General features: G+C 56.2%; 20 protein-coding genes, 2 non-coding genes and 2 pseudogenes across 41 annotated transcripts in view; 13 read left to right on the plus strand and 11 right to left on the minus strand.

Moving 5' to 3' along the window:
* The window catches only part of LOC101798111 (hemoglobin subunit rho), a 2,221-nt gene extending 1,575 nt beyond the window's left edge, over window positions 1–646 (minus strand). Inside the window, exon 1 of the mRNA XM_021279646.4 lies at window positions 12–646. Coding sequence (XP_021135321.3) covers window positions 12–268 — 257 coding nt within the window. The 5' untranslated portion in view covers window positions 269–646. The remainder of the gene's footprint in view (window positions 1–11) is intronic.
* An 11,210-nt stretch (window positions 647–11,856) lies between these two features.
* Window positions 11,857–12,750, plus strand: LOC101798648 (olfactory receptor 51L1). Its single transcript, XM_021279647.4, has one exon. It carries the CDS (start codon window positions 11,857–11,859, stop codon window positions 12,748–12,750), a length of 894 nt encoding a protein of 297 aa, XP_021135322.3.
* A 5,664-nt stretch (window positions 12,751–18,414) lies between these two features.
* Window positions 18,415–20,472, plus strand: LOC101797960 (olfactory receptor 52B2). The gene is made up of 2 exons (XM_021271587.4): window positions 18,415–18,576; window positions 18,983–20,472. The coding sequence occupies exon 2, from the start codon at window positions 19,020–19,022 to the stop codon at window positions 19,968–19,970; it is 951 nt and encodes a 316-aa protein (XP_021127262.3). The 5' UTR covers window positions 18,415–18,576; window positions 18,983–19,019; the 3' UTR covers window positions 19,971–20,472.
* A 21,877-nt stretch (window positions 20,473–42,349) lies between these two features.
* Window positions 42,350–46,507, plus strand: LOC101798615 (folate receptor gamma). 2 transcript variants are annotated; one of them, XM_005018439.6, is made up of 5 exons: window positions 42,350–42,580; window positions 43,362–43,620; window positions 44,244–44,432; window positions 45,324–45,459; window positions 45,738–46,507. In XM_005018439.6, exons 2-5 carry the CDS (start codon window positions 43,483–43,485, stop codon window positions 46,094–46,096), a joined length of 822 nt encoding a protein of 273 aa, XP_005018496.2. In that variant the 5' UTR covers window positions 42,350–42,580; window positions 43,362–43,482; the 3' UTR covers window positions 46,097–46,507. The 2 variants fall into 2 exon arrangements, with proteins under 2 accessions (XP_005018496.2, XP_012953867.3); XM_013098413.5 differs by lacking the exon at window positions 42,350–42,580 and adding an exon at window positions 42,626–42,757.
* A 13,235-nt stretch (window positions 46,508–59,742) lies between these two features.
* LOC101802977 (olfactory receptor 52B2) lies at window positions 59,743–65,379 on the plus strand. The gene is made up of 3 exons (XM_027465669.3): window positions 59,743–60,249; window positions 63,765–63,990; window positions 64,161–65,379. Exons 2-3 carry the CDS (start codon window positions 63,985–63,987, stop codon window positions 65,127–65,129), a joined length of 975 nt encoding a protein of 324 aa, XP_027321470.2. The 5' UTR covers window positions 59,743–60,249; window positions 63,765–63,984; the 3' UTR covers window positions 65,130–65,379.
* Window positions 65,380–70,577: 5,198 nt separating this feature from the next.
* Window positions 70,578–74,908, plus strand: LOC119716924 (olfactory receptor 52B2-like). Its single transcript, XM_038178952.2, has 3 exons — window positions 70,578–70,727; window positions 73,196–73,421; window positions 73,592–74,908. The coding sequence occupies exons 2-3, from the start codon at window positions 73,416–73,418 to the stop codon at window positions 74,558–74,560; spliced, it is 975 nt and encodes a 324-aa protein (XP_038034880.1). The 5' UTR covers window positions 70,578–70,727; window positions 73,196–73,415; the 3' UTR covers window positions 74,561–74,908.
* A 6,950-nt stretch (window positions 74,909–81,858) lies between these two features.
* On the plus strand, window positions 81,859–83,330 carry LOC101800534 (olfactory receptor 51Q1-like; annotated as a pseudogene).
* Window positions 83,331–97,413: 14,083 nt separating this feature from the next.
* Window positions 97,414–99,966, minus strand: LOC113844789 (olfactory receptor 52B2-like). Of its 2 annotated transcripts, XM_072033080.1 has the most exons (3): window positions 99,855–99,966; window positions 99,140–99,379; window positions 97,414–98,969 (listed from the first exon to the last, which is right to left on the minus strand). In XM_072033080.1, the coding sequence occupies exons 2-3, from the start codon at window positions 99,143–99,145 to the stop codon at window positions 98,001–98,003; spliced, it is 975 nt and encodes a 324-aa protein (XP_071889181.1). In that variant the 5' UTR covers window positions 99,146–99,379; window positions 99,855–99,966; the 3' UTR covers window positions 97,414–98,000. The 2 variants fall into 2 exon arrangements, with proteins under 2 accessions (XP_071889181.1, XP_038028862.2); XM_038172934.2 differs by lacking the exon at window positions 99,855–99,966 and having other exon boundaries at window positions 99,140–99,760.
* A 6,048-nt stretch (window positions 99,967–106,014) lies between these two features.
* On the minus strand, window positions 106,015–108,188 carry LOC101798708 (ubiquilin-1). Its single transcript, XM_072033015.1, has one exon. It carries the CDS (start codon window positions 107,861–107,863, stop codon window positions 106,103–106,105), a length of 1,761 nt encoding a protein of 586 aa, XP_071889116.1. The 5' UTR covers window positions 107,864–108,188; the 3' UTR covers window positions 106,015–106,102.
* Window positions 108,189–112,269: 4,081 nt separating this feature from the next.
* On the minus strand, window positions 112,270–113,497 carry LOC101798525 (olfactory receptor 52B2-like; annotated as a pseudogene).
* A 3,724-nt stretch (window positions 113,498–117,221) lies between these two features.
* On the minus strand, window positions 117,222–123,026 carry LOC101798339 (olfactory receptor 52B2). The gene is made up of 2 exons (XM_038178953.2): window positions 122,838–123,026; window positions 117,222–121,163 (listed from the first exon to the last, which is right to left on the minus strand). Exon 2 carries the CDS (start codon window positions 121,124–121,126, stop codon window positions 120,152–120,154), a length of 975 nt encoding a protein of 324 aa, XP_038034881.2. The 5' UTR covers window positions 121,127–121,163; window positions 122,838–123,026; the 3' UTR covers window positions 117,222–120,151.
* A 27,659-nt stretch (window positions 123,027–150,685) lies between these two features.
* RPS11 (ribosomal protein S11) lies at window positions 150,686–153,336 on the plus strand. Its single transcript, XM_027465714.3, has 5 exons — window positions 150,686–150,826; window positions 151,110–151,241; window positions 151,467–151,542; window positions 152,221–152,350; window positions 153,171–153,336. Exons 1-5 carry the CDS (start codon window positions 150,812–150,814, stop codon window positions 153,292–153,294), a joined length of 477 nt encoding a protein of 158 aa, XP_027321515.1. The 5' UTR covers window positions 150,686–150,811; the 3' UTR covers window positions 153,295–153,336.
* On the plus strand, window positions 151,678–151,769 carry LOC113842472 (small nucleolar RNA SNORD35). The gene has a single exon (XR_003495007.1). It is a non-coding gene; the product is annotated as a small nucleolar RNA SNORD35 (small nucleolar RNA).
* LOC113842471 (small nucleolar RNA SNORD35) lies at window positions 152,563–152,655 on the plus strand. Its single transcript, XR_003495006.2, has one exon. It is a non-coding gene; the product is annotated as a small nucleolar RNA SNORD35 (small nucleolar RNA).
* Window positions 153,337–165,827: 12,491 nt separating the features above from the next.
* On the minus strand, window positions 165,828–174,199 carry FHIP1B (FHF complex subunit HOOK interacting protein 1B). 3 transcript variants are annotated; one of them, XM_072033021.1, is made up of 13 exons: window positions 174,083–174,199; window positions 173,623–173,663; window positions 170,693–170,987; window positions 170,021–170,623; window positions 169,766–169,924; window positions 169,611–169,697; window positions 169,342–169,509; window positions 169,188–169,267; window positions 168,798–168,967; window positions 167,684–168,706; window positions 167,431–167,609; window positions 166,811–166,973; window positions 165,828–166,509 (listed from the first exon to the last, which is right to left on the minus strand). In XM_072033021.1, the coding sequence occupies exons 3-13, from the start codon at window positions 170,828–170,830 to the stop codon at window positions 166,214–166,216; spliced, it is 3,066 nt and encodes a 1,021-aa protein (XP_071889122.1). In that variant the 5' UTR covers window positions 170,831–170,987; window positions 173,623–173,663; window positions 174,083–174,199; the 3' UTR covers window positions 165,828–166,213. The 3 variants fall into 3 exon arrangements, with proteins under 3 accessions (XP_071889122.1, XP_071889121.1, XP_038034884.2); XM_072033020.1 differs by lacking the exons at window positions 173,623–173,663; window positions 174,083–174,199 and adding an exon at window positions 171,550–172,612 and having other exon boundaries at window positions 166,811–167,025; XM_038178956.2 differs by lacking the exons at window positions 173,623–173,663; window positions 174,083–174,199 and adding an exon at window positions 171,550–172,607.
* Window positions 174,200–174,335: 136 nt separating this feature from the next.
* On the plus strand, window positions 174,336–177,864 carry CNGA4 (cyclic nucleotide gated channel subunit alpha 4). Of its 2 annotated transcripts, none has more exons than XM_038178965.2 (5): window positions 174,336–174,708; window positions 174,950–175,063; window positions 175,164–175,270; window positions 175,756–176,751; window positions 176,826–177,864. In XM_038178965.2, exons 1-5 carry the CDS (start codon window positions 174,635–174,637, stop codon window positions 177,689–177,691), a joined length of 2,157 nt encoding a protein of 718 aa, XP_038034893.1. In that variant the 5' UTR covers window positions 174,336–174,634; the 3' UTR covers window positions 177,692–177,864. The 2 variants fall into 2 exon arrangements, with proteins under 2 accessions (XP_038034893.1, XP_038034895.1); XM_038178967.2 differs by having other exon boundaries at window positions 174,953–175,063.
* Window positions 177,865–179,008: 1,144 nt separating this feature from the next.
* Window positions 179,009–181,805, plus strand: CCKBR (cholecystokinin B receptor). Its single transcript, XM_027465747.3, has 5 exons — window positions 179,009–179,309; window positions 179,939–180,190; window positions 180,260–180,524; window positions 180,627–180,754; window positions 180,979–181,805. Exons 1-5 carry the CDS (start codon window positions 179,147–179,149, stop codon window positions 181,491–181,493), a joined length of 1,323 nt encoding a protein of 440 aa, XP_027321548.1. The 5' UTR covers window positions 179,009–179,146; the 3' UTR covers window positions 181,494–181,805.
* An 859-nt stretch (window positions 181,806–182,664) lies between these two features.
* SMPD1 (sphingomyelin phosphodiesterase 1) lies at window positions 182,665–186,051 on the plus strand. The gene is made up of 6 exons (XM_038179012.2): window positions 182,665–182,883; window positions 183,598–184,361; window positions 184,659–184,830; window positions 184,914–184,990; window positions 185,232–185,377; window positions 185,472–186,051. Exons 1-6 carry the CDS (start codon window positions 182,680–182,682, stop codon window positions 185,879–185,881), a joined length of 1,773 nt encoding a protein of 590 aa, XP_038034940.2. The 5' UTR covers window positions 182,665–182,679; the 3' UTR covers window positions 185,882–186,051.
* An 87-nt stretch (window positions 186,052–186,138) lies between these two features.
* On the minus strand, window positions 186,139–192,247 carry APBB1 (amyloid beta precursor protein binding family B member 1). 6 transcript variants are annotated; one of them, XM_072033017.1, is made up of 15 exons: window positions 192,169–192,247; window positions 191,732–191,790; window positions 190,972–191,604; window positions 189,537–189,715; window positions 189,409–189,465; window positions 189,255–189,340; window positions 189,101–189,137; window positions 188,733–188,870; window positions 188,475–188,632; window positions 187,822–187,936; window positions 187,611–187,695; window positions 187,281–187,364; window positions 187,057–187,172; window positions 186,792–186,968; window positions 186,139–186,726 (listed from the first exon to the last, which is right to left on the minus strand). In XM_072033017.1, the coding sequence occupies exons 3-15, from the start codon at window positions 191,594–191,596 to the stop codon at window positions 186,559–186,561; spliced, it is 2,025 nt and encodes a 674-aa protein (XP_071889118.1). In that variant the 5' UTR covers window positions 191,597–191,604; window positions 191,732–191,790; window positions 192,169–192,247; the 3' UTR covers window positions 186,139–186,558. The 6 variants fall into 6 exon arrangements, with proteins under 6 accessions (XP_071889118.1, XP_071889117.1, XP_038034916.2 ...); XM_072033016.1 differs by having other exon boundaries at window positions 191,732–191,806; window positions 192,169–192,200; XM_038178988.2 differs by lacking the exon at window positions 192,169–192,247 and having other exon boundaries at window positions 187,834–187,936; window positions 191,732–192,094.
* A 4,423-nt stretch (window positions 192,248–196,670) lies between these two features.
* On the minus strand, window positions 196,671–200,331 carry HPX (hemopexin). The gene is made up of 10 exons (XM_038179017.2): window positions 200,192–200,331; window positions 199,949–200,019; window positions 199,683–199,763; window positions 199,107–199,261; window positions 198,695–198,848; window positions 198,354–198,566; window positions 197,934–198,041; window positions 197,511–197,641; window positions 197,055–197,199; window positions 196,671–196,949 (listed from the first exon to the last, which is right to left on the minus strand). The coding sequence occupies exons 1-10, from the start codon at window positions 200,254–200,256 to the stop codon at window positions 196,723–196,725; spliced, it is 1,350 nt and encodes a 449-aa protein (XP_038034945.2). The 5' UTR covers window positions 200,257–200,331; the 3' UTR covers window positions 196,671–196,722.
* A 558-nt stretch (window positions 200,332–200,889) lies between these two features.
* TRIM3 (tripartite motif containing 3) lies at window positions 200,890–209,074 on the minus strand. Of its 7 annotated transcripts, none has more exons than XM_072033027.1 (12): window positions 208,918–209,074; window positions 207,093–207,255; window positions 204,888–205,125; window positions 204,671–204,822; window positions 204,402–204,582; window positions 203,580–204,303; window positions 203,404–203,507; window positions 203,168–203,335; window positions 202,921–203,101; window positions 202,157–202,227; window positions 201,899–202,039; window positions 200,890–201,366 (listed from the first exon to the last, which is right to left on the minus strand). In XM_072033027.1, the coding sequence occupies exons 2-12, from the start codon at window positions 207,221–207,223 to the stop codon at window positions 201,214–201,216; spliced, it is 2,244 nt and encodes a 747-aa protein (XP_071889128.1). In that variant the 5' UTR covers window positions 207,224–207,255; window positions 208,918–209,074; the 3' UTR covers window positions 200,890–201,213. The 7 variants fall into 7 exon arrangements, with proteins under 7 accessions (XP_071889128.1, XP_071889131.1, XP_071889127.1 ...); XM_072033030.1 differs by lacking the exon at window positions 208,918–209,074 and adding an exon at window positions 208,191–208,349 and having other exon boundaries at window positions 202,933–203,101; XM_072033026.1 differs by lacking the exon at window positions 208,918–209,074 and adding an exon at window positions 208,191–208,349.
* A 1,679-nt stretch (window positions 209,075–210,753) lies between these two features.
* Window positions 210,754–214,246, minus strand: LOC119717197 (FH2 domain-containing protein 1-like). The gene is made up of 10 exons (XM_072033032.1): window positions 213,918–214,246; window positions 213,777–213,838; window positions 213,393–213,495; window positions 213,246–213,331; window positions 213,073–213,173; window positions 212,936–213,006; window positions 212,754–212,861; window positions 211,748–211,818; window positions 211,347–211,623; window positions 210,754–211,258 (listed from the first exon to the last, which is right to left on the minus strand). Exons 1-10 carry the CDS (start codon window positions 214,173–214,175, stop codon window positions 210,863–210,865), a joined length of 1,533 nt encoding a protein of 510 aa, XP_071889133.1. The 5' UTR covers window positions 214,176–214,246; the 3' UTR covers window positions 210,754–210,862.
* A 556-nt stretch (window positions 214,247–214,802) lies between these two features.
* Window positions 214,803–221,259, minus strand: ARFIP2 (ARF interacting protein 2). 4 transcript variants are annotated; one of them, XM_072033033.1, is made up of 9 exons: window positions 221,131–221,259; window positions 220,475–220,582; window positions 220,253–220,361; window positions 218,758–218,853; window positions 217,889–218,004; window positions 217,554–217,775; window positions 217,030–217,187; window positions 216,767–216,941; window positions 214,803–216,422 (listed from the first exon to the last, which is right to left on the minus strand). In XM_072033033.1, exons 2-9 carry the CDS (start codon window positions 220,571–220,573, stop codon window positions 216,267–216,269), a joined length of 1,131 nt encoding a protein of 376 aa, XP_071889134.1. In that variant the 5' UTR covers window positions 220,574–220,582; window positions 221,131–221,259; the 3' UTR covers window positions 214,803–216,266. The 4 variants fall into 4 exon arrangements, with proteins under 4 accessions (XP_071889134.1, XP_027321833.1, XP_027321841.1 ...); XM_027466032.3 differs by having other exon boundaries at window positions 218,758–218,868; XM_027466047.3 differs by having other exon boundaries at window positions 216,279–216,422; window positions 216,825–216,941; window positions 218,758–218,868.
* On the plus strand, window positions 221,211–222,400 carry TIMM10B (translocase of inner mitochondrial membrane 10B). Its single transcript, XM_027466062.3, has 3 exons — window positions 221,211–221,366; window positions 221,507–221,602; window positions 221,687–222,400. The coding sequence occupies exons 1-3, from the start codon at window positions 221,328–221,330 to the stop codon at window positions 221,981–221,983; spliced, it is 432 nt and encodes a 143-aa protein (XP_027321863.2). The 5' UTR covers window positions 221,211–221,327; the 3' UTR covers window positions 221,984–222,400.
* Window positions 222,401–239,339: the final 16,939 nt, after the last annotated feature.

A 239,339-nucleotide genomic window follows, 5' to 3' on the forward strand; every position in this document is an offset into this window, starting at 1 on the left:
GCTGAACCTACCTGGCCAGAGCCTCAGCTCCACATTCCTCCACGTTGACCTTGCCCCAGAGGCCGGTGATGAGCTGCTTCTCCTCGGCTGACCAGTGCACCATGGTGTCGGGCGGAGGGTAGCGTGTGGCTGCAGGAGGACACGGACCTTGTAGCGGAGCTGCAGACCCCTGGGTGCTTTTATCCGCTGCCCGCAGCCCCTCCCCGCCCCGTGCTGTGGGGCCATTGGCTGGGGATGGGTGGGGGTCCGCCAGCAGAGCCCTGTCCATGGGGTGGTCAGTCTGCAGCGAGGTGTGGCCTTCAAGGGAAAAGCCCTGAGACTCAACAGGCAGGCTCGGGGCATAGCAGCCCTTATCTCCCTTTCCTCCCTTCTACCAGCTGACCCCTGTGCAAGGTGCTTTACACTGCCTTCATGCCTGCAGCACCCGAATTTGGCCCCTCTGCAGCATCTACAGGCTCTCTAAACCTGAGGGATGTTTCTCTGCCATGGCAGGTGGCCTGGTTCATGAAGCTGGGCGCTGCACAGGCCTTTCTGCACAGCAACACCTTCCCAAGGATGCTGAGGGCTGTTGCCCTTGACTGCAGCTCTGCAGCTCTGTGTGCACAGACCTTCAGAGGAGCTGCTGCCCATTTATTAAATCGAGCACCTTTCATCAGGAGGAAGTGTGGAAAACGTCAGGCTGCCAGCCCAGAGCCTCACCCCTGAACTGGGAGCCCAAGTGCCCAGGGCATGTGGCCATGACTGGTGTGAGCCCCAGGGAGAGGTTGCACCTCTCCACTGCCTCGGGCTGCAGGACTGCAGTGGGGTGCTGGAGCTGGCAGGCACTGCCTGGGGCAGCTTCCTCTGCTCTTCTAATGGTCATACTGCACTAATGAGCCAGGCACTTCCCTGTCCTCTCCCTTCTGTGAAATTAAATTATTATTCCTTGTACAAGAATAGCAGGACCAGCCGTGTTACAGCCAGACCAGCAACATCCCCTTCCATCATTTCAGAGCCTGACAAAAGGCTTCTGCTTGGCTCTGGGTTTCACTCTCCACGTTAAATGAGTTTTTGTTTTTCCTGAATGGAAGGACATGTTAAGCCCTTGGGCAAAACTGTGCTCCCATGCACAGGCATGCAAAGCCAGGATGCAGGAGGTGTGAAGTGTCCTGGCAAGCCTGTGGGACTTGGGTCTGTCTGCAGGCAGTGTAGGAGGTTTCATCCAGACCTCTGCCCCATTCCAGTTACAAACCCTTTGACATGAACAGAGCTGCACAGGGCAGTGGCACAAGCACGGGCATCTCACTGTGCTCCAGCTGGGGTGGTCCAGGGATGTGGTCACATTTCAGACCCTTGCTTCAGCGTCCCAGGAGGCACTTTTTTTTTTTTTTTTTTAATTTTTTTTTTAGTTTTTCATTTGGTTGGTTGTTTGTTGTTTGGGTTTTTAATTTCTGAATCCTGGGCAAGGCCCATAGGCCCCTTTCAGCTGCAAGGGAGTCACCGGGGAGCTCTGATAGCACAATGTGGAGCGGAGGCTGCTCAGTGCAGATAAATGTATCATACAGGTGGCCAGCACTTGCTGTAGTTTCTGACCTAAAGAACAGACAGAGTCACACACCCGTGTTCGTGAGGAGATCTGACGACTTCAGAAGTTGTCAGTTTTTATTAAGGCAAGACTCACAGCATTAAATCAAATATATGCAGCCCTAAATTCATACAGATATTCACATCATGTGAGTCGGTGCATACAGCAGAGCAAAGAGCTGGCCAAAACAGCTGTACGTGCAGCTGGGTGAGGACAATACATGGCCTAGCATGGACTTTTCATTAATCAATTCTCTCATCCTATAGCCTACATTTGGTGGAAAACCCACGTTGAAGATAAAATCCAAGCTACATCTGGGTCTATTATTAGCAGTGCATTTGCCTCCTCGGTGATGGGAGTCTCATTTTCAGCTCTGTGAAGATGAACTTTAAAAGACAGAAGATAATGATGCTTTGCTGCTGCATTTGAACCAGCAGAATGACAAAGCTCAGGGAGGGCTGGCAGATAGGCATGTGAAGCTGGGAGAAGCAGAACAACATCAAACACAGAGGCTTGGAGGAGAATATTAACTGAAGTATTGCTGCTAGCAAGAATCTGTGGTTTAAAAATGCTGATTTTTTGTGGTTTAAAAATGCATGATGGACTCCATGGAAAAGCAGGCAGAGATATGGCTTACAGTGAGAAACCTCAGGTTCTGATCCCACACCATGGACTGTTTTGAGTGTTTTTTGAGACCACTCAGGTCTGGTTTTTGCTGGTGCAGTTGCAGGAGCAGGAACAGGTGTTCACGAGATGCTTAACAGTGGTCCCAAAGAGCCAAGGGGAGGGGAAGGGTAGCAGAGTAAACAGGAAAAAGTGGCTGAAATGTTCCATCTGTTGCTCTGAGGCAAGCTCATTTGGCACCACTCTTCTGTATTGATCCCTTTTAATAGCTGGTTTTATACCTACAGCAATTCCTTATACTCTTTACATCCTGTAAGATGGGCACTCAAAAAATGAGTAACAGCAGGAGAATCAGACAGCTAATAAGGTTAGGAGCATACTGGGGACTTCTGGGTGTGGAGAGTCCATAACAGCAACCACCCTTTACAGCCAGTCTGAGCTGTAAATTCACATATGGGCTGCTGCCTGCTCCTGCCCCACTGGCATTTTGGCTGTGTCCAGTCTAGCCCTGGTGCCTCATTTTAACTTGCACCCCCACCACTCTGCTAATGCTGATACCCTCTGAAGAGCTGCTCCAGGGACAAAAGCAGGCTTCAGGTTACTGTCCAGGTGGACCCTGAATGTGGAACCAGAGCACAGCTTTACAAGATTGTCACAGACCCCGAGGAACAAGCAGGACTCCTGCTCTAGACCCTTTCAGGACAGAATGACAGATTTGGGAAAATGCAGTGCAGCAGCAGGCTGGTCTGAATCACCATAATTTATACACCTTGCCCTGGCTGGGACAGTGTGGTTACTGGCCTGAACATGAAAGCCAAGAATCTCTGATGGTGTCATTTCTTTCCTCAGGAGGGAAGGGAAACAGAAAAGACCCCAGGCAGAAGAGACGTGGGCACGCCACGGTGGAGAGTCAGCGCATATCAGAGTTTTACAGCAAGTAGGCAGTGAGCTTGATCTTATTACCGCAAGGAGAGTTTTCTAATTTAGCTTTGGCTCATTGCCCTAAGCACTCTGCCTTCAACCCAAAGTCATTTCAAATGGCTTCTGTGCTGTAGCAATAAACTAGGGGGAAACATAACTGCAGGTTAAATGAGTGCTGCTCTGTCCCAGAGTCAGCCCCTAGGCACAGCAGATTCAGTCTGTGACCAGACTGAGAGGGCAGGGAGCAGAATGACGAGACCTGCATGAGACCCTGGACACCTGCAGCGAGTGCATGGCTGGCACTGGGCAGGCAGGGTGCTGCAGTAGCGCTGATTCTGTGCCACGCACCTTTTATTAGCCCATTTTTTCCAGCTGCAGAGGTCAGGAACACAAAAAATCTGCATTGCAGGTCATTAATAAGCTATTGGCTGCACCAGTGAAAGAAACAACAGGAAAACATCGGTTCTGTCTGTCCACCTCTCGTTCCTGGTAGGAGGCTAGCAAAATTCACTTGGGGGTCAGAGAGAGCCACTCATCCCCTAACATGGATATCTCATTTCAGGAGCCAGGCTTAACCCTTCGTGCCCTTTAGCCCTGGTTCCAAGAGGAGCGGAGCACCCATTTGCCTGCTTGGGCCACTGTTCAGGTAGTCCAGCATCAGGCACTCACAGCCTGAACTTCGTGCCATATAATGACCTACTTACTATCCAGACACGGTCCTCAGCATTTCAGCTGGCTTACAGCCTTTTACTGTGTTTCTTTAATATTGTCAGAAGTCTTGTGGCTTTGAAATGTGTGTCTTAGAGACACTGTGCAGTCTGGGGCTAGTCACAACAGGAATACACAGAGGACCTCCAGGGCACCACAGGAGAGGGGACCTGACCATATTCATATATCGCTGTCCCTATATCCCTGTAAAGGGATTCAGCAGGCTCTGCTCAGCTCGAAAGCCAGTCCAGTGTCATGGGCTACAGGCGGTTCAGAGCAGAGTGAGGTGAAGGGATGTGAGGCACAAAGTCAGGCATAAAAGCCAGGACACTCAGGGAAAAGCTAATGATTTAATTAAACAGCTTCTGAGTTATCCCTCAATGCAAGAACTCGGGCAAAAGCAATACAGAAATTGGCACAAACAGCTTTTTTATTCATGGCAAGATGTCTCCAGGGCAGTATCCCTTAAGGCAGTGTTTTCCCTGCCTATAACTGGTTCAGTTATTTGCTCTTATCCCTGTTCCTCACTGGGGCTTTCATTTGCTCAACTCAAGACAGACACAGGCTCCTGGCCAAAGGTTCCAGCCTCTGGCCTCCTACCAGAGCCTGTGCACTGGGCTGGAGCAAACAGAGCCCAGGGGACACCGGGGGGACAGTTCGGGAGAGGGGCGCGTTACAAGGGCCAACACAGCGCTTCCCCGAGTGCAGTGGGACAGGGCTCAGGAGCCAGACAGGGGTTTCCATGACCAGGTTGGTGAGGTGTCTCCATCACAGCACTGTGCCTGTTTTGTACCACAGCTACCCCGCTTCTCCCAGCATGGGCTCTGCTGTGCTCAGGCCGCTGCCGCATCCCGGAGGCCTGCAGCACAGGAGGCACCTATCGGCCGCTTCACACCCCGCTGCCCTGCTCTGACGGCCCCTCTATCGCCCACCGGCAGCTCCCGGCCTCCCACACCCTGCGGCCCTGTACCAGATAGCTCCTCGCCGCCCTGGCTGCATTGCAAGATAAACGTCAGCACCCGGCTGTGCTCAGGGAGCCAGCTTTCTGCCCCTGCATTTAGCTGAGGGGGGCCGCGCTATGGCCCCCCCACACCTCTGCACACCTCTGCACACACCGGCTGCTGCCATTCCCCAGCCACGCTGGTGTGCAGCCACCATATCCATGGGGAAACTACAATTTCCTCTCATTTTGTTCTCTTAGTGGAGGTGAGAGGTGGTACAGAATGGGATTTCAGTCTTTTCATCACCAGTGCCCAAATGCAACATTCACAGCAGTGCAAAGTGAGTACAGTTACAGCTGATCAGGAGCTGAGCCCCCCAACCCTGCTCCTTGAGCAAGGTGGGGGTCCCTGATGGTGATCCTCAGGGCCCTGTACATTGCCAGAGCAGAACTGAGCACTGGAGGGAGGGAGGGAAGGTGGAGAACCAGGCCCACAGAAAAGATCCCTTCTGGGGTCTTTTGCCCATTTCAGGTGAAATAAATGATTGTGATGCCACAGAATAAGCACTGCCAGTAATTATAGTGCCCTGGCCAGGAAACCAGCAATGCAAAAAAGTCCTCAAGTGTTACATGCTCACACACTAAAATCCTTCAGTGCAAACATGTTCCAGTCTCTTGCTGGTAACCCAGCCAAACTGTGGCTCATATCCCAAAGCCTTAATCTTCAGTGGCATTCCATGTCCTGGAGTGCCTGGAGTTTGGGGGCTGCCTTCCACTGGGAAGGTGCTGGGCTGCATCGAGCTGGGCAGTGCAGGAGGGCACAGATGCAGCGTGGAGATCACACACCTGCACACACACCTGAACCTGAGTGCTCAGGGTAAGGGCACATGGCCCTGCTTTCCCTGCAGCCACTGCCATCCCTTCTTCCAAGGAACAGCTCAGCTCCGAGGAACCTGGCCAGTGCCCCAGCACTGGGCCTGCTGTGGCTCTGCCTGGTTCTGCCCACCACTGCTTCAGAAAATCTGCCTTAACCAAAGACCCCAGCCAAAAAAGAGCCCCTTGCATAGAATCGTGGAATTATTGAATCATCAAGGTTGTAAAAGTTCACCAAGTCTGACCATCAGCCTGACCTACCAATTGCCACCACTAGGCCATATCCCTCAGCGTTACCTCCACACATTCCTTAAATACCTCCAGGAATGAGGACTCCACCACCACCCTGGGCAGCCCACTCCAGTGCTTTGCCACCCTCCCCATGAAGAAATTCTCCCTCATGTCCAGTCTCCCCTGGTGCAACTGGAGACTGGTGCATGACTTGAGCCCTTTCTCTCAGGGTGTTTGGGGCTGAGCTGAGCCAAGGCAAGGGAACAGCCCACAGACCCTGGATCAACCCAGCCCTGAGGGACACTTGATTCTGAGGCTGCCTTCAGACATCCATCCGGGCAGAGAGGCAGCTCTGAAACCAGCACCGCTTCCAGGCACCCAGATGGGCTCTTGCTGGCATTCCCACAGTCAAGTCCAGTTGCTGCAGAAGGATGTTTTAGTGATTTCCATGGCACTGCTGCAGCTCTCCAGCCGTCAGTGGAGCACAGCGAGCTTGCACCACAGCGGTGCTGAGTCACGGCCGCCCGTCCCAGCCCAGCCACCCGTGGCTGCGTGGGGGTGATAATGCTGCTGGTGCAAACAGAGCCCGGCCGGGCAGAGATAAGGCAGTCCTTGGCTCCCCTTTGTGCTGTGTCAGACTTCTGACGCAGCAGAAAATATTTTTGCTGAGGCAGTGTGGCAGCCAGCTGAAAAATATTTAGTGCTTTTTTTTTCTCTTTTCTTAGTAGAGCCGGCAGACCGTGTGGCCCCTGATTACCTGGCAAGGGCTGCCTGCGTGCCCCTGTGGCAGCAGGGCTTCTCGACTGCCCTCCAGCTCAGGGGCAGGCACAGGTGATCTGTACTCCTAAGGGGACGGTGGGACGTGTCCTGATGGGCAGCCTCTTTTCTCCATCCTCTGCCTGTGTGTTGAGGAGGGGACTGAAATTTGCCACCACTTTTGAAACCTCTTCTATCGCCAAAGCAGAGGGGAGCACAAAACCTCGCTGCCTCACCCAGAGAAAGTCTTTTGGGAATTCAGGGTGCCCCCTGGTTCCCTGTGCTGGCAGAGCTCGGGTCCAGCCCTGCCCAGCACACCATCTCCTGGTGGATGGTGTTCAACTGTGGGAAAACCGAGGCTGGGCAGCTGCTCACTCCAAGTGTCCCAAAATGCTCCATGCAGGGTGAGATCCCCTTCAGGAAAGGAATCCCAGGCTGAGTGCTGCAGTCCCACGCCTGCCTCCAACAAAAGGGCTACAGCACAACACCATACTTCCTAAGCAGGCTTTCATTAGTGCTCAGGCTGGAAAGTAGTTTCAGACCCACTCCACAGCAGTGCAATGCCCTTGGGACTGTGCTAAGCATGTCTTCGTGCAGGGGGGTGCTGAGCTGGCCACACACAGGCCCTAATGCTGGCCTCTTTCGCTGGGTTTGAGGAGCTTTGGGTAAGTGTGGTTCAGGGCAATTCCCAGCACAGAACATTTGCATGCAGAAGCTTTAGGCTGTCCAGAATGAACTCCTGCATATCGTAATGCACAAAGATCACCAGGGAGCTCCAGGAGCTGCTGTTTTACACAAGCCACTTCCAAACAGGCACGGAGCCAGCATTTGAAGGCACCACTGCTGCCCTGGGACATGCCTGTTGGTCCATGTCTAAAAGGCAGCATTTGTTGGGCAAGCCCTGCAGCACGGGGCAGAAGGGGATCAGACCTCGGGGCTGATGTGGGGAGCAGCCTGGGCAGCAGCTTTGTTTTCTGAATGCCTTCAGCAGCCTACTGCTATGATGAAGAGCATCTCAGCTGTAAGCCACAGAGCCCTGCAAATGAAAGTAAACCCTGTTCTTCAGGCAGGGAAACTGAGGTATGGCTTTAAGGAAGAAGGGAATGGACCTGCTGCAGGGTCCATCCTTGCATGCAACAAGGCAGCACCAACCGGGGAGCAAGGGCAAAGCCTGGCAGGGAGCTCAGTGCTGCCTTTGCACACAGCAGCCCACCTGGCTGGGGTGAGTTTTGCTCCTGAGCTGCCCTTGGTGAAAAATGCTGCACCTTGGGCATGGCTGTGCGGCAGGGTGCAGGGCTCACAGCTGAGCAAAGCAGTGAAGATGTCACCTCCCTGCCCGGACAAATGCCTTGTTCTGTGCTATTGCTGGCACAGCATGAGGCTGTTCTGCTCCAGCGAACCTCCCTCCCCAATTTAGTAAATATCCCTGCCAGCAACACCCTGCTCTGCCTCCCCAGCCTCTGATCCCCATGGGGAGGACAGCCTCCCCTCGTCTCCATCACAGAATCATAGAATGGCCTGGGATGGAAGGGACCTCAAAGATCATCCAGTTCCAACCCCCCTGCCATGGGCAGGGATGCCACCCACCAGATCAGGTTGCCCAGGGCCTCATCCAACCTGGTCTTGAACACCTCCAGGGATGGGGCATCAAGAGCAAGACTACAGCTTCTGGGCACAGGCTGGGACCAAGTCCATTCACATGCCCTTTTGGGCCTGAGACTTGTCTTTGTGGCTGCTGTAACAAACCTCCACTGGAACAATGGCAACAGTCTACGTCTTTAAGTTAACATTGCCCCAACACAGTTCCTCCTTGCAGTAAAAATACCTTCACCACATCCCTGTGCACCATATTTTTCCATTTCACTGTTTTACCAGCAGGGAAGACAGGCCACAAAATGTACAGTAATAAATATAACTTTAGATACTGAACTCTGACCGTCTCCCTCCACTCTGAGGCTCTTGAGCTACAATGCTCAGCACTAAACATTCAGTTTCTTCCTCTCACCAAAAATAGGCCATGGAAGCATTTTGTTCGTATTTCCTTTAGTCAGGTGAGATCCTCCCAGGGTGTCTATTTTATTATTATGCTGTTTTCAAAACACTTCATTCACCAGTGCACCAAGTGTTTCAGTAAAACCCATTCCAAGATTAAGGAAGCCCCCCATGACCCTCGTGCTTCTCGCAAGATCCTTTTTGAGTGCTGACAGGAGATTTAAATCACGCCTTGACATGCTGCTGACCTTCTGAATTAAAGTATAATTGCAACACTGCAATTACAAGATAAGGGTACAGCAAGGGGCCTGTGCAAAGAAGACCCAAGGAGAGCTGATGGGGTGCAGGTGGATGTCCTGGAGCATCTCTTCTGGCCCAGTGTGTTACACAGGCACATGCTCACCCCGAGGATCATCTCAGTGCCTACTGTGAGAATGGGCTTGAAGGATTAACAAGCCCACTTGCCCTGCTTTTACATTCTTCTCTAGGCATTCACCTAAGGCCACTTTTGGGGACAGGACACAGGGCCACATAGTCCTGGTCTGTTCCAGAGGCCTGTTCCAGGGCTGCCTTCAAACCCACAGAACTGCAGTGGGGCTGGGAACAACTCTGGGGTCTCACCCGCCTGCCACCCTGCCGCAGAGCTCAGCTCTTTGGGGAGGGGAGGACAGCAGGAGGAGGTTGCCTCTGCCGGGGTCTCCAGGGTTTATTCCCTGTCACAACGGTGTGGTGCAGAGCTGCGCGGTGTGCTGGGGTGGGCCTGATGCTGTGGGGGTTAATGCATCTGCTCCGAGTGCTGAGCAACAATCCCACTGCTCCAGGCCAGCCCTCTCCTGCAGCGGGGATCGCTTGGGATCTGCTATAAATTCTCAGCCGCAGCAAGCCCTGATGTCAGGAACAGGCTGCTGCATCACAGCGGTGCCGGTGGGAAGCTCGGGCTGGTCACAAGCGAGGCAGGTGAGTGGGCTCCTGACCACACTGAAGATTGCACTGTGCCACCCTCCAGGACTCAGCCGGCCCCAGCTCCTCGCAGCAGGGGTCTGGGCCTGCTGCAGCCGCAGGCTCCCCGTCACCCTCCCATGGCCAGCTCATTTCAGCTGCCCGAGGTGGGTGCTGCTCCACGGAGCTGTGCTCTTCCCCACTGCAGAGAGATGGGAAAGCTCTCAGAGACACAAACTCTCATTTTCCTCTGCCTGTGAAGGGGAATAGGTATCCCTGCATCTGCTTGGTGCCACTTTCTGTGCGCAGCCCCTTTTCCTCTCACAGCATCGTGAGGACACTTGGTCTCAGTGAAATCCCGAGGTGCACGTGGGGGATCGGTCATTTTGTGGAGTCCATCAAGCTGTACCTGTTAAAATGAGCCATCACTGAGACAACCATCAGGATTCGCTCTTACTTTTCCCTTCCGTAGTGCTCGGGCTCTTTCTGACAGGCTGTGACATGCGGGAGCTTTGTGTGGACCCGATCTCAAGCCCAAGAGGGCCTTGCATTCCTTGGAGGGGCCCCGAGGGCTCCCCTCTCGTCTCCCCACCAGCCCACCCCAGCTCACACTCTGCCAGCTCAGCACAGCTCCTGGCTCCACGGCAGTGGTGGTGGCGTGCTGCTGTCCTGCAGAAAGAGGGGATGAGACAGGGAAGTTCCCCAGGTTTTGGTGCAAGCAGCTGATGCAGCGTTGATCCAGCCTGCTGTGTGTGAAGCGCTGCTGGAGCTGTAGGTGAAGAGATGGGGCACAGCCGAAATTTGGGGCAATTACACAACACCTCTGACAGATCCTGTGCTCTCAGGGTAGAGACTGAGCTGGGAATTACCACTGCTTTAACTGCTCCTGACAGATGCTTGTGTCTGAAGATAACCTTGTCCTGTAACTCCTCCTCCTTCCCCTCCACACAATGCGGAGGTGATCTTTGATAAGCATCTCTGAAGGACCAGAGGGAACTCCCACACACTGAAGTCTGCATCTTCGTGTAAGCCCAGGTCAAGCTACAGAACTCACTCCGTCCTTACAGTTACTCAGGGATGCTGGTTGGGGCATCAAACTGTGTGCTGAGGCAGGAAGGGCAAAGAGAGGTCCTCGGGAACAGAGGATTTCAGCAGAGTGGAAATAGTTCTGCAATTTTCTGAACAGATAGGTGGATCTAGGAATTTTCAAATGTAATGGTTTCACAAGGTGGATATAGGTATTTATAAATGTAATGGTTTCACAGGTGCTCACATTGTTTCAAACGCTTTCCTAGACTTACAGGTGGATGTTTCAGGTAAGGTGACATGGACCTCCATAACGGAGCTCACTCAGCTGTCAAAACCAGGCATTTCCAGAGCAGTTTCTTAAAAAAAAATCCAATGCATTATTTCATTCCCACAGGCCTCCACAGAACATCCTTGTAGGAGAGAAGGGTGGAAAGACCTCTCTGGAAGGTGCTAAAGATGCAGTTTGGCGTGGGGCTGTGGGAAGCTCAGTGACTCTCAGTGATGTGTGCTGAGAGCGTGCTACAGCCCCAAACCATGCCAGGGTGCGTGGGAGCCCTGTGGTGGGTGATCCTTCAAAGGCAGCTGAGGACCAGAGCCAGACATGCAGAGCAAGCCTGGGACTCCAGACACCAGTCCTTGAGTACCATCCCCATCCCTCCTGGCAGCATGAGACACCGCCTTCCCTCATTAGAAAACATCCCTTAGAAAATGTTCTGTAAAAGCAATGCCATTTCTCCTCCCTGTGTTTCTGGTGGGAGGATATTCAGAGACATCCCACCATAATACAGCTTCCTTGCAACTTCCAGTTTACTTCTATCTGTGCCCAATTTTCACATGTTGCTTTGTGAGTAATTACTGTATTTCAGCTTAGGCAGATCTGTTTTCCCTCCAAGGGTTTGTACTTGGCCTCTGTTTTGCTGTGTTTTGTGTTGTGTTTTGTTAAAAGGACCAAGCTCTACTGATCTTTGTTTCTAAGAAAGCTGCTATATTTGCACAAGCAGTTCGGCATCTCACCCATTGTCTTTCACTGGAAATTCCCAGCAAAAGCACAAAAATCAAGACCAGGATTCACCACAGCCCTCTAATCACAATGACACTTCCCTTCCTCAGCTAGTATTTGCACAGTCACTCAGTCACTCATGGACCTTTTTTTTTTTTTTTTTTTTTTTGATGGGATGAGATGGAGCATCCCTGTTTCATCCCACCTGGGGCCAACAGCAGCCAGACCAGCACTCTAACATTCTTTCTGGGTGGTTTTCCAGCATGGGAATCCAGTCGGATGTGGTCTGCTGTTCTCCTCTGCTCTGTGTACCTCCTGGTGCTGCTGGGGAACTGGACTGTCCTTGCCATAATAAAGGCAGAGCAGAGTCTCCATGCACCCATGTATCTACTCCTTGCCATGCTAGCTGTGGCTGACCTGGGCTTGTCCACATCTGTGTTCCCAACCATGCTGAGGATGCTGTGGTTGGAGGGCAGAGAGATCAGCTCCAGCACCTGCTTTTCCCAAATGTTCTTCATTCACAGCTTCACAGATATCGAATCTGCCACCATTCTGGCATTGGCCTTTGATCGTTACATGGCCATCTGCCACCCCCTACGATATTCCTCCATCCTCACCAACTCAGTGATCACCAAGATATGTGTGGCAATTGTCATAAGAACCATCCTCTTCCAGTTCCCACTCCCGATCCTACTGACCCAGCTGTGCTTCTCCAGGGCCAGCAAGCTCACCCATCCCTACTGCTTGCATCCAGATATCATCAAACATGCAGACTCTGACACAAAGATCAACAGTGCCTGTGGCCTTTTTGTGCTACTCTCCACACTGGGTTTGGACTTACTCTTTGTGCTGCTGTCCTACCTTCTGATCCTTAAGACTGTCCTGAACCTTGCAACTTGGAGAGAGCGTCTGAAAGCCCTCAACAACTGCATCTCCCATGTCTGTGCTGTCCTGCTCTTCTTTATCCCCATGATCTGCCTCTCCATGATGCACCGGTTTGGCAAACACATGTCTCCCCAGGTCTACACTTTCACAGCCAACCTCCATTTCCTTGCTCCACCCATCCTGAATCCCATCGTTTACAGCATGAAAACCAAAGTGATCCAGAGACGGATACTGAGGATGCTCTGCCAGCGAGGGGTCCACAAGTCCAGGGCTGCCATTTTCCAGTAAAGCCAATATGATGGCTACTGCCAGCTGTCTTATGTAAAGTTCAACCCCCAGGAAGACCAGCTGGGAGAGGGGAACACGCCAAGCACTTCTGCCAATGTAAGGATAGGGGGAAGGTAAAAGGTATATGGAAAGAGAAGGATAGGTGCAATGCATTACCTGCAATGCAAGACCATAAGGATATCTGGTTAAAGGTTTCTCAGCATATAAACAGAGGCAAACTACATCCAGATTCACAAACACCAAACCTCAGAGACAATACCACAGACCACAATGTTGAGGTCAGGGACTGAGGGGCCACTGGAGGAGCCAGGAGGAAAAAGGTTCAAGCAGAACTGCTGAGAAAGCAGAAAGAAAGTCATCATGGGTCCCCTGGAAAGAGCGGACGGTGGGGGACAGTTGAGGGGGCTTGGGGGATTGTGTAAAACTTTATAGGGGACAACTTAGGGAGCTTGTGGGAAAGGTGAGATATTTTATGCAGTGCTCAGGAGAAGGGCCAAAGGTGAGGAAAAGGAGGGATCCAGGGAGGAACCGGGATGGGAAGGTGGAGGGGTTGGTAAAGGGGCTGATCAACTGTAAGCAAGTTGCTAATCAATACACCCTCCAGGCCATGCGCCTGGCCACCACAGCCTGTCTTGTCTTCTTTCCTGTGACTTTACTGTCTGTGTGCGGGGGAATTTGTGTGGGACTTGGCGACAAACAACAAGATGGACTAACTGGTGAGCAGGAGGAGACTGGGGACTGGAAAGACTGAGGGCTGGAGCTGGAGAGTGGGCAAATGGGGTCTAGGGTCTGGACTTGGATCTGGATGGGCTTCTGGTCTGCTCCAGAGTTTGAGGTATCCACATGCACAAGGGTGACTGTGAATAAAGCAGGCAAGGGTCAGATCCTGTCCTGCCCAGCCATCCAAGGGGACTGGGACTGGGTAATGCTGGTCACGTCTGCCTGAGCACTGCTGGAGCACCAGGGCAGGCACCGCTCTCTGGTGGTCCTTTTGGCCACCTGGCACCATGCATGGGCGCGGGAATGTCAATGCTGGGGACTGGCCATTAGGACTTGATCCATTTTTGTGAGATGGAGGAAGAGGATGGGCAGGAGCAGGAGGTTGGGGCTGGCAGGGTCACTGGGTTGGGCAGCTGCCCACGGAGTGGCCAGGCCCACGGAGGGGCTGATTGTAGAAGTGCCCCCAGGTCTGCTGGAGTCATTTCTCCCTGCAGGAGGAACGCTTTCTGTGCAGCACTGACCTCTGGACTCAAACATTAAGCAAAAGTTTTGTCTTGTCTTCTCTGTAAAACACGAGTACTTTCCTCGCTAGGTTTGTTTTGTTCTGCCTGGAACATTTTGCCTGGGTTAGACTGCAGCACCAAGTTTGACATGATTGTCATTCTTTGATTAAGCTGTGCTAATTAGTATGCTGGGGTTTCCATAAGGCTCTGCAGCACAACGCCTTCCTCAGGCTGGCTCATTTAGACCTCAGAGATGGATTTCTTCCCACTTCAGCTAATGGCTAGCACTCTTTCAAAGGAGCAGTTCTCTTCCAGCTGACCCAGAGGTGCAGGCACTGTATAAACTGACTACATTTGGAAGGACATTTTAAACCAATTTCAGCATTTAAGAACTGTTTTAATTTATTCTGTTGGTCTTTGTCATGGACTGCGCACACAGCACTGTAACAACTATGATCAATACGTCCTCGGGAGACACTGCCAGCTACAAAAATACTAAAAATCAGTAGTTCCAGCACATCCTGCCGTGCTTGGCTGATGTCTATAAAACTGTGAGGACGTGTAAAAGCACCCCCTACATACACCGAGGTGATAAGCCCCCCCCCAGAAGACCTCAGGGGGCAGCAATTCTGCGACTTCCAGTACCAAAGTTTTGGGGAGCTCTGCTGGGCGCCCCAATCGGGCCCCGGTGCTGCAGGGCAGAGCCCCCCTCCCGGGCAGACCCCGCTGCCCCCTCCCGGCCCCGCTCCCCCCGCACAGCCCCGCAGCCCCCGGGGGGCCTTCGGCGAGCTCCAGCACAGCGAGATGCGGCCGGGGGCACGCAGCGCCCCGAGCTCCGGCAGCCCCCTGCGGAGGGAGCCCCCGCCTCGGGCTCGGAGCCCCCCCGGGCAGCTGCTGGTGGCCGAGCCCCGGGGTCGGGCAGGGCTCGGGGCTCGCCCCCGCGGTAGGGGGGTGGCAGCGGGACCCCAGCCCCCAGCCCCCAGCCCCCGGCCCGGGGCAGCGCTCACCGGGAGCGGCCCCGCGGCGGGCGGTGCGCGGAGCTCGGCTTCCCCCTGCTGGGCGCGGGGATGGGAGCGGGGGGAGAGGGGGAACAGGGGGGCGGGGGGGGGGGGAGAAGGGGGAGAGGGGTGAATGGGGGAGATGGGGGGGACGGGGGACGAGGATGGGGAGAGGGGTGAGGAGGGGGATGGGGAGATGGGGATGGGGAGATTGGGAAGGGACGAATGGGGGGGAGAAGGGATGGGGAGGGGAGTTTGGGAGCGGGGATGGGGAGAGGGATGGGGAGGGGGATGGAGGGGGGATGGGGGGAATGGGGAGAGGGGATGGGAAGTGGAGGGGGGGAGAGGAGTGAGTAAGGGGAATGGGGGGGAGGAAGATGAGAAGGGGGATGGGGAGCGGGAAAGGGAATGGAGAGAGGGATTGGGGGGGTGGAAGGGAGATGGCAAGAGAAGATGGGGATAGAGTATGGGGAGGGGGATGGGGAGAGGGATTGGGAAGGGTTGGAGAGGGGGATGGAGTGACGGAAGGGGGAGAGGGAAAGGGGATGAGGAGCAGGGTTAGGGAGAGTGATGGGGAGGGGATGGGAAGAGGGACAGGGAGAGGGATGGGGAGAGGGGCTGCCACCGTGCTGAGCTCCTCTAGTGGGGAGGGGACGTGTGTGTGGCAGGGGCTATCTCTGTTTTGCAGACCACAAACCAGACAGCAAGTCCATGGGGTCTCACAGGCTGTCCCATGCCAGACTAACCCTGTAGGCTTCATGTCCTATGCCAGAAACTTTGCAGAAAGTTTTTTCTCCTTTTCTTCTTCCTTTTCTCATTTTCTTCTTTTTTTCTGAAGCAGGGATGAAGCGTAATGTAAGTGAGGTCTCCATGAGAGGGTCCTCGCCTGAGCGGCTTCCTGAAGTGGAGATCCAGTGAAGCCATCATCAGTTAAAGGATGCTTGTGCACAGAGACCTGACCCCACCCCACAAATACAGCTGCTGCACTCAGAACCTGTCCATGTCTTGAATATGATACTTTTAGGCTGAAAATCCAAAAACTGAGGAACTTGAAACCCGTGCCTGCTTTTCAGGCCTGAGCTGTAGCTCATCACCAGTGTGGGAGAGGAGATGGGAACCCCGGAAAGCTGCTGGGCAATGCCACAAACAGCCCTGTTTGGGACTGTTCTAGGTCCCTGTGGGAAGGGTGAGAGAGAATTGAGCCAAAATAGCCCCTCACCCCTACACTGAGATCTGTGTGCCACTGGGTGGGTGGGGTACCCATGTCACGCATGGGTCAGACAATCCCAGCTTCAACAACACAATATTGACTTGCAGGTATTAAAAATCAGCGGTAGCCTGCCTAGGCCACATGTGTGTCAGGTGGATCAAGGGGGCTGTTGGACCTTATTTCATTAAAACCATGAATTCTTGCACTAGAGTCACTGTGAGCCAGGGGTTGTGTGCTACAGTATATGTGTTGGGGCTGGGTAGCCATAAGGCATGAACATGCTAGCAGCTGGAGACAGAGAATTTTTGCAAATATTCCAGTTTTGGGAGCTTGAAAATCTAATTTTGAAATGTGATGTCAGGTCACAATTTTCCTGACTCAAAGAATAAAAAAAGAAAGTATATGGGTAAAGATGATCTGTCTGTTTTTATTTCAGCAACTAAATCTAGATTTACTGCTTAATTTAAGGTACCCACATTTGATTTTTTTCATACTTTTATTAGTTTCCATTCCACCATGACCTGTTTCTGCTCACCCACCTGTTTCCCATTCCCACTCTTTGTTAATATTATATTTTCTTTTTATGTCCTCAGAGAGAATCCTCACAAAGCCAGTGTTGAGCACTCAGACCAGGAATTGCAATGCAAGCCTGTTGCAGAGAGCAGACACATTTACTGTATTAATCACCCTGGTGCTTGAAGCAGCAGCGCTCAGATGCCCACGCAGGCAGGCAGAGGAAGGCTAAAGGCAGTGAGCACAGCAGATCCTGCAACGTCTCTGCAGGGCTGGCTGGAAGACGTCAGCATCACTCATCTGTGTGTCTTCAGCTACCTCATCCCATCCCAGTCCCTCCAGGAAGGAGCCGATGCAGTGCTCTGATGGCTTTGTCCCATCTGTAGTGGCAACGGAAGGTAACGTCTGCCCAGGCAGTCCACATTAAAGGAGTTCCAGTCAAAATCCCCTTCATTTGGTGTGCTTTCCAACACGTTTGCTCAAGCAGCACGAACCAGAGCTCTGCCCCCGCCCAGCTGCATGTGAGCCCCATGGGGATGCACAGGAGTGCTCAAACATCGTGGGGATGCACAGGAGTGCTCAAACATCGCCGCCTCCCTGCTCTGCTCCGCAGGCAGCCCGAGAGGTCCAGAGGCAATGCCCTCGTTCCTGGCTGTCACGGAGCTGGTGAGTTGTTTGCAGCAGCTGCTGCTTGGTAGGTTGCTGTAGATGAGGTGCCTGATTTGAGCCAGAACGTGAAAAGCTCCCCCAGATCACTCCGAGCTGCAGATTTAGGCTCTGAGATGAGAAGCAGAATTGACCCTGCAGGTTTGTTAATAGATAGAAAATAAAAGATAGATAACCGGACCACCCCATGGTCCTATGAGCTGAGCAGTGGCTGCCTGCAGTGCCTGCCTGACATCCTAGCCCTCACCAGAACCAGCTTGGCACGGAGCAGGCACAACCTGGCCCTACAGCTGATAGTTTGCCTGATGTCCCCCTGCTGCCTGCTGTGTTTAACTCCCAACAAGAGGACCGGGATGTGCATTCAGAGAAGCAGAGCAGTACCAGCAAGGGCCCATGCGATGGTCAGCAGCCAGCTGACTGCCAGGGAAGCAGCCAGAGACCTAGTGCTGACTGCCTGTTGTCCAGGAAGCATTCACGACTCTAAATTTTGACTTAATTTGGATGATGCTGCCCTCACTGGTGGCTTTGTCATTTCCATGCATATACTGCAAACCATCTTCTACATCTGGCTGAGCAACTTGCAGGGAAGGTGGGAGCACAGAAAAGTCCCAGGGTAACACCCAGGAGAAAAGTTCCAGGAGTGCAGAGAGGACTCTGCACACACAAGCCCTGTACAATTTGATCACTGGAGGATTTGGGCTCATTCAGGGCACTCCTGGTGGCAGGTGGGGCAGCGCGGGGCAGGATGCACCAGGGCAGCATTGCTGGGGCTCAGGGGCTGCGTTTCACCCTGCAGCAGAGTGAATGCCTCTCCACCCGGTTATGCATTGGGCAATCCTTGGCCACTGACATGAGCAAACTCCGAGGATCCTGAGCATCTCTGTGCAAACTCCATGCCAGGGTGGCACAGCTTTTCTGTCTCTCAGTGCCGTGCTCTGCCTTAGACCTTTGCTTCTGAATTTGCTTTAAAATTCAGCAGCTGCTCTGCCTCCCGAGCACACAGCCATTCCCTGAGACCACGTCCTGTGTGTGGGGCTGATCTTCCACTCCGCTTTGTTCTGCGCAGGTTGTTGGATCATCCTTTCACACTGATGTGAGGCAGCAATCAGTAAACAGCCTGGTTGCCCTGGGTGCTGTGAGAGCCATCCCTGCCTTGCAGAGATCATCGTCTGCTGTCACACAAAATGTGGAGTGAATGAGCGTGGAGAGAGGTGAGGTAGGTAGTGAAAGAAATAGCATATTGTGTAAAATCAGTGTCAGCCAGTCCCAGCTTGTCATGTGCCTCATGCTTTTGGGTGCTACAGAACACAAGCACAAGAAATAACAGCAACTAGAGCCAGGGGGCTGGATTCCTGGGTGCCTGACCAAGCTTTTGCATTGACTTGTGACTTTTTGTGAGCACCTCTGCTGCATTTCAGCACCTGAGTCTATGAAACACTTGTTAATTTAATTTGTTGCTTGCTTTGGGGTCAGTATCTCAAGCACACTTCCCTAGTGCATGGGGGGAGTGATTTTTAACCCACTTCAGAATCCAGAAAAATAAAGTGCTCCAGAGAAATCCGAGCACGTTTTTTACATTTTATGAATGGTGCTTCCCACCCTCCCCCTGTTTCTGCTTACAGAGAAGGGAGCCCGAACTGACTCAGGCATCCTCCCACCATGGTGGCCACCAACCAAACCAGCTTGCATCCTGCCTCCTTCCTCCTGCTGGGCATGGCAGGCCTGGAGGACCTGCAGACCTGGCTCTCCATCCCCTTCTGCCTGATGTACATTGCCACGCTCCTTGGCAACTTTGTCCTCTTATTTGTCATTGTGACGGAGCGAAGCCTCCATGAGCCGATGTACCTCTTCCTGGCCATGTTAGCGGTGACAGATCTCATATTGTCTTCCTCCACAGTGCCCAAAGCCCTGAGCATATTCTGGTCCCTTTCCAATAAGATGTCTTTCCACGCCTGCCTTACCCAGATGTTCTTCACACACTTCAGCTTCATTGCGGAGTCAACCGTTCTGCTGGCCATGGCGTTTGACCGGTACGTTGCGATCTGCAATCCCCTGCGATACGCCACGGTGTTCACGCACTCAGCGATAGCCAAGATAGGGGTGGCTGCAATAGCCAGGAGCTTTTGTGTGATGTTCCCAACAATATTCCTCCTTCAGAGGCTGCTGTACTGCGGACACAGCATCATGCCCCACACTTACTGCGAGCACATGGGCATCGCCCGGCTGGCCTGCAGCGACATCTCCGTGAACGTCTGGTACGGCTTTGCCACCACCCTCCTGTGCCCAGGACTGGACGTTGTGCTCATTGGGGTGTCATACAGCCTCATTCTCAGGGCTGTCTTCAGGCTCTCCTCCAAGGATGCCCAGGTGAAGGCAGTTGGCACCTGCAGCTCTCATGCCTGTGTTATATTGATGTTCTACACGCCAGCATTTTTCTCATTTTTCACTCTTCGGTTTGGCCACAATGTCCCCCACCATGTTCACATCCTGTTGGCCAATCTCTACGTGCTCCTACCACCCATGCTAAACCCCATTGTCTACTCAGTGACAAACAAATTAATCAGAGAAAAGGTGTCCCAGATACTCTTTAGGACTGGGCAATTGCAATGAGAAGGATGTTATTCCCCCAAAAGGAAGAGAAATTGTCTCTACCAGGGAAGCAGAGTGCATGTGTGTGAAATAACACGGCTTCTTCCTTTTTTAGACTCAGCACAACACCATTACTGATCAATTTTCCTGCTTATGAGATGCTTCCTCAGAATAAATCCCATCACCACTACAAAAGGAGAAATTAGTTCTGAACGATATACCAAAATTTTGTCTTATGTAATCTGGTGTTATCCCATAAACTCAGAGCTTTATCGGGGGTTTGGTTGCAGCAATTCACAAGGCCAGGAGAAGCAGCTGGAACAGAGGTGGCTTCTGTGTGTCCATCCACCTCTGCCTTTGGTGTCCAAGGTGGCCAGATGAAGGAAATCCCACTGCACAACCAGAGCCTAAGGAATTCCTGCATGCAATTAGGAAACCATGGATCTTCAAGGACTGGTCTTGATCATGTATGTCTTGTCCTTATTACCATCTCTGGTGGTACACAATAAATTCATGGATTAACGATGCGTGCATTACTAAGGAAAGGAAGCCCCCCATTTCTCCCTGCTCATGCACTGTCAGCCCACCCTGTGCCTGGGCACACAGGGCTCATGGTGCAGCCATACACTTCTAGGTTTGTACATGAAACCCTGGGAAGACCTGTGGCCAGTGCATCCTTGTGGCAGGTGTCACAGCTCATCCAGCCTGTTTGAGATGATGCAATCAGCAGGAATCCCACCTTGAGAAGCTCGCTTGTTAGCTCCTCTGCAGACCAACAGACCTGGGTTTTAGAACTGTGTCTTTCTTGGTAGCCTGCACATGCTTTTTCTGTCTCATCTTTAACTTTCCTTTGTATCCACCAAGAATAACTGTTCTTACTGATAACCCTTTTCAGGTCTTTGTGATTACTCTGTTCCCCAATTAATTGATACAAAGGGATGATATTCACAGCATCACATTCATGAATATATCCAGTACTCTGTTTTTACCATTTCATAAAATCCCAGAATCATTAGGGTTGGAAAAGCCCTCCAGGACCATCTGCTCCAACCACCCCCTACCACCAATGTCCCCACCAAACCCTGTCCCCAGGCACCACGTCCAACCTCTCCTTGAACACCCCCAGGGACGGGGACTCCCCCACCTCCCTGGGCAACCCGTCCCAAGGCCTGACCGCTCTTGCTGAGCAGAAATGTCTCCTCATTTCCAACCTGAGCCTCCCCTGGCACAACTCGAGGCCATTCCCTCTGCTCCTGGCCCTGCTTCCCTGTGAGCAGAGGCTCCAGGGCCTCGATGTCCTTCTGGGAGTGAGGGGCCCAAAGCTGAACCCAGCACTCGAGGGGCGGCCTCAGCAGAGCAGAGCACGGGGGATGATCACCTCCCTGGCCCTGCTGGCCCCACTGCTCCTGACACAACCAGGATGCCGTTGGCCTTCTTGGCCACCTGGGCACACTGCTGGCTCATGTTCAGGTGAGCGTTAATCAGCACCCCCAGATCCTTTTCCTCTGCACAGCTTTCCAGCCACTCTGCCCCAAGCCTGTAGCGCTGCATGGGGTTTTGTACTGGGTCTGGCCAAAGTGCAGGACCCGGCACTGAGCCATGTTGAACCTCATCCCTTGGCCTCTGCCCATCGACCCATCCTGTCCAGGTCTGTCTGCAGGGCCTCCCTATCCTTTGGTAGATCAACACTTCCCCCCAACTTGGTGCCATCTGCAAACTTACAGAGTGTGCACTCAATTCCCTCATCCAAATCATCAATAAAGGTAAAGAGGATGGACCCCAACACCAACCACTGGGAACACCACCAGTGACTGGTCACCAGCTGCATTTCACTCCATTCACCACCACTCTCTGGGCCCAGCCTCCCAGCCAGTTAACCCAGTAAGGAATGTACCTGTCTGAGGCATGGGCTGCCAGCTTCTCTTCTTTAAACTTTATTGAAGCACTTACTCCTTTTTTTTTTTTTTTCCTTAACCAAGGAAAGCAGAGAGAACATAACTCTCTATTAGACATCATTTAAAGAGGCAAATCAATAGAAGAAATTACATTTGGTTAAAATATTCATGCAGTTATATCACTCAGTGTCAAATGCATTTCTTCCAATTAATAGTATCTCCTGTGCAATGCGGGAAGCCACATCTTTTGCACAGTTAAGCAACCTGATCTGGTGGGAGGTGTCCCTGCCCATGGCAGGGGGGTTAGAATGAGATTTTCTTTAAGGTCCCTTCCAACCCAAACCATGCAGTGATTCTATGATTCTATGACCTGACCATAAAGATGGCATACATTTAAGCCACAAGGCATGGCCAGCAGCACATCAGATTTGGTGATGGAGAAGGTGTGGAAGAAACACTTCTCGCTGAGGCACACACCCAGGGGGATGGCTCGGTAATAAAACCCGCGTGTCCCAGGCTCCAACCCCACAGCCTGGGGGCTGCACCGGGCTGGCTCCGTCCTGCAGCACTGCGGGACATGAGCTGGATCCAGGGCTCAGATGTGGTCTCACCTGTGCCAAGCTGGGGGAGCTGCTGCCGGGGCCCTGCCAGATGCAGCCCTGTCAGCACTGCCCCAGCACCGACCGCCTTCACGGCAAGGTGACCCCAACCCCTTCCCCAAAGGCCTTCTTTCTGTCCTGAGCCAGACAGTCCTCAACTAAAACAAAACCACCAGGTAACACGTCTGTGGGCCAAATCCAGTCAGAACCAAGGCTATCTATGGCAACAGCCCACTACTGCATCCTGGACCACTGCTTTAATTTGTGCTGATTGTAATTAATAGTAACAACTGACTGCTATGGCTCAGCTGTGTATTTGAGATCTGTGGGATCTAATTTGTAAGGAAGCTTGTATTTCATGATCCTTGAATTATCCTGATTTCAGTAAAGTTATCAATGCACAACCATTTTATATTTATATTCCTAATATTTCAGCTCTCCCCAGTAGCTTTGATACCCACTGAAAGCCTCTTCTCCAGGATCTGGAATCAGTGTAAGGCACAGCTAGCAACCCTCTCACAGAAATACCTTCTCTTCTTCTGCTGGGAGTCCCTCTTTTTCATATGGTAAAGCATTGTTTGTTGTTTTTTTGTTTGGTTTGGTTTGGTTTTGGTTTATATTTTTCTCTCTTTTTTTTTTTTGGGGGGGGGGGGGGGGAATTTCTCCCCCAGATTCTTCTGCCAGGTTTGATTGTCTCATTTGCCATCAACTTTGAAAGCCTTTCTGGCAGAAGTGTGATACCCAGACTTTCCAGAGAGATAGACACATTGATAGCCATTCATAAAATACCTAGCATTTCTAGTAGAACTCAGAAAATTAATACAGTCAGCTCCTGTATTTCTCATCAAATCATACAGCTTACTCCTTAGGTGGAGTTAGAACTAAATACTTGGAATTCCATTTATCTTACAAACTATGAGAAAGTAAAAATGGAAAAGCTCAGGAGGCCGGAGTGGAGACTAAATTACATCTTTTGTGGCAGTGATCATCCGCAGATGAGACTTTACCAAGCCAGGACAGCGCAGGCCAATTGAACACACTGTACAGGCAATGCTGCTCTGGATGCATCCCAGCACAATGTCCTTCTTCTCTGTATCGTGACTCTGGTGTCTTCTGTTTCATTTATAAACACCACTATCAACACTGTAGACTTTCCTGCTTTTCCCATCCTGACTGTGGATTTTATTCCTTTTTTTTTTTTTTTCAGGCCATTCCTCCAATTTTTCAAAATTACCCAGGGCACTAATATTTCTTCTTTTTGTGCTTCTGGCAAAGCTGTGGATTTAATAAATATCATCTTTACTGTGCTGCCCACACTGACATCAGGCTCAGAAGGCTCATTTAGACTTGCATTTCATCCACAAAAGAAACAAGAAACAGGATTTGAAATGTCCCTATCATGGTTCAAGCTCAGCAATAGTCACTGAGTCATTTATGAAAATACGATGTGATACATGTATGTATGCTAATTCATCTCCATAATTAAGATAGATGATCTTTTTTCCTGTGTGAACTATGTTACCTTACCACAGAAACAAAATGATCTGATTGATAAGATTTGTACTTGACAAATTTGTAAAAGCTCCTGTTCGTCTACTTTACTCACACAAAGCTATCACTTGATCATTTGTTTATGTACAAATTTTGTAGGGATTGTGGCTAAAATTTACCCTAGAGTTTAAACACAAGAATATGAATATCTCAGGGAGCTCCTAACCCACAAATTGCTGGAGGTTGGAAGGTTTTGGCACAGTGCATGAAGCCAAACAGCTCAAGGACCGGTCCTTTGTTCCCATGCCGAGCAGCAGAGCCCAGCCTCCTCCTCACTGCTCAGCCATGCGAGACCCCGGACGGTGACCACCAGCACCACCTCCAGCATCTTCTGGGCTGGGTGGCCCCAGCAAAGCTGTTCCTGGACAGCCCTGGCAGTTCAGTGCCTTCCAAACGCGGCTCCAGCCCCAGCCCATGCCCAAGCAGTTTGCTCCTGTGGCCTCTGCCTGTGCTGGCCCCTTCTTACACTTTTCCTGCTGGCTGTGATCAGGTCAAGGCACTCAGCCTGCTGGAAGTATTTTTTTTGGTGCCCCAAAGGGCTGTTCTCTTTGGAACATTCAGTACTCATTTTCTTCCAGTTTAAAGATATTTATTTTCTCTGCCTTTTCCGGGCTTCAGATATTTCCTCCTCCCTTGCCATAGTATCTGAATGGCAGCAAAGAGGTAAAATGGCTTTCTTTAGTAATACTTGAGGCTGAGATTAGATCAGTCATCAATCTCAGTATATTACTGCAAAATGGAAATAAGACCATTGCCTTTATTGGAGTTTCTCTGAATTTGCACTAGTTTCACTGAAAAATATCAGGTTCTGAACCCAAATGAGGGAGGACTTTGTGTCACTTCAGGTCCCACCGTGCCTGAGTGACAGCTTGCCCCCAACTCTGTAAGTCCTTAAGGAACTAAAAGAAGTTTCAAGTACAAAATATTAGTTTCCTATTGATGACCAAAACAAAGAACCCAAAAAAATAATACCCATCAGCAGAGTGGTTTTAAAGCAAACATCTGGATGGATGAATACCTTGACAGATGCTTTCTCATGTGAATAATGGGGCGTCTGCTGTGGCCAGTGCAGCAGAATCAAAGCCTTCTGTTTGCCATGCCCTAAAGATCCTTAGACTTGTTTTATATGAGAAGTGTATGGAGTCCTGAGCAAGGATTTATCATGTGGCCCTGCAGTCCCTGTAGTGACATCCTCAGCCAGGAGTCTCAGCTGATATTTATCACTTTAAACTGCAAATTGCCTTTAATGTTGCGCATGCAGGGAAGCACTCCCTGCTTATTAATTCAGTTTAGAGTGATCTTTGCCTGGTTCTTTCTCAGTGCTTAATTTTTTCTTAATCTCATTGATTGCAAAAGACAGAAGTGGATGACTCCACCTTACAATGAATTGGCAGTGGAGAACGAGGACATTGCAGCTGAATGGGGGAGGCTGTGGCAAGCCAGGCATGCCCCCACTTAAGCAGAATGACAGATCCTTATACACTTATGCATCTTGCTGTTGTAAATGTCCCGTCTTCACACTGCCAATAACACAATAAATCCAACCAGTGCAGATTTCAGACCTTCTAAGCCTTTTATGTACATTTATGGAAACGCAGCACTCAGAGCAGCAGCTAAAATTCTGTTCTTTATGGTATTTACAGGCACAGCCCTTCTGCTGGACCTTGAAGCACCACCAGAGGGGCCAGGTTCCACTCAGAGCCACAGATAAAAACCATCTGGTGCTGCAGCTCATGGCAAACAAACCACACCTATGTGCTTATCAGGGGCTGCTTCGCTGTGTGCCTCTGCTCTGTCCTGCTGTGCCCCCTCCGTCCCCTTGGGGACGGCTGCCAGCCTCCCTCCTGCTGTCTCTTGGAGGGTGCTGGTCCCACAGCTCCTCTGCTGCAGGAGCCCCCATGGCACTGGAAGGAGGCAGAGGTCTCCCATTGCCCCACCACCTCTCCTCAGCCTCCTGCCCAGCAGTGCAGTGCTCACCTTGGCCATGCCGTGCTGACAGCCTGTGATGGGTACAGCAGTGTCCTGACTGCAGCCAGCCCCTGTTTCTGCCTGTCTTTGTGCAGCCTGCACTGAGAAGAGCAGAGGTAGAGAACTCGGTGCTGCACATCCATGGGGCAGAGAATGAACGGGTCTCGCAGCACAGCAGATTTCCCCAGGCCCTGCTCATCCCTGCCTTCCTTTGCTGAAGCTGAGGGGCAGTGGAGCAGGTGGACTCGCTCCTTTTTGTGCTTGTTGGGGCGTGGAGAGAAGACAAGGCAGAACCTGCCCAGCAAGAGACAAATGTTCCAAACAAATGGAAAACCTCCAGATCCAACACTTGTCCCGGTGACTGAGCGGAGGGATGTCCTCTGCAGTGCTTCTGTGCATGGCACCATGGCCATGCCAGTGACTGGAAACCCAGTGTGGTCAGCGTGGAGAAGGAGCCAGGTTACATGTGAGGTTCCGGCCATGGGGCTGCACGGTCACATCTGGCTGCATGTGCAGCTCACTTGGACGCCTTGCTGGGTGAAAACCCAGTGTGGTAGCTTCTGATTTAGGCAGCTGCTGAGCTGAAAACTTCTCCTACAGCTCCTGCCTTCTGGATGGCTGCTGAAGACACAACAGCTCTCCTGCACAGGCAATGCACATCACTCCCCCACGGCTGTGAGCCCAGCTCTGGTCTCCACCAAAAGCCCTCCGCAGCACCAAAGGTGAACAGAAAAAGCTGTAATAGGTCAGAGCTGGATGCACTGGGGAGGACACACCATGGCACCCTGGGAGGGCTCCTTGGCTGCTCCTGGGATGTGTCACACATGTCACATGTGTGCACTGGAGGGGACAGAGCCCTGTGGCAGCCAGGTGCCTACCCCACTGTCCCAAAGGCAAACACAGGAAAGCACATGAAACCTCACCCTACCCTAGAGTTAGACTCCAAGGCAACCAGCAAAACACCCTAAAATGCAAACCCCTGATTTCACCGAATGCTAAAAATGTGCATTAAACAGAAATGTGAGATACATGCCATAAATCTGAGAGATGTTCTTCTCAGGCTATATTTAGCCATGAAGATTGCTACCTTTCAGACTCAGAGAACAGCTTGCGAGTTAGAAAGATTTTTATAGTTTCTCTGACTGTAAGAACATCTAATAAAAGACAGCATCTCTCACCGTAAACTACATTTGTCTGACATATTTGCAGCTACATACTTACAGTATTTGCATATTTATAATTACAATTTTACCGCTCTAACCTCCGTTAGCTCTACCCTCAGTGTTTTGGCAGGCTGCATGGTTTGACCGCCAGCCGCTGTGCCCAGAGGCTCCGGTGTCCCCAGAGCCCTCCTGGGGGACACGTGCCACATGTGGCCAGGGGCTGCTCTGTGCAGGAGGATGGTCAGCCAGCATTTTGCTTCATGCTTGTTGTTGCAGAAGGGTTTGGTGGGCATCGAGCATAAAGCACACTGACTGGTGCTCAGGAAGGAGTCAGAGGCATTTCACATTTATCACGTTTGTGCCTGGATCACAGCCCGGCTCCCACTGAGGCTCAGGGGTATGAGCCCTGTGTGGCTGAATCCCCACCCCTTGCCTTGCTGCTTTCTGCAGACCTTGGTTTTGCTTCTCCTTTGAGATGAGGCCCAGCCCTGTGTTGGCACAGTGTGCACAGGGCTAGGTGCAGGGAGAGGCACCATGCAGGGGATGGCAGAGTCCCATCCCCATCTTCTGAGCTTTTCTGTGGGATCCTGCATTGCTCAGGTGGGAACTGCCAGGAAGGGAGGCGAAGTGTTCCCCCTGTGCTGGCCCAGGCTCTGCATGCCTGGCTGAATGTATGTCAGCTGTGGTGAGCTGGGCAGGACTGTAACAGGCCTGGAGGAGAGGAGTTTCAAATCTTGTTTTGCATTCTGTCCTGAAATGCAGGGTGTTCACTTTGCTTTAAAATGCTGTGCAGAAAAATAACGTTAATTAGGATACAGGCTTTCCGTGGTGCATATGTTTTCTAAAATGGCTAAGAATATCTAGCATAATGAGTTAGAGCTATTCCAAAAATTAAGTATTTGTGTAAAAAGCCAGTATGTCTGTAGGAGTCTGCAGTCAGGGCACGTGTCGTGGCGGAAGCATTTCCAGCAGGCAGTGATGCTTTGCCTGAGTGAATGGTTTTTCAGTAAAGCGTCATGAAAAAGGCATATGTTAATGTTGCACAGCTGTTTAGGCATGGTTTTGATAGGTGAATGAAGTGTAGCAATCCGGGGTCTCTCCTGGAACGCAGACCTGTGACATGGCATGGTCCCTGGCAGCAGTGATGTGCTCACCTCCTCTTGTGCCTGGCTCCCAGGAGCAATGGTCTCTGTCTCTGGTTCAAACTTGGGACTGCAGACTGGGAAAGCAGGGACCCCCCGAGTCTCAGTGGGGTGTTGAAGCCACAGCAACACTCAGGAGTGTTTAACACACAGCTTTAACACGCAGGTTTCCATTGCTCTTCACACGAGGTCTGAGAAGTTTTTACACCTACAGCCTGTGCACATCTGTGCGTATGATGATATTTCGATGTTGCCTGTTGGCAAATTTGCAGATGAAACCAAACTGAGTGGTACAGTCAATACATCAGAAAGAAGGGATGCCATCCAAAGGGACCTGGACAAGGTAGAGAAGTAGACCTGTGTGAACATTAAGTGTGAACTTAATGGGGTTCAACAAGGCCAAGTGCAGGGTGCTGCGCCTGGGTAAGGGAAATCCCAGACATGAACACAGACTGGGAGAAGAACTCATTGAGAGCAGCCCTGCAGAGAAGGACTTGGGGGCTCTGGGGGACAAAAAGCTCAGCATGAGCCAGCAGTGTGTGCCTGCAACCCAGAAGAGCAACTGCATCCTGGGCTGCACCAACAGAGGGGTGGCAGCAGGGGAAGGAGGGGATTGTGCCCCTCTGCTCTGCCCTGGTGAGGTCCCACCAGGAGCCTTGTCCCCCAGCACAAGAAGGATGTCATCGTGTTAGAGGAGATCCAGAAGAGGGCCACAAAGATGAGCTGGAGCACCTCTCCTATGAAAGAAGGTTGAGAGAGCTGGCGATGTTCAGCCTACAGAAGAGAAGGCTCCAGGGTGACCTCATTGCAGCCTTTCAGTATTTAAAGGGGGCTTATAAAAAAGATGGAGAGCGACTTCTTACTCGGGCAAGTAATGACAGGACAAGGGGGAATGGTTTTAAACTAAAAGAGGAGAGATTTAGATTAGATATTAAGAGGAAATTCATCACTCAGAGGGTGGTGAGGCACTGGCACAGGTTACCCACAGAAGCTGTGGATTCCCCATCCCTGGAGGTGTTCAAAGGCAACCCTGGGCAACCTGATCTGGTGGGTGGTGTCCCTGCCCATGCAGGGGGGTTGGAACTAGATGGTCTTTAAGGTCCTTTCCAACCCAAGCTATTCGATGATTCCATAATTCTATGAAATCTCAAACAGTTTTTGGATTTAAGGTAAAGCAAGGTATGTTTTTTTAATTGTGGCTATGATTCACTGCTGGACAAAGTGACCATAGAGAGTGGCGAGCTCTGTCTCTGAAGGTGCTTCATCCTGACTTTCTAAAACCTTTCTGTGCCACAAAGTAATTCGTATGGAGCATAGAGGCATGAGGGAAACTTTAAAGCTAAGGTAACAGATGACTTCAGACCCATAGTCTCAGCTGTCTAAATCTGCCTCCTGCTAGCTGGAAAGAAAAAGTGTATCAAATACCGACCTAAGGAAATGGAAATAGGGGAAGTTGCCGAAAAATGCCTGTCCTGGACACCCAGGTCTTCCCTGCTAGCACCTCCACTCAAGCAGTTTTCCTGAACTTGGAGAATCAGTTGCCTGAATTTTGAATTGGATGCATTATTGATAGGAAAAGCCTCCTGACTGCATTCAGTGAATTTTAGAGATGTTGATACTGTTTGGCATCTGGCTGCACACAAACTGCAATGGTGTGTCTGCTGCAGTTATTAAATATACATGATGATAAATAGAGTTGCCTCTTTTATTCAGAAATTTAATGTTTTTACAAGTCCTTCCTTCCAATTTTTATGTATCTAAACAGAAGCCCATAGGTAGACATTGTTTTGGCATGCAATATTTTGCCAGAAACATCCTTAACTACGGAATTAGTGCTTGAGTCCCTCCTGTAAAACAAACAGTGACACAGAATGACTTACCAGCTTGCTGTCTTTCAGACCTTTCAGACAACCACATTTCTCTTTCCCTGTTTTTGTTTATTTGTTTGTTTTTTGTCTGTTTCTCCTTCCTGGACCACCACAGATTTCCACTGAGATGCCCCAGTGACCATTCTCAGTGTTCTCCACAATATTCCCAATCATTTTCACTCCATCTCTCGAACACCTTGGTGTTTTGCTTCCTGTTTTTCCCATCACTAAACTCTCCAAATAGATTGCTACTCAACCCAACCCCAATAAAAGCGCTTTCTTACCCTAAGTATTTGCTGTTGTTTCAGGACATGGCACCAGCTATGAACAGAAACCTTTCCTCTTGGTGTGTCCACTTCCTTTGCTTGCTAGTGCTCTCAGGAGTTCTTTATACTTGCTTCTCTTTCTAGGCCCCTCAGCAGACTAAACTCTTAAGAACTGGATTTTCCCAGGTGATGGAGCTGCCTTTGAACCACAGTCATTAAATAATTATTTCATTGGGTATCTATGGATAATACATGAATCAAGATATAAGCATACAAGTGAAGTGGCACAGAAGTCCAGCACTGATATTCATTTAGCTGAAAATGTACAGTTTAAAGTGTGATTTTCTTGTTATCTAGTGCCTTTTTTTAAATTATTATTTTTTAATACCATCTCAGTCACATAGGCCAGGAAGAGAAGCAATTGGCAGCAGTAGTATCTAATATCTGTACCTTTGCTGTATGTTGAAGTGCAGACCAGATAAATTTAAATAGTATTGGAGGTATAGAATGAAAAGAAAATACCTGTTACCAAAAGCCTCAAATCTAAAGACAAGTCAGGAGAGAGAAATGAGGAGACAAAAAAATAAATAAATATTAATGGTATGGCCATCATGAGAGGTTGCAGGAGCTGTTTGTATGTATCACTGCATACCAGGCAAACAAGAGGCTGCATTGCAAATTATGGATTTCATGAGCAGAATCAGCTGGAAAATGGAAGGGGGTTGAGATTATTTAAATTTCCTTTCTCATGTTGCTCTTTTTATCAAAATCATCTGGAACAGATGAAACCTCACATGCAGTAAACCAGCAAGACAAATACCAACTAAACATGCATGACTATTGTACTGTCATTGAAATTGGCTTATGACTGATTGTGCAGCCTTTAAAGTGCTTAACTAAAGAACAAGGTAAGCCTGTAATTAGTGAACCAAAGACACAAACTAGAAATGATCCAGTATCACAACTCTGTGAAATCTATGCAAACAGATTTATGTTATGTGCTCTGCCTCTCACAATGCTGCAGTATAAACTGCAATTTAAAGGAGAGCTTGAAAGTACAGGAGCATATCATAAGACATCACCACTGCATTCAGCTATGGCAAGAATAAGTACCATATATGCATGAGCCCATTAACTTCTTTAATTAACATTAGTATAATAAATACCAACACATAATGTTACAATTACTATAAACATTATTAATTTTAGGAAAAGGAAGTATAATTCACAATTGCCCGATAACGGATGAATTTGCAGTGCTGCCAGGTAGTTAGACTCCATCCCAACTGCTGCAGCCCTGCTCCAGGATGAGATGCCATTTCACGCCAGCTGTCTCTCCCTGCTCTTTTCTCCTGCTTCCCATCCAGTGCATGCTTTGGTGCCTGCCTGGCTTCAAGGACCTGAACTCAGCTGAAGAGCTACATCTCCAAGTGCCACTGCATCACACGCTCATCACTCGCCTGACACTGCCAGGGGATGTCCTCCACGTCTTCATGGTGACTGCCCAAGCTTTACAACAGGCTCTTGGAGAAAGAGCTGCCGGGAGAGCTGCATTGGTTTTGTAAATGCATTGTGCACCTAGAGTAATAAACCCCAGCAAGACTATGTGCTCTCTTTAATCCATGGAGAATTTTCTAAATACCTGGCAGGCACACAAAATTTCTAATCCAAATGTCATTTAAACAGCAATAAAGCATAGCAAAATGCAGCAATATGAATCTGAATAATTCATACTAGTCACTATGTTCTGATTTTATGCTGAGCAGGTAAATCTGATTTAATATGTGGTGGATTTGCCGTTGTGGTGAGGAATTGGATTGACTAAAGCCTACTGGGGCCTTCAGGAGAAAGAGGTTTCTGAAAACAGAGCCCATGTTAGCATATGAGAAGTTTTAGCTGTTGAAGGCAGAAAGTTTCACCATTCTTAGCCATAGTTCTGCATCATCCAGGGCTGGTTACAATGTGTTAACAAAAGACTCCAGCCTGTGGTCTCTTACCTGAGCTGAGCTCTGAGCTCTATTCCTTGCAATGCTGCAGAGCACAGTAAGAGTCTGTAAACCAGGGACAGCATCTGTATGGTAATCCTTCTGTAATACTCCTTGCTGAGCAGCCCCATGGTTACTGTTCAGAAGGATTTAAGAGAAAACAAAACAAAACAAAACAAAACAAAACAAGCTGAGTGCTAGGAGTGGACAGGAATCAGCATCAGGGAACTACCCTTACTCTGCAGCATGAATCTAACATTCACTCAGATCCTGTGTACTTCAGGTTCCTTCACCTTGACAAGGGCACACATAACTGGGAGGATTTAGGGAGGGCATCATGCACAATCAGAGGACTGGACCAGCTTTGTACCAGCAGGACTGAGTGGTCCAGGACTCCCCAGTCAGGAAAAGACCATGCCTGGGGAGGCCACGTTTGTAAAATCATATAATGGTTAAGGCTAGAGGCACCTCTGTGTCCATCTTTTTCCATCTCCAACAAACTGCCAAATGCCAGCTGTAAGGTTGTTCTGCTGTGCCTGCACTGAGCTGCAGCTACAGCTACAACCCCTCCATGAAACACACGTGTCCTGCGCTGCCTGTCCTGTGTGCATGCTGGCATGGCACCTGTGGCAGTGTGCAGAGCTCGTATCTGCTTGCACAGTGCCCTGCAGTGGCTGCATGGACCTTCCCTGTGCTTCCCCAGGCTGCCCTGGGGACTGGGCTGGCAGCAGGGGCTGCAGACTGGCTGGCTCTGAAAGTGCTGAGCCTCCGTGGTGCCTGTCACTGGGAGTAAGATTGACCAGAGTGTGCAGAAACAGTGTGCAGAACCACAGCGTGGCTGAGGCTGCTTGGAGGCACCCCTGGGTGCTGCTGCTCACCCCCTGCCCCAGCAGGGCCCCGCGGAGCCGCTCGCCCAGCCCCACGTCCCGGCAGCTGCTGGAGCCCCCGCGGAGGAGCCCCCAGCCCCTCTCTGGGCACCCACCCGGCACAGCAGTGCTGCCTGGGGCCCAGAGGGCACCTCCCAGGCTCCAGGCTGGGCCCGGGGCCTCTGCTCCTGGCCCTGGGCACCCCTGGCGAGAGCCTGCCCCGGAGCCAGGCCCAGCTCTCGCAGCCTCTCCTCACGGCAGAGGTGCTTCAGGCCCTCCCGCACCTCGGGGCCCTGCTGGGCTCTCGCCACCAGCTCCAGGCTTCTCTGGCCCCGGGAGCACCCCAGGGGCGGCCTACCCAGCGTGGAGCAGAGCAGAAGGATCACATCCTTTGACCTGCTGCTGACATACTTTGCCTAATGCAGCCAAGAATACCATTGGCCTTCTTAGCAGCAAGGGCACATCACTGGCTCATGTTCAAAAAATAAAGGCAATCATGCAGGAAGCACACAGGGATGGGCTGCTCACCGCCTTTCCTCATACAAAAATCATCCTTGTTTCCCGTGGTCTCCAACTGACCTAGACTGGGGATGTTCCTCAATGCGGGTCGGTTACCCTGGCTATGTCAACATGGCTTGGTGGGGACAGATTATTCTCACTTCATGAGGTTGTTCTCCCCCTATCTCTGATCAATTATTTACTTTCGAATGGACACAGACCATAATAGCAACTGAAAGCTGCACCCAGTCAGAGCAGAATGGACACCAGGTGACACTTGAAACACCTTGGGCAACTGTGGTTATACTTTTTCCTGTGGTTTGACACTAGTTCTGGCTTCCTTTTGATCATATGCATCCCCATTTTGGTCAAAATCACTCATTTTTCCACTAGCTGTCCAAGGCAATAATGGATTCATGTGCTCTTGTCCATTAGGAATCACTGGCTGCAAGAATGCCCCTTCACTCTGGAAGCTGACCCACAGGACAGCGCTAGTGTTGGTAAAGATCACAGAATCATAGAATGTCTCAGGTCGGAAGGGATCATCAAATCCAACTCCAGGCACCACACAGGTCTACCCAAAAATTCAGACCATATGACTAACAGCACAGTCCAAATGCTTCTTAAAATCCACCAGGCCTGGTGCCGTGACTATGTCCCTGGGGAGCTTGTTCCAGTGTGCGACCACCCTCTCAGTGAAGAACCTCTTCCTGATATTCAGCCTGAACATCCTGTGTCACAGCTTGACTCCATTCCCTTGGGTCCTATCACTGGTCACTAAAGAGAACAGATCAGCTCCTGCTGCTCCACTCCCCCTCATGAAGAAGCTGTAGACGGCAATGAGGTCTCCCCTCAGCCTCCTCTTTTCCAGGCTGAACAGACCAAGTGACCTCAGCCGCTCCTGGTACGTCTTCCCCTCTAGGCCCTTCCCCATCTTTGTAGCAATAAGAGATAAGATAAGATAAGATAAGATAAGATAGAGATAAGATTAAGATGGGATTAAGATGAGATAAGATAAAATAAACCATGTTGGATGGGGTTTTGAGCAACCTAACTTAGTGGGAGGTGTCCCTGCCTAATGCAGGGGGTTGGAACTAGATGATCTTTAAGGTCCCTTCCAACCCAAACCATTCTATGGAACACACAACACCGCTGCCCTTGTGGAAGGGTGTCCAAGAAGTTTTCACGTGTCTCCATGCTTGCATAGTTTCATAACTGCAATAGCGTAATCAGCCGTAAAGTAGCTGTTCATTGGTACTGCCTTGGTAACTGTTGTCACAATCAGTTATGTGTCAGGGAATTTAAAAAGGGATTAGACAAATTAATGAACAAGGGTCCGTAAACACATATTCCAGTGACTGTGCAGGGACATGACCTCTATGATCACTAGTACAACAAAGCAGTTGGGACACTATAAGGTAATGGCCTGTGGGAGCTGCCCAGGCTCAGGCACCCTTGGAGAAGATTTACTGCTGGCACTGAGGAGCAGGGAGCAGCCCCACAGTCCAAACCCATGGGACAGCTTTCACCTTCTTTTTCTTTTCCAACCTAGAAATTCTGTGATTCTGTGATTCTGATTCTTGCAGCAGAGAGGGGAGGCACTCACCAGCACAACACAAGGGCTCCGTGCTTCTGTTTCTGCTAGTGATCACACTCTGATCTTCTACATGTGCCTCCCAAGTGTTCTGATCCCTGCAGATGTCTCTGGGGAACTGCAATTTGGTAGCTGCTCAGCAGGGAGGGAGCAGAAGCACTGCCATGAGCTGTCACAATGCCAGCAGCAATCTCAGAGAGAACACAAGGCAAGGAGTGATGGCCTTGCTCTTCCACCACGTAAGCCCAATGGTGCTGACCTGCCATGGCTCAAGTACAGGTGGTATAGGAGGCTGAAGGTGAAAGCTGCCTCTAAGCAGAAGAAACACTGGAGCTGAGAGCAGCAGAAGAGATACACACAAAGACCAAATGAGAAATTACAGAATTTGTTGCCGGCATTCAGGGATGATCTTGAGGGACTCAAACCTCACTTGTCCAATTTAAGCTCGCTCCCATGTTGCAGCATCTTCCTGCACAGCAAGAAGGCTTGCACCTGGGGAGTTTTGTGTGGTACAGAGAATGAGCACTGGGAAAAGGCACAGGGAGGCCCCTGATGAGAATCCATGTGCATCCAGATGAGCTCATGCAAATGCACTGCAAGAGAGTTGAAATACAGAAATTAGTAATTAGGTGAACTTGGGGGTTTTCCTCAGCCTTTCATCTGAGCTGCCTCCTTCTTCATGTCGTGTGCACGTGAGCCCATGAGTTTATTTTCCCAACCTGTGTTCAGAGGTCAATTTTAATCTTGTTTTGTGGCTCCCAGAGAGACTCTTCCCTTGTCATGGGTCTGAGATAACTGTGTCTATAACCACTGTGGCAGGTCCCTGAGGTTTTTGAGACATTCCAGTGTCAGGTAGTAACTGAAATGTTTCAGAAAGATCACTCTGTCCGTGGCTCTGTCTTCATTCACATATCTCTAATATCATTTTCCTTTTTTTTTTTTCTTTTCTTTTTTTTTTTTTTTTAATCCTTCCTTGCTTTCTGTTCTGTTTTTCTTCTTTCTTGGCTCACACATAACTTCAATATGTGTATCATCTTCATTTAGGGATATTAAAGCACTTTATCAAAAAGAAGCAGCTTCTATTCCTAACTTTGCAGAAAGCAGAACATGTGAGTGAAATACTGAAATAAATAATTGATTGTTGTTGCAGAGCAACAGCAGAAAAAATAAAAATAAAAATAGCATTTCCAGTCTCTCTACCTTCATCTACCACCTCTCCACCAACACCTCCTTTCCCCAAGGTACCTGAGTGTCCAGCATGCTTTCGAATAGCAGAGATAACATCTTTTCTCTGAGCTATCCACCTGGAGAGACCAGACCTGCCTTGCTTATTCTCTCTGAGCAACACTCACAACCTCCATTGACCTGCACAGCTTAACAAGCCCTGGTATGTAGTGGACAGGAGAGTTGGGCCAAGAAAACTTCCTTCCTGTTTCAAACCAGAGCAGTCCAAGAGTTGTGTCATGCAATCTCTGTTTTCCATTTTAGCAACCACCTTGTAAATCCTAAATTTTTTAGACAACAAAAAATTTGATGGATGGAACAAGCAAGTATTTGAAATGAGAAGTCTGAAGTAACAATATCTGTCCAATGTAAAATATATCTCTTCCTTATCCCGTTCCTTTTATGTTCATCGAGATATCCCCTGCTTACAGTATTTTATGGGGTATTTTTAACAATTTTTGCAGAGAAAGGAAGAAAAGATTAGATGTTCCCTCAGGGCCCCTAGGGTTGTCTGCTCTTCTTGTAGCCAAGTGCTGATTCATTTCTGAAGGACTCCGGCTCCAGTGTGAGGTGGTCAAACACGGGTGTCTCTGTGAGATGTCTCCTTGTGCTGGTGGTGGGTGTCCCTCTGCAAGGTCCCCATCTGCACCGGGCATCCCAGACCCCAGAAGCTGGTGGCAATCCAGGGCTCAGCTCAGTTGCTGTCCCCATGGTACTGAGTCCAAGTGGAGATGCCCTCAGTTTCCATCTGTGGCACAAGTCCTGCACACTGCCCTGTAGCCCTGTGCCATGCATGGGCTTTGTATGGAATTTACAAGGTCTCAGGAGTGAGGCTGGTCAGGTTTTCTCTCTCCGAGTTTGTTTGGTTTTTTTGGTTTTTTTTTTTAGTTTAAGCAATAACGGCAACCAGTATGCTGACCAAGTGACTATGACTTTTTTTTGCTTGCTGTTATATGGTACACCCAGTTTCAGCTTTATGCAGATAGTAACAACAAATAGCTATTCTGTGCTGAATGAGATATTTATGGCTAACATAATGCTGTAGTGCTGAGAAATACAGATCTGGCATAATGTCAGGGGCCTTGAGAAGTGGGGACAGAGGATGCAATGTAGGAGAGTGCAGGCATGGAATGATAAAAGCTTGGGTACAGGCTGGCACTGGGAGTCCCTTGGCTACAAGTAACTGGAGGAGACCTTTAGATCATCTAGATCCACCCCCCACCATGGGCAGGGACACCACCCACCAGATCAGGTTGTCCAGGGCCTCATCCAACCTGGTCTTGAACACCTCCAGGGATGGGGCACCCACAGCTTCTCTGGGCAACCTGTGCCAGTGCCTCACCACCCTCTCAGTGAAGAATTTCCTCCTAACATCTAATCTAAATCTCTCCTCTTTTAGTTTAAAACTATTGCCCCTTGTCCTATCATTATCTGATTGAGCAAAAAGTTGCTTTCCATCTTTTTTATAAGTCCACTTTAGGTATTTAAAAGCTGCAATGAGGGGTCACCCTTGAGCCTTCTCTTCTCCAGATGAACATCCCCAGCTCTCAGCCTTTCTTCGTAGGAGAAGTGCTCCAGTCCTCTGATCATCTTCATTGCCTTCTCTCACTTTTTTTTTTTTTTTAAATAGCTAGATCAGGATGGTGATTCTTGTATTAGACTCTTTAGATTTCAATTATACTAACAATAAGTTCTTCACTTTATACATCAAGCGGGCTTCCATTTTGCCAATAAATATGACTCTGAGCGTAATAACACCCACAGCCCTTTGTAGCAGCAGCTGCAGAAAGCCATGTGGGCCACCACCAGGCATCTCCGATGACACCTGTGGTCTCCAGTGGCACTAAGAACCAACGTGCAAGCAGGTGCCTCAAGCTCCTGTCCAACACAGGCCCTGAATCACCCAGAACACACCTTAAAGTGTTTACTCAGCAGCTGCTCACCCAAATCTGATCCAGAGAAAAAGCATCCAGAGCAACTCTATCTCAGACTGGAGATAGGTTGCATCAGACCAGTCAGCTGGATGGAGCAAATGCAGGTACCCCACTCACCCATGAAGTGAACAGATATGTCTAGGACCACAGTGAGAGGGAATTTCCCAATTTTCTACACTGCCAGGTGTACAAGTACCCCCTGCTAGGAGAGTGTGGAATAATTGCCAGAGGTAACTTAGAAATTAAACTTATATTCATATTTTAAAGAAAAGGTACAGCACTGAAGAAGCTTCCAAGGCGGAGTGTAGCTGCCTTCTGCAGAAGTTCCCTAGGCCTCCAACCTTAGCTGTTGACCACACCAGGGGAGCTTGGTGTGCTGAGTCTAAGAGGAAGTGTACAAGGGGTGGAGTGGAATGGAGACAGCAAAACAAAACTAACATTCACGTTTTAAAGAAAATAATTGCAATGAAGAGGCTTTCAGGGTCGGGCGTAGCTGCATTACCTGAGCGTTTCCTAGGCTTCCAACCTTAGATGCTGTCGTGCTGGGGGAACCTGGTGTGCTAGCTCTAAGGAACAGCACGGAGCGTAGAGTGGAGTGGAGACACCACAGCTAGGCTCTGTACCAGGTGGGTACTCGATTGTTCTTGTGCACACCGAGACCGATAAGCTGCACTTTTTGCTACCATGAGCCAATGACCTGCCATGCTTTGACAAATGCTGTACCCTAGTGTACTTTTGTTCATCATAATATCATTATAATAGCAAAACACACCTCCATCCCAAAAGCTACCCGCCTCCAAGGTGCAACCACAACTCACTGAGCATGCGCTCTGAATTTCTCGGAGCCTATTACTTTAAATGGAGACGGGAGAACTTTTTACCAATCATAGCTAAGATATGCTTGACTAGAGTCACTCAAGCTCCACCTAAAAGATAGAAAATAATATAAATTGGCCTAAGAGAGAGGGAATGTTAGGGAAGATACCACTGTCAGAGGAGATACCATCCTGAGGGAATACAACATCCTGAGGACCTCCTGACTCCAGGGATCAGTTGATGGGCTGAGCCTCTCTTCCCCCCCATTGGGACACCTTTGGGTGAGATTTGAACACTTGGTTATATCGTGTGTCTCCACGGACTCAGGAATCTCTATAGAGTCTTTGTGCCTTTTAACACGTTAATTTCCAGGCTGCGCACCTGTAACACCTGTATTTCATGCATGCTAGCTTGCTTTTGCAGACAGTCACTATCGCCGGCAATCCAAAGAACCTGTGCACCTGTTGCTAATAAATCGCACTTGATTGCATTGTTCCTAGTCGTGACAGCCCTCATTAAACGTGACTAGAGTAAGGGTGGCTATACGTTATTGGTGAATCCGTGACCGTGGTAGTTCAGTGCTCTGAATCCAACCAGACCCCTAATGGTTAACGAGTTATTGGTGAATCCGACCGGACCCCTATCAGTTAATGCGCTATTGGTGAATCTGTGATTGTGATAGTTCAGTACCTGGAATCTGACCAGGCCCATAACAGTTAATCAGCTACACCCCTTAATGCGACAACCTTTAAAAGCAAGGGGAGAAAATTTAGCACCAATCGTAACAAAGGTATGTATGACTAGAGTCATTCAAGCTCCATCTGATAGACAAAAAGTGATATAAATTAGCTTAAGGGAGATAGGACGTTAGGGAAGATATCATTGCAAAAGATAAGATACCATCTCAAAAGATACCTTCTGACTTCCAGGATCAGTCAACAGGCTGAGCATCTTTTCCCACCCCTTTGGGATGCCTTTGGGTAAGATTCAGACACGTGGTTATACCAAGTGCCTCCCCAGGAAACTCAGACATCTATAGAGTTGCTTTATACCTTTTAACACGTTTGTAGCCAGGCAGTGTTACTCATACTTCTGGTAATAGCACATGCTTTGCAGACTGATTTTATCTCCAGCATTCCAAAGAACCTGTGGATCTGTTGCTTTAATAAATTGCGCTACTCATTAATCTAGCCGTGGTAGTTCTCAAGGAATGAGACCAAACTCTTTTGGGTGTGGCCATAGTAGTTCACGGAACATGACTAAACTGAGGATGTATTACATTATTTGTGTATCCATAATCATGATAGTTCAGTATGCTGACTGTGATCGGACTTACAATGACTACTTGGGCATCACCCCAATTATTTTAACCTTTAATGCAACAGGCTGTGCAGACATTCACGCTGGACACATTGATGGGCCTTCTGGGGAGCCCTCGGGAACTGTGCAACCATGAGCGTGGTATATGTGGGAAAAGGTTGCAGAAAATGTGACAAAGAATTGCAACAACAGGCAACAGGTACATGAATAAATTCCATATATGTAAAGTATTAGTATGGCTCTTCTAGCATGCAGGAAAGCATCCCTAATTTATTGCAGGTCTTCAAAGGATAGGAAAGTATTCTGGCTGGGGCAGATCCAAGCAATTGACTCTGCCTGGGTTCCCAAGAGCTTTGCATTCATCCAACAAGAAGCCATGAGATGAGAATGAGGTCCCACACACTAGTGAATAACTGAATTGGAAAGTAAAGGCACATGGCTGTCTTTACAGTGAGCCCCTGCAGGAGTCTGTACTGGGACTTCTGCTTTTCAGCTGATTCTATCTGGGACAACAGCAAGGTGACCATGTTTGCTGATGAGATTGTTCCTTTGAGAACAGGAGGGCCAGCTGAGAAAATCTGCAGAAGACCCTCGTAGGACTGAGCCTCTGAACAATAAAACAACACATTAAAAATATATATATAAAAAAAAAAAAAAATCAGTTCAGACAAACATAAAGAGATGCACCTGGGGAAAAAAATAAAATCCACAGAAAGCTTCACATAGAAAATGACAGGCTCGTGGCTAACAATTATCTCTCAGGAACAAGCTGTCACAGTTACGATAGTTTTACAACAACACAGTTCAGTGATCAGCAGTGTCCAAAAACAAACCAGATATTAGAAATTCCTAGGCAAGGAACAGAAAACAAGGCAAGCAGAGCGCTGTGCATCTGAAATACTGCTGCAGTCCTGGTGCCTTGGGGAGCAGAAACACTTGCTATGAGAGATGAGTGAGCAGACTGTGGCTGTGGTTTGAAAAGAGACAACTGAGGAGTCTTGACAGAAGTGGTAAAGGCACGAAAGAGATGAGTGTGGGACGATTGCTCATTGTCACCTCCAATATGACAGCTAAAAGTGTGAGAAATGGAAATATCACAGGGCTTGTTCAGAAGGAATGCATAGAGGTCATTATTCATACAACATGTCACTAGACTACGGAAATCACCAAAACAGGGTCTTGTGGAGTTCAAAGTGTTCATGAATTTCATGAATTAAATTTAAGAAGATGCGCTCCTTAGGCAAGTGCATTCATCACCAAAAAGCCAGTCCTGTGATTGAAGAAAAGAGCAAAACAGCCCTAAAACCTGTGCTGTCCCAGCAGGAAGATCCCACGTGTTTGTAGAGGGTGGACACTTCCCTTCTTGTGACCAGATCTTCACTCGCAGTTTAGTTACTGTTTTCAGGTTTTTGCAACAAGGTGCACTGTTTCCCTTCATCAGCTGGCATCTATTCTTTGTGTTAGGAGTTATTATTAGTTCCTCTGAGAAAACAGAGCTTATCCTGTTTTTGTGATGAGAATTACCACTTCTGTATTTATTCTTGGTGCATCCTGGATCTGCACTTCCTTGCTTGTTTTATCTTATGCAATGGTGTACAGCAAATTAAAACTGCCTGCTGTAAGGCAAGTAGAGGAAAAAGGACTTGTTATGAATGGCTAAGGCTGATAAGAGACCTGTCCTTCAAAATAAGCAGCCAGATTGTTTCCCAGGCCAGACAGCATTGCCTGTGAAAGGGGCTGGGCAAGCTGGTTGTCACACCAACAAAACTGCTTCTACGGTAGCGAATGCTGGCAGAAGTTAAAGCTCGTTATGCATATTAAGAAAGTAATTTCAAGTGCCAGCACCTGTGTTAGAAGGCATTGCTATTAAATCTGACCCCAGGAAGCTCCTGCAGTGAGTGTTTTTAGGGTCTTACTGAGAACTTAAAGGCTGCCTGGACTGGTAAGGTTGTTTTCTATGATTTATTATTTTTTTTGGGTGTGGGGAGGGAAGAGGGAGTTAAGTTTATGCACATAAGTATGATGCAAGTTAGCTATGTTTTAGCTCTCAGGTTTATGTGTATGCTTTCTCAGTTTTGTAATTGTTATCTTCTATGTCACTTCGTGTTCATTTAATGCTGTAAGTAGTTTGCCTTTCTCCTGTGCTCTGCAAAAAACTTTATGGAAGGTGGTTGGTTTGGACCTTTGCCCTGTTTTCACAAGGGCTGTAAAACAGTGCTGTTTCTGCAGTAAGCTACTATAAGAGTCCTATTAACCTCTGGGTGGGTGGAGGAGGCTAAGGTATGGTAACATGAAATTAGAGACCCACAACTCTGAGATCAGACTTAACAGACATGAGACAAAGACCCAGATGAAGATAAAGCAAAGAAAAACTCTTTTTCTGTACTCTTGGAAGCAAGGTGGGTCTCCTGTAGCTCACTGTCCATATGCATTTAAATATAACTTCTAAACTACTAGCTGAAAAGATCCCTTAACGAGCTATGTCTATTTCTTAATAAACGCTCAGGATCTGAAAGCTCTGCTCTGAAACGGTGTGGCTTAATGAAGTGAGAGGGTCTCATATAGCATCCTCTTTCTGGTCAGGGTGTTTTGTGGAATGCTTGAGGTTAAGTACAAAACAGTCCTTGGTGCTAGATGTGGCTGACCTTCCAGCCGTGCCTGGGGGAGCTGCACTTATGTCCTTGGTGCTGTGAGCTGCTGGCAGTCTGCTTGTCTGTCCTCAGGAGCAGCTGGCCTGTGCAGCACGTCAACTACTGCTGCTTGTGGCAGACCCCTTCCTGCGCTGTCCCTGTCCCGCACAGCTCTGGCCTCCCATCCCCTGGCCTGAACGGGGTGGCTGTGGAGATGAGAGCAGGGCAGGTGCTGCTCGTGCTGTTGGCTGCCTCAGCAGTGATGCCTGCAAAGGACCCGTTGCTGAATGTCTGTATGGATGCCAAACACCACAAAACCAAGCCTGGCCCAGAAGGGACGTTGCATGGCCAGGTATGATGCTGCTGTTGATGTTAGGTGGGGTTGTCTGGGTCTGGGACCCCTGTAACTACCTGCCTAGGTGATATGGGCTCGCTTGTGCTTTGGGCTTAGTGACCACCCACCTGAAGAGGGTGGCCTGTGCTGGGTAGGAGGCTTGTTTGATGCTTCCCTCCAGAAAATGGTGAGGGGAGGGGCAGTGCTGTGAGGAATTGTCATCTGTTACCCCTGTTTCACTAGGGGGTATCCTTTCCAAAGCCTAGGTACCTAAGATAAGAACAGATAATGGATGGCACGGAAAGATGCTCTCTTTTGCTCCCTTTATCAATGCTAGAGCCTGTTCTTACTGTGCGGCTCTGGCAGATCTTGGTAGGGATGAGACTAAGAGCAAGCCAGGGCACAGAAGGCAGCAGTTCTTCTGTTCTTATGCCTGGCACCAATTCCTGGTGAGGATCTGACCCTCAGGGTCCTCCTCATATTCTTCCTCTAACTCCATCTTGTTGCAGCCCTAAGCTCTTCAGCCTAAAGCGTCCAGGGGCTGGCTGGAGAAGAGAAACTGCTATTGCTAGTGATGGGTTTCTGCCTCCTTGGGCTCCCTCAAGACATCCCCAGCTGGTCTATCTCCTGTTCTGTTGCAGTGTGCTCCCTGGAAGGACAATGCCTGCTGCACAGCCAACACGAGTTCAGAAGCCCACAGGGACCAGTCTTACCTGTACAACTTCAACTGGAACCATTGTGGGGTGATGCCACCCAAGTGCAAACGCCACTTCATCCAGGACACGTGCTTGTATGAGTGCTCACCCAACCTGGGGCCCTGGATTGACCAGGTAAAGTTAAATCCCTTGTGATGAATGCAACAGGGTTATATGTTATATCGTGGCCCTCTGTATGGTATGGTGTGGCATGTATGGGTGTGTGCTCCTCAGGGACACCTTCACCTTTCCTACTGGGTTTGGACAGGCTGATGGAAGAACTGCCTGTTGTCAAGGTGTGCTGGGTCTGGCTGGGATGTTAATTTTCCCTGCAGCAGCCCAAGCAGTGCTGTGCTCTGCACTTGGAGCTGGAACAGCAGTGGGATCACACCAGGGTTGTGTCTGCTGCTGAGCAGTGCTGGCACAGCATCGGGCCTCTCTCTAACCCTCCTAGGGGGTAGGCAAACACTGAGAAAGAAACATCCCCAGGGCAGCTGACCTAAACCAACCAAAGGGATGTTCCATACCATGTGGTGTCACATTCAGCAATAAAAGGTGGGAACAGGAAGAAGAGGGGAGGGGTGGGCTCTTGCTGGGAAACTGTTGGTCCTCCTCCCGAATGCCAGCTCCATGTGTTGAGGCCTTGCTTCAAGGATGTGGTCAAGCATCACTCATTTCTGGGAAGTAGAGAGTAATTTCTTTCCTCTGCACTTCCACATAGCCTTTGTTTTTGTTTTCCCCTTTTCCTTTTTTTTTTTTTAGTTAATATTTTTTCCTTTAATTAAATTATCCTTATCTCAACCCATGAGTTCTTTACTTCTTCCCCTCCTCATCTAAGGAGGGGGAGTGAGAGAGCGGTTGTGGTGTTTGGCTGCCTAGCACAGTAAAACCACCACACAAGGCATGTCTCCTTTGGGGCTGAAATTCTTCTAAGATCAGCTCTGGACCCTAGAGGAAGGTCCTGCAGATCCTGCTCCTTAGCTTTCGAGGACCACCACCAGTGTGTATGGTCCTGTTCCCTTGCAGGTTGACAGCAGCTGGCGTCGGGAGAGGATTCTCCATGTGCCACTCTGCAAAGAGGACTGTGAGGAGTGGTGGGAGGACTGCAAGGACTACGTCACATGCAAAGACAACTGGCACAAGGGCTGGAACTGGGCGACAGGTCAGTGGCTCTGTGGGGAAAACCTTTCCTCCTCCCTGCAGGCAAGACCCTGGGATTGTCCCTGCTCCTGCCTGGTGCTTGGAGCCAAGATCCTCCCTGGTCTCATCTTCCTGTGGAGCTGCAGACCAGAAGGTGGCCAAGCCACCACCCATCACTGCTGTGATGCAGTGATCAGCTATGGGCAGGCTGAAATAGGTGGCCTCCTCTCCCACATGGAAGGAAAGAGATGAATGCTAGCTCAAGCTGTTTTTTTTTTTTATTTTTGGTACTGTCTTCAGGAACAAACCGCTGTCCTTGGGGCTCCATATGCAGGCCCTTCAGCGAAGTCTTCCCTGAACCAAAAGACCTGTGTGAGAAGATCTGGTCCAACTCCTACAAATACACCACAGAGCGTCGGGGCAGCGGACGCTGCATCCAGATGTGGTTTGACCCTGCCAAGGGGAACCCCAATGTGGTTGTGGCGAAGTACTATGCCTGGAAGAAGAGATCCTCTCCTGTGGGAATGGAGAATGTGACTCCTGAGGCTGGTAAAGCTGTGTGTGCACTGCCGCGGCCTGTCCTGGTCCTGCTGCCTCTGGCCCTGGTGTTGCTCCCTGAGGGAGCCAGGTGTGGGCCCCCTGCATGGGGGTCCCTGTGACAGCTCCCCAAAAGTGTGTGGCTTTCCTTGCTCTGAAGGAATGGGCTCCTGCAGCAGAAGCTGGTGTGGGTGGCACCTAGGTCTGGTCAAACTGGTGATGTGCCCCAGCATGTGCTCAGCATGAATTGTTGGACCTTGACAACTGCTGCTGCTTTCAGCTGCCGATGAAGGCAGTTATTTCTGTTATTTCTCCACAGTCCTAGGGAGAGCATTACCAGGCATCCTTCCTCTCATGCAGGAGCTCCTTCACATCTGTTCTCATGCTGTACTTGCCGTCTCCTGTCCACAGGACAGGTGCTGATGGCTGTGCTCTGTATTGGCAGCATTTGTTCAGGGTCTTCAGCTGAGCTCTAGTGTTTGGTCCTTTCTTGATTCCCTGAGGTGTTGGTAATAAAAATATATTGCTCTGAATCAGCCTTTCTGTACAGAGGTTAAGTCCTGCAGAAGAGACAGAAGCACTCTGGGGGTGGAATGAGGCTGCTGGACTGGGTGGTGGCAGTGAGGTCTAAAAGTGAAACCTGCCTGGGGGTAGGAAAGCTGTAGTCTTGTCTCCTGGCCTGGGGCAGCTCAGCTGCTGGGCTCTGCTCCGTCTCCCTGGGGGAGGTGTGGAGATACTTGTGGTCTGCAGCAGGTACACTAGGCATGATGGAAGCATTTATGTCTCCCCCATAGTCACAATCACTCTCATGTTTATTCCCCTTCCACCTGAGCCAGGCCCTTGAAGCTGGGTGCAGGAATTGCCTGACATTCTGGGTATGGATTGCCAGAGCCAAATTGCTGTTACAGCCTGGTGAATAGTACCTGCTTTTTCAGCAAGTACCTCTGTGGAACATCTTAGAACAGCCCTCATCATGTAGCTGTCTACAGCTTGTGTGTTGGAAGCTCCCTCTCCTGTACAGCTGTAGAAAAAGTCACGTTGGCTGGTACAGCTTGCATCCCCTGCATCGAGCCTGGCTTTGGCTCCATGTCTGGGTTGCTTCTGGCCTTCTCTCCCCTGGAGGTGGCAGTTCCTAGCTTCCCACAACGGATTTGCAGACTGCATAAGTAGCTCTGTGAAAGCTCACTGCTGTGCTTTGAGGTGGGAACAGTCCTTTGGAAGGAAAAAAATAGTAGCAACTCTTTAAAAAGGAATAGTGAGGAGAAGGGTAAGGAAGGAAACACATACAGCAGCTTAGGTTAGGCAAAATTCACAGGTGTCTTGTCTGCAGAGCTTTATTTGATTTAAGGGGTCTTTACATCAAAATATATCTTTCCAGAAGGCTTTCCTCTCTTAAAAAAATATTTTAATGATACAGTCTTTGCAGCTGGTTACTTACTGCTTGCTTTTACATGAAACAGAAGCACTTTTTTCTCTTTTCCCCCACTTCAACTTTTTCAGACTAGCCTAGGACCCTGGCTTGAGAAATGCCAGAAGATGTTTTTGGCCTGTATGCGGATTATGAGGTTTGCACAGTCTGACCAAGCTATGGATGGGGAAGAGGAAGCACCGGGACCTACTTTCTGTGACAGTGGCCCCCGTGAAGGGAGGGGGGGAATAAAACGTCTTAGACACGAGCAGGTTTGCTTTCCAAAGAAAATCTTATTTGGGCAGCTCCCTCCTATCCTCAGGGTTCTTGTCCACGCAAATTCTAGTCAAAACCTGTGTGTCAGAAAACCACTGGGTACCTGTCTCCCACCAGTGTACTGGAATCCCCTTCAGGGATGGTGTGGACTCTGGAGGGTGGTCTGACCTTGCTGTTCCCAGCCATGTGCACTTCTATCCTTTGACAGTTTCTCTGGGCTCAGCTGCAAGTTGGCTGCAGTGTCACATCTCTGCTTTATGAGAAGCTTTGTTGGAGACACTTCCTCACTGGGCATTTTATCAGTTCTGTTGGTACTGTTCCTGTGCCTGACAATGGCAAGATAATTTTGCCTGCTGCATGGTATTTTGGCAAGTTGGTCTGCAACTAGTTAGGGGGTTCTGTCTGTTCTTCTCTGTCCCCCCCCCCCCCCCCCCTCCTCTGTATCTTACATCTTGCTGGGATAGGGTCTTGTTGCTGTGACTGCTGACAGCAGGAATTTCTTTTCTTGCTTTCCAGGGTAGGCTACTCCCCTTCATTTTTACTGTGTGAGGTGTAGGGAAGGGCTCTTCATTTAAACCTTCCTGTAGTGATGTACTGCAGAGCATCCATGCCGTCATGAAACAGCAGCGGTTTGCAAGCCCTTGTTAATCTTAACAGACATTGCTGGGATGGAAAATGGCTGTAACTTGCTCTCCATCCCATTTTCTTTTCCTTGTGCCAGTTGTGAGGAACTGCATAATCCTGTCTGCTGCCAGGACTGATCTGAGCCTCTACAAGCTCATGTACAAATTCTTATGTTCAAGAATTTTTTTGTTGCCATCAGTTTGGGGTTTGTCCCTGTCTCACAATACTAGATGTGAGTATTTGGTAGTTTGAAGCAACCAGATTTTCTTTTTGTCCTCAAGCATCAGAATCATGAATTAGGGGAGGATCTATGTAACGCTTCTTCTGCAACCACATGAATTTGGATCAGTCCTACATCCTTTGGGCATGCTGAGAAACAAGACAGGCTCTGCAGTGCCAGAGACAGGTGGTTTTCTGTGCTGGAAGGTATGCAGCTCTCTGAAAGGATGGGATAATGGTGGGAGACCTTGCAGGGAAGGGAATGGTTTAGCCGAGCAGGCTGGGCATTACAAAAATAACCTGGTCCAACTGCCTGACCTCTTCAGGACTGATCAAAAGTTAAGCTACTATGTTGGTTTTACCCTGCTGAATTCCATCACGCTGCTTTCTTACTCCTCTTCCTCAAAGGAAAAGAGGGGGGAAAATACAATGGAAAAAGACTAATCCACCATCTTTGCCCCCAAACAGTGCAGGGGAACAGGGAATGGGGGTTGCAGTCAGTCCATAACACTTCAACATCTGCTTCTCCTTAGTCTTTACTCTAATCATAGAACACCTTGAATTGGAAGGGACTTTAAAGCTCATCTAGTTCCAACCCCCCCGATATGCACAAGGATTGCTTACACCAGCCCAGGCTGCCTGAAACCCCATCCAACCTGGTCTCGAACACCTCCAGGGATGAGGCACCCACAACTTCTCTGGGCAGCCTGTTCCAGTGCCTCACCACCCTCAGAGTAAAGGATTTTTTTTTTTTTTTTTTTGTATCTAACCTAAATCTATCCTCTTTCAAAGCCATTCCCCCTTTTCCTATCACTATTTGCCCACATAAAATGTCTCTCTCACTGTTCCAGTACAGAGACATTCCCTCAGGATGCCGTCCTTCCTGAATGGAGCCTGTGGGGGCTGCCCACAGGCAGCAGCTCCTCTGGAACTGCTTCCACACGGCTCCGTCCCACGGGGTCCATCCCCCAGTCCCAAACTGCTCCAGCACGGGGCCCCCACGCATGGGCGGCAGCTCCCCCCAGACCCCATCCACCTGCTCCACCAGGGGCTCCTCCACCCATGGGGGGGCTGCAGCGTGGAGATCTGCTCCATGTGGGACCCATGGGTGCAGGGGGACAGCCTGCTCCACCAGGGGCCTCTCCACAGGCTGCAGGGGAACTTGTGCTGCGTGCCTGGAGCACCTCCTGCTGCGCTGACCTGGGGAGCTGCAGGGCTGCTTCTCTCAGTTACTCACTCCTCTCCCCTGGCTGCTGTTGCACAGCATTTTTTTTAGCTGATCTTATATATGTTATCACAGAAGTGGCACCAGCATCTCTCAATGGCTCGGCTCTGGCCAATAGTGGGTCTTTTGGCACCATCTGGAACTGTCTTTTCTCTGACATGGGTCAGCTGCTGGGTTCTTCTCACCTTGCCACATAAACCCAACACAGTTATTGAGAACACTGCCTGAACATCTTTTGAACACTGACAGGAATGGGGCATCAACCATCTTTCTAGGAAGCTTGTTCTGCAGTTTGACCACATGTACTGAGGGTTGACAATTTTCAGCAATTTCTTCCAGATCAGACTGGTTTTCATCCCAGAGATGATGGGGTTTTGTGCAGGTGGAAGCTACATGCACAACTGGGCAAGAAGCACATGAGCAGGATGGTGAGTGCTGTGCCAAAGTGATGGGTGGAGCAGAAGGTGACTGGTTTGCAGAAGATTGCTGTAAGCCAGGCCAAAGGCATTTAAGCAACGTTTTGGGGGTGCTGCTGGAGCTGAGGCTGGGACCAGAGGTGGGTGGCTTGGAGGGGATGTTGCACTGTCTCATCTGGCTGGGCCCCACGAGGGTCACCAGGGGCTGTGGTGCCAGGCAGGACTGACCACAGCATGATGCAGAAGGGGACAGGGAACAGGTCTGGGCCTCTGCAAGCAGAACACCACTCGATCTCCCACAAAATATCTTCCTCATCCTGGCACTATTTGCCCTTTTGACCAGGGTTTATGGCTTTACCTGAACAAAAGTTCTATAGGTGTGAACAGAAACATTAAATTTCCCATGGAATCAGTGGTGATTATTTGAGGAAAAGAAGCAGTGACGCTTTGTAGGACCATAACTTTTTAAATATATTTATTCTGTAGGGTTTTTTATTTGCTTTGCTTGTTCATTTGTCTGTTTTTCTAGTTGAAATTTCTAGACTTCAGCAAGGTGAACTGGACAAAACTGAGAGCTCATGTGGAAAATGTCTAGGAGACTATTTCTCAGGCAGATATGCTGTTCCTTAGAGATGCAATATAAAGAACATTTTTCCAAACTCCAGTGATAGAATGAATAAGCAAGAAGAACATTAAAAATCACCATCTAAATCACTACCTTTGTAGTGATTCCTAGTTTAAAAATTAACAAACTCATACACTCTTTTTTTTAACTAGCAATGATTTATAGAAAGACCTAGCAAGAGCATGCAAAGCATAAAGGCAGAGAGACAAAAAGTAATTTGGATTTAGTTACAGATCAACGTTAAGAGTTGCTTTGTTATTCAAATACTGGGGAAACGAATGATTAATTATATGGACATGCATGACTTTCATAAGGTGATTGTGGAACGTATCTGCCCTGGAGCCAAAGGAGCAGGGGATCAAGGCAGGCAGAGCTCTTTTTCCAGCCTCGAGGCAGGCAAGGGAGCTGCCAGGGCCCAGCAGCCTTCGTGGGGGAGGCTGATGAGGCATAGTGGAGCTCATTCACACAGGCATGGTGAGAAGAAAGGGTGCTCTCACTGCTGTTTTCCAGTGGTGGTTGTAACTTGCTCGTGAAGAGCCCAGCCATGGTATCCACCCGGTAGAAAGCCATGGCCTCTGTGTCCCTTGCAGCCTCTCCAGCCACAGCTACTGATGTGGCTGCCCAGACAGAGGTCTCGGGGAAACAGGTCCCTGCTTGACATTGCAGATGATGCCCTCCCCTTCTGGCCCTGCCTTCCCAGGTGCCCTTACACAACAGGTTTGAGGCCCTGGAGCTTGAGAGACTGGTAGCTGAGGAAGAGGTGGAAAGTCTACCCAGGAGGATGCCTAGGGCGAGGAGGTCGACTCCACGCCTCAGGACTGCCTCCACCAAGAAAGAAAGAAGGGTAATTGTTGTGGGAGACTCTCTTCTCAGGGGAACAGAGGGCCCTATTTGTCGGCCTGACCATACCCGTAGGGAAGTCTGCTGCCTCCCTAGGGCCAGGGTCAGGGACGTTGCCAGAGAGCTTCCCAACCTGGTTCGCCCCTCTGACTATCATCCTCTTTTGATAGTCCAGGCGGGCAGTGACGACATTGAAGAGAGAAGCCTCAAGGCTATCAAATGTGACTTTAGGGGCTGTGGCAATTAGCGGAGGGAGTGGGAGTACAAGTGGTGTTTTCATCTATCCCTACGGTGGGAGGGAGGGGTACAGACAGGACACAAAAAGCCCACCTGACAAACACATGGCTCAGAGGCTGGTGCCAGCACAGAAATCTTGTTTTTTTTTTGACCATGGGGTGCTTTACTCGGCACCCAGCCCAATGGCCGTAGACAAGTTCCTACCTCTAAGGGGAAAAAGGATCCTGGGCCAGGAGCTGGCGGGGCTCATTGATAGGGCTTTAAACTAGGTATGAAGGGGGATGGGGCTGAAGCAAGGATTGTTGGGGCTGTGCCAGGGGGAACAATGGCAAGGCCGGGGGATAAGGCAATGGCCCAGCTGAAGTGCATCTACATTAATGCATGTGGCATGGGTAACAAACAGGAGGAGCTGGAAGCCATCGTGCAGCAGGCAGGCTACGACTTGGCTGCCATCACGGAGACGTGGTGGGACCAGTCTCATGACTGGAGTGCTGCGATGTCTGGCTATAAGCTCTTCAGAAGGGACAGGCAGCACAGAAGGGGTGGTGGTGTGGCTCTCTATATTAGAGAATCTTTCGATGTTGTGGAACTCAAGGCTGGGAATGACAAGGTCGAGTCCCTGTGGGTTAGGATCAGCAGAAAGGCCAACAAGACTAGCATCCTGCTCAGGGTCTATTATAGACCGCCGAACCAGGATGAGGAGACGGATGAGGAGTTCTACAGGCAGCTGACAGAAGTTGCGAAATTGTCAGCGCTTGTACTCGTGGGGGACTTCAACTTCCCTGACATATCCTGGAAGCACAACACAGCCCAGAGAAAGCAGTCTAGGAGGTTTCTGGAGAGCATTTCAGGAACACAGCTGGTTAGTGAGCCTACCAGGGCCAGGAAGGGGACCAGTAAAACCGCTGTATTGGACTTCCAGAGGGCTGACTTTGAGTTGCTCAGGACACTGGTTGGTAGAGTCCCTTGGGAGGCGGTTCTGAAGGGCAGAGGGGTCCAGGAGGGCTGGGCGCTCTTCAAGAGGGAAATCTTCATGGCGCAGGAACAGTCTGTCCCCACGTGCCCAAAGATGAGCCAGCGTGGAAGAAGACCAGCCTGGCTCAACAGAGAATTGCAACTTGAGCTTAGGAGAAAAAAGAGGGTTTATAATCTTTGGAAAAAAGGGCAGGCCACTGAGGAGGACTATAAGGATGTTGCAAGGCTGTGCAGGGACAAAATTAGAAAGGCCAAAGCTCATCTGGAGCTCAATCTGGCTACTGCTGTTAAAGACAACAAAAAATCTTTTTACAAATACATCAATGCAAAACAGAGGACTAAGGAGAATCTCCAGCCTTTACTGGATGCGGGGGTAAACCTTGTTACAAAAGATGAGGAAAAGGTGGAGGTCTTAATGCCTTCTTTGCCTCAGTCTTTACCAGCAATACTGGTTGTTCTCTGGATACCCAGTACCCTGAGCTGGTGGAAGGGGATGGGGAGCAGAATGTGGCCCTCACTTTCCATGAGGAAATGGTTGGCGACCTGCTACAGCACTTGGATGTGCGCAAGTTGATGGGGCCAGATGGGATCCACCCGAGGGTACTGAGAGAACCGGCGGAGGAGCTGGCCAAGCTACTTTCCATCATTTATCAGCAGTCCTGGCTATCAGGGGAGGTCCCAGCTGACTGGCGGCTAGCAAACGTGACGCCCATCTACAAGAAGGGCCAGAGGGCAGACCCGGGAAACTACAGGCCTGTCAGTTTGACCTCAGTACCAGGGAAGCTCATGGAGCAGATCCTCTTGGGAGTCATCACGCAGCACTTGCAGGGCAAGCAGGCGATCAGGCCCAGTCAGCATGGGTTTATGAAAGGCAGATCCTGCTTGACAAACCTGATCTCCTTCTATGACAAAGTGACACGCTGGGTGGATGAGGGAAAGGCTGTGGATGTGGTCTACCTTGACTTCAACAAGGCTTTTGACACCGTCTCCCACAGCATTCTCCTCAAGAAACTGGCTGCTCTTGGCTTGGACTGGCGCACGCTTCGTTGGGTTAGAAACTGGCTGGATAGCCGGGCCCAAAGAGTTGTGGTAGATGGAGTCAAGTCCAGTTGGAGGCCGGTCACTACTGGCATTCCCCAGGGCTCGGTGCTGGCGCCGGTCCTCTTTAATATCTTCATCAATGATCTGGATGAGGGCGTCAAGTGCACCGTCAGTAAGTTCGCAGATGACACCAAGTTAGGTGCATGTGTCGATCTGCTCGAGGGTAGGAAAGCTCTGCAGGAGGTTCTGGATAGGCTACACCGATGGGCTGAGGCCAACTGCATGAAGTTCAACAAGGCCAAGTGCCGGGTCCTGCACCTGGGGCGCAATAACCCCAAGCAGAGCTACAGGCTGGGAGATGAGTGGTTGGAGAGCTGCCAGGCAGAGAAGGACCTGGGAGTGATGGTGGACAGTCGGCTGAATATGAGCCAGCAGTGTGCTCAGGTGGCCAAGAAGGCCAACGGCATCCTGGCTTGTATCAGAAACAGTGTGACCAGCAGGGCTAGGGAGGTGATCGTCCCCCTGTACTCGGCTCTGGTGAGGCCGCACCTCGAGTACTGTGTTCAGTTTTGGGCCCCTCGCTACAAGAAGGACATCGAGTGCTTGAGCGGGTCCAGAGAAGGGCAACCAAGCTGGTGAGGGGCCTGGAGAACAAGTCCTACGAGGAGCGGCTGAGGGAGCTGGGCTTGTTCAGCCTGGAGAAAAGGAGGCTCAGGGGTGACCTTATCGCTCTCTACAGGCACCTTAAAGGAGGCTGTAGCGAGGTGGGGTTGGCCTGTTCTCCCACGTGCCTGGTGACAGGACGAGGGGGAATGGGCTTAAGTTGTGCCAGGGGAGGTTTAGGTTAGATGTTAGGAAGAACTTCTTTACCGAAAGGGTTGTGAGGCATTGGAACGGGCTGCCCGTGGTGGAGTCACCATCCCTGGAGGTCTTTAAAAGATGTTTAGATGTAGAGCTCAGTGATATGGGTTAGTGGAGGACTTGTTACTGAGTTAGTCACAGGTTGGACTAGATGATCTTGGAGGTCTCTTCCAACCTAGACTATTCTGTGATTAAATCTGCCTTGACTAATTATGCTTTTGACTCATTTCACATAATATATTCAGCAATGAGAAAAGGGAGAATAATCTCAGTGAAACTACTACAAAATGAGGGCAGAACTCTGGGGGGGGGGGGGGGGGGGGAGTCAAAGTCAAGTTTTTCTTGAATGCCTCCAGGGACGGTGACTCTACCACTTTCCTGGGTGACCCATTCTAACACCTGACTACTCTTACTGAGAAAAAATGTCTTCTAATTTCCAACGTAAACCTCCCCTGGTGAGGGGAGGTGATGCTGAGATTTTATTTTAGTGTGTTTCTTTTTTTTTTTTTTAATTTTATTTCTAAATAGAAATAGGGCAGGTAGTATATCTACAAGAAAACTTTGGGAAATACCAAAGATGACAAGAAATATCAGAGTTGGGAAGCAAGCATTAGTCAGCAATGTCATGGGCTTTAAAAATAAACATGAAAACAAAATCCAAAGTGAACACCATGCCAGAAAGAATGAATACGAGTTTTGCACCCAGATCACATGGAGTAACCTGCCCTTTTCAGCCCCAAAAGTGCATTTGGGGCACCTTATGTAAGGAATCGTGAAGACCTGCTAGTAAAAGTAGAGCATAAAATAATCAAAAGGGCACCGAACATAAACTGTGAGGGCTCCTTTTATGTACAAGACCTTTTTGAGAGATATGAAGGTGCCATCCAGCAGCGTTAGAACAGATTAACTTAATATCCTTCTGGGATGGTTTGGGTAAGCTGCTGTCTTTTAGTGTGGCAGGTGGACTACAAAATCTCTTGTGGTTCCTTCCATTCCTACTTCTTGTGTTTCTATCTAAACTTTCACATCAAACATATTTTGTATCAATGTCCTGCACACCTCGTTTGTTATAAATGTATTTTGATATTCCTTATGTGTGCATAGAATGTCTTTTGTCTAGTGATGTAATGATCTTTACTAACCAATAATATGAGGTTTGAACTCATTGGTATTATTTTAGTAATAATAAATACTGGGATTTTGGCAAAGACCTACCATCATTCTTGGCCTTCCTGTATTTTCATCAAAAAATTGTAGTGTAGACTACATTTCTCAGGTACTAAAAATAAAGGTATATTTATTTTTCTTGAACATTCTGTTTTGAAGCCAGGTGTTGGGTCCTACAAGGCTCAGGTCTGAGGATCACCCTGACTGTAAGCAGAAGTGTTCTTGCTGTGCACCTCCTTGGAGCTTGGATGCACACAGAGGATGTTACTGTGAAGGTCACGTCTCTCCTGGTCCCTGGAGCTACGAGGACCCCTGGAAGCTCAAATGGTAAGGCAGAAATGGGTGGTAGTCACGTGTGATCAGAGGCTGTTATTTAAATCAGCACATTTCATAGAAAGAAGGCCCTTCTGAAAGCTTGTCCTCCAACTACATCCTTTTGGCTCATAAAAGAAATTAGCTCTCTTCTCAAATAAAAGGCAGGGTCAGCAAGCTAACATCTGATAAAAACACATTTTTCAGAAAATGCGTCATTAATGGTTGTTGTTTGCTGGAGGTAAAAATGGCCTGGCATTAAAGTGATTAGCTTTTCAAAAAAATAAGTGACCATTTTATAATACTTAATACTTTGCTCCCAATAGCAAAACTGTGTCCTTCTGATGAATGAAGATGAAATAATTACTGATGTGGAAGCTATCTTTTTCTAATGCGTGAGTCACCTTGATCTGGTCAGGGGCACTGTGGAGGTCAGCAATAAATTTCTGTGGGGACCTGTAAGGGTTTACTTCCCAGAACCTGGGTAATTATGGGATAAGTTGTATAATAAAACCCAACATCATGCTGACCGTTTGGAAATGGATCATCCTTCAGCTGTATATTGTGCCTGGAAGGAGAGGCAAAAACACTTAAGCATTCAATTTGAAATATGGTCGAAAGCAGGTTTTCTGTACTCAAGGAAATTTTTCAGAAAACTGACCTCACTATCTTAGACATGATCTCACTATCTAGTGCTTCTTCTATTTTTCTCATCAGATTGGTTTGCTTCAGTACTGCTTGTTTCTTGATGGCTGTAATGCCTAGCAGGGAAAGTTTCCCCTGGTTCTGGCAACCAGCATTGGCAGCCCGCAGTCTGTCTGCCACAGCCGATTATGCTGAGTGCTCAGGTTATTGCATATGACCCAAATCTCAGTATTCCATATGCAAAACAATTGGGCTTCATTGCTCCGGGAGGAGCAATACGGTCTGTAACTGCCATGTTCGCTTTGGGTCACAGAACAATCTTGAAGGGCAAAATGCATTAATTCCAGCCCAGTGAAAGTGAAGGTCTCAATTTTTAGAATGGGAATGTGGTTAGAAAGATAAACCTGGGAACAACGCCAATATGCTCTCTTTTTGAGACTTTTTTTCTCTTGCACCACGTGCCATCTCGTATTCCCCTGGAAGTTTCCCTTGTCCGGGGATGCTGAGAGTCCAACCCAGCTGTGCTCAGCTTCTGACTTCTAGAGTGGCTCTTCCTCTGGCTTACTGTGGGGACTAACTTACACAGTGGCAGCTGAATGCACCTTCAGCAGGCCCTAAAACTTACCAGCTTGAAAAAACAGCTGAAAACAGGAACAAACACGGCCGTAGTAGATAAATCCACCAACATCTATGAACTGGACTTGGGATGAGACAGACAGCTTGGGAGGTTTCTGCACCACAGGCTGGCAGCTGCTGTACTCTCATTTTCCTGGCAACAAACTATACTAGAAATAATAAAAGAAACCAAGATTTTGGGAAAAAAATCACTTGTTCAGGGCCAAATACCTCAAGCTTCTAAAAGATGGCCATCTAGTTGCATATAGGTAACTTCCTTATCCAGGGGAGAGTCAGACACTGGCAGGAGCTTATCAGGTCAATGCTATGCATCGTAAGATGGGACAAAAAAACACCTTGGTGATGCCTATTTCTCCCCCATAACTATGAAAGGAGGCAGCTAGCCCCCATGCCAAAAAAGTGATGTGCATGATGCTGTGTCTTTAATAGAGAGACATTATTTATTCAAAAGAACCCATATAAGATGTTAATACCCTTCCGGCTTTGGTCAGAAGAAAATAATTTAATTTGAAATAGTTCCTAAATATGATGGATATGTTTTAAAAAAAAAAAAAAACAGATCTGCACCACCACACCCATGTCCTGAATCACCCCATCTCTGCTGCGAGATGGCTGCCACAAGGAGGTGACCTGGAGCTGCACCTGCTGGACATGCTTCAGATGTTCAGTGGGGTGTCCAGCAGAGACCCCATCCTGGCCACTGCCATCCCATTCTCAAAGCCACCCCATCTACCTCTGCTCCATCATCTTGAAGACGGGTTTGTCACCGGTGTCTGCATGTTCACTATCTGGATCACAGATCCAGACTAGATTGTCCGTGCAGCCTGGAAATCACCTCGGCTCACCTGAGATCCTTGGTGTCCAGTGGCTGAGCTACTGCCTGGGCACCACCACCTCTGTGGGTCTCCACTGGATTCAGCGCAGGCACCGTGTACTCCTAGGCACCACAGCTGGGTTTCTTGCCAACCTCTCAGCTGGGAAGCAACTCTACTGAAGTAGAGTTGTCCACTAGGCCTGGGGTCTTAGTGGACATCAAGTTGAACATGGGCCAGTGATGTGCCTTTGCTGCTAAGAATGCCAACAGTATTCTTGGTGGCATTAGGCAAAGTATGTCAACAGCAGGTTGAAGGATGGGATCTTTCTGCTCTGCTCCATGGTGGGGAGACCGCCCCTGGGGTGCTCCTGGGGCCAGAGAGGCCTGCATTAGGGAGGGTACAGGAGGAGTGCAGGTTCTGGAGAGAGACAGCGCTGAACTACATCTCCCCAGAGCTGAACTGAAGCCCCCATTAGCTGCTTGGCAGGCATCAGACCTTGTCCCGGATCCTTGTCCCGGATTTAGAGTTGTTGCAGATGGTCTAGACAGAGTGTCTGCAAACCCCAGCTGCAGCCCGAGTATTTACCAGGTTTGTAGATCACACATCAAGCGTTTTCCTTCATTGCTCTTGCAAATGCCTTCTTTTATGATCATGTAAGGAATGTTTCAGCAATTTGTGTCAATAGAGGGCTTGAAGGGTAAACCTTGAATCTCTGATATCTGAGGGGGGTTCAGAACAACTGCAAACTATTGTGACTATTGCATGGGACACTATGCAAGTCTCTGATATCCAGTCAAGAGATTAAGGAGAAGGGGAAAGCTAAAGGACGACTAAAAGACAAAGCTTGCATGGGACACTGCGCAAGTCTTTGACATCCAGCCAAGATGGACAAAGGAGAAGGACAAGGACAAAGCCTGGGAGGAAGACTACGAGCCTTCAGCACGAGAGACCCCTAGAGGGACTATCGGAGACTGATACACATGTGCCAGAGGGTTTGGATTCCAGGAACTAATTATAATAACCATGCCTCTTCTAGAAGTAGTAATGAATGTGTATTAGCCTAGGAGCATAAAAACCAGCCACCTGATGTAACGTGTGTGCGTGTTGGAGGAGCCAAGACTCCCCACGTACCCAGAGCTGTTTACTTCTCTTTTATTCACCCCATAAATAAATCTCATATGGCTAAATTGACTCAGAATTTATAACAATCAGTTTCTGCTAATATTGGTTTCCTATTAATAAAGGGACCCCAGCATTCTTCCTTTACAAAATGTCCCATGAGGGGTTTTCTACCCATTTCTTTTTCCTCCTCCTCCCATTCCATGGCTCTGCAGCCAGTAACAAATTTAGACTTTGTGTTTTATCCCTGCTTGCTATTTTGCATCTTGTTTCTCCTTTCTCCTCTCTTCACCTTTCCAGACGTGGTTGGAGGATCGGTCTGGGGAGACAGGCTGGGTGCTTGATCGGCTGTGGCTGGAAAATGTCCTCCCTGTGGCTGACCCCATGCTGATGGTGCCGGTGCCAGCAGCTGTGCCTCGTCTGACCTGCCCTGATAAAGCCAATCCCTGCAGCAGCAGCTGCCTCTGGTGGTGGCTGGCAGGCTGTGTGTCTGCTGCTGGGCTTTAGCTCTTCCCTCCCTCCAGAAGCCAGTCTCAGCTTTGGCCACAGGGGTGTGATTGATGCCAGGGGCTGGTGGCCACTGGCTTGCTGGGGTCCCTGTGCAGCAGCTGTGGCCTGAGGTGTGCTGCCTAATGAGGCCAAGAATCTGCAAATTTCCTTGGTGGTAAATGCTGCCACTGCTGCTTTGGGACCGTGCTGCTGGGAAATGTCTCTGCTTTGGGCCATGCTCATGGAGTCAGGTGGAACATCTGCTAAGGTCTTGTGAAGCTGAACACACACAGAGCTTGTGTGGCCTGTCCTGGGCTGTTCATCCATGGCTGATGATGGAGTGAGGTAGGTGCAGGTGGGGGAACCTGAAATGTGAAAGTCTGATGTGAAATGTGCGTCCAGCCTCCTCCTGCAGCCTGTAGAGATGCTGGCACAGCTCCGTGTTCAACTGGAGGAGCCCAACACCACCTGAGATGCCCTTGGGCATCTGAGACCAGCACATGGGGCTGGTAGCTGTGACATGGGAATCACAAGACACCTGTGTCCCTCTGGATGAGTGACTGGAGATGAGGCAGGGCAGAACAGAGCATCTCAGAAGGTGAATTAAGGATGGATAAACACTTATACACAACAGGCTGTTGGAACAAGCATTCCATTAAAATGCTCATGTTTCAAATTCAAGCATTTTTAGGGTTTCAGTTACAATAAAGTGCTGATTTACAATTTCAAACACATTTTTTCTTTGTTTTCTTAAAACTACTTTGGTAAACCTGGAAGGAACTCATGGCACATGAAGATGTCACCAAATGCAATGGTTTGTTTGTTTGTTTTTCCCCAACAAAAATGTCCCCCTGGTATTGCTCAGCTTCTGAGTGGGATGTCTGGTGTGAGCTGGGAGGTGCTGGAGGACTGTGATCCCTTGTAGTCTGCGTGGCATGGAGCATAGGAACCATCTGTGCTTGCAGGGCAGCAAGGACTCCACCATTGCTTCTGCATCTCTCCTTGTTCTCAGAGGCAGCCAGGCTGATAAACATCAGCTCTCTGCCTTGTTAGCAAGCTGGTCCTCATCCCGAGACCCGGGCTTCTTTAAAGGTGCCTGGGCACCAGAAGATACGGGCGGTAGGGTTTGTGACACGAGGTGGCACCAGCACTGAAGGAGCTCATGCAGCCCACTCCCAGATCTGCTCCTGTCCCCCCCGCAGTGACCATGCTCTGGTTGCTGGCCCCTCTGGAGCCAAAATCTAACTCCAGGTGTGGGTGTGCTGCTGGGTGTGTGACATTCACAGCTGCCCCTGCCTGTTGGCTTCTTTGTACTGAAATGATTCATCCTGCAGAAAAGAGTTCCTACAGACTAATGCACTGCTCACCCTGTGCGTGGTGAAGTTCCTGAGGGTCTGCCCTGACCTAGGAGGTGGGGCAGAGTCCAGTCACTCGTGCACGCAATGCTCCCCGGCTTGTCCTCCCGCATCCCAGACAGGAATGCAGCCCACGACTGTCTCATTGCTTTATGGAACTTCTCCAAATTCCTTTATTGCCATAACCAACGAGGGCATTATGTATCGTGCCCAATATTCTATTCAAAAAGCAGGATGCTATTTATAAATATATGTTAAACTATTTGCAGAAGCAACTGCCCCCACTTTGTATGTCTGGCTGCTTTGGAGGAGTTACAGCACTCTTTTAGAACTCATCGTGCCTGCTTTTGCACAGACTGCGCCTTGCTGCTGCCTGCAGGGACATTGTGAGTCCAGCCAGGGCCCTGGGGACAGGCTGTGCAAATGGCACAGGTATAATTGTGCAGGTGCCGGTCTGGGCGCTGGGGACCTGTGTGCACTGAGCCATGTGCTTGTAATGCGCGTGGTGCATGAGGGACCTGGGGAAGATCCCTGTGCTGCTGGTGGCTGCAGCGCACCTTTGGCGTGACGCAGTGGGTGCAGTGCCTCCACCCGGGCCCCGTGCAGCCGCTACAAGGGCTCCACGCTGCAGCCCTGCCTGGCCGCTGCCACGGACCCGTGCTGCTGCGGGGTCGAGGATCTGGTGAGCTGCTTGCGCTGCATGCTTGGGGCCGGGGGATCGCTAGGACAGAGGAGCCACATCCCCAGTGTGCAATAAGCTGGTGAAGCACCTTCCAGCATTTGGACAGCCAGATCAGCTGCTCTTAAACTGCGATAGCATGATTTTGAAAGTGGGGCCGAGGTGGCAGGGCAGGAGCAAGCCTCATGCAGGGTGTTATCTGTGGGGCACCACAGTGTGCTCTGACCTGGGGCAGCACTGAGCGTCTCCCTGCTACAGGAGAGCTGTGGATGTGCTCAGGCCAGGAGGGAAAACACTTGTGTTATCTTCATTCTCTCACCTGGGGACAGCAAGTCACTAGCAGACTGTTTTCCCCTGCCCAGTTCTGTGTCCCCGGCTCCCTTCCAAAGGCTGTCATATTGTGAAGGCTGCCACTGGGGTGGGGGCTCCATCCACTGCCCCTCCACAGCTCTGTGAAGCTGCTGCTGTGGTGTAACTGGGCAGGCAGCTCATCACCTTGTAGCTGTCTGCTCTCCTCTGCAGTGAAGCACTGCTCTGCTTAAGCACTGCTCAGCAACAACTGAAGCATTGGTGTGTTATCAGCACTGTTCTCATCCTAAATCCCAAACACAGTACGAACAGTGACGCTGAAGAAAATTAACTCTATCCCAGATGAAACTAGGACAGCTGTGTCCTTGATCAGAGCCCTTGCTTCTGCCACAATGACAAGAGATCAGACCTCTTTGTAATCCTCAGGCAGCTCTGTGGGAATGTCAATATTTCAAGTTACTGCGTTTAGTTAAGCTAAAAAGATTTTTAGGAATAAAAGGCTCCAAGGAACTGCCTGGAGGTAGTTGTAGAAGACATCCTTTGTGCTGTACTTGTGTTAGTGCAGCTCCACGGCGGTGACTAGGCTAGGAAGGGTCTGCTGCTGAGAGGTCCCTCTGGCACAGAGCTGCTGGCTGCGCTGTGATCCCAACCTGCAGATGCAACGGGCCCTTGTTTGTCTGCAGTTCAACATCCGGAGCTTGGCAAGAGCTGACTGGCTTTTGGTATAACAGCACAGAGTATACATGCTATTTGCATTCGTAGTGTTTTCCATCTGTTAACATGCCACATCTATTTTTATTTCATACAATATTTACAATGAATTGCTTTACTTCATTTACAGCATTAGATAGTTTTTTATCTTCACTGTTTTTTAAAGACTGTCCACTGTTATGTTGTTTCTATGGAGCAGGTTCCTTGGACGTGAAACTGTCTGCCTCTCTGAGCATAAGCTGGGAACCAACTCCGTCTTTAAAAATGCAATTGCTTTCTCATCCATGGAGTCAGTATTTCGGTATGCAATAACCTCACAGGTTTGAAGTTTTGCAAGTAGGTTTGAAGTACTTGCAATACTTCATCTTGTAGCAGTACGGGCAATTCCTATTTTGAGTTTTGGTATTTAAGAGCTGACTGACTATTGCAGAAGCTGCTGAAAAACAGAGGCATCTCAGTCTAACTTGTGCGAGTCTGGGGGTGACCCAGCCTCCTCCGCACCCGCTGCAGGGCAGTGGTGCAGCCCTGTCCTTGGCTGCTGGGGGAACTCCAGCTCAGGGTCTTCCCCTGACAAAAGAGTCTTTCCCAGTGCCCGGCTAGATTTTATTTCCACTCGACTTGCACTGACAGTGAGGTGCAGAGTGAGCCAAACCAGAAGCTTTTCAGTCCTAAAGCCAATGGGAAAGGGAAACAGAAATCTGGAGATGAGGATGGCGAATGAGCAGCCAGCTTCAATCCTAGAGCTAATTTTGTCTTAAACTCATGTGAGTCCATGTACCTGAAGCTCCCAATTATCCCCTCTGCAGGTCCCGATGCCCCCTGCAAGCACTTGACCTTCCTCTTGTGTTGCATGACTTACTTCGTCTACTCCAGACTGATAGTCCATCGATTTAAGGTATTTGTGCAGCATGGGTTGATTCTGTCTCCATTCAGCCTGGTCTACTTGGAAGAAAAATACACTTGTATCATCTTAAAATCAAGAGAAGAGAAAATCTGGACACTGCCACTTACACATAGTAGGAGTACATGAGTGTAAGTACGTGCTGCAATACGTTGCAGACCACAGGTCTTCATAAGTGGGGTTGATACCTGCAGCTGTGGCTGTTAGCTGATCAGCAGAGGTGATGCTGGCATTTGATAGTGATGAAAGAGCTTGAGCATGTGAAATAACATTCTGCAGTGCTTTCTGTCTTTGCTTTCAGGTGCAGCTTATGCCACCATTCAACCTTACCAGCTCGACTCCAGCAACTTTCATCTTGGCTGGCATCCCGGGCATGGAGAAGTCACACATCTGGATCTCGATCCCCTTCTGCTCTATGTATCTGGCTGCCCTGCTGGGAAACGGTGCCCTGCTCTTTGTTGTGAGCACAGAACAAAGCCTCCACCAGCCCATGTACCTCCTCTTGTCCATGCTGGCTGTCACTGACCTGATGCTGTCAACCACGACTGTGCCCAAGATGCTGGCTCTGTTCTGGTTCAGTGCGGGGGAGATCTCCTTCGGCGCCTGCCTGACCCAGGTGTTCTTCCTGCACTTCGCTTCCTCAGCAGAGTCTATGATCCTGATGGCCATGGCCTTTGACCGGTTTGTGGCCATCTGCTACCCCCTGCGCTATGCGGCTGTGCTGACACAGTCAGCTATTGCCAAAACAGGGCTGGTGATTCTGTTGAGAAGTTTTTGCATCATTTTCCCGTGTGTATTCCTGCTGAAGCGGCTGCCCTTCTGCGGGCACAACGTCATCCCGCACACCTACTGCGAGCACATGGGCATCGCCCGGCTGGCCTGCGCTGACATCTCCGTCAATATTGTGTATGGCCTTGCCATGCCTGTCGCAGCAGCAGTGCTAGACGTTGTGCTCATTGCTGTCTCCTACATCCTAATTCTTCAGGCATTATTCAGACTCCCATCCAGAACTGCCCGCTGCAAGGCTTTCAATACCTGTGTCTCTCATGTTTGTGTTATATTTCTTTTCTATATCCCTGTTTTTTTCACTGTTTTAACGCACCGCTTTGGTCAGGAAATCCCACACCATGTCCACATTCTGCTGGCCAACCTGTACATGCTCTTCCCTCCCCTGCTGAACCCCATCGTGTATGGGGTGCGGATGCGACAGGTAAAAGAGAAGTTCATGAAAGTGTTTCTCTGCTCCTCAGTTCATTTTCTGCAAGAATAACAGCAAGATGTCACTATGAGAAAGTAATGAATACCTCAGTGGGACTTGAAGCCCACCCAAATCCTCCCTCTTGGCAACCACAAATGTCGAGCACAAGTGACAGAAATGTCACTTGTGACAGAAATGTCACTTGTGGGGAATCCTCAACAAGCTGAAGGCAGGCAGCTTTTGCTGTAGTGTGGTGGTGAGATCCTTATCTCAGCTGTCTGCTCTGGAGTCAAGGGACAAGGTGTGTAATAAATTGTTCGAATCACAACTGCCTAATGGACTTTATTACAGGAATTGCTTTCTTATTAAAATTCACAGAAATGGAAGTCTCCCAAAGATAAAACACTGAAATAAATGCAAGTACTGCATTTATTTGCAATAAATAAATAAGTAAATAAATAAATAAATAAATAAATGCAAGTACTGCATGGAGCTGCACTTGCAGCCCAGAGAGCCAACAGTATCCTGGCCATATCAAAAGAAGTATGGCAGCAGAGTGAGGGAGGTGATTCTCCCCCTCTGCTCTGCTCTCCTCAGACCCCACCTGCAGTACTGTGTTCAGCTCAGGGGCTCCCAGCACAAGAAAGACATGGATGTATTACAGCAAGTCCAGAGGAGGGCCACAAAGATGATCAAGGTGCTGGAGCACCTTTCCTACAAAGACAGGCTGAGGGAGTTGGACTTGTTCAGCCTGGAGAAGGGACGGCTCCAGGGAGACCTTACAGTGGCCTTCCAATACCTAAAGGGGGCTGCAGGAAAGCTGGGGAGGGGCTCTTTGTCAGTGAGTGTGGTCTTTTCCAACCTTCATGATGCTATGATTCTATGTGCTGATTGAAAGTGGTGAGCAGTAGTATCCAAGCTGCTTTAGGGAGGGTACAGGAGGAGTGCAGGTTCTGGAGAGAGACAGCGCTGAACTACATCTCCCCAGAGCTGAACTGAAGCCCCCATTAGCTGCTTGGCAGGCATCAGACCTTGTCCCGGATTTAGAGTTGTTGCAGATGGTCTAGACACAGTGTCTGCAAACCCCAGCTTCAGCCCGAGTATCTACTAGGTTTGTAGATCACACATGGAGCGTTTTCCTCCATTGCTCTTGCAAATGCCTTCTTTTATGATCAGTTTCTGCTAATATTGGTTTCCTATTAATAAAGGCATGGCATTTATTGCTTTTATGTAATAAGCCTTCTCTTTTATTTGAGAACACTTATTTATTTATTTATTTATTTATTTCCCCAGCACCTGTGGCACATAAGCTATTGTTTTCTATTACACCAATACAAGGACTGCTCTGGACAATTCAGTTTGGCTTCACCCTCAGGGTGCCTGTCAGAGACATCATAGCATGAGTCCCAGCAGTGTGGTGTGTCCAGATCAGGCCGTTTGCAGAGCTCTTAGTAAACCTGCTTAGCCCTAGCACTGCAGGCAGTGGGGTTTGACACTGCCTGGATGTTTGGGTAGGTGTTGGCCATGAGGGGGAACCTGAGGAGAATGGTATCTACCAGATCAATGTAGCACAGACAAACTGACCACCAGGATGAGTTGGGAGAAGCCATAACATAATCTTGTTTCCTGTGCTTGTTTGCTACTTGTCTCCTTACAGCTTGGACTCCAGTTAGTGTGTGCACAACCCTTACCACTTCAGGGATCTGGTCTTGGTTGGGACCAGGAAGACCAGTGACAGAGGATCTGACCCCTCTGCTCTGCTCCGCTCTGGGGAGGCCGCCCCTGGGGTGCTCCCGGGGCCAGAGAGGCCTGGAGCTGGTGGCGAGAACCCAGCAGGGCCGCAAGGTCTGGAGGGCCTGGAGCACCTCTGCCGTGAGGAGAGGCTGCGAGAGCTGGGCCTGGCTCCGGGGCAGGCTCTCGCCAGGGGTGCCCAGGGCCAGGAGCAGAGGCCCCGGGCCCAGCCTGGAGCCCGGGAGGTGCCCTCTGGGCCCCAGGCAGCACTGCTGTGCCGGGCGGGTGCCCAGAGAGGGGCTGGGGGCTCCTCCGCGGGGGCTCCAGCAGCCGCCGGGACGTGGGGCTGGGCGAGCGGCTCTGTAGGGACCTGCTGGGGCAGGGGGCGAGTGGCAGCACCCAGGGGTGCCTCCAAGCAGCCTCAGCCACGCTGTGGTTCTGCACACCGTATTTCTGCACACTCTGGTCAATCTTACTCCCAGTGACAGGCACCACGGAGGCTCAGCACTTTCAGAGCCAGCCAGTCTGCAGTCCCTGCTGCCAGCCCAGTCCCCGGGGCAGCCTGGGGAAGCACAGGGAAGGTCCATGCAGCCACTGCAGTGCACCGTGCAAGCAGATACGAGCTGTGCGCACTGCCACAGGTGCCATAGAATCATAGAATCATAGAATATCCTGAGTTGGAAGGGACCCTTAAGGATCGTCAAGTCCAACTCTTGACACCGCACAGGTCTACCCAAAAGTTCAGACCATGTGACTAAGTGCACAGTCCAATCTCTTCTTAAATTCAGTCAGGCTCGGTGCAGTGACCACTTCCCTGGGGAGCCTGTTCCAGTGTGCAACCACCCTCTCTGTGAAGAACCCCCTCCTGATGTCAAGCCGAAGTTTCCCCTGCCTCAGCTTAACCCTGTTCTCGCGGGTCCTGTCGCTGGTGTTAATGGAGAAAAGGTCTCCTGCCTCTCGACACCCCCTTACGAGGAAGTTGTAGACTGCGATGAGGTCTCCCCTCAGCCTCCTCTTCTCCAGGCTGAACAGGCCCAGTGCCCTCAGCCGTTCCTTGTACGTCTTCCCCTCCAGGCCTTTCACCATCTTCGTAGCCCTCCTCTGGACACTCTCCAACAGTTTCATTTTCTTTTTTATACTGTGGTGCCCAGAACTGCACACAGTACTCGCAGTGAGGCCTCACCAGCGCAGAGTAGAGCGGGACAATCACCTCCCTCGACCTACTAGCGATGCCGTGCTTGATGCACCCCAGGACACGGTTGGCCCTCCTGGCTGCCAGGGCACACTGCTGGCTCATATTCTGCTTGCTGTCTACCACGACCCCCACATCCCTCTCTTCTAGGCTGCTCTCCAGCGTCTCATTGCCCAGTCTGTACGTGCAGCCAGGGTTTCCCCTTCCCAGGTGCAGGACCCGGCACTTGCTCTTATTGAACTTCATGCGGTTGGTGATTGCCCAGCTCTCCAACCTATCCAGATCCCTCTGCAAGGCCTTTCCACCCTCAACAGAGTCCACAACTCCTCCAAGTTTGGTGTCATCAGCAAACTTGCTCAAAATACCTTCTATTCCTACATCCAGATCATTTATAAAAATATTGAAAAGTACCGGCCCTAAAATGGAGCCTTGAGGGACCCCACTGGTGACCGCCCGCCAGCCTGATGCAGGCCCATTCACCATAACCCTTTGGGCCCTGCCCGTTAGCCAATTGCTCACCCATCGTATGATGTTTTTATTTAGCTGTATGGTGGACATTTTGTCCAGTAGGATCCTATGGGAAACCGTGTCAAAAGCCTTGCTGAAGTCCAAAAAAATCACATCAGCTGGTTTCCCTTGGTCCACCATATGGGTGATCTTATCATAAAAGGAAATCAGGTTAGTTAGGCAGGACCTACCCTTCACAAACCCATGCTGGCTGGGACCAATGACTGCTTTGTCCCCCAGGTGCGCCTCAATAAGTTCGAGAACCATCTTCTCCATGATTTTACCAGGCACTGACGTGAGACTGACAGGCCTGTAATTGCTAGGGTCTTCTTTCTGACCCTTCTTGAAAATCGGCACAACATTTGCCAGCTTCCAGTCTACCAGGACCTCTCCAGATTCCCAGGATCGTTGAAAAATAATTGAGAGAGGTTCCACGATGACGTCTGCCAGCTCTTTCAGCACCCAGGGATGAATCCCATCTGGACCCATGGACTTGTAGGGATCCAGGTGGAGTAGCAAATCCCGCACACGTTCAGGGTCAGTTGGGAGTTTGTCATCCCCACAGTCCCGGTCCTACAGCTCAGGGCACCCTGGGTCCTGAAGCCCATCATCGGCATTGAAGACAGAGGCAAAGAAGGCGTTAAGCGTCTCTGCTTTGCCTATGTCATGCAATGGTTTGTTTGTTTGTTTTTCCCCAACAAAAATGTCTCCCTGGTATTGCTCAGCTTCTGAGTGGGATGTCTGCTGTGAGCTGGGAGGTGCTGGAGGACTGTGATCCCTTGCAGTCTGCGTGGCAGGGAGCATAGGAACCATCTGTGCTTGCAGGACAGCAAGGACTCCACCATTGCTTCTGCATCTCTCCTTGTTCTCAGAGGCAGCCAGGCTGATAAACATCAGCTCTCTGCCTTGTTAGCAAGCTGGTCCTCATCCCGAGACCCGGGCTTCTGTAAAGGTGCCTGGGCACCAGAAGATACGGGAGGTAGGGTTTGTGACACGAGGTGGCACCAGCACTGAAGGAGCTCATGCAGCCCACTCCCAGATCTGCTCCTGTCCCCCCCGCAGTGACCATGCTCTGGTTGCCGGCCCCTCTGGAGCCAAAATCTAACTCCAGGTGTGGGTGTGCTGCTGGGTCTGTGACATTCACAGCTGCCCCTGCCTGTTGGCTTCTTTGTACTGAAATGATTCATCCTGCAGAAAAGAGTTCCTACAGACAATGCACTGCTCACCCTGTGCGTGGCGAAGTTCCTGAGGGTCTGCCCTGACCTAGGAGGTGGGGCAGAGTCCAGTCACTCGTGCAAGCAACACTCCCCAGCTTGTCCTCCTGCATCCCAGACAGGAGTGCAGCCCACGACTGTCTCATTGCTTTATGGAACTTCTCCAAATTCCTTTATTGCCATAACCAATGACGGCATTACGTATCGTGCCCAATATTCTATTCAAAAAGCAGGATGCTATTTATAAATATATGTTAAACTATTTGCAGAAGCAACTGCCCCCACTTTGTATGTCTGGCTGCTTTGGGGAAGTTACAGCACTCTTTTAGAACTCATCGTGCCTGCTTTTGCACAGACTGCGCCTTGCTGCTGCCTGCAGGGACATTGTGAGTCCAGCCAGGGCCCTGGGGACAGGCTGTGCAAATGGCACAGGTATAATTGTGCAGGTGCCGGTATGGGCGCTGGGGACCTGTGTGCACTGAGCGATGTGCTTGTAATGCGTGTGGTACATGAGGGACCTGGGGAAGATCCCTGTGCTGCTGGTGGCTGCAGCGCACCTTTGGCGTGACGCAGTGGGTGCAGTGCCTCCACACGGGCCCCGTGCAGCCGCTACAAGGGCTCCACGCTGCAGCCCTGCCTGGCCGCTGCCACGGACCCGTGCTGCTGCGGGGTCGAGGATCTGGTGAGCTGCTTGTGCTGCATGCTTGGGGCCGGGGGATCGCTAGGACAGAGGAGCCACATCCCCAGTGTGCAATAAGCTGGTGAAGCACCTTCCAGCATTGGCTATCCAGATCGGCTGCTCTTAAGCTGTGTCCTGGTTTCAGTTAGAACAGAATTTTCTTCCTAGTAGCTGGTGGAATGCTGTGTTTTGGCTTAGGATGAGAAGAGTGCTAATAACACCCCGATGTTTATTTGTTGCAGAGCAGTGCTTACACCAAGCCAAGGACATCTCAGTTTCTTGCTCTGTCCTGCCAACGGGCAGGCTGGGGGTGCAGTAAGAGCTGGGAGGAGACAGACCCAGGACAGGTAACCCAAACTAGCCAAAGGGGTATTCCATCCCATCTGGGGTCATGCTAAACAATATATAGGGGTGGCTAGCCAGGGCAGGGGGCCGGACTGCTCGGGGTTAGGCTGAGCATCGGTCAGCGGGTGGTGAGCAATTGCATTGTGCATCACTTGTTTGTACATATTATTAGTAGTAGTACTGTTATCATCATTGTATTATTATTATTATTATTATTATTATTATTGTTATTATTGTTATTATTGTTATTATTGTTATTATTGTTATTATTGTTATTGTTATTATTATTATTATTATTATTATTATTATTATTATTATTATTATTATTATTATTATTATTATTATCCTGTCTTATTAAACTGTCTTTATGTCAACTCACGGGCTTCACTTTCCATTTCTCTCCCCCGTCCCAGAGAGGGAGGGGGAGGGGGAGTGAACGGCTGCTTGGTGTTTAGCTGCCGGCCGGGTTAAACCACGAAACTGCGATAGCATGATTTTGAAAGTGGGGCTGAGGTGGCGGGGCAGGAGCAAGCCCCATGCAGGGTGATGTCCGTGGGGCACCACAGTGTGCACCGACCTGGGGCAGCACTGAGCGTCTCCCTGCCACGGGAGAGCTGTGGATGTGCTCAGGCCAGGAGGGAAAACACTTGTGTTATCTTCATTCTCTCACCTGGGGACAGCAAGTCACTAGCAGACTGTTTTCCCCTGCCCAGTTCTGTGTCCCCGGCTCCCTTCCAAAGGCTGTCGTATTCTGAAGGCTGCCCCTGGGGTGGGGGCTCCATCTGCCCCTCTGCAGCTCTGTGAAGCTGCTGCTGTGGTGTAACTGGGCAGGCAGCTCATCACCTTGTAGCTGTCTGCTCTCCTCTGCAGTGGCTGGGGGAGGGACTCAAAAAACGGTCAAAGTGCGAGAACTCGTGGGTTGAGTTATGAACGGTTTAATAAGAAGGAGAAGGAAATAATAAAGCCAAGAATAAGCAAAGCACGCGATGCACAATGCAATTGCTCAGCACCCACTGAACCACGACCAGTGGCTGCCCCCCACCTCGGCCAACCCCACAGTTTTATATTGCCATGTGATGCCACGTGGCATGGGATATCCCTTTGGCCAGCTGGGCTCAGCTTTCCTAGTTCTGTCCTCTTCCAGCTCCCTGTGCACCGCCAGCCCCCTCACTGCCAGGCACTGTGAGAAGCACAGAAGTGCTTGGCTCTGCTTAAGCACTGCTCAGCAACAACTGAAGCATTGGTGTGTTATCAGCGCTGTTCTCATCCTAAATCCAAAACACAGTACGAACAGTGACTCTGAAGAAAATTAACTCTATCCCAGATGAAACTAGGACAGCTGTGTCCTTGATCAGAGCCCTTGCTTCTGCCACAATGACAAGAGATCAGACCTCTTTGTAATCCTCAGGCAGCTCTGTGGGAATGTCAATATTTCAAGATACTGCGTTTAGTTAAGCTAAAAAGATTTTTAGGAATAAAAGGCTCCAAGGAACTGCCTGGAGGTAGTTGTAGAAGACATCCTTTGTGCTGTACTTGTGTTAGTGCAGCTCCACGGCGGTGACTAGGCTAGGAAGGGTCTGCTGCTGAGAGGTCCCTCTGGCACAGAGCTGCTGGCTGCGCTGTGACCCCAACCTGCAGATGCAACGGGCCCTTGTTTGTCTGCAGTTCAACATCCAGAGCTTGGCAAGAGCTGACTGGCTTTTGGTATAACAGCACAGTATACATGCTATTTGCATTCGTAGTGTTTTCCATCTGTTAACATGCCACATCTATTTTTATTTCATACAATACTTATAATGAATTGCTTTACTTTGTTTACAGCATTAGATAGTTTTTTATCTTCACTGTTTTTTAAAGACTGTCCACTGTTATGTTGTTTCTATGGAGCAGGTTCCTTGGACATGAAACTGTGTGCCTCTCTGGAACCAACTCCATCTTTAAAAATGCAATTGCTTTCTCATCCATGGAGTCAGTATTTCGGTATGCAGTAACCTCACAGTTATGGTTTGAAGTACTTGCAATACTTCATCTTGTTGCAGTACGGGCAATTCCTATTTTGAGTTTTGGTATTTAAGAGCTGACTGACTATTGCAGAAGCTGCTGAAAAACAGAGGCATCTCAGTCTAACTTGTGCGAGTCTGGGGGTGACCCAGCCTCCTTCGCACCCGCTGCAGGGCAGTGGTGCAGCCCTGTCCTTGGCTGCTGGGGGAACTCCAGCTCAGGGTCTTCCCCTGACAAAAGAGTCTTTCCCAGTGCCCAGTTAGATTTTATTTCCACTCGACTTGCACTGACAGTGAGGTGCAGAGTGAGCCAAACCAGAAGCTTTTCAGTCCTAAAGCCAATGGGAAAGGGAGACAGAAGTCTGCAGATGAGGATGGAGAACGAGCAGCCAACTTCAATCCTAGAGCTAATTTTGTCTTAAACTCATGTGAATCCATGTACCTGAAGCTCCCAATTATCCCCTCTGCAGGTCCCGATGCCCCCTGCAAGCACTTGACCTTCCTCTTGTGTTGCATGACTTACTCCGTCTACTCCAGACTGATAGTCCATCGATTTAAGGTATTTGTGCAGCATGGGTTGATTCGGTCTCCATTCAGCCTGGTCTACTTGGAAGAAAAATACACTTGTATCATCTTAAAATCAAGAGAAGAGAAAATCTGGACACTGCCACTTACACATAGTAGGAGTACATGAGTGTAAGTACGTGCTGCAATACGTTGCAGACCACAGGCCTTCATAATTGGGGCTGATACCTGCAGCTGTGGCTGTTAGCTGATCAGCAGAGGTGATGCTGGCATTTGATAGTGGTGAAAGAGCTTGAGCATGTGAAATAACATCCTGCAGTGCTTTCTGTCTTTGCTTTCAGGTGCAGCTTATGCCACCATTCAACCTTACCAGCTCGACTCCAGCAACTTTCATCTTGGCTGGCATCCCGGGCATGGAGAAGTCACACATCTGGATCTCGATCCCCTTCTGCTCTATGTATCTGGCTGCCCTGCTGGGAAACGGTGCCCTGCTCTTTGTTGTGAGCACAGAACGAAGCCTCCACCAGCCCATGTACCTCCTCTTGTCCATGCTGGCTGTCACTGACCTGATGCTGTCAACCACGACTGTGCCCAAGATGCTGGCTCTGTTCTGGTTCAGTGCGGGGGAGATCTCCTTCGGCGCTTGCCTGACCCAGGTGTTCTTCCTGCACTTCAGTTTCTCGGCAGAGTCTGTGATCCTGGTGGCCATGGCCTTTGATCGGTTTGTGGCCATCTGCTACCCTCTGCGCTATGCGGCTGTGCTGACACAGTCAGCTATTGTCAAAACAGGGCTGGTGGCTCTCTTGAGAAGTTTTTGCATCATTTTCCCGTGTGTATTCCTGCTGAAGCGGCTGCCCTTCTGCGGGCACAACGTCATCCCGCACACCTACTGCGAGCACATGGGCATCGCCCGGCTGGCCTGCGCCGACATCTCCGTCAATATTGTGTATGGCCTTGCAGTGCCTTTCGCAGCAATAGTGCTAGACGTTGTGCTCATTGCTGTCTCCTACGTCCTAATTCTTCAGGCATTATTCAGACTCCCTTCCAGAACTGCCCGCTGCAAGGCTTTCAATACCTGTGTCTCTCATGTTTGTGTTATATTTCTTTTCTATATTCCTGCTTTTTTCTCTATTTTAACGCACCGCTTTGGTCAGGAAATCCCGCACCATGTCCACATTCTGCTGGCCAACCTGTACATTCTCTTCCCTCCCCTGCTGAACCCCATCGTGTATGGGGTGCGGATGCGACAGATAAAAGAGAAGTTCATGAAAGTGTTTCTCTGCTCCTCAGTTCATTTTCTGCAAGGATAACGGAAAGGTGTCATTATGAGAAAGTAATGAATACCTCAGTGGGACTTGAAGCCCACCCAAATCCTCCCTCTTGGCAACCACAAATGTTGAACACAATGCATCCCCGCACCGCTTTCCCCAACAGTTTATAGAAAACGCAAGAAAAAGACAAAAGACAGGCTCTCCAGCAGGCTGCAGAGAGAGAAGGAACAAAGAAGGGAGAACCCAGCCCAGCAATGTCACTTGTGGGGAATCCTCAACAAGCTGAAGGCAGGCAGCTTTTGCTGTGGTGTGGTGGTGAAATCCTTATCTCAGCTGTCTGCTCTGGAGTCAAGGGACAAGGTGTGTAATAAATTGTTCGAATCACAACTGCCTAATGGACTTTATTACAGGAATTGCTTTCTTATTAAAATTCACAGAAATGGAAGTCTCCCAAAGACAAAACACTGAAATAAATGCAAGTACTGCAGGTTAGCATGGAGCTGCACTTGCAGCCCAGAGAGCCAACAGTATCCTGGCCATATCAAAAGAAGCATGGCAGCAGAGTGAGGGAGGTGATTCTCCCCCTCTGCTCTGCTCTCGTCAGACCCCACCTGCAGTACTGTGTTCAGCTCAGGGACTCCCAGCACAAGAAAGACATGGACGTATTACAGCAAGTCCAGAGGAGGGCCACAAAGATGATCAAGGTGCTGGAGCACCTTTCCTACAAAGACAGGCTGAGGGAGTTGGACTTGTTCAGCCTGGAGAAGGGACGGCTCCAGGGAGTCCTTACAGTGGCCTTCCAATACCTAAAGGGGGCTGCAGGAAAGCTGGGGAGGGACTCTTTGTCAGTGAGTGTGGTCTTTTCCAACCTTCATGATACTACGAGTCTATGTGCTGATTGAAAGTGGTGAGCAGTAGTATCCAAGCTGCTTTAGGGAGGGTACAGGAGGAGTGCAGGTTCTGGAGAGAGACAGAGCTGAACTACATCTCCCCAGAGCTGAACTGAAGCCCCCATTAGCTGCTTGGCAGGCATCAGACCTTGTCCCTGATTTAGAGTTGTTGCAGATGGTCTAGACACAGTGTCTGCAAACCCCAGCTTCAGCCCGAGTATTTACTAGGTTTGTAGATCACACATGGAGCGTTTTCCTCCATTGCTCTTGCAAATGCCTTCTTTTATGATCAGTTTCTGCTAATATTGGTTTCCTATTAATAAAGGCATGGCATTTATTGCTTTTATGTAATAAGTCTTCTCTTTTATTTGAGAACACTTTTTTTTTTTTTTTTTCCCAGCACCTGTGGCACATAAGCTATTGTTTTCTATTACACCAATACAAGGACTGCTCTGGACAATTCAGTTTGGCTTCACCCTCAGGGTGCCTGTCAGAGACATCATAGCATGAGTCCCAGCAGTGTGGTGTGTCCAGATCAGGCTGTTTGCAGAGCTCTTAGTAAACCTGCTTAGCCCTAGCACTGCAGGCAGTGGGGTTTGACACTGCCTGGACGTTTGGGTAGGTGTTGGCCATGAGGGGGAACCTGAGGAGAATGGTATCTACCAGATCCATGTAGCACAGACAAACTGACCACCAGGATGAGTTGGGAGAAGCCATAACATAGTCTGGTTTCCTGTGCTTGTTTGCTACTTGTCTCCATACAGCTTGGACTCCAGTCAGTGTGTGCACAACCCTTACCACTTCAGGGATCTGGTCTTGGTTGGGACCAGGAAAACTAGTGACAGAGGATCCGACCCCTCTGCTCTCCTCCGCTCTGGGGAGGCCGCCCCGGGGTGCTCCCGGGGCCAGAGAGGCCTGGAGCTGGTGGAGAGAGCCCAGCAGGGCCCCGAGGTCTGGAGGGCCTGGAGCACTTCTGCCGTGAAGAGAGGCTGCAAGAGCTGGGCCTGGCTCCGGGGGAGGCTCTCGCCAGGGGTGCCCAGGGCCAGGAGCAGAGGCCCCGGACCCAGCCTGGAGCCCGGGAGGTGCCCTCTGGGCCCCAGGCAGCACTGCTGTGCCGGGCGGGTGCCGGAGCCCTGGCACAGGCTGCCCAGAGAGGGGCTGGGGGCTCCTCCGCGGGGGCTCCAGCAGCCGCCGGGACGTGGGGCTGGGCGAGCGGCTCCACGGGGCCCTGCTGGGGCAAGGGGTGAGTGGCAGCACCCAGGGGTTCCCCCAGCCTCAGCCACGCTGTGGTTCTGCACACTGTTTCTGCACACTCTGGTCAATCTTACTCTCAGTGACAGGCACCACGGAGGCTCAGCACTTCCAGAGCCAGCCAGTCTGCAGCCCCTGCTGCCAGTCCAGTCCCCAGGGCAGCCTGAAGAAGCACAGGGAAGGTCCACGCAGCCACTGCAGGGCACCGTGCAAGCAGATACGAGCTCTGCACACTGCCACAGGTGCCATGCCAGCATGCACACAGGACAGGCAGCGCAGGACACGTGTGCTGCATGGAGGGGCTGTAGCTGTAGCTGCAGCTCAGTGTGGACACAGCACAACAACCTTACAGCTGGTATTTGGCAGTTTGTGATGGCACGTGGCTCAGTGCAGGCAGAGGGTGCCTCCCGAGATGCTAGGAGCACATGGGCATCTGGCACCTGCAAGTGGTGCTGTGTCAGGGCTGGACATGCAGCAGTGCCTGAGCTGTCTCGTGCATCCCAAGTCAGGGGTGTCTCTGCAGAAGTTGCTTTCAGGCAGAACAGTGTGAAGCAAGGATGAGAGGGCTCAGGGGAAAATAAATATTGTGTTTGTTGTTTTTTTATATCTAGTCTCAGTCATAAATTTCCCTCATTCTCTTCACAATGGTCAAGTTGTTTTCTTCATGCAGGTCATCACAAAGACAGGCTTAACCCAAACACACCGCTTGCTCACATCATGCTACTCTGGAAGTGCAGCAGCCCCTTAATTTTGTTTTATATTTATACCCATGCTGTTGAGACCAGGCCGGCAGCTCACCACCTACACTTCTGAGACCAAGGCCAGCCCTGCCAGCAGGGATTTCTCCAGGTGTGTTTGCTTCTTGCCTGCCTCCAGCACAGTGGCAGATTTCAGGGCAGACGCCAGAAAGCAGCAGTGATGGGTAACCGCTGGAAGAAGCTGGTGAAAACATGAGGAACATGCAGCATTCTTCAGCTTTTGAGTTGCATAGAATTTGACTGAATGACTTTTTGGAAGATGCTTTGGAGAAAAACAAGCTGCTGGGTTCAATACAGGCCACGGTAGCTGTCAGAGAGCATATGAGCGAATGATCAGTCTAGAAAGGATTCTAGCATACACAAAATGTTGTTTCTGCCTGTTTCCCTGTATGCCTGTAAGCCAGAGTTCACTCAAGCACAATTCTGAAAGAACTCTTCATGAGGGCAGGGATCATACAGCTGGCTTTGAGCCGTGAAGGGAACGCTCAAGAAAATATTTCAGGAACATACATTAAGTCTTTTCAGAAATTTCTCCCATATCTGACTATTTTTCATCCCAGAAATTATTTCTGTCAGTGCAGGTGCTGTGCCACACTGATGGGGACGACATGCACAGTGGTGCTGGGACAGAAAGCACGAGGGTGGCAGCTCTCTCGCTGTGACCCTCAGCTCCCATTGCACACCTTGGCACAGCCTTCAGCCTGGAGCTCACACCCTGGCTGCTGCTGTGGGGCTGCTGCCAGCGCTCTGGCCTGGATCCTGCTGCCAGCTCTGGTGCACAGCCAGTGTGTGGCTGCAAGTCAGCCCCTTCTGTGTCCCCTCTCCTCGGTCTCCACCCTCCCCTTTGCCCACCCGTGCCGCTTCCCCTCAGTCTGTTTTGCATTGTCCCGTAGGACCCCCAGGTGTCCCAATTCCCTATGTCCACCACTTCCTTCCTCTTTCTAGCTACAAAGGTCAGTCTGATCCTCTCCAAAGTTGTGCTTGGAGGTTTTAAACAGTTAGCAACTGAAGTTTGCCTTTGCTCGTCCCCATTACCTGTCAGGTTTGTTTCTGTCTTTTTGTTTTGGTTTGTTTTTGTTTTCTCCTTTCCCTGTTACTTACTATTCCCTCTGAGCTGAAAAGGTCTTGATCTGACAGCCTTCAGCCACAGATGCTGTCACCTTCCACATACTCTTATGGGCATTAGAGGGACTTTGGAAAGAGCCAACAAAATAAACAAAAGCAAGGTTAAAATAATCAAAATAAACAATGAATAAACAAACCAAGGTCAAGGTTAAAATAACCATGCAAGGAAGAATGGTGCAAGAGAGGGCTCTCCAGTCTGGAAGGGAGGTGACTGGAGGCTTGGGGAAGGGCTCTGTAGAATCAGGAGCATCTTGAAGAGGACATTTGGGTCTAATTGTTTGCTGTCTATTTCAATACAAGAGCTAAGAAGCATTAAATAAAATAGCAGGTGGCAAATTTAAAACCAATTACAGGAGGTGTTTTTCACTCAACAGGATTAAGCTTTGGAACATTTTGTCAGAGTGAACTGCAAACTCCAAAACTCTGCAGGGGCTCAACCGAGCAATAAGGCAAAGTCACATTAAAAAAAAAAAAAAAAAAAAAAAATCCATTAAGGGATACTCAACACAAAATGCTGCTCTCAGTTCAGGATGTGCTAAAGCCTCAGACTGATGGAGGTTCACAGAGCAATGCTTCCCCCTACACCCACCCTCCCCACCCTGTGCTTGCCATGTGCTGGTCCTGCCCCAAACACTGCCCAGGTCACAGCATCAGCCGCACCGCTGAGCTCCCCAAAGGAGCACTGAGCTCCCCCAGCTCTTCTTCACCCCCTGCAGACAACTGGCCTTCCACCCCAGCCAAGGACAGCAAGAGCCCAGAGCTTACAGGGGGTCCAGCCCCGTGGAGGACCACCAAGCATGTGACAAGGAGACAGGACACCAGGCTGGGGGGATCCGTGGAGCTTGAAAGGTGGGCGGCCTGGGGTGGGCGATGCAGGCTCCCAGCCACTGCATCCTCCCAGCTGGTCTGTGGTAGCCCCAGTGAGAAAGGTGCTCAGACCCTGTGAAGTGTCATTTAGAATGCCATTTATCAGAGCCATCGCAGTGAGATGACCCTGTACATGATCTAACATCCCTTCTGGTGCTGGGAATCCTGAGCGGAGCAGCATCAAGTGCACCTCTGGTCAGCCCACAGCACACCATGCAGATCCCTTCTGAGGAAGGGTTACCCCATTTTGGACTTCACAGTTGTTACAGGAAAATACATTCCCAAAAACAGAGCTTCAGCAAGGAGGCCTCAATGCAGCAGAAAGAAAGTGTGAGGAAAGCCCTGGGGACGGTGGAGCCTGAGGACACACAGAAGCAAAGAGGAGACACATAAAGCGTTTGTATGCACCTGTACCACTCTTGCAGCTGGTGCACAGCTGGCTTGCAGGTGACTGGAGCAGATAAACACATCGGTCTCAGCTAGCCACAGCACATGAATGAGCTTTAATGCCATGGCCATGGACATCTAGGAGCTGGTGGGACTGGTCCTGGCTCTGCCCACCCCAGGTTGCCCACCCCACTCCCGCACAATGGTTCTAGCAGGTCCTGGACCTGCTACTTGGTGTCACCCAGCAGACAGCAGCAATCTTTCCATACATGCAGAGGCGAAGCCAGGACTCAGGGGCTTATTTACACCGAACACTGCCTTGGGTTGCAAGAAAACAACCCAGAGAAGGAAGTTTCTGATGAGAGTCTGCACAGCTCCTTGCACAGGGGGCACTTGATCCCTAATCCTTGTGGACGTTGCTGCCAGGCTGAATTTGATTCAGCTAGAACTGAAGGCAGGTTTGGCTCTGATTCCCTATTGTTTCTGCCTGTTCCCCCAAGTACTTTCATTTGATGTCCCTGGGGGCAGTTCAGAGACCTCATAAGCAGCTCTTTGTAGGCTGAGCCTGGCTCAGGCTTCCTCGCTGCTGTCAAAACTGAGCCTCAGCAGCAGACCTGGGTGAGTTTCTGAAATATGAAGGGCAGGAGCATTGCCATGAGGTTTGCTCAAATGGCACTTACGGAGCCTGGCTGTGATGCTTAGAGGTGTAGCTGCATGGTACTCAAGGGTAAAGTTAGGAAATAGTGTTTAATCTCTTTTCTTTGTTCTAATTAATATGTTAATTCATGTGGGCTTTTTTCCCATAGTTACAGAAGAGTTAGAAAATATTAGATCAGAAAGGTTCACAGTGGTGCTTTCTTCTGTCATACTGCATCGCCTCACAGAAGAATTTCATACCAAATTTACTCATCAAGCCCATCATGTGGGCTTCAGATTAAGCATGCATCTCAGAAGAATTTCTGTTCCTAGCTTTACAATTCCAAAAGATGAAGGATTCATCAATGTCCATTTTTATTTTCAGATTTTGCTAACTAGCATTATCTCATTTCAGTCCAATTTCCGTGTAACTTCAGTTTCCAGTTTCCAGGTCACGTTGTGCTTGTGGGTTATATTGAAGAGTCATCTCTGTCGACCATGCACAGACTGGTGGACAATTTTTAGATTAATTCAGCTTTTCTTTTACCCATCACACATTCTAAACTAAATAATTCCTTCAGTGAAAGATTTGTTTCACCAGAGAATAAGAAAAAAACACTTTTTTTTTTTTAATATAGCCGTGCAAGGTTTGTTTCATGTCAGTGCTATTCCTGAAGTTTCAGGGCCTCAAAGTCCCTAGAAAGATCTCTCATTTGCAGTAGTGACTTTTTACGCAGGGACTCAAGGATTTCTGTTCAGAAGACATTCAGCAGCACGCATTGCATCTCTGGTTCCCTGCCTTGCACACAAGCACTGGCTGCCCTGTCCAGGCTATTCCCATGTTTATAATCTGGGACACTCTGCACAGGCACAAGATTTATTCCTGCTCATCTCTTTCTCTGAAAACTCCTTTTCTGGGCTGATACCTCAGGTAAAATTGGTATTGAATTTATATTTTAAATTTTCTGAAGTCATTATTAATTTCTTATTTGTTAGATGAACAATTACAAGCTTTGTTGGATAACTAGTCATATTTCCATTTGGAAAGAAAAAAAAAAAAATCAAACATCCTGGATACTGTAATTCACCTCCCAAGACAAAATCTGTTACAGCAGGTAGGAAAGTCTAGCTCACTGCTGGATGAACACGTGATTTATTCAATATTTATGACTTTAAATCAACCATAGTTAAAAAAATAATAATAATAAAAATAGAAAATAGAAAATAAAAATAATGTTGGGAACTTCTAACATATTGAGATGGATGATAAATTTCCAAATTGCTTGATGCTTTGGTGTAAATTTATCTCTCTTTTATTGATATTTTATTCCATAGCCATAAAAGAAAAGGGAAAAAATAATCAGCAGCACATTTATTAATCACTGCTATGAACATGGGTGATTTATGAAATTACATCATTTACATGTATAACTACAGGTATGTGTGTTTTCTGGTCAGTGGGCAGTACACCCTGAGCAAGGTGGTCTAGTGGTAGGTGGTGGGGAGGTTGGGATTAGATGATCTTTAAGGTCCCTTCCAACCCAAAGGTTTTTTGGAGGGTTTCTTATTTCAATGCAGAGGCTCCCAGGCCCATCATGTGGTCATCCAGCAGCTCCAACACGTGCTGTTCTGCATTCATCCTGACAGACATCCCACTTCTGGAGGCTGCTTGTGTCTGGCTCTCCATCCCTTCACTTGCCTTTACGTCGCATCCCTTTTGGGAACTGCACCATCCTCTGTCATCAGCACTGATCCGAGCCTCCACAAGCCCAGGTACTGTTTCCTGGCCATGCTGGTCATCTCTGATTTGGGTTTGTCTCTGCTTCCTGTCATGAGTATTTTCTGGGTCAACTACAGGAAAACCAGTTTGGATGCTTATTTTGTTCAGGGTTACTTCATTCATTCCTTCTCATTCTTAGAGTCCTTATTGCTCCTGGCCATAGCCTTTGATCACCGTGTGGGCATCTGCTACCCATTGAGATACTCCTCAATCCTCACCATTGCCAGGATCAGCAGGGTTGGGCTGGCTGCCCTCTGCAGGTGTCTGTTAGGAGTGCTGTCATCAATCTTCGTGCTGAGAAGGTTGTCCTGCCGATCCCACGTGTGCTCCCATGCCTACTGTCTGCGTCAGGACCTGATCAAGCTGGTGTGTGCAGATATCACATTCAATAGGTTATAGGTTATTCAATATGGGTATAGCCGTGGTAATCCTCAAAATTGTACTAGATCCATTGCTTATTGTTTCATCACATATTATGATTTGTAAGAAAATTTTGAGCATCGCATCCCAGAGAGAGCATCTCAAGGCATCTCAAGGCATCTCAAGGCTTTGAACAATTGATTGTCCCATATCCTGGCTGTCCTGATCCTGCACATCCCCATGGTTGGCTTGTCCATGGTTCACCATTTTGGCAAACACGCTTAGCTTAGGGATATGGTTTAGTGGGGACTGTTAGTGTTAGCTCAGAGGTTGGACTAGATGATCTTGAGGTCTCTTCCAACCTAGAAAATCTGTGATTCTGTGATACTGTGATTCTCCTCTTGTTCATGTCCTCATGGCCAATATCTACCTTCTGGTCCCCCCTTTGCTAAGCCCCATCATCTACAGCATAAAAACTAAACAGATACGTCAAGGTCATCAAGGTCTTCATGTCAAGAAAGAGTTTCTCCATCACAGCACATAAAGTGCCTTCACTAACTGCTCCCCATAAACTAGTGCGATGAAGTAATTATGCTGCATAGTCCATTTTTACCCCTTGACAGTATACTTCCAGGTGAAGATAGAAGCAATTAATAATCATACTGAATTCATTAGCTATGTAACTTTAAAACATAGTCCATGATCTTTTATTCTATGATTTATCATAATATTCTCTCTACTCCATGGTGTGTTGTATTTCCACTGCACACTGAAGATGCTCACGCTCTAGAAAAACATAAATATGAAAGACTTTTTTTTTTTTTTTTCTCTTGGACACAGAGGTGGTAACATAACTTACTCAAGGGTTTCTAATGAGTACTGTAATCAAGAATTAAACCCCAGTCTAGGAAATAATTCAACATCTGGTTAAACCTAAGTACCAGTTATGGAGCCTTTGGGAACCAAGTAAAGCACAAGTCTTAAATGCTTCTGTACCCTACCTAAATGTGGGTGACAGCAAGTCTTGGATGGATATTTGCCCACTCTTCTTTCATGGATGCTCAAGTCTACCTTGGGGACTATAGTCTTACCTGCCAAGCAGCTCCTAGGTAACCTCATCAGTAATACCATATAAGGTCAGGATGACTTACATAATGTTATCAGAAATATCAAATTTGGATAGCGATGTAGCAGAAATGAAGCCAGTAGAGAAAAAGTAATTAGAGGCATGTTGTTTATCTGAGAGAAGACTGGAGTGGAGAAAGATAGAGTCAAAGGTCATGAAAAGGAGGGTCAAAAATAGTAAAAGAGAGAAAAACACATGCAAATGATGTGTCTGGGGCTGTCCAGGCTAACCACTGGACAATCCTGCACTTGATCCCTGTATCTGGAGAAGAACCGAAGGACAAAAAACATTCCACGAGAGTCACAGCTGTTCCTGTGCTCAGGCAGCCTTGGGGAGACAGGCAGATTTCCCCAGCTAACGGAGAAAAGCCTGGTGAATGGCTCAGGGCAGCCTGGTGCCACCCCATCAGCATCTACCCAACACTTCCTAACAGAGTGGCTGCCAAATGGCTTGCTTTAATGGTACACCACAGATACTCTCAAATCATGAAGCTGTGATGACTGTTACAAAGCCATACAGATGTGCACTCACTCTCCCCACCCTCCTGTCTCCGTGTTTCACATGCACTTCAGCAGGAAGGAATATTGTGCAGTGGACTTTGAGTAGCTGGTTCTGCAAAGAATGTCCTACCTAGTAAAATTTATAATGCCCATGGTGTTATAAATTATTTTAATGACCTATCTAATACCTTTGGTTACTTTATGCAAGGAAATAAGTCATTTGAGGAATTAAGAGCCTCTGAGAACTCATCAGTGGTGGTGGGTACATGAGAAGTGTTGTATTGAAGCAGTTATTGATCTTGATTGTTCAGAATAAAAAGTTAAAATGGAAAACAAAATTTTTATGATTTATACCTATAATATCCTTAAAAGTAAACATGCTTCCAGTCTGATGAACAAGCACTGGGTATATCCAGCATACTATAGTCAAAGTATGCAACAGCCCAAATTTACCCTACACTTGAAACCTAATAAAGAGCTTCTTTTGGAAAGCTGTGCCTACTCATTAGTACACGTGGGAATTGGGATGATGGTGCCACGGGTCCCTGAAGCAGACAGACTCCCTGCAGGTCAGTGGCAGTATGAGGGGTCATATTTGTGAGGTTCTGAATGAGGGGTTGGCTCCATACACATTTTGTTGAGAACTGTTTTCCTTTATTTCTTCTTCCCCAGTATGTTAAATGTGCCTGCGCAAACAAATTTATAGACTCCAGTGAAATGGCTCAAAATCTTAATGTCTGCTTAGATCAAGATTCTCAGGCCCTTGTCCCATGGAGTTTTTAAAATTTCCAGTGACTTATGTTCTGCCCTCCATGAGGAAGAATTTTTTCTTTGTTGTCCAGGTGAATTCTCCCCTACTTCAACTTTCACCCACAGCTTCTTGTGTTTTCATCTCTGATGAAACTGGCTCTATTTTTTCTGTAATCTCTTCCAAGTATTAGAAGACATAATTAGAAACTGCTTTTGCCTTCTCTTCTCCTGGCTACACAAACCCAGTTGCTTCAGCCTTTCTTTGTATGTCATGAGCTCCAGCCACCAGACCATCCAAGTAGTCTCACCTGGATTTGCCCCAGTTCAGCAATGTTACTTTTGCTTTTATAGAAGGATCCATAACTGGCCAAAGTACTCCAGGTGCAGTCACCCACTTGCTGATTAAAGGGAAAAATCTCTTCCTTGACATGGTGTTTTCACTCTCAGGAATGCTGCCCAATATGTAATTGTCTAACTTGCTGCAAGGGCACACTGAGGGCTCACGTCCCACCTGCGTGCTGTCCACCAGACCCTTTCTGAAAAATTGCTCTCCAGCCATTCAGTCCCAGACAGTACTGATGTAAGGGCTGTCCTGTCCCACGTGCAGGAATTTGCATTTTTTGTTGAACCTCAACCATTCTGTGATTCTGTACCCTCATGAGCATTTCCAGGTGAGCTTTCTCACTGTGTTGACAGTGACCAACCCTGCAAAGTGGTAAGAGCTCAGACCTGATTCAGTAGCAAATGAATGCCCCCACCAGAGGTTGGTGAGTGCCTAGGCACGTCAGACTACCTGCCCAGCTCATGTCTCTTTCTGCACATGTCCAGGTAATGAACTCTGAACTGCAGCAACATCAAATCCTGCAAGGCTCAGTGTGCCCCGGGGCGGGGAGATGCTGAGACGGGCTGTGACTCCAGCAGCTCCTCTCTGAGGAGTGTTATTTCAGGCACACAGACAAGCATATATGCCTTAGTCATGATGACTCATACTTGATACAGAATCAGAAGTGAGCAAATCTTAATTCTGGAAGAAATGATTCATTAGCATAGGACTTTTATTTATTGCTGTCTTCATGTTGCCTAAGAGGAATGCAACAGGCGCTATTCCAGCCTGTATTTGCTCTCTTACTTGCACCTGGACAGGGGAGGTTAAATGAGCTCTCTTGCCTAGTATCCAGGAGATTGAAAGGCTTGGCTCCTAAAGTCCATTAAATACTCCTGAAAATCTCTGCCTAAAATGTGAAAGCCACAACCCTGCTAATTGTTAAGCTTCATCCTCAAAGGGGAAACCTCTCAAAGAATACTTCAAGCCTTTCTCTAGTTCTTGCATCCATTTCAGCTAAGCTGGTGTTGAAATTAATAAAAGCCATCTGTCTCCTTCCCTTTTACAAGCAAAGCTGCAGTCCTCTTGCATGGTCATGATTTAAGAAGAAGAAAAAAAGGGAAGGGAAGGGAAGGGAAGGGAAGGGAAGGGAAGGGAAGGGAAGGGAAGGGAAGGGAAGGGAAGGGAAGGGAAGGGAAGGGAAGGGAAGGGAAGGGAAGGGAAGGGAAGGGAAGGGAAGGGAAGGGAAGGGAAGGGAAGGGAAGGGAAGGGAAGGGAAGGGAAGGGAAGGGAAGGGAAGGGAAGGGAAGGGAAGGGAAGGGAAGGGAAGGGAAGGGAAGGGAAGGGAAGGGAAGGGAAGGGAAGGGAAGGGAAGGGAAGGGAAGGGAAGGGAAGGGAAGGGAAAAACATCAGTATATATAAAGGCTTGTGATCTACACTCACCATACCCATCCTTTTGCTGGGGATCTCCTTTGGAAACAAACCCAGAGACCTGAGCTCATAGCCTGAATAAGAGGCTTGAGATGGATCAATTCCATTTAAATCTGTTTCCCAGGATTTTACCATCTTCCTCCTTTTCAAATGGCAGGTTGACCTGTGTCTGTGTTTTGTTTTCAGAGAGCAGCTTATCCAGCTCCTGCTTATCATGGCAGCCCTCAGCATCAACGTCTCCCAGCCTGCCGTGTTGCATGTCTCAGGGTGGAGCAGTGTGCAGTGAATTCACAGCAGTGAATTTAGATAGTGCCTTCTTTTATACATACCTGGGTTCATGAACAGATGAACTACAAATTAAAAGTGCAGGCATTACTGGTGTTTTAGGGTGAATTAACATTATGGTACTCAGACTGAAGCATTCCTCTTTGATCCAATGCTGAAGACACACCTCAGTGCTTTTTTGAAAACCAGCCCATATGAAGAATTTTCACGATGAGTACTGAAGCGATGGGACTTCAAACATTTCTAGTCACTTTTGAACATTTAGGCCATTATATGACCACAGAGAACATTAAAACCCAGCAATAATAACAAACTCTAGGGCTTCAGGAGATGAACTTTGTACTTTCTGTTCTTTGCCTGATGCAGGGGCTGGTAAGTTCAAATGCGTAGCTGCTGTATGCTCGCATACCTTCAGTTTTCCCACGTGTAATATATCAGGATTAGCTCACACAGTCAATTGTTTTAAAATATTTAATACAAGTGATGAGTCAGCAGCTTGCCGTTTCATTCTCGTTAAAATAGCACCGGTGGGATTTCTGCCACCTTGAGGAGCAGAACCACCTCCCACCGCACTGGTGTCCCCATTAGGACCAGGAGGTATGGCTATAGGCTTCACTGAGCCCAGGAGGGTGGTAAACCAAAACCACAGGTCTCATTTCCTTGCCTAACCAGGGCAGAAGCTGCTCTGCACTGGGGCTAGCCCTCATCCTTGTCGCTGAAACCAGGAGCCTGCTCTTGTAGCCTGGAGAAGACAACTCCTTGGACGTGGTGTGTCCTGTCCTGGGTGTCCCTTCTTTCCTCAGCGAGGTGTGCGGGCTCATCCCAGGAGTGCTGCATTCCCCTGCAATGCCAGGGTGCTGCCCAGCACTACTCCTGTACACAACCCAGTGCAGAGAGCCGTGCGGGCACAGCTGGCTTTGGTGCCTATGCTTTGTTCCTGCATTGCTGGTGAGCTGTGGAGGCTGTATGGAGACAAAGTTGTATACATCCTGCAGTCACTGCACCATCTATAGGGTAAGCCTATGGTACAAGGATGCTGAAAGGTTAAGATGTGCTCTGGGACCAGAGTCAGAGTGTGGGTTTTACATGTGGAAACTTGAGCTCTCCTGGAGCCCCCATCCAACTCCAGCGCCCAGGGTGTTGTTGCAAGGATGTGGTATGAACACGTAACAGGCATCTGAGGGCCAGGATTCCTCTCTTGCATACTGACTGTAACAGTCAAACCACCCTTGAGACAGGGAGCTTAATTTTCTGGCACTTTTAATTCCAGCTTTCAACAGGAGTTAGGAGCACTCCAGCTGTGAGGTGGTTTTGCTTTGTTTCTAAAGCTTATAATCAGGACATTAAAAAAAAGTAAAAATAGGATGGGCTTACCTTTCATCAGGAATGCTTTTTCACAGGCCAAACTGAAGGGGGTGCCTTGCCATCATTCCTCAGGGAGGGTTTGTTTGAATCTACCTCTCCTCCCCCCTTCTCAGCTCCTTAGTGTCTGCCAGGTGAACTGGCCTGGGGAAATGCAATGCAGCCTGGAAGAGCCAACTGGCCTCTGCAGTCCCCCTAGGCAGAGAAAACAGACTGATGTGTAGCTGGGGCACAGACTGCCCAGTACAAGACTTTCTCACCCAAGCCATTACAATTAAGGTCACACTCCACTGTCTTTCCCCCTCCCTGCTCACAACAGCCATGCTGCTGGGCTGTCTTCAGGGCCACGAGGCTCTATCAGGATGAGGAAGGTACAAGACAGCTATTGATCATCCCTGCATTTTTCTTTCAGGCTGAATGGCTGCTGGACCAGAGGATGATGAGCAATGATAGTAAGTGGGTCCTTCCCAGGCTGTAGTACCGTGCCTGAGAACAGGGAGGGTTAATGTCCCTGCTGTACTGAGAGAAATGAGCTGCTCAGACAGCACCACGGGCTCCACAGACCGCAGGGTGCCGGGTAGGAGCCAGGCCAGGCTCTGCAGGAGAAGGGCAGGGGTGTGGGTGTGCAGGGGTTGGGAGCAGAGGGCTGGGGTCCTGGTGTGCAGGGGCAGCAGGAAGCTGGGTGAGTCACGGGCTCGTGTCCTAACTGGGGGATAGGCGGTGACTCTGGTCCTGCTTGGGCATTTAGAGGGTGCAAGTGCTCTGCCAGGGGAGATGGGGCTGATGCTGCCGCTGCTGATGGAGCTGAGTGAGCTCACTGGGGTGTCAGAGCAGTGAGCAGAGTGTCCCAGCCAGCTCAGCGGTGTTCACATCACGCACACATGCAATTTCCTCACCATCCCTGCTGAAACCTGGGGCATGCTCCATCCCCAAGGATGCGTGGCTGAACCTCCCACAGGCGCAAAATACTGCTGCCACTGCATTCCCGGGGAGCCAGGCTCTCAGCCCACACTCCTGAGAGCAAAGGCATTTTCCTTCATTTTGTGTAAAACCAGAGTACACACTGACTCCAAGAGTTAATGACTGCTGTGTTTCCTTACCAGTGACAGTGTGGAGGCTGTCCACCTCTGGGGTCACCTCCTCTGCTGCCCCCTCTTCACCATTCCCACTTCCACTGCGGAGAACTTCACCTTTCTGCATCAGAAAAGACCAACATCTCCATCAACCTCTCTGCTCCATTTTTCCTTCAACAGCCTTGGAGTCTCACTCTCCACACTGCCTATGGGTGTCAGCACCTTCAGTTTGGCTCCTGAGAAGACAGCTTCAGCTGAAGTCAGCCCACCCCGGGGCACATGGGGGACCTCACTGCTCCGTGGTTTGGTATCAGATCTCTAAGTGGGCTTCCAGTAAACCCCAGTGTCTGAGCAGCCTGCAAATATCTCTTGGTCTTGGACTCAGCCATTAGACAATTATCCATGTTTCTTTCTATATTGCAGGGATCATTTGGTTTTAATGTGCATTTTACCACTACTTTATACGCTTGAATTCTGGCAGATGTGAAATACTACAGCTGCCTTGTACATCAAATCAATGTAAACACGATGAGAATATGGCAAGAGAAGATGAATGTTAGTACATTATTAAACAATATTTCCTGTATGATGTTTGGAGGCAAAACCTATTTCTTTATTTATTTTTATTACATTACCTGAGAGGCTGCACTTAAAAATTCAGAGCGGCGTACTACCCATGAAATTGATATCCGTTACACACCATTTTCTCCTGCCCAGTGGAATGAATTTCCCATTTTGTTGCCCAAGACGTTGGCTCACATGACTCTGTGATGCCAACTTTTATGTCTTACCTTTACACAGTGGAAATAAAATGTGTTTAAAAAGAGAAAAGAAGAAAAAGTTAAAAGTATTGTTATGTTGCCTGTTAGGTCATAGATCTGAAGGAAAAATTGGCTTTTTGAACCAATTCTTTTTTTGATTTCGTCTTCTGAAAACAAGCAGCCTAAAAACAGAGTTTAAAGTAACCCAAAATATTTGATTTCACTTGCAATGATAAGAAACTGCAGCATCATACATAATGTAGACAAAAGAACATCATCTCCTACAAAGGCAGGTGATTTCAGCCTTCTTTCCTTGATAGCTCAATAGAGGCTGCAAAGAGGTGAACTGCGGCACAGTGCACACAAACACGCTCTATATAAGCATCTTTTGTGAATGGTTTGGGGCTTACAACTGTGACCTATGGTCTCTCATCCAGTCTTCACACTGAGTGAGGTGGTTCTTGCTTTTGCATTTGGCATGCACAATGTCCCGCCTTCCTGAACAGCAGGGAAACGGTCCCTGCACACCTCAGACTCACTTACACCCTGGCATCAGCTTATATTAATTGACCATGGTGCATAGAAAATAAGCAAAGTCTGTGGTCCATCAGCAATCCAGAGAAAGAAAAACATCCTTTTATGTTTGTGAGGAAATATTCAAAATCTACAGGATACCACTGTGAGAGGAAAGTCAAACGCTGATGCTGCTGAGCCAGCCTGCACGCTGCAGGTGCCCGGCTCCTCCAAAAGCACAGGACCAAAGGTAGCTGTTGCAACTCATGAACAGTTTTTATAAATAAACAACTTTTTTTTTTTTTTTTTCTTCTTCATTAAGTCAGCTTCAGTCTGCTAGAGATACAGAGTCTAACAGCTTATGATAGCAAAGGCCTAAATCAGCCTTCTTGTGCAATGAAGTGCTGCAGGAGCCAGGCACCAAGGAAGGCTGCTCAGCCTGGACCACCTACCTGCAGTGCCAAGCCAGCTGGCTTGCACGTGCACTAACAAAATGTCATCTCCCTGGTGTCTGAGCTGCTGAACCTTGCTCTTCAGCTGGTTCAATGCACTGGCAATCAGCTTTCCATGGTAGATCATAGAAACATAGAATCATTAAGGTTGGAAAAAACCTTGAAGATCACCTGTTCCAGCCATCCCCCTACCACCAATGTCACCCACTAAACCACATCCCCAAGCACCACGTCCAACCTCTCCTTGAACACTCCCAGGGACGGGGACTCCACCACCTCCCTGGGCAACCCGTCCCAAGGCCTGACCGCTCTTGCTGAGCAGAAATGTCTCCTCATTGCCAACCTGAGCCTCCCCTGGCACAACTTGAGGCCATTCCCTCTGGTCCTATCACTGTTCACATTCACTGTGATGCCTGTACCAAACACACACAGAGCACTGCACCAACACTCAGCAGTGATCCCAGGGGGCACCGTGCCTCCCCACAGCTACTCCACCATGCTTCACCTGTGTCAATAGCGAGCTTCCAAGCTGTACAGTGACGGGTGCCACTGTTCCAACTGCAGCCAAATGCGGACAGCCAAGTCCATTGCACTTTCCCTGCCAGCTCTTAGTAATCAAACAATATACCATGGTCTTGCTTGCAATTAATTTCTCCAACAGTCTTTGAGTCAAGAGCTGGGTAACCTAAGGACTAAATGGCTCTATACCTGGCATCAGGTTCTGAAAACTGCAATATTTTTTCCAATCAATTGCATGCACAGAATTCCTATTCCATATGGCACATCAGGAGACAGTCTGACCTTTTCAGTGTCCTTTAGCACATGGTAAACTGGCCGGCCTCAAGGTTATATTTGATATTGTGCAGCTGAGATTGTGAACAGAGAGGTAAAGAAGCGGACCCAGAAGCATACACATGAATCAAATTACTCTCTTACTTGCATACAAAGCAGCAGGCAACTCATTGAAAAGCAGACGTTTCCACCCATGGCAAGCTAAGTGATATTGAGGCAGGCTAAGATTGCTGATAGAAATTGTACTGAGCATTTAGTCCCCCTAAAATGAGGAAAGCTTAATTTGCAATAGGTTAATTCATTCATGTACCAGGCAACATCTCCCATCTGCAGGTAGATTTGTGCACATGGACAAAAGGGACTTCCCTCTCCAGACCTGTCACTATGTCTTTTGCAAGCAAGCATTTTTTTTTTTTTTTTTTTTTTAGCCACTTCAGTTTAAGCCTTGCAGCCTCTTGCATGGCACCACAGGGTCCTGAGCCCTTGTATTTTGTGCTTGCCCTTGCTCCCTCCATTCATGTTACCTTGTATGCTGACCTTTTTGTCCTTCTGTTGCCAAACCCCATCATTTACAACAATAAAATAATGGAAATTCATAAGGAAATCATCAGGATAATATCCCAAAACAACATCTGGGCTTGTCCCTGACCAGCCTCAATCAGCTGCAGCCCCTCTGGAGGGGCTGTGAACCCCAGGAGCTAGACTCAGATATCTGATCAGTGGTGAAAGATGCTCTCTTCTGGGTGTTCTGGAGGCATCAGCAGTGGTTTGCAGACCCGCATGGTCTCCACCTGGTTCCTGTGAGGTTTTCTCACTTTCTGATTTCAGTGAGCCTATCTACCCATGTTCCCTGTGCCAAAGACCCCAGTCCTCCCCTCCCCACCCAGAGGCTTTGTGCTTCCTTGTGACCCAAGCCCCAGTGGCTTCACAGTGAAGCACTCTGCTCCCTCCCCTCCTCTGAGTACTGGCACTACCACAGTCGTCAGTGTTTCCAATGCTCCCATCTCCTTCTCCAGGTGTCAGCATGCACTGCCTGCTGGCTTACACCACCCTGTGTAGCCTTTTGATGCAAACACTTGAATCTTTGTGGTTTAGGTCTGGTTATACCCAGTCCCATCACCATCAGCGGAGAGGGATTCCCACCTGGCACAACAATGACTAAGGCTGATTTCTGCAAGAGAGCCTACAAGGGGGCAGCTGTCTCAGGGGAAGGCTTGCCCAAGGCTCATGCACAAGTGCTGCCTGGTGCAATGTGTACCCCCAAGGCATGGCACAAGTGCCACATGCAGGCACGTCCACTGCCTTTGGACAGCACCGCTAGGCTGAGCCCTGGGCTTTCTGTCCTCTTCCTGTGTCTCTCAGCTTTTCCTCATAAAAGTCTAAGTTCATCCCACAGTGGCAGGTCCATTTCTGTCTGCAGAGTGCAGGTGATATGTGTGCAAGGTCACGATTCTCTCCCTCCTAGACCAAATGTCCATGGTAAGTCTTGTGGTGACCTGGGGTGGGCAAGGAGAATGCAATGGGAGCAGGCTGTGGTGTGTTGTGGTCCTTCCCAGGCTGTGCCCAGAGAAGAGAGACGTTGGCTTTCCAGTGCAGTAGGAAGGTCCAGCAGAATGTGGTGTGATCTGGTGGGACTGTGACACTGACTTGAGCACCTGAGTTGCTCACCACCTCTGGCAATACATCTTTAGGATAGGTGTAGCCTGAGTCTTTCAGCTCTAAGATGAAACTAATGGAGATAAAACAAAATCATACTCTTCACCTTATAAGCACTTCCATTTGCAGCATTGTTTTCAGAGCAGCCTTGTGTTGACATTGCCTGCCCCATGTCTGCCCTGGACCATGAGCTAGACCAGAGGCAGGCACTGCCAGCTCAGCCTGTGCAATTCCCACAGCCCAGGCAGGCAGATTCAGATCTGGCTGTGTCTGGACGCAGCGTGACAGATGTAAATTGAAACACGTCTACAGTTTGGTAACTACTATAGAAAGTGATTACAAACTGAGGAGAAATAAGGCTTAATGTATGTTAGTGCTGGCTCAGGACCTGTTCCAATTTAGCAGGTGTCTGAGCAGGCAAGATTGCTCACCCATGCAACTCACTGGCATTTCTGGAGGTGTTGATAGAGTTGCAAATTAAGGCCCAGTGCTTGATTTCACCTGAGTTTTGACCTCTATTAATTCAAACTGCTAGAACAGTATTGATGGAAAAGGGTTTGCATTGTTTTGCTGAAGCAACACAAAGTCCCTGGTGACATGGGCTTAGTGGAGTCCCACTGCTAGGATCCTGCCAGGCCATGAATGTCCTTTTGCTCATGCTGAAAGTGCAGGGGACGATTCCTCCAGAACAAAGAAATGTTCAGGAGGAATCGTCCCTTCCAATTCCTTTGCTGCTTGGCCAGTGGCACAGCTGTGTCAGTGCCGCAGGTCTACCACCTGAATTTAAAGGGCTTTTTTGATCAGCAAGGTGCTGCTTATTCACTTCTGCAGCTGGCCAGTAGAATCGCTCCTTTATCATTTCTACAGAAGCCGTGTTCAGGGCACCATGTACATTCCTAAAATAAACCCACTGAGAAATATTAGCCCAGATTTGACCCATGCAAGGAGATTTTTGTGCTTTGCATAAAGATGAGAGACATGCCGAATTTTCAGTGCCCAAATTAGTGGTTTGACCTAATGCAAATTAAACACTGGAAACAAAAGCCAAACTTAGACTAGTTTTCTTACATCAACACTATATGGAATCACTCATTTCTGGCAAAAAGAAAGGCAGCATCTCTGTTTTATGAGGGAATCAGTGACAACACTATAAAAATGTAGTTTGCTGAGTGCTGTAGCACCAGTTCCCTTTTCCCTGGCAGCTTCTGTACCTGTGCTAGATCATCCTCATGGCAGGTCTGGAAGGAGCCAAGTGAGACTTGATCAGATTTGAAACTGAGACAGTTTTTTGTTGTTGTTGTTGTTTGTTTGTTTTTTATTATTATTATTTGTTGAAATCTGGGAAACACAGTACAGCAAAGAATGTCAGTATCTGCATGAATCAGAAAGAGAGGTATCAAGTGCTAAAACAAAAGTCTGGGGGCAGTTTTTATTATAAGAGATCAGGCTTAAGGCACAGCAGCTGCTGGACTTAGATGGTTTCTCAAGGGCTTGTTTACACTGACTGTTCCTGATTCTGTAAAACCTTTCAGAATTTATTTTTTTTTTTTTTTTAAAAAAAGCATTTCTGTGTAGTGAAGCAGGAACTGGGCAACAGAACAGGTGCAGTTTAAAGGCTTCTTTTGAGGACCTAAGTCAATCTGTATCAGCTGTGTTTTTTGTGTTTTATATTTTGTATGTGTCCTTTGAATCACACTTCCCTGATGCATTCTGCGGGTGTCAGAGACAAATACATCACAAGATCACAGTGTGGCCGAGGCTGGGGGAACCCCTGGGTGCTGCCACTCACCCCCTGCCCCAGCAAGGCCCCGCGGAGCCGCTCGCCCAGCCCCACGTCCCGGCAGCTGCTGGAGCCCCCGCGGAGGAGCCCCCAGCCCCTCTCTGGGCACCCGCCCGGCACAGCAGTGCTGCCTGGGGCCCAGAGGGCACCTCCCGGGCTCCAGGCTGGGCCCGGGGCCTCTGCTCCTGGCCTTGGGCACCCCTGGCGAGAGCCTGCCCCAGAGCCAGGCCCAGCTCTCGCAGCCTCTCCTCACGGCAGAGGTGCTCCAGGCCCTCCCGCACCTCGGGGCCCTGCTGGGCTCTCGCCACCAGCTCCAGGCCTCTCTGGCCCCGGGAGCACCCCGGGGCGGCCTCCCCAGCGCGGAGCAGAGCAGAGGGGTCGGATCCTCTGTCACTGGTCTTCCTGATCCCAACCAAGACCAGATCCCTGAAGTGGTAAGGGTTGTGCACACACTAACTGCAGTCCAAGCTGTAAGGAGACAAGTAGCAAACAAGCACAGGAAACCAGACTATGTTATGGTTTCTCCCAACTCATCCTGGTGGTCAGTTTGTCTGTGCTACATGGATCTGGTAGATACCGTTCTCCTCAGGTTCCCCCTCATGGCCAACACCTACCCAAACGTCCAGGCAGTGTCAAACCCCACTGCCTGCAGTGCTAGGGCTAAGCAGGTTTACTAAGAGCTCTGCAAACAGCCTGATCTGGACACACCACACTGCTGGGACTCATGCTATGATGTCTCTGACAGGCACCCTGAGGGTGAAGCCAAACTGAATTGTCCAGAGCAGTCCTTGTATTGGTGTAATAGAAAACAATATCTTATGAGCCACAGGTGCTGGAAAAATAAATACATAAATAAATAAGTGTTCTCAAATAAAAGAGAAGGCTTATTACATAAAAGCAATAGATGCCATGCCTGTATTAATAGGAAACCAGTATTAGCAGAAACTGATCATAAAAGAAGGCATTTGCAAGAGCAATGGAGGAAAATGCTCAATGTGTGATCTACAAACCTAGTAAATACTCGGGCTGAAGCTGGGGTTTGCAGACACTCTGTCTAGACCATCTGCAACAACTCTAAATCCGGGACAAGGATCCGGGACAAGGTCTGATGCCTGCCAAGCAGCTAATGGGGGCTTCAGTTCAGCTCTGGGGAGATGTAGTTCAGCGCTGTCTCTCTCCAGAACCTGCACTCCTCCCTAAAGCAGCTTAGATACTACTGCTCACCACTTTCAATCAGCACATAGAATCATAGCATCATGAAGGTTGGAAAAGACCACACTCACTGACAAAGAGCCCCCCCCCAGCTTTCCTGCAGCCCCCTTTAGGTATTGGAAGGCCACTGTAAGGTCTCCCTGGAGCCGTCCCTTCTCCAGGCTGAACAAGTCCAACTCCCTCAGCCTGTCTTTGTAGGAAAGGTGCTCCAGCACCTTGATCATCTTTGTGGCCCTCCTCTGGACTTGCTGTAATATGTCCATGTCTTTCTTGTGCTGGGAGCCCCTGAGCTGAACACAGTACTGCAGGTGGGGTCTGAGGAGAGCAGAGCAGAGGGGGAGAATCACCTCCCTCACTCTGCTGCCATGCTTCTTTTGATATGGCCAGGATACTGTTGGCTCTCTGGGCTGCAAGTGCAGCTCCATGCAGTACTTGCATTTATTTATTTATTTATTTATTTATTGCAAATAAATGCAGTACTTGCATTTATTTCAGTGTTTTATCTTTGGGAGACTTCCATTTCTGTGAATTTTAATAAGAAAGTGTCGTGGTTTAACCCGGCTGGCAGCTAAACACCACGCAGCCGTTCGCTCACCCTCCCCCCTCCCTCTCTGGGACGGGGGAGAGAAATGGAGAGTGAAGCCCGTGAGTTGAGATAAAGACAGTTTAATAAGACAGGAAAATAATAATAACAAAAATAATAATAACAATAATAATAATAATGATACAATGGTGATAATACGAAAGTAATAGTATGTACAAACAAGTGATGCACAATGCAATTGCTCACCACCCGCTGACCGATGCCCAGCCTAACCCCGAGCAGTCCGGCCCCCTCCCCCCGGCTAGCCACCCCTATATATTGTTTAGCATGACGTCAGATGGTATGGAATACCCCTTTGGCTAGTTTGGGTCACCTGTCCTGGGTCTGTCCCCTCCCAGCTCTTACTGCACCCCCAGCCTGCCCGTTGGCAGGACAGAGCAAAAGGCTGAGATGTCCTTGGCTTAGTATAAGCACTGCTCTGCAACAATTAAAGCATCGGGGTGTTATCAGCACTCTTCTCATCCTAAGCCAAAACACAGCATTCCACCAGCTACTAGGAAGAAAATTAATTCTGTGCTAACTGAAACCAGGACAGAAAGCAATTCCTGTAATAAAGTCCATTAGGCAGTTGTGATTAGAACAATTTATTACACACCTTGTCCCTTGACTCCAGAGCAGACAGCTGAGATAAGGATCTCACCACCACACTACAGCAAAAGCTGCCTGCCTTCAGCTTGTTGAGGATTCCCCACAAGTGACATTTCTGTCACTTGTGCTCGACATTTGTGGTTGCCAAGAGGGAGGATTTGGGTGGGCTTCAAGTCCCACTGAGGTATTCATTACTTTCTCATAGTGACATCTTGCTGTTATTCTTGCAGAAAATGAACTGAGGAGCAGAGAAACACTTTCATGAACTTCTCTTTTACCTGTCGCATCCGCACCCCATACACGATGGGGTTCAGCAGGGGAGGGAAGAGAATGTACAGGTTGGCCAGCAGAATGTGGACATGGTGTGGGATTTCCTGACCAAAGCGGTGCGTTAAAACAGTGAAAAAAACAGGGATATAGAAAAGAAATGTAACACAAACATGAGAGACACAGGTATTGAAAGCCTTGCAGCGGGCAGTTCTGGAAGGGAGTCTGAATAATGCCTGAAGAATTAGGATGTAGGAGACAGCAATGAGCACAACGTCTAGCACTCCTGCTGCGACAGGCATGGCAAGGCCATACACAATATTGACGGAGATGTCGGCGCAGGCCAGCCGGGCGATGCCCATGTGCTCGCAGTAGGTGTGCGGGATGACGTTGTGCCCGCAGAAGGGCAGCCGCTTCAGCAGGAATACACACGGGAAAATGATGCAAAAACTTCTCAACAGAATCACCAGCCCTGTTTTGGCAATAGCTGACTGTGTCAGCACAGCCGCATAGCGCAGGGGGTAGCAGATGGCCACAAACCGGTCAAAGGCCATGGCCAGCAGGATCATAGACTCTGCTGAGGAAGCGAAGTGCAGGAAGAACACCTGGGTCAGGCAGGCGCTGAAGGAGATCTCCCCCGCACTGAACCAGAACAGAGCCAGCATCTTGGGCACAGTCGTGGTTGACAGCATCAGGTCAGTGACAGCCAGCATGGACAAGAGGAGGTACATGGGCTGGTGGAGGCTTCGTTCTGTGCTCACAATAAAGAGCAGGGCACCGTTTCCCAGCAGGGCAGCCAGATACATAGAGCAGAAGGGGATCGAGATCCAGATGTGTGACTTCTCCATGCCCGGGATGCCAGCCAAGATGAAAGTTGCTGGAGTCGAGCTGGTAAGGTTGAATGGTGGCATAAGCTGCACCTGAAAGCAAAGACAGAAAGCACTGCAGAATGTTATTTCACATGCTCAAGCTCTTTCACCACTATCAAATGCCAGCATCACCTCTGCTGATCAGCTAACAGCCACAGCTGCAGGTATCAGCCCCAATTATGAAGGCCTGTGGTCTGCAACGTATTGCAGCACGTACTTACACTCATGTACTCCTACTATGTGTAAGTGGCAGTGTCCAGATTTTCTCTTCTCTTGATTTTAAGATGATACAAGTGTATTTTTCTTCCAAGTAGACCAGGCTGAATGGAGACCGAATCAACCCATGCTGCACAAATACCTTAAACTGATGGACTATCAGTCTGGAGTAGACGGAGTAAGTCATAAGAAGAGGAAGGTCAAGTGCTTGCAGGGATGCATGAGATATTCTGGGCCATCGGGACCTGCAGAGGGGATAATTGGGAGCTTCAGGTACATGGACACACATGAGTTTAAGACAAAATTAACTCTAGGATTGAAGTTGGCTGCTCGTTCTCCATCCTCATCTGCAGACTTCTGTCTCCCTTTCCCTTTGTTTTTAGGACTGAAAAGCTTCTGGTTTGGCTCACTCTGCACCTCACTGTCAGTGCAAGTCGAGTGGAAATAAAATCTAACTGGGCACTGGGAAAGACTCTTTTGTCAGGGGAAGACCCTGAGCTGGAGTTCCCCCAGCAGCCAAGGACAGGGCTGCACCACTGCCCTGCAGCGGGTGCGAAGGAGGCTGGGTCACCCCCAGACTCGCACAAGTTAGACTGAGATGCCTCTGTTTTTCAGCAGCTTCTGCAATAGTCAGTCAGCTCTTAAATACCAAAACTCAAAATAGGAATCAACTGTAGCACAACTGAGATGAACAAGTATTGCAAGTACTTCAAACCGTACCTGTGAGGTTACTGCGTACCGAAATACTGACTCCATGGATGAGAAAGCAATTGCATTTTTAAAGATGGAGTTGGTTCCCAGAGAGGCAGACAGTTTCATGTCCAAGGAACCTGCTCCATAGAAACAACATAACAGTGGACAGTCTTTAAAAAACAGTGAAGATAAAAAACTATCTAATGCTGTAAACAAAGTAAAGCAATTCATTGTAAATATTGTATGAAATAAAAATAGATGTGGCACGTTAACAGATGGAAAACACTACTCATGCAAATAGCATGTATACTCTGTGCTGTTATACCAAAAGCCAGTCAGCTCTTGCCAAGCTCCGGATGTTGAACTGCAGACAAACAAGGGCCCGTTGCATCTGCAGGTTGGGATCACAGCGCAGCCAGCAGCTCTGTGCCAGAGGGACCTCTCAGCAGCAGACCCTTCCTAGCCTAGTCACCGCCGTGGAGCTGCACTAACACAAGTACAGCACAAAGGATATCTTCTACAACTACCTCCAGGCAGTTCCTTGGAGCCTTTTATTCCTAAAAATCTTTTTAGCTTAACTAAACGCAGTATCTTGAAATATTGACATTCCCACAGAGCTGCCTGAGGATTACAAAGAGGTCTGATCTCTTGTCATTGTGGCAGAAGCAAGGGCTCTGATCAAGGACACAGCTGTCCTAGTTTCATCTGGGATAGAGTTAATTTTCTTCAGAGTCACTGTTCGTACTGTGTTTGGGATTTAGGATGAGAACAGTGCTGATAACACACCAATGCTTCAGTTGTTGCTGAGCAGTGCTTAAGCAGAGCCAAGCACTTCTGTGCTTCTCACAGTGCCTGGCAGTGAGGGGGCTGGCGGTGCACAGGGAGCTGGAAGAGGACAGAACTAGGAAAGCTGAGCCCAGCTGGCCAAAGAGATATCCCATGCCACGTGGCATCACATGGCAATATAAAACTGTGGGGTTGGCCGAGGTGGGGGGCAGCCACTGGTCGTGGTTCAGCGGGTGCTGAGCAATTGCATTGTGCATCGCGTGCTTTGCTTATTCTTGGCTTTATTATTTCCTTCTCCTTCTTATTAAACCGTTCATAACTCAACCCACGAGTTCTCGCACTTTGACCGTTTTTTGAGTCCCTCCCCCAGCCACTGCAGAGGAGAGCAGACAGCTACAAGGTGATGAGCTGCCTGCCCAGTTAACACCACAGCAGCAGCTTCACAGAGCTGTGGAGGGGGACTGGATGGAGCCCTCACCCAGGGGCAGCCTTCAGAATACGACAGCCTTTGGAAGGGAGCCGGGGACACAGAACTGGGCAGGGGAAAACAGTCTGCTAGTGACTTGCTGTCCCCAGGTGAGAGAATGAAGATAACACAAGTGTTTTCCCTCCTGGCCTGAGCACATCCACAGCTCTCCCATGGCAGGGAGACGCTCAGTGCTGCGCCAGGTCGGTGCACACTGTGGTGCCCCACAGATAACACCCTGCATGGGGCTTGCTCCTGCCCCGCCACCTCAGCCCCACTTTCAAAATCATGCTATCGCAGTTTCGTGGTTTAACCCGGCCGGCAGCTAAACACCACGCAGCCGTTCACTCCCCCTCCCCCTCTGGGACGGGGGAGAGAAATGGAAAGTGAAGCCCGTGAGTTGAGATAAAGACAGTTTAATAAGACAGGATAATAATAATAATAATAATAATAATACAATGATGATAATAGTACTACTACTAATAATATGTACAAACAAGTGATGCACAATGCAATTGCTCACCACCCGCTGACCGATGCTCAGCCTAACCCCGAGCAGTCCGGCCCCCTGCCCTGGCTAGCCACCCCTATCTACTGTTTAGCATGACCCCAGATGGGATGGAATACCCCTTTGGCTAGTTTGGGTCACCTGTCCTGGGTCTGTCCCCTCCCAGCTCTTACTGCACCCCCAGCCTGCCCGTTGGCAGGACAGAGCAAGAAACTGAGATGTCCTTGGCTTGGTGTAAGCACTGCTCTGCAACAAATAAACATCGGGGTGTTATTAGCACTCTTCTCATCCTAAGCCAAAACACAGCATTCCACCAGCTACTAGGAAGAAAATTCTGTTCTAACTGAAACCAGGACACAGCTTAAGAGCAGCCGATCTGGATAGCCAATGCTGGAAGGTGCTTCACCAGCTTATTGCACACTGGGGATGTGGCTTCTCTGTCCTAGCGATCCCCCGGCCCCAAGCATGCAGCACAAGCAGCTCACCAGATCCTCGACCCCGCAGCAGCACGGGTCCGTGGCAGCGGCCAGGCAGGGCTGCAGCGTGGAGCCCTTGTAGCGGCTGCACGGGGCCCGTGTGGAGGCACTGCACCCACTGCGTCACGCCAAAGGTGCGCTGCAGCCACCAGCAGCACAGGGATCTTCCCCAGGTCCCTCATGCACCACGCGCATTACAAGCACATGGCTCAGTGCACACAGGTCCCCAGCGCCCAGACCGGCACCTGCACAATTATACCTGTGCCATTTGCACAGCCTGTCCCCAGGGCCCTGGCTGGACTCACAATGTCCCTGCAGGCAGCAGCAAGGCGCAGTCTGTGCAAAAGCAGGCACGATGAGTTCTAAAAGAGTGCTGTAACTTCCCCAAAGCAGCCAGACATACAAAGTGGGGGCAGTTGCTTCTGCAAATAGTTTAACATATATTTATAAATAGCATCCTGCTTTTTGAATAGATTATTGGGCACGATACATAATGCCCTCGTTGGTTATGGCAATAAAGGAATTTGGAGAAGTTCCATAAAGCAATGAGACAGTCGTGGGCTGCACTCCTGTCTGGGATGCAGGAGGACAAGCTGGGGAGCGTTGCTTGCACGAGTGACTGGACTCTGCCCCCCCTCCTAGGTCAGTGCAGACCCTCAGGAACTTCACCACGCACAGGGTGAGCAGTGCATTAGTCTGTAGGAACTGTTTTCTGCAGGATGAATCATTTCAGTACAAAGAAGCCAACAGGCAGGGGCAGCTGTGAATGTCACACACCCAGCAGCACACCCACACCTGGAGTTACATTTTGGCTCCAGAGGGGCCAGCAACCAGAGCATGGTCACTGCAGGGGGGACAGGAGCAGATCTGGGAGTGGGCTGCAGGAGCCCCTTCAGTGCTGGTGCCACCTCGTGTCACAAACCCTACCGCCCGTATCTTCTGGTGCCCAGGCTCCTTTAAAGAAGCCCGGGTCTCGGGATGAGGACCAGCTTGCTAACAAGGCAGAGAGCTGATGTTTATCAGCCTGGCTGCCTCTGAGAACAAGGAGAGATGCAGAAGCAATGGTGGAGTCCTTGCAGCCCTGCAAGCACAGATGGTTCCTATGCTCCATGCCACGCAGACTACAAGGGATCACAGTCCTCCAGCACCTCCCAGCTCACACCAGACATCCCACTCAGAAGCTGAGCAATACCAGGGGGACATTTTTGTTGGGGAAAAACAAACAAACAAACCATTGCATTTGGTGACATCTTCATGTGCCATGCGTTCCTTCCAGGTTTACCAAAGTAGTGATAAGAAAACAAAGAAAAAATGTTTTTGAAAAGGTAAATCAGCACTTTATTGTAACTGAAACCCTAAAAATGCTTGAATTTGAAACATGAGCATTTTAATGGAATGCTTGTTCCAACAGCCTGTTGTGTATAAGTGTTTATCCATCCTTAATTCACCTTCTGAGATGCTCTGTTCTGCCCTGCCTCATCTCCAGTCACTCACCCAGAGGGACACAGGTGTCTTGTGATTCCCATGTCACAGCTACCAGCCCCATGTGCTGGTCTCAGATGCCCAAGGGCATCTCAGGTGGTGTTGGGCCCCTCCAGTTGAACACGGAGCTGTGCCAACATCTCTACAGGCTGCAGGAGGAGGCTGGACGCACACTTCACATCAGACTTTCACATTTCAGGTTCCCCCACCTGCACCTACCTCACTCCATCATCAGCCATGGATGAACAGCCCAGGACAGGCCACACAAGCTCTGTGTGTGTGTGTTCAGCTTCACGAGACCTTAGCAGATGTTCCACCTGACTCCATGAGCATGGCCCAAAGCAGAGACATTTCCCAGCAGCACCGTCCCAAAGCAGCAGCAGCATTTACCACCAAGGAAATTTGCAGATTCTTGACCTCATTAAGCAGCACACCTCAGGCCACAGCTGCTGCACAGGGACCCCAGCAAGCCGGTGGCCACCAGCCCCTGGCATCAATCACACCCCTGTGGCCAAAGCTGAGACTGGCTTCTTGAGGGAGGGAAGAGCTGAAGCCCACCAGCAGACACACAGCCTGCCAGCCACCCCCAGAGGCAGCTGCTGCTGCAGGGATTGGCTTTATCAGGGCAGGTCAGATGAGGCACAGCTGCTGGCACCGGCACCATCAGCATGGGGTCTGCCACAGGGAGGACATTTTCCAGCCACAGCCGATCAAGCACCCAGCCTGTCTCCCCAGACCGATCCTCCAACCACGTCTGGAAAGGTGAAGAGAGGAGGAAGGAGAAACAAGATGCAAAATAGCAAGCAGGGATAAAACACAAAGTCTAAGTTTGTTACTGGCTGCAGAGTCATGGAATGGGAGGAGGAGGAAAAAGAAATGGGTAGAAAACTCCTCATGGGACATTTTATAAAGGAAGGGTGCTGGGAGAGAAAAATTTGCAAAGGAAATGAGTGGGAAACCTGGAGCCAGAGGAAGAAGACTCAGTGCTTGGATGCAAGGGCAAAGAAGGGAAGGGTAGGAGCAGGAGGGTAGGGAAGGGATAGGACTGGAGCAGAACTGGGCAGAGGTGCTGAAGGGCAGGGTCTGGGCTGATCCTGACCCTGCTCACCCAGGGCAGGGCTGGGAGAAGGGCAGAAGCTCCAGAAGAGCACAGCCCCAGCAGCTCCATCTCCTAACACTACAGTTCTGAGTCATTATAGGCAGGTCTGCAGCATCAAACCTCAAACCTCCCAATCAGTTATCATGGTTTGTGTTATAAAGACAAGGCTTTAACAAACATTATGCCTCAGGCTCACACACAGCAAAGCAAAAGGGACAAGACTTACAAAGAGACAGCCCTGATCCCAAGGAATGGTTTGCAGAAGATATCTTAATCCCTGGTGCCGTGGGTGATGCTGGGGAAAGCACAAAGCGTTTGGGATTTGTTAATCAGAGAAACTCTTATCTAGTGCATGAAACTAAAAACTGCAATGATAGGTGGGTAGAAACCAGCTGTCAACATATTCAGGATGAAAAGCTAGGTTATAACCATCATGGATAGTTGCCATAACCCTCACCATACCCCTTGGACTTCACTCCCAGAGGAGCAGCAGTGGCAGAAATGACAGATTGACTTTCAAAACAGTTTACTTGGCAGAGGAAAAGCTGATGCCTACAGTGGCAGGAATGAGGCTGGGTGGCTCAGATACTCCCTGCCTCTCTCCTTTAGGGCCTTTACAAAAGAACAAACAAACAAACAGCTTTCAAAGTGCCACCATTTCTTTTGGAGTCCATATGAGAGCCATGCTTATGTATGATCTGGTCTTCAGCATTAGTGCAACAAAGCTGGTGAAAGGTCTAGAGAACAAGTCTTACGAGGCATGGCTGAGGGAAGCGGGGTTATTTCATCTAGAGAAAAGGAGGCTCAGGGGAGACCTTATCACTCTCTACAACTACCTCAAAGGAGGTTGTAGTGGAGTGGGGATCAGTCTCTTCTCCCAAGCAGCAAGCAATAGGATAAGAGGAAATGGCCTGTAGTTGCACCAGGGGACCTTTAGGAAAAAAATATTCACTGCATGGGTTGTGGAAGAGGCTGCCCAGGGAAGTGTTTGAGTCACCATCCCTGGAGGTCTTCAAAAGACACGTAGATGTGGTGCTTAGGGACATGGTTTAGTGGTTGACCTGGCAGTGCTAGGTTAACACTTGATGGTCTTAGAGGTCTTTTCCAACCTGAATGATTCTACAATACTATGATCCCCAGAGCTCAGTTCCTAGCCTGTAAAAATGTATATTTTCCCTCCCTGGTGTCTTTTTCTGGTATGTTTTTCACCTGCATATACATCTGGACTCTATCTGCAAATGGGTAGCACCACATTCAGGCAGGGCCTTCACTGTGTCACAGCACAGAACCCCTCATTTCTGAATGCAGGACATCCTTGCAGCTAAGAGGGAATTAATTCTCATAGACTGAAGAATGCTACAGCACACAGCTTCTTATTATGCACCCTGCTACCTTTAGTGTACGATGAGACTGAAACACAATCATCAACAAACAAGGTTCATCATTTGGACGAAGCAGTTACGGTGTCTTGTTTGATGATGGTGCTTTTGCCAGTATCTCAGCTGCTGCATTGATCTCACCTTCTGCATCAATCAGAGCCTGCAAGTTTGCACGTTGGTCCTGGAAGCCCATGGCATGGAGCTGCTGCATTTGTCTCTCATACCTGACCTGTGGTGCTTGCTCGTCCATCTCAATCTGGTCTTCTTCTTCACCCTGTTCTGACACCAAACTTAGGTCATCATCAGACTCATTGCTTTGTGTCGACTCGTCCATGCTTTCCAGATCCAGCTCCACATGTGAGTCCCCCAAACTCAACATGAAATCCGGTGCCTCTGTGGTGAGGATCTGTAATCCCAGCTGGACCTGCAGCAATGCCTGCAGCGCCCTGGGGTTTCTCAGCAAGGACGAAATCTCAGCGTTCTCCATCTCTGGCGGTAGCTGCTGTGCACTTTGATCTTGAGGTAGAGAGTTTTCATCTCTTGATGTGTGATCGCTATTCAGCAGCATTTGTGCTGGACCGCTGGGGTTTGTTAACGCATCCTCCAGGTTTTGCATGAGTTCTGCGTTTCCTGTTAGCTGCTGCACCATGCTCTCGGCCCTCCCTGAGTTGGAGACCACCACACCTGCTGCAGGACCCAAACTCAGCACAATAAGACTCTCGTCTGTGCCGTTTGCCAGTTGTCCATCGCAGTCACATACACTGGCTCTGTTGGACCGCGGAGCCCATGGGTTGGGCAATGGCCTCCGGTTTTCAGTCCGGGCTGGTAGCTGGGCCCCGTTCAGGGACAGGTTACTGTCTGGTGGAGCAAACAAGTTGTTGCCTATCTGTGCCTGCACAGCATCCAGGATGGGCTCCTCAACTTCCCTGTAGAGCTGCTCCAGAGCACTGTACCCACCAGGGATGCTTTCGAGGTTGTTCATGGCCAGATCGTGGTTCCTTACCATCTCTTGCATTACAGCAGGGCTGCTGTGGGCCTCTAATATTTCCCTTATCGTGTGTGGGTTGGTGAGAATGTGACCAATCTCGGGATTTTGCTCAGCCAGCTGCTGCACCTGAGGGTTGGACATGATGATGTCCCTGACAAGGCTGGCATTGGCAAGGGTGTTCTGCACAAAGGTGCTCTGCGCCACCTCGCTTATCAAGCCATGCACAAACACATCTTGTCCTTCAATGCTGCTCACCAAGTCCGACACATCTATTGAGTCCAGGCCTAGGATATTTACACCTGTCACCCCAAGGAGGAACCCCTGCAAAAACGTGTTGTTGTTGATGGTGTTCATATCCAGCCCTGAACTGAGGATCCTAGCCATGAGTTCTTTCATGGTCTGCACCACTATTTCCTGGCCAGACATCAACAGCTCAGACAAATCCTGATAGCTCAGGCCTGGGTTTTGCAGATCAGCTATGCTTTCCAAGAAGAACAAATTGGAATTACTGCGGCTGGGAGGCTGCATCAGGGTGGTTGCAGCTCCTTGATCTGGCAGGCCCTCCTGTGGTCTCTTTTGGGACCTGATGACAAGGTGGATGCTGACCCCATTGTGGACTCCATACTGGCTCAGAGTATCTTGATCTTTGAGGACTTTTCCAGCAAATATCAGCACCAGGAGATCAGGGGGAGTTTTAAAACGCTGGCCAATGTCTTCCTTAAACTCCTGGATGGTGCTGCTCTGAGCAACCTCAAACTGCTCCTTCTGTTTGAGGGTTTTTACAGTCACTTTGATGATATTTGAGGAGTCCGTGGTGACAAGAGGCTGACTATCCCCTTTGCTTTCAGACATGGTGGCTTTGAGATTGGGGCTGTGCTTCAGTCTGTCAGAAAGCAGAGGCACTGGCAGAAGGTGGGAAGCAACGGGGGGCAATGGCTGCCGGCTGAAACAAGGGGTGGCAGTGGTGCCTGCTGTGGTGACAGCTGCCAGGGGGGAGCAGTGACACGGGGACAAGGACCACCTCTCCCCACCGTGCGCCCAGAGTGCACATACCAGCCAGATGTTGCACAGCTGCTCCCCGTGCTCAGTGCCCCAGGGGTCGCCCCATCTTCCTTGTCCCGTCCCCTCGGCCACGCAGCCCGGCCACACTGCCAGCCCCGTGTTGTGACATCACGCTGGTGTCAGAGAGACCAGCAGGGCACGGGCAGGGGGCACCTCCCCTGGAGACGAGCTTGGGCACCCTCGGCTCTGCCATGCACATACAACCGGGTCTCAGGGACACAGGGAGACTGCAACACAGGAAAATCTGGGCTGAGGGGACTCCAAGACCACTTCCACCACTTCAGTGCACCGGCCAGGTGCAGGCTGGCCCCACCAGCCCTGCTGTGATGCTGCCAGCACTGCTGAGCACCCCTCCCACCAGCTTTGCTCCAGGGACACGCTGGTGCCTGCCAGCCTTTGGGTCCCCTCGAGGCTTTGCTGCCAGCCCTGCATGCACACCCATGCCAGCACTGTCCCCCCACAGACTCCTGGCAGTGCCACCTCCATGCCAGCCACCCCTCTGAGTACAGCTGTCTGAGCAGGGCACGTCCCCCTTCCTCAGCCCGAGCCCGGGGCATCCTCCCCTCTTCAGCCAGGAAATGCCACCACCACCAAGTGCACCTCACTCAGCTGTGAAAGCCAATGCTTGCTTCAAAACAAAGCCAAAAGGAGGTAAATTTCTCCTTTCGTCCCATTCTTTATTTCCTGCTTATGTGGTGCTTGGAAAAACTTCTCACTGTTCCCAGGCTGCTGCTCAGTTTCTTCATCAGCAAACTTCAGCGACTAAACTTCATGGTGCCAATATAAAACTCCAGGTGCATATCAGAACTACAGCTTCACTTGTTCAGTCTTTTTTTCATAGCCTTTAGGTTATTTGATGTTGACATCAACTTTATAAATTACAAAAGTATTCTTTTGACCAAAAAATAAAAAATTTGAAAGTCATCCATTTGTAGAGCTTGTTTCACACCCGAAGGACACTGACCATGTCACCTGGTAACTCCCTGAAGGATGCGGTGTGGTTTCTGCTTCTGGACAGAGTGCCAGGTGAAGAGCACACCCAGAGCCCCAGCTCACTTGCTTGCAGTAACAGAGTTCCTCTGCAGTTACTTGTTTGACCAGACTGTGCTGGCACCAGCTCTATCACTCCACTGGCACCCTTTTCCTCCTGTTTGCCACCACACAGAGCAGCTCCGTGCTGAAAGGCTCCCACAGCTCACCCCTGCTGCACCCCCGGGAGCAGCCGGGCAGTCTCACAGCTGGGATATTCTTCCCTACCCACATCCCAGATTTATCCTAAATGCCAATAATGTGCCTATGTAGTGCCTCTCCGCTAATAAATCAGGAGATAAGTAAATCTGGGATGGAACTTAGAAGGAAGGACTTTTCCAGCCACTCTTCCACTTCCCTCCCCATCAAGGAGGGCCATTAACCTAAGCAGCTTTGGTTCTTCCTGGAATTTGATTTCTGGAGCTTGCTGGGCTTGGAGGCTGTCCCAGGAACTGCCTGTGGTTTTACTGCATGTTAGAAGCTGTTGCTCCTCCTCAGACATTGTTCATACTAGGGGGAGGGGGGAAAGGGAGGGTATTTTCTTGACCCAGAATTGGTGCTTGCAGCTTGTGCAGAGCTTCTGGTGCCCCCCAGGGCCCACAGACAGCACGAACTATGGAACTGACTGCTGCTTCTACCACAGGGAGCTGCAGACCTTGCTTATCTGTGACCAAGCCTGAGAGGTCTTTGTGTTAGAGACTGTTGCCAGTCCTTCTGAGTTCTAGGTTTGCTGGAAAAAAAAAAAAAAAAAAAAAAAAAAAAAAGTCATCCTCTGTGTGATTTGTTGCTGCTGTGCATTCTCAGTGGAGAGCACAAATGGTGCCGCCTGCTGGGACCCCCCCAGCAGCAAGGCCATCACCCTCCTTGTGGGGATGAGTAGCCATGGGGGGACACCGTGACCTGGTGGGACACGCTCCAGAAACCTCCTGCCAGGGCCATCTCTGCTCCTGCCCAGGGCAGTGCTCGAGCAGCAGCCTGGCCCCAGTGGGTGAGCGGTGCTGCTGCAGGCACCTCCGTCAGGGCCCACGGTGCTGCTGCTGGTTTGGGCTGGTGGGGCTCAGGGGAGCGCAGCTTTGTACCAAATAACTTCCATTCTCCACATGGGCATATTATCTGGATCAGGATAGTCACTGTTGGAAAGACTACTGTTGTTCTCAGGAGCTTCTCACAGCAGTTAATAATTCTCCCTATTCAAAATAATGCTCTTACTTTTAATCAGAATATGTCTGGCTTCATTTTCCACTCATTCAAATTCATCAAGGGCATTACAGCGATCCTCAGCATCAGATGGTTTCTCCCGGGGCTGCCATTCTGCAATGAAGATGCCTCTACATCTCTTCAGGAATTAATGTTTTGCTCCCATTACAGATCAAGTATTTTCTCCAGCACTCACACAACATGTCTGGCTTGCCCCCCTGCCCTCCAGACATCTCTGCTGTCTCTCAAGTCGTGACCCCAGAGCAGCAGGCAGGACCACAGCACCACTCGCACCACGAACCACTCCAGCCCCTCGCTGAGTGCGCAGCCCACCTTCACCTGCTCCTCCCCAGGCAGCCAATTCAAGGCTGAAGCAATCTGCGGGTTCGTGTGAGCCACAGGCAGGTGAGCCAGGCTAGAATTCACCTGCTTGTCCTCCACCAAGCCCAGCAATGGGGATGTGGGGGGAAATTCATGTAAACAGGTCACTAATCAGAAGTGCTTTGTTCCCTGAGCTTGTGCTGTGCAGGCAGCATCCCTGCAGCGCCCCAGCCATCGGAGCAGAGCTCTGGGTCCAGCCCTTGCCCTGCTCTGCACCCCATCAGTGTCTGATCAGCCTCTGATCATCGCTGAGGCTGCTCTCCTGCATTGGTCAGGCAGCAGTTTGGCTCCTGTGGGTTTTGGGATGAAATGCCTCCCCCCAGGCTCGCGGGCGCTGAGCACCTACACAGCTGGTACAGGTGGGCACACGTGGGTCTGCTCAGCGGGCTCAGAGGAGTTGGCTGTGACACCCAGCAGTTCCTAGGGCCGAAGGTTTATTTCTCACAGCCTGTAACTCCACTGGGGTCACCCCACCTTGTCTTTCTCAACACAGCCCTGTGAGATGCCCTGCTTTCATACTCCTTGCACTGAACCAACTCTCAGATGTTACTGCTGCAGAACAAAGCTGCTCAAAGTGCTGTTTTCTCCCAGTGGTCCCCGCCTCATTTTGTCCCCATCTTTATCGCAGAGCCCCTCTGCAGCTGTTGCACGGGGACTGGGCAGTGCTGGATGTGCTGGGAAGGAGTGGGTCCCTCCAGGACGCCCCCACAGCCCCAGCCTCCCTGTTCCCTCCCCACCACGAGGAGGGGGCTGCAGCACGCATGCACGGCCCTTCCCAGCCTCCCAACAGGTTTCAGAAATGAGCTGCTGGGCACTGGCAGAATGACGTGAGAACAGACTGAGAGGAACAGGGGCCTTCATCACCACCATCACCCCTACACGGCTGTGGGAGCACCTTGGGACTCAGCCTGTCGGCCAAGCGTCACCCAAAGAGCCCCCACCAAAGCTCTCTTTCCCTCAGCCCCCTGCGTTTCCCCAGAGGGGAAGGGGCTGCAGCCCCTGCTCTGCACCTGGCTCCTCCTGAGCATGACTTTGCATCCACCTCGATTGACTTGGCTGTGTAACAGCCTCTCCTTTGTCAACAGTATGGCTGTGTTGGACTTTGCATCATCTAAAAACCTCATTAGCAATGATTTTATGCTTGTTTCTACACAACTGATAAAATCATACCTAGTATCAGACCTGGTGTCCAATCCCTGCTGAATCTCCCCAGAAATATATGGAAAACAAGCTCTCAGTGAGGAACTATCACTGCATCAAGACCTTGCAGTTAGCCAAACTCCATTAACAACTTCTTTATTTATAAGTAGGCATATCATTTGTTTCTTTGACTATCTGTTTGTTATAATGAGTTATTTATCTGAATGTTGTGGGGAAAAAAATACAGTGTTATTTAGCCCTCAGGTAACTTTATCACCCAAATACGGAAGTCATCAGAAAATGAAATGAGATGATTCTATGGAAACTGAGCACCAGAAATAAGTACTGATTGCCACTGATTGCATTCTTGCCTTTTCGCACTGTATTGATCAAGTCTCATATTCACTTTTCCATTACTTTATTTGGAGCTGATGTCAAACTGAGCAGTGTCAAATTCCTCCGATCATCCCATTTCTCCTTTTTAGTACTGGAACATGGCAGAAGGAGTTGCTTTTCTTCTGTTTTTCTGAGCCTGGCATCAGCCGAGGAAGCCTTGCAGCCTGGTGGCTCCTCCACCAGCCCCTCTGGAGTGCCTGCCCACATGTTGCCTGGACCTGACCCCAGCTTCCAAAGGCCATGGACAGGATGAATGCAGCTGAAAATGAAAATAGTGACAGGCAGAGCCTGCCTTGCAAAGTGCACCGTGAGGAGTTGTGAAGGTGTTGCTGGCGGTGCCAGTGAACAGCTGCGCCCCCCTGCATGAGACCCCCAGGCTGAGGAGGTGAGCCACGCGCTCCTGGATCGACCACGTCCTCACCCCATACACAATGGGATTGAGTATGGGCAGCACCACCACGTAGAGGTTGGCCAGCAGGTTGAGGACATGTCGGGGGACCTGGTGGCCGAAGTGGTGCGCTAGGAAGGAGAAGAAGGCCGGCATGTAAAACATGGTGATGACACAGAGGTGGGAGCCGCAGGTGTGCGGGGCCTTGGGGGAGGCACCTGGGGCAGGCAGCCCCCAGAGGGACTTGAGGGACCGCGTAGGACACGGCGATGGAGACGGCGCCCAAGCTGGCCGAGAGGAAGCTGGCGGCCTCCCCGTACCAGATGTTGACGGAGATGTCGGCGCAGGCCAGGCAGGCCACGCCAATGTGCTCACAGTAGGTGTGCGGCGTGATGCTGTGCCTGCAGCAGGGCAGCCGCTTGAGGAGGAAGATGGCAGGGGACATGATGCAGAAGCTCCTGGCCAAGGCCACCACACCGACCTTCACCACCACAGAGCGTGTCAGGATGGCCAAGTACTGCGGCGGGTCACAGATGGTGATGTAGCGATCGAAGGCCGTCACCAGCAAGACGGCCAACTCTGTCACAAAAACAAAATAGATGGAGAACATCTGTGCCAGGCAGCTGTTGAAGGAGATACAGGTGGAGAGAGACCAGAGGACACCGAGGGTTTTGGGTGCAGTGGCAGGGGACAGCAGCAGGTCGCACGCTGCATGCACAGGAACATGCACATGGGCTGGTGGCAGCCCTGCTCCTTCACCATGGTGACGAGCAGGACGGTGTTCCCAGGAGGGCAGCAGACCAGGATGGAGATCCAGGTGTGAGACTTCTCCATCCCGGGTATCCCCAGATGAAACATGCAGGGTGGGACCCTGACAGGTTCGTCACCAGCATGACTCAGTGCAATGCTTCACTGCCTGTCATCGCTGTGTAATTATAGGAGTAAAGGCTCTGAGAGCAGCTAAGCGGTGCCCAGGATGCAAACAGGAGCAGAGCTCGTGGTTATCACTGCTCAGGGCTCAGACACTTACCTTCTGAACCATATTTTGTCTAGAAGTGCTAAATGCTGGGCAGTTTGGTCCACCAGGGTTTCCCTCCGTTGTCCAAGTCCCCTCACTGGAGCTTGGCAGCCTCATTTCTGCTCTTTGAGCCTTTGAAGTCAGGAGTCTTCTGCCTCCAACTGCCTGCAGCTGCTGGGAACTAGAGCAAAATAAGCAGAAGATCTGTTCCTGAGTCATCAGTCACAGGGATGCCTCTCTGGGAGACATTTTTGGATATGACCATAATTTATGTTGTAACTGAAAAATCTTCAGGGTTGGAAATATTTTTAGGAGAATTCCCTACTCTCCTATGACTGCCACAAACAAGGCATGTGCAGTGTCCACCCTGCTCAGGGATCCTGGTTGAAGAGCACCCAGCTTCAGGGAGTCAGAGCAGCTTGGAACCTACAGATGAAATCAGGGCACAAGGAACCTGGATCAGTCCTGTCCTTGGCTGCCCGTACAAAAGCTGTCTGTAATGCATCCTCTGCACACAAGGCACATGAAAGGCAGTGGAGAGCCCTTTCCATCCCAAATTCTCTGCTTTATGGGAGAGCCCCAGACTGCAGTGCCTGCTCAGCCAGGTATCTGGAGAAATCCTCATCCAATAAACAAAGATGCAATTAAAAGCCACCAGCAGCAGGGCATTATCGAAGTGCCCAGGGTCTGAAAGGATTTTACAGCACCACGAGGAGTACGGAGCTGTGTGTCAGGGGCTTCTACCTCTTGTCTTATGCCCACAGAGCACAAACCAGGGCTCTGAGCAGCTGTTGGTTTGCAGGGTGCTGTTGAGCCAGCACCATGAACAAAGGGTGATGAACCACCTGGCACTGGGGACTGCTATTTTAGAGGCTATGGAAAATTTACAGGTGAACTTCTGCAGTAGCTCCAAGCCAGTGCTCTTCAGGTGTTAGGTGGTCACCAGTCAGACCCCACGCAGTCCTGCAGTGGTTATACTGCGTCCAGCAATGGAAGTTGTGCTCCTAGCTCCATCCCAAAAGCACTGGGGTTGTCACCAACTCGTTGTCCCCAAGTAGTGCTAATTGGGTGGGGACTGCACAAGCCCTGCAGACCTCTGGATTATCCCCAGAGCAGCCTTGGTGAATCAGCTGAAGCATCACTGCCCTCCTCCCACCCCTCCACCCCCAACCATATCACAGAATCACAGAATTTCTAGGTTGGAAGAGACCTCAAGATCATTGAGTCCAACCTCTGACCTAACGCTAACAGTCCCCACTAAACCATATCCCTAAGCTCTACATCTAAAAGTCTTTTAAAAATGTATTTTAAAAACGTCTTTTTAAAAACCATGGCAGCATGTGCAAAATCACTGCCTGCTCCTGGCTCCTGAAAGCTTCCCAGGGCCATAGGATCACAGAAACATAGAATCATTATGGTTGGTCCAACTGTCCCCCAAGCACCCATATCACCCACTAAACCCTGTCCCCAAGCACCACGTCCAACCTCTCCTTGAACACCCACAGGGACGGGGACTCCCCCACCTCCCTGGGCAACCCGTCCCAAGGCCTGGCTGCTCTTGCTGAGCAGAAATGTCTCTTTGTGCATGCTGTGTGATTCCACCCAAGATGACCGGTTCCATCACCCTCCCTGGCACCGAGGACAGGCTGAGACCTCAGTGGCCACGGAGGTGCCAGCAGGGGCAAACCAGGTCCTGTCCACCAGGTGTGAGTTTGGAAGTCATCGCCACACCTGGACCGAAAGTGCTTGGTGAGCAGGTCCTGTTTCAGCTTTTTGTGGGACACGATGGAGAATTCGGGACCTCAGAGGTGGAGATCTGCAAACATTGCTGCTGCAAACTTTTTTAGCTGATTTTGTCCTCATTTCCAATGTTTCCGCACTTCCAAGGAGAGCAATGGGCTTACTGGACTGATGTTTCTGCTCCAGAAACCTGCAGAGAGACCCTGAGCAGACTGGGCACTGGGGTCAGAGGAACAGCCGCCTCACGCTGCCCAGGACCCCTGGGGACCAGCAGGGACTTCCCATACATCAGAGCAAACTGATGAAGGCAGGACAGCTTACAAGGATGTGCCATGTATTGCCTGCCAGTTATGAAGTGTACTGGGGATTTTTATTAATTAACATTTGCTAAGACATTATGATGATGGAGGAGAGGTGCAGTAAAACCGTTAAGCTTTGCCACCATAATTTATTACCCACAGCGGTCTGCAGATGAAGGACAATTAATAAAGCACCATTGTAGGAGGCAGCAAAAGGAACGGAAATGTGGTACTTGAACAGAGAACACTTCAGGCTTTGTTCGTGCTGAATGCTGTGCTTATCTCGGCCTCAGTTCGGTGAAGCACTCAAATGCAGCCGAAGAGCATTCTCCATAAAAACGTATGCTTAGAGCTTGACTCAGCACAGACCTGAAGCCTGGTCCCACTGCGGGCTGTGCTTGATTCCCCTGAGCATGGAAGCGTGGTGAGCCTGCCCACACGCTCACTGCGGACTGGGACTGGTGACCCCATTCACCTCCCCTTACGTCCCGAAGTTTCTGAGATTCCATTTACATTGTAGGTGTGCTGCAGCTACAAACAAATTCAGCCAAAATCCCTTCCTCCTCCTCAGGAAAGGGTCCTTGCAGTCCCAACATGCCTACAAACAGCCCACATCAACTGAGCTAAATACCAAAACAAACCAAAACAACAACAAAATAGGTCTGTCGAGAGAAATTAAATTCAAAGTGCAGAAGTTCTGGCTTCACAGTTCCTGTGAGTTATTAAGCTAACATTTTAACCATGTTAGGAATATAAATCTTCCTGATCAACGGGCTAATATCCCATTATGCATGCCCTTTGGACATTAATTGCTGAGCTGGTGATTCATTGACTCAGGGACATTTTCCCATGCAGGCTGCTCCCTGACCCAGCCACCACATCCATCCAGGGCGCAGAGCAGTGCCAGGGCTGGGAGCTCCAAACTGGGTCCTCACCCGCATTAAGCTGTTCCTGGAAAGCCAGAGAAGCAGAAGGGTACAAGGAGTGAACTCGCCTGGTACACACAAAGCCCACCTCTACCTAGCTGACTACTAAATCCAGGTGAAAATGCGGGTACCTGCAGGAATGCCTGCCCCTGAGAGGTTCCCCTGAGCACTGCAGGACCACGCGCTGGAGCGGTCCAAGTGTCAGCGGGTCCTGAGATCGGTGATGTTCTGGTCACTGGGGTGCCGAGACGCAGCATGTGGGCCAGCAGTCACCCATTGCTGTGGATCCCTATGCATTTTCTGTTACTCGTACTTGGTTTGGAAGCTCTTTGAAGCAGGTCTATCGCTTTGCGTCTCATCTGTGCAGCACCTGCCCAAGGCAGTGCCACCTCCTCCCCAACTCCAGGCTGTTGGTGATGGCATGAGGCTCCTCCTGGGCATTTATAAAGGGTCCCTTCACAGCACCACTGCCAGGTATGCTCTGAGCATGCACGCTTGTTGTGCTTAGCATGTACATTTGTTGTGCTTAGCGTGTGCTTAAGTTCCTCAATGATGGAAGGCAAGAAAAGGGAAGCAGTGAAGAAGGCAGCAGAAATATCCACATGAGTCGAACCACATAACCAAGACACCAAGGTACAGAATTGTCTTTTAATATTGACAAATTTGGGTGGCAGATCAACTGCTTCTCGAGCTGCTTAGAAAGGTTTCAGGAGAAAACTGCAGCAGAGGGTTGCTTTGTCAACCAGTTCTTGTTTCCAGGTAGGAAAGCAGAGCTGGAGGAAACCCCTGATTCAGCAAACACGTCTCTTGCTGTCATGAGCTTTCCAGCACCTCACCACAGCCTCCAGTCTGCTGTAACCCCTGCGATTGCCCCAAAGACCCTAAAGCATCTCATTTAAGCCCAAATGTATTCATGTTCTGCCTATGCCAGTTTGCACTCCTGACACATTGCCTTTGAGACAGCTCTGTCTCCTATTAGAAATCGTGTGGGCTGCTCTGTGCAAATATTCTTTCTTTTTGCTGAGAGAGACACAGATGTATTTTGAGGACATTAAAGAAGCTCAGCAATACAAGCAGCTGTTTAACCAGCTCCGTTATCATCACTGAGAGCAAACAGCTCTTAGTGAACGCTTTCATTTCCATTGTGCCTGTCACAGGGTTCCCCAGTTTGATTAAATCAATTTTGCCTGTCACAGGGTTCCCCAACTTGATGAAATCAAAGAATACCCCAAAAAATAATGCTGACAGAGTAAAACACTTTTTTTTTTTGTTTAAAATTCTGAAATTGTGATTCTTTCCCTCTCTTTTGGAGCTCCAGTAATGCTACTGGGATGCCCAGAGCAGAGCAGGGTTTGGGTGGCTGCAGCCCTGCCATCTCCTACATCCTTCAGCCATGAGCCAGCCGGGTCCTGCAGAGCTTTCTTGCTCCTGCTCTCAGCCCTGGGTGCTGGCTTGTGCCAGGCCAGCCCCAGCCACTGGCTCCTGGCCCCTTGTGTGGGGCACAAGATTTTGTGGGGCACATAGACAAGGTGAGCTCTCCAAGAGAGATGCCTCCAGCGTCCAGGCATGCGGCCACCTCTGGGGCAGCTTCCCCAGGTCTGGAGTGGCTTTGCAGCACGGTCAGGCTGTGGGCTTGGGATGCGCCCACTGCCCTTTTGGTCAGGGATAAAAGGATGTTCTGCAGAAACATGGGATGGTCTGGTCCTCTGACACGAGTACACCAGACACTTCTTCAGGTCCTACAGCTGACACAGGGCCAGAGCATGCTGGATCCTGGCACTGCTGTGGGAGCCGGACTGCAGAGTGTGAGCCTTCAGACATTACCGAATTACCCAATTACTGCATTTAAACGACTTTGGCAGCTTCCCAGCTGGGGAAGGTTGTCCCTGGCCAGACTCAGGAAGCCCCTGAGCTCAACAGCAGCACTAAAAAGCGTCCAGACTCCACTGCCTCTGAGTGATGTGTACGAGACACGGAGTAGAAAATAGGTGCAATGTGGAAAGGAGAACCAAGTGTTTATCTCAACTTCCCACCCGGTAAAACACGAAGGAAAGCATGAAGGAAAGGTCTCCAAGCTCTGGTACATCCCCTCCTCCTCCTCCTCACCCCAGCGATGCTAATGTGTTACGGCAGTTTTGGCATTTAACGGCTGAGCCAGCACGGCCACCAGGGCCCTGCCATGAGGCTGACACAGAGGCTGTCCCATCCTGGCTGGACTGTGGCTGCTGCTGTCGGAGTCACCATGGTCCTGCACTTCATCACGACACGACAAAAGCCCACCCTGAAAGTGGTGCAGAGCACGCTGACCTTTCAGCAGGAGACCTGAATTTCCAGCAAGCTTCCCCCCAAGGTCTGCTGTGCTGCCTCCGCTCCCTTCTGCCCATGGGACCTTCAGCAGTGCCCATGCTCACGGCACCGGGACGAGAGCTTCTCCTCTGATGCTGCCACATGAGATTCACCGCAGGGGAAGCAGCGGATGAGTTTGCCCTGAAAGCCTGCATTGTCTTTGCTGAGGAAGGAAGAGGTAAGGAAAAGGGCTCTCCTTGCTGATCAGACTGATAACGAAATTACACTCTGATTGTAGACAGGTGTACAGAACTGCCCTGCTGCTCCTCCACCAAGATCCGGTGCTCACTCTGTGTCTTTGCATCAAGGCAGATCGCCACTGGCTTCAGGTAAAACAAGGTATTACTGACAGCCTTAGGTAGACCTTGGGTAACAAGGCATTATTGATACAACTGGTACATACACCAATGTGAGGAACAACAAAAAGTTCAGCAAAGCTCTTTTGGTGTTCAAGGATAAATTGAACATACTGCAACAACGTGGTGGGTCCTCAGACTGCAGGACGGGCAGGAAAGGATCTCGAAGTGTGCTGTACCTCACTCTGGGCTCTGCACAGTGCAATGTTTTTGTAAAGAGAGAAATGCTCCTATGGGATGTGTGGGGTGTGGGAGACCACTGTCTCTCTGCAGTCCATACTAGAGCCTTGAATCCAGTTTTGGACATTATGGTTTAATGGATGTTTCCTTTAAACACAATAGAGCCCATCCAGACCTCTCAGGGCTCTCAGCGTGTAAACACGTTCAGTAGTGGGAGGTCCTGGGGCAATGCAAGCTGTGCCTGTGAGGACAGGAGGGCAGATCGTTATCCGCCACGGCAAGCAGCGCTGTGACCACCCTGTGCTGGGTGGCTTCCCAGGCTCCGCTCTGATGAGCAGCGAGGTGCTCACGGTCTAGGCACTAACAAGTGAAGGAGCAAACAGAAATGAAGCTGTGGGACAGCAAACAAAACAAGGCAACGGTAAATGAGCAAGCACGAGTCTTGATGCTCCTCGCCTGACCTGTTTGCCCCAGTCTCTGCCAGATGAAGCACTCAGGGACAGCTTCTTTAGGAGAAACCAATAGCAATGGACAGCCTGATGAGCCAAGCTCCTGTTTCCAGAAACCCCATCACCCTCCGCTTCTCCAGAACCTCTTAGGCAAGTCTGTTCCTCCAGGGTGAGAAGAGCTCCTGGCCCTGCAGCCCAGGCCCCATCCTGTGCCCCCCTTCCCTCTGCCATGCTCAGCAGAGGCCCCCCCGGCTGGGGCAGGGGCACTGCCCGGCGGGGCAGAGGAGGCGGACCACGCGCTCCCGGATCGGCCGCGTCCTCACCCCGTACACGATGGGGTTGAGCATCGGTGGGACCACCACGTAGAGGTTGGCCAGGAGGATGTGGACGTGCCCCGGGATGTGGTGGCCGAAGCGGTGCGTGAGGAAGGAGAAGAAGGCGGGCATGTAGAACATGAGGATCACACAGAGGTGGGAGCCGCAGGTGCTCAGGGTTTTGAGACGGGCCTCTGGGGATGGCAGCCGGAAAATAGCCCTGAGGATGAGCACGTACGAGACAGCGATGAGCACGACATCCAGGCCGGAGGAGAGAAGCGCCGTCGTCAGCCCGTACCAGACGTTGGCTCTTATATCGGCGCAGGCCAGGCGGGCGATGCCCATGTGCTCGCAGTAGGTGTGGGGCATGATGTTGTGCCCGCAGTAGGGCAGCCGCTTCAGCAGGAAGATGGGTGGGAACATGATGCAGAAGCCCCGGACCACGGCAGTCACCGCTATCTTCCCAATCACTGAGGGCGTTAACGTGGACGAGTACCGCAGGGGGTCGCACACAGCAACGTAGCGGTCGAATGCCATGGCCAGCAGGACAGACGACTCCACAATGAAGCTGAAGTGGGTGAAGAACATCTGGGTAATGCAGGCATCGAACGAAATTTCTCTGGCACTGAACCAGAAGATTGCCAGCATCTTGGGCACTGTCGTGGTCGAAAGCATGAGGTCAGAAACAGCCAGCATCGCGAGGAATAGGTACATGGGCTCGTGGAGGCTCCTCTCCGTGATGATGACGAAGAGGAGGACGGAGTTGCTGAACACTGCAGTGATGTACATCAGACAGAAGGGGACAGAGATCCAGATGTGGGACTCCTCCATGCCTGGGATGCCTGTCAGGACGAAGGTGATGGGATCAAAGCTGCTTTCGTTGAGCTCATACATGGTGCTGCTGTGCCCACTGTCAGTATGATTCTGCTATCTACAAGAAAGACAACAGGATAAATGCCTGGCAAGCCAGCCCATGCCCACCTCCAGGCATGTTAAAAACTGCATGCAATGTCCTAATTGCAACTGAGCTGTTCATGAGGCCAGGGCCTCGCTTGGTGCATTTTGCTGTATGGAGGGATCTATTCGTTCTTCCCCATCAACCTCATGAACTGTGTCTGCAAGAAAAACATCTCTGTCCCGCCTCTTGCACTGTGCAACAGGCCAGGTCCTATCTATCTCTGCTTTATGCACTATTACAAAAAGACTTGTAAAGTTGCTGTTATTTGCCCAGTCACAGCCTGTGGGCTATGCTCAGATTCGTTGTAGTGTGTGTTCCTTCAGGCAGACAAAATAACAGTGTCTTGATCTGTTCAGATCAGTGGGTAGTTCATTTCTGAGAACTCCTTGTAGAAAATGTTAAAACTGGAATAAAAACTGTGCTCGCTCCAACATGGTTACGTGTCTTGGGTGTGACTGACATACAGCTATCACCTCTCAAACTTCTGCTGGACTTGTTTCTTCCTGAATTTCCAACATAGAAGCATGTTTGTCTATTTGCAAATGATGCAAAGTGCTTTGTTTTTAACAAGGGTACCTTCTGCTCATCCCACAGGAATTACAGAGCCAAAAACTGCAGATGAGGCCCTGGGCAACCTGATCTAAAGGACAGCATCCTCATGGCAGGCAGGTTGGAACTAGATGATTGTTAAGGTCCCTTCCAACCCAAACCATGCTGTGATTCTATGAAAACTGATTTGATTTGGACCAAAGCTAAACCTTCCATCTTCAGACACACTTACAGAGGGTTTTGTTTTTATTCCAACTGTGGGTATCTGAGTGCATGACATGTTGGTGTTTCTCAGCATTTTCATGAGGAAGTTGTCCTCTGAGCCAGAAGTCCAATGAAAACATCAGTCAGTAGAGACCTCTAGCACGTCATGAATATTTAGACAACTACTTCTTCCATTACTAAAGTCATGTAGAATCATAGAATCATATAATGGTTTGGATTGGAAGGGATCTTAAAGATCATCTAATTCCAACCCCCTGCCATGGACAGGGACACTTCCCACTAGATCAGGTTGCTCAAATCCTCATCCAACCTGGCCTTGAGCACTTCCAGGGATGAGGCATCCACAGCTTCTCTGGGCAACCTGCTCCAGTGCCTCACCACTCTCATGGCAAAGAGTTTCTTCCTTAAGTCTAATCTAAACCTACCCTTTTTTAGTTTAGTTTAAACTAACCCCCCTCGTCTTATCACTATGTTCCCTGACAAAAAGTCCCATCCCAGCTCTCCAGTAGCTCCCTTTAGGTATTAGAAAGTTGTTAAAAGGTCTCCCTGGAGCCTTCTCTTCTCCAGGCAGAACAACCCCAACTCCCTCAGCTTATCCTTGTAGGAGAAGTGCTCCAGCCCCTTGATCATCTTTGTGGCCTCCTCTGGACTCGTTCTAATACATCCATGTCCTTCTAGTGCAGGGGTCCCCAGAACTGAACACAGTAATAACTCAACAGAGACAGATAAAGGTAGGATAGATCTAGAATAGTAAATTAAATGAGCCTGGGAACATTCCTGGGCACCTGCTGGTGCCCGAATGCATATGGTCAAAGCAGTTCAGCAAGCCCTTACGCCTCCCCTTTCAGTGGTATGGAAACAGATTTCTCTCACCTGCCAATTCACTGCCTCTGGTTCTTGCCAAACAGGGATGCGGTGTCCCAGGTGCCGATGTGAGCACAAAACAACTCACCCCAGCAGCCCCAGCACAACTGGGGAGCTCAGCCCCAACAGGTACGGGGCAGCAGGGACCTTCCCCATCCTGAGCCACAGCAGGAGCATCAGCCTGGCAGCTTGTGGGCATTTAAACTGCAAGTGCATTAAAGATTAACCACAGGTAACGCTCTTGAGGTGAGTCAAAACATTTCCTGCTTCTCCGTCATTTGCATTGTGAGTGTTTCCATGCTCTCCCTGCCCAGGCACAGGCTGTGTTGCAGGCTGACAGCAGAGCTGGCTGCGTGCCTGCAGCCAGGGCGCTGGTGCCCAGGTCATGTTGTGTCCCCCATGGAGCAGCCACCGTCTTGTTGTGCTGGTGAAACCTCCCAAAATAGGCTCTGAGCTCTGCTTCCCATGCCCCGTGCCTCTGTGGGAGGGGTTCCTCCCTCAGGCTCCAGCCCTTGGTCAATGATCTACAAAGCCTGAGAGTGGCCGCAAGCACCAAGCTGGCTTGATTGCATTGCAAAACAGCAAAGGATGCAGAGCTTTCTGCCCAGCTTGAACTGCTGGACTGAACTGGCACCAACTGGAAACCCAGATACACCAGGACTGCATCATTTATAATACACCGTAACTGCAAAGTCATTTTTAAGTACATGATGGTTGCAAAGAAGGAGCTGGAACAACAGTTCTGTTCAAAGGATGCAAAATAATAATAATAATAAAAGATTATTTTAAAGTCAGATATTGCCTGCAACCAACATGTCCAAGATCCATCAATGCTGCAGAAAAATGGGCCTGAACTCATAGGACTCTATGAACTGATTATTTCTTTCCACCCAGAACCAAAGCAAAATGAGTAATTGTATTTTTTTGGATGAGACCAAGGAGTGTGAATTCTTGGCCTGCAGTGGAGCATCCATCATTTAGCAGTGTCTTGCTCCGTTTCACTGCTGTGGTGTCTCAGGCTCAGAACAAAAGGTAACCGGGCAGGAGCTGCGCACCTCATCCACCCGGAGAACACCCGGCAAGCTCTGTGCGCTGTGCACGCCGTCAGTAACGCCACGCTCAGTCCTGCCGAGTTGCTGCTGGCGTTTGCTAAGGAAGAGGGGTCTGCTCCTGGAGCACTGCAGCAATTCCCAGTTTGGGCAGGGGCTTCCAGGACCACCAGGGCTGGGAGGGGTCAGCCCCACCAGGCAGGGCTGTGCTGCCGCCGGCTGCTGCTGGCCCCTGGGTGTAGGGACGGGGGCACCGAGCACCTCCTGCCATGTCCCAGCTGCTGCCCTGCTCTAAGCAGGACCTCAGAGTGTGGCACCTGAGGATGTCCCAAGGAGACCCCATTTCTGCAGAATGCTCCAAGGCTCCTGAACAGCTCAGTGTCCAGGAGGGCTTGTGCCAGCAATGTGCCCGTTCCCGCTGGCTGCTCTGGTAACGCTGATCACTCTCCCATCAGACCATGCCTTGCACCTTGGCACCTGCACGTGCAGGAGGTCTTCCAAGCACACATGGCAGGTTCACCTTACCAAGGAGCAACAAGCAGCTGGTGAGGTGCACGGTCTGGGGACAATGCTCCCACAGAGCACAGGTGATGCTGCTGCCTCTCTGGGATGTGCCAGTCTGGGATTATCCCCTCATCCCTCCCGTGCCCGGGTCCAGGCAAAGTCCCTGCTTACTGCTTCACTGCGGATGGAGCCTGGGCAGCCTGAGACCCTGCACATCCTGAGACATGGGGATGGAGGTGACATCGGAGCCTCTGCAGCTCCTCTGGGGCACAGAGCTTTGCAGAGGCCATCAGCTGGCATCATGCTGGGGGAATCAAGGCCCTTCCAGCCTTGCCAGGGCTGAGCAGAGCAGGGCTGTGTGCCCAGCTTCCTTCCCAAGACCTTGGCATCACGAAGCAAGTTTCACCTTAAAAGCCCTTTATCTTTGGTGGGATCTTCCAGAGCAGGAAATGAATATATCCTGCTTATCACACTTCGTCTGAAAGGCTTTATTGCCAGAGAAGACAACACTTGAGCAGATCCCTGCATGGACATTGACCCACCCCATCCCTTCAGGACCCTTTGCCCCCTCCAGGCACCTCTCCTCCCCAGCCAGGTAATGCCTCCCCATGGCTTTGGGGTGGAGGGGAGGCCCTGGGCTCCTGGGAGGGCAGTAGCAGGTCACAACAAACACAGTACTCATGGAGATTTTCAAAGGGAGACATGCCCAGAATTAGAAAAAATGCTTTTGTCTCTCTTCGTATGCACTGTGCATTTCAACATGCACCACTCAGATTCCCCTCACTCCTCATTTTAGGAAGGAATCTGCATTATGCCAAGCCAACCATGCCACAAGTTGGGTTTCCTCCAGGGTGGGTATCAGTCTCTTCTACAGCCAGGAACAACAGCTGCCATTCCAGAGCCACCATTTCCCAGTGGAGAGCAAGCACCAGGGTGCCACAGTCAGAGGGACGTGCTGCTCCTGCACCACGAACAGGCGAGCTCTGCCTCTCCTGCCCTCAGATACATCCATTCACCAGCCACCTGCTCTACCGACGCTGCTTCCCCATGCTCAGTGCCAGCAGCTGCAGCACAGCAAGTGGCCGGGAGTCCTGGAATAGCCCCCACCTGCCCAGCCGTGCTGCATCCCACTCCCTTGTGGGCACTGGAAAGGTGCCCAGCACCGGGGCAGGGGGCCCCGGGTGCAGCCTGGAGCCCGGGAGGTGCCCTCTGGGCCCCAGGCAGCACTGCTGTGCCGGGCGGGTGCCGGAGCCCTGGCACAGGCTGCCCAGAGAGGGGCTGGGGGCTCCTCCGCGGGGGCTCCAGCAGCCACTGGGACATGGGGCTGGGCGAGCGGCTCCGCGGGGCCCTGCTGGGGCAGGGGGTGAGCAGCAGCACCCAGGGGTGCCTCCAAGCACTCTGGGATCCTCTGGGGCTGCTCCTGGGACAATGCTCCCTGTCCCAGAATCCAGCACTGTGGGGACAGGGGATGGGGCAAGGGCCCAGGAACAGGGTCAGGGCCCTGGAGCAGATGGTGCCCTGAGGGTGAGCACACAGGGGAGGCTCCATGTCCCCTGCTGTCCCTGCATGGATCATGCACAGGGACATCTGTGGGGCCCCCTGGGTCTGGGCCACAAGGGGCTGGACCAAGAGCAGGGCTGAAGAGCTGCTCTGTGAGTGCTGCAGCCTCTGCAGCCAGCACCGTGTGTACCAATCTGGAGAAACGCTGAGTGCTCAGGAGAGTGGACTCTAGAGGTCTCTGTGAGGTAAGAAATGCTGCAGAGCCAGCAGCCCATGGAGACCCACGGCCCACGTTCAGGGACAGACCCTGCTGCAGTGGGACCATGGCAGCCAAGGCTCCAGCCGCGATGCAGTGCTGTGGTGGGGGACAAGAAGAGGGGGTGAGGGGGCTCCACAGCCTGCCATGACTTGGGGACACCAGCCCCCAGGACATGATCGGTTTCCAAGGCACATGCATCCTGGTGCAGCCCTGCTTGGACCCTCGTACTGTTCGCTGGGGTACCTCCGGTGTGCAGAACACGTTGCAGCGAGCTCTGACTCATCAGGCTTGGGAAGCAGCCTGCGAGCACTGCCACAGCTCCTCGGCTTCCAGCCTGGCTGCTCTGTCCTGTTCCCCGATGGCATGGCACAACCTCACACATGGGCACGTTGACCAGTGAAGATCAGCACGTGGCTTGGGCCCCAGAGGGTTCAGACCTCTCCTGGGGGCTGCCTCTGATGCACTGGAGCATCTCTGCAGCCCCCCGGTTTTCACCCTGGACTGTGGACAGCCCAGGGGCACAGCACCTACCAGAAGGCCCCGATCTACTGCTCCGAACCCCCCCCCCTTCACACCCTCCCACCTTCACTGCAGCTTTGCCCTGCAGCAGGGCTGTGGGGACAGGAGCAAGGCTGGCAGCTTGAGAGCAAGGAGGACGAGGAGGACAGACAGGCTCGGCACAGTCCATGTTCCCTGCCCTCGCTCAGCAGCCTCACCTGCTCACTTTCCCAGGCAGGGCTCAGCTGGTTCCCACCAGCTACACTAACACAGCCCATTGTTTGGAAGGATTTTTAATTATTACTATTTATTGCACAGTCTTTTTTCCTCCCAGCACCTGCAGATCACAAGGCAGGGACAGCAGGCGTGTGACGCTTTCCTTCCCACTCCACGGTGTGCCATGAGCCCAGAAATCACAACACTGCCCTGGGTGAGACTTGGTCCCTCTGCTGTGGCACAGCCCCAGCTAAGGAGAACCCCACTGGGCTGATGCTGGTGCTTTTGATGTTTCTTTTACACATTTTCTCTATAGGGAGGGGAATCATTCACACCTGAAAAGATGCTCAGGAGGAGCCCTGTCTCCTGCTCCAACACCAAAGCTGGGCTTTACTGCTCTGGGGAGCAACGCTGAAATCCTCACTCAGAGCTTTCCCAAACGCATGGTGTTTGTTTTATGTTTGCCTTTTCAGCTACAGAAACTCCCTGAGTGACCACTAGTATGTATTTAACCTTTAAGTGTTTTCTCCATGGAAGAAGAGCACAGTAAGCGAGGGGAGGCAGAACATGATGCTCACAGCTCATAATAGCTCAGCAGCAAACACTGCACATCCTTGAGGTCAAGAGAACAAAGATGCAGAGAAACAACAGCACCGGTGCTCCAGAGATGCTATTTTTGCTTTCAGGATCATCTTCCCGATGAGAGTTTTGCCTGCACGAGGTGGAGAGCACGCAGCGAGAGCGAGCGGATGCTGGGTTGGAGGGCAGGGCTGTAACCAGAAGTTCAGTCTGTTCTGACCTCGGCACTCACAAACTGCCATGGCACATTTATCACCACCCTTACCACGAGCTGCAAAGGTACAAAACAGCAGTTGTGCACTATCGAAAGCAGCCAGCTGATGACATGAAGCTTTTATTCATGCAGCACCAGCAAAGCATCACGCAGCGGCACCGTCCCTCACCTGCATGGGTGCTGTGGCCATGGCTGCATCTGCCTCTTCCTCCCCTCCTGCCATTAGTCTCACTCTTGCCCATGCCTGCAGATAACTCTGTCCTCCTCCCAGCGGGGCCCAACCCAGCCAGGAGCCACAGAGAGCTGGGGGCAAGGCTGAGCTGCTGGACCCCGTCCCCAGGCAGCACCGAGGCTGCCTCCTGCAGGCTTTACTGGCAGCCGCTGTGTGAGCAGCCCCCGGGCAGGGGATCAGAGCAGGACAGCTCTGCAGGGGTCCCCCATGGCAGCAGGCACCAAACTGCCCTCCTGCTGTCAGAGCTGCAGCCCTGCCCCAGCCCCAGCCTGGGGCCAGCAGAGGAGGAGCCCCCAGCCCCTCTCTGGGCAGCCTGTGCCAGGGCTCCGGCACCCGCCCGGCACAGCAGTGCTGCCTGGGGCCCAGAGGGCACCTCCTGGGCTCCAGGCTGGGCCCGGGGCCTCTGCTCCTGGCCCTGGGCACCCCTGGCGAGAGCCTCCCCCGGAGCCAGGCCCAGCTCTCGCAGCCTCTCCTCACGGCAGAGGTGCTCCAGGCCCTCCAGACCTCGGGGCCCTGCTGGGCTCCTGTCCAGCCTCAAGTCCCCGGCAGGCACAGTCACAGCCTTTTATTCACATCCATGAAAGGTGAGCAGTGCTCAGCCTGCTCCTTTCCCATCCAAGCCCATCCCAACCTGCTGCATTCCCTTGCTTGCCTCCTTGGTGGTTTCTTTCTGACAGTGGCCACATAGAGGACAGGGCTGCTACCACAGACATCATCCCTCGGGGCTCCTGAGCCTGGGAATCAGACCCCAGCACTCCCATGCCCCACAAGGAAAGCCACAGCACTGAAAATGGGGTGTCAGAGTAAGAGTCGTGCTGGGGCACGCCGGTGCCATGTACATCAGTGCTGCTGTGTCCCCGAGCCATCCCACGCACCGCTGTCCCACCACGGGCTGCAGCAGCGTAGCTGTGCCTGCAGAGCCAGGGTGCGGTGGTGGCCACTCGTAATGTGCCACGAGGACACAGGTAACCCAGGTAGCTCCAGGCGAATGGTGACAGCTTGCGTCACGCTGAGACCGGAGGGCACTGGGTACACATCCCGAGCCACCTGGATGATTCCTTTCCCCTCCAGTGACTGGATGGGGACAAAAGCACAGAGGAGGGAGAAACTGCCTTCCGGAGCACTGCAAGCAGCATGCTGTGTTCACAGTGCCAATGTTTGTCCAGTGCTGCACGAAACAAGCAGGGTAAACACGGCCTGGGGATCATTTCTGAACACTACCAAGAAAGGCTCCTAATGGATCACCCTCACGCAGGACAAACCTGATTGTATCTCAGACCTGAGCAATAACTAATGATGCTCAGATAACACAGCCCAGATGGCTGCTTGGGTAAGAAATACTGGAAAGAAGATGGGCATCGGAAATCATCTGCTTGCTGATCCTGTTCCACTTCAAGGCATTTCCACTGTCAGGGACACAAGAAGCTGAGGAGGACCCAGCTGGAAAGCAGCGCTGCGCTGGGAGCGGTGCTACACGGTGCCTGCCGTGGTGACAAGCAGCCAGGTCACTTGCTGAAGCACAAACCTGACAGAGGACATCTCGGGCTGCAAGAAGCTCAGCACAAAGCAGCACAAGCCCAAAGGTGGGTGGGCGGCTCCCGGGCCCTGCACGGACCTTGCCATTCAGTGGTGGCAGCACCAAAGTCACTGGGCATCAGCTGCAGCACAGACACCTGGCATGCTGTAGGAGCAGAGCGGGCACTCACCAACCCTGGCTTCCACTACCCAAACCACTGCCGGCAATATCCCCCAGAGTAAAACCCAAGGTCCTCAGGAGAGACAGGGCACAAAGGGGAAAGGTGCTGCAAGGGCCCTGATAGCCTTGGTGGAAGAGTTTGTGTTGCATCAAGCTGGGAGCTTTGCACAGGAGCAGTAGGATCCCCCTTGCCCTGAGTCACAGCGAAGTCGTGGAGGCAAGGCAAGCACCAGGACCTTCCAGCAGATATAGGGCCCTGCAGAGCAGAGCAGCAGGAGGCAGGGGGTGGCCGTGCCCAGGCTGGGAGTCCTGATGCATGAATTCCCCTTCCCAAAGCCACCAGCACAGCCCTGGCCCCCACACCACAGGCAGGCAGTTGGTGTGACACCAGCACAGCAGCACAGCAGGTCTCTGCAGAACCAAGGGTCTGGGGGAGGCTTCCCATGTCCTGGTTTGCGGTGCATCCCATCATGAGCAGCTCCCACATTATAATATTAAGGGTTTATTTTCTCACCAAAAGATACAAACTTAATAACGACCAAATATGTATCCCAGGTTAGGAAGCCATTATTTTTAGCAGCATCCTTATCACTGCTGATCTATCCCACAGCAGAGCTGAAGCTCAGTAAAAGCACACAGGCACTGACATCTTCAGAAGCAGCAGGAATTTCTTGCCTCCATGACATCAGCAGCTGAAATCTCTGGCTGTGGTTCATGGCTTTGTCTCTGTCTCTCACTCTTTGCCATCTTATCTGGTAGTACAGTGGTTTGAGTCCTTTGTTAGGGAAAAAAATGTCCCTGCCACACAGTTAATTTTAGCAACCCATTTTCCATTGTCATTGCCTGAGCTGATTCCAGCACAACAGCACAAACATCCCTCAGCAATGATGTTCTGGAGCCCCCCTGACGCTGGGTGCATGCCCCGCTCACTCTCCAGGCTAGAGCCTTGCCCGTGCCATGCAGCGCCCACGCAGGCTCAGCCTTGCAGCTCAGCTGTGGTCACAGCTTTGGTCGGGTCCCGCAGTGTGACCGAGGCTCTGGAACACTGCACCTCCAGCCAGGGCTGTTGGTGCAGTCACTTCCAGCTCCTGCATCACCCAAATGTTACCCAAGCAGAGTCAGCCCGCACACAAGGGTCATAGGTTGCGTGGTGTGCAGGGTGTACACATCACTGTGTGACCAATCTGTGTGTTTTAACTCTGTGAGAGCACAGGGGAAAAAACTACATGGGCAATGGCCAGAAGAACATGTGTGAATGCTGTGCCCAGCAAAGCACTGGGTGAAAGAGGAGAAAATTACCTGGAGATGGGCACCCAGGGGACTGGGGGACCCTGAGAGCAGGCACAGGAGGCAATAGGTGCCCACTGGAGTGGGGAGGCTAAGGGTATGAAGGCATGACAGATAACAGGTTATCAGGAAGTGCAGTGATACACCTGCAGCCAAAAGGGACAGAAATTGAGATGAGACTGCTCCATGCCTGGGACGCCAACAAGGACGAGCATCCCTGGTCTGGAGCCTGTGTGACTGGCAGCTGCCACGGGGGGCTTTGATCTTCTGTTTTTAAACACCTAAGAAAATAAAGCACAGCATAAGAAACAACAGATCCCAGCAGGACTTAGCACTCGCTGGGGTGAGTCCCTGTCTCCGCTGAACTTGATTTTTAGCATTCACAGCAGAAACCCAGCATGATGTAAATGTCAAGAGAGCCTGTGCAGAGCTGGCTGGACCCTGGGCTGACTCCATACAACAGATTTGCTGCCCCACGGTCCCCATATGGAGGAGGGCAAAGGAGGCTGAAAGCTGCCGGATCCATTCCAGGTCACTGGTGGGAGAAAACAAAAAATCTGAGGGTTGGGCTTCCTGTTTGACCAAGTGAATTAATGCCAGGACAAGTGCAGTAGGGAAGGACCAGGCTGCAGGGGCCAGCACCCACCCCCAGGTCCCAGGGCACCAAAGGACCAAGGCCAGATGGGGCAGGGAGCAGAGAGAACTTGAGCCAGGTCTGGTCAAGCCTGGGCAGAGGAAAGAGGAGAGAAAAAAGAGGAGAAATACAGGAGAGACACAGGGATGCTCAAACTGCAGCTCGCCACAGGGCAGGCTGTGAGTGAGCCATGGGGCCACTATACGGATGGGGACATCTCATCAGGCTGCAGGTCCCGGGACGGGAAGGAGGAGCTGCTGCAGGTGATGCTGGGGGCTCTGCAGCGGCAATGTCTTAGACCTGAGCAGGGCTGCCATCCCCTCCTGCCCATCCCTGGAGGATGCTTAGAGCCAAGGGAGAGACACAGGGCTCTTCTCTTCTGGTGCTTCCAGATACAGGTGATTAAACGCAGATCTGACAGTTAACAGTATGGGTGCTGGAAGCAAATCCACCTGGCCAAGGAAGCAGAGGGGAGTGCAGAGAGGAGAAAACCTCCGAGCTACAAATAATAATCCTGAAATAGTAACTGCTTCCCACGTGGAGGAAGGGCAATGTGCTGTGGGTGGGAGCTGGCAGAATTTGTGGGTGCATGGAATAAAGAGAGGTTTGCCTTTGCTCTCATCATAATGGGTGTATCTGCCTGTCTTGAGGCCGTGGCTGTCCTCCAGCCATCCCACGGAACAGCCAGCACAGCCCTCCTGGGCGAGGTGGGAGGCCATCAAACTGTGGGAACTTCTCACAAATCTCGTGACATCTGGCATTTTTTATTATGTGACAGTCATGGTTACGTTAATATGCAAGACATCAGAGTGTTTAGACCTTGTGGCTGATGATAAAAACATTTTTTCTTTGTCCTTCTGCTTTTAATCTCAACCACGTATTTGGCTTGCAGTTTAAGCTGTGCTCCCTACCCCAGCATTTTCTGGGATGTGGATTTTTTGGCTCCTGGCTCATGCTAAGCCTCCACCTGCCTCAGCCCGACCAAGCAGTCCTTCTTGCTCAGGCAGGTCGCCACCCAGGTTCTCTGTCTCATGCACAGCAGGCTCCCAGACATGACACTCAACGGGGAAAAAGCGTGAGGTGGAGCCAGCGTCCAGGTGCTGCAGTGGTGCAGGTTTGCGGAGCTGAGCCCTCGCCCCGACGGCTGCCCACAGACCAAGCCCCCCATCCCTGGGCACGGTGCCTGGGGCAGCGTACTGGGAGGGGAGAAGCAGCAGAGCTCCAAAAGCAGAGCCTTCATCTGGCCAGCTCAGGCACCAACACCAGGAGTCCATTGCTGTGGCCAGCTGCTGACACCCCCAGGGTATGCAGAGCTCATGGGATTGCTCCTCCATCGCCTCCCCTTCCCCAGCACACTGGGAGCCAGCAAGGACCAGTCTGCAGATGGGGCTCGGGTGTGAATCAAGCTCAGGTGTATGCAGTGGTCCCAACGTAGTCCCAAAGGTAACACCTTGCCCTGGGTCCTCAGCAGCTCTCTTAAAACACAGTCCTGTGGCTGATTCGGTAGACCCAGTGTGTCTGCCAATATGCCAAAAATCTGCTTGAATCTGCCCCAGCTGTGTCCCAAAAAGGGACCCAAGCCCTTCCCTTCCAGCAGAGGGCTGGGAGCTGAGACACTCACACATTTTGGATAAATGAGGCAAACCAGCACCTTCCAAATCATCCCGGAGCCCAGGCTGACACACGAGAGGGCAGCAGGCCCCGATGTGGGTGACGAGGTGTTTGCCTGCAGGAGGGAGGCCAAGGGCAGGGGGCAGCCCAAAACCTCCCACAGGGGGCTCCCCATTGCTCTGGTGGCTGTCAGAGGGCTGCCCCCCTGCGCTTTGCTTTCTGCTTTCACTGCACCTTCCAGGAGCTGGGCTCCGTGACCCTGCTGGGTCCCCTCCAGCTCGGGATATTCTGTGATCAGCACAGTGCGTGGGGCCATAAATATCTACACCTGAATCCACAGAAAGTGGATGGTGTGGCAACACGACAGCCCCACAGGGGAAGCCTCGTGGTATGCAGCCGTGTGTGAACTGCTGCCCTGGCAGGTGGCGAATTACCTGCAGCAGATATTTCCACAGCGTACATGAGAAGAGTTTTGTAAAACTGCACACATGTGACTCGTGCTGAACACGAAGCCCTGCTCTCTGCTGGGTGCAGACCGAGGGCAGCAGCATACGGGGCTGCATCCCCCCACAGCATCCCTTGAGCCAAGGGGGGCTGCAGCCCCCTTCCTTCTGAGGTTTGTTTTTCAAAAACCTGTCCTTATTTCTGCCTGGGCAACACAGAAATCTCAGCTTGACTCAGGGCAGATGCAGAGCAGCCAGAAGGAGACGCGTGCCTCTGTAATTATTACTTACAAGATGAATGTATTTGGTGAGCCCCTCCGTGAGACACAGCACCGCCGCAATGACGGTTCGGCAGAAGTCATTTTCCAGGCACACCTGCGTGGTGCAGAGATGCTCCCATGAGCTGGAGGGTGCCTGCTGGCAGTCCTGACAGCACCCTCCCCAGCACACAGCAGGTCACAGTGGTGGGCTTGGTGAAATTAGAGCCATAATTTCATGTTTTAAGGGGGCTGCAGCACCCAGCCTGCTGCTGGGACTGTGCCTGTGGGCTCCTTGCTCCGCCTCTGCCCACGGCAAATCCTCCCCAAAGCCCTCAGCAGCCTCTGGTTCTCCCTGGCTGCCTCTTTGCACCAGTGTGAACACAGGCACTGTGAGGGCAGCGCTTTAAAGAGGAATTTTAAGAGCCAAACCTTCTCATTAGTTAATTCAGCATGTTTAAACTGGCTTGTTCAAGCACAATGTTAACTTGTGTTCTGTTTCAAATGGCACTCTTGGTTTGCTCTAAGAGTTAAAAATGTCACCAGTTTTTGGTGCTTTTGGTGTAATTACTTCTGGTGCTTGCTGTAAACACCACTTGTTTTCATTTTCATTGCAATTTTTTTGCACTTCTTTAAGCAGCTTAATCACAGCACATTATTGTTCTGGGGTTTGTTTTTATTTTTGCATTTTCTGCTGATATCTGATTTTTCCTCTTAACACATACTGTTCTTCTCCTACTTCATTATCTGCTAATTTACAGTCAGCCTGAGTAGCTCAGGGTGGCGCAGAGGAGGAACAATCCTGGGAACTGCAGAGGGATCCTGCAGGACAGCAGGTTTCACGACTGCAGATGAGAGCCAGTCTGCATAAGCACAACGTGATGCATGTGAGGAAGAACAGCCCCAAATTCACGTGCAAAACCAATCTCGGGCACCAGTCCCTGCTGGAGATGCTGTGTGTGCATCCAGGCATGGGGCAGGGTCACCAGGGCATGGGTCCCATCTGGAGCTGGATGCAGCCCCACAGAGCAGGGACATGGGGTGTGCATAGTCAGACAGGCATGCAGTCATCACTGCTGCCTGGGAACCCCAAAACTGGGGGCTGGGGCAGTGCAAGAGGCAGCAGGGGAACCCCCGTCAGATACCGGGGAGAGCATCTTCCTCATGCAGGGGCTGAGCAGAAAGCCCTGCTTTCTGTGGCTGCGCCCCGGTGCCCTGGCACAGCCAGGCAGCCTGCAGGGAGCAAACCTGCAGGGAATGGAGAGCCCGTGACACAGCGAGGGCCGTGCTCTGCTCCGGCACCCTGCCCGCAGGGAGCGTATCGGCTGCGATGGGCTCAGGAGGTGCCTGGAGCGGACAGAAGCCTGGGGAAGCTCCTGGGAGGGGAGTGCAGGGGAGCTGCTGGCTTCTGCTCCCCAGCAGCCGATGGCAGGACGCAGGAACAGCACTGAGCTGCACCACGGGAGGGTTGGACAGGGCACTAGGACATTTTCCTCTACTGTGAGGACAGAAGCACCAGAACAGGCTGCTAGCAAGGTCGTTGGTGTCCCAAGCCTGTCACTGCTCAAGAGGCATTTGGACAACGCCAGCATTAGTGCTTTAACTTTTGGTTAGCCCTGAAGTGGTCAGGCAGGCGGACTAAGCGTCTCTGCAGGTCTCTTCCAGTTCTAATCCTAAAAAGCCTAAAGCTGCACGTGCCTGCCCTGTTCATGATCCTTCCTCAGGGGCCATGCCTGGTGGATTGCAGGGCTAGAGAGACCTTTGGCGTGAAACTCCACGTTCAGCCTTACCATCTGACAGCATGAGAAGTGGGAGAGTTCTCAGGACCCTCTGTGAGCGTTGTCCCCACGCAGGAACCACGCCGAGTCTCTGTGCTCCAGCAGTGGCAGTGCAGGGACACCAGCAGCAGCAACACCTCTGCCACGGGCACACGGGGTGGCAGAGCTGAGCGGGCACTGCCAGGCAGCACCCTCACGGGGCAGGAGCTGTGACTGCAGCACAGCGGCTCAGAGAGCCCGCAGCAGCGTGGGGGTGCCCCTGCACATCCCCTCTCCCCGTGTCATTTGCAGGATGGGCTGCATGTGGGAGGCTGATGGACAAACCCGTCCAGGACCTGACCCTATGCTGTCTTGAGCTGTCCCCAAGAGAAGATGCATATTGTCCCCAAGGGTGATGGACATTGTCCCAGGAGATGATGGCTATGGCCCCAGGAGATAATGGACATCGTCCCAGGAGATGATGGACATTGTCCCCAGAGGTGATGGATATTGTCCCAGGAGATTATGGATATGGCCCCAAGAGATGATGGACATTGCCCTAGGAAATGATGAATAATGTCCTTCACCTGTCTTAGGAAACATTTAGCAGCTCCCATGATGGGACCTGAAGGGCTCTAAAACTGCAGGCTCCCAGCCTGTTTGGCTTTCACCCCACCTGGCAGCCTGAGGTGCTTCAGTTCCCTATGAAGGGCAGGGATGGGGACTGGGATGGGGACTGGGACGGGGACGGGGACGGGGACGGGGACGGGGACGGGAACGGGGATGGGATGGGGATGGGGATGGGGATGGGGATGGGGATGGGATGGGGATGGGGATGGGGATGGGGATGGGGATGGGGATGGGGATGGGGATGGGGATGGGGATGGGGATGGGGATGGGGATGGGGATGGGGATGGGGATGGGGATGGGGAGGGGAGGCCACCATGGCCCTGTTACTCTTGTGCTCATGCTTCCCGTCCCCAGTGGAGGGGACACTTGGTGGCTCCAGGTCTTTCAGCAATTCAATATTCTGCAAAGTTGAAAGTGTCATAATTTGCATTATGCCTGAAATTTCTAATAGCCAGTGGAAATTTAATCATGTAATAATCAGGCTGTTAAGCTTCATATTCCAATAAGTGCTGAGGTTGTTATCTCCCAATTACTGCAGCAAATTTTAATTAGTCCAGAAGGTATTATCTAAAAATCCATTCACAGAGAAAGCTGTGTCCCAGACAGCGAGAGGCCTGGGGCGGTGTCGGGGCACTGGGATTGCTCAGCCCTGGTGCTGAACCAGGACCCTCCTGCAGCTCTGTCCCAGCAGCGGCAGCTCTGTGACAGCCCCGTCTGTCTGTCCGTCTGTCTGTCTGTCTGTCTGTCTGCACTGCTCTCTGGGTGCAGGGAGGCACAGCTCAGGGCTGGCCACAGAGAGCGTGGCAGTTCCAAGGTTCCCGGCGGGGTTCACTCTGTAGGACTTGCAATAAGAGCTAAATAAGTGACCTCACCCACGGTTTGTTTTGCTCCCATCCCGATGAAAACAGAATCTCCCAGTTGCTGTGCAGCTGCCCAGGCACAGCACCCTCGCTCTGCTCATAAACAACCCCGTGAGAAGGTTTCCACGTGCCAGTGACCGGAGCGGTGGCTGCTACCACAGCCAGCACCCACACCCGACCCCAGCTCCTGCAGCCACCGCTGGGTAGGGATGGGGAGAGGCGAGCCCAGAAACTCTCCAGTGCCCCGAGCCACTGCAAGCCATGCTGAGTGCCACGCTGAGCCCACCCCGAGCCCACCCCCAGTCAGCACCACGGTGCTTGTGGGTTGTCCTCTCTGAGGCATCTTGGTAGGGAAATTTTGGCATATGAGCACATACTTTGGGGGCAAATCAGGTATTAAATAATGTACCTGCTGGCGCAGGCTGGTCATTTCCACAGTGCGTGTTCATGTGTCGCTCCCACCCTGCCCTGCCCTGCTCCCTACCAGCAGTGGCAGTGAGACCCCCCCAGGTGTTTCCCCTCCCTGGGACACCACCAGGGCGCAGACCCGCAGTGCTCTCAGCACCCACTGCCCACCGCAGCAGGCAGCATGCCAGGGGCTTGCAGACCCCAGGCCAAACACAGAAGAGCAGGGGGCAGCGGGAGGGGAGCCACAATGGTTCAGGAGCGTGGCGGAGCAGCAGCACCATCAGGGGAGATGGCTGCGGCTTGGGGAGCACAGAAACAGAGAGTCCTCGAGTGAAGGATGGGAACGGATGAAAATGAAGTAGAGCGACACTTGATGGAAGTGCAGAGAAGAGAACCAAAACAGCAACACGCTCACACCAACAGCGCTGCTATGGGGCTGGGAAACGCACGCCGAAATGCCTGGCCCTGGCTGAACGCACCGGGGTAATGAGCATCCTGGAAACCTGGTGGAAAAAAAGACAGCCACAAGGATGCTGACACCAAGCAGTGTGCAGCAAGGGAAAGGAGCTCTTGCTGGCAGCACAGCACTGCCCCATGTCCCAGAGAGCACCCGACCAAACTGAGTTAATTCATTGAATTCCTCCCTGAGCACGGCCGGGGCAGGGCACGAGGCAGAGCCACAAGCGAGGGGTGGTCCCAGCCCCGGAGCTGATGGGGCCCCCAGAGGGAAGGCAGACAGGTTATTTGTGTTTCTTGCTGACCACCAACCCCAAAGTGACCAGCAGGCATTTTACAGAGGACGGCATTGCTGCTTCTCCAGTTTTCCCAGAAGAAAGCCCCAGGACGTGGCACTGTGATGGAAGAGGTGCTCCTGGCCCTAGGACCAGGCCAAAACACGGCGAGACCCTCGTGGCGCTCTGCTGGGCTCACCAGCTCACCCCTCGTTTGTGCCAGCCCCACAGTCACATCCTCGTGCTGACACCGCAGGGAAAGGGAAAGGGAAAGGCTCCCCTGCACGGCACATGCTGTGTTATGTTTCAGTACCGAGCCTCATCCAACACTGGACAACCCATTCATTACCCTCAGTCACTTATGCTCCTGCCATTTTTCTGCCTTGATAAATGTTTCATTGTGTTGTCTGCAAAGTGGTTTCGTCACATCTCATGGGCTTTTTAATTAGCGCTGTTCCTCCACCAGCAGTATTTTCTTGGTAAAAAGCAGGAACTGTACTCAATGAATTTAAACTGACTGATAACATCATTTTGACCTTTTCAGCTGCTGCTTTTCAAAATTCATATTTAGCCTGCTCTCTTTGAAGAAAGATGTTGCAACAGACACCGGGGCAAGCACAGCCGTCCTGCCTCACCGTGGTAGGGAAGGTCACAGAACAACAATTCAATCACAAACACTTCAAACATGTTCTGGGCGGAGGCTCTGTGCTGACAACCTTGGCAGGAGGGTATTTGTCACGACAAAAGTGCATCCATCAGTGCAGCACCACAAGAAAGCACATTTTTAATAATTTATTAAATAATTATTAATCTTTTAAAATGCACTTGGTACATGTGCATAGTTCCTCCTAGAGAGCAGAAAAGAGGAAAAACATCGTGGATAAATGGCACAAACAAGGGGCTGAGCCAGGCTGGCTGATGAAATGCCCTTTTGTTACCCCCAAGAGCCACAAATGCAAAGTCTGCTTGGGCTTCTGGCAGCAGCCGGCCACTGCCGGCCGTGCTGGGGCTATTGCATTATCACAGCCGCTCTCACACCTTCATGTCAGACCTGTTACCTTGATGTCTGTTCTGGTACGACTTTGCACCTTCTGGTGCTGCTTGCATGAAACATCTCCCTTGAATTCTCTCTACTTCACATTGCTGCGGGAGATGGAGGAAATGTTGCCTCGGCGGCAGCGTCACCTGGAGCCTGACTGCTGCTTTGGAGCTGTCCCGTGAGGGTGCTGGTGAGGGTGTGTGTTGTCATCTGTATCGCTCAACCTCCCACCAAACCTTCCCACATAGACCAAAGGAAATTGGGATGGGATGGGATGGGATGGGATGGGATGGCATAGGGATGGCATGGCATGGCATGGCATGGCATGGCATGGCATGGCATGGAACAGTTCAGCTGGAAGGAACCTCCAGAGACCATCTAGCCCAACTCCCTGACCACTTCAGGGCTAACCAAAAATTAAAGCATATTACTGAGGGCATTGTCCAAATGTCTCAAGCACTGACAGGCTTGGGGCACCTCTCTAAGAAAAACTGAGCCCCAAGGCCTAAAGCAAGTGATGGCTGCACAAAATCCAGGCTGCAGCCTTCTCCCCCAACTCCACTTGGAGGCTGAGGCTGGCTCTTGACACCAGGCACAGCACAGCCCGCTGTGGTGGGGACAGGGACACGATGGCACTGGGCAGGGGAGCAGCAACACAGGAGCAGCCCCGTGGCCGGCGCTGTGCCCAGGTGGCAGCACTGCCCTGCAGCCAGCGCTGCTTTCCCTCACCTCTGGTGCTCAGGTGCCGCAGGGTGACTGTGGGGCTGCAACACCTGTGGGACCACACGAACGCCCCGGCCACCTCGGTGTGCACAGAGGGACACACGGGTGCGACCAGAGGGGAAGTTCCAAGGCACAACCCAGCAGGAAAGTGATCTCTGCTCTGTGGCCATCGTGCACATCACTGAGTCTTTGAAACGCAGCCTCATTAATCCCGTTTGGGTTTGATGTAGGTGGTGCTGGAAATAAAGAAATAAGTCACTGCCTTGTGCTGATGAAACTTTTAGTCCCTGAGATATGAGCTACAGGGCTTCACTGGTGGTCCAGGGCTCTTTGTCCCCGAACCCCTCTTTGAGCACTTTTGCATCTAGCACATGGGCAGCACGAGTGCTCACACTGCGGTTAACAGCTCAGCACGGGGGGGTTCGTCCCAGCGCTGCCTCTGGAGAACACCAACCTGCACAAAGATGGGTGCCGAAAGCGAGACCTTGGCCAAACGCACCCTGACACAGAGGCACGGACAGAACTGCAGCCCCCATGGAGCCGGGTGGGTGCTGGGAGCCACCAGAGGAAGCGTCCTGGTGCTTGCAGCAGGTGGAGGGAGCTCGCTGGGGGGGCACCGTGGCTGCAGGAGGCTGAGCGCTCAGGGGCCGCAGTCTCATGGGGCTGTGCCTGGGATGGGGCCGCAGGGACCAGCGCTGCCATCCACGTTTATTGAATCATGCCTGCTGCCAGAGGAAATGCCTTTCATTACTCTGCCGTTTATTGCTCTGATCTGTGCTTTCTGTTTGACTCTTCAGCTGTGGTTTAATTTCTCTTCTGGTACAAGCTCTGCTTTTAAAGCCAAGTAAACATCAATAGATGTGCAGTGTGTTTGCTGCCCCTAGAGCTGATAGAAACCCCTCAGACATCACACCTCTGTACGTATACATCTGTGGATATACCCTGACACTCAGCAGCACAACCACTGCCATCCCCCCATGTCCCACGCCGAGCCCACCCAGCCAGCACTGCCTGGGACCGGGGACGCTGGCAGCAGCAGCTCAGAAAGCACCGGTGTCCCCATGCCCCTGGCAGCACACAGGGATGCTGCGTTTCAGCCAGGTCCTGTCCTGTGATGGGTGCTGCACGTGGTGGCATCAGGAGGAGCGTGGGCAGCCACGGAGAGGCACAGGCATGTGCACAGAAAGGAGGCAGGAACAAGGAAGGGGCCTTTAAAAAATGCCAATTTCTCCTCTCCAAGTGTTGTATTGGCAGTTCTGGGCTCTGCCCCCCCAAAGGCTACACGCACAGCCTGTCCATGCAACAGGAAGGGGGATGGAGGCACGTGGAGGCCCCACCACTGTTGGGGTGGCAGCTCCATGCTGGGCAGCCTGAAGGGCTTATGTGGGATTATGCTGCAGCAAAGGGATGTCAGGGAGGAGGGTTGGAGACCACAGAGCATGGTCAGTCTGAAGGCAAGTAAATTCATTTTCCATAGCACGACAGCTGAAATGAAGAGAGCAGCAAGTGGCAGAGAGGGAAAGAGGAGCTGAAATAAGTGCAGTGTGGGGTAATTTAGTTTCCAGACGAGATAATTTATTCCAAAATTTATCTGAACATCCCTGACCTTGGGAAAGTTGGACGTAGACAGAAAAGTGATCAAGTGCACCCTAAAACTGAAGCCATTAATGAGATTGCCACTCTCCCATGCCTGGGGTGGCACAGATACCATTTGCTCCACACTATGCCCTCAGCCACCAGCTTCTCCTGGGCTCTGCCCGTGCCAGGCAGGGTGCCCAGGAACCACACAGAGCCTCCTGCCGCGTGCCGACCACAGCGAAGTGTCTTTGGCCAGGGATCTCCCGGGTGATGATCGGCTGCTGCCACCACACCGGGCAGTGCAGGCTTCCAGGTCGTGTTCCCCCATCCCCAGAGCCCCAGCTACGGACTTTAGAGAGCAAAGAGCCCAGTCCCCACCTCCAGAAGCATTTTTTGTCACTTGTCCTGGACACTGCAGACTCTGTAAATTTCAGCACGAGCAGGAAAGCACAGAGCCTTGGCAAAGCTCCCAAGTGCAGCAGCCCCATGTCCCAGCCACACAGGGGAAGCAGCAGGGGCTTGGCCAGCGCAGCAGGGCAGAGCCAGCACAGCTTTGGGGTGTTAGGAGCGAGCGCTGTCACATGGGGGCTGCTCGCCCTAACATTGCTGGTGCTCCATGCTCGGCAGGAGAGGCGAGGAGCAAGCAGGGCGCAGACACAAGTCAGCCTCCCACCTCCTGTATGGCACCTGTCTCTGATAAGAATTATAATTGGGTTGTTACAAACGGGCTTGTTGGGATTACTCGCAAGAGCAGCACATCAGCCAGATAAATCTGCTTAAGGAAAGCACAGAAGTAAAGGCGAAGGACTAATTGCTCTGGCGAATAAAAGCTCTGGGTAATCTTCCAAGGACAAAATGATCAAGGCATTTCCACATGGGAGGTGATGGCAGCCTCCCTGGCAGCCAGTGGGGCTCTGGGCACTGCCAGATGCTGGCATCACACCTGGGTGGCTGGGAAGAGTGAGGACAAACTGGTCCCAGGGGCTGGTGCCACCCCCGCCCATCACAGCAGCCGCCCTGGGGTCTCCCCCCAGTGACCCCCTGCCACACTCGGCACTTGCCACGAGAGGTGGCCTCAGGGCCACCACAACAGCACTGCAGTGGGAAAGCCTGAGGCAGGTCCAGGAACAGGGGGAAAATGGGCTACAAAATATGAAGGGGGGATAGGGAGGATGGAGATGGGTCTTCATCAAGGAACGGCCTTTCGAAGAAGTTTGCATTGAGCAATTTGGTAGAGCAAGGGGAAAATTGGGTGAAGGACAGCTGACCAGGCAGTGGAGAAAGCGAGGAAGAGCAGGGCCAGCAGAGGAAGACCTGCAGAGGTTTCTCTGCAAGTTTCCCATCCACTGTGCCCCACTGGATGGCAAGTCCATCCGCTCCCACCCTGCTCCAGCAGGGCCACCCACAGCAGGCCACTCTGCACCACATCCAGGCAGCTTTCGGAGACCTCCAAGCACAGGGACTGCAGGACCTCTCTGGGCAAACTAGGGTGACCAAAGTTTTCATGAAAAATGTTAAGGTGTCAATATAACATTATTTCACATTCCAAAATCCATGACGACGTGGACAAGCACTCGATACAGCACATCCAGACTCACAGTGACTGAAGAGTTGATTTGCATAGCAGAAGGAGCAATGGGGGACAAAATAATTATATCATAAGCTACCACAGATAAATCTCATCAATAGTAGCATAGTCACCGAGAAGCCAGACTGTCCCAGTGCCACCCCTGCTCAATCACTGCAAATCCCCGTGTCCCCTCCAAGGATGTACGGCTCCATCTATTCTGCTGCTTGCATTCATCTGCTGAGAAAAGGAGAAGCACTGTATTTGGGGACCCTCCAAGCAGAACATAATCCTGCATATAAGTGTGTAGATAGAAGCCAAGTTGTGCACTGGAAAGAATCTGAGAGCCTGAACTTTAGAACAGAAAAAGTTAATTCCCCTTACATTTGTATTCGGTGCTCATCCATGGCATTCTCTCCTCTGCAATAACCGACTTCAGACATCGAGCCTGTCTGTGCCCTCCTTGCAGACACACATTAAGAGAGAACAATAAATGTGCAATATGGTGTTTCTGTACCTGGGTACAGGGTAAATTGAAATAACTTTTGAACAAAGCTTTATTTATGAACTTGAAATTGGATTATCAAGTTGTTGGCATATAGTGCAGCGGCGCTTCTTTTTCAAGACATTCAAGAAATTTCCAGACAGACGCAATCCCTTCCTCTGAAGATCTCCAGACAGTCCCTAATTTCCTAAACCTTCCCGATAAACGTATCTGCCTGCATGCGTTCGTGCTAATGTTAACAGTCCAGCAGACTAACAGATCATGACTGTGGAGCTTCAGCACCACGGGCAACAACCCGCAGGCTCTGTTCTCTTGGTTAAAAGCCGCTACGAGACTTCCAGGAGAACATCAGTGGGAAGTCGGGTGGATTTTGTTTCGGGGGCATGCTGACACAGGAGCTCACGCAGCAGACCAGCTGCGAGGGAGTATGAAAGCTGATGGTGAGAGCCAAGTGCTGGGATGACAGAGCCCCTGTGGTGACCCCATCCCGAGGGTGCCTGCAGGGCATGAGGGGAGAGCAGCTTGGCAGGGAGCCTGGAAAAGGCCCCTGTGAGCACCAGCCAGCCGGGGGGGGGCTGGGACACCTCTGCCGTGAGGAGAGGCTGCGAGAGCTGGGCCTGGCTCCGGGGGAGGCTCTCGCCAGGGGTGCCCAGGGCCAGGAGCAGAGGCCCCGGGCCCAGCCTGGAGCCCAGGAGGTGCCCTCTGGGCCCCAGGCAGCACTGCTGTGCCGGGCGGGTGCTGGAGCCCTGGCACAGTCTGCCCAGAGAGGGGCTGGGGGCTCCTCCGCGGGGGCTCCAGCAGCAGCCGGGACGTGGGGCTGGGCGAGCGGCTCCGTAGGGCCCTGCTGGGGCAGGGGGCGAGCGGCAGCACCCGGGGGTCACACCCAGGGGTTCTGTGATCTTGCCACAGCAGCCAGGGCTGAGGCAGGTATTCCTGTGGCGTGAAGACACAAGAAATCCTCCACAAAGCCTGAAGCATCTTGGCTGGAGGGGAAGGCTGTGTGCAGGAGGCTTTGTCTGGCTGCTGTCCCCCAAAGACAGGGTCTACGTCCATGTGAGCCAGGAAGCAGTCCCGGTGCCCTCCTCCCCAGGGGACAGCTCTGCACCACATCCGAGTGCAGGGGCTGCAAGAGTGGGGGACCTCCCCACCCGTGTTTTTGACAGAGCTTTACAAAGCCCACAGCCACAGCTGGGCTGTAGTTTTGTGTAAGTAACCTATAAACCTGTTTTGCTGATTGTTCAGTTGCTGTTGCCCTACTTAACTGCATCTTTGTGCCGAGGCTGCAAATCATTTGAAGAATGCATTTGTGCCTTCTTCCTGCAGGACTAAGCACGTTGTGGAGAAAGTGCCGCTACAAATTAATTTTTAAATCTGCTAGATTTCAAAATCTCAGATGATAATGTCTAGAGGAAGGAGTTTGAGTCTACCCAAGGTCCAGATACACACTTCAGGCAAATAAAACTAGGATGGGACAATAAATGATGTGCATTATGGCACGAGCTCTGGCCTTCTCACCCTGCTCAGGTGCATTATGTGAGCTACTGGCCCCTGCAGATGTGCTAGAGCTGACTGCTTTTGAGCCTTTGGCAATATTTTAGGTTTGGAATATTTGAACAAGCCTCAGGGTTTAAGCTAAGGTCATACAAATACCATTAATTTCACTAGGTCTTCAGTGTGACAACCTGTAACTTCCCAACAAACCTTGTCACACAGACCTGCAGGAGCACAGCCACGCACTTACACTAAGAGCAAAGTGCTTCAACAGACAAGGAGGGTGTGGGTTCCCACATACAGAGACCACAAGCAACGGTGCAGAAGGCTCTCCAGTTTCTCAGGAGGTCCCTACTGGGGGTCTCTTTTCTCATGTGACAAGTGATGGGACATGAGGAAGCTTCCTCAAGTTGTGCCAGGGGAAATTTAGGTTGGATGTCAGGAAGAATTTCTTCATGGAGAGAGTGGGCATGCATTGGAAGGGGCTGCCCAGAGAGGTGGTGGAGTCCCCATCCCTGGAGGTACTGAGGGGATGTGTGGATGTGGCACTGAGGGACATGGGCTGGTGGTGGGACTTAACAGGGCAGGGTGACAGTCACAAAGGAAACTTCAATGTCTTTTCCTACAGTGGGTCTGTGCTTCCGTGATTGTACCAGCAACCACGTGTCAGCCGCTGTAACTGGCAGGAAGGCTCCCCCATGCTGCTGGCTAGCCAAGGCAGCACCAGACCTGAGGCATCTCTGAGCCCGTGGCCACCCTCAGGCGATTTCCCTGCTCTGAGCCAGGGTGGTTGGAAAGGGGCAAGCGCAGGAGAACAGCGCCTGCACCACCCGGGGAGCTTTTCTCTTGTCTTTGGCTCTGCACTGCCTCACCCAGGATGTGATGTGCTCCTCAACACAGCATGCCATCAATGCCAGCCATCCCCTTCAAGGGGTGCAGGAGCTCCTGGGCTCACAGGAAGACAGGAAAGGGAGGGAGGCTTCGGGCAGCACTCGCGTCCCCCCCACCCACCCAGTGCCCGCTCAGTGCTGGGGGTCTGCTCAAGCACAGAGCTGTGCCAGGAGCATGTGAAGCTGCTGCTTTGCAAACCCTCATCATCAGGGCTGCTAACAAAATGCAAGACCTAATGAGACGTTAACAGGAGGGACGGCAGGAAGATAACAGGCAAAATGTTTAATGGGCTACTGCTTTAGAGCACTTTAAGCCTTAACTTTGTGCTTGGTCAAGCACAATTTGCCGCTGGTAAAATCTACGCTGGCTGTTCCCGACTGCCTCCCCTCGCTTTGCCTGTTTGGATACAGGGATCACGAGAGGACACGCTCCGTGCTCTTGCCAGTGACTGGGCTGTGGCTGAGCGCTCCACAGTCCTCTGCCTTCTCCTGCCTTTCCTTCTGAAGGGCTGGAGCCGTGCTAGCCATTTCCCAGTTATCAGAGAAACCCTTGGGTCACACCCGTGTTTCAGAGAGGGACAGGAGCCTTGGAATCACACTGAACTGTAGACCCAGGAAAAAAAAAAAAAAACTGTTCAAGAGCTGAGCTGCAGGGCAGGGTGGGGAAAGGGGGTGTCAAGGGGGTGTCATTGCCACCATGACCGAGCCCTCACTGCTGAGAACGCAGGTCTTGGCATCATCCCTGCCCTGCTGGGACCCAGCACGTGCAGCACGGGTGGGCTGGGTCCACATGGGGTGTGCCCGAGGGGCAGCAGGACCAAAGCACCCGAGCTGCCCAGGACAGAGTTCAACGGGTGCCCATACTGTTGGTGAGGTCCCTGATAGCCTGCCCCTAAGCCCATCGAGTCCTCAGCCTGGGAATCCTGGTGGGGGGCACTGGGCCCTTCCCCTGCCTGGCAGCACTCACACCATCGGAGCCGCGAGCTCAGAGAGGCTCCCTGGCAGAGGGTGCTGCCCCCAGCACACAGCCCTGCCCCGCAGGGTTTGGAGCTACGATGCTGATCAGAGGCTGCAGCACCTCCCCTGTGGAGAAAGGCTGAGAGAGCTGGGGCTGCCCAGCCTGGAGAAGAGAAGGCTCCGGGGTGACCTCATGACATCCTTTCAATACTTAAATGGGGCTTATAAAAAAGGTGGAGAGTGACTTTTTGCTCAGGGAGACAATGGCAGGACAAGGAATAAATGTCCTGTCACTAAGACCAATGAATGGTCTTAAACTAAAATAAGGGGAGATTTAGATTAGATGTTAGGAGGACTCCCTGCCTGGAACAAGGAGCTGGCCAAGGGGACTGCGCAGGTCATGCCAGATGAGCACCAAATAAGCACCAACGGCCTGACAAAGGTCTAAATGGGACACGTGTGACACCGTAACAAAGAGGATTGGCAGAACTGAATTCAAATAAAACGTGATAATCACACAGTGCTATCGATGTTTGGTGCTTCGGAGTGTTCAGCGCGTGGATGAAGTGATCGCCCAAGGAATGTCACCAGGAGAGACACTATCAGGGATGGTAGTGATAGGACAAGGGGTAACTGCTTTAAAGTAAAAGAGGGTAGGTTTTGGTTAGATGTTAGGAGGAAATCCTTCCCCCTGAGGGCGCTGAGGCCCTGGCCCAGGCTGCCCCCAGGAGCTGGGGGTGCCCCATCACTGGCAGTGCCCAAGGCCAGGCTGGGGGGGGCTGGGGGCAGGGGACCCTGGGCTGGCAGCAAGGGGCCCTGAACATACGGGGTTGGAACTAGATGATCTCGAAGGTCCCTTCCAACCCAAACCATTCTGTGATTGTATGATTTAATCAAGTGTAAAAAGGAACCGAATTGAATTCATTTCAGTTGGACCCCAGCGTGCACCAACCCCCAGCACAGCACCCTCACCATCTGCAGCACTGCTGGGCTGAGAACCCCGACCAACACACCCAGGCACAGCACAGGGAAGCTCTGCCCCGCAGCAGAGCCCGAGGGCTGTGGCCGTGGGACCCTTGGGACCAGTGAGACCAGTGGGACATTTGGGACTGGTGTCCCGGGCAGCCAGAGCCCTTGGCAGGGGGCAGTGTGGTGGGAAGCACAGCAATATAAATGGACTTCAAGGTACCCCAAAGGCCAAACCTGCATGCTGGGAGAGGATCTGGCTGCCCCAAACACAGCATTTTCAGTGGCTATTGGTCTGTTGCAAACAACCAGCAGGAAAACAGTTCCATAATCTGTCTCACAACCTAACACTGCAGGTCATACAACAAGCACAATTTTGTTTCCTTCCTGTGTCATTTCAAAGCACCTCAGATCTTCCCTTCCAGCTGCCAGAAGACACCTGCTGCTAACTCATCCCTGGTGCTCTCAGCCCAGCTTCTGGACCTGGTGAAGCATCCTCTAGTTTTCTCCATAATGGCAGTAAGGATTTTCTGTATTTCCTTATGCCAAAGGCTCTGTGGTCTCTTGTGCAGCCAGACAATGCCCAGAGGTGTCGTGGTTTAACCCGGCCGGCAGCTAAACACCACGCAGCCGTTCGCTCACCCTCCCCCCTCCCTCTCTGGGACGGGGGAGAGAAATGGAAAGTGAAGCCCATGAGTTGAGATAAAGACAGTTTAATAAGACAGGAAAATAATAATAACAAAATAATAATAAAATAATAACAATAATAATACAATGGTGATAATAGGAAAGTAATAATAGTATGTACAAACAAGTGATGCACAATGCAATTGCTCACCACTCGCTGACCGATGCCCAGCCTAACCCCGAGCAGTCCGGCCCCCTCCCCCCAGCTAGCCACCCCTATATATTGTTTAGCATGACGTCAGATGGTATGGAATACCCCTTTGGCTAGTTTGGGTCACCTGTCCTGGGTCTGTCCCCTCCCAGCTCTTACTGCACCCCCAGCCTGCCCGTTGGCAGGACAAAGCAAAAGGCTGAAATGTCCTTGGCTTAGTATAAGCACTGCTCTGCAACAATTAAAGCATCGGGGTGTTATCAGCACTCTTCTCATCCTAAGCCAAAACACAGCATTCCACCAGCTACTAGGAAGAAAATTAATTCTGTGCTAACTGAAACCAGGACAAGAGGAAAAAGTCCTTTCTGGCCAGACAGTGTCTGTGCTCTGCTGTTTCCTCAGCCCCTACGCAATATTCTGAAGATGTTTCCAGCCGAGGGCCATTGAAAGGAACGTTTAGCCCTATCCTGAAATTCCCTTTTTATTGCTTTGCATCAATGGAGCTCAGCAGTGTGACACCACCAGCTTCATCCCTGGTCTTGAGACAGCTCTGCCCATGTGGACCCAGCTCTTCTTGGCCTGCTGCTGCAGCCACTGCACCCAGGGGCCAGCTACTCCCCACTGGCAGCGGGCTGATCTGAATGCTGCAAGACACCCACAGGTTTGCCCATCTAAAGAAGAAAAAAAAAAAAAAGGGGGGGGGGGGGGCTATCATCTTTTATTCCCCTACTCTTTACAATTCTTGATGAGTTAAAGGCAGTATATGACTCAGTTTCATTTTCAGTGTCATACAGGTGAGTTATGCAATGCTATATTCTTTATTTATTCATCAGCTTAAGGGTAATTAGTGGAGACAGTAATTAATGGTAATTTTCAGGAGAATTTAGTTACATATCTCCATTTCACGTTGCTTTCCCCCTGAGAGTTTGAAGACTTTGAAGACAATCCATATAAAAACCCTTGTGGTCTCCCTGCCATCCATTCAGACCACGATACCGCAGCGGCTCCAGGGCAAGAGCCCACCCAGACCCTTATGTAGCCGCAGGAAGATCCACGGCCCACTGACCAAAACTCAGAAACGTTCCTGTCCCCTGCCATGTGCCAGGGCGTGAAATCCTGCTCGCAGTGCAGGCAGGCTGGGAGCAGCACATCCCTTTGCCAGGCACCGCGAGCCAGGGGCCTACCTGGCCCCGCGCCACAGCTCCGTGGAGCACGGGGAACAGAAAGCACTTGTGACACCTCTGAACGTGCCCCGCTGCTGAGGCCTTTCAGCCCCAGAGACCTCCTGCGCTGGTGCTGATGCAGATTTAGGAAACACAAACGGATTTTAGCCCTGTGACCTTGCCCAGCCCCCCCACCAGTCCCATGTGTTCAGCAGCAGCAGCCCCTGAGCGAGGAGCTCCACTTGCTCTCCAGCTGCCTTTCGTTCTGAACCTCACTCCTGCTGGGCTCCGGCTCATGCCTTATTTCTAGTGCTGGAAGGGGCACCGGGAGAGTCAGACATCCACAGAAATTACCTCCGCCTTGCTGAAGTGGCTTTGCCTTCAGCGACCAAAGCTCCCCGTGCACTCAGCCCCTGACGAGGCGGTGAGGGTGAGGAACAGGATAAAAAGCCATTATCCTCTCCTTCAACTGATTGTGTGACGTGCTGTAAACAGGGTACCACACGGGATTGGTTTAAAATAACTTTATTTGCATCACAATAATATCACACTGCTGGTTTTATACAAAAGCTGAGCTTTTTTACATAAAGCTAAGGTAGATTCAGTGTTTCCTGAGGCGCCCCACTGCATGCCGGGAAACCAGGACTGCTGACAATTCAGATTTCGGTGCAACCCTGGTAAAATTATTCACAGGTTCTCACAGGGACCTTGACGAAGCACAAATAAATAAAAATAATTCCACCCCCCCCCTCACCCTCCCCCCCCCCCACCACAGCGGGCCCCGCGCCGCGCGGCGCTGCCCCGCCCCCACCCCGTGACGCCACTTCCGGCGCTGGCCCCGCCCCGCCGGATAAGCGGCGCCGCGCGGAGCCCCGGGCCCTTTTCCGCCGCGCGGCTCAAGATGGCGGACACGCAGGTGGGGCCGCGCCGCCACGGGGCCTGCACCCGGCCTGCACCCGGCCTCCTGCGGGCTGGGGGCTGGGGGCTGCCATCCGGCATGGGCCGGGCCGGACGGGGCGGGGGGGTGGCTGCGGAGGCGGCAGGAGGCCTGCGGGCGGGCAGGGGGCCCCGGGGTGCTGGGGGGAGCCCCCGCTACCAGCCAGGAGCCGGGCCCCGGGGCGGGGGTGGGGTCCCAGCGAGGTCCCGGGGGGGTTCTCTACGCCCAGAGCCCTTCGTGATGCCCTCCTGTCCCCCCGCAGACGGAGAGGGCCTACCAGAAGCAGCCCACGATCTTCCAGAACAAGAAGCGGGTGCTGCTGGGCGAGGGCGGCAAGGAGAAGCTCCCCCGCTACTACAAGAACATCGGCCTCGGCTTCAAGACTCCCAAGGAGGTAAGGCCCGGCCTCCCCGCAGCGCCTGGGCCCGCAGCGCTGCCTCAGCCCCGCTCCTGGGCTCGTGGCCTGGGCAGCCGTGCCCTGAAAGCTGTGGGGGGCCTGCTGTGGGGCTGTGTGGGTCTGCTCGTGGGCTGGGGTCGTTATGGATCCTCCCCACCGTCACTGAGCCCCAGCACTGCCTGGACTGTGTGACCCAACACTGATAACTGATTCTTTTTGCAGGCTATTGAGGGCACGTACATTGATAAGAAGTGCCCCTTCACTGGTAATGTCTCCATCCGTGGCCGAATCCTCTCAGGTGAGTCGTGAAGCTCGTTGAGGAGTAATGCTGTGAACACAGCCATGTTACCCACTGCTGTGGTGAGCATACGAAGCCCATGACTTCTGAGCGTCAATACGGAGCTGCTGGGAAGCTCAGCTGTGGTCCTTGAGCTGCACATGATGCCATTCTCACGATGGTCTTCCAAGCCTCATGGTGAAGGGGCTTTGACGACGATGCCCTTGTGGCTTTGCTGATGCCTGCAGCAAGGACCTGTTGCTGGTGCTAACCCTTCCAGCTGCACCCTGCTGCAGTGTTGATGTTGATACAATGCAGCAGCAGATAGTGCAGGGAGCAATGGTGCTAGGAAGCGTACCAGACTGCTTTAGAAAGTCACCAAAAACACAAAAAAATCATGTAATTCATAATACAAACTTGGAGGCTGTAGCTTGATAGGTGAGAAGAAAAGCTTTTCATCCTGGTAGAATGAGGGTTTTAGAGCATCTCCCAAAGGATGCTTTATAACTTACTGAGGTAGGGCAGGAGAAATTACCAGAATTGTCGGGCACTGCCGTCAGGTGCTGCTCCTCGCTGCTGATGTTGGATAGCTTGTCTGAAAGTCTGTTCTCCATTAGTTACGTGCAGATCCCCAGCTGACTTACTAACAGTCGGTGTGTCCTTGCTTATGCTCATTGTCACCTTCCCTCCTGCCCCCAGGCGTGGTTACCAAGATGAAGATGCAGCGCACCATTGTCATCCGCCGGGACTACTTGCACTACATCCGCAAGTACAACCGCTTTGAGAAGCGCCACAAGAACATGTCTGTGCACCTCTCCCCCTGCTTCAGGTGTGTGCAGGCCCCGCGGTGCAGCAGTGTTTGTGCAGAGTGCTGACCCACGCAAAGCAGGGGTACAGAAGTGCCATGTGCTCAGGGGCCTGATAGTCCTGTATCCAGTGTGCGTGCTGCCGCACCTAGCTGCTGCCTAAAAACAGAAGGGGGCTGCGCATCAGTGGGGCAAGTGCAGTTCTGTTGCTGCTTCTGACCTGGAACGTGTTTGCTGGTGGTGATGTCTGAACTCACGATGGTCTTCAGAGCCCCTGCTGGTGAAGGAGGCTGCTGACAATGCCAGTGGCAATTGCTGAACCATCAGACACGTTCTGGTCAGTCTGCCTGTTGCCTTCTGAAGCCATGCACCCTTACAGCTTTATAGTTTTTGAAAAAGGGCAAAACATTTGGGACTGAAGTTTACAAAGTAAATGCTGAGGCCAATGAGGACAGGTTCAAAGCATTTTTGCCTGCAGTTTGCTTCCTAAGCTCATCCATGGAGCACAGGGTTTCCAGGGAAACCTGGGTGAGATGAATGCCAGTACAGGTGAGTCGGGTTGAGTGCTTCAAGCCTGTGACCCGAGGGGAAACTCCTGATGGCTGAAGGGTTTCCCTTCAGGTGCTTGGTGCTCATCCTGCTTTTGTGAAAACCTTGCATTTGGTCTTGTCTTGAGTTGGTGCTCATGTGGAGTGCCAGGCCTGAGGCAGCTCAGGGGGTGAGTGCTGCTTTCTTAGCACACGTCTTTGCAGCGCTTCTGGCATCACATAATGGAGATGTCTGTGCTAATCAGGTGTGAATGCAGGAAATTCACCCCCTGCAATGCTGGTGGTGTCTTTGCAGGGATGTCCAGATCGGGGACATCGTCACTGTCGGAGAGTGCCGTCCCCTCAGCAAGACTGTCCGCTTCAACGTCCTCAAGGTCACAAAGGCTGCTGGCACCAAGAAGCAATTCCAGAAGTTTTAAAACCAGCGTAATCAGGAAAAATAAAGCTTTTATAAAAGTCTACCCTGTGTGTATGATGTGAAATTAATAGTACAGGAATGCAACAGCACATGTGAACTCCTCAGACCCCAAAAGTGAGCTGTTCTTGAGGAAATGTGAGGGTGTTAGAGATGCTGCTCTGATATTCCAGGTTCCCTGTTTAGGAGAGGTGAAGGTTTGGCACAAGTGAAGGTCGGGGAATGCTTGTTGTGCCTTTGTCAGTAAGTGGGGATGGTGACGTTTGTTTTTTTTGTGGAACTGATACAATCTGGCTAGTCCTAGCGAGCGAGTGGTCCTCAGTCGGTAGTGTGTGGCCAGCTCTCAGCCTGCCCTGAAGAGCACTGCCTTTTGCTGTCCCTGGCTTTGTGTTACAGGGCAGGCTGAGCAAAACTCAATGTTAAATGTGTGAGGAAACTGCCCAGTAAAGAGGAAGGGACATTCTCTGCCTGCTGTCAGTCACATTTTGCAGAGTTCTGACCCCAGTTCTAAGCTGATCCTGGTTGTGCTGTTTCACCTTCCCTGGCGTAGCTGCAGGAGGTAATAGATTGCAGATTACATAATAATTTGGTTTAGAGTGTAAACTCTTTGATAACAAAGGTGGTTGTGAATGTAAAGATCGTTTCTCAGCTTAAATGTGTGTTTAAAGAGGAAGATGCCATGTGGTGTTTTCACACAAAGGTGTAAGCACAGTCGCAAGGATGCAGTGCGTCAGCAGTTGGAGCGAATGGGAATCAATGCTAAAGGAACTGCTTCTCCTACAGATTTGTTTAGGGGTGAGAGCTGCTCACAGTTCCAGCAGTCAGGAGGAGTTACTCTCAGAACTGAGTAGGCCCCATAGGACACTGGTCCCACATCTGGGGAAAAGCAAGAGGAGCAGTGGTGTGCAGTACGGATGGCACTTCTCTTGTCTCAGAGCAGAAGGGAGTAACGAGAACCAGAGGGGTAACAGCTGCAGTTCAGTGTTTTAGGCCCCACTTAGACCCCCAGTCGATAAGCTGGCAGTGTTGTCTTAACCCAAGGCTGTGTCTGGCAGCAGTTCGTGGAGTTAATGCTGAACAGGGCCAGGAGGAGGTTCAGTGACCCACAGCTAGCAGAAAATACAGCTTAGTGGCAAGTTCTGTATGAATGCATCTGGCTTGCAAGAATTTGCTGGTGGTGTTTGTGAGACCTTATGGATCCATGCTGCCTCGTACCTTCAGACAAAGCCCTTCCTTCCCCTTGTGGCCAGGAGGAATTTGGTGGGGCTGGTGCTGGAGGCTGGGCACAGGCAGCAGCACAGGGTCCCTGAGCCACGCTGGCTGAGCTCTGGTTCAGCACCCCCCCATCTGGGGTTGTTGCTGCCCTGTCCCAGCAGGAGCAGAGCGGGCAGAGGGCTGCAGGTCAGCAGAGCCCACGAGAGATGGGTGAGAGATGGGTGCGTGGTGCTCCTGGGGTCACGGGGGGCTGGAGCAGTTGGGTGCTGAGCAAGGCAGGAGGATGGCCTGAGGCCTGGGGACGCTCAGGACTGAGAAGTTCAAGAGCCCATGTGCAGGAGGGTGGCCCAGGGGCTGAGGAGCACAGGACGGCTCCAAATTAGGGCTGCCAGGCCAGGACAAAGCCAAGCACCCTGTGCCCTGCTGCCCGATGCGGTGGCTTCCCCAGCACAAGGTGCCCCAGGGCCACCCCGCGGGGGCTGCTCGCTGCCACCCCCTGCGAGCTCGCTGCACCTCCCGCACCGCAGGTAGCACTCAGCAGCACGTCGGGAAGCAGCCAGCTCAGCCTCTGCTCCGTTCTGCTGGAGCAGGGGCTGAGGCAGCCCATGGGGATGAAGGGGGACAAAACCTGCACACCCCCTCCTTGGAGGGTGGGCGAGTGTGTTTTTTTGGGCCAGGGGGCAGCGTGGCTGGTCGAGCAGCAGCTCACAGCCCAGCGGGGGGCGAAGGTTGCTTTTCCCCTCCTTTCCTGCACCCTCAGTAGCTGCAGGATCCTCCTCTGCGTGGGGGCTCGCTGCTCTCTGGTGGACCCCAACCCCAATTTGCCGTTGCTCAGGGGTGTCCCCTCGCAGCCTGAGGTCCCGCTGAGCCCCCAGGGTTGGTGGGCTCCAGGCCCTGCATCCCAACCCTAGGATGGGAACAGTGGGCTGCAGCCCTCAATAGGGCTGCGGAATGCAGTGCAGCCTCACTGCCATGGGGCTGACAGCACAGGGAGTACGAAACTGAGCACCAGCAGCAGCAGCAGCAGCAGCAGCAGCATTGGCTCCTGCCCCGTGCCTCCAGGCTGTTGTTCCTCCCACTAGGGAACACTGCAGTCTTTGCAAGTGGGGTTTCCAGTAATGCAGTCTCCGGAGGAGATAAAGCAGCTGTGAAGTTTCCCAAATTTCCTTTGGAAATCCGTGTGAGCCCTTCTGCTCAGCCCCACGGAGCGCCCAGGTTTTGATGTACCGTGGCTGGTATCTGCTGCAAGGCATCACCAGATCTGAAGAAAGGCTAAGCATGAAAAAAAAAAATCACTGCTTCTACTATAATGGATTATGAGAAGTAAAATTTCACCACAATTGTAGTGAAAATGGCTAAAGGTTTTATACGAGAGCTTAACTCATGAGGGAATTGCATTATAACACGAGGAAATGGCACAAAGCTGAGCCGGGGAGGCTCAGACTGGATATTAGGAAAAAATTCCTTACCGTGAGGGTGGTGAAACACTGGAAGATGCCCGAAGCCTGGTGTGCTCAAGAGGCATTTGGACAATGCCCTCAGTAATGTGCTTTAACTTTGTTTAGGCCTGAAGCAGTCAGACAGTTGGACTGGATGGTCTCTGAAGGTCCCTTCCCACTGAGCTACATGGATGCCATTCTATTCTATTCTATTCTATTCTATTCTATTCTATTCTATTCTATTCTATTCTATTCTATTCTATTCTATTCTATTCTATTCTATTCTATTCTATTCTATTCTATTCTATTCTATTCTATTCTATTCTATTCTATTCTTATTGTACTCTACTCAATGCCCCTGGCAGAACTGAGTGGAGCAGACACGGGTTTGGTGGCTGCTTCATTCTGGTCCCACAAGCAGGTGCAGACCCCCCCCACAGCTCCGCTCCGCAGCTCTCAGTCAGTAACAGAAATTAATGCTTCAGCCCGGTTTTAATGGAAAATCTGTCCTGGTTAATTAACTTCTGGAAGGAGTTTTATTTAGCAATTGCATAACATTCTTATTAAAAATGCATCGGCAAATCACAGAGGAAGCGGCTTACAAAGGGAATAGATTTCCAAATATATCTGTTAATTGATTCAAGGCAGAGTGGTGCTGAGCGCGGGGCCGGTGCGGATCCTGGCAGGATGCTGCTGGGTGACAGCACTGCCTGCGGGGAGCGGAGCCCGCAGTCCCCACGGGGCACCCGCGGCCACTTCCCTGGGCACGCGCCCACCTCCTCCTGCAGCAGGCAGTGGCACAGCACCAGCACCGCACCGCCCGCACTGCTCCACCACAGCCACTTGGTTCCAGTCCCTGCTCCGAGCACGCTGGTGACGGTGACCGGCGGGGCCAGGCCTGGCGGTGCAGCACTGGGGACACTGCGCTCCCCGGGCACACCGACGGAGTCTCAGTGCAGCCGGCATGCGTGGGGGCTGCTGCCGGAGGGGACACAGCACAGAACGCCTTGGAAACCTGCTTGGGGTGCAGGGGAAGCCTGCAGAAATGGGCTGGGGTGGAATTCATCTCGGAACTGAAGCTGAGGAGCCAAAAAGCTCGGCCTCAGAGCACGGAGGCTGAAAAGCGCCACGGCTCAGCCTTTGCGTTGGCACATGGGGAGGATCTCGCCAATGCTGCAGGGGTGTCCTTTCACCTGAAAAACTGGGAAAAATAAGTCACTATCGTGAGAAGGTGAAGACAGGGGAATTGAAAAGGGAAAGGGAGGGCTGCTGGAACGGCGCCCAGCGGGGCAGTGCCTGGCAGCACACCGCGTCTCACCTTGCCCCAACCCACTGCCAGCTGCAGGCACCCGGCCTGCGGGGTGCAAGGGACATGGGGGGGGGGGGCATCTCCTGACTCACAGGGGGGCATGGCTTTGGCTTCCCATGTCACGGCACAGGAACTTGGGGTTTTCAGACAAAGGCAGAAGCCGGCTGCTCACATTTCGGGGCAGCGTCCCGCAGCTGCCATTTACTCAGCCCTGACCCCCCCAGGCCCCGCAGGGCTGCCCCCATCTCCCACGTGCCACGGCACTGCCTGGCAGCACAGAGGCTGCCCACAGAAAATGTTTTTCCTCCTCCCCGTTGTGCACACTGGGAACATTTCTCAGGTCTTCTTGCAGCGTGCATTACCAAGTACATCCCTCCAGCCTTGCCGTCTCTCTGAGAACAGCCCGGAGATATTTGCAATTCGTGAGCAGCCTCCCAGGAGGCTGCCAGGACCCCACGCGCAGCCGGAGCAGCTCCTGCGTGGGGTGGGAGAGCCTTCAGCTCCTCTTTTCTCAAAGCCCTGGGGCAGCATTTCTCCCAAGGCTCCCCCTCCAACAGAGGCACGTCTGCACGGTGCTGTGAGCGCATCCAGCTCAGCATCTCAGACAGGGGGCGAGAGGGGCAGGCTGTGCTTAGAAGGGGACATTTGTTTAGGGGGGACATTTGTGCATTAAGGTGGGTGCTGGGGCTGTCCCGGGAGCTGCTGCAGCTCAGTGCCACGGTGCCAAGCCCTGGAGGAGGAGGTGGCGAAGCGAGGGGACACTGCCGTGCCAAGGGCTGGGCAGTGCTCCAGAACACCGAGTGATGTTGGAGGCTGGATTAATTGAACCAGGATTAAACTTAACCTCGTGTGGAGCAGGGCCGTGCTCGGCAGACTAACAGAAGATGCTTTTCTGTAAAGTGGGGTGCTCTCAGGCAGGGGGGGCCAGCCCCGGTTTCTGAGCCCACAGCCGTAGCCGTGCGGCACCCAGGCGTAACACCAGAGGTCCCAGAGCAAGCTGCCAAACCTCCCGGGTCCCTGACCTCAGGAAATCCTTTCCTGACCCGAGCACAGCTTCAGATGTCCTCTGCAAAGCCAGACAAGAGCAGAGCACTGGTCCCCTGCCCCTGGTGGCCTGTCCTCGGCTGTGGTCTGTCCCAAATACTGGAGGGGACGGGGACAAGGCACCGCTGAGCCCCGTCTGCTGGCCGATCTGGTGGCTTTCTGTGGGGTGACTGCATCAGCTGACAAAAACCAACTGATGTCAGCTGCCTGGACTTCTGCAAGGCCTTTGGCGCGGTCCCACATGGCATCCCGGCCTCCAAATTGGAGAGAGAGGATTTGGTGGGTGGAACATTCGGTGGATAAGGAGCTGGCCTGAAGGTCACACCCAGAGAGTGGTGGTCAAAGGCTCTGTGTCCAGGCGGAGGCTGGTGGCGAGTGGTGTCCCTCAGGGGTTTGTCCTGGGAACAGTGCTGTTTAATATCTTAATTCTATGCTAATTCTATGTTAATATCTTAATTCTGTGTTAATTCTCCAAGGACATCTGGGATGAAGGAATGATAGGATGGCGAATTTCTGCACAATAAAGCTCAGGCACTGCTTTGTGAGGTGATGGAGTGGGAACATCCCCTCCCCACCTGCCCCTGCCACTTTCCTCAGCTCCGTGTCCATCTCCCTGCCACGTTTTGGGGCACAGCTTTGTTCACCCACGGTGGCTGCCTGGCCCCTTGCTGTCCTGCCAAGCAGGTGAAGCCAGGCTCCCTGCGAGGTGTGGGAGCAGGGACACCCAGCACAGCCCCCAAAAGGCAGAGAGAGAAACAAGTGGCAGCGGGCAAGGGATGGAAGTGGTGATGTGCGGACATGGGGCAAGGGGAGCCAAACACCATGCGAGAAAATTGGTGCCCAGCAGTGCAGGGGGGCAGCACAGCAGCTCTGTGCCACACACACCATGGTGCGGCTGCACAGATCCCAGCAGAGCCCGGTGCTGCTCCCACCCCACGCTGTGGCACCGCTCCCAGGGCATCCCCACGGCCGGGACACGGCCACGGCCACAGCCCCGGGGCCCTGCAGGGTGCGGGGGCTGCTCCGTGCCCACCCTGGCTGCAGGACCCTGGTGAGGCGCTGCCAGGGCCGGCCTCATCCCAGCACCACCAGGAAATGAGTCAGGGCCGGTGTCGGTCAGAGCGAGGGCAGGAAGCAAAGGCGTGAGGAAACCTCCCCGGCAGCCCTTCCCCTGCCCCTCCAAGCGGCCTCCCAGGGCTCTCCTGGTGTCCCTTCCACGCATCCGCTGCTCAGGGCAGGATCGGTCCCGCTGGGTCCTGGCACGGGAGCGGCACCGTCCCCATGCAGCTCGGGGGGTGCTGCGGTGGGGTTGCTCTGCTCCTCTCTGGATGTTTTGCACCGTTTTGTTACAGCACTTTGGAGGGGCAGGAGGCAAGTCCCAGACCCAGGCTCAGCATCCCCAACACCACCAGAGGGGTGACGAGCCGTGAGATCCCAGTTCCCATCTTCAGGGGCAGCTGGGGCCAAGGCAGAGCAGTGCCCGCACGCCGTCAGCGCTGGCTGCCCTGCAGCTCCGAGCAGCCCTGCTCCTGCTGACCCCATCCAGGCAGTGCAGAGCAGCAGCCCTTGCACACCCGTACACACACCCTGCACACTCACACGTGCACACACAGACACCAGGTTTACTTGGCTGGAAGCACCAGGGGCTCTGCACACAGACAGCACTGCTGGGCCCCCTGCTCCCTGCCCACCCCACAGCCCCCGGCATGCCCGGGGCATCCCCCACCATCGGGGCAAGTAGGGTTTGTGTGGGAGCTGCCTGGGTTGTGTCATCTACACAGGGTTTTTGGGTGGAAATCTGCAAATCTCTGGGGGGGGGAATGGTTCCCAGGATCAAAACATGAGAAATTCTTCTTGGGTCTAATTTTGGCTCCCCAAGCATCACCTCCCCCACGAGCTGCAGCACTATGGCGCGGGGGTGGGGAGGAGAAGGCTGTTCACTGGCTCTGTCAGCTCTGTGGGATGAGGAGGGGTCCCAGGTGCCACGGCCATGGCCGCAGCCCCCTGCCCACCCCCATCCCTGCTCCCCCCGCACCCAGACCCCCGGGCTGGCCCTGGGCTCAGGATCCTCCTTGCAGAAGGCTTCTGGCTTGTTCCCTGCCTTGTGGGGCCGCTGCCTCTGCCAAGACATTGCACTGGGTTTGCTGCCAGAACGAGAAGCCTGCATATCCCCCGTATCACTTGAAAGAGATTCAAACACTGCTGACACCGCTGTGCTGTCAGGGTGGGTCACCTCGGGTTTGCGTAGTGCTGTTGCTAAGCTGCTTGCGATATCCTAAAATAAGCCACGCTCCCTGGAACCAAACTCCACGTTGCCTTCTCCCTGACCGAACCGTATCACCTTCACCCCTGGGTATACCCCACTGGATGCACCCAGCCCTGCACCAGGCCACCTGCAGCGTGGGACCCAGCGGGGCAGGGCAGCGCGTGCCACACAGCCCCAGCTCCTTCGGCACGAGTGCAAGAGCAGCAGCGCTGGTGCGAGCCTGGGCTGGGGCTCCAGTGATGTCCCAGAGCCTCCTCCCCTCCCAGCAGGGTGGGCAGGCAAAGCACAGCTCCACCGCGCCAGGATTCCTCCTCGAGGTGCCCCGTGCCCAGCACCAGCTGCCACCGGAGCTCCCGTGGCTCCCCGGTGCACCAGCAGCACTTCTCGGCCGCCTTCGCCATCTGGGCTCGACGCGGTGCTTCCCACCCATGGAGGTGATCGTCGCTGACAGCGCTGTGCCTGCAGGAGCCGTGGCACCAAACAAAACCTTGCCCAAAGCTGGGGCATGCAGAGAGCAGCGGGAGCTCCGCAGACCAGGAGCAGTAGCACAAGGACATCTCCTGCAGCGCCCATCGCAGCCCAGTGCCCTCGGCCACCACCCCACGCTGTGCCATGGGCTCAGCCTCGAGCTGTGGATGACCTCAGAGCAGTGACAACCTCACAGGCAGGGGCTGATCGCGGCTGCCCTGTGTGTGTTTGGATGGAGCAAAGAACCAAAGGCCCTGCTGAGCCCTGGCGTGTTTGCAGGTGTGTACACAAAAACCCAAAGTGCTCGAGGAAAACACAGCGCCCGTAATTCACAGGTAAAGGCAGGACACAAGAGCCAGAAGCAGCGTTACCATGTTCCAGAGGGCAACTCTTGAGGCTTTCCAGAGGTGGCTTCACAACAGCTCACAGCAGCCTCAGCGTGCTCTCAACCTGCCCAGCCGAGGCTGGCGGCGGTCCGGTGCCCCCAGCTCCTGCAGAGGGGCACAGCCACTGCCACCCCCCGCGGGTGGCACCCCTCGCTGCCATCCCCAACCTGCTCCTACCCAGCCCCAGCCTCTTCCCACACGAGGGATGCTGCCGACATCCTCATGTCAGGTCTCAGCCCCTGCTCGTGCTGATTCTGGCACCGGGCGTCCTCCCCAGGGCTCGTGCATGGGTGGGGGCCACGCGCTCTGCCCCAGCTCTGCCCCAGCTCTGCCCAGTGCCCTGGCTGCAGGGCCCAGATGCTTTGCAATCCCATCCCATCCCCTCCCCACCCCATCCCAGCAGCTCTGCAAGCTCCCTGCTGTGGGCAGAGCCCTGCAGGGCAGGCAGAGCAGGGTCACAGTCTGGGAAATGTCTCAGCTGCCAGCAGCCCCCGCAGCCACCCCGCACCAATGCTCCCAACCACGCAGACACCTCGGAGTGGGGCAGCACCGGTGGACTTGTGTTGGTTTAGCACAAGAGAGCTTTTCAGAGAAAACCTGGCTGGCAGGCAGACTGCTAAAATCATGCCAAAACTCAACTGGTGAAAGCTTGCATTTATAAATGAAGACGTAAAACACTACAGGAATAATTAACACCTACCAGCACTGCTCGGTAGAAAGCAGCTCTGACAAATATTTGGGTTGACAAACGTGAGAGCCTGAATGCAACATGCACTGATTGACACAGGTAATGCATTGCATGGTATTCCACCAGGAAATCAGTGTTAGGCAGCATCAATAAAACACAGCATAACGTAAAGAACTGGAGAGGTGATGGATCTCATGGAAACGGCTCCAAGGGTAGGGTCACCTAACACTAACCAGCTCTACACTAACCCATATCACTGAGCTCTACATCTAAACGTCTTTTGAAGACCTCCAGGGATGGTGACTCTACCACTTCCCTGGGCAGCCCGTTCCAGTGTCTAACAACCCTTTCAGTAAAGAAGTTCTTCCTAATATCCAACCTAAAACTCCCCTGCTGCAACGTTAGCCCGTTCCCCCTCGTCCTGTCACCAGGCACGTGGGAGAACAGGCCAACCCCTACCTCACTACAGCCTCCTTTAAGGTATCTGTAGAGAGCAATAAGGTCACCCCTGAGCCTCCTCTTCTCCAGGCTGAACAAGCCCAGCTCCCTCAGCCGCTCCTCGTAGGACTTGTTCTCCAGGCCCCTCACCAGCTTCGTCGCCCTTCTTTGGACCCGCTCAAGCACCTCCATGTCCTTCTTGTAGCGAGGGGCCCAAAACTGAACACAGGACTCGAGGTGCGGCCTCACCAGAGCCGAGTACAGGGGGACGATCACCTCCCTAGCCCTGCTGGTCACAGTGTTTCTGATACAAGCCAGGATGCCATTGGCCTTCTTGGCCACCTGAGCACACTGCTGGCTCATATTCAGCCGACTGTCCACCATCACTCCCAGGTCCTTCTCTGCCTGGCAGCTCTCCAACCACTCATCTCCCAGCCTGTAGCTCTGCTTGGGGTTATTGCGCCCCAGGTGCAGGACCCGGCACTTGGCCTTGTTGAACTTCATGCAGTTGACCTCAGCCCATCGGTCCGAGATCCCCCTGCAGAGCCTTCCTGCCCGACACACGCACCTGAGCCCCGCAGCGCCCCGCTCCGTGCGGCCCCGGGGCCGGTCCGGGCACCGCCGGCGGAGCCCCGCGGACGGAGCCTGCCGGTGCCCCGGGCTCAGCCGCCGCCGCTTCCAGCCCCGCCCGACCGGCAGAACCTCCGCCGCTCCGCCCCGCTCCGCTCCGCTCCCGGGCACGGTAAGAGCCGCCCCCATCTCCGCCCCGAGCCCACCCCGCAGCCGGGGGGGTCCCGACCCCACGCGCGGGGTCCCGGTGCCCCGGGGCTCGGTGGGGCCGCGCCGGGGTCCCTGTAGCCCCGGTGCTGCCCCGAGCCCTCCCGTGGTGGGGCGGGGGGCGCAGCGCGGGGCTGCCGGTGCCCCGGACCCCTCGCCCCGCGGAGACCCCTGGCAGGGCCCGGCAGCAGGGTCCGCACCGAGGAGCCCCCCCGTCCTGCTGGCCACGGGGCGCCCAGGGCGCAGCATGGCCCGTGCCCCCCAGACCCCCAGGAACCTGGGGGACCTCCCAGGGCCATGCTGCTGCTGTGCCCCGGAGCTGCTGCTGGGGCAGGGTGCGGGTGGAGGCGGCTGATGCCAGCGGGCAGACACCTCTGACACTGGCTGCCCCTTAGGGACACACTGAAGCGTGGCAGTGCCAGCTGGCCCACAGTGCCAACATCAACCGGCTGGAATCGGGGGGCTGGGTACCTGCGCTCAGCACCTGGGCCGGGCATGCTGAGGCTGTGGCTACGCTGCTGTGGATGGGCACAGAGGTGGATGGAGCAGATGCTGAGGGCTGCACAGCACTGCAGGCAGCCTCCTGGGCAGCCACAAGGATGTCACCTGGATGCTGCTGCGGCATGGTGCCCATGTGGACCAGACCCCCCCCTCATTGCCACTGCCCCATCGTGGAGCTGCTGCAGTCCTGTGGCTCCAACCCCAACCCTGCTGATGCCAACAGGCACGCAGCACTCTCAGTGGCTGCCCTCTGGGTGCCAGGCAGCCGGGGCTGCAGCGAGCTGGTGGAGCTGCTGCTGGAGCACGGTGCCCATGTGGAGCAGCACGACTGATGGATGGCCTCATGCCCCCGCTGGAGCTGCCTACAAGAACCACACCAGGATGGTGGAGCTGCTGCTGGAGGCCAGCGCCCAGGTGGACGAGGTGAATGTGGCTGGGCACACAGCACTGCTGGAGGCTGCCACCATGGGCCACAGGGCAGTGGTCAGTGCCCTGCTCTTCTGGGGGGCAGCCGTGGACCGCGTGGACCCTGAGGGGTGGACAGCACAGGCTGTGGCAGCAGTGCAGGGCAGCACAGCCATGGCACAGGCACTGCTGGCCTGGGGGCTGGACGAGAAGCACTGTGACACATGGGGCTGGAGCCTGCTGCACCTGGCTGCACGGGACGGCCACTGCCCCTGCCTGTGCCTGCTGCTGGAGAGCTGCCCAGCCCTGGACTGCTGCAGCCACGAGGGTCACACTGCCCTGACCACTGCTGCCCTGCGTGGCCACCACCCCACCACTGAGCTGCTGCTGCACTACGGGGCCGACCCCAACCTGCCTGATGCTGAGGGCTGATCCTGCTGTACCTGCTGGTGCTGGAGGAGCACCCAGCGCTGGCAGAGCTGCTGCTGGTGCCCAGGGCCAACCCGGAGGGCTGAGACACCCAGGGGTGCACTGCACTGCACCTTTCCTGCTGGTGGGGCAGCCAGTGCAGCTGCTGCAGCACGGGGCCCAGGTGGATGCAGTTGACAGGGAGCAGCGCTCAGCCCTGCACTTGGCCTCCTGGCACAGCCAGGCTGCTGCCTGCTTGCTGCTGGGCTGTGACACCCACACTGGCTAGGGCTGCAGCCAAGGGGTGACAGCACTGGGCACTGCTGCCCAGATCACGTTGAGGTGGTCTCGGTGCTCCTGGTACGAGGAACCAACCCTTGCAGTGCTGACAGCCATCACAGGACCCCTGCCTTGGCTGCCCAGCGTGGCCACATCACCACCCTGTGCCTGCTGGAGCATCAGGGGGCCCCAGCGGTGCCACCCCACCCAGCCCCACGCAGCCACTCACCTGTCTGACACCTCCCTGGGGAGCCCACCAGCCTCCTCCGCTGGCTGCTCACTGGCCGTGGCTGTGCCTCTGGTGCTGTCACTCTGCAGCTGCCCCCTGGGCACAACGGGCTCCCGTGGCCACTGTTGCCCTTCACCCCATGGGATGCCCGCTTGCACCCCAAGCAGGCACTCGAGCTGCAGCTGGAGGGGCCAACCCACAGCCACGGCTGCAAGAAGGAGACCCTGCTCTGGGTGAGGGTGTGTGGCCCTCCCCAGCCTGTGCCTGGGTACAGAGGCAGGGGGCTGCACAGCAGCAGTGCAGGCAGGGGCTTGGGCAGCGGGGTCACCCCAGCCTTACGCAGTGGGGTGGGAGCCCTGGCTGCAGCCCCCTGCCCGAGCCAAACCCCGTGGGGGCTGGAACCCACTGGTGGTGCCCTGGGCTGACACTGTGCAGATGTTGGTACAAAAATAAACACCGTGACCTGCTGCAGCCGTGTCCCTGCCCTGAGTGCTGGGGGGGAAGCAGGGTGCTGCTGGGGGCAGGGGGCTGCTGGGGGCCATCCTTCAGGCACAGGGGGGCTGGGAGGGGAGGGGGCTGCTGGGGCCCAGGAGGAGGCAGGGACCCAAGGCACAAGCGCCCTGCAGCAGGATGCAGCTATAGCACTAGCATGGGGGGGGCACCCCTAAAGGGACGGCAGCAGCAGTGCCCTCGACCAGACCCTTTATTACAGAAGGGCTTTGACACAGCACAGACACACCAGCCCTCCCCATGCACCACCCAGCCCCCACGCCCCATGCCCCGGCCCCGGCCCGCCGCCCCACAGCCCCCGTGGGGCTGCCCCACGGCACGGGGTGTTGCATAGAGAGGAGGGGGGAGGTGACGGGGTGACAGTGGGGACCCGGGGGTGGGGGGCAGAGCCGGCCCGCCCCGCGTGAGGCGGCACAGGATCCGGCCCTGCCGACCCCGGCGCATCCCCGCGGGCAGCCGCCTCCCCTTGCCGCACCGCAGCCAGCTCTCAGCACAACATTCACCCCCAATAAATTAAAAAGGTCCGTGCCCTGCGCGTGGTTAAAAAGGCCCCCGCCGCCCTCACTCCTCGGGGGGCTCGGTCAGGAACGGGGACGTGACCGCGTGGGCCTGGGCGATGGCCGCCAGCTCCTTCAGGAACTCGCTGAAGATGACGGCGCAGTACACGGCGTTCTTGACCCGCAGCGCCTCGCTCTGCTTCTCGGCCGAGCCGCGGAACAGCGCGGCCCCCGCCAGCGCCTGCAGCACGGGCCCGTCCCGCACCTGCTGCAGCGCCAGCTGCGCCGCCTGGCGCGCCCGCGTCGGGCTGTTGGCGTGCCGCAGGATCAGCTCGCCCAGCGACGGCTTCCGGCTGCGGGCTAAGGGACAGCGTCAGCACTGAGCTTGGGGCCCAGGGGGAGGCAGCCCCCAGCCCTGTGTGTGATGCAGCCCCCGTGCAGTGCCCCACGCAGCCCCCAAGCAGTGCCCCACGCAGCCCCCGCACAGCCCCCATGCATCCCCCACACAGCCCCCTGCGCCCCCCCCACCGCAGCAGCAGCCCCCCAGCCCCATGCAGCCCCCCGCACTGGTGCGGCCCCAGCCCTCCATGCCAGCCCCCAGCCCTCATGGGGAGACCCTCATGGTGGGCGCTGCTCCCCCCGGCCCCAGCCCCAGCCTCACCCAGCGGCTCGGAGCGGCGCAGGGCCGGCACCACGCTCGGCGTGTCCGACCAGTCCAGCTTGCCCCGGGCGATCAGGTACTTCTTGGCTTTGAAGAGCAGCGTGGGGAAGTCCTCCTGGCTGGCAGCGAAGCTCTCGATCTTGTTCTTCACCGAGCCAAGGACCTGTGGGAGGGAGGGCGGGAGGGAATCGCAGCCAGCCCCGGGCAGATGTGTGCTTTTCATATACAAACGAATATAAATACATAATATGGATATAAATATAAAAATAAGCAAATGTAAAGCGTCTGTCACCATAGACACTTTATATTTGCTTATCAACCTACTCATAATATGCGTATATATATATATATGTATATATTGATTATATATATAGATAATATATATACTGATAGTATGTATATATATGTGTATATATATATATGTATATAATATATGTATTTAATATATTATATTTGCTCATCAGCACTCTGATAAGCATTCTTTGGAGAGCTGGCCCGTTGGCACCTCCGCACTTCTGCTCCCCACCCATTTAAACACCCAACCACAACCCCACCCAACCACAACCCCACCGGCCGTCCCTGCTCGCCTGGCCAGCGCCCAGCACCGCCACCCCCGGTACCTGCAGCAGGGACTTGACGCTGGGCTGGAAGACCATGTTGGTGTTGAGGAGGAAGGAGCGCAGCAGCGGCTGCGGGTAGCAGGCGAGCTGTGCCACCAGCCCGGTGAGCAGGAAGTTGACGTACAGCGAGTTGTGCAGCATGTTCTCCAGCTTGCCGAACAGCGCCGTCACGAAGGGGCCTGCGGGCAGGGGCACGCGTCGGACGCGGCAGCGGGGACCCGGCCACCCTCCCGCACCCTGCGCCCGGCCCCACCTGTGAAGGGCTGGCTGGGGGGCGGCCCCACGGCGCGCGGGGGGCTGGCGATGAGCTGCGCCAGGGGGTCCAGGGGCCGGGGCAGCACCCGCCCCGCAGCGTCCCCCGGCCCGGCCGGCAGCTCGCCCTCGGGCAGGGCGGCGAAGCTGGCGTAGGCCTCCTCCTCTTCGCGGGACAGGGGCAGCTCAGGCGGTCCGGGCGGCTCCTTGGGGCTGGGCAGGGCCACGCCACCGTTCTTCATCTCGGCCTCAATCTCCCGCAGTTCCTCCGTGAAGGCCTCGATGCTGACGCCCGCCCCGTTGGGCTCAGCCGGCGCCTTGGCCAGCAGCTCCTCCAGCAGCGAGTCCACGGAGGGCAGCGGCTCCCAGCCTGCGGGCTGTGGCCGGGGGCTGGGGGGGGCCGCGGCCCCATTCTGTGCCAGCCCCTCACCCTGGGGGCTCCTGCGCACCTTCTTCACCGCCACGTCCCCCTCGGGACGCCCTGGCTCCACCAGCCCATGCGCCCCGTTCACCAGGGCTCCCGAGTCCTGGGCATTGGGGCTAGGGCCCCCGGTGCAGGGCTCACCGGGTACGGGTGCCCCCCCAGGGCCCTCCCTTGCCCCTTCCTCAGGCAGGCCCCGCTTCTTAGTCCGCGGGGTGGGGGGTCCCGGAGGGCGTGGGGCACCGCAGCCCTCGGAGCCGGGCGGGTGGCTGCCATCGGGTGGGGGGGCCGTGCCAGTGGCACTCGGCTCCTCGCCGTCGTAGGGGGCCGACCAGACGCGGCAGGCCCAGGCGCAGCGGTCGATGCTGTGGCGCGCGTCCCGCAGGTACTCCAGGTAGTTCCTGTCCAGCTCCGACACCTCCTCCCAGCGGCCAGCCCGGTGCCCGGGGCTGCCGCACGGCGTGCCGGGGGAGCGCGGCGGCACGGCACCAGCTGCCTCGGGGCCGGCGCTCTGCTGCCGCATGAAGAACGCGAGGCGGGACGGCGTGGAGGGCTTCGGCACGGTTACCACGGAGGAGGCATCCACGTTGGGGCTGCCCTGGCCTGCAGGGGCAGAAGCAGGTGCTCAGGGCGGCGCGGGGCTGGGGGGCTCAGCGCAGGGCCTGCAGGCGTGGCGAGGGGACCGGCACCGTACCCTTGGACCAGGCAGCATGCTCCTCCTCGCGCTCCGGCAGCGGCAGGCTCTCGGGGCGGCAGCAGCGTGGGATGAGCGACAGGAATTTGGCGGCCGTCTTCCCGTAGATGTCCAGGTCCCTGACCGCCCGCTTCTGGCTCAGCATGACGTGGCTGCAGGGCAGCAGGTACCTGGGGGGACGCGGGGCTGCGCGCGGGGACGTGCCGAGACCGCAGGACGGACACCGCGGGGGCCAGCACCGTCCCACCCCACCGCCAGACCCCCCAGGGGTGCCCCCGCCCAGGCGCTTGCCCCTCCATGCCACAGCCGTGTCTCACCCCAGCACCCGCGAGGCAGTGCCACAGCCATACCCTGCCACCGCAGGGCAGCAGCAGGCACGGCGCAGGTTACCTGAGCACCAGCTGCAGCATCACGTCCTCACAGTTGAGGCTGAGCAGCGTCCGGAAGAGGCTCAGGGAGACCATGCAGAGCTGAGGACCGAGGGGGTGTGAGGCAGCCGCAGCGCCCCACGAGCCGGCCCCACCACAGCCCCCGTGCCTCCTACCCGCGAGTTGCTGTTGATGCGGCCCACGAGGGTGTCGAGGATGGTGGCGTTGTCGTGGCGGTGCAGCAGCACAAAGCGCAGGAAGGTTTTCAGCAGCGCCGTCTCACTGACGCTGCGCAGGAACAGGTCCAGGTACGCCGTGCTGGCGATCATCTCCTCGATGGAGGTCTGCGGGAGCAGCAGCTGGGCGTGCGCCAGGCCGGGACCTGCGCGGGGCACCCCGCAGCCCTGCTGCCCACCCAAACAGCCCCGGCCGGGGCAGCCCCTACCTTGTGCAGCGCTGGCCCCATGACGGGCACCAGGAACCCGTTGTGCACGTAGTCCACCAGCTGCTTCTGCACCAGCGGGTGGGCAACCTGCAGAGCGGAGGGGTCAGGGCTGCCAACGCCACCCTGCGCACGCCACCACCAGCAGCGAGCCCCACCTGGATGACGGCGTTGCAGAACTCCAGCGAGTTCATGAAGAGCACGAGGGAGGAGACGCCGATCCAGTCCTCGCGGCGCAGGAAGTGCCAGTCATCCCCCCGCACCTCGATCTTGCGAGGCAGCGAGGAGTACAGGGCGCTCAGGCCTGTGGCCAGGACCTGGGGGGACAGGCACCGAGCACGGCGTTGGGACGTGCGGCCCCGAGCAGGGCACAGCCCCTGGCAGCGCAGGCACCACGCTAGCACCAGCCTTACCGGGCAGAAGTAGGAATTGTCGGTGATGGACTTGGCCACGGCGTGGTTGCTGGCAGACATGGCCATGATAAGCAGCAGCGCATCCCTGGCCTGCTGCCCCAGGACGCCCTCGTGGTGGATGAAGGGGATGAGGAGGGAGAATATGATGAGGTTGGCAGGGCCCTGGTCCGTGTGGCTGTGGAAGAAGAGCTCCAGGATGGCGGGCTCCTTGGCCACAGAGACGCAGAGCTGGTTGAGCAGCAGCACCAGGCTGTTCTCCAGCAGCGCCGAGGCGGGCTCGGCACAGAGGCTGAGCAGCCGTAGCAGGGGCGTGAGCACCGGCTTGTGCTGCAGCAGGGGCTGCCGGGCCTGGCTGATGAGCATCTCATAGAGCTTCAGCTGCTCCACCTTGCGCTCCTCCGTGAAGTCCCCCTGCAGGTGCCAGCACAGCAGGCGCTCCAGGAGGTTCTCTGCCACCACGAACTCCAGGATGGGCCCCGCAGCTGCGTCGCCCCGCGGCCGGTCCTCCGCCAGCAGGTTCAGCATCTGGTAGGTGTTGTTGCGCACGGCGCTCAGGTCGTCAGGGGCCGGCTTGCAGCCCCGCCGCTCCAGGATCCGCAGCACCTGGGGGCAGCAGGTTAAGTGCCTGGCCGGGGGGGTGCCCTGGGCTCGCCCCCAGCCCAGCTCACTCACCTGGGACCAGTGGTTCTTGAAGACCATGAGGCAGGTCTCGGGGTCAGCGGTGACGGGGCTCTGCAAGCTGGCGCTGCGGGCGGTGCGGTGCCCGGCCCCCCGGGGGTTCAGCTTGCTGAGCCAGCTCATCCTCTCCATGGGGACACGCCACGTGGCGGGGGGGGCTCAAAGGCAGCGGTGCAGCACCCTGCGGGCTGGGCCAGATCCGACGTCTGCACGGCGGCGCTGCGGGGGCACGGGGCAGCGGCCAACCCACAGGGCCCCACACTCCATGCTGCTGTCACCACGGCCTGGGCTGTGGGAGAGCAGCGGCTCAGCACGGGCGGGCTGGGGCAGCAGGGACCCTCGGCCCAGGACCGCTCTTCCCAGGCCCCACACCCCACAGGCGGGCGTGCCAGCGTGCAGCAGGGCATGGCAGGACCCCTGCCCCAGGAGCAGAGCCACACTGCCATCACCTGCACCGCACCCAACCCTTCCTCGTGTTTTGGCACCGGGTCACACAGCCAGGGGTGACACTGGCTGCCCGCACACTGGCTGCAGCTGCGGGGGGTGAGGGAGCTGCTGTGGCCACCCTGGGCCCAGGGAGGGAACAGGCATGGAGCCGGACAAGCAGCCTCCCCCCACACACACACCCACACCCCACATCAGCTCCAGGAGCACACGACTGGAGGGCACAGGCAAGCAGCAGCACCGGCATGGGGACGGCTCCGCGAGCGCTACCAGCTCACAGCAGCCCCAGGTCACCACGGGAGGCACAAGCCTGGAGGGGAGCACCCAGAGGAGCCCCCCAGGACAAGCAGCCTGGCCGGACCCCAGGCCCAGCCCCGAGGCAGCAGGATGGGCAGGACATCACCTACCTGCGCTCAGGGCTGGGGCAGCAGCTCCCAGGCCTAGCACAAGGCCCCACGGTGCAGCCAAAACCTCTCAGCTTCACCCCAGCGCCTGCCAAGAGCCCTGCAGCGCTCACAGACAGGCACGGCCCTGCCCCAGCACCGGGCACCCGCTCCGGGGGGCTTGGAGCGGGGCCAGGGGGGCCCAGCCTCGGGAAGGGGCCGGGTCCTGGGCGCTGCCCTACAGGCACCCGGCAGCACCGGGAGGAAGAGGCGGCAGCGTCGGCTGCCAGGAGGTGGGACGGGACGGGACGGGACGGACGAGGAAGCAGAGCGGAGGAGGGCTCTGGCGCGGCTCTGCCTCCACACCCAGCCCTGCACTTTGAACCCCGGAGCCAGCCGGGAGCCAAGCGCAGGGGCACCCGGTGGCACCGGGAGGGCTGCCCCCAGCCCGGCCCCACGGCGGCAGCAGGCTCAGCCAGGCACAGGGCCCTGCAGCCATGGCACAGCGCGGCACAGCAGCTCACATACCCCAGCCAGAGGCACGAGTCCCCACGTGCTCAGCCCCTTCTCCCCACCAGGGCAGCACCGTGGCTCTCCAGGCCGTGCCATCAGCCCCTGCCGAGGGCACGGCACTGTCCCAGTCCCTGTCCCTGTCCCCAGCATCCTCCAGCCCCAACACAGCCACCAGCACTCGCTCGGGGTCACTGGGGGCACAGGGCACCAGCAGAGCCTGGCCCTGGGGCTGTGCCAGGAGCAAGGGGCACAGGGCCGGGGTGTCCCCAGCAGGATGGCTCTGCCCTGACGGCCACAAGGACCCAGCAGCTGGGGGCAGCGCACGGAGCCAAGGCTCCCACACTCCCTGCCCGCCCCACAGAGCCGTAGAGCGCCTGCGCTCCGTCCCCACACCTCATGCCGGGCATCTCCTGCTGCCCCCAGCACTGGCAAGGCCCTGGTCCCAGTGCTCCGCACGGCGCCATCCCAGCATGGCCTTCATGGGACCGGTGGGACACCACTGAGGACAGGAGGGCAGCACCGGGACAGCGCCGGGGGGACACCACAGGGCCACAGGCGGGGTGTGAAAGAGGCCACTCAGGGAAACCTAAACCACAAAAGGCACAAAAAGGGAAGTGAGCAGCGGCACGCCCAGAGCGCAGGCAGAGACCCGGCGTGGGAAGCGCGAGGAGCTTCGGGCAGCGGTGCCGGCGGCTTCCAGGCGGTGTGAGCGGCACGGAGCTGGCGCTGAGGGCAGCCGAGCGCCGCGCTGCCAGCAGCACCGCCGGGGGAGGCAGCACGCTGCCGCCGGGTATTTTAGGAAGCGGCCAGATGTATTTATACCACGCGGCGAGGAGCTTCCCATTCCAGCATGGGCGCAGCCTTACTGCAGTTGCTAAAGTTAGACCCTGAGGAGTCAGCGCGCCCAGCACCTCGCGCCAAGCGCCCGCAGCGCCGCCGCCACCGGGACAGCCACGGGCGGCACCCGCAGCACCGAGCCCCACGCCGGGCAGGGGGAGGCTGCTGACAGACGGACCCGGGCAGAGCGAGGCGCTCCGTGAGGCCCACAGGAACCAGACCCGGGGAGCTGCGGCTGCACCGGGACCGGCTGCATCCCCCACGGGACGCAGCCTGGAGGGGGCTCGGCCCTCACCGGTGTCCAGCACCCGCCTGGCACCAGAGTGGGGACTCCGAGAGGTGACCACGGTGCCGAACCTGCCGGGTCCCCGGGCCTCGCACGCTGTCGGCAAGGTGCAGGCTGCTTCCAGGGGCACCGATGGCACCGCCGCCCGATGGCACCGCTGCCAGCCAGGCAGCACCAAGCGCAGCCGCCAGCCCGGTGCCACAGCCGGGGGTGTCCCAGGAGGCGCTCGGGACGCCCACCCCCGGGCCGCCGGCAGCATCGCCCCACGGCCGGGCCGTGCCACGTGCCAGTGCCACTCGTGGAGGCACAGCCACCGCGGGCCTGCCGGACCCGGACACCCCGTGAGGACGGACGGACACACGGACAGACACACAGACGGACAGACGGACGGACACGGGGACACACGGACGGGGCGGCCGTGCCCCCGCGCCCCCCGCAGCCCCGTCCCGGCGCCCTCCTACCTGGGGTCAAGGTCGCGGGGCTCCGTCCGTCAGCGCCGCGCCTGGCAGGGACAGCAGAGGGGGGGTAAGGGGGGGACGGGAACGGGGGGACGAGAACGGGAAAGGCCACGGGGGGCGCGGGGCCCGGCCCCGGTGCGGCCCGGCCGGGGCTCCCCGGGGACACCGGGAGCGGGGGCAGAGCCCCGGGGGGGACCCGCCAGGGCCGGGCCGCGCCGCTCCCCGCACCCCCCGCGAGGACACCCGCGGCCGCCGCCACCCCCGGCACCGGGACCGGGTCCGGGCGCCCCGTCCCCAGCGCCCGCCGCCCGAGGACAGCCCCGGGCCGGGCCGGGTCCCCCCCACCCCGCCGCGGCCAAGGGCACCGGCCCCGCCCGCCCCGCCCCTTCCCGGGAGGCCCCGCCCGTTCCCGGGGCCCCGCCCCCCGTCCCGGCCTTTCCCCGCCGCCCGCCCCCGCTCTCACCGGCCGCCTCCGCTGCGGGCCCCGCGCGCCCGCCGCCATCTTCCCGCCGCCGCCCGACGCACCGGCGCGCGCACGGCCCCGCCCGCGGCCCCGCCCCGAACACCGGCGGGGGCGGGGCCTGAGCCTCCGGGGGCGGGGCCGGCGCGGGGACACCGCCTCGAGGCGAGTGCTGATTGGCTGCGCGGGGACCGGGGCGGGCACCGGGGGCGGGGCCAGGTGGGCGGTGGGGCGGGGCGGGGCGGGGCGGGGCGGGGCGGGGCGGGGCGGGGCGGGGCGGGGCGGGGCGGGGCGGGGGCACCGGGGCTGTGCGGGACCTGCCCCTGCCCCTGCCCCTGGACCGGCACCGGGCACCGGGCACCGGCCGCCCCTTCCCGCTCCCCGTCCCGCTGCCGGCCCCGCAGCGCCCCGAGCCCGGCGGCTCGCCGCCCCCACGGCCCCGGGGACGCGCACGGCAGCGCTCGGGTCCCGGTGCGCGGTGAGCAGCCCCCGGGGAGCCCCGGTTGCCAGGACCCGCCCGGCCGCGCCCCGGCCCCGCAGCAGCCCCGGTGCAGGATGCGGAACCTCAGCGCGGTGCTGTCCCGCCGCTGGGACCGGGCCCCGGCACCGCGCACCGGCCGCACGCAGCGGTGAGCGGGGCCGGGGGGTGCCCCGCCGGGGGGACCGGCACCGGGACCGGGACCGGGGCACGAGGGGGGTCCCCATCAGCACCCCTGCCCCGTGCGGGGCGGGGCTGAGCCGGGGAGCTGGGCTCGGGGGGGGCACGGCAGGGCAGGGGGGGGTCACTGAGGGGCACGGGGAGGCACTGGGGGGCGGCAGGGTCCATCCCGGGGGGGTCCCATCCACCACGACCCCCCCGTGCCTCCCCAGCAGCGCTGCCGCTCCCCGGAGCTGGATCCTCGACCCCTCCGGGGACTGGTACTACTGGTGGCTCAGCGCCATGGTCCTGCCCGTCATGTACAACTGGATCGTCATCGTCTGCAGGTGCCGGGCTGCGGGGTGGGCGCCGGGGCTGCAGCCAGGGGGGTGCCCCGGGGGCTGGGGCCGGCTCCGGGCAGCCCGGTGACGGTGCCGGTGCCGCCAGGTCCTGCTTCGCCGAGCTCCAGGAGCAGCACACGGTGCTGTGGCTGAGCCTGGACTGCCTGAGCGACGCGCTCTACCTGCTGGACATCGCCGTGCACCTCCACACCGGTCAGTGCCCCAGCACGCCCCACGCCCGGCCGCTTGCACCAACACCACAGGCACCTACCCACACTCACAGCTACACGCGGTCACACGTGTGCACACACAGATACATGTACTTACACACGAAGACAAAGATGCACAAACCTGTGTGACATGCATGTGCACGTGCACACACACACGTGGCACACACAGACCTGGGAGCACAGCAGGCACTGGGCAGGGGGCGGGGGGGGGGCTGACATTTTGGGGTGGGCGCCCATCTGCCGAGCCCCTCAGCAGTACAGCCACGCAGGCAGCACAGGGCCCAGTGGTGTCATATGGTGTCCCCCACCTCTACCAGCACAGGGCCACCCCACAGCCTCTCACCCCCCATTTGGGTGCCCCCTACCCGTGAGTCCCCTGTCCCCAGCCCCGCCACATCCCTCCTGGACCCAGGGCCCTCCACCCCCAGGGGCCCCCCAGGGGGCCGAGCGCTGACTCACTGCCCCCAGGCTTCCTGGAGGAGGGCATCCTGGTGCAGGACCGGGCGCAGATCCGGCGGCGCTACCTGCGCTCTGCCAGCTTCCCCTGGGACGTGGTCTCGGTGCTGCCCACCAACCTGCTCTACCTGCACCTGGGCCCGGCCGTGCCGGCCGTGCGAGCCAACCGCTTCCTGCGGGTCCCGCGGCTCTTCGAAGCCTTTGACCGCCGGGAGACACGCACTGCCCACCCCTACGCCTTCCGCATCGCCAAGCTGATGCTCTACGTCTTCGTCACCATCCACTGGAACGGCTGCCTCTACTTTGCCCTCTCCACCTACCTGGGGCTGGGTGCCGACGACTGGGTCTACCCCAACGCCAGCCGCCCCGGCTTCGCCCGCCCGCTGCGGCAGTACCTGCACAGCTTCTACATCTCCACCCTCATCCTCACCACCGTGGGTGACACGCCGGAGCCCCAGCGCGAGGAGGAATTCCTCTTCATGACCGCCGGCTTCCTGCTGGCCGTGCTGGGCTTCGCCACCATCATGGGCAGCATGAGCTCCGTCATCGCCAACATGAACGCAGCCGACGCCGCCTTCTACCCCGACCACGGCCCGGTGCAGCAGTACCTGCAGGCACACGGTGTCGGGGGGCGGCTGCTGCGGCGGGTGGCCGGCTGGCACCAGCACCTGCGGGCGCACAGGAAGCTGGTGGGGGAGCAGGCCGTGCTCCGGCACCTGCCCAGCCGGCTGCGGGCCGAGGTGGCCGCCAGCGTGCACCTGCCTGCCCTGCGCAAGGTGTCCCTGTTCCAGAGCTGTGAGCGCGGTGTGCTGGAGGCGCTGGTGCTCAAGCTGCGGCCCCAGGTCTTCAGCCCCGGAGAGTTCGTCTGCCGCACCGGCGACGTGGGGCGGGAGATGTATTTCATCCGCGAGGGGCGTCTGGCCGTGGTGGCAGCCGACGGCGTCACACAGCTCGCCATCCTGGGCGAGGGGCTCTACTTCGGGGAGATCAGCCTCATCAACATCCGAGGTGAGCCTCTGCCACACCCCTGCAAGCACAAGCACACCCCCAGCCCTGGCCTCACCGCAGCTCTGCATCCCCAGGGAACAGGTCAGGGAACCGTCGCACCGCCAACATCCAGAGCATCGGCTACTCAGACCTCTTCTGCCTCTCCAAGGAGGACCTGACGGAGGTGCTGGCCGAGTTCCCCAGCGCCCGCGCCCTGATGGAGGCCAAGGGCCGTGAGATCCTGCTGCGCATGGACAAGCTGGATGTGCACGCTGAGGCGGCGGCGGTGGCAGCAGCAGAGGAGGCTGAGCAGCGAGTGCAGGCGCTGGAGGTGGCCCTGGAGGAGCTGCAGACACGGGTGGCCCGGCTGCTGGCCCAGCTGGAGTCCAGCGCCTTCAAGCTGGCGCTGCGCATCGGGCGCCTCGAGAGCAGGGCCCAGCAGCGGCGCCTGGCCAGGGACCGGGCTCCAGCCAGGGACCAGGGGCCCACCAGGCTGCAGGGACCTGATGGGGGACGGGGTCCTGAGGGGGCACAGGGTCCCACAAGGGTGCGGGGTCCCACTGGTGTGCAGGATCCCATGAGGGCACAGGGTCCCACCAGGGTGCAGGGTCCCAATGGTGTACAGGGTCCCACTGATGTGCAGGGTCCCACCAGGGTGCAGGGTTCCACCAGGGTGCAGGGTCCCAATGGTGTACAGGGTCCCACTGGTGTGCAGGATCCCATGAGGGCACAGGGTCCCACCAGGGTGCAGGGTCCCACTGGTGTACGGGGTCCCACTGGTGTACGGGGTACCACCAGGGTGCAGGGTCCCACTGATGCGCAGGGTACCACCAGGGTGCAGGGTCCCATGGGGATGCAGGGTCCCACTGGTGTACGGGGTCCCGCTGGTGTACAGGGACCCACCAGGGGCCAGGGTCCCACGGGGGTGCGGGGCACAAGACGCAGAGGCCCCCGGCGCTGAAGGTCAAGGGACCTGTCCGGCTGTCAGGTGTGCGCCAGCGGTGACGCTGGGTGCTTTGTGACAGCCATCGCTGGGTAACGATGACAACAGTCGCTAGGTAACAAGGACAACAACCACTAGGTGATGGTGACAATAGTTGCTATGTAACAATGACAACAGTTGCTAGGTAACAAGGATGGTTGTTCATGACTGAGACGGGAGCTGCAGGGATGGGGCACAGCGGGCACAGCGGCCGCAGGAACCAGAGCGGGACAGAGACGGGGCCAGGGACACCTGGGGGGGAGAGGACAGGAGTGGGAAGGGACAGGAGGGGATGGGAACGGGGATGGGGTGGGAAGGGACAGGAGGGGATGGAGCTGGAGGGGACAGGAATGGGAGTGGGATGGGGATGGGGATGGGATGGGAAAAAGGATGGGTTCAGAAATGGGGATGGGGATGGAAAAGGAAGGGGACAGGGTCTGGACAGGGATGGGGACAGGGAAGGGAGAGGATGGGCAAACAGGTCAGGATGCAACAGGGATGGGGATGGGACAGGGCCAAGGTTCAGAACAGGGACAGGGATGGGGATGGGATGGGATGGGGAAGGGGAGAGGGAAGGGAGGAGACAAGAGAGAGGGTCGGGGATGGGTTCGGACCAGGGGCAGGGATGGGGACGGGGTGGGGAGAAGGACGGTCAGAAAAGGGACACGGAGGGGGGTGAGATGAGGACGGAACGGGAAGGGGATGGGGTCGGAACAGGGATGGGGCTGGGGACGGGAGCGGCCACGAGGGCCGGCATCTCCGGGGCCCCGGCTGCGGCGGCAACGGCAGCGGCCCCGCGCCCCCGGGCGGACCCCGGCCCGGCCCCGGCTGGGAGCGGCGCAGCTGCGGCAAACAGCCCCGGGCAGCCTGGGCAAACAGCGGGCGGCACCCGCCGGCAGCCGCTGCCCGGGCACCCGGGAATGCTGCGGGGAGCGGCCGGAACGGCCCCGGCAGGGCGGGGTGCGCGCCCCGAGCCTCCCGAGCGCTCTGAGACCCGCGAGCCCCCCGAGCCCCTTGAGCCCCTTGAACCCCCCGAGCCCGTCGAGCCCCTGGGTCCCCGAGCCCCGGCCCCACGTGGGATCCCTCGAACCCGGTTCCCGCTGCCGGCCGGCGGCCCCCGCTGCTCCGCGGCCCGCGCCCCCCCCGGGTCCCCCTGCCCCGCCACCCCCAGGTTCTCCCCGCGCCGCCGCCGCTCTCCCCCGCTCCCCCCGGCTCCCCCCGGGCTCCCCCCGCTCCCTGCCGCTGCCGCGCCCCCGGCCCGCCCCGCGCCCCCGCCCCGCGCCCCCGCCGCCGGGCGCCGCCCCCGCTCACTCTCCCGGCGGCTCCGGAGCGAGCGGGGCGGCGCGGAGCCTCCTCCCGGGGCCGCCGCCGGTGCCGCCGCCGGGGTGGGCGCGATGGGCACGGGGCGGCTCTGACGGCGGCTCCGGCGGCGCCATGGACCCGCGGCGCCTCAATGAGTCCCTGCAGGAGATGCTCTGCCGCCCCGGGAACGGCACCGGCACCGGCACGGACACCGGCACCGGCTCCGGCTCCTCCTGGAACAGCTCCGCCTGCGACCTCCTCCGCAGGGGCCTCCGCGGGCCCCCGGCGCCCAAAGGTGAGACCGGGGCGGGGTGGGACGGGACGGGACCCGGCAGCCGCTCCGTCCCGCCGTGCGCCCCGTCTCCTGCCCGGCGCAACCCGGCGCGCCCGCGGTTCCCCCGTGTGCCCCAGCCCCGCCAGCCCCGGTGCCCGGTGCCCAGCACACGGCAGCCCTGGAGCGCGGCTCGGGGCCGGGCTGTGCCCGCGCGGGGGCAGCGAAGGTGCCGGGCGGAGGCGGGCGCGGAGCCCCGCGGCGCGCAGCCCCGGTCCCGGTGCCCGTCGCTGGTCGCGCGGCCGGGGCTCGCTCAGCTCCCGGCGCGGTCACGTCCGAGCGCGGCCGGGGAGCGGGGGGCGCGGGGCTGCCAGCGCCGCGACTCCGGCGCCCGCCCGCTGCCCTGGTGCTGGAGCCCAGCCTGGGTGGCGTCGTGCCCGCCGAGCCGCGCTGGGGAGGGAGAGCGCCCGGGCATCCTGGCACCGCGTCCGCTGCAGTGATAGCCGCGGGGACGTCCCGGCTCTGCCCACCAGGCGCTCGCTAGGGCTGGTGAGAGCCCGGGCGCTTGGCTACCGTCCGCGGCCACACCACCCTCACCATGGCCGGTGCGCCCAGACATGCACTTGACCGCCTGTGACCCTGCTGCCCCGCAGACCTGGACCTGACAGTGCGCGTCCTGCTGTACGCGCTGATCTTTGTGCTGAGCATCTGCGGGAACGCCCTGGTCGTGGCCGTGCTGCTCCTGAACCGTCGCCTGCGCACCGTCACCAACTCCTTCCTGCTGTCCCTGGCGCTCAGTGACCTGATGCTGGCACTCTGCTGCATGCCCTTCACTCTCGTCCCCAACCTCATGGGCACCTTCATCTTCGGCAAGGCTGTCTGCAAGCTCATGGCCTACCTCATGGGTACGGTGGGTGGGGGGCTGGGGGGCTGTGCCACGCCGTGCTGCGGGCGCTGACCCTCGCTGCCCGCAGGCGTCTCCGTGTCGGTCTCCACCTTCAGCCTGGTGGCCATCGCCATCGAGCGGTACAGTGCCATCTGCAACCCGCTGCAATCCCGCGTGTGGCAGACGCGCTCGCACGCCTGCCGGGTCATCGCCAGCACCTGGCTCTTCTCGGCGCTGCTCATGCTGCCCTACGCCATCTACAGCACCACGCGGGCCGTGCCCGCCCGCGGTGGCCGCCCAGCCCTCAGCCAGTGCACGCACGACTGGCCCAGCGAGCACGTCCGGCAGGCCTGGTGAGCTGGCCCCAGCCCTGCACCGTGCGCTCCTGCACCCAGCACAGCCGCTGCGGCAGGGCTGGGAGAGGGGCTGCCATGCAACAGGTGCTGTCCTTTCAGGTATGTTCTGCTGCTTCTCATCCTCTTCTTCATCCCGGGTGTGGTGATGATCGTGGCTTACGGGCTCATCTCTCGTGAGCTCTATCGAGGGATCCGCTTTGAGTTGGACATCAAGGGGGAGGCTGCAGGTGAGGGGATGGGGAGCTGGGGACCTGCAGAGTCCTGCGGGACACAATTCTGCTCAGCACCTCCTGCTTGGGGCAAGCAGCGGGGCTGGGCCCCCGGAGCTGCGTCCCCTCCTGACACCTGTCGCATGCTGGGGAGGCCGTGCTGCTCCGTGCCTGGTGCTGCATGGGTCCGGGTGGTGCCATGGGGCTGGGGATGTGACCGTGTCCCGCTCCACCCCCCACAGCCCAGCGCAATGGTGGCCCGGAGCCGGCACCTGCCTGCGATGAGGGGGATGGCTGCTACCTGCAGCTCTCCCGGCCAGGCGGTGCGCTGGAGCTGCGTGCACTGGGCACAGCGGGCGCACAGCAGGACCGGGCACGCATCAACAGTTCAGAGGCAAAGCTGGTGGCCAAGCGGCGCGTGATCCGCATGCTGGTGGTCATTGTGGCCATGTTCTTCCTCTGCTGGCTGCCCATCTTCACCGCCAACACCTGGCGTGCCTTTGCACCGCGGGCAGCCCAGCGCGCACTCTCGGGGACACCCATCTCCTTCATCCACCTCCTCTCCTACACCTCCGCCTGTGCCAACCCCCTCATCTACTGCTTCATGAACCGCCGCTTCCGCAAGGCCTTCCTGGGCACCTGCACCGGCTGCCGCCGCGCCTGCCCGCGCCGCCCGCTCGATGAGGACGTGGCCAACGTCAACGCCTCGCTCTCCAAGTTCAGCTACACCACTGTCAGCAGCCTCGGGCCCCCATGAGCCCAGCCCCGTGCCCCTCCACCCCCGCCACCTCCCAGTCGTGTCCTGACACAGCTCCCTGTGCTTTGTGTCCCCTCTACCCCTCCAGCCTCAGTGGCACCCCCGTGCGCCCCCTCCAACCTGCCCCGGGGCATCCCCCGCGCCTGCGGGCTCTGCGCTGCGGCCCCGGGCCGAGCAGGGTGGCGGCGGCGGCCCCCGCGCTCCCCTCGCCCCGCCCGTGGGGCCGGAGGCGGGGGCGATGGGGGAAGCCCCCAGCCCATCCCGGGCCCTCCCCGCTCGCTCCCCGCGGGCTGCGGCCGCAATAAAGCCTTTGCCTGGTGTCACCCGCTCCGCTTCTTCCCCCCCGCGCCCGGCACCGGGCAGCGCGGAGCGCGGAGCCGGGCGGGGAGCGGCAGCGCCGGGAGCCCCGGGCTGGGTCCGAGCCCCGGGACTGGGACGGCCCCGAGCGGGGGGAGCCCCGCGGGAGCAGGAGGGCAGCGCTCGCACGCTCCGCACCGGCACCGGCACAGGGACGGTCCCGAGCGGCTCGGCGCGGCTGGGGGAGCCCCAGAGCCCCGGGTCCTGCCGCCGTTCCTGCCCGGCCCCGGCTCCGCCCGCGGCTCACACCCCCGCGTGGGTGTGTGCACACCCGTGTGCGTGCAGGCACACGCAGCTGCTCGGGCTCGCACAGCCCTGCACACACGGGCACACCGCCCTGCCCACAGCCCTGCACACACACCTGCACCCCTGTGCACACGCACACAGCTGCGCCTGGCACTTGCACACCCACCCCCCTGTGCACACGCACAGCTGCTCCCCCCGGCCACAAGCACAGCAGGTCCCGTGGGCAGCAGGGGGGGTCCCCAGGGGCTGTGCTCCTGCTCAGACAGCGCCCACCGGGCTCCATCTCCCACAGCCCCCCCGTGACCCCAGGTCCCGCAGTGCCCTGGGGGGGCTCCACCTGGCCGTGACCTCACGGGACCCCGTGTCCGTGACGCCCACCCGGGCCCCATCTCCCCGCTCCACGCCCCGGTGCGCCCCGTCCCCGGCCGTGCCCCCGCTGGGGCCGCACCCCCCCCCCCCCGGGACTACAACTCCCGTCGTGCCCCGCGGGAAGCCCCGCCCCCCACGCGCTCAGGCTCCGCCCCCTTCCCCTAGCCCCGCCCCCTCCCCTCCCGGCCCCGCCCCGCTCGGAGCCGTCCCGGCCATGGCGGTGGGCGCGGGCCGGGCCCCGCCGCTGGCCCTGGCCCTGGCCGTGGCCGTGGCCGTGGCGCTGCCGCTGTCGGTGGCGCTGTCGCCGTCGCCGCCCGGGGCCGCGCTGCTGGAGGCGGCGGGGCCGCGCTGGGGCTGGCGCAACCTGACGTGCCCGGGCTGCCGCCTGCTCTTCGGGGCGCTCGACCTGGCCCTGCAGGTGCCGGGGGGACCGGGACGGGGCGGGGGGGACCGGGGGAGGGGGGAGAGGGGAGAGGGGGGGGCACCGGGACGGGGGGGGAGGGGAGGGGAGGGACGGGACGGGACGGGACGGGACGGGACGGGGGAGGAGGGCACCGGGAGGGCACCGGGACGGGACGGGGGTGGAAAGGGGGAAGGCAGGGGGGAGGGGAAGGAACGGGACGGGACGGGACGGGGCAGGGAAGGGGGGAGTGGACGGGGGAGGAGGGCACCGGGAGGGCACCGGGGGGGAAGGGCACCGGGGAGGGGCAGGACGAAAGGGGAAGGGGAAGTGAAAGGGGAAGGGGGGGCACCGGGACTGGAGGGCACCGGGACGGGCCGGGACGGGGAGGCAGCAGCACGGGGCCAGGGCCAGGGCCGGGAGGAGCCGAGGCTGGGGCTGGACGGGATCGGGCAGAGCGGGGCCAGAGAGGACGGGGCCGGGGCCGGGAGGGCGCAGGGATGGGAGCAGCGGGGCCGGGGCAGGGCCGGGGCCTCGTGACAGCCGCTGTCGGGACGGGACGTGCCTGGGGGTGGTCACGGGACGGGGACGGGGACGGGACGGGGACAGCCGGGGACAGGGCCGGGCGCTGGGGCACAGAAGGGGAAGGGGAACCCGGCCGAGGCCGCCCGCTTCCCCCGGGGCCGGGTGCTGGCGGCACGAGGACCAGCGCGTGCCCATCGCCCACCGCAGCTGGAGCCCAACGTGGTGCGCGTGGGGCGCGTGGCGGCGGGGCTATGCCAGGAGCTGCGGCTGGCGCGCCCCGAGATCTGCCGCCAGGCCGTGCAGCTCTTCCAGCGCGACGTGGTGGCCGCCTGGGCCCGCTCCATGCTGCGGCCGGCCGAGGCCTGCGGGCTGCTGCTGGGCCCCCGCTGCGGCCACTGGGACATCTACGGCGCCTGGAACGTCTCCCTGCCCGCTGCCCCCAAGCCGCCGGTGCGGCCCCCGGCACCTCCGCCGCCCGGCGCGCCCAGCGCCCGCATCCTCTTCCTCACCGACCTGCACTGGGACCGGCTCTACACCCCGGGCAGCGATGCCGCCTGCCCCGACCCGCTCTGCTGCCGCAGCGCCGCCCGCCCCGGCCCCGGCGGCGCTGGCTTCTGGGGCGAGTACAGCAAGTGCGACCTGCCGCTGCACACCATCGCGGGGCTGCTGGCCCAGCTGCGCCACGCCGGCCCCTTCGCCGCCGCGTACTGGACGGGCGACATCCCGGCACACAACGTCTGGCAGCAGCGCCGTGAGGACCAGCTGCTGGCCCTGCGCACCGTCACCGCGCTGTTGCGCCAGCACCTGGGCACCCTGCCCGTCTACCCGGCCGTGGGCAACCATGAGGCCACCCCCGTCAATGCCTTTCCCCCACCCTACGTGCATGGCAACCAGTCCTCAGCGTGGCTGTACGACGCGATGGCTGAGGCTTGGAAGGACTGGCTGCCCCCGCCGGCACTGGAGACCCTCCGGTGGGGCGGCCGCACAGGGAGCGAGGGGCTGGGGGGGCTCTGGGCTGGCTGGGGGGGCACAGGGGCAAGGAGCTTGTAGGGCACGGAGGGACTACTGGTGGGAGAGTGCTTGGACAGGTGGGGGGGTGCAGACCAGGGGCACACAGGTGCCTGGGGCAAGGGCACTGGTGCTTGGGGCAGACATGAGGGGAGGAAGGGGGGTGTCTGAGGTACTGCAGGCTGCTGGGGGACGTGTGCCAGACACATGGGGATAGCAGAGCCCTGGGCAGTCAGTGCTGACCCCCCCCTTCCCTGCAGAGCCGCTGGCTTCTACACGGTGCAGGTATGGCCCGGGCTGCGCCTCGTCTCGCTCAACATGAACTTCTGCTCCCAGGCCAACTTCTGGCTGCTCATCAACTCCACCGACCCCGCGGGGCAGCTGCAGTGGCTCGTGGGCGTTCTGGAGGCCGCCGAGCAGCAGGGGGAGAAGGTGGGCGGCAGCAGGGTGGGGGCACCCCCAGCTACCCCTGTGCACCCCCCACCAGCTCCCCCTCTCCTGGCTGCTGCCCCTAGGTGCACATCATCGGGCACATCCCCCCGGCCCACTGCCTGCGGAGCTGGAGCTGGAACTACTACCGCATCGTCAACAGGTCAGCCTGCGGGGGACCCGCTCTGTGCTGGGGCCCTGCTGCGCCTGGTGCCATCAGGAGGCCAAGGGCGAGGGCCGGGTGGGAGCTGGCGCCAGCGGGTGCTGTGGGCGCAGCAGCCAGGCTGGTGCAACGAGTCCCGGGAGCAGCGGTGCCACGGGGTGGGGCCATCCCCAGGCAGAGCCGCGGGGCAGGGGATGGGGCCTGGCGCTGGCTGCGCTCACCCCTGGTGCCCCACGCGCAGGTTTGAAGGCACCATCGCAGCACAGTTCTTTGGGCACACACACGTGGATGAGTTTGAGATGTTCTACGATGAGGAGACCCTGACGCGCCCTGTCTCTGTGGCCTTCGTGGCACCCAGCGTCACCACCTACATCAACCTCAACCCTGGTGAGCGCCCCATCCCCTCCCCTCCTTTCCCCTCCCGTCCCCTCCTCCCGCTCTGGCTGCGGAGCTGCCGACAAACCCTGACTGCTGCCCCCAGGCTACCGCGTGTACGAGGTGGACGGCGCCTACAACGGCAGCTCCCACGCCGTGCTGGACCACGAGACGTTCATCCTCAACCTCACCGAGGCCAACGTGCCTGGGGCAGAGCCGCACTGGCAGCGCCTCTACCGCGCCCGTGAGGCCTACGGGATGGCCTCCGCCTTCCCCGCCGACTGGGACCTGCTCATCCGCCGCTTCCAGGATGACGAGCGCCTCTTCCAGCGCTTCTGGTACCACTTCCACAAGGGCCACCTGCCCCGCGAGCCCTGCCTGGAGGCCTGCAAGGCGGCCCTGCTCTGTGCGCTGCGCACCGGCCGCTCGGCCGACCCCAGCCTCTGCCGGGTGCTGCGCCCAGCCCGGCCTTTCCGGCAGATCCTGCAGCTCTGGCGGCAGCGGCAGCTCTGCTGAGCCCGGGGCTGGCAGCGGCGCCAGGGGACACGTGGGGATGGGGACAGATACTCACCCACACTGTGGAATGAGAAGGGGCCCCATCCTGGCCGCACGGGGCCACCACTTGGCCCTGCACTCCCACTGGTGGCAGCCCCAGCTGGCTGCATAATAAAGGTTGGTGATGGAGAGAGCTGGCTGCTGGCCCTGGGGGGCCAGGAACCTCGTTCCAGCGGTGTGGAGCCGAGGGATGCTGCAGGGAAGGGGCTGGGCCGGGCTGGTGGAATGGGTTTATTAATTATTTAGTACAACACAGATCTTTGTTACAGCAGGAGGGGCAGCTCTGGAGCTGGGCAGCCCCGGCAGGGCCCCCGCACTGCAGGTTAGACCGCATGCATCGGGCAGGCAGCCTGCGCCCTGGCTGGGCAGCGCCCGTCCCAGGAGGCGGCGAGGCCGCCCCGTGCACGGGACAGGGCCCCGGGCCCAGCCCTGCCACCCTGAGGGCACGCACGAGCACAGGGACCCACGCGTGGGATGCAGCCGCCACCCGCCCGGGGACACTCACACACACACACGTGCCCCGGCGCAGGCATGCGCCCCACGGCACCCGGTGCAGCTGCCCCGTCCCAGTCCCGTCCTGGTTGCGGCAGGCAGGAGCGTGGGGCGGGCAGGGGTCTGGTCACTCCCCTCTGCTCTGATCACGGCGTCTGTGCCCCCAGGCGCTTGGGCTTCAGGCTGCCCAGCAGGGTCTGCACGCCCTTGCGGACGGTGGAGCCCACCCGGCGGGCCACTGAGTCAGCAGGCGGCGCGGGCAGGCAGGAGCTGGAGGCCTGGGGCCGGGCGTCCAAGCACTTCTGGTAGCGCAGCTGGGGACAGGGGGTGAGTGGGGCCACGGGGGTGCAGGGGGGGGCGCAGGGCCAGGGACACTCACCATGCAGGCAGCCTGCAGCGCCTCACTCAGCCCCGCCGCGTTGGGCTCACACCAGACCATGTGGCAGCGGAAGGCGCCGGGGGCACTGGCCATGATGAAGGCGAAGGAGCGGACGTCCCGGCCCACGCCCATGAAGGAGAGGAACCGCACACGGCACTCGCACAGCACCGCCTCCGTCTGCAAGCACAGCGCCGGGCTCAGCACCGGGACGGGGACGGGGACGGGGACGGGGATGGGGACGGGGATGGGGATGGGGCTGCCGCACCTGCTCGTGGGTGATGGTGAGTGTGGCAGGGGCCACGTTGACCACGATGGGGGTCCAGTGCTCTTTGCTGCTGGTGGCCAGCGCCGCCTCCAGTGCTGCGTTGATGACGTCCATGCCTGGGACAGGCAGGTGGGGGCTCAGGGCGGGCATGGGGGAAGAGGGCCCCGTTCCCAGTGTGGGGCACACCCCAACACCAGCCTCCCTCCACGGCCCCCCAGGCTCACCCACGGGCTTGGTGACAGGTACGCAGCCCAGGTAGCAGACCGGGAACTTCTGCACCACCTCGCTCTTGGGCACCGGGAACTCCACTGCGGGCACGGGGCAGGGTCACAGCGCACACCCCGAGCATCCCCCCTGCCCCAGCTGCACCCAACAGCCCCACAGCCAGCCCACGCACAGCCTGCTGCCCCCCTGCCTGCCCTCTGCACCCACCCACATGGCCCCTGCAGCCCCATGGTACTGCCACTGTGCAGCCCCCAGCCCCCCTGCATGCACGGGCTGGACACAGCTGGTCCCCAGGTGCCTGTGCCCCCCACCCCAGGCCCCTGCCATACCCTGGAAGGGGATCTCCACCATCCTGGAGGAGTCCATGGAGAGGCCGTTAGCCAGTGCCCGGGCACTTCGCCGCTCCACCATGATCTGGGGAGAGCAGAGGGGCCATGGACCCCCCCCAGCCTGTCACGATGCAGCCCCCAACCTCCGCCCGGCACAGGCAGCCAGGGGACAGAGGGGTGGGGGGAGCACCCAGGGCAGCCCTGGGCTCACCTGGGAGCAGACCTCATGCAGGCTGGTGGCGATGTCCTTGGCGGGGCTCTCGCAGCGGAAGACATGGCACTTGAGCATCTGTGTCAGCTGGTCCCGGGCCACGTAGGCGAAGTCCCTACAAGGAGGGGCTGCGCTCAGGGACCCCTCACAGGCCACCAGGGCCCCGGCCCCCCGCCCACAAGGAGTGGGCCACCGCCACCAAGGCCCCCCAGCACAGCGTGTGCAGAGGCTGGGGACACGTGGCGCTGCCATACCTCTCCCTGGGTGCCCGGCCAGAGCAGCAGGAGAGAGCCAGAGAACAGAGTCAGGGGGGCTGGGTGCACACACACACACAACCAGCACGGGGCAGCACCCAGCCCACGGGACCCCCACCTGCCCCAGGACCCCACAACCTGAGAGTACAGGGACCCCCACACACACCCTGCATGCTGACAGATGCACCCAGCACCCCGCATCCGCAGGACGCCCCCGCACCCCCAAGTTCAGGGACCCACCCCACACCTCAGCTCTGGACAAATGCCTGCACCCGGCGTGCCAAGACAGCTGTGTGTGTGCACCCCCCTCTGTACCAGCCCTGCGCACCCCACGGGGACCCCTGCATGCCCCCTGTGTTCCCAGGAGACCCTGAACAGCCCTTGGCCCCGCGCCCCCACCTGCCACTGTCACGCCCCACGCCCCAGACACGGATGCTGGCCACAGGCTGTGCGTGCAGCAGGGTCTGGTCCTGCGGGTCCACCAGCTTCAGCGTCTGGCTCTGCAGGAGCAGCAGCATGGCCCGGCCCTGGGGGGGCCGTGTCAGGCCAGGGGCAGCCTGGGGTGAGGGGTGCAGGGACAGAGCACGGCATGCAGGGCAGAGAGGGGATGTGCTGGGGGCCAGGGGTGATGCTGTGCTTGGGGAGGGAGGCACTCACCCCCCCCCAGGCACCCGGCGCTCCATGCTGGTGCAGGGACAGCTGGCGGATGCAGTTGTTGACGGCGACGCTGCTCCTCCCGGGTGCCAGCTCCTCCTCGCTCATCTCCACCCAGCCCAGCGAGCGCACAGGGAAGCTCTGCGGGGCACGGCCCGGGTAGGCGCAGTCTGGCTCCCACCAGCCCCACGCACCGGAGGGGGGCCAGGGACAGCACCCCGTCCATCCAAGCCCCCCCCACAGTGGCAACAGCACAGCCACCGCCCCAGGGCCCCCACATCCCTGCGACACCGGGGCAGGAGGGGCCAGGGGAGCTGGGCAGGAGCCCACCACCAGGGCGGCCCCACTCAGCCCCCACTGTCCCAGCCTACCTTGGAGCCCGGCTCGTCCTCCTCAGCCAGGGCCGCACTGCAAGAGTGGGGCTGTCACCGGCTGCCACCGGCTGCCACCGGCTGCTCCCTGCGCACGGGGAACCCTGCGCCCAGCTTGGTCAACGCAGCCCCCACCAAGCCCCCAAACCCCCACCTGATGCCCGGCGAGGCCGGGTCTGGTGCCGGTGGCTCCGCATCCTGCACTCCAGGCTCGCCATCAGCCTCCTCTGCCGTGGGGTCCTGGGAAGGAGAGAGGGTGGCAGGGCCGGGCGCAGCAGGCAATGTCCCCGGCCCCGACAGCCCCTCACCTTCCAGAAATCGCCATCGCCAAAGCGTTCAGCCGGAGCGAAGCCCGTCCAGGCGAGCTGTGGGCAGAGCAGAGGGCTCAGGACAAATGCCGTGGGGCAGCTCCACAGCCCCGTGCCCCCCGACTCACCGGCTGCTCCTCGCAGGGGGTGCTGCCCTGGGAGCTGCGGGCGAGCCCCGCCGGGGGCTCCCACTGCGTGGTGCCGGTGGGGATGTGCCAGTAGTAGGTGCCCGAGGTGTCCTGCACCCGCATCCATCCCGCAGGCAGGTCCGAGTCCGTCTCGAAGGAGTTCCGGGTCCAGAAGGAGTCTGGGGAGCAGGGGGGGAGCCGAGGCTGGGACCCCCGCAGCCCCACACAGCCGGGAGGGGACCCCGGGGTGGTCGCCATGTGGGGGGAGCTGCCACACAGCGGGGGGGCACAGCCAGGCAGGGCAGAGACCCCGCTGCCATAAGGAGTCCCGATGGCCACCAGGACGGGGGCCAGGCCGGGGGGGACACCCGAACACCGGCCCACGGGGTCGCGGGGACGTGGCCAGCAGGCACCGAGACCCCCATCAGGGCGATGGCCACGAGGCCCTCGCTGTGCTCGGTGCCCCCCCGCACCCACAGATCCCATCCCGCAGCCCCCGCCACGCCGTGGGGCCCGTCACACCAGGGCCCCCCTCCCAGCCCCCGCCCCTCGGGACCCCCATCCCCGGCACCCCGCGCCCACCCCCCCGGCACCGCGGGGCCCCCTCCCGGGGGGGGGCTCGGGGCAGCGCTCACCTGGGCCCTGCTGGTCCAGGCGTTGCCCCGGCAACCGCTGACGGCATCGCCAGGGGCCGCCACTGGGATGCGCCGGGGGGGGGGCGGGGATGCGCAGATGGGGGGGGGGCTGGGACCGGGATGGGGAGGGAGGGAGGGGGCGACAGGGACAGCAGGGGCCGTGCGGAGGGGGCCGGGGACACAGGGACAGGGGGTGAGGTGGGTGGGGACGGGCAGCTGGGGCACCGTGGGGGACCCCCGCGGCCGGGGGGGGCAATGGGGAGCGCATGGGGATGCGCAGCCAGGAGGGTGCTGGGTGACCGCGCTGGGACAGCACGACACGGGGCACGGCACGGATGGATGGATGGATGGATGGATGTGTGACTGGCACGGGGGGGGCACAGCCCGGCCGGGGGCCACCATGCAGAAGGGAGCGATGCAGTGCGCATGCCGCGGAGCCGTGGGCAGGGGGCAGGGCTGGGGGCAGCAGTGGGTGCAAGGCTGGGGAGGGCACACAAAGACGTGGGGCTGAGAGGAGCAGGCTGGGCACAGCAGGATGGGGCACAGCAGGATGGGGGCACAGCAGGATGGGGCACGGCAGGATAGGGGCAGCAGGAGGGGGGCAGCAAGAGGAGGGCACAGCAGGATGGGGCACAGCAGGATGGGGGCACAGCAGGATAGGGGCAGCAGGATGGGGCAGCAGGAGGGGGGCAGCAAGAAGGGGGCACTGCAGGATGGGCACAGCAGAAGGGGGCAGCACACTGGGCTGGGGGCTGCAGGGGCAGCTGTGGCACAGGCAAGCGGGCACACACGGGGCCCACCTGCGTCGTCAGGGGAGCTGCCGGCCGGGCTGCCCTGGCTGAGCGTGGCCCAGCTGGAGTCCTCGTCGCTGGCGGTGCCGCTGCGCGCCCCGAAGAGCCGGCTGGCGCTGCGGCCCTGCTCACGGGGCGCCCGCTCCCCGCTGGGCTCCGACTCGGCCGTGGCGGGGTCGCTCTGCACCGGGGTGGAGTCCCCGTCCCCGTCCTCCGCGTCGTCCCCGTCGTCATCCTCCTCCTCCTCCTCCTCCTCCTCGGGGGCGCCCCGCAGGTCGATGAGCAGGGCCCCCCTGCCGGCGGCGTTGCGGGCGTTGCGTGCGGCCACCTCCAGCTCCTCGGGGGGGGGCCCCAGCTCGTTGCGGTTCTGGTCCCGCTCGGCTGCCCGGCGCAGCTGGTTCTGGCCCTCCTTCACCCACTTGGCATTAGCGGGCTCCTCGCCGGCCTGGGGGGCCGGGCCCCCGCCGCCTCCCAGCTCCGTGCTGCCATGGAGGTGGTGGCCGTGGGGCGAGCCGGGGGGGGCCTTGGCCGGCAGCAGCTCCCCGTGCTCGGGGGGGCCCTGCAGCGCCAGGCTCAGCCCCAGGCAGCTGTTGTCGTTGGCCAGGTCGCTGCGCTTGCTCAGGGACCCCGACATCGCGGGGCCTGGGGACAGCAGAGACGCGGGCAGGACCAGCGTCACCACGGGGAGCGGCTGCCACGGGGCCAGCACCGCCCGTGGGGCCGGCATCGCCCGTGGGCCCCCCCCCACGGGGCCAGCCCCAACCCTCACCTGCGGTGGCGGAGGCTCCTACAGCCCCCGGGGCGCCAGCTCCTCCGTGTCCATGGGGCCTGCGGGCAGGGGGCACTGGGGACAGCGGGGGCGGCAGTGGCGGTGGGGGTGCCCCCCCTGGCCCCCTGCCCTTCCCCAGCCGCCCCCCGGCCCCGGGACGCCCTCACCCCACGGCGGCCCCGCAGCCGCGACCCTGCCCCACGCACCGTGGGGCTCAGCCCCGCAGCGCCCCAGGGCCCGGTCCTGCCCGGCTCTCACGGCCGAGCCCGGCCCCCCCGCAGCCGCCCCCAGCCCCCGGGCCCCGTCCCCGTCCCCGTCCCCGTCGCGGTGCCCCCGCTGCGCCGGGCCCGGAGCCGCACTCGCCCGACCCCCGGCCCCGGCCCCCATCCCCGGCGCAGCCCCCGGGGGGAGCGGCCCCGCTGCGGCCCCTCCGGTACCTGCGGCGGCTCCGCTGCCGGGGGGGCGGGGGGGGTCGGCTTCCGCTTCCGAGGGCGGGGCGGAGCGGAGCGGGCACGGCGCGGTGCGGGGCGCTGCGGGGCGGTGCGAGATGCTGCAGCGCGGGGCGGCGCGGGATGCTGCGGGGCGGCACGGCACGGCTCGGCACGGCTCGGCACGGCTCGGCACGGCTCGGCACGGCACGGGGTGGGATGGCACGGCACGGGCTGACACGGGCTGACACGGCGCGGTGCGGCACGAGGCTGCTGGGGCAGCCCCGCACGGTGCAGCTTGGTACGGCACGGAGCAGGGGGGCTCGGCTCGGCCCGGCTCGGCACCGGGCAGCAGAGGGCAGCACGGAACAACCCGGAGCGGCGGGGAGCGGTGCGGGCAGCACGGGGCAGCGCCTGGGTGCACGGCACGGCACGGCACGGCACGGCGCGTGACAGCAGGTATCAGTGCGGCACGGCACGGCATGGCATGGCACGGCACAGCACGGCGTGTGACAGGGGGTATCAGTGCGGCACGGCATGGCACGGCATGGCACGGCATGGCATGGCACAGCATGGCACGGCACGGCACGGCAGCAGGGCCCCGCGGAGCCGCTCGCCCAGCCCCACGTCCCGGCAGCTGCTGGAGCCCCCACGGAGGAGCCCCCAGCCCCTCTCTGGGCAGCCTGTGCCAGGGCTCCGGCACCCACCTGGCACAGCAGTGCTGCCTCGGGCCCAGAGGGCACCTCCTGGAGATGGGGATGGACCCCCCCATGGGGCTAGGGCGCTGCTCAGCTCCTGCTTAAAACCAGCTCCAGCTCGATGCACAAGTCCGTGGGGCCCAATGGGATCCATCCCAGGGTACTCAGAGAGCTGGCTGATGTCATCACAAGACCCCTCACAAATATTTTTCAACAGTCTGGGGAATCTGGAGAGGTCCCAGTCAACGGGAAGCTGGGAAACGTTCTGTTTTCAAGAAGGGCAAGAAAGAAGACCCTGGTAATTACGGGCCTGAGTCTCACTTCAGTGCCTGGTAAAAATCATGGAGAAAACTGTTCTGGGACTTATTGGAAAGCACAAAGTCATAGGCAACAGCAGGTTCATGAGGGGAAGGTCCTGCATAAAGAACTTAATTTCCCTTTATGACAAGGTTACCCACCTAGTTGATCAAGGGAAGCCAGCTGATGTAATCTTTCTGCATTTCAGCAAAGCGTTTGGCTTCTCACAGTGTCCTTCAGGACTAAATGTCCAGTACACAGCTTAACAAGTACCTAATGCAACGGGTGAACAACTGGCTGGTGGGTCAGGCTCAAAGGGTGCTAGTAAACGGGGTTACATCAGGCTGACGGCCAGTCACTAGTGGGGTTCCCCAGGGCTCCATTTCGGGGCCAGTTCTCTTCGATGTTTCCATTGAAATGCCTTTGATGTAGGACTTGAAGGTGTTTTGAGTAAGCTTGCAGACGACACTAGGAGGAGCTAGACGACACGATGGAGGAGCTGTTGACTCTGCTGAGGGTAGAGAGGCTTTGCAGACAGATCTGGACAAATCAGAGTTGGGCCATCACAAAATGCATGAAGTTTAACAAGAGCAAGTGCCATGTCCTGCAGATGGGACGGGGCAATCCTTGGCTATACGTACAGACTGGGGGACGAGAGGCTGGAGAGCAGCCCCACAGAGAGGGGTCTGGGGGTGCTGGTTGTCAGCACGTTGAATACAAGTCAACAGCATGCCCTGGTAGCCGAAAGGTACCCCACGGTACCTGGAGGTATGCCCCAGGCATGGCACTGGCCTCTCCTTGAGAGCTGCATGCAGCTTTGGGCATCACAATATAAGGACATAAAACTACTAGAAAGCGTCCAAAGGAGGGCTACAAAGATGGGGAAGGGTCTGGAGGGCAAGATGCACAAGGAGGAGCTGAAGTCACTTTGTTTGTTCAGCCCCACAGAAGAGGAGGCTGGGGGGAGGCCTCATGGCGGCCTGCAGCCCCCTCACGAGGGGAGGCCTCATGGCAGCCTGCAGCTCCCTCATGAGGGGAGGCCTCATGGCGGCCTGCAGCCCCCTCACGAGGGGAGGCCTCATGGTGGCCTGCAGCTCCCTCATGAGGGGAGGCCTCATGGCAGCCTGCAGCTCCCTCATGAGGGGAGGCCTCATGGCGGCCTGCAGCCCCCTCACGAGGGGAGGCCTCATGGTGGCCTGCAGCTCCCTCATGAGGGGAGGCCTCATGGCGGCCTGCAGCCCCCTCACGAGGGGAGGCCTCATGGTGGCCTGCAGCTCCCTCATGAGGGGAGGCCTCATGGCGGCCTGCAGCTCCCTCATAAGGGGAGTGGAGGGGCCGGCGCTGAGCTCTGCTCTTTGGGGACAGTGACAGGACCTGAGGGGACAGCATGGAGCTGGGGAGGGTCGGGCTGGGGGTTAGGGAAAGGTTCTGCACCCAGAGGTGGTCGGGCACTGGGACAGGCTGCCCAGGTCACAGCACCGAGCTGCTGGAGTTCAGGGAGCATGTGGACAATGCTCTCAGACACATGGTCTGATTTTTGGGTAGTCCTTTGGGGAGCCAGGAGTCGCACTCGATGATCCCTGTGGGTCCCTTCCAACTCAGGATATTCTATGATTCCATGAACTCCAGGAGGTTCCTGTCAGCCCTTTTCTCCAGCCTGTCCAGGTCCCTCCGGACGGCAGCACAAGCCATGCAGCTGCTCCCTCCCAGTTTTGTGTCATCTGCAGATTTGCTGAAGATGGGCTCACTGTGCACCACACAGTAAGGAATGGTTCCCGATGTGCAGACAGAACCTCCTGTGCTCCAGCTGGTGTCCACTGTCTCTTGTCCTGGCACTACCACAGAAAAGAGCTGGGCTCCAACATCTTTGCACCCTCCCTTCAGGTATTTACAGACACTGATGAGATTCCCAAGCTTTCTCTTCTCCGGGCTGTACAGTGCCAGCTCTCTCAACCTCTCCTCCTGTCAGAGATGGTACAGTCCCTTCAGCATCTTTATGTCCACCAGGCCCCCCAGGTCCGTTTCTGCCAGGCAGCATTCCACCTTGGGAGCTCCCAGCATGTCCTGGTGCCTGGACTTGTTCCTCCCCAGGGGCAGGACTTTGCACTTCTTGGTGAACTCCGTGACGTTTCTGTCATCCCATTCCTCCAGCCAGTCCAGGTCCCTCTGGAGGGCAGCACAACCCCCTGGTGTATTCGCCACTCCTCTCAGTTTTGTGCCATCTGCAGCCTTGCTGAGGTTACACTCTGCCCCATCACCCAGACCATTCATGAAGATATTAAACAGGACTGGACATGGTATTGACCCCCAGGACTCATTACTGGCCTCCAACTAGACTGCACCACTGACCATTACACTCTGTGTCCTGTCATTCAGCCTGTTTTCTATCTACCTCACTGTCTGCCCATCCAGCCCATACATCACCAGCTTGTCTGTGAGGATCCTGTGCAGCACAGCGTCAAACGCTTAACTGAAGTCTAGGCAGACTATATCCACTACATTCCCCTTATCTATCAGGCCAGTCGCTTCATCATCGAAGCTTCTCCAGTTGGTCAAGCATGAGTTTCCCTTGGTGAATCCATGCTGACTGCTCCTGATGATGTTCTTGCCCTTCGTGTGCTTAGAAATGGTCCCAGGGTGAGTGGCTCCAGCACCTTCCCCAGGATCAAGGTGAGGCTGACCGCAATGGGCTGCTCTTGGGCCTGAAGAAGGTGATCCTTGAATACTGACCAGCTTTCCTGGGGTCCACTCCTCTCCAGGGCCATATCCCACAGGGCTCTTCTGAGCAGGTCCTTGAAGAGGCCAAAGTCTGTTCTCCTGAAGTTCAGGGTTGTGAACATGCAGTGCACCCTCCCCGTTGCCCTGAGGATCTTGAAAGCCACCATCTCCTGGTCACTGCAGCCAGGGCTGACTTTGATCTTCCCCTTCCCAACATGCCCCTCCTTGTTGGTGCGGATGAGCTCCAGTGGAGCACCTCTCCTCATTGGCTTCTCTATTGCTTGGAGAAGGAAGTTATCACTAACACACTCTAGGAACCTCCTGGATGACTTATGCCCTGCTGGGTTGTCCCTCCAGCAGATAGGTGCAGCACGGCGTGGTACAGCTGTGGTATGTGTATGGGTTCGGTACGGTGCATTCTGGTCTGACCCAGCACTGCAGGGCAGGGCGAGCACAGCCTGACACCAGTCAGCGCAGCGCAGCACACAACTGGGTGGTGCAGCGCAGCACAGAGCAGCGTGGCACGGCACAGCCCGACACAGCCATGGGCTACCCCCCCACATCCTCTGGGACTCCTCTGCAACCCCCCCAGGGCACCCCACTGGGGACCCCACTGCCTCTGGGGGTGCCTCAGCCCGTGGGGAGTAGCCCCCAGCCCCTGCGGGGTACCCCACAAGGTTATCCACAGAGGGATGGGGATTGACTGGTAATGGGATGGGGAAAGAGACACATCACAGTTGTGCTGATCCCCCCACTCCTCCCCCATCGCAACACCCCGGGACAGATCAGAGCAGGGCCTTGGGGACTCCCTGGCTTTTATTGCATCCTGGGGCAGCAGGAGGGGCCGCGGTCACTGCGGGCAGTGGAAGAGGTCGACGGCAATGCTCTTGGGGGGGGCAGGCTGGCGCGCCCCCAGCAGCTCGTCCACGCTGCGGTACTGGTAGTAGCTGTCCCCGCGGAAGAGGAAGATGCCATCAGCAGTGCACATGGCGCCATCCACACCATCGTGGGGCAGTTGCAGCAGCTCGCCCGCGTGTCGCGGCGTCTGTGTCAGGTCCACGCGCCTCATGCGGTCCCCTGTCGGCACAGCCACTGTCACCCGGTGCTGTGGGGCCCAGCCCGGGGACCCCCGGTGCTGCCCTGCACCCACACTTGGCCCCAGCACGGTGCCGGCACACCCACCTGCGATGACGTAGAGCTCTGTGGAGCCAGGGCAGGTGAAGGCGGCGTCTGCAACGGGGACACCCAGCTCATCCTGCAGAGCCTTCGGGTACCCCTCCACCTGCCGGTGGCCCTGGCCCGAGAGGTAGATGGAGACCTGGGAGCCCTGCAGAGAGTGGTGAAGGTGAGGGACGGGCACATGGATGGTCACAAATGTCTGTGGGGACAGGGATGGGGCACGGGACAGGGATGGGGCAGGCAGGGACATCAGGGATGGGGAGGGCCATATGGAGACCCCCGGCTGGGGCCAGCTCAGGAGGGGCTGGAGGTGCTGGTGGGGGCTGGGAGAAGTGCAGTCGTGGGGGGCACTGTGCCACTGCCTCCCCCTGCCCTGGTGCCAGCAGCAACATCCCTTCAGCAGCCCCCATGCCAGGCGTGATGTCCTTGAGCAGCCCTGTGCATTGGGGGGGGTCCCACCTGAATCAGGTACGTGCGTCCATCCCAGGCGAAGGCAGCATCCACGTCGCCCTGCAGCCCTGGCCAGCTGTGTCCCTGGGGCCAGGCGTGCCACCCGTCCCGCCATGAGTCCAGCCGGAACATCAGCCCACCTGCAGGATGCGTCAGCCACGGCCCTGCCCCACAGCCCTGCCCCTGCCCCGCAGACAATGGCCCACAGCCCCCTTCCCCTTGCCCCACAGCCCCACAGTGCAGACAGGACCACAACCCTCTCTCCCACAGCCCACACCTCCCCAATCCCACAGCCCCACGGCACAGCCAAGCCCACAACCCGTGGCCCCATAGAGCATCCAGGATCACAGCCCTCCACCCCACAGCACGGCCCTGCAGCCCCAGCATTGCTGCAGGCTCAGCCGACCCATGGCCCCCGTCAGCACCCCTCACCGCGGAAGGCGTAGATGCGGCCGGTGTCATCGGAGATGACGGCCTGGAAAGGCAACCTGCTGCAGCGGGCACCGGCATCCCCCCACGAGGCGTTCCCATGACCATGGCCTGTAGGGCAGTGGCAGCAGTGGCAGCAGGAACAGGGTAAAGGATGGGGACGGGGGGACCCCAGGACAGCCAGCAGGGACTCTGCTGCAGGGGGGGACCTTGGGGTCCCTTGGCCACCATAGTCCTGGAGCCCAGGCACCCAGGGTCAGGGCCCTGCAGGAGGGGAGGGGTCCCCAGGGTGCACATCGCAAGGGTAGGTCATAAGGGTGTGGGTCCCCAGGACGAGTCCCCAGAGTGCAGGTCATCAGCATGGGACCACGGGATGGTGCCCAGGGCAGGGGTTCCCAGGACGGTCTCAGAACGGGCCCTCACCTCGTCCTGGGCAGGGTATGAAGTAGTCACGTAGGTCACGGGGGTACCCGGGGGGCACCTCGCCAGTGACGGGGTCGAAGCGCTGGAATTGGGTCCCCTGCAGACAGTAGTAGCGCTCCAGCCAGCGCAGCGCCGCGTCACAGGGCCCGAGCCACGGCCACGTGTGCTGCTTTGTCATCCGCGATGCCAGGTCGAAGGAGAACACCTTGTCCCCTGCACACGGGAGCGGCACGGCTCATCCGGCTCGGCACAGCTCCCAGCACCTGAGCCCTGAGCCTCCCCCAGCCCCCCCACACCCCACCGTGACCCCCGCCACCACCTCCCGGCCGGGCCCCGCTCACCCTTGAAGAAGAGGATGGTCTCCCCACCACACTCCTCAGGATGACACTCCACAGCGGCGTCCAGGCCCCCGGGGACCCCCGGGAACTCGTCCCCAATGCGCCGGGGGAAGCCAGGGCGCAGCTGCCCCCCAGCATAGGCCCAGACCTGCTCGCCCTGCAATGTGCCCCACAGCCTGAGACCCACCGGTCTCATCCGTGTCCCTGGCCAGCCCCACAGGGCTGGTCCCAGAGAAGACCCCAGCACCCAAACTGTGGGATGGGACCCCAGGACTGTCCCTGCCAGCACCACCCACCCACGGGCCAACCCCAAGGGATCAGCACAGGGTTAATCCCCCCAGCCCCAGGGAGCAGGACCTCAGGAGGCCCCCCAGCCCAAGCCCCCCAGCCCAGGATGACCAGCCCACAGCCGTGCCTGGAAGAGGTAGAGGCTCTGGTGCTCCTCAGGGTGCTCGCGGCGATGGATGCGCAGCGCCGCGTCCACGGGGCCCTCCAGCTCCAGCCAGGATGCAGCCAGGGGGTGGCCGTGGGGCAGGGGTCCCCGCGGTGAGGTCTCCCAGACCTCCGTGCCTGGGCAGGGGCACCACGCTTGCCCCACAGCAGCTGACATGGGCCCTAGTGCTGCCCCCCCCGCACCACCCCAAAGCCCTGCTCCTAGCCCAGCCTTGGCATGGGAACAACCCCCCCACCCATTTTCTCCCAGGGCCCCACCTCCACCCCTCATTTAACCACATCCCCTGTATCCTCCTGTCCCCACCGTGATCTGCCCCCACAGACCCCAGCTCCCCCCATTTCCCCTGGACACCCCCCTACTTCCCCTCCAGAGCTCCCAGTGCCAGACCCACTCCCCCAGCACCCACACCCCTCCTATTCGCCCAGCTCCCCAGATTCCATTTCCCCCACAGCCCGTAACCGCACTCCTGATGCCAGCCCTGTCCCCCCCAGACCACGTTTTCCTCCCGTGCCCCAGCCCCACACGCCCCAGCCCCACCTCTGAAGAAGAGCATGGTGCCGTTCTCCGTCAGCGCTGCGGCATCAAAGCCACCCTTGTCCCCGCAGAGCTGGGACAGGTCTGGGGGTGGTGGGGGGAAGGCAGGTGGTTGGCACGGACCCCTGGGTGCTGCCTGCTGCCCCAGAGCTCCTGACGTGCCCCATGGCACCCTGTGCCTGGACCCCCCCCCGCACCCCCCCCCCTTGCCTGTGTGACCCCACGCGCACCTCTGCGCCCCCCCCCCCCCCCGCCCCACGGGCTCTCACCAGTGTCGTTGCCGAGGGGCTCAGCCCCGTGGGGGTGCCCTCCTCCAGGCGCATCGGGTTTGAGGTGGGTCCTGGGGACAGGCAGGTGGGTCCTGGGGACGGGAGCGGCCCCGCACCCCTCCCAAGCGGCCACGTACGCGCCCCGCGCTGCCCCGCAGCCCCCCGCCCCGCACAATCCCCCCGACCCCACAGCCCTGCCCCGCGCAGCCCCCGCCCGCCCACCCCCCGCCGCCCCCCACTCACAGGGGTCGGGCGCACCCCAGGGCCAGGGCAGCGGCCAGGCAGAGGGCAGCGGCGGGGACCCCCATGGTGAGCACGGCCCCCGCCGCCGCCGCCGGCCCTATATAGGGGGGGCCTTGCACAATCTCCCTGCCCCATTGCTCAACACGGACCGCCCCGCGCAACCTTCGGCCGGGGGGGCCGGGGCAGGCGCACCGGGTCGAGGGGGGTCAGGGGGAAGGGAAGGAAAAAGGGGGGAAGAAAACCGCAACCCGGGGGGGGGTACACGGGGGGGCGCGGCGCGGTGGGGACCGGGGCAGCCCCCGCTCGGGGCAGGGCAGGGCCGGGCTGGGCCCCCCCGCAGGTGCGCGGCGCTGGCCCCGTGCCAGCCCCTTCCCATCAGCTGCCCCCGTGCTGGGAAGCGCCCGACCCGGCTCTGTTTGCTCTGGCACGGCCCCGCGGGCAGGAGCCGGCAGCCCGACCTGTGCCGGGCAGCCCGGGGCACGGCGGGGGGGGCAAAGAGGCGGGGGATGGGTGGGGGCCACGGACCCCGCAGCTCCCGGGGGACCCCCAGTACTGCCACCCCCCCACTGCCCCCCAGTCCTGGGGTCCCCGGGGTGCACCCATCCCGGCAGAGCTCCCGGTCCTGTCCCGTGGGACGCTGGCCCCGACCCCCGCGGCATGGGGGGGCCGCAGCCGGTGACACGTTCCGGGGGCGACGGTACCCTCAGAATACTTTATTTTGTACATACAGAGCGTGCGAGCGCAGCCGGGCGCGCGGCGGCAGCAGGGGGCTACAGGGGGGGCTGCAAGTCCACCCCATGCCCACCCCACGGCCCCCTCACCCCGTGCACCTCAGGGAGCCCCGCGGGCGCTGCCGTGGGGGGAACGCGGCCACCCCCGCCCCACGCCAGCCATGCCCGTCCTTGCCCCTGCTCTGGGCCCGGCCGCCCTGGCGTGGGGATAAAGTGCACAAGAGGGGCAGCGCGGGCGGTGGGGGCTCCCGCGTGGGGTGAGCACCGTTGCCCCCCGGGTCCCCGCCGCCCCTACTGCAGGTAGCGATAGGCCTTGAAGCAGTGGTTGCCCGAGTCGGCCACCACCACGTGTCCATCCGAGGTGAGCGCCAGCCCCTGCGGCCCGTACAGCGGGTCGGCCGCCGTGTTGATGTAGGAGAGGAAGGAGCCTGAGCTGTCAAAGACCTGCAGGTGGTGGCAGAGCTGTGACCCCGGCCCTGCGCCCTCCCGTGCACCCATCCCTGCCCCTGAGGTCCCACAGCCACGGGGACCTGGCCCTGCCCTGGCTGTCCAAGCCCTGCCCAGCAGCCCCAGGGTCCCATCCCCACGATGAGGGCCCCCATGGGCACGAGGATCCACCTCTGTCCTGCAGCTTCCCATGGGCATGAGGTCCCTACCCGCACCCCAGTGGTCCCCGTGGGCACACACACCCTTCCAAACCCCTGTATCCACCATGGGCACACTCACCATTCATGCCCCAGATGTCCCAACTGTCCCCATGGATGCACAGAGCTTGTCACCGCCCCAGTGACCCCCCCATGCGGGTGCACACCCTGTCCCCGCTCTGCTCCCCGATCTACCCTTTGTTAAGTCACTGGTCAGGGCCACAAACCCCGCTCTCTGCTCAGGACCCCCTGCTGGCAATGGGCTGTGGGGCAGGGATGGGGCTGTCCCAGCCCCCCGCAGGCAGGACCCCGCGCTGGGGCCGCGCTCCCACCTGGATGCGGCTGTTGCCCCAGTCGGCCACGATGATGTTGCCATTGGCGTCGACAGCCACCCCCGTGGGGGCGTTGAACTGCCCGTTCCCCTCCCCGTGCGACCCGAACTTGAAGAGGAACTCACCGTCCGCGTTGTACACCTGGGGACGAGGGTGTCAGTGGCTGCTGGCACGGGGCCAGTGGCACAGCGGGACGGGCATGGCGCTGGGCACGGCGCTGGGCGCGCCGCTGGCACTGCCCGCCGATGCCAGGCTCACCTTCACGGAGTGGTTGTGGAAATCCGTCACCACGATCTCGTTCTTGTTGTTGACCGCCACGAAGTGGGGCCCTGGGGGAGCAGCGCTGAGCCCAGGTGGGGATGAGGACACCGGGCGCCCAGCACAGGGGTCCTGCCCATGGGAACGGGGATGCCCAGGCGCCGTGCCAGCACCAGCACCAGCACAGATTAGTGGGGTTAGTGTGTACAGGCAGCCACGAGGCCATTGCAAAGGCATTAGTGCAGGCAGTGCATGGCTCTGGGGTGGCTAGAGGGGGTCCCAGGGGAGCCCAGAGCTGAGGGGGGACCCAGTGCCCTGGCCGCCGGGGCAGAACCAGAGACCATGGCCAGGACCCAGAGCCAGAGCCCAGATCCAGGACCCAGAACCAGAACCTAGAACCCAAGCCCAGCCCCAGCATCAGAAACAGAACCCCAAACCAGGCCCTAGAACCAAGGCCTAGAACCCGCACCACCTCCAGAACCCAGGTCCTAGAACTGGAACCCGGAGCCCAGCCCCCCCCACCAGCGCCAAGACCCAGAAGAAGACCCTGCACTGGAACCCAGAACCCGGGCCCAGCATCAGCCCCACCACCCGAGCCCAGAGCCCACACCAGCCCCGGCCCCAGCCCCAGGTGCCGCGGTGCCGCTGGGTCGGCTCCCGCCGGCACGGGGCAGGCATGCAGTACTCACCCGGCCCGGCCCCGAGCCAGCGGGCAGCCAAAGGCATGCAGTAAGGAAGAGGGAACTTGCCCATCGGTGTATTACCATCGAGTGTACCTGCAAACTGCCGCTCGGCCGTGCCGCGGCTCCCAAACTTGGTGACCAGCTTGCCGTTGGACTGGAAGATGAAGACGCAGCAGGCCTTGTTGTCCACCACGATGATGTGCCCGTTGCGGTCCACGGCGACGCCCTTGGGGCCCATCAGCCGCCCGGCCCCGATCTTTGTCTGCGGCAGGCAGAGACATCAGAGGGGGCCCCGAATCACTGCCCCCCGCCCCGGCCCCCCCCTCACCTTGAACTTGCCCTCGGGGGAGAAGATGCTGACCCAGCGGTTGTCGTAGTCGGCGATGATTATGTCCCCGTTCATGTCCACGGTGACGCCGGTGGGGCGCTGCAGCTGGCCCGGGGAGCGGCCCCGCACGCCGAAGCGCAGCCGGAACTGCCCCTCGTTGGAGAACACCTGGGAAGCCGGGGGGGGGCTCAGCCAGGGCGGGGGCCGGGGGCCGCGGCAGCGCCACTAGCTCCTACCTGCACGCACTGGTTATTGCTGTCGGCCACCACGATGCGGCCGGCACTGGAGGTGGAGATGCCCTGCAGGTTGGTGAACTCGCCCTTCTCCCGGCCGCGGCTCCCTGTGGGGGGGACACGCAGCTGTCAGCGGCGCCCCCCGCACCTCCCGCGGCCTCGCCACCACCACGGCTCACCGACACGGAAGATGAGCTCGTCCTCGATGGGGTTCTCCTTCTTCTTGCCGCTGCTGTACATGCTGGAGGGGCGCCGCACGGCCTTCTGCCGGATGTGTCCGCTGCTGGGAGACTTCACGCGGCGCTTGACATCGTCCGGGGAGGGGGGCACGTCGCAGGCCTTGACGGCGCGGACGCGGAAGGGGCTGCCGCGGATGGGCTGCCCGTAGAGCAGGATGGAGAGCATGAAGTCGCCCTCGGCACGCGGTGTGTACAGCAGCTCGTAGGTGCCGTTCTTGTTGTCCAGCACCTCGCTCTCAGCCACGCTGCCGTCCGGCCCCGTCACCTGGAAGCGCAGGCTGGCGCTGCCGCTGCGCACCAGCTCCCCGTCCTTGTCCTTGGTGGTGACGCTGAGCGAGGCGGGCTGTCCCACCACCGCGTGCCGCAGCCCCTCGCCGGTGGCCACCGTCTTGTGCGCCGTGGCGCTGGTGGTGATGAGCACGCCCAGGTTGAGGATGGACTTGCGGACGCCATCGGTCTCCACCACGTAGTCCAGCTGGTCGTTCTCGTGCGGGTGCTCCGGGAACTCCTGGCTGGCCAGCTCGCTCAGCCGCTCGCTCATCTGTTTCTTCACCAGCAGCACCTCGGGCGCCGTGCCGTGGTGCAGCGCCTGCTCGGTGAAGGCGCAGCTGCTGAGGATGTTCTCCTGGCCCTGGCGCAGCGCGTCCAGCTGTGCCTGCAGCACCTGGGGACACGGCAGGGTCACCGGCGGCCACGTCCCTGCAGGTGCCGTGCCGTGACAGTGGCGGCTCGGGGGAGCACGGCAGGGGCAGGCAGCGCTACCTTCTGCTTGGCCCCGCAGATGGCCTCCAGGTCCCGCACCAGCAAGCCCTTACGCTGCTGCAGAGCCTTCTCCAGCTCCTCGAAGGTGCTGCCGATCTCGGACACGGCCTCGTTCTTGCGCTCCACCAGCTGCTGGCTTATTTCTGACACCAGCCCAATGGCGGCTGCCAGCTGCGGGAGCCTGCAGAGCCGGGGCTGGGCACAGGTACGCGGCCGGGGACCCCGGGGCCCCACTCCCCCCGCCATGCCCCCCCCCAGTACCCCCCTACCTGCCCCTGATGGCCTCCAGCTGCTGCTGCAGGGCCGCCTTGTGCTGCTCCACCACGTCGCGTAGCGGCACCGTGACGTGCTCCCGGTGCTCCCCTTCCGTGCACTCGTGGCACATGGCTGTCTCGCAGGACTCGCAGTAAAACTCCATCACCTGCGGCACCGGCACTCAGGGCCCCCCATCACCGGCACCCCCTGCCCCCCCACCCCGCGACCCACCTTGCCCTCGTGGTTGGGGCAGGAGAGGGGCTGGCCGGTGACGGCGCTGACGGGGTCCAGCCCCTGGCCAGGGTGGGGGCCACGGCTGTCAGGGTCGCGCTGCAGCACCTCCATCAGGTTGGTGATGAAGAAGTTGTTCTGCAGGGCCGCGACGCCCCGCTCGGGCAGGATGGAGGTCTGGCGGCAGACGGGGCAGGAGAGGGTCAGGCTCTGGGGCGGGATATAGTTCTGGAGACACCTGGGGCAGAACGGGGACAACGAGAGGGTCAGGGCCACCACCACGCAGGCGCGGGGCAGTGTGTGGGGCAGCGGGATGGGGCTGGGCAGACAGACAGGGGCCGGGGGGACAGGTGGACGGACGTGGGGCTGTGCCATGGTGCATGGAAGCACACAGGGCAGAAGGCAGGGATGGGGCTGGGGACAGACGGAGGGATGGGGGCTGTGCCAGCATGCGCTGGGGAGCATAAGGTATGAAGAGAAGAAGGGACTGGAAGGGCAGCCAGCAGGACAGGCAGATGGGGAGCTGCACCGCAGTGCCGCAGGGTGCACAGGACAGGGGCAGAGGAAGGGGTTGGGGGAACAGACAGACACGGGGCAGAAGGATGGACACGGGCTATGCCACGGTGCATCAGGGGGCATGGGGAGAGGGCTGGGGTATCAGACAGACAGCAGGACAACTGGGGGTGAGGGGGGCACAGCGCTGCAGTGCCAATGGAGAGCTGGCCACTGGACCCCGACATGGGGCCAGACCCACAGACAGACAGAGATGGGATGGGACGGGACCATGAGGGCAGGGACAGGGAAGCGCCAGGTGCTGGCAGAGGCCTGGAGGGCACAGAAAGAGCAGACATCAGAACAGAGCCCCCAGCCATGCCGCAGCCCCCCCCAGCCAGACCCTGCACTGTGGGGCAGAAACAACCCCACTGCCCATGGGATGGGAGCTCTAGGGGCAGCGTAGCCCCTGCCTCCAGGTGGGGGGCTTTCACCCCATCTTGCATTTGAAACATGTAGTGGGGCTCTGCTCCCCCCTGGCTGATGGGGGGCAGGCATCCTGGGGGCATGGGCTGGCCTGGGCAGTGCATGGGGAGCTGCAGTGCAGAGCAGTGAGGGTGCAGGGGCGTGGGGGGCTGCACGGCCTGGAGGCAGCAGTGCATTGCAGGGGGGCAGTGGGCAGTGCAGCGGGGCACAGCGTGGATGCCATGGGGGCATGGTGGGGATGCAGCCTGAAGGCAGCATGGATGCGGCAGGGGGCAGTGGGAACGCAGTGCCATGCAGCTTGGGGGCTGCGGGGATGCAGCGGGACAGAGCAGCCCCAGCTCCGCTCCTGCAGGAGCCGCGGGAGGGGGGTGCAGGGGATGCAGCTGGGCACAGCGCGGGTGCAGGGAGGGCGCTGCAGGTCCGTGAATGCAGCACGAACGCTCCGGGGCGCAGTGACCCAGGCAACCTGCAGGAGGTGCAGTGGGGGAAGCCGCCAGTACAGGCGGATGGGGTACGGCAACGGGGTGCAGTGGGGCTCGGGGTGCAGCACAGACACAGCTGGATGCAGTGGGGGCACAGCGGGGATGCGGTGGGGCCCTGGCAGCAGGCGGGGGTGCTGCAGTGGGGAGCATTGGGATGCAGGGGGCCCATCAGGGTCTGGACATCCAGAGCAGGCACTGGGAGTGCAGTGGGACCCCAGTTCAGCTCTGTCAGGAGGTTTGGGAGGGAAAGTGCTTCAGGAGATGCAGCGCAGCACACGGTGAGTGCCGTGGGTAATGCAGTGTGGTGCAGGGGGGAAGCATCAGAGCACAGTGGGGAGCAGTAGGCATGCTGTGAGGGATGCAGCAGGGATGCAGAGGGCACAACAGGGATGCTGTGGGGGTGGGGTTTGGGGGCAGCAGGACGGAGGGGATGCAGCAGGGATGCAGTGTGGGTGAAATGGGTGCGCAACAAGGTGCAGCAGAGATGCAGCAGTGCACAATGGGGATAAAGGGGGGTGCAGTGGGGATGCGGTTTGGGGTCAGCAGAGCACAGCAGGGATGCAGCAGGGATGCACCAAGATGCAGCAATGCAGTGGGGCACAACAGGGATGCAGCAGGGATGCCATGGCATGCGGCACAGCACCTTGTGGGTGCAGTGGGGCACAGAGGGGACACGGCACGACTGCAGGGGGGAGTGCCAACCCCGCGGTGGGGTGTGGACGGGCACCGTGGGGCAGGGCCTCACCTCTCGCAGAAGGTGTGCAGGCAGGGCAGCACCTTGGGGTTGCGGTAGCGGTCGAGGCAGATGCTGCACACCAGGAACTGTTTGTCAATCTGCCGCACCACCGGGCTGGCGCTGGCCTCCCGCTTCGCCATGGCGGCGTTCCCGCGGCCCCGCGGCGCTCAGCCTGCAGGCGGGGGTGGTCAGGGGGTCAGCACCCCCACGCCGCCCCCAGCCCCACACCGGCCCCGTGGGCTGGGCACGCAGCGTGCGCTCACCCCGCAGGGCTCGGGGGCGGCCGCAGCCCTCGCCCCACACACCATGGGGCAGGCAAGGGCGAGCAGGGCCACCCACCCCTTCCCACCCCAGACACAGCGCCCCACAACCGAGACCCACAGCACGGTGCCGGGGGGCGGCAGCGGGCTCCCCCCCTCCACCGAGCGCTGCCCCCCACGCAGAGCACCCACCCGCCCGCCCGCCCCACGGAGCCCCACGGGCCGCCCCCTCCCAGCCGCTCCGGGACCGGGGCCCGGGCCCACGCCCGGCGCCTTCGCGCCCCACCAAGGACAGCGCCGCCCCCCCCCGCCCCACGGGTGCCCGACCCCACGCGGGGGGGGCCCGGCACGCACCCGCCGCGCTGCCCCCGCCCCGCTCCGAGGCTCCGCGTCCGCCCCGCGCTCCCCGCGCCCCGCGGGGCCCCCCACGCGCGCCCCCTCCCCACGGCGCCGCCCGCCCCCCCCCGCCCCGTCCCCGCTCACGGCGCTGCGGCGGCCCCACGGCTGCAGGCCCCGGCGCGGCCCCGCCCCGACGGCCATTGTGCGGGCCCGGCACCGCGACGTCACCGCCCGCCCGCCCCGCCCCGGGGGGGGCACGGGGGGCACCGGCACCGGGATGGCGCGGGCCCGGCCCTGCCCCCCCCACCCCCAAACCCCCCCTCCCCCGTACCGGCACGGAGCTGCACCCCCGGTCGCTCTCGCCCCCCCCCCCACGCGTGCCGGCGCCGCCCCGCATCCCCGCGCAGGCCGCCCCCCGGCCCCACCCGTGCCAGCTCCGTCCCGGCCCCACCCGTGCCAGCCGCGTCCTGCCCCCCCCCCCCGCCCCGCCCCTCGGCCCCGCTGTCACCTTCAGGCCCGGCTCGGCTCGGCTCGGCTCAGCCCCCGCCGCGGGCAGCCGGTGCCGGGGGGCCGGCAGGGCGCATCGCCGCGGCTCGGCTCGGCTCGGCCCGGCGCGGCAGGGACTGCGCCAGGGCTGGGCACGGTCCGCAGCCGCATCTGCCAGAGCGGCCCGCACCACTGCGGGGGGGGGCGCCCGGCACCGCGGCCTCGCCCGGCGGCGCGCGGGGACCCCCCCGGGACCCCCCCCCGGGGCTGGCGGCGGGCCGTGGGCGGTGTGCGGAGCGCCGGAGCCACGCGGGGTCCGCGGGGGGGGTCCCCACGCGCTGCCGTGGGAAGACCCGCGGGAACGCCCCCCCCGCCTCCCCCGCCAAGAATGGTCGCGCCCGGGCTGTGGCTCTGCAGTGGGGGGGCTCCGGGCGCGCCCCCCCCCCCGCATCCCGGGGGTACCCGGCTGTCGCCACGGCAACCGCATCCCGCCCCGACAGCAGCCCCGAGCGGGGGCGCCGCCGAAGAGGGGGTGCGCGCCCCCCGCCCCGGGCCCGGAGCCTGCTGCTGGCCGCATGGGGGGGCGCAGCCCCGCCGTGCTGGGGGGCGCGGCGCCCACCTGCCCCCCGCCGCCCTCCTGCCCCGGCCCCCCGCAGGGCGCAGCAGTGCCGGGAGCTCCGCGCTGACCCCGCTGCTTCCCCCCCCCTGCTGCCACCGCCCCCCAGCGCCTCCGCGCTGCTGCCGCTCACCTCCGCGGCGGAGCCATGCAGGCACGGCCAGGACCCTGCGGGGACGGGAGAGTCCCCAGCCCCGGGACCTGGCGCTGCAGGTGCCGGCCGATGGCGAGGAGCGGGCGCGGGGTGCTTCAATGCGTGGGCTGCTGCCCCGGCCCCATGGGTGCTGCTGGGGCCGAGCCCCACCAACACCCCTGCGCCACGGCCCAGGCCTGGGGCTGCCCAGGCCCCCGCAGAGGAACCGGCCGGGCGGCATTCCCAGCACCGCGCCACCAGCACAGCACCGCCACTGCCACCACCGCCGCCCTGCTGTTGTCCCCAGCACCCCACACAGCAGCGCCATCAACTCAGCCCTGGGCCCTCTCCTGCCAAACGTCTTCAGCCCAGTGCAGGCAGTGCCCACTCGTGAAGGTTATGGGTGACACCAGGCTGGGGAAATTGTGCCAGGGTGACACCGGGCTGGGGAAACCATCACCAGGGCAAGACTCCACCCAAAGAGCTTTGGGCAGGCGGGAGGAAAGGGCCAACAGGAACGGCATGGTGTTCGGTAGGGATTAGTCCAAGTCCTGCTTCAGGAAGGACACAGCCCTGCAACAGCACCGGCCAGGACTGCCCAGCTGGGGAAAATGTCCTGGGGAAAATGTCCTGGGGGTCTTCATGGGCAGGACAAGGAGCTGCAGGACACCCTGGCAGCAAGGAGAGCCTGGCAGCACCCAGCCTGTGTGTATGGGGGCACAGACGAGAGGCCGGGGGGGATCAGCCCCCTCTCCACTTGTTAAACCACATCTGGACGCTGCTGTGAGTTTTGGGCCCCCAGCACATGAAAGACCTCAACAAACCACCCCGAGTTCAGGGGGGAGTCCATGGGGGTGGTCATGAGCTGAACCTGTCTAACCATCAGGAAGCACTTCTCTGCTGAGGAGGTGATGAACCCCGGGCCTGTGGGATCTCCTGCCCTGGAGATCTTCACAAGCTGCCTTGAAATGGTCCTGGGCAGCCTGCTCTAGGTGGCTCTGCTTCAGCAGGGGTTGGGCCAGATGACCTTCAGAGGTCCCTGCCAACCTCAGCCATTCTGTCATTCAGTGATGCTGTGAGCACTTGCCCTGTGAGGAGGGAGCTGGGCAGAGACTGAGGCTTGCTCAGCCTTCAGGAGAGAAGCTTCCAACCCAGCAGCAAGCTGATGGCTCCTACAGGGAGGTTACTGAGGAGCCGGAGCCAGGCTCTGCGCAGTGCTGCAGGCTGGAGAGCCCACAGACAGGCAGAAATGTGAGTTTCAGGCTGGATCTTGGGAAAGGCATCCCACGAGGACTGTCCGGGACTGGAGCAGGTTGCCCAGCGGGGCTGTGCAGCCTCCACCTGCGCAGGTTTTCACGATGCTGAATAAAGCCATGAGCAGCCTGCTCTGAGCCCACAGCTGCCCCTGCAGGTGGTTGGACCAGAGGCCCCCCGAGGTCTCCAAGCCCCCCCGCACTGTTCCTCTGCCCAGGTTCCAGCTGCCTCCAGCCCCCCCCCCCGCCCAGCCCCTGCACCCTTTACCGAGCGCTGCTGGGGGTCCCCGAGTGCCCCCATCCCCCCCCCCTCCACAGCCGGGACAGCAGCGGGGGGGCGGGAGGGGGCAGAGGGAGGCGGCCGGGACGGGGCGGGGGGGGGGGGCCCAGCTGCCCCGCACGGCCTGGCACGGCCGGGGCACAACAAAGGGCGCAGTGAGCGGGGGGAGCGCAGCTGGGCCGGGGGGGGGCGGCCGGGCACGAGGAACGCCCGCGGGGCTGCGCCGCGCTGACAGCGGCCGGGCGGGGGCCGGCAGCGGGCGAGGGGGCTGGGGGAGAGCAGGGGGGGGTCCCACAGCGGAGGGGGGGTCCCACAACGTTTATTGACACTCGGAAAAGAGACGCGCGCGGAGAAGGATAAAACCCGCTGGGCTCGGGGTAGGCGCCGGCAGCCCCCGGCTCCCGCCGGGCCCTCAGCTGGGGGGGGCCCCGCGTGCCCGCCCCCCCGCCAGGCGCCGCAGGAAGCCGAGCAGCGCCGAGCCCTCGGAGGGGGCAGCGCGGGCCGGGCCGGGGGCGCCGGGCCCCTTCCGCTGGAACAGCCCGAAGAAGGGCGCGGGGGCTGGGGCGGGGGGCTCGGGCGGCCGGGGCTCGGGGCCCCCCCGCGGCTCGGGCAGCGCGGGCAGCTCGGGGGCCGTGTGGCGCCGCTGCAGGGCCGGGGGGGCGGCGAAGGGCGGCGGCAGGGCGGGGAGCGGGCGGGGGGCGCCCGGCTCCGCGTCCCGCGCCGAGCAGGAGGCGACGGAGCGGCGCTTCTGCCGCTGGAGCTCCAGCTGCTGCCGCCGCCGCCGCGCCTGCTCCCGCGCCCGGTTCTCCTGCGGGGAGGGGGGGGGGGGGCGGCGGCGTCAGGGCGCGGCGGGGGCCGGGGGGCGGCGGCGCGGGGCGGGCGGGGCGGGCCGGTACCTGCACGGCGCCGAGGAAGCGCCCCGCGAAGCCGTGCAGCACCGCGCACAGCTCCTGCAGCCCGCCCGGCGCCGCCTCCTCGCAGTAGAAGTCGAGCGCGGCGGCCGCGGTGCGGTGCAGCCGCTCCATCGCCGCCCGCGTCCCGCGCAGCTCCTCCTCGGCCGCCCGCAGGAACGGCGGCAGCCGCGGCCCCAGCCCCGCCGCGCCCAGGCTCCGCGCCCCGGCCAGGCGCCCCGACAGCCGCCGCAGCTCCCCCTCCACCTCCGCCTGCTCGATCCTGCGGGGCGCGGGACCCCCGTGGCACGGCCCCGCCTCGCCCCGCGCCCGGTGCCGGCCCCACGCGGACCGCGCCCGTCCCGGGGCAGGGCCCACGCGCGTCCCGGGGACCGGGAAGCCCTTACCGCGAGGCCGGGCCCACGTGCGGCAGCTTGCTCGGGAAGTCCAGCAGGTCCCTCTGCATCCTCGCCGCCTCCTGCAGGGCACGGCAGACAGAGCGCGGCCCCCGCAGCACCGGGACAGTCGGGGGGGGCACCCCCACTGCCAGGCAGAGCCGCAGCCCCACGGAGCAGAGCAGCTGCTGCCCACTCCCCCGTGGGGCTGGTGGCCAGGGCAGGGCGCACACCCCCAAGGCCCCAGACGGATGCAACACGAGGATGGTGCGGGCACAACCTGACTGTTAACACCTGCACTGAAAGCAACTCGTGCAAGTAGTAGACGTGCCTGGAAATGACAGACACCGCCTCGAGGGCACACGGGGATTTTGGGGGATACGTAGCAGCAGTGGCAGCAGGGTCCACACCTGGCCCCAGAGGAACAGGCCAATGCCAAGGGACAGCACGGAAGCAGAGGGGAGCAAGCATGCTACTGGCAGAGGCAAGGGCAGCAATGGCTCTACAGGGACAGAACTAGGGAGTGCATGAGCCAAAACACGTGCTGGAGCGCATCTGCAAGGAAAACAGCCTCCTCCACATGTGCGGGCTGGGTGTATCTCAGCCAGGGCGGCATGGGAACGACCTTGGGCATGGCAGGGGAGGGAGCGGGAGGCTGCAGGCACACAGCACAGCATGTGGGGACACTGCCCCAGCTCCTGCTGCACCTCATGGCAGCCCAAGATGGAGCTGAGGCAGCACACATTGCTGCTGCCCAAGGTGGCACATGAGAATCATAGATGCCACTGGTGGGGTGGTGGGGTTTGACAGCAGGTCTGAGGAGAGCAGAAGAGCAGCACAGGCAGTGAGACCATGCCCATGGCAGCCAGGCCTGGAGCTGCTCCAAGGGCCAGGGAGAGGAGCAAGGGGTGTGGGGACCCCTCAGCAGGGAGAAGCTCTCAGTATGAACTCAGTGCTCTGCCATGAACAAGACCCTCACTTGTAAGCCCATCCCCAGGGGCAGCGTGCCCAAGCTCACCATGGCCACGAAGTGCAGCAGGTCCACGCCTGGCTCGTTGGCCTTGGTGTCAGGCAGCTTCAGCAGCGAGGCGATGCGGAAGCCGACAGCGCTGCCAGCGTAGCCGCCCTGGGATGGGAGCAGGGCAGTCACCACAGCCCTGCAGAGCGCAGGGTGGGAGAGCGCCCGCAGCACCAGCTCACCGAGTTGAGGTGGTTGCCCGTGCTGAGGATGAGGTGGAGGATGGTGTGCAGCTCCTCACACTCCAGCAGCTCTGGGGAGGGGGCAAAGGGTGAGCAGGGCACAGGACGGTGCTCCCACACCCCACGGCACGACTCACCCGTGGCGGCATCCGTCAGGGTCTGGATGGAGCCGCGCAGGGCACTCAGCCGGGGGAAGAACTCCTCCTGCAGCACGAGCAGCTCCAGGCGCTGGGTGTAGCTGGGGGCAAGGGCAGGGTGAGCGGGGTGAGGACACGGCCCCCCCAGCACGTGGGGATCCCCCGGCTCCCACCTGGGCACCTCCGTGAGCAGCAGCATGAAGAGCTCAGGGTCGGGGAGCTGCCAGGGGCTGCCAGAGAAGGCACGCAGCCGCGCCACCTGTGGGCAGAGGGGGCATCAGGTGGGGGGCGCCGGGCACCCCCTGCTCCCCAGCCCTCACCTCTGCGGCACCAGGCAGCAGCCGGGACAGCTCCAGCAGTTTCTCAGCCCCGTAGGGTGCCCCGATGCCCTCCTGGATGTCCCGCACGATCTGGCGCACCGGCCTGGGGTGGGGGGGGGGAGAGCATCAGCCACAGGATGCTGCCCCCCGGATCAGGAACCCCCCCGCTCCTGTTCCCGCCGGGGGCACGCGGGGCAGCAGGGCCCCGGGGAGCAGACAGCCCCGCGTGTCGTGCCCCTGCTCTCCCCCACGCGTGGGCCCGGGGCAGCCACTCCCGTCCCCCCCCCCGCCCAGCCGCGCGATGTCCCCGAAGGAGCGCAGGTGCCGCCCGCGCCCCGTGTGCGGGACCGGGGCTGCCCGGGGGGCAGCGGGGGCTCCGCTCACCGCTTGAGCTGCTTGAGGAAGACGCCGAGGGCGAGGCTCCGCTTGGGCTCCAGCAGCGCTGCCTGCGGGGCGCGGCGCGGTCAGAGCGGGCGGGGGCGCGACCGGCGGGGACGGGGGACCGGGGGGGCGCGGGACACTCACCGCGGGCGTCGGGCGCTGCCCGGGGGTCGCCCCGCGGGGCTCTCGGAACAGCAGCCGCAGGCGGGGCAGGTCCAGCGGCGGCGGGGGGGGCCGCGGCGCCCACACCGAGCGGCGCCCCCGCACCCGCGCCGCGGGCAGCGGCTCCCAGTGCAGCGCCCGCAGCCGCTCGCCCCGCGCGGCCGCCGGCGGGGAGGGCACCGCCGGGGGGAGCGGCGGCGGCGGCGGCGGCGGGGGCTGGGGGCGGCGGGGGGAGCCCATGGCCAGCGGCGGGGGGAGGCACGGCCGCCCCGCCGCTCTTACGGCCCGGCACGGCCCCGCCCGGCCCCGCCCCGCCGGGGGGCCGCGGGTGCCGGCCCCGGTCCCGGCCCCGACGGCTCGGTGCGGGTCGGCACGGCCCCGGGAGGAGCTGCTCGTGGCCAAAGCCGCCTCGGCTCGGCTCGGCGCGGCGCTCTCGGCGGAACGGGACCGCTCTCGTCCCCCCGCCTTCCCCCGGAGGACGGGAGCTGCCGTCACCAGCCCCGGGCCGGTCCCTGGAGACGGGCGAGAGCGGCGGCGGGCGGGCGGGGAGAAGGACCGATCCCCGGGCCCTGCCCCTGAGGGCCGACAAGCGCCCGGGGGCCCTCGGGGTGAGCGCGAGGCCCCCGCGTCCCCTCCCGGCCGCGAGGCAGCGAGCCCAGCTCGGGCTGGAGGGCAGCGCGACCCCCGCTGCTGCTGTGCCCCCAAACACCCTCGGCTCAAGCCCCACAGAAGCAACTGTGGGACACGAGCTGCAGCCTGCAGGAGAACCAGCCACTGTCATCGGGAACTGCTGGCACCCGGGGAACCCCCAGGCCCAGCCTCCAGCCTGGGAGCTGTGCCCACAGCACCACGCATACAGGCGAACTGTATCATTATATTCTGTAGTTTTATTCTGATCCGTACCGTTTTATTCTGATTCATATCATTTTATTCTGGAGTCTTACAGAAGTGGAGAGGGAAAGGGGGGCAGACCTTCACCAGGAAAGGGGGAGGGGGGGTTGTCAAGATCCAGACATTAAATTACCAGGAATTAAATTAGCAAGAAAAACAAACTGTCTTGTCTCAGGAGAAAGTGCCCAAGTGCTGCATGTGGCCAGGGCGAGAAGCAACACTCAGCTGGAGCGGGATGAGCTCCCCCAGGCGTGGGACACCGGCCGGAGCCCCAGCATGGCTGCGCAGAGAAGCGCACCTGCGTCACACACACGGACATGCACATGCACCGGCCCTAGGACGTGGCCGCCCTTTGGTCCTCGGTTCAAGTCCTCGCCGCCCCTCAGTGGCAGCCAGGTCCCTGTGGGTGCTGGGGGAGTGGGGCTGCCTGGCTGGCTCCGAGCAGCGCGGGGTGGGAGCACGTCCACGGCTCCTCGGGACAGCAGCACCCAGCGGCCGTGACCACCCCAGCCCATATCTGCCCACGGAGCTGATGCGCATGGCCCTGGCCAAGGGAAAAGCAGGGATGGGCGCCGTGGCATGGGAGGCAGCCCGGCACAAGCGGCCCCACCATGCAGGGGAGTGTAGTGTGTGGCCGGGAGCACCAGCCAGGTCAGGGGGAGTGCAAGAGCAGCTGCCTGGGAACACCAGGGATCAGCCGGGAGAGACAGGGCAAGCCCAGAGCTGGGGGGGGGACAGCAGGAGCCCTGGCCACCTGCCACAGTGGGGCTGGGACCCCCCGCCACCCCTCTCAGGGACTGGGAGAGGACTGGGAGTGCCAGTGCTACCCCTCTGCAGCTTTGTCTTCATTTCAAAATAAACTTTTTTTTTTGCGAGGGGGCAGTGGTGTGCCTGGCCTGGCCCTGCAGAGCCTGGCTCAGGGCAGCAGGGGAGGCCAGCGGGGGAAGCAGCAGGGACACGTGGAGCCCACGCACCCTCTTGCCCCATGGGGAGGCAGTGGGAAGCTGCAGTGAATCCCATCCCATTCTGCAAAGGTGCCTAGTGGGATCTGAGCATCCCACCCTGGGGAGGGGGGACCTGTGGCCTTGTGGGGGGCTGCAGAGGGTGCCCACCATCTCGCCAAGGGGTCTGCGCTGGGGAGGGAGCACAGGGCCAGGTAGGACAGGACTCTGCCCCAGGGGGAGGCGCAGGCCAGGGGAGCCCTGTCCTCTCCAGGCTCCTCTCCCCAGGCAGGAGCAGCGACCCACTCAGAGCCCCTGCCCGCACCCCACCAGGCTCCTGCCCTGTCGGTGCCCCCGGCTGCAGGCGCAGCAGGGCCGAGGCCGCGTCCCCCGCTCACCACTCGTGCACGCGGTCTGGCCCTGCACCAGCAGTCAGAGGTCCGAGTTCAGGTCCATGGCTTCCCCGGCCAGAGCACAAGGTGGGGCAGGCTGGGGGGGCTCACTGCTCCTCCAGCCAGGAGGGCTTCTCAGCACCAGGGGTCTTCAGCTTGATGTTGAACTGCTTGAGGGTCTGCTCCAACTGCTGCTGGTTCCCAGCAAAGTAGGCAGAGATGGCGTTGTGAAAGAGCAGAAGCTGCTTGTGCATCACCTTGATCTGGGGAGAGCAGGAGTCAGTGTGCATCCTCCCAGACCCACTGCCCAGCACCCAGGGATGGTGGGAAGGGGCCAGGGCGTGACCTGCCCAGCACAGGGGGGTACGGGACGGGACCAGAGCTGCTGCCGCCAGCCAGAAAGCAGCTGCCTGCAGCGGGCAAAAGGCAGGCGGACAGACGGGCGCTCACCTGCCCTTCCCCTCGCGGCTCCCAGCCGCTGCACGGGCACTGCCCACCTGCAGGAGCACCTCGGGCATGGGGCAGCGAGGCCGCGCAGCCCACAGACAGGGCCAAGGGACACGCGTGCGCAGCACAGTCCCATCTGGCACCCTGCGGCCCTCCCCACCTTGTTCTCCTCCAAGAACTTGAGCTTGATGGCCACATCAGCACGCAGCTTTTCGTACTTGTCCTTGTGGCTCTGAAACTGGCTCTGGGCTGCGTCCAGCCGGCACAGGGTGCTGGCGTCCCGGGGACCCATGCTCAGCTCCTCCAGGTCCGTGCGGTAGGCGTCGTACTCCAGCCTGCACAGGGGCAGCAACAGTCAGAGCTGCACGGTGGCCCCTCCAGCCACCTGCAGCAACCCAGCCCTGGCCCGTGCTGCTGTCCTACCTGGCTGTCTCATACTGCTTGACCGTCATGAGCGTGTCCTCCATGGTCTTGTTCACCAGCGTGTTGATGCTGGAGACAAAGAAGTTGACAGCTCCCAGTAGTGTTTCTCCATTCTTGCAGAGCAGTTTCTGTGTCTCCGCATTGTAACCAAACTCCTCCTGGGGCAGAGAGGAGGACGAGTCAGGGTCTGCAGCAACACAGCTTGCTGTGCCCCTGCCCTCCTCCCATGTACCCAGAACCAGCTTGGCCCTGGCTGCACCAAGGAAGGGCTGCCACAACGTCCTGCACCCCTTCCCAGCCCCGCAGCATTCACCAAGCGCAGCTGCCCGCAGCCACCTCCTGCTTTCCCCACATGCCTGGGGGTGCTGCCCAGCAGAGTGCTGCCCAGGCCGTGCTGCAGGAGCACTGCCCAGGCTGTGCTGCAGACCCCGAGGCTACTCTGGGGCTCTCAGTTTCCTTCCCAGACACAGCAGACCGCAGCACCAGCCGAGACAAGGCATGCAGCACCACCCCAGCAGGCATACCTGCAGCTCAGGAGACTTCTGGCTGAGGTCCGCAAAGGCATCCCCCAGGGCGTGCTGTGTCTGCACCAGGCTGTAGAAGTGGTTGGTGAGAGCCCGTGCAAGCTGCAGCACGCACTCGTACTTGCGCTTTGTCTCCCGGAGCAGCTCGATCTGCGTCTCCAGCTCCAAGTCCACCGTGCGGGAGCCCCGGCCAAACCTCTCCGAGATGAGCTGCTTGGTGCACTACAGGAAGAGGGAGGGGGTGTCAGAGCCCTGTCCCTCCATCCCTGTAGGTCCACTGCACGGAGAGGCCTGGTCTAGCCCACCCCTGCCGTGTGGCCGGGTCCCCTGCTCACCTTGTATGTGTTGATGCCCCACTTCTTGACAATGTCAAACTTCTCCACGGCGATACCACGGACGACCTCCTCCCCTCCAACTGGTGGGCTGGGATGGGGCTGGTGCAGCCCAGAGCCTGGAACAGACAGCACACTGGTGGGGCTCAGCACAGAATGCAGCTGCAGGCTGGGCTGCCCACTCCCAACCACGGCTGGCACTGAGGCTGCTCCCAAGGGTGGCACTGTGCTCCCTGCGGGGCTGCACCGGGGCCTGACAAAGTACAAGCAAAGAGAACTCAGGTATGAGCAGCACCTGGCTCTGCACAGCCCGCACCAGGTGCCTCACCCCACACAGGGCAGGGCAGGCGATGGCTTTCCCCTGCCAGCCGAGCACCGTTACTGGCTCTGACAGAGCCCTCGGTATCACACGCCTTCTAATCTGCCCGCAGGCATCTCAAGTATGCAGCAGAGAACCTGGTGCTCAACGTCCGTCCAGACAGGTCCCAGCACAGGCTACAGTGCTGGCAGCAGTGGCTGCTGCTCAGATGGGAAGTGCTGCCCCCCCCTATCCACTTGCAGCGCCGGTATATATATGGCACTCGACACGCCCCCAGGCACAGTGCAGGTGGAGGTGAGACCAGGAAACCGCAGCAGGGGGCAGGCACACAGTGTCACCACCCAGCTACCAGGCTTCAGCAGCACCGCCTGTGCCCCCTGCACCAGCACCATGGCTGGACATGGCTGCTGGGGGGGGCATGTGCTGGGGACGCTCCCCACCATGGCAGGGGAAGGAGTGAGCTCTGAGGAACCCCGGAGCGCACCAGATGCCCCAAGTGGGAAGACCCCAAAGGCCACGTGGCGCCACAGTTGGGCCGGGGTAGCCACAGTACCTGCTGAAGCACCAGCCTGGCTGGCCATCCTGCTGGCGGCAGATGCACTGGGGGAGACGGATGGTCCTCGGGGTGAGTGAGGTTGGACAAGACAGCCTGGAAATGGAGGGGCTGGCAGGAGGTGAGCGGGGAGGGAAGAGGTGGGATGGTGCGAAGGACACGAGAGCAGGAACAGCCAGAACAGAGGATGAGTGTGCAGGGAGGACGGCAGCAGGGGAGCAGATGAAAGTGTGATGTGAAATCAGAACACACAGCTGGCTGCCGGACAGACAGCACCGCACCAGAGGTGCCCAGGCTCCTCTCCCACTCCCTCCCCGCCCCTTGGCACATCGCTGTGCCACTGAGCTGAGAGCTGGGACAGGCCAGGGCTGACAGACACGGGGATGGCAACCACTGCACACGTTCTCCCTGCTGCAGCGGGCTGTCAGCAAAATCCCACGTCCCCTCCATCTGTGCCAATTCACCTGTTCAGCCTGGCACAGCGCAGAGGAGCCCGTAGTCAAGCCATCTGTTTGCTGATGAAGGGATGCATCGGCCAAGAGCCGGGACACAGAGACTCATGCAAAATGGGGACAGGGTGAGAGTGGTTGCTGGGACCAGCCAGCACGTGCCCTGGCTGCAGGCACGTGGCACCAGCAGCGACCCGGCCGCCTACAGGCACTGCCCCTGCTATGGGAAGGTGCTCGCACACAGGCTCTGCCATCGAGGCACCCACGACCCCCAGGCTGGTATCAGCCACAAGGGGCAACAAGCGCAGAGCCCGGAGCTCAGTCACCCTGCCCTGTTTTCCCCCCACACACCTGCAGGGCACCCCTTGTCCCCTGGGCACAGCCACCACAAGCCCACACCAGCACCGTGCAATTCCAGGACCTGGGACGAGCTGTGTCACCAGGCTCTTCCCCACCACCAGCAGAACTCCCAAGAGCTAAGCCCATGTGCCACAAGCTGCAGCGCTGCACCAGGAGAAGCTGCCCTGGGGGGCAGAGCCCCCAGCGGGAGCCCCGCACCTGCAGGAGAGCTGGGCACCAGCAGCCTGGGCCCATGGCACCGCTGTGGCTGCCCAACACAAGGGGCTAAGGCTTGGAGCTGGGGCACAGGCTGCTGCTACAGCCTGCCCTGGAGGGACAGGCTGCAGGCACTTTGTGCCAGTGGGGGACACGACCCCAGCAAGGGGCCCCACAAAACTGCAGCTGGGCTGCCCCCGAGGAACAGGCTCCACTCTGCAGGGCCACGCCACCTCCCAGGGCAGCTGCAGGTTAGAACAGCTTCTGCCTGTGTCCCCGGGCCTCCTGTGAGGCACAGCTGCCCCCACTGGGCGCCGCACCCCAGGGCAGGACCGTCCTCGATGCCTGCCCCCAGCAGCAGGCAGGACGGGCAGGCAGCGCGCTCTGCTCTGTGCCCCCACCAGAGCCCTCCCCTCCGATGCCTGCCACGCAGCCCACCCCTCGCCCAGCCCCGTCCCCGCCTGCCCACACGGGGCCCGGCCTCCACCTACCTTTGATCGTGCTGGTGGGGATGATGCCTTCGGCGGTGCCCCCGTAGCCGCCAGACACGATGCTGGTTTCGTTGAGGTTGGGCCCCGACACCATCACCTGCTGCAGGTCCTGGGGGAGCAGAGCGGGGTGAGGCGCGGGGACAGGGACGGGGCCCCACGCGGGGACCTGGGGCCACGCAGCCCTCGGCTGCCCCCGTGCCCGGCGACCCCCCCGGCCCAGACCTGCTCCAAGCCGTCGTCCTCGGGCAGGCTGCCGGTGTCCCCGTTGCTGCTGATGGGGATCTCCATGGTGGCCGCCTTGCTCATGATCCCCTCCGACATCCTCAGGGCCTGCGGGGGGGACACGGAGGCCGCGCTGGGGGCCGAAGGCAGAGGCAGGGCCGGGGGCGGCCCCGCCGGGCTCCGTGCCCCGTGCCGGGGCGGTTCGGCGGCCGCTGGCCCCGGGCCCGGTGCAGCCCCGGGCGCCACGTCGCACAGCCGCGGCAGGGCCCGCTGCGGGTGGCGCCGCCCGTTAGCGGGGGGTGGGCGCGCGGCCCGGGGGGGCTCCGAGCGGCGGCTCCGGGCCCCGCGGCAGGCGGAGCGCCCGCGGCCCCGCACCGGGAGCGCGGCACGGCCGGGGGGGGGGGCGGGGGGGAGGCCCCGCGCTGCTCCCTGCCCCGCGGCGGGCGGCCCGGGCACGGCCTCGGGGCTGGGGGGGTGGGGGCGGCCCCGTGTCCCCGCCCGGGGGCGGCAGCGACCAACGGGACCCCGCCCGCAGCTCCCGGGGCGGCCCCCCACGGCCCGGTGCCTACACCCCCCCGCCCCCCCCTCCCGGTCCGGTCCGGCCCGGCCCGGTCCCGGCCCCCCCGCCCCTCCCGGCCCCTCCCGGCCCCGCCCACCTGCACCGCCCCGGCCCCGCCGGGCCCCCCCCGCCGCCGCCGCCCCGGCCCCGCTGCGCCTCGGCCCGGCCGCGCCGGAACCGCGGTGACGCCAGGCCCCGCGTGCGGGACGCCGGGACCGGGCCCGGACGTGGCGTCAGGGGGCGGCCCGGGGCGGGCGCGGCCCCTCCGGAAGCGCGGGCGGGCGGGCGGGCGGCATGGAGCCGGCGGCAGAGCAGCAGCAGCAGCTCCGCAGCGTGAGGGGCAGGGGCACGGGGCGGGGGGCGGCGGGAGGGGGCGGCGGGGGGGGACCGGGACCGGGACCGGGACCGGGCCGGGCGGGGGGGGCCGGGTTTGGGTCCCGGGGAGCCGCCGTGCAGCGCCGTGTCCCCCGCAGCTGCGGGACTTCCTGCTGCTCTACAACCGCATGACCGAGCTCTGCTTCTGCCGCTGCGTCTCCGACCTCAACCACCGGCTGCTGACACGGCGCGAGGTGAGCGGGGCCCGGGGGCCGGGGCCGGGCCGGGGCTGGGGGTCCGCCCGCCCGCCCGCCCCGCGCTGAGGCCCGTGCCCGCAGGAGCTGTGCCTGGAGCGCTGCGCCGGGAAGCTCGTGCGCTGCAACCACCGCCTGCTGAGCGCCTACGTGGCCCTGATGCCGAGCATCGCGCAGCGCCGCGCCGCCGACTACGAGGCCAGCGCGGCCCGGGCGCAGGAGGCACCGGCGGCACCCGCTGCCCCCGACGCCGCTCCCGGTGCCTCCCCCGACACCTCTCCTGATGCCTCTCCTGACGCCTCTCCCGGTGCCTCTCCTCCCGCACCGGCGGCTGCGGTGGGCAGCGGAGCCTCGCCTGAGCCTGCGGGTGCCAGCACGTAGCAGAGCCGTGAGCCCGGCTGCGGCTTCCAGCGGCAGCAGAGGGCCGGGTGGCTGCGGGGCAGCCCCAGGCCCTGTGCTCGCGGTGTGAGACGTGGCTCCTGGGCCTCCACGCGGTGTTGGTAGCGCGGGTGTGGAGCAGCAGAGCTGCTCTGCGCCGAGGCCAGGCCCCACAGATCCACGTGCATTTACACTGACAGCCAGGTCTGCCTGTCCCCAGGGGCGTCAGGGTGGGGGCAGCCCCCTGGCCCTGAAGGTAACGAGAAAGGGATCTGCAGCAGCCGCCGTTCTGGCCAGGAGGTTCCCAGCTGAACTGTCCATTGCCTTAGCGACCCCTGTGCTGGGCTCTCATGCTCCAGAGTGGGGGTTCCCATATTTCCAGGAGGCTGTTTCCTGGTACAATTAAACACTCTCTTCATATTTGTCTCAGTGCTAATATGTCATGAGGGAACACAGGGATTGCTCCACGAACACCCCCTGCACACTGCATCCTGCTGGGCCAAGGGTGCTTCCCTGGGGCAGGGATTCACATTGCTCCTTCTGGTCACCCTTCTCTTGTCCACATTGTGGCTACTGGCATTGGAACAGGCTGCAGAACGTGATGGTGCTGGGACAAGCCCTTTTTCTGGGGGTGGTGGGGTGCCCGCTGCAGCATGGCTGGGCCCAGCCCACAGCCAGGTAGGGCAGCGTTAGAGGTGGCTTAGCCTGGAGGGAGTGGGACCTGCTCCAGCACCCTGTGTGCCACTACAAGGCTGCTGCCAACTGGAGTTGGCCTCATCCAGGTTACAAGGCTGAAGGTGCACAGACACACAGATGGTTTGTAACACGCCTGAGATCACCACGTAAGGCAGCACTGGTGCGAGCAGTGCAGGCTTCCTGCTCCTGCCTCAGTGGTGGGGTTGGCACAGCACATGCGGGGCTCTGGGGCTGTCTGGACGTGCCCTGCAGCTGCTGTCCCTGGACTCAGGATGTGTTCGGGGGGCAGTGTGGCCCCACAGCCTGCAGCCACACTGCCCTGTAGGGCCTGGCACATCCTTGCTGCAGGTGTCTGCAGAGGCTGAGTGGTGACATGGGAGTGAGACCTGGTGTCAGTGCCATGTGAGGAGAGTGGCAGTCCCAGCTGTGCTGGTGGCCCTGGGCTGTGCCTGCCAGCCTGGACAGCATGCCCTCACGTGGGTTTACAGCACGGTAACGGCCAAGAAAGCAAAGTGAGTGCTTGATGTGATTTGATTGGCTTTGGACAAGTTTTTAAGGAGAGCCTGGTCCAACTTGTAGGGAATAAATAGGCTGCCAACAGTGGCCACTGAACTTGCCAATCTGTGAGACCTGTACCCCAGTCACTCCTGGAAGCCAAGGAGGAGCACTTACACAGAAGAGAGATCGGGGGAGGCTGGATCATGGTCACACAGCTCCTTGTGCTCTTCTCTGCTGTCTCCGAGCCTGCCTGGCCAGCCATCCTGGGGACTTTGCACTAGATGTTTTCCTGGGGACACAGACAGGGCCAGGACTTGCAGAATCACAGGATGTTGAAGGTTGTAGGAACCTCCGGACGTTGTTTGGTCCAATCCTCCTTCTCAAGCAGGGACACCCAGAACTCCTGTCAAACCCATCTTCCCAGGTTACGGAATGCTGGTGCAGGTGTTTCTGTGATGACACCTCTGGAGCATGGTTGCTGCCTGCATCTGGAGAAATGTCCCACGATGCCTGCAGGAGGACTGGGAGGCAGCAGCTTATCGCACCCTGTTGCTGCACCATGGGGTGCAGCAGGGGCTTCACGCACTGCCAGCCGCTTTGCTGAGCTCTCTGGTTTATTGCTCCTCTCACACCTTGCTAGAAAGCAGGATTTGTGGCACGGTGTTTCTGCAGTTAACTGGTTCTAGGAATAAACACGGAATTTGAAGCCCGCCTTCTGTGTGGGGATGAAATGCCTTTGAAGGGTGGGTGCGCCACGTGTGTGGGCTGGGGGCACATCACCAGCAGGACGTCTGCTGGTGCAGGACGTTGGTGCGAGAAGCCCTGCAGTGAGGCGGTGCCGCTGGGGTGGGCTGCTTGGCCGGGGCGAGAGCACCAGGCTGCGCTCTGCGGGCTCGGACTGCAGCTGCACAGATCGTCCCATTCAGGAAGCCCTGGAGAAACAATGGAAAGAAGAATGCAAAGTTTGTGAAGACTAATGACATTTTCCAGAGCATCTGTTCTGTGATCTGGAAGGCCTGGTGGAGCCGAGTGTGGGTGGGTGGCAGCTGGTCAGAGCCACGAGCCTCGTGCTCCTGATCTCCTCTGGGACACACTCTGCTCCTGGCCCGGGAGCTCCAGCTGTACCCGTGGACTGGTTGCAGGGGTGCAGGGGGCGGAATGCAGCACGGCTCTGGTCCCCCTGCAGTCCTTGGGGGATGCAGCTGCAGCAGGGGTGCCCCTCACTGCCGCGGGCAGGCAGCCTGTCCCTGCCCAACACCAGGCCCCATTCCCGGGCCTGGCAGCACATCACCCAGCCCCAGCGTAGCCCCGGCTGCCCCCATGGGACCCGAGCACCCCAGTTCAGATGAGGCTGCCCCCAGGGGACAGGGCTCAGGGTGCCTGCCGCTGGAGGCTGCACTGGTCTGCCGAAAGCTGTGTCAGTAGCTCCTGGCACGTCCCAGGAGGCGATGTCTACACAGGCCATCTTTCTCTCCTCTCGTCACAATGGTCCTGTCCTAGGAGCTCTCAGGTGCCTCCTGGACTCGGTGGCCTCGTGGCCTCACCAGCAGCAGTAGTTGCAGGCTCTGGAGCTGCTTTCTGGAGTTGCCAGTTGGTGCATCTTCTTGGTTGCTTTCTGTTCCAGACACCTCCCTTCTGTGAGGCTGTCAGTCTGCAGGTTTGTGAAGGCTGCACATCCTTTGTTTTCCGTCTCATTTTTCCGAAGTCTGTCCGGAGGCTGCAGGTGGTGTGTCACACTGAGGATGTGTGACCACTATAGCGTGGTCACCATTACTTAGTGTCTGGCTGACTGCAAAATGGTAATTATACATTTTCATATAATTATAGAATGGTTTGGGTTGGAAGGCACCTTAAAGATCACCTAATTCCACCCCCCACCACAGGCAGGGACACCTCCCACTAGAACAGGTTGCTCAAAGCCCCATCCAACCTGGCCTTGGGCACTGCCAGAGATGGGGCATCCACAGCTCCTCTGGGCAGCCTGTGGCAATCCCCTCAGATTTTTTCCACCTTGTGAAAAGGTGTGAGTTTAATATATTACCTAGCACATACGTAATTTGTCAAGGAAGGCACTGAGCATTTGTGCCTGGGTGCTTGGGCTGTGCCTTGGCTCTCACCTGCTCCTAGCTGCCGGGGAAGGTCCGTGCTGCTGCTCTCCATGCAGACGCAGTGCCCTGCCTGCCTGCTCAGCACCTCTGGCACTTTGGCTTCTCCCACAAAGCTTCTTCCAAACACCCCTTTCATTGTCTTAAACCAGAGCCTTCCTCTGCAGCCACGCAGGACATTCCACCGCAGGACATTCCACCGCAGGACATTCCACCGCCGCCTTCCTCTCCACAGCCCGAGGCGCAATCCAACCTTTGGAATGTTTTTGTCATTTTACAAGAGATTGCCTGTGTTCACAGGCCTAACTGTGCAAGAGCATACCCGAAGTGGTCAGGAATGCAAGTCCAAGCTGCGATATGCCGGGCTGCGTCCTGATAAACAGCTCAGCTGAAAAGGGCTTGGGAGTAACCATGGGAGCAGCAGCTCCTGAGCCAAAGAGCAGCACATCCACTAGCGCCCACAGGACGAGTGCCCCATGCGTGACACCTCTGGTGGATGGTGCTCAGGGACTGGAGGGCAGTACAGAGATGACTGGAGGTCTGATGAAACCCTGTTTGGGAACCAAGGGCAGACATACCAAGCATAGACTTGAGCATACTCAGTAGGTTTGGGCCAGGGAGTTTGCTCCAGGCAGTGTCCAGACAAACATTAACTAGCTCAAAGGATGGAGATTTCCCCTTACTCATCTCCCTGCTGTAACAGGTGACCACCCTTATGGTGAAAAAGCTTTTCTTTGGGTCTACCCTTACTATGGAAAAAACTTTTCTTTGTGTCTAGCAGCAATTTTCCATGTTCCAATTAATGTCTGTGGCTTCTCATCCTGCCACCAGGCATTGTTCATCACTGTCTGACCAAATTACAGCAGGATTGTGTTTGTCCCCACACAGCTCCTCCAGCCTGCACCATGCAAAATGTCCTGGCTGCTGCTGCACCGGAGCAGAGCCGGAGGCCCCAGCCAGGACACAGATGGTGGATGGATGCCGAGGGGCTGTGAGGGGCCTGCAGTCTGTGGGGTGGGCAGGTTGGTGCCCCTGGGGCATGCGGCAAAGCCAGGGTTGTTGTATCTGTGCCTCAGGCAGCCGTGCCACAGCAGCATAGCAAGCACAATGCCCTGTCCTGCGGATACATCTCATCTGTGTCTGTGGAGGCTTGTGCCATCCCGCAGTGCCTCAGCATCTCCCGCTGCAGGCAATGGAAGCCTGAGCTGAGTGCTGGGTGCTGCTGGGGACGCAGCAGCACGGTGCTGAAGGGGGCAGCCGGGCACCGCTGTGCCCCTGGCCCCTTGCAGCGCTCTGTGGGGGTCCTGGCCCCAGGAGCTGGTGCCTGGGGTGGGCCAAGGCTGGTCCCAGTGTCTGTCCCTGAGGGCCGCTGCTGCCTGTGAGACTGTCGTGCTGACCACCACCCTCTGACCCATTGGCTAGACAATTTTCCACCTATGTTCCTTTAATCAAGCCCTTACTGCACCCATCTAGCTGCCAGATGCCACAAGGATGGGAACAAGCATTGCTAAAATGAAAGTAAATGACATCTATCACACTCCCTCCCGCTCTGAATGCTGTCGTCTCCCTGAACAAACTGTTCGGGGAGATAAACAGCTTCACCGAGCACCTCTTGAACCAGACCCTGTGTCTTTGTATTCAGTAGGCTCAGCTAGATTTATTGATTTTATTTATTTATTTATTTGTTTTCATTAATTCATAGGTTTGATTTTTGAATCAGAGCAAATTTTCAGCATGGCACCTGCAGCAAGGTTGTGCAGGCTGTAGCTGGACTTTGCATGAAAACCAGTGTTTGTTCTCAGCTTGCCCATGACGAGCTCCACTTGAAGCCTTTTAACTCCTGTGTGGAAAGAGCAAATATTTGACTCCTCTCCACCCTCTCTCTTGTTCCTTCCTGGGTTTAGAGACCTCTTTGATCTTTACTGTGTTGATTAAATGAGTCACCTGCATTTGCAAGTTGTTCCTCAGATTCTTATTGTGTTGTTAATGTGCGGCCTGACATCTTCTGGTACTTTCCATTTTCCTTACGTGGATTCAACTTCAGTGTCTTGAAAGATGCCTCCTTGCCCAGAGCTGCTCCTCGGCTTTCAGATGTTTCTTCTGTGTCTTCTCAGGTCTCTGCCTGGGGCGTCACTGGCACTGTCTGGAGGGATGTAACTCTTAGCTTGCCCTGTGAGCATTTGTTTAAGACTAGATTCCTCATTTGTGCATTGTTCCCTTTCTTGAACCAGATCCCAAGATAGATGTTTGACATATGCATTCACATGGGGGCCACTGGCTTTGCCAGGAGTTACTCCAATGTTGGCGAAGTGAGCACCTTGGATTGGAAACAACAAGTGAATGTTATTAAGCGTGTTTGGCTTAATCAGATTTTTCAAAAGGCACTGCAATCTATACAGACAGATATGTTGTCTGGGCCATGTTTCTGAATTATCATTAGCACTCAGCTAACCATCACTCTGTAAACTGCAGCACATAGATTTAGGATACGTAAAATTATGGTATCTCTGGCAGCTCATTTTATTAGCATTCTGTGTAAGATTCCAGAGTTCCAGACTATCAAAAATATCTTTTGTAATTGCTGATTCAGGTCCATGAGGTTTCCAGGTCAGAATCATTGCAAGCTCATGTTGTTATATTCAAATTGGAACTGCACTTGGGTGCAATTGTAATGTGGAATGTAATTACAATTCCTTGCCCTCTCCAGCCAGGTTGAGCTTGTGCCCTGGGGCATTCTAATGCACCATGGGGCTTTGTAATACGGATGTGCCCTGAAAGGTTGTCATCAATAATTTGGAGGTGCTGGCGAGTAATGTGACAAATCAGGCTGATACTGAGATGCTTTGGGAACAGGTTCTGCCACCCGGGTTCAGCATCTAATGATAGAGAGTGGTGTAAGCACAGCAATCTGACTTGTTACCCACTTGAGAAATTGTGTTCACAAATGCGATTGTGATACCATCCCTGGTACAAGGAAATGAGTATTATGCCAATTAATAGATATGACCCAATAGTTACATATATATATACACACATTTATGGGTATATAAATAATATATATATATACACATATATAGGTATATAAATAATTATGAGACAGAAAGGAAATTAAAGGCGTTTTCCCCAAAAACCTTTCTTAACTCTGGGATTCTTGGTTGCCCAAGACATTGTTTCCTGCTTGGCTTCCTGTCAAATGGCCAAACAAGCCATCAGCATGACAAACAAGGTAAGGCCAAGGAAGTTAATTTGTGTTCCTGGTTGCCAGTATTGCAGCTGGGGGTAACCTCAAAGAAAACACAGAAACCACTTAATTCCCTTTGGATATTAGGTAGTTTGGATATCCACAGCTCAGAAGTGAGGTGTTTGTTACCCTGGTGGCCGAGCACCTTCCACATGGCACTTTGCAGGGGTCTTGGTACCATGCAAGAAAAACTTCCTTTTTGCAGATGATTAACCTCAGAGGTTGGTCCAATAGATATTTGATTATTATTACATATGTCTGAAGTAACACTGCAGTGCTATGACAAGCTTTCCAGATCAGAGGAGTGGCGAGGATCTGTTGATTGTTTAAAGCAGCAACTGCATCATCAGGGTCATGTTGTCACCTCTGGCACAGATGCAGGCTGAGGCTTTGGACTCCCTGGTGTGGCTGTGAATGCATTGCTGAGTTTTAAGATTTCCCTTCCAGCATTCCATAGCACCATTTCACTGGTGATAGAGGATGAGGAAAATTCACCTAATTACATCTCTATATAACTTTATTTTTTAAAATGTGATATGACTGAATCTCAGAGGGTAAAGGTAGGTGCGTAAATCATTGTTCTAATCCTCAAATGTCGTATTTTGCACTAGCTTGTGAGCGCATATAGGCCATACCTAAACTGCTAATAGTCTCTACCCCCATTAAAATATACTCCCATTTATTGGAAGTTCAGGATAGGGCTCCTATAAAATGTATTTTGGGGCTGCGACTGGGGAGGTTCAGGCTGGATATGAGGAAGAGGTTCTTCACCGAGAGGGTGGTTGCACACTGGAACAGGCTCCCCAGGGAAGTAGTCACTGTACCAAGCCTGCCTGAAATTAAGAAGTATTTGGACTATGCTCTTAGTCATATGGTCTGAATTTTTGGGTAGACCTGTGTGGTGCCAGGAGTTGGACTCAATGATCCTTGTGGGGCCCTTCCAACTCGGGATATTCTATGATTCTGTGATTCTAGGTACTAGCAGGGCCCTGTCTGAGCTGACCGCCCGGCCCTGGGTATCGGATGTGCTGCCTGGGGGCCGCAGCAGGGCCCCCTGCTCCTTCAGCCCTGCCAGACGTCAGACCCAGGCTGCGGACCCGTTTGGGGCACGTCGCCCATGCAGGGGGTGCCTTGCTGCACACCCCCCCTGCCCGCCTTGCTGGGCACCAGCAGCCTCCGAGCTGCGGGGTGCAGCCGGTGTGCCCTGAGCCCTGGGGACAGGAACAGGGCCCCGGCTGTGGGGACGCACCCTGTGCGGTGGGCTCAGCTCCCAGCTGGGCCTGAGCAGCCAGCAGTGGATTTTCCCCAGGTGAGCGCCGTGCCCGGGAGCCTCGCGGCCTTGCTGACCCCAACTGTGTGGGGTGCCTCGGGCCTTGTTGGGAACCCACTGCCACAGTCCCCTCTGACAGCCTTTTTCTGCAACTCCGGTGCGCAGGCGAAAGGTGGCCCTGGCACTATTGGGCCCATGGCCTGGCACTCTAAAACTCTCAGTATTAAAAAATGAAGCTCTTTGTGAGTCACTGTCCATTCCCAAGCAGCATGTGCTCCTTCAGCAGGTCACGCCAGGGTTAGGCGGTTCTGCTGCCCCCAGGATATGGGCTTGCCAGAATCCTGGCATCCAGAAGTCTCAGCAGAGCTCCTTGTTGCAGGGTGAGCCACCTCGGCAATTGGCTATAAGGTATCAGGGGGCTGGCAGACGTCATCGTGGAACCTCTCTCAATTATTTTTCAACGATCCTGGGAATCTGGAGAGGTCCCGGTAGACTGGAAGCTGGCAAATGTTGTGCCGATTTTCAAGAAGGGTCAGAAAGAAGACCCTAGCAATTACAGGCCTGTCAGTCTCACGTCAGTGCCTGGTAAAATCATGGAGAAGATGGTTCTCGAACTTATTGAGGCGCACCTGGGGGACAAAGCAGTCATTGGTCCCAGCCAGCATGGGTTTGTGAAGGGTAGGTCCTGCCTAACTAACCTGATTTCCTTTTATGATAAGATCACCCGTATGGTGGACCAAGGGAAACCAGCTGATGTGATTTTTTTGGACTTCAGCAAGGCTTTTGACACGGTTTCCCATAGGATCCTACTGGACAAAATGTCCACCATACAGCTAAATAAAAACATCATACGATGGGTGAGCAATTGGCTAACGGGCAGGGCCCAGAGGGTTATGGTGAATGGCGCTGCGTCAGGCTGGCGGGCGGTCACCAGTGGGGTCCCTCAAGGCTCCATTTTAGGGCCGGTACTTTTCAATATTTTTATAAACGATCTGGATGTAGGAATAGAAGGTATTTTGAGCAAGTTTGCTGATGACACCAAACTTGGAGGAGTTGTGGACTCGAATGAGGGTGGAAAGGCCTTGCAGAGGGATCTGGATAGGTTGGAGAGCTGGGCGATCACCAACCGCATGAAGTTCAATAAGAGCAAGTGCCGGGTCCTGCACCTGGGACGGGGAAACCCTGGCTGCACGTACAGACTGGGCGATGAGACGCTGGAGAGCAGCCTAGAAGAGAGGGATCTGGGGGTGGTGGTAGACAGCAAGCTGAATATGAGCCAGCAGTGTGCCCTGGCAGCCAGGAGGGCCAACCGTGTCCTGGGGTGCATCAAGCACGGCATCGCTAGTAGGTCGAGGGAGGTGATTGTCCCGCTCTACTCTGCGCTGGTGCGGCCTCACCTCGAGTACTGTGTGCAGTTCTGGGCACCACAGTATAAAAAGGACATGAAACTGTTGGAGAGTGTCCAGAGGAGGGCTACGAAGATGGTGAAAGGCCTGGAGGGGAAGACGTAGGAGGAACGGCTGAGGGCACTGGGCCTGTTCAGCCTGGAGAAGAGGAGGCTGAGGGGAGACCTCATCGCAGTCTACAACTTCCTCGTAAGGGGGTGTCGAGAGGCAGGAGACCTTTTCTCCATTAACACCAGTGACAGGACCCACGGGAACGGGGTTAAGCTGAGGCAGGGGAAGTTTAGGCTTGACATCAGGAGGGGGTTCTTCACAGAGAGGGTGGTTGCACACTGGAACAGGCTCCCCAGGGAAGTGGTCACTGCACCGAGCCTGTCTGAATTTAAGAAGAGATTGGACTGTGCACTTAGTCACATGGTCTGAACTTTTGGGTAGACCTGTGCGGTGTCAAGAGTTGGACTTGATGATCCTTAAGGGTCCCTTCCAACTCAGGATATTCTATGATTCTATGATTCACCTGTCAGCTTGTCTAGTGATGCCCAAGTATCAGATTGAAACCCTCCTCCCTCAGAGCATACATCTTTTGAAGTCTCCCTCTCTGAGACCAGAAGAGTACGCTCTTGTTCCGGTGTTTGTGAAGCCGGGGTCTGAGGATGGCTTCTAGCCTCTGACGTGGCTCTGAATATGACCACGGCACTCAAAGGCAGCTGCTCGTGCCTCTGACCCTTGGCTCACTGCTCAGCGGCTTACAGCAAAGTGCCTTCAGCTGCCAGTGCCTCTGTGAGAAGCCCAGTGCAGGGCCCCTTGATGTCTTTTGCTTTACATCTGGAAATCCCTTGCCACTTCTACAGTCCTGCTCACGAGGCCTCCCGCTCAAGACAGTTTTCAACAATCCATTTCCTCTCCCCTTGGTGTCTCCCATCCCTTATTCTCTGGCCATTTTTACTGGTTTCCTACAGCCTTCTCCCAGGCATCTGTGACCGGTGTACGTATAGACGCCCACTCCTGAAACCAGTTGTAGTTTCACAACCTGTAGGGGATACCCAGCCCACACGTACATAAGGATTGTGACCATGGACCATGGGATTTTAACAGATACAAGGACACAGAGGGTTTTTTTACTTGTCCGTAAATTAATGCTAGCAAAGCAAAGCCGTACTCATGACTGCTCACTTACACACTTACCACATACATTATGTGAGGTGTTACCAGTGCAATGTGCCTCAGACTGCCCAGGAGCACGGCTGGTTGACAGTGGAAATCTCCTATCGATAATTGGGGTCCGAGGGTCTGGAGGCAGCCAGGCATCCCCACAAGGCTCCTTCTGCCCAGGGGCCCTGCGCAGGGAAACCGCTCTGGGCAGGAGAGCGCTGCTCCTGTGTCTGTGGCATAGAGATGCAAGGGGGCATTGGGCATTGGGGCCTGGAGCAGCTGTGGCTGACATCTGCTCTCGTTCTTTCCATGCTTTCTTTGTTCTGCAGTCATCAAAGACACCCCGGGCTTCCAGCTGGCCAGGGTGCTGAGGAGACGTCTTCCTCTCCTGGTGTGTTTCCATTCTGACCATGTTTATGCCTGCCCTGTCACACGGTGGGATTTGCCTCCTCCGAGTTGCGCTGCACCTACAGAGAGCTTCACGTATATCGAGCGCGCACCAGGCAGCACGGCCCCAGGAGCCCACAGCTGAGTGCCACCCAGCCTAGGGTGCAGCCTCCGCCAGGGTCGGTTTCCCAGCTGGCATCTGAAGGGGAAATTCAGGAGGTGCTCAGCCGTGGTGCTTCATGGCCAAGGGAGTGCCCAGCACCGAGGCAAGGAGGCCTGGCTGCAGAACGGGTCACTCTGGGAGCGGGCATGCCAGGGGTGGAACGACCCCACCGAGGGTCTCAGCTTTGTCTTGCAGCACAAGTGCTGGGGGCTGCCTGCGGGGCTTGGGCCAAACTCAGCTGGTCTGAAGTGCTCTGAGCTCTGCTGCCGCTCTCAGGGTCAGTGCTGCCACTGCTGTGTGTGGGATATGCTCGTGTGCGGCCTTGTGGACCTCCCTGGCAGCGTGAGGGTTCTGTCTGATGCATCGTCCATTAAATCTCTTTGTGTTCAAGCACAAATGAGTGTTTATTTGCCTCCAGGGTGCAATAGCAATTCCTTGGCATCCCTCTCCAGGTTCAGCACATGGGGGCTCATTCCCACGCACATGCAGTTTTTGAGGCTGGTAGTGGTGGCGGCAGGGCTGCAGTGAGGAGCCTGGTGCCAGCTACCAGGGAAAGCAGGCACGCGACATGCTCAGCCTGGCCAGGGCCCCTGCATGGGAGATGGGCTGAAATGAAGCCAGCGTGCTTTCTCCTACTGCAGCAAATGTTTGGGTTTTATATGTGGAGACTGGAAGCAGTTATAAAGAAAAACATAAAAATAAAGTAACGTAAACTTACAATAGGTTTGACGTCAGTCTCCAGTTCTGGCCATGACTAAGTAAACTTTGATGCATTTTCTGGATTCTTAATGATCAAGTATTAGTTTAACTTATCGCTTAATGCAACAGCGTGGAAAACTTCCTGGGTTTCAGACTCCTGCTCACTCCCGAGCCCCACCAGCTCTCCCGCAGCTGCCTGAGCCACCTCAGTGCCTCCGTGCTGCAGCACTGCCGGGAGCCACTCAGAGCAGGGAGGCTGCAGGGACAGCTTTGACAAAAACAGGGGAACTCAGGCCACTCGGTGTGTTTATCTGTTCTTTCAAGTAGTCATAAACACTGTAAATAGCACATCGGGAGCAGTTTTTGGCTCTGTGCACCATTTTTCTCTGCATTTACTAACACTGTGCAGACTGAGTGCACGTGTAACAAAACACGGGCTTTGTTAATAGATGGTGATTTTATAAAGGATGTTCATGCAGGGCTGTGTGGAAGCAGTGTCTGCTCCTCTGGGGTACTGGGGCACAGGCCATTTTCAAGGCCATGCCGAACAATGGGAAAGGGAAGAAGCCATGAACAAGAACATACAGGACATCAGCCCTGACCGGCAAATGATAAGGGAGGAGGTGATGGGAGCCAAACCTGGTCGGTCACACTAATTGGTGAGGGTACGTGAGAGTGTGAGAATGTTTATTCCAGCAAAGTTACCTGATCAAGGACCTTGTCAACAGGGAAACTAAGGGAAAAAAGGGGGAGGCAGAAACAGGAAACTAAAGGAAAAGGGAGAAACAGCATCTGCATCCCCCAGTTTGGGCAGGGACCACAGCTCCCCTGGCACTGTGCTGGACCCCTGTGGCCAGGCAGGACTGTACTGAATAGCACTGGTCTGTATTGGATTCCAGTGGCTATGCAGGACTGTCCTGGTTGGCACTGGTCCATCCTGGCCCCAGCAGCTGGCTGGACTATACAAAGCAAATGGAGGCAGTGGCCATGTTCCTGCTATCCCTTGCAGCTTAGGCATCTGTCAGTCTTGTTCTGTCCCCTGTTCCTCAGGGTTAGGTAAAAACTTTAAGCATGGACACTGGCTCTTCCTCCCTGGGAAAGGAAGGCATCACTGCAGTGCAGTTCCTCTTTGGCATGCAGTTACCTTGGATTTCCCATCTGTTGCATTTCAGGAACTAAGCTGTTGCAGATGTCGAAAATAATTCATAGTTACTCCTTGTCATGGCACAGCTGCCCCGCTGATATTTTTTCCAGTGGTCTTTCCTCCCAGAACAGCCTGCTGCCAGCTTACAGCTCCAGCGAATGCTCAGAACTTTTGCCTCCTCCTCTCCACTGCATCTCCTGCCCCTTGCCTGAGCGTGGCTGTGGCTCCAGCAGAAGCTGCCCCAGCACAGCTCCAGGAGCAGAGTGTGGTGGGAGCTGCCCCACAGGCTTCTCCTCTGCCATGCCAGCTGTAAGGGCCTGGGCACGCTGTCACATTTTCCCTTGACCTCATGGTCCTTTCATAGCTGGGTGTTGCCCTGCCTGGGAGCAGCTCCATCAGGCTCCTGCTTTTCTTCCCCTCAACACCCCCTTTGCCTCCACCCACAGCTGCTCAGCTCACCAAGCCCAGCCACCTCTGCTTCCTCTGCGGTGCTGCAAAGCCCTCCTGGGCTGGAAGTGCTGTGGCAGCCAGGTAGGTGTGGGGGCAGCCACGTGCTCAGCAAGCTGCCCCCATGGTGTGTGCTGAGCTGCTGCCTCTGCAGAAACATCCATCTCACCCTGCTCTGCCGGACCTGCTGTGTCCCACAGTGCCAGAGAATAGAAAGTACTCATTTTTCTGACATGAATGTAAGACTTGAAAATCAGACTTGAAAATATGTCAGAGTAAGGTAAACATGGTACTAGCCCATACCTAGCAGTACTGTGCTTTTATGAGTGTTCTGCAGCATGTTCCCTAGACTCTTGGCATATTTCAGCCTCCAAGCCACATGAATGTGCTTCTGTGAACCCACCTACACCAGGGCTTCCATAACAAAACATTTCTCTTTCTTCCCCCTTTCCTATCAAAAAGCCTTCCTCTACCCTATACTGGTTCAGCACCTCTGGCCTGTGGGCTCCCTGTGCCTCACGCTCACCAGCCCACGGCCAACAGGCTGCAGGATGTTCCACTCCACAGAGCGTCGTACCACACGAACCACAGCTGCACTGGGACATGTGCCCATTGCAGTGCCCAGGTGCTCAGCCCTCAGCTGGTGGGAGCTGGAAGCATCTTTCCCCAGGTGAGCTTTCAGGATTTGGTTTTGTGGCTTCCTCACCTGAGGGGCACAGATGCTGAGAAGCCCGAGGCTATTTGCAAGTCCATGGGAATGTTGGAGTCTGACCTTGGAAGGACTCTGCTTTATCCAGCATCAGGCCTGCCTTAAGTCTAGGGTCATTCTTCCTTTCTGCCCTACAGAAGCTGATTTTCTACCCAAAGGCGAGATGTCCAGTAAGCTGTCTGAGATGCTGCCCTGTGTGGTGCTGAGCAGCAAAGCCTGTGTTGCTGTGCCATGTCAGTGCTGCATCTGCTGCCCTGTGCCAGAGGGTCTGCACTGCCGCTGTACTGCCACTCACAGAGCATCCAGCAGCTGCAGTCTTGTGCTGCGGGCTCAGCAGCGACTGGGGAGTGGAGCTAGAGAAGGATGTGGAGGATGAGGAGCTGCTGACTCCTGAGCTGCAGCCCACAGAAATGGGCTGGTGGCCCAGGGCCTGACCCAGAAGGGCTGCAGCAGGTGCTGGCTGCCAGTGCAAGGCTGAGGGCAGCGCTGCCACGGTGAACAGGATGCAGCCTTCGTGCACAGAGGGCACTGGAACAGGGCTGAAGAGAGCAGCGGGACTGGAGCACCACAGCAGAGCCCAGCAGGCTCCTGCAGTTATATTTTTGTTGAAGTACTACAGCAAGGACTGTGGCATGTCCTTTAAAAGGTTTCCTTACTGCACAGCACTCTGAGGAAGGTAAGCTTGGAAGAGACGACAACATTGCCCTTCCTGCTGGTCAAAAAGCAGACCAAGGACTGGAAAAAAAGAAAACATCTTGGAGGACAAACCAGAGCATTGTTGCAGTCCATTCACTGACCTGGAAGAGGGTCAGAGGGCGGCAGCAAGGGTGGTAAACACCGTAGCACAAGCAAGCAGGATGCAAAGACTTGGCTGGAGAAGATGCTTGTTCTGTTCCTGCCCAGGATTCCTGGTCTGACCCACAGCTGAATGGGGCAGCACTTGCTCTTTCAGCCAGTCCCAAAGCAAGGCTTTAACAAAAACTGCTTTGTGCAATGCAAGTTACGTAGGCCTTTTTATTTCAAAGAATTGTTATATTCCAGTGGGTGTTTAGCATCCTTCTAAGTTTCTTGTTCTTTGCTTGCCAAGAATCTAGTTTCACAACCAAACAAGCTGGAAAAAAAAAAAAAAAAACTCCCAAGTTTCTTCTGTCGGAAAATGTCCTCCTGCATAATTTTAATGTAGGTTCTCTTCAGCTGTGGAAAATTCATCTTTTTTTTTTTTTTTTTGCAGTATCAATTACAGCTGTTGCTGTCTGCCCCATCCTCTGCTCACCCATGCAGAATGCAGCTGGAGTGCAGCCTCCAGCCCCACGGCAAGGTAATCTTGCTTAAAACAATGCTTTACCTGCAGCACTTCTGTGCTAAAAAATATGGATTAAAGTGTTCCAGGCAATCCAGTGATGATTTAGAACCATAGAATATCCTGAGTTGGAAGGGACCCACCCACAAGGACCATGGAATCCAGCTCCTGGCTCTACAGAAGACTACCTAAAAATTAAACCATATTTATTCTGTGCAACTCCAGCATCCATCTCCCAGACTGAGGCCTCCTGTTACGACAATATTTTGTTCTCCATATCACAGGCAGATGTTTGCAGAAAATATCCTCCTTCTTTCTTACAGATCACAGACCCAGCACACCTGTGCCAGATGTGTGGCTCCAAACTCTTAACACTAGAAAAGACACTGGTGTCTTTAATAGCAATTATATAATTGTCTCATGTGCATACACTTACTTTAATCCATGCTGTTGCTCCTAATCAGATTATCTGCAGAAATTTGGCAGGCCTGTGTGTGAAGCCACACACCTGGGACTAATGCAAGACTCCTGACTGCAGCCTTGCAGTCTGACAGCTGGCAGTGGTGGAGGAAAAGCCTCCAGGTCTCTGCCATCCTTTGCAAGCTCCAGGCCTGCAGGGAGCAGAGCTCCAGGCTGCTGAAATCCCTCCTCCTGAGGGCTGCCTGTTTTCCCTGATGCCAGCGGTCAGGCTGCCAGCCCTGCGGTTGCTTTTCCCCTGTGCTGCTGGCACTCCAGCAGCTGGAACCTTCCCAGAGGGCAGCAGTTCGGGCTGAAGCCAAGCAGGGTTGCCTGAGCTGTCCCTGCCTGCAGCTCTGCCAGGGCCAGACCGTGCCCAGGTCCCTGCTTTATGCCGGACAGCTTCAGGCTCCGTTCTAATACGTGGTGATAACGATCTTGATAATGATTTCTGCTGCACTGGACCCAATCCCCTGCGTGCCACCGGTGCTGCCCCCCGCTCCCAGATGCACTGCTGTGCGATCAGGGGGGGCTGGCTCGCAGCACAGCTCTTCACTCTGCCCAGTGCCACCCATCTCGTGCCAATTCTGTCTCAGGGCAACACCTTTAAGAGCCACGTTGATGAGCTGTTGTGTTGGTGGAAATGTTTCTCTGCTGGGAGAGAAGTGCACAGACCTCAGTGCCCATACAGAGAGAATCACCAGTTCTATGGATCACTCATCGTGTGGATAACCAGGGGCTGCTAGAGAGGGTTCTTAATTGCTTTCACACATAACACAAAGGATTTGGAGCCATTGCAGAAGTCTCTGACAAACTGTAACATCCTCATCAGGAAAGATGGGTTTTGTCCATGAACAACTAAGAACAATGGTTGAGCCATGATCTTCTGACTAGGCTTTCATAGCATGTTTAGGAAGAGCACAAAGATTTTTCTCTTGAACTCAGTTCCTTCATCGCTGACATTTTGCAGCTGTCTGAGAAGGCAAAATGATCCAGAACAGTTGTGACTAGGGGCCCTGGTGATTTATATTATTTGGGTGAAATAATTTACCCTAAAGGCAAGCAGGCAGATTTGTTTGGCCACTCACTGCCAAACCACTTATGGTAACAAGCTGGGTGAGGGCAGTGTACAGCAGCTGATGACACAGCTTCATGCACTTCAGCTCACACAGCTGCTTGAGACTTTTTTTGTCTTGCAGAAGATTTTGTTTAGTGCAACAGGAACTCACAGGCAGATAAGGACACTCATGGCACAGCTGGTGACTAATTATCCAGGTGATTGCGAACTTGTGACTTACCCAGCAATGCCAGATTTCACCCTGCTGCATAGACCTGCTGGTTTCTTGGCTAGGCTTTCTGCTGTTTCTTTTTTGTCCTCCAGATCACAGGATGTTTCAAGTTCTTGGGCTTTTGGCTCAGCATATCCTACAGTAGCTGGCCACCCCTTTTGCTTTGGATTTCACCAGGAGGCTGCTTCCCCTTCCCACCCACCCCCCAGCTTGCAAAGTCATCCAGTTCTCCAAAACTGGAGAACAGAGAGCAGTAGCTCACTTGATGAGATGCCAACCACCACTCAAACAGCTCAGTTTGCTTGGCGGAGGACAAAAAAAATATATTGCGTATGTGTGCAACCTTGTGATAGGCAAAGCTGAGTGAAAGCCCACCCACTGAAGCACCAAGTTGGCTCCA

Source organism: Anas platyrhynchos, chromosome 1 (genome assembly GCF_047663525.1).
Source record: "Anas platyrhynchos isolate ZD024472 breed Pekin duck chromosome 1, IASCAAS_PekinDuck_T2T, whole genome shotgun sequence".
Classification (NCBI taxonomy): domain Eukaryota; kingdom Metazoa; phylum Chordata; class Aves; order Anseriformes; family Anatidae; genus Anas; species Anas platyrhynchos.

Bases quoted from the DNA above. Each gene is read 5' to 3' on its own strand.
- LOC101798648 (XM_021279647.4), top strand. From the start codon at position 11,857: ATGTGGTCTGCTGTTCTCCTCTGCTCTGTGTACCTCCTGGTGCTGCTG.
- LOC101797960 (XM_021271587.4), top strand. From the start codon at position 19,020: ATGGTGGCCACCAACCAAACCAGCTTGCATCCTGCCTCCTTCCTCCTG.
- LOC101798615 (XM_013098413.5), top strand. From the start codon at position 42,732: ATGTCACTTCGTGTTCATTTAATGCT. The intron at 42,758-43,361 runs GTAAGTAGTTTG...GTCTGTCCTCAG, and splicing joins CTTCGTGTTCATTTAATGCT to GAGCAGCTGGCCTGTGCAGC. The intron at 45,460-45,737 runs GTCAGTGGCTCT...TACTGTCTTCAG, and splicing joins GGGCTGGAACTGGGCGACAG to GAACAAACCGCTGTCCTTGG.
- LOC101798708 (XM_072033015.1), bottom strand. From the start codon at position 107,863: ATGTCTGAAAGCAAAGGGGATAGTCAGCCTCTTGTCACCACGGACTCC.
- LOC101798339 (XM_038178953.2), bottom strand. From the start codon at position 121,126: ATGTATGAGCTCAACGAAAGCAGCTTTGATCCCATCACCTTCGTCCTG.
- RPS11 (XM_027465714.3), top strand. The intron at 151,543-152,220 runs GTGAGTCGTGAA...TCCTGCCCCCAG, and splicing joins CCGTGGCCGAATCCTCTCAG to GCGTGGTTACCAAGATGAAG. The intron at 152,351-153,170 runs GTGTGTGCAGGC...GTGTCTTTGCAG, and splicing joins CACCTCTCCCCCTGCTTCAG to GGATGTCCAGATCGGGGACA.
- FHIP1B (XM_072033020.1), bottom strand. From the start codon at position 170,830: ATGGAGAGGATGAGCTGGCTCAGCAAGCTGAACCCCCGGGGGGCCGGG. The intron at 168,968-169,187 runs GTAACCTGCGCC...GCGTCCCCCCAG, and splicing joins ATGCTGCAGCTGGTGCTCAG to GTACCTGCTGCCCTGCAGCC. The intron at 167,610-167,683 runs GTGGGGCCGGGC...CCCTGCCCGCAG, and splicing joins CCCCAGCCAGCCCTTCACAG to GCCCCTTCGTGACGGCGCTG.
- CNGA4 (XM_038178965.2), top strand. From the start codon at position 174,635: ATGCGGAACCTCAGCGCGGTGCTGTCCCGCCGCTGGGACCGGGCCCCG. The intron at 175,064-175,163 runs GTGCCGGGCTGC...CGGTGCCGCCAG, and splicing joins TGGATCGTCATCGTCTGCAG to GTCCTGCTTCGCCGAGCTCC. The intron at 175,271-175,755 runs GTCAGTGCCCCA...CACTGCCCCCAG, and splicing joins CGCCGTGCACCTCCACACCG to GCTTCCTGGAGGAGGGCATC.
- CCKBR (XM_027465747.3), top strand. From the start codon at position 179,147: ATGGACCCGCGGCGCCTCAATGAGTCCCTGCAGGAGATGCTCTGCCGC. The intron at 180,191-180,259 runs GTACGGTGGGTG...CGCTGCCCGCAG, and splicing joins GCTCATGGCCTACCTCATGG to GCGTCTCCGTGTCGGTCTCC. The intron at 180,525-180,626 runs GTGAGCTGGCCC...CTGTCCTTTCAG, and splicing joins GAGCACGTCCGGCAGGCCTG to GTATGTTCTGCTGCTTCTCA.
- SMPD1 (XM_038179012.2), top strand. From the start codon at position 182,680: ATGGCGGTGGGCGCGGGCCGGGCCCCGCCGCTGGCCCTGGCCCTGGCC. The intron at 184,991-185,231 runs GTCAGCCTGCGG...CCCCACGCGCAG, and splicing joins TACTACCGCATCGTCAACAG to GTTTGAAGGCACCATCGCAG. The intron at 185,378-185,471 runs GTGAGCGCCCCA...TGCTGCCCCCAG, and splicing joins CTACATCAACCTCAACCCTG to GCTACCGCGTGTACGAGGTG.
- APBB1 (XM_072033017.1), bottom strand. From the start codon at position 191,596: ATGTCGGGGTCCCTGAGCAAGCGCAGCGACCTGGCCAACGACAACAGC. The intron at 188,633-188,732 runs GTGAGTGCCTCC...CCCTCACCCCAG, and splicing joins CGCCGGGTGCCTGGGGGGGG to GCTGCCCCTGGCCTGACACG. The intron at 187,696-187,821 runs GTGAGCCCAGGG...TGCTCTCCCCAG, and splicing joins TGCATGAGGTCTGCTCCCAG to ATCATGGTGGAGCGGCGAAG.
- HPX (XM_038179017.2), bottom strand. From the start codon at position 200,256: ATGGGGGTCCCCGCCGCTGCCCTCTGCCTGGCCGCTGCCCTGGCCCTG. The intron at 200,020-200,191 runs GTGAGTGGGGGG...GCCTGTCCCCAG, and splicing joins CTGGGGTGCGCCCGACCCCT to GACCCACCTCAAACCCGATG. The intron at 197,642-197,933 runs GTGAGGGGTGCT...CGCATCCTGCAG, and splicing joins CCGCATCTACGCCTTCCGCG to GTGGGCTGATGTTCCGGCTG.
- TRIM3 (XM_072033027.1), bottom strand. From the start codon at position 207,223: ATGGCGAAGCGGGAGGCCAGCGCCAGCCCGGTGGTGCGGCAGATTGAC. The intron at 204,304-204,401 runs GTAGCGCTGCCT...CCGTGTCCCCAG, and splicing joins TCTGCGGGGCCAAGCAGAAG to GTGCTGCAGGCACAGCTGGA. The intron at 203,508-203,579 runs GTGAGCCGTGGT...TCCCCCCCACAG, and splicing joins CGAGCTCATCTTCCGTGTCG to GGAGCCGCGGCCGGGAGAAG.
- LOC119717197 (XM_072033032.1), bottom strand. From the start codon at position 214,175: ATGGGCTCCCCCCGCCGCCCCCAGCCCCCGCCGCCGCCGCCGCCGCCG. The intron at 213,007-213,072 runs GTGAGTCGTGCC...CCCCCTCCCCAG, and splicing joins CCTGACGGATGCCGCCACGG to AGCTGCTGGAGTGTGAGGAG. The intron at 211,819-212,753 runs GTGAGCTTGGGC...CGTGCCCTGCAG, and splicing joins TGCTGCACTTCGTGGCCATG to GAGGCGGCGAGGATGCAGAG.
- ARFIP2 (XM_027466032.3), bottom strand. From the start codon at position 220,573: ATGTCGGAGGGGATCATGAGCAAGGCGGCCACCATGGAGATCCCCATC. The intron at 217,776-217,888 runs GTGAGCAGGGGA...CTCTTCCTGTAG, and splicing joins GGGGCATCAACACATACAAG to TGCACCAAGCAGCTCATCTC. The intron at 217,188-217,553 runs GTATGCCTGCTG...TCTCTGCCCCAG, and splicing joins AGAAGTCTCCTGAGCTGCAG to GAGGAGTTTGGTTACAATGC.
- TIMM10B (XM_027466062.3), top strand. From the start codon at position 221,328: ATGGAGCCGGCGGCAGAGCAGCAGCAGCAGCTCCGCAGC. The intron at 221,367-221,506 runs GTGAGGGGCAGG...TGTCCCCCGCAG, and splicing joins AGCAGCAGCAGCTCCGCAGC to CTGCGGGACTTCCTGCTGCT. The intron at 221,603-221,686 runs GTGAGCGGGGCC...CCGTGCCCGCAG, and splicing joins GGCTGCTGACACGGCGCGAG to GAGCTGTGCCTGGAGCGCTG.